The sequence below is a fragment of the Xyrauchen texanus genome, chromosome 36, assembly GCF_025860055.1.
Source record: "Xyrauchen texanus isolate HMW12.3.18 chromosome 36, RBS_HiC_50CHRs, whole genome shotgun sequence".
NCBI classification, from domain to species: domain Eukaryota; kingdom Metazoa; phylum Chordata; class Actinopteri; order Cypriniformes; family Catostomidae; genus Xyrauchen; species Xyrauchen texanus.
In genome coordinates this window covers 28,973,623-29,224,243 of record NC_068311.1, presented here as the reverse complement: position 1 = coordinate 29,224,243, position 250,621 = coordinate 28,973,623, and the positions used below count along the sequence as shown (strand labels likewise).

Below are 250,621 nucleotides of genomic sequence, written 5' to 3'. Positions count from 1 at the left end.
AAAATGAATGAATATTTGGAAGTTATGATCAAGACTGATGTTGGTTAAAAAACTTACTAATTGAAAGTGGAAAATAGTATTAATATATAGGCTAATATGGCAGTTTTTTTGACGTGGGCATTTTTGTCATCTAAGAAATGTTGAGTATATTTTTTTAAATTGTCAATTAAAGTATCCATTATAGTGTCTTATTAGCATTATTCGTTTTGAAATAATTGTGCAAATCGCCGCTGAAGAAAACGCATTCTCATGGTGTAGCTGTTACTTTCCTCAGCGCTAGTCAGAAAAGACCAATCATAGTTGATTATAACTTGATACGGATCTTATTAAAATAATTTGTTATAGAGATTTCTTTCTATAAAGTGGGGAATATTTATATTTGTATGCCACGTAACAACCATTTAAAATAGTATATTTAAATTGCTATCCCTATCATGTACAAATACTATCGACAAACAAAACGTCTAAAAGGATTTGACTGCTGTGCTAGGACGATTTAGCCATCTGAGCCGCCAAGCGTCTCCTACTGGCGGACAACTCGTGTGCTTCAGGAAAAAGTTATTTGCTAGTATCACTTGCCACCCAATGCAGACAAGTCTGTGGGCCGTTCAAACCAAACGTGTTTTTGCGTTCTGTGCTGTTTTTCAGACGGAAGTCTTTGGCCGTTGCGCCGCGTTTGGCTTTTTTTTTTTTTTTGGCGTCTCGCGCAGGACGCTGCGTTTTTAAGACGCCGTGTCAGGTTATATAGAACGTCAACTGTTACAGACGTGTCTCGAGACACCTGGGTTTGTGGCGATGCGTCTTTCTTTTTAAACGCAATAACAATTTCGGTGTGAACGGTCCCTATTACAGTCCTAGAACAGGCTGCTTATACAATGAGGTTTAATATGTGCATGACTGACGTACTGTTTACCACTGGACTGATTGTGAATCTCGAATACTTGTATATGTGGGGACTACAACAAAAAATAAACATTAAAATAATGTCATGCTAGTCTTAGTTTAAGTTAGGAAAAATATTGGGTTACAAATTCCAGCGTCCACGTAACATGTTACACGTACTTATGTGTGTTTAGTTAAGCATTGCAGGATATTGTTGATAATTACAACAGTATAATTTATCTGTCTGTGAATTTTGATTTCCCTTGTTACAGCACTTATAGGCCTACCTTTAAATAATAGTGAACTGTCATTTGAAATGACATAATGATGACGAAGTGACGATTTGAGTTTTCAGAGGATTCCAAAATTTGACAGGTTTCAATTTTTAGTATTTGATTGCTTCTTATCAGAAACAATATATCCATCCAATTACATAAAATGGACAGAAAAAAGTATTAAATTGGTTCTACTATATCTAGCGAACTAATATTGTGGACTGTTGAATGCTAATTGTAGGACGCCATAACCTTTGTGACAGTGAAAGCATCGGGCATTTTAGCATGAAATGTTCCACCTTGTCACATTTCTCCCATCATACAGAATATCATTGAGATTGCACAATACAATTTATTAGCACTTAAAGACATTGTTCAAATGTTTAAAATATTACATAAACTTACCCTCAGAGACCCAGAATTGCAATGTTTGTTTTAAGTAATTAAATATATTATATTGAGTAATTAAGTAATATAATATATTTATTAAAGGGATAGTTAATCCAAAAATGAAAATACTCTCATCAATTACTCACCCTCATGCCTTTCCAGTACACGACTGACTTTTCCTGCAGAACACAAACAACATTTTTTTGAAGAATATCTCAACTCTGTAGGTCTATATAATGCAAGCGAATGGTGACCAGAACTTTGAAGGTACAAAAAGTACACAAAGCCAACATAAAAGTAATCCATACGCCAAAAACAAAATAGGGAAATTAAAGTGAAAGCGGAGATTTATAGTAACTAATTTTTTTTTTTTTTTATGTTTATGTTTCTCACCCACACCTATCATATCGCATCTGTAGATATAGATTTAACCACTGGAGTCATGTGGATTACATTTATGCTGCATTTATGTGCTTTTTGGACCTTCAAAGTTCTGGCCACCATTCACTTGCATTGTAAGGACCTACAGAGCTGAGATATTTTTCTAAACAACTTGATTTGTGTTCAACAAAAGACGACATATCTGGGACAGCATGAGGGTGAGTGAATGAAAGAATTTTCATTCTTGGGTGAACTATTCCTTAAAATATGGGTAAAAATACAGAACTTCCACTTACTGTCTTAAAAATGAGGTGAAATTTTGCAACCCAAATGTCAAGTGTTGCAACATCACCCCTAAAAAAATTGCAATTCTGTGGTTCTCACTCTCGGTGGGGTGTGTGGTGACTTGTGCGTGGATGCCGTGGAGAATAGTGTGAAGCCTCCACGTGCTAGCCAAATTGGGGAGAAAAGGGGAGAAAATCCCCAAAATAATAATAAAAAAACAAATACCAATTCTTGGGCTTTAAAAATAAAAAAGGGTTAAAAATAACCTTTATAAATGGAAAATGGCACCAGTTTCATAGAGTGACTCTGCTACCTTTCCTCTAGATGTACAATTTCCCTGCATGCATAAATCAGTGTTGTAAACCTGCTTTTGTATTTCAAAATAATAATAAAAAATAAAAAAAATATTTTAATATTTAATATAAAAAAACAATGCAAACTGCCAATTAAAACATATTTAAAGTTTTCCTAAAAATGACACATTTTCAGTGGAAGGAAAAAAAGACTGCACATCAGCATGACACATTGAAGCATAAATAGCACTCTAGTGGCAAGCAAATTGTGTCACAGGCTGACACTTGCGAAAATTTCTAATCATTGCTATTTTGAGGAACAGTCAACATAATGCAACACACATCATATCCAGTCTGCATGACTGTGACACAGAGACATGGTGTAAAACTACAAAAGCTCAAGAACTTTGAACACAAAACTCATTGCACATTATTGTATGGGTTCATATTTCAAAAGTAATACTGTTTCCAAACTGTACAAGAAATATTATTGGGGGTGGGGATGTCCTGAATAGTTTGCCTTGACGCAGTTTTCAAAATCTAAAAGAAAAGAGCAAATGTCAAAGTGTATGTGACCAAATACATTTAGGTATTGAAATGTAGTGTACAAACATACAGAAAAATAAAAAACGCTTATCGTTTAAAAAGAGAAAGTGACAATATTAAAAACTGACAGACCACTTAAAAACAAATTCTAGAAATGTCATTAATCCAAATATGCATTTACATGTTTATTTTGGTTTAAAAAGTTAAAACCAAATGTAAGACAAGTTTTAAAGGTGCTTCTATGCCTAAAAAAGGCTCATTTTGGCCAATTCAATTGTGACAATTAGGACTGTTCAAAACCAAACAAGATAAAAGGAGCGGTTACTCAAGTGCAACCTGTGCACCCTTTTCTGTCATCCGCAGCAAGAGCATCTCCGAGTATTTTTCTAGAAGTGCCACTGTCCGGTCGTCCCTCAGCTGATGGCCAGGCTAGTCCTCTGGCACAGGGATGGAGCTCTGGGTGAAGGGGCAAGCCTTAATTAATTCTGTACGCCCCCACAACCGTCTCCTGCAAAATGCTCTTCATCTGCTCCTGCTCGGACAACTCCAGGATTGAGCACAGCTACAGAGAGGAGTGAGTTAATTTCCATTAAATGTGTCTTAAAAAGCAAGTATTTCCTAATATAAATATAGCACACCAACATCATAGTGACTAATCATCACGCTTTTATTAATTCTTTTAGCTGTAATGACCACATATAGCCACTGTGCAGTGTAAAGACTATAACTGGTTAATATATGCAAAGTAGACAAGACCAGTGTCTTCTTATAAGTTGTCTAAAAGAAAGTTTAAAACTCTGAAAGAGGTATGGAGGAAAATCACCTTGCTATAAAAGCTAGTTGCTTTATTGATTGTGTGCCAAGTTAATTTACCATCTCCTTACCTATCTGGATGCTCAACATCTTTGCAGACAAACCTGGATGAAACACACATGAAATAACCATCAAAAATGACTACTATGGAAATATTTTAATTGTAAATGAATGGGGTCATGTAATCTGGTTAACCCGATTGCCAAACTTCTAGGTTACGAATGTAACCTCTGTTCCCTGATGGAGGGAATGAGACGTTGTGACGGAGAAGCGACACTAGGGGTCTCCTCTTGAGCACCGAATATACCTCTGATCTATGAAAAAAGGCCAATGAGAAGTTGGCAGCTAGTATTTGCAATGCATACCCCGCCCCCGGACATACGGGTATAAAGGCGAGGAAATACTAGAGTTCATTCCGGATTTTTCTGAGGAGACGGAAATTGTCCGGCCACTACAGCGGCTCGGCTCAGCGACGTGGCCGGGAAGACACAAAGTCTCGTTTCCTCCATCAGGGAACGGAGGTTACATTCGTAATCTGTCGCTCTCTTCGACTTTGTGTCGGAGAAACGACACTAGGGGTCCAATTTAAATCACGCCATGCGCTGAGCCGTGTACGTGTTCTGCTGACACAGGAGCGGGCAGGTGTTTTACATGCCAAGACAACCGGCTGTATCAGACTGCACGTACCCTTCCCCAATGTCCCAAAAAAGTCGTCGGAGTCCTTCTGGTTACCCTAGATAGCGGAACAAGGCGACGCTTGCCAACCTGGGAACGGGCCAAGCCTGGCTGGGCCTCTTTTCTCTCTATGTTTCTCGCATAGTACAATAGACGGCCGGGGCCCTTACATGCATGGAGGGAAGGGGGTCTTACCCAATTTCCTATTCTTTCAGGGGGAAAAGACCCTGCGGAGACCACACCTACCCGGCGGGGAGGTAAAGTGGTGAATACATCACATGTGTTTTTAGGCGACACGTGGGAGTGGCGCTGTAGTAGATCCAGCCTCAGCGAGGGGGAGTTGCTACAACACGGCGAACGGAGGGCAGCCGGAACTGCCTAAGGAAAATGCGGGTCCGCTTCGTAAGGAGACCGTATCGCGGAGATTACACACAGGGGGAGTCCGAGTAGGAGTCCTCACCCTGTGGAGCACCTATTCCAGTACAGGGTAGATTGAGTACCCGCAGTGGATTGGGTCGGCACGTTCCTCCACTGAACTGCGGACCCATGAGGGCTAGGGAGGTATCGACCAGGGATTCGAGGAGTGGAATTTCCTGGGAAAAAAGACGCACAATTTTACCTCAACCGAGGGAAAGTGCGCTATATGCAAGCGATTCACCCAGCCAGCCAATCAGCGTGTTACCGAGTTCTACTGGCCCGGACCTGAGAAAACAAGGGATGAAACTGACTCAACCCTGAGATTGTAATATCTCGTAAAGGTGTTGGGTGTCACCCAACCCGCTGCTCTACAAATGTCTGCCAGGGAGGTACCCCTGGCCAGTGCCCATGAGGACGCAACACTCCTTGTTGAGTGAGCTCGGACCCGCAAGGGGTGGGCACGGCCTGGGTGATATAGGCCAATGAAATGCCGTCTAGCCGGAGGTTAGTTTCCAAAGGTCTGGATGCGGATGACAGAGCGTGCGCTGCCCCTGAGAAAGAAGGTCCTTCCTCAGGGGAATTTGCCAGGGAGGGGCTGTCGTGAGGAGTACGAGGTCCGAGAACCAGAACCCGGGTGGGCCAATAGGGAACCACTAGTGTTCCTCGTCCTCCCTGACCTTTCTCACTGGGGGGAATGCGTATTTGCGCAGCCCCGTGGGCCAGCTGTGTGCCAGTGCGTCTGCCCCGAGGGGAACCTCTGTTCAGGCATACCAGAGCGGGCAATGGGAGGTCTCTCGGGAGGCAAACAGATCTACCTGGGCCTTGCCGAATCGTTCCCAAATCAGCTGGACCGACTGGGGTGAAGCCTCCACGCTGGGCAAGCGTTGTCATGACAGCGCATCCACTATCATATTGCCGGGGATGTGAGTGGCACACAGCGACCTGAGTCGCTGCTGGCTCCAAAGGAGGAGACGACGGGCGAGTCGTGACATGTGGCGGGAGCGTACGCCGCATTGGCAATTTATGTACGCTACCACAGTGGTGCTGTCTGACCTGACTAGGACATGTTTGTCTCGAATGAACGGGAGAAACGTCCACTGGGCAAAGAAAACAGTCATCGACTCTAGGCAACTGATATGCCAGCCCAGCGGGGCCCCTCTCCAAAGGCCCGCAGCTGCATGCCCTTTGCACACGGCACCCCAACCCAATCTGGAGGCGTCAGTAGTGACTGTCCAGGGTTTCAGTGTATGGTGGCAGGCGGGGGTGATTGTCACATGGTGCGTGCCGCGACGCCATGCTCGTCTCGGGACTCGAGTCTGAAGCCAGTGCTGAAGCGGTCTCATATGCATCAACCCCAGCGGCGTGGCTGCGGCGGAGGATGCTATATGCCCCAGGAGCCTCTGGAAGAGTTTTAGAGGGACCGTTGTTCTCGCCTTGAATTTGGCAAGGCATTTCAGCACCGACTGCGCACGCTCGTTGGTGAGACGTGCGGACATTGAGACAGAGTCTAACTCCATGCTGAGAAAGGAGATGCTCTGAACCGGGTGAGCTTTCTCTTTTCTCTGTTGACCTGAAGCCCCAAGCGGCTGAGGTGCTTGAGCACGTGGTCTCTGTGAGTGCATAGTAACTCTCGGGAGTGGGCCAGCCAGTCGTCGAGGTAATTGAGTATGCAGATGCTGGCTTCTCGGAGCAGGGCAAGCCTCTGCCCGCAGCTGCCTCTGCGACTTTCGTGAAGATGCGAGGGGACCGAGACATGCCGAAGGGGATGACTTTGTACTGGAATGCCTGGCCGTCGAACGCAAACCATAGGACGGCAGAATTGAGACGTGGAAGTACTCGTCCTTCAGGTCTACCGCTGAGAACCAATCTAGATGCCGGACGCATGTTAAGATACACTTTTGCGTGAGCATTTTGAACGGGAGTTTGATCAGAGCCCAGTTGAAAACTTGCAAGTCCAAGATCGGTTGTAAGCCACCGCCTTTCTTGGGTACAATGAAGTAAGGGCTGTAGAAAACCTTCTCCATTTTGGTTGGAGGGACAGGCTCTATCGCGTCTTTGAGTAAAAGAGTAGCGATCTCCGCGTGGGGATTTGGCATGTTCGCAGTGTACTGCGGTAAAGCGGACACCCGCGAAGGGGGGCGGGGGCTAGGAAACTGAATTGCGTAACCGAGTCGGATGGTCCGGGCCAGCCAGCGTGACGGGTTGGGAAGTGAGAGCCACGCATCCAATCTCCGTGCTGGGGGCACCAAGGGGACGAGTATTTCTGACGTACCCGGCGGGGCTTCGCAGAGGGGCGGAGCCGGTAGTACACCGTCGGGAGGTGAGGACGCGTCCCGAGGCTCTGGTGCTGAGAAAAAGCTTGAAGCACTTACCTTGCTCCGCACACCCGGCAGGGGGCAAGTTAGTGACTGAGGAGGAGGTCTTGTAGTGGTGATTTTTGAGATCTGGTGGCAGAGTGCCGTGAGAACAGCATTTGCGGGCCAGATGACCCAGAGACAAAGGAAATAGTTCTTTTTTTGAGAATGTGGTTACCGCTTAAGGGTTAAGGGGAGCGGCAAATGAAATAAATTCAAAAGAAGATTCTCCTCCCGGCACTCCACCTGGGGATGGAGTGGTCTTACCATCTCCGGAGATAACGTCTTGGGCCCTGGGTTGTCCGTCTCAGGAGCGCCTGGGAGCCTTCCTGGACCTCGAGGGCGTCCGTGAGACAGGGGGCGTCTGCTTTCTGCGGAGCACTCAACATGTGGGCTGAGAGTTGGAACAGGTTGAGGCGGAGCAGCTTGTTGTTTCTTCGCAGGGGGACGCCCGCGGCGAGCAGACGGGCATTGCCCATGGTGGCAGGCTTGTAGCGGGGCAGGATGTGAGAGATGGCCGCCGTCTGTTTCTTCACCGCAGAGAACTGCTGGGTAAAGTCCTCGATGGTGCCGCTGAAGAGGCCGAACTAGGAGACTGGGGCGTCGAGAAAGCGAACCTTGTCGGTCTCACGCATCTCGACCAAGTTCAGCCACAGATGTTGTTCCTGGACCACGAGGGTGGCCATCGCCTGCCCGAGTGACTGCGCTGTGTCCTTTGTGGCTCTAAGGGCGAGGTCGGTTGCTGAGCGCAATTCCTGCAGCACGTCGGGATCAGGACTACCCACGTGCAATTCTTTAAGCGCCTTGGCCTGGTGGACTTGCAGGAGGGCCATGGCATGCAGGGCAGAAGTGGCATGTCCAGTGGCGCTGTAGGCCTGCGCTGTCAGCAAGGATGTTGTCCTACAGGCCTTGGAAGGGAGTACAGGGTGAGTCGCACCCACTGCCATCCCCAGATCGCTTCCAGCGCCACTTGCACCATCCTCAATCCCGTGGGAAGGAGGAGCAATGCGGGGGGCGGCTGGAGCCACAAACGCAGCCTTGGTGTGATCGCTACCCAGACACATGAGACAACGCCTGTGGCCGTCTGAAGCGGAGAGCACTCTACCGCATCTAAGAACTACACAGGGGCGGAAGGGCGTCTTTACACCCTGAAGAGAATCTGCTTGTTGTCTTAGGAGTCAAACTCTGCTCAATAGTACTGATTTGATTCCGACAAGGCTGCAAGGCTGATTTAATTCCGGGAGGCTGCAACATATGGCGATTCTACCAACTTGGAGGAATACACAGCATCAGTGACCAGCTACATCAGCAAGTGCATTGATGATGTCACTTTCTCCAAGACCATCACCACACGCTCCAACCAGAAGCCGTGGATGACTGCGGAGGTGCGCACGCTGCTGAGGTCCCGAGACTCCGCCTTCAGAGCAGGCGATAAGGCAGCCCTAAGAACAGCTAGGGCCAAACTGTCACGGGCAATCAGAGAGGCAAAGCGCGCTACGCCCAGAGAATCCACAGTCACTTCCAGGACAGCGGTGACACGCGGCGCATGTGGCAGGGCATCCAGGCCATCACCAACTACAGGACAACATCAGTTGCCTGTGACAAAGATGCCTCCCTTCCAGATGCGCTGAACGACTTCTACGCTCGGTTTGAAGTGCAGAACGGCGTGATGGCGAGGAAGTCCACCCCTCCTCCCAACGACCAGGTGCTCTATCTTACCACGGCAGATGTGAGGAAAACTCTACGTAGAGTCAACCCACGGAAGGCTGCTGGACCAGACAACATTCCTGGCAGAGTGCTCAGAGGATGTGCAGACCAGCTAGCAGATGTTCTTACCGACATCTTCAACATCTCTCTGAGCAGCTGTTGTTCCAACGTGCTTCAAGGCCACCACCATCATTCCCATGCCAAAGAAGTCTTCAGTGTCCTGCCTCAACGACTACCGTCCCGTCGCACTTACACCCATCATCATGAAGTGCTTTGAGAGGCTCGTCATGAGGCAGATTAAGACCCAGCTGCCCCCTCACTAGACCCACTGCAGTTTGCGTATCGTTCAAACCGTTCAACGGACGATGCCATCACCACAACCCTCCATCTGGCCCTCACCCACCTAGACAATAAGGACTCATACGTTCGAATGCTGTTCATAGATTTCAGCTCAGCATTCAACACAATCATTCCCCAGCACCTGATTGGAAAGCTGAACCTGCTGGGCCTGGACACCTCCCTCTGCAACTGGATCCTGGACTTCCTGACTGGGAGACCTCAGTCAGTCCGGATCGAGAACAGCATCTCCACCACCACCACACTGAGCACTGGGGCCCCCAGGGCTGTGTGCTCAGTCCACTGCTGTTCACTCTGCTGACTCACGACTGTGCAGCAATGCACAGCTCGAATCACATCGTCAAGTTCGCCGATGACACGACCGTGGTGGGTCTCATCAGCAAGAACGACGAGTCAGCATACAGAGAGGAGGTGCAGCGGCTGACGAACTGGTGTAGAGCCAACAACCTGTCCCTGAATGTCGACAAAACAAAAGAGATGGTTGTTGACTTTAGGAGAGCACAAGGTGAACACACTCCGCTGAACATCGACGGCTCCTCTGTGGAGATCGTCAAGAGCACCAAATTCCTTGGTGTTCACCTGGCGGAGAACCTCACCTGGTCCCTCAACACCAGCTCTATCACCAAGAAAGCCCAGCAGCGTCTCTACTTTCTTCGAAGGCTGAGGAAAGCACATCTCCCAACCCCCATCCTCACTACATTCTATAGAGGGACTATTGAGAGCATCCTGAGCAGCTGCATCACTGCCTGGTTTGGGACTTGCACCGTTTCGGACCGCAAAGCCCTGCAGAGGATAGTGAGGACAGCTGAGAAGATCATTGGGGTCTCTCTTCCCTCCATCAAAGACATTTACAAAAAACACTGTATCCATAAAGCAACCAGCATTGTGGACGACCCCACACACCCCTCACACAAACTCTTTACCCTCCTCCCGTCTGGCAAGAGGTACCGAAGCATTCGGGCCCTCACGGCCAGACTGTGTAACAGCTTCTTCCCCAAGCCATCAGACTTCTCAATACTCAGAGACTGGTTTGACACACACGTGTCCTGAGTTGCACTTTAATAACTGTCACTTTATAACTGTCTGCTACCTCCATAACTGCTATGTGCATAGAACATTATCTCATAGTATGTTATGTTTACATTTTAGAAACTGTCATCTTTTTGCACTACTGAGTACTGGTCGGCGCTGCACTGTCTATTGTCCTGTTCATTGTCAGTAATTTGTTGTACTGTCCTGTACTTTTTGCACATGTTTGCACGTGCACTTTATATAGGTATATATAGGTAGTTTATATAGGTATTATTTCGTTGTGTAGTCTCATGTGGTCCTATGTTGGTCCTTTGTTGTTTTTATGTAGCACCATGGTCCTGGAGGAACGTTGTCTCGTTTTGCTGTGTACTGTACTAACTGTATATGGTTGAAACGACAATAAAAACCACTTGACTTGACACTCTTTACCCAGTGATCGCATTTCTGTGGGCATCAGCAAGGCCTGATGACGGGGCGACTCGGCATGTTCAATATTTCCAAGATGACTCGAGTGATGCAGGTGATAGGCTGGCATGATCTGGGCCAACAAGGTACAATTGAAGAGCTACCCTGGCACTTTGGTTACCCAGGGCAGGAGAGGAGAGCATTTGGATTGGATGGGGCTGTCCCGAAGAAAGAACTGTAGATTAAGTAGGGGCATGTTCTCTTTACATGATTCTACACTAGGATCCAGAGATGAGATTGGGGCATTTTGATGGGTCTCTTTCACAAGAAGGGTCTCCTCCGGTACACACACATTAAAATTCTCAATAGAGTTGCTTCGTGACAACCTGGCACGTGAGCTGTCGGTAGGACCCATGTAGCTTTGGCAGGAATGTCCAACAGATGAGTCACTTAAGTTGCTGGCTGATTTGGTGGTGAGAGTGCTTGTAGTGCTGACAGCATTATCGGCATTATGGACTTGTTTGTGATTTCTGAAAATAACAAACATAGTATAATAAGCTTCAAAAGGAATTTTATGAGTTAAATAGAGGTTAAAGTGATAGTCCACCTAAAATATTCATTCCAAACACGTTTAACTTCCTTTTTTGGAACTCAAAAGGAGATGACATCTACTTATGTGTTCCATGGAAGAAAGTCAGTTAAATTAGTTTTAAAATGAGAGTGAATAAATGGCAAAGAAAAAGAGTAACCATTCTTTTAAGCCCTATCAGCAGCATTGGTGGTATAAATGATGATTACCACAGAAAATGGAGGTTACAATAACGCACTAACATTGGAAGTAAACTGGGCCAGCATTCCAGAGGCTTTAAAAGCAGAAATATAAAGCTTGTATTATTGTTAAAGCACTTAAAGTAATTACTAGTAAAAATATGTTTATTATTTGAGCTGTAAATTTGTTAAAACTGTCCTTTTTGAGGAGGACGTGATAATGATTTTTGTTCAGCCCCTAATCAGCATTTGTGGCATAATGCTGATTACCACAAAAATTAATTTAGACCTGTTTCTCCTTTTCTTGCAATGGGAGTGAATTCAGGGAAATTTATGGATGGATTAAAAAGGCATAAATGTGAAGCTTACAATATTATAAAAGCATTTCAAAGTTGTTCAAATCAATGTTTTTGCGGCGAACTTCTGTTCTACATTACGTCGTCATGGAAACAAAGTTGTAAAATTGGATATAACTTTACACAGAAAAGGTTAGTAAGCGATTGAATCACTAAAATTATGTTAACACGCATATTGTTTCCATCTTGTGGCTATACTTTTGAAACAGTGAGTATTTTACATTTACAGGATTGGCCCCATTAACTTCCATTGTGTCTCACTGTAACCTCAATTTTTTAATGGTTTAAACAAAAGGGGGGATAATCTGAAATACATTTTTGTGGTAATCAACATTATGCCACAAATACTTTTGATTGAGCTTAAATTGTATTGAACCCAGAATAGTCCTTTAAAATAAAATCTAAATGATGTCTGGTGGAAATCGACATTATGCCACAAATGCTGTTTACAGGGCTTGTACTGAACAATCCTCTAATCCAAGAAAAAAAATGCACATTGATTTAATTTGGCCTCAATTGGAAAGGACAGCCCATAAAGAGAAACTGCTAGGTTTACTGAGTAAAACAGACAGTTAAACAGGTATGAGAACAGAGAATCCAAGTGAAAATATGAAATCACTTTGACTTACTTGGTGGCTGTGGGACCCAGATAGTAAAACCCACCCAACAAACTCTCACAGACCTCCCAAAGCGTTTATCCAGCGTAACACAGTTAAGCTGCGGCAAGATTTCCGACCAGGCAATGAGGAACGTTTCCTGTTAACTGGAGGACGAGATTTCAGCAAGTTAAAAATTAAATGACTAAAACGTTTTCCAGTCTACTACTACCTGAAAATCACTAAATAAAAAATTAAAAAAACAAACAAAAAAAAAAGTGCTGTCATTATGACTACATTATTGTCAAGTTTAGCATTATACAGCTGTAGCAAGTACAAGTTAAATAAAAACAGGACAATATTGTCCATCTTCCAGCTAGAAAAGATGAGGAAAATAGGCTGTGGGCCTTTAAAAAAATTAATAAAAAAATGGTTGGGGGACAAAATAAATAACTGCACGTACCACTCTTCTCGCTCTGCTCCTTAATGCTACCATTTGTGTTGCTGTTATTTGGAAGAAGCTTGGATTTATCCTGAAAAGCAAGAAGATAGGAGAAATAATCTAAATCTTAGTCAACAATAAAATACAAATGTACCTTATTTGATCCCTTAAATGTATCTAGGGCTGTATGTATAGTTTATTCTAAAATATGTAAAAATTATAAGAATTTTGCCATTTGGCTCTTATTCTTAGAATTAAGAATGAGTGTAATGCATGTCACAGCTCCTAAATGATTTAAGATTTAAGCTAGAGAGGTATCCTAGTTAACCTAGTTAAGAGTAGATAACAGAGTTGGACTTATACAATAGTGGAATTTGGTCAAATGGGATTTGTAGTTGAGTGATCAAGTAAAAGCATTCTATCTATTCTATAAAATAAATAAATAAAACATCTTTCATGGTTATTAAAATGCCCAAAAATGTATGTGAATCATTTGGAATTATGTTAATTTATGTATAAATTTGTCTTAAATTGTCTGTCTTAACTCGAAGTTACAATAATGAACAAACACAATCTGTTTTAACTAATAACACAAATTATTGCATTGCTCTTGTAATTTAATCATCATTCAAGCATTCACAGTGTAGGTTGGAAAACGTATGTGAACCTCTAGGCTAACGATGTCAACAAAAGCCAATTAGACTCAAGAGTTGGCAAACCTGGCATCCAATTAATGAAATGAGATTGGAGGTGTGGGTTTGAGCTACTTAAAGCTACTAAAAGCTACTAAAAAGCACTCAATAGTGTAAATAATTTTTGTGTAAAACTACTCTGCTTACTTCCAGCAGAAAATCTGATTTATGATTTCCATTACATGAGAGAAGATGTTAAAATTCATGCTGATTTGAACTCGGCTCTTGCCAAAATTAGCACCAACTAAGACGTAGATTTACAGTAAACTAATAATCCTTATGTGTCTCCATCCATTTGTGCTTCCATATGATGATATAGATATCCTTCTGTCTGGTGGTTATGGATGAAGTGTAATGCTAGCTCCAGGGATCAGCTTATTTAGCCTCCCTGGCACATCAGCACACACAACGGCTGTGATGACAACTGTCTGGTTTGAGCCAAGTATGGTACATCTCTTGGTTCTTCACGTGGGCGCCTTCCATCCTCAGTGTTTCATCGACTAGCCCATGACACCTCAACTGGGGTAGACAGTGATTCTGGCATCCCAGCATCATCCCCCTCTATCCCCCACTCAACTCAGCCCAGCTTGTGCTTTAGATCCCCAGCCAGAATCTTTCCATCTCAACCACAGCCAGTTGCTGCTCCTCTTTGCTGCTTCAGATAAGGTCTTTGTTGTGCGACGCAACTCTTGGCCACAGAATCCGATGTCTCTGAGAAACCGGGTTGTAGAGTGTGCCACAAGTCCTCGACACTTCCTCACTGTTCCGCTTCTGTGGCTAGTTGAGCATACTGTAGATTGCACTGTTAACTCTACCAGGTGGACAAGGTGTGCTGGTCCGGACCACAAGACAGTGATTGGTTTTAACACCATAGGTCTTGCTAGCCAATCTTGTGTTGTTCCACACTCTCCCATCTCATCCATTCTCCCTGCTTGTCTGGGAAATGGCCTTTATACACCTCATGGTCTCCTGCTTTTGCACCTCATTGACTACCAGCTTCCTCCTTTGAGCTGGGGCTGCCTTGTGCCATGTAGGAGGAGCTGAACTGAGACTAAGACCCCTTCTTCCATGCTAAACTTGCCCCAAGATATCACCAATTCGATGGGCAGCCTTTGCATCTTCCACAGCTTTCTTTGCCACCCACTTTGTTCCAGTTTTCAACACAGGTGCTGCCTCCCTTTCGCATTTGCCACGTGACTCTTCTAATGTAATTTCCAGTCTGACTTCTGCACTTAAACTCCTCGGTTAGAGTGGAGACTGGTAGATGCTGTATTCCTTTACCATGAAGTCCTACTCTGGGGCTCCTTGATTTAGTGGGCTTGAATTCCATTCGTGCCCATTCAATGTTATTGGTTAATTTGCACAATAACCGATTATTGCAGGCTACTGTTGTAGTCATGACTGTCATGTCATCCATGTATGCTCGAATTGGTAGTAGTCACATTCCAGAGGCCAAGCGCTCTCCTCCTTCTACCCTATGCCCTAATGATTACTTCCATTGCCATGATAAAAGCCAGTGGAGAAATGGTGCATCCTGACATTATTCCAACCTCTAGTCATTGCCATGTAGTGCTGAATTCTGAAGTTGAAAAACTAAATTGCAAGTCTCCAAAGTAGGCGTTCACTAAATGTGTTATTGTCATCAGTACACTGAAAAAATAAAATGCTGCCCAAAGAAGCTCATGTGCCACTAAACCAAATGCGTTAGCCAAATCCAGCTCCTTCCTCTCCTTTTTAGCTGATTGAATTTGCCAAGTTACAGTGATTTGTTCTAAGCATACTGGAAAACCTGGAATGCCTGCTTTTTGTATTGAAGTGTCAATGAAGCAGTTCTTTAATAGGTAAGTTGACAATCTCTGAGCAATAATGCTGAAGAAAATCTTGCCATCTGATTTTGCCGTTTAAAAGGGAAATAGGATGAAACTGACTGATGCTTGTAGAATCTTTCTTTAGGTATAAAGACTCCACCTGATCAGCTCCATTCTCTTGGTACAACCTGTTTTTCCCAAGATAAAGGTTTGCATTTGATTTTCAAAAAAAAAAGAAAAGAATCCCTTCTAATGTGACTGGCTGGATTTTTTTTTAAATATATATATATGCTCTTTTATTTCGATTTCATAATTAAGATTAGGCATCGGTAAATTGCATTCAGTTGACATGATCAGTGGTAAAACCTCAATTGAACATATCATGGGCAGGTGCAAAAACAAAACAACGGAGAAAAGAATGACTGCATGCTGTATTAAATCTGTAACGATTGTTACTGTTGTAAGAGAAGTATATCACTGTTCAGTCTTAGATTTATTCAAGAAGTTTCTCCAATGATGCTGGCGATGCGCTCATCTGAACCAGAGGTGGTGAACATCCTCCTGTGATCTGTCAGCATTAAATTTTTTTTTTTTTACACTAAAGCTTCATGTCAAACCATTTTTATTGACCTCTTGGTCTAATTCACAAAAGAACCTCTGATGACAGCAAATGACTGTAAGTCCCTCACTTTCTTTTTAGATGTGAGTCTGAAGCCTTCCTTATAAGGATTTTTCATGAGCATGGATTATGATAATTGTGAATGAATGTGTACGCGCACTCTATTTCCAAATGTTTGGAATTCACTTAAATACACAAGTTACTAACAAATCTGGGGAATACGAAGCCTTCGTAAATCAGGCGTAAAATTTTTAGGAATCCCCATTTTACATGAAATTACTCCCAATTCTTTCGAACATTTAAAAAATGTTCCTGAATGAGGCCCATTGCGTGTAATGATTTGTGTCTAATTATTATTATAAAAGACACTGGACATAGGCAGTTCTCTGTAACAGTGCTCTTTAGGGGGCTTTCACACAGGACACATTATTAATTTGACTAATATTTAATAAAATTAAAAAAAATGCAAACATGCAATGGCGACTGGTCTTTGACCATTACAACTCGTCTCGCACCAAGTTTCTAAGAGAGCATCATGTTGAAAAGTTAAATTGCTATTGCATTGTGCTCCGTCTAGCTGATTTTAGAATACCATGCAAAAAACATCCCTACTGCTTTGTAAACAGGGTTTATACTCCATTGGAAATTTTCCGGTCGATACCAAAGCAAATTTTATGATATTCATATTGCATTCTGCAATTTATACACACTAAACATGCTTCTCAAATGAAACACACATTTGCACGGCATGGGGAATCAAAGATCCACTCTTGCAAATGATCTGCTTTGCTCTAACCTACTGTAACTCGAGCATGAACGTCAATCGGGCTTCGCTCGATATTGTGATGCAGAACACAAAACTTATGTGACCCATTTGAATTATATGGAGAAATTTCTATTTTTAAAACAACATAGAGGAAGCCAAACCTTTCAAACAACCCAGAAATTATAAACAGCACTGACATGAAAAAGAGACAATACTGTGCCAAAAGTATGCCAAAATAAAGAAATTCAAATTGCACCTCATCACCCTAACTAAATGTATCATGGTTTTTACGATTCAAAAGGGTCTTGATGCTTAGATAATATAATATATAATACAGTATAATAACTCATATCCAATGTAAACATGAAATGCAATTAAATAATTTGGTTATATATTCACTAATTCTAATTATGTAATAAATGACAGTCACAAGCTCAAAGTATATGTCAGCCACCGAAGACCCCCCAAAGAAAAAACATGGTATATATAATTTAAATAAGTGTCATAAGAAAATACCCCCTGTCTCTGTGGCAGCCCTAGACCCTAAAAGCATGAGTAAGCAAATAAATGGCAATCACGGCCAGGTCTAAAGGGGGAGCATTGCCCCACTAGATTTTCCTTGTGCCCCACCATAAACCACTGACACCCCCTACCGGTCCGATGAAGAGACAACCACTTGCCCACCCTAAAGATTAAAATGCACCCCCAAAGATCACTCTCTGGAGGAAGAAAAACACTGGACTTTTCAGACAGTGAAAAATGGCTTAGACTTCATATTTAATCCAGTTCAAACTGGACTTTGAACCCGGAGTAAACTAGACAAAGATTTCAAGGAATATTGCAAGGCTGTTTTCACACATATAAATGCACCAATTTCCTAAATGGAAAATGACCCAAACCAAATATTCACTTAGTTGTTCTAAGAGGTTTACCCTTCTCCAATGGACAGGGCAGTGCTGTTTGCTGGGTACAAAATATAGCCAGTCTTCTCTGGCAACTGCAGAAAATCTGCTCCTTGAACCCATCTCTGGAGACCTACAGCACACAGACAAAGACTTTCAGATTAGGACAGTATTATGATATATAGGCCTACGTGCATTTACGTAAAACTTACATCACAAATCTCCTCCAGGTCATCATCATCAACATCTTCATCCAGCAGACTTTCCAAACTCTGTGGGTGGAAGCAAGAGTCTTCTTCAACCTCTTCCTTGCCCATTGCTGTGCAGGGGGTGTGAAAGAGGGGCAGCTGCATGCTCTTCATCTCCAGGACAGTACAGATGGCTAGCGGGTCTGACTGCACCGCCCAGCGTCCCTGCGGCTGGTACTGAGCTCTGCCACTTAAGCCCCCACCATCATCATTTGCACCTCCTCCACCCTGTAACATCCAGGATATCTATCCATCATATGTGGAAGGTTTGGCAGGAACACATCTGGTCAACTCTATGACGATATTTACTTAAGCCACGTACCAGTCTGCGGACCCACATAGGCATTTTGCCATTGGTTTGGAGCACCACAGCATCCAGAGAGGCTAAAACATAATTCAATTCATAACAAGTCAAGGTGTATTCTATATATTGATCTTTTGTATACCCAACTTAAAGATGTACTCAGTACTTTTTCGCCATTAAAAATGTTTTACTCCTAAAGAAATTAATAAAAAAATGTAAAACCTATGTATAAAACTATGTGCACTCACATGAGATGAAGACGCCAAGCGCAGACACTACAGACTAATCAGCTCTGAACTCGAGTAATAAAATGTCTGGAGTAGCTCTACAGCACATCAGCAGAAGAATGGGGTATCCGTTTACTTTCAGCTCTACGCAACACACTGCAACGAATGCTTGTAGTGTAGACAGCATCATTGTTTAAAATGGGAAGGATATGCTTTTGCTACATGTGTCCGGTGTAGACAGGCTGTAACTGCAAACGATTGATTTTGAATGATGCAGCATCCACACCTTTAGGTGTCATTGTAAGTCCAAGACAACAAACAAAAAAAAGTCACTGAGTGCACCTTTAAATATATTTTCCATATCGTTTGACCAAAAATGTTTGAAATGGACAATATGGCCCAGTTTACAAATTTCCCATCCAAAGATTGCTATCCTTGTACTCAGCTACGGGAACTGCAATGTTAGGCACTATGTTGTCATCAGCCACCATTCACGTTCATCTTTTTTTTTTATGGCTTAGAAGTTTTTTATGAAGGAAGTTATGAAATCAAAATGGTAAAAAACAAGATGGCTGAAAAAGTGGGTGGGCACTGTTGCACTCTAGTGACTGAGGCTGTCATTCTGCCTAAAATCAACTTTTGTGCTCCAGGGAATAAATAAAGTAATTTGAGTTTGAAACAACATAAGGCTGAGTAATTGATCGATTTAAGACTGCTCTTATTGGTGTAAAAGGTTCACTCATGCAGCCCACAAGTATAAGACCAACCTTCATGTATGCACAGACATGCTAAACACTTATAGACAAGTCATTTCACACATTATTCCCCCTTACAAAAACCAAAATTTGCCACAAGTTTGCCGCTTGTTATTTTCACATGCAAATGAGCTTGTGATTCACCGCAAATGTTTGCCAGAGGTTTGCAGCTATTCATTGTTAGTGGTGAACCTCCAGCAAACTGTTGGAAACAATGGCAAATTTGCCGCAAAGCTCATTTGCATGTGAAAATGATCAGTGGCGAATTTGTGGCAAATTTGACATGAAATCACGATTTTTGTAAGGGCGGGCATGGCGCTATTCACACCGAGTCCCACAAATCATCTGTTGACAATCCAAAGGTTCTTTTTAAAGAGAGCAGTCCAATTTTCAGTGACTGCTGTGGCACAATCGAGCACATTGGTGGCACTAATCAACAGGCAAACACATGTGCTGTGCTCTTTTACATTATTAAACATTATTTTTTTGAATATTTATTCAATGTGCTGATACCTCATTTAATATAATATTTATAATGTATATAATGTCCTGGTGTTTTGTCTTAATGAACATTATTTAATATGTATATTACTGTGCTAGTTATATTTTCCTGGCATTAAAAATAACAGCGAGGTTCATATAAGCTAGTAGTATACAACAAAATGACAATATGACATAAAAAGACTCTTTAAATGTAATAATTTACTACGAGTGTAGACAAACTAATTGCCAAACATCAGTGCTATGTTTATTGCAAGGATAAAATAAAGTATTCCTGTAATGGTGCTCTTTTTCTCACCATGCACAAGAAACTCTGAATTCAATCCAAACATACAATAAATAAAGAAAAGACCATAAGGCTGTGTCTTCCTTTATATTGTAATTTTTTGTTGTGCATCATATTTTATGCTATACCTGTTTTACTTAATGTACATTATCCCAGGTGTATTTATATTATTCTATATTATCCAGGCATAAAAATAAAAAAGAGATGCTGGGTTTGGAAGTATGTTTGGAATATACTTGTAGCAAAATGCATGCATAAAAATTAAGACAGAAGACACAGGACACATGCAACACGGCTCTTTCATCATCTCACTTGCACAAAAATCACAATGTAGAACAGTGTTGCCTATTGTACAAGGTTGAAATAGTTTTTCATTTTATTTTCTTCAGCCTTGGTTTGAATAGACCTTTCGTCGGCAGTTCATCTCGCAAATTTGTCACAAATTTTGTATGAATAGGCCGTAGGGGTGCTTACACACTAGAGCAGCGGTTTTCAAACTGGAGCGGGGGGCAAAAGCATGTCTGGGGAAGCGTGGTGGAGAATGATGATAAAATTAAGTAAACACAATATATAAAAAATAAATAAATACAAGAAAGACGTAATGTAAAGAGAAATTCAAATTAGGGAAAGAGCCGTGTCCGTTTTAAATCATGTGGGAGTATAACAAATAGAATTTTCTGAAAGCACAACTAGACTTGCCTCTGACAATCTATATGCTCAAAGGATGCCTTTGACAGAGTGTGATGCAGAAAAAGTGTAAATTTTCTCAACATTTGACAGCATGAAAAACTTTGTTTTTCTCTCTACATTTTCATTCTGCTGAAGGTTCGCAGCGTTCGGTTGCAGTGTAAGATCTTGTGTGTAGGTGTACTGTGTCTGCCTTTACAATGAACCCACTCACTGAATCCAAGACTGCATCAACGCCTCAAAATTTTCTCAAATTTTCACAGTAGTAGAAAATAAATTATTATGACATATTTATTTAACAAACAGATGTACCTACATTTACATTTATGCATTTGGCAGACGCTTTTATCCAAAGCGACTTACAGAGCCCTTATTACAGGGACAATCCCCCTGGAGCAACCTGGAGTTAAGTGCCTTGCTCAAGGACACAATGGTGGTGGCTGTGGGGTTCGAACCAGTGTCCTTCTGATTACCAGATTACCAGTTATGTGCTTAGACCACTACACCACCACTACACCACGCATATGACTTAATGCATAGTGCTGTGCTCAGCACTAGCACTCTTAAAATAGGGCCCAGACATTAACATTCTAGAAATCGATAAAGAAATTATAATAATCGGCAGAGTAATCAATTATTGGCCCTTTCTACCATCTTAGTCATTGGTATCAGCATAATCCACTATCAATCGACTTCTACTATGAAGAATAATACTATTGTCATAGTTACTAGGGCTGTCAAAAGTTTAACAAGGTAGAAGGTTTTTTGCATTATTTTATTATTTATTTTTTATTTATTTAGTTTAACTCTTAGATACATGAATTATATTTTTGCAATATATATATATATATATATATATATTGCAAAAATATAATTCATGTATCTAAGAGTTAAACTTTTTAATGAGGAAATAAATACTGAGTGCACCTTAAAAGTCAAAATAGCTCCCAACATATATGAAAAATCATTACATTTAGCTTAATAAGGCACAGTGAAATTTATTAACATTTAAATACATTATTTAAATGTACAGAAACTTAAAATTGTACAGAATATGTTTTTAAAAATCACCCTTAAGGCACCGACTTTGTGGAATGACCCTCGGAAAGACGGCTGTTTTATTTGTTACTTTATTATTTTTCACGTGGTGATTTTTAAGTTCTCGTATTTTACTTATGTTGATTTTGTAAGAATTTAAATTATGGTTTGCGTTTTAAATGATGAGATCCATGTGCGAAGGAGAGCGAATCGTTGCGTTACCCGAGGGCACCCTCTGTTGCTCGGCACGGTGTAGCTGCATTCATCCTTCCAATTGCATCCATTCACACTCGGCTCAAACATACAGCACAGTGTGCTATTACAATACGAACAGACTTGAATCCTGCTGTATAGAGATATTTTAGGACTTTAACATGCTTAGCACAGTACTAAAACAACTGAAAAACCACCCAGCTGTAAGTATCTCAGGTCTGTTATTTATGATGCTCGTGTACAGGTTAGTTTCCGATCTCAAATTATTTGTCAGCATTTTTTTTTTCAAGCGCAGCCTATGTCACTTTCGCGCTCTCGAAACATATGTTGTCTTTTGAATATTGTGTCTGATTTTAACGGTAATTATTAAATTGTATCGTCGCAATGCGGAATGCCTAATCATGGATTCCGTGTGTCATTCCACAGCTATTGACATTCTGATATTTTTGTGACAGGGTGAGAATATTTGTTCCTTCAGTCTCTATAGTGAAAATTCACCATAATAACAGTGCTTGAGCACGTACTCTAAAGATCGCTTTATCTTTCCTGTGATTGCACTGTTCTATGAATTATGAACATCAACAGCTATTTCAAGGACATTGAGGACAGAGAGGTGAAATCTGTGTGAGTCTCGAGATTTACCTCGACTTTTTAGTATAAAACATTGGGATATATTATACGGAACGGAATTTGTCTTTTCTTTCATGTAGCTATTTGAAATAATTAGCCTGTAATTGACAATGTTTCTATTTGGTTGTAGGCTAGCTAATATTGTGACTTAAAGTTGCAGCAGATGGTATCTTTCCAAGAAATTAACTTTCCTTTTTTAAATAATTGAGTGAAATCAATACAAAACCTCTCTTCTAATTCCTTCAGAGAGGATGCATGCAGTGTCAGTGTCTCAAAACACAGTGAGCTGCCTACATAGACAGCATTCATGGGTTCATCCTATGAAAAGGGTGTCTATTTTACCTTTTAGATGAGGAATGATTTTAAAATCATTTTTATGTAAGATTTTAAATGGCCTACCACATAAGTAATGAGTTTCAGGGTTAATACGTTTAGTTGGGCCATTTTGGCTAAAGTAATATATTTTAGTACATAGATGTCATTTATAAATAGATTATGTCAAATGAAATATAAATATAGACTAAAAAAAATATTTACATTTTACGGATTTCAATTTCGTAATAAAATCCCTTCAAATTGAAGTGAATAATCTTTTAAATAAATACAATTAAATATAATATATATTTTTAAAATTGCACAATTAAATTTATGTTTTGTTTTTATTTATCAAATTGTAATGCATACATCTTAAAAATAATTACAAAATGCAAGTATTAATATCCATATTTTTTGTTTTCATCAAAATGTTCAAAACAAAATTGGAAACATAGGGAAACATACAATTTTAATTTATAAAACATAAAATAAAGTTACTGGCTTGTGTTGACATAAAATGTCTATTAACGCATGGTGACTGGCATTAAGCTATTCATTGTTGAAGATTTTACACATATGTACTCTACACAGATGAGCCAAAACATTATGACCACTCACAGGTGAAGCGAATAACGTTGATCATCTCCTAACAAGGCTTCATGTCAAGATCTGGGTAGATTAGATGGTAAGCGAACAATCAGTTCTCATAGTCGTGTTGAATGCAGGAGAAATGGGCAGGGGTAAAGACCTGAGCGACTTTGACAAGGGCCCAATTGTAATGGCTAGATGACTGGGTCAGAGTATCTCTGAAACGGCAAGGCTTGTGGGGTGCTCCAAATCAGCAGTGGTGAGTACCTACCTACAGTGTCCAAGGAGGGACAAACCGCAATCCTGTGACAGGGTGTTGGACGACCAAGGCTCAATGAAGCGGACAATGAAGGCTGTCCATTCTGGTTCGAATGGACAGGTCTACTGTGGCACAAGTCACAGAAAATGTTAATGATGTTTACGAGGTGGTTGTATCGCACCCTGCTGCATATGGGGCTGTGTAGCCGCAGAGAGTGCCCATGACCCCTGTCCACAATCAAAAGCACCTACAGTGGGCACGCGAGAGTCGGAACTGGACCTTGGAGCAGTGGAAGAAGGTCGCCTGGTCCGATGAGACCCATTTTCTTTTAAATCACATGGATGCCGTGTACCTAGGGAAGTGATTGCACCAGGATGCACTGTGGGAAGATGACAAGACGGTGGAGGGAGTGTAATGCCCTAGGCAATGTTTCGCTGAGAAACCCTGGGTCTGGCCATTCACATGGACGTCAATTTGACATGTGCTACCTACGTAAACATTGTTGCAGACCAGGTACACCTCTTCATGGCAATGGTATTCCCTGATGGCAGTGGCATCTTTAAGAAGGATATTGCGCCCTGCAACTGCACACATTGTTTGGGAATGGTATGAGGAACATGACAAAGAGTTCAAGGTGTTGCCCTGGCCTCCAAATTCCCTAGATCTCAATCCGATTGAGCATCTATAGGATGTGCAGGGCCAACAAGTCCCATCCACGGTGGCTCCACCTCGCAACTTTTAGGTCTCGAAAGGTTTACTGCTAATTTCTTGGTGCCAGATACCACGGGACACCTTCAGGGGTCTTGTAGAGTCCCTGCCAGCATTGTTTTTGTGGCACTCAAAGGACCAACAGCATATTAGACTGGTGGTAATAAGGTTTTGGCTCAAATGGCACCTGTCTTATAAAGTAGAATGACTTAATGGGCATCATAGGCCTGTTATAGGGTACCCAGCCTTATTGTTAGCCAGTCATGCTGTTTTACTGTTTCAGATTTGAAAGTAACAATTATAATTTTCTCTTACTCTTTGAAGTTGATCCCTCTATTTGTGTTCATTGGTGGAGGTGCAAGCATGTCTCTACTTTACCTATGCCGCCTTGCACTGAAGAACCCTGACTGCTCGTGAGTATATATTTCATTTCAATCAATGCCTCATCATACAGGTCACAGACTTTAAATTCTACGATACTTTTAGTGTACAGTATACCATGTGTGTGATTACATCTGTTTTTACATTGTTTGCTTATCTGCAGTATGTCTATAAGACGTATTTCAGTAAGACATTTTTCAGATGTCTTTGAGATGTTTATGATGTAGAATGTTTCTAAATCTGATCTTTTTAAGATGTTAAACAGATGGCAATTAGATTGTGATACTTTCCAGATGAAACGATCTAAAACAGACATCTCAGAATTGCATGTGTGCTTTTTGAGTATTATTGTACTGATTGTGAAATCTGTCACAGATGGGATCGAAAGAACAACCCAGAGCCTTGGAATAAACTCGGGCCAAATGACCAGTACAAGGTGAAAGCAACATTTACAAATTGCTTTTCAATTTACCAATTTTTGACTGTGTCCAGTTTTTAATCAATTTAGTCAATATAGCCTAATATAAGCCAAATATAGCAATAATATAGTCTAATACAGATAAAGAAAAGATCATATAATTGGTATATAATGGCTGACTAACTGATTAAACTTTTTTTTTTTTTTACCTCACAGCTCTTCACTGTCAACATGGACTACTCTAAACTGAAGAAGGACAGGCCTGACTTTTAAACAGATCAGTGAATGTGTGTTTTATAGATGGAATGGAGTCTTTGGAAACACACATAAACACAAAGATATATGTGATATAAATGTCTATTTCAAAAACAATATTTTTATCACATAGTTATCTTCCTCTTATCCAAATAAACATGACAGACAGCAATAATAGGAGTGTGTCTGTGTGTTTTTGAAGCATTCTCTACTTTGAACATTGGTTATTTTTCTGTTACATAAATAGTTGTACATTTTTAGCATTATTTCATGTAATCTAACACTTGAAAAATTCTAATACATAAAAATGACTTTCCTAACCTAATTTTCCAGGTTGATTTAGTCAGATTAATAACATTTTGATGAATAAAACCAGTTCATTTAGATTTTACCACGTTTTTTTCTTGTTTTAGATTACTGCAGATCTGCACATTTAAAAAAAAAATGTATCCCCTTTTCTCCTAATTTGGAATGATGCAATTCCCAATACGTAATTGGTCCTTGTGGTTACTCACCTCAGTTTGGGTGGCGGAGGAGAAGTCTCAGTTGCCTCTGCTTCTGAGACTGTAAATCCAAACATCTTTTCAAGTGGCTCGTTGTGCATGACACTGCGGAGACTCCCAGCATGTAGAGGCTCATGCTACTCTCCGCAATCCATACACAACTTCCCACGCACCCCATTGAGAGCGAGAACCACTAATCGTGACTATGAGGATGTTACCCCATGTGACTCTACCCTCCCTTGCAACTCTGCCTGTTTGGTTGCTTAGAAGGCCTGGCTGGAGTCACTCAGCACAACCTGGATTCCAACTCTAGACTCCAGGTGTGGTAGTCAGCATCAATACTTGCTGAGCTACCTAGGCCCCCAGATCTGCATATTTTTAAGAAGTTTTGAGGATGTTGAATATAAAATTTTAATGTTATGACATTTCCAGTCCTATTTTGCAATATTGCAGTTATTTTGTGTCAATGATGAATACCCTCTGCTTATAGTTTTCTTAAGGATGCAAGGATGTGTTATGCAAATGGTTTTTTATGATTATTGGTTTTGTAATTATGATTGGCCTTCTAGAATATATTCAAGTTTGTTCCAAAGTGCCCTTTGGACTTTAATATATTCCATGCAAAAGGTAATTATGATAATTATATGATGCATTCATTTGAAGTAAGAAACAATTGAGTAGCCTTGTGACTGGCTGCATAAACAATTAAGGAAAATATTAGCTGCATAAACAGAATATTCAGATTCAAATCACAAATATTGAGATACTCAAGATTCACAAATATTGACTACATTAAAGTGGCTCCAGTATGTATCCTGATCGCTTCACAAATGATCCAGAAATGTAATCCAGCAAACAAATTTAAATTTGCCATTGCATCTTTAGGAAATTCAGAAGTGAAGACCAGGAGACTCGGGTACGTCTTCAGCAGAATTCTTTATTGAGAACGTGCTGTGTGGCACTGCAGTCATCAAGTCCAACTAAGTGAGACTTACATTATAGTTTTATAGACATTTTGGTGGGCAGTCCTTCAAGTGAAGACAAAGTACTCAGTTTATGACCATTAATGTCCTGGTTACTTCCGTAACCTCCTTTCCCTGATGGAGGGAATGAGACATTGTGTCGATGAAGTGACACTATGGGTAACTCTTGGGAGCCCGAGACTCCTCTGATCTTTGATAAAAGGTCAATGGAATTTGGCGAGTGGTATTTGCATGCCACTCCCCGAATATACGGGTATAAAGGAGCTGGTGTGTGAACCGCTCATTCAGGTTTTTTTCTGCGAGAAGGTCCCTGCCATTTCCGCGGGTAGTCCAGCGTTGTGGCAGGAGGGACATAACATCTCGTTCCCTCCATCAGGGAACGGAGGTTACAGAAGTAACCAGGACGTTCCCTAACTGTCACTCACACAACGTTGTGTCGATGAAGTGACACTAGGGGTCCCCTACAAAAATGGCACAACTAGCTGAAATGTGTTACGTGAACTGGCGGTACAAGATGGGCAGACTACTGTGTGCCTTGTAGCCAGCGCACCAGGCCGACACGTAACCTCCCCCAACGCTGTTATGAGCATCGGATGGCCCTTCGGGGAAAAGTCGACTGCCCAAAAAAAGAATAGGGGCATGCTAGCCCAATCAAGTCACTCAGCTCCTCACAATTGCTCGTAACAAAATGCACAAATAAATTAAACACTTATATAAGCTCACAATAAATTTAACAGAATCACAATGTTCATTTTATATCTTTAATTTAATGTCCATATAAATGCCAAGCCAATGTACTCTGTACTTAAAATATGTGAATGTTTTTAACACTAATAACATAATTTTGAGACATATTCCAAGACGTTGATTCACAAATATAAGTGCTAAGATCGGTTAACACACTCACATTAAGGATGGATGGATCGATAGCGTTTGTGTCTGCAATGTTAAACGCATCTCAAACGAGCCCCAGTCAGAGACAGTCCACCTCTCCGCATATCTCGAAACACTCAAGTTAATAAATGCATTTGATGTGAACATTTAAAAGGTTTTCCATTAATTGAAAACCTGACCTGTTCCTCTGTCAGTATCGCATGGAGGCGGTGCAGTCTTTGAGCACTTACAGCCCAGTACTATCAACTCTGACTAAACTGTAGCGCTTGATAGTTTGAAGGCTACACTGGTCATGTGGTTTAGTGAATAATCATGTGAAACCGCGTTCTCAACACGGAAGATGAAAATAGCACAAAAAATCTCTAATTAACCTTTCCTCTTAAAATTTAAATGAATGGATGCTTAGGTTGTCTTCTATCATGCGTAACACATACAAATCTAGTTACATCTTAGAATGTGTCATGTTTTAATGTTTTATGACCCTTTAAATAAGAAGTTGATGCATGCCAGTCTATTACTGTAGTACACGATGGCAAGTTACAACAAAACAAACTATGATTAGTCATTTACCTGTTTTAGATGGCTCCTTCACATGCAAGCAGGCGATTCTCGTAATTTACATAAAGTTAAAAGGTGTGTTCGAATTCATGCTCTGCTGTGCAGACCGATCGATGCCAGACTTGCATGTCGGTGAGAAATTTTGTCCGACATTAAGCCCTGTTCACACCGACAGCGACATACAGTGACAAAGGTTCAGGATGTCATTAATTTTCAATGAGTGCACTGCGACACAATTGACAGAAGACCATTGGGGAAAAGTAGGCATGGTGAGCGACATGACAAAGTTTAACTTTATGCAAATGACAAGCAACATTCGGGAGCAAGTACCAGTGAGATTGACGACAGTAGAGCTCAAGTCATCTATCCGTGCTGGCAAGACAGAAAAGTTATAATGTTGTGAGGGATTTCACTGTTCAGTATCATTTGTCTGAAACCACAGATTACCAGTCCAGCCCTGGGCAAATAAAATTTTGGGCAGATGTGTGAATGGCTTTCGCTGCAGATGGCACATTAGTGAATGGGCACTTGAGAATATTTGAGTAGATTTGATTCCTTTTGTAAAATAATTAAACAACAACAACAAAAATGGCATGACATGTTCTTGGAAAATGTCTCTAAATTAATGTGATGAGGAGGAGGGCGTGGCCGGGCTGTGATGATGCATGGACAGTGCTGAATCAGCTGATCAGTAGGAGAGCAAGATAAAGGGGAGCCGGAAGCGCCAGTTCGAGAGAGAGAGCGCACGGTCACGCTGCATGTGTGTCTGTGTGTCCTCGTGTTTTATGTTGTTTTATGTTCATTTATATCATTAAAAGTTATGTTTTCTGCCGGTTCCCGCCTCCTCCTTGTGCATCCTTTTAACTGGGATGGAGGAGGGATGCGCTGTTGCGGAGTCCTCGCCGCTGCAAGGGGAGCAGCCACGGCCGATCTTAACTGACTGAATGGGAATTAGCTCTCGGCCTCAAAGTAGGTGGAGCTCCAGGTCATATCTCTGAGTGGTCATAATGTTTGGGCTCATCTGTATAGCGCCGGACCATGAGGTGGGGGGCATCAGCTTCCTGCGGGGGGCTCTACGCCGGGGCTGAGGACTTGGCCGAGCCGCCTGGGCTTTTGCCACTGCAGGGGGATGCCCTCGGTGAGCAGACGGGTTACGGAATCTTGAGCCGCACCGGGGAAACATGTGCTCTATCACCTCTGTCTGCTTCTTCACCACCTAGAACTGCTGGCCGAAGTCCTCGATGGTCTCAGCGAATAGGCCACTCTGGGAAATGGGCACATTCAGGAAACTAACCTTTTCGGCATCCCTCATCTCGACCAGATTTAGCCATATGTGGAGCTCCTGGACCACCAAGGTGGACATCTCCTGCCCGAATACCCGCGGTGTGACCTTCGTCGCCCGGAGGGCGAGGTCGGTCACCAAGCGCAGCTCCTGCATCACATCGGGATCAGGACTACCCTCGTGCAGCTCTTTCAGTGCCTTGGCCAGGTGTACTTGCTGGAGGGCCATGGCATTCAGGGCGGAGGAGGCCGTCCAGTAGCACTGTAGGGTTTGGTCGTGAGAGACGACGTAGTCCTACAGGCCTTGGAGGGGAATGCCAGGCGATTCCATCAGGTGTTGCCATTTTACGGGCATAGGTGCACTGCAACCGACTCATCCACTTGAGGAATCTCCAGTCCTCGGTGTCTGACATCACCAACGTGCTCTCTGATGCTGCTATCGAAACCTCATCTTGCTCAAGAGCTCCAAAAGAGATATTAAGCTGGGACTGAGGTGAGCATGGGATTAGCCAGCAGAGCCGCAACCGTTGGAGTCCCCAAATCGCTTCCATAGTCAACTGACCCGGCCTCGTACCCATAGGTAGAAGGCCCGGTGTGGGAGGCAGCTGGAGTGGCTTTCCCCCAGAAGAAAGAAAGCCGTGACCACAACGTTCCCATGGTCATGTTCTCACAATGAGAACATGAACCATCCACGAACGCTGCCTCAATGTGATTACGGCCCAGGCACGTGAGGCAGCGATCGTGGCCATCAGAAGCAGAGAGATAGCGACCATAACCAAGAACTACACACAGATGGAAATCCATCAGTGTACGCTCTTTTAGAGGAAATATACTCTTTTATTTGCAAGAATATATACTCTTTTAGCTGTCGAAGCACCCAGGGACGTACTCTGCATCAATCGTGCAGAGGGAGAGAAAGCCGCTGAAATGCACTGTATATCCAAAAGCCTACACTTCTTAGTGAGGTGAATGGACCGGCAGTGGAATTCAGCTCTCTGCGAATCAACCGCACAGCTCCGAAGAAAAAATCTGACTGAGTGGTTGTGAGCCAGATCCTTTTATGCAAATTCCACTCGCCAATACCCATAGGCCTTTTCTCAAAGATCAGAGGTGTTTGGGGCTCCCTAGAGCGACCCCTAGTGTCACTACATTGACACAACCTCGAGTGAGAGACCGATAGGGACATTTGTTTTTGGTCCTTTTTTGTGCCTCTTTGCAGAAGTTTGCAAATACAGCCTCTGGCCTCTTTTTCCGACCTCTGTTTTTCAGACTCGAGAGTTGATTTGGATCCTCTGCTACATGAATACATATGAAGAAAATGCAGGATGTTTCTAGCATTGTCATTTGGATTTCTAATTCAGAACTGAACATGTATGAGAACATTTCTTGGTCTGCAGTTTCATACTCTATGTCTTGTCTCAAATGTAATGCAACAATACCTGACTCCTGAGCAATGTTCTCTTCATCCCTCCTTAAACCATTCATGCTCTAAAAGCTGCTCTAAAGTTGGTCTCATGGCTGGATCTTTCATCAGGCACTGATGTACAGTATGACATCCTGCACAAGTTTTCACTAGAGAGCTGGTTAGTCCTGACACACTAATGTTATCATGTATAAAAATAACTCTTTAAATATGTATTATATAGTAATGTAAAACAATATAATAATATTTAAACAATATGGAGCAAACCCCGCTGTTTGCCATACACTGTATATTTTTTTAAATAATTTTAGGAAGTTGCATTTGTTGAGAACTCAAGATTGTGCCAAAGCTTAAAAAGTTAAATTGTATTTGTGCACTCTCACCCCTAGATAATTTCTGCTGATATCTGTTGACCATTCCACTCAGCAGAATACAGAGATACATAACTGTTTCTTTGTGTTCCATGTTGAACTTGGACTGGTCGGCTTCTCCTTTTCATGAAAGCAAGAGATTTTCAGAGTTGAGCAAACATTTCCTTTGCAAAAGTCATAATTTTGCAGTGGAGTGTAATTGGGGCAACAATCAGCTGGGGTTCTCTACAATTTTGTAAAAATAAAAAAATGAAGTATTAAAAACTTACCACTTTACTTTTTTGGATGTATTCTCCGCAGCCAAAGTCAATTAATTTTGAGTCTCTGTGTTCATCACAAAGTTCTCTTCTGCGATGTCACAATGGAAAACACCCCTGTCAGCACAGTGTTTAAGTGTGAGCACTGCTTGGTGGAATAAGCCACGTGCCAGGTTTTCATATAGATGACCTCCTTTACGCCTGATGAATGTCGACAACTCTTCACAAGGATGTGGAAGTTCCAGAATTAGGATGTGCTCCACCATGATCACTTAGATCAAAAGACACTTCTCAGTGCATTGAAGCCCACATAAAGTGATATCAGACAATGGAACTCAGTTTTCCAGTCAACAATTCAAAAACTTGAAATGCCTGGGAATATCAGCATTCCAATGGGCTAGCGGAACAAGCGATTCGCAGTGCAAAATAATTGATGGAGAAATCAAAAAGAGATGGAGCTGACATATTTATCAACTTGCTTAATTAGAGAAGCATTCCTTGTGATGTATCCTTGGATCACTAGCAGAAAGGCTCATGTCGAGACAGAGACAAACAAAAACTACGCTCCCAACCACTTCAAAGTATATCTATATCTATTCTGGAAGGGATTATCAATTTGTTCTAATTGCTAAATTCTGAATTTCATGTTATCACTAAAATGTAAAAGTTAAAGGATCAAGATATATCTGTTCATAACTGATATGTTAATATGTGACATCAGTAATGATCATTACCCAGTGATGCAATGGTTATGTTTATTTACATAACAAGGGATACAATTAAAGAAAGGGGATGTAGAACATTGGTTTAATGTTCTTTGTGCCCTACAAGTATCCTTGGTAAGGATGCTAGGGAAATGAGATGTAATGTGATCATGTTCTTGTCTGTGTTGTTCTAAGTTTGCCAGTAAACTGACGAATCCAGCATAAGCTGTCATCATTCAACAGAAACCATAATTACATTTGATAATGGCAAGCGGTCCAGACCCTGAAGCAGCAAATGAGCCCAAAATCATGATGCTCCCCTACCGTTGGGATGATGTTCTCATGTTGGAATATGATGCCCTTTTTATGCCATACGTAGTGCTGCATGTTCTTCCCAAACAATTCAGCCTTAGTTTCATTAGTCCACAAAACATTTTCCAAGTAGCTTTGTGGAGTGTCAATGAAACTAGTCCTGCTCAACCCGCTCAGAGCAGGAATTGAACCAGGGTCTCCAGCATGGGAGGTGGTTGCGCTAACAAGGAGACTAAATGCTACACCCTCTAATATCTGTCACTAGTGCATCTTTTGAGGCTAGGGGAGTGAAATGTACACACTGCACAGCTACCTACCAACTGACTCCCGTTACGCTCACCCCCATAAACCTCACTGTCATCTGGGTCACGGCACCACTGTAACCGTTCCTGCTCGACCCACTCCAAGCGGGATTCGAACTGACATCTCCGGCATGGGAGGCAGGCACGCTAACAAGGAGTCTAAAGACTACAGCCCCTAGCGACTGTCACTAGTGAGACTCTTGAGGCCAGGGCAGTGAGATTTAAACCCTGCACCACTACAAACCAGCGGGTCCCATTACCAGCTTGTAGGTAGCTGGTAACAGGTTTGAGTGCATTCATAATTCAAAGTAGCTTTAACCCACACCTCCAATCTCGTTTCATTAACCGGATGCCAGGCTTGCATAGTCCTGACTCTAAGTAGCTTGTTGGCATCATTAGACAAGAGGTTCACATACTTTTTTCCAACCAACACCTTGAATATGCGAATGATGTGTTAAGTACGTACAAGAACAATACGATAATTTATATATTATTACTTAAAACAGATTGTGTTTATTCATTATTGTAACAGATGAAGATCAAACCAGATTTTAAGGCAAATGTATTCATATAAACAGGTAATTCCAAAGGGTTCACATATTTTTTCTTGCCAATGCACATCTATCCATGGTAATGAGGAGCATGGTTTTACCTTTGATAACCATAATCTTACTAGTACCACTGTTAAACTCTGGATACTATGCAAGAACTGTGGTAAATGTTCATAAGGGCAAGAATAAAGGAGTATTTAGCAAGAACTTCTCATTTTAGTTTTTCATTTGAAATAAACTTTATGAGAAGAAAAAAGTGCAAGATGGGGTGTGTTCAGAAAGCTGTTTTGAAAACCATGTTTATTTTTGCAACTCTGTCATTGCATAAATTATACACTTCATTTTAGGGTTAGTGTTAGGTTAGGTAGTTAGGGTTTGTATTTTCTGTTGTGGTACAGAGTTGCCCTACTTTTCTCTCTTTTTTCATAAAAATCTTAGTTTGTTTTCATTAAAGTAAAAAACATTTTTTTTTTTTTTTTATAAAATATTAAAAATAAATAAAATACAAATATTGTTGTGTACCATACATTGTTAAAGTCTTCTAGTACATGTATAGTGCCTGTATACAAATATTCAAAGTCGCCTGTTGGGATGTTCTCTTTCCTGGTGGCTGTAGGAGAAGCCCCTCGATCTGAAGCCCTTGTTGTGTCAGTGTTCCCTCCATCAGGTGTCATTGTAAAGTCACCCAACATCAGTTGAGCATTACAATAGGCCTTGAGCTGCACTGACTCCAGCGCAGGAGCAAAGTCTGTAGGGCCTACTCGTGATGGAGCGCTGAGTGAGTTTGCAGTCCGTCTGTCTGTTCTGACATCGAGTCGTTGCTCAAGTGAAGTAAAGCGCTCCTGCGAACACTCGCTTTATATAAGGGTCCTAACTATGTCGTCATGATGGTTAGGCTATGCCGCATTAAAAAGCTTCGATTGTTAACGCACGCCTGGCGAGATATTGTGATGTAAGCGACATGTGTACTTTTTGTAATAATGATAGTGAAAGCCTTCTATGAATGGAATCTCCATAAGGTGAGGAACACTGCAGCTCACTCGAATATGCTAAATTAAGATTTACTCCTATAAAACCTTTTAAAACTTTCTGAATTTTTTTTATTTGATATTATGTATATAACGATTAAGCATATTTCTCCCAATTCTCTAAATCAAAATCCATTTACTTTGGAGTTTGTATAATTCTATCATGATGTAGTAATGCTAAATTTAGATAACATTTCGAATTACATTGGTGAAAATGTGCTTAATTGTTTTAAAAAAAATGCATCTTCCTGTCAAACCAAAATGAATTGATTATTAGATTTTTCATAAAATGTTTTATTTCAAAGTCAACATGTAAATTCTATGTTAATGAGTGGGTGGTGCTCAAGAGAGGATACTTTAATACATGGTTCTCACACTAGGGGGCGCAGAGAACTTGAAAGGGAGATGCATTTGTACAGCATGTATGCTAGGGTTGTTTTTGATTGACAGTCCACGAATGTTTGCTGTTATTTAAGGTGCACTCAGTAACTTTTGTCTTTGTGTCATCTTGGACTTATACTGACACCTAGTGGCTTGGATGCAGCATCATTTTAATCAATATTTTTCAGTTTCAGATGTTATTGTGGAAATGTAGTATTCACAGTCAGTCATGATTACTTTAATCAATGAGGGAATGTGTCAAATAACAGTGTGGTTACTGAGATTAAGTGAGTAGTATTCGGCTGGTCATGTGATTCTAACATGGCAGCCCCCATGTGCAGACCCTCTCCATGTAGAATAAAACAGCTTTTTTAAGGTTACTGATATGACTGGAATCATCAATTGAATGTAAGTGCTCATGATTTCATATATATATATATATATATATATATATATATATATATATATATATATATATATATATATATATATATATATATATATATATGTTTATTGCAAAGTTACAATTCATGTCTTTGAGTTCAAATTTGTAATGCGAAAACAATTACGGAGTGCCCTTTTAACTTAAGAATAATAATTGTGCTTGTTATATAGTATCATTTTAATGAATTAAAATATGTACAAAGGAAATGACAAGGACACAACAGAAGGATAGGATATTATATTGAACCTGGGAACATTAAATAAAAAATCCCCACTTATCAAGTAGTTCTATAATAACATATTAAAACATCACTTTTAAACACAGTATGTGGAATCTATGTGAAGGCATATGGTTCTTTATTCTTATTAATGAAAAAGTAATGCATCCTTAATGTGTGTAATAACTGAGGTAATATCTGTACCTCCATTTCAAACCAGTAAACGAATAATTTAGGAGTCATATTCCCCAGCAGTCACAAACTGTCACAGGCTTTTCTGTGCCACACTTACAGTCGGAGTCAGTAACATTCTCATCATTTATTTTTATTTATTTTTTTATTTATTTATTTACTAACACATGTGTGAGTCAAATTGTCCTATTCACGCAAAAGGACACAGAATTTAATGTCTGTCTAAATAGGTAACCAAAGCTAATCTACTTCTCAAACTTGTAATATGTAAGGGACGTTAGGAGATGGATGACCACCGTAAGAACAATGTGCATTTACTTTTAAATAGTAACATTTATATTAATGGGTAACACTTAACAATAAGGTTATATTTGTTAACATTGGGAAATGCATTAGTTATCATAAACTAATAATTTACTTTTTTTTTTTTTACAGCATTTCTTAATATTTGTCAATGTTAATTTAAGAAAATACAATTGTACAGATAATGGTAGCTCCAGCTGCTTCATCCAAAAACTCTCTGGTTCCATCCAATTAAGTTTTTATTTTTAAATTTACTTATGGAAAATAGAATGCCATTGTATGCAGAGTTTTTCTGTGTGAATGTAGCCAATGTAACACTAGAGTAATGAATGTTACTGTAAGCCCTCCTCTGTCATCATGGTTTCTTTCACCCCGGTGAAAGTCTCCGTAAATGCAGTGATGTCATCACGCGATGAGAGGTGCCTCTGATCAGGCCTGTGGTGGAGTCTGCGGCGCAACAGGAAGAGGCGTTTGACAGCGGATCGATACTTGTTGGACATGAGGTTGTAGAGTACGGGGTTAACCGAGGCACTGACGTAAAACAGCACCATTGAGGCCACATTGAAGTCCTGACTGAGGCGGGCAGAGTGGTAGTCATCCACATGTGTGAAGAGGAATCGACCGATGTGGTAGGGCAGCCAACAGATGGCAAATACCAACACAACCACAGCTAGAAGATAGAGAGAAGGTACAGAAGATTGAGATGGTGAGCTCTATCCATTGTCCATGATAAAAAAAAAAGCATTTTCAAGTCAACCTCAGTCTAATACAAATTCTTCCCCTTGCTGATCTTTTAATCATAATACCTCTTCAGGGACAGCTAAACCGAACCAGCTCCTGATCAAAGCATGAGTGTACATGTCTACTGACAGAAAAGAAAATCTGCTCAATACAGAATCAGCTAGAGCATCCAGTGTTCTGCTGCTTTCGGGGTGTATCTGTAAAATGTACCAAGGACAAAAGTATGGAAATAAGCTCCATTTAGTTTATTCCATAGTAGTATATAACAATAAGATTTTAGCTCTGAGGGGTGAATTCACTAAGAATGAATCGCAGTCAGTAAAAGAGCGGCTTGAGCTGGTTTTGCGAAAACACACCTGTACTACACTCAATTTGCATAGCGCAATTCCGATTTTTAATTCCAGTTAACAGCAGAGAATCCAAAATTACACTTAGACGTGACAGTGGTCCCTGGCCCAGATATAAGCAGACTTTTACATTAAACAATGTGGTGAGATCGGAATTATTCATCAGAATGGACCGCTGTCGATAACCGGACAGGAGTGAGCAAGTTGGCCGCAGTTCTGCTACTTGCACTGCAAACAAGCTGTTCATTTAATGATGCAAACATCCAATCACATCATCTCCGTATGTCTGATCGTGGACAAATTACCCAATGGCTTGTTCAAAAACAGAAGACAATAATATACATTTTAAACACAAAATCATGTCAGCTCACATTTTGGTTTCCTTTAAAACATGCAAAGATTATCGGGATTTAGACCTACAGGGTTATCCAATAGTGTTGGGGATTAATCTTGATTTACCCCCCCAGAAACCTCTGGCACAAACCATCAAGGGGACCCCCTTCTGAAGAAGCCAAGACCAGATGCTCTCAACACTTATATTTATATTTATATATTTATGCATTTGGCAGACACTTTTATCCAAAGCGACTTACAGTGCCCTTATTACAGGGACAATCCCCCTGGAGCAACCTGGAGTTAAGTGCCTTGCTCAAGGACACAATGTTGGTGGCTGTGGGGCTCAAACTAGTGTCCTTCTGATTACCAGATTACTAGTTATGTGCTTTAGACCACTACACCACCACCACTCCACTACACTTGCTCTGCTCCAGGGGCTCTGCTCGCCTGTGTAAGCCGGAGCCCCGCATTGCTTAGAAATGTGATAGCATAACTCTCCTTAAAGAACAGCCCACACATGAGAAAGCACCCCCCCCTTCAGAACCACTCACCTAAAATCTTGATGGTCTGTCGGTGAACCCTCTCCCTGGCTGCCGCATTGGGCCCGTGAAGCTCATTACGGCTCTTCCACAACTTACGCCCGATGGACCCATAGAGGAAGAGCAGACAGAACATGGGGCAGAAGAAGTAGGCTGTTGACACCCAGATAGTGGTGTGGAGCAGCCCAGAGTCAATAGCGTAGCGAGTGTGCTTGCACTGTCGCGTGTTCGGATCGGGCATCGTCTCGTTCTCATATTCCACACCCATCAGGAATAAAATTGGTGCGGCGGAGAGCAGGGCGAAGCCCCACAGCGCCAGGATGACATACTTGACCCTCCGCTTGGTGATGGCAGCTTTGGCTTTGAAAGGGAAGCAGATGGCCAGGTAACGCTCCATGCTCAGCACCGTGATGTGGAGGACAGTAGCATTGGTGCAACCTTCGTTGATGTAGTGTGAAAGACGGCACACAAGCTCCCCGAAGACCCAAGGTACATACTTCCAGAGGCGGTAGAGGTCAAAGGGGAGGCTGAGGAAGATGACTAGGTCTGAGATGGCCATGCTGGAGAGATAGAGGTTTGTGGTGGTCTTCATGTCCTTGAAGCGCTGTATGATGAGTATGGTCATTGTGTTGCCGGTCACTCCAACAACGAAGAGCAGGAGGCAGATGATGGTTACTGGAATGAGGGTGGAGTTTGGGAAGAGCGAGTCTCCGCAATGTTGGTCCTCCATAAACTCTTCCATATTGATGGAAGTCTACAGGTGCGTTGTGGTAGGAAAGGTCTGAGAGATTGGAAGGGGGGTACGAAAGACAAAGGCGAACTACTACAAGATGTCTACATGAGTTTTAGCAAGAAAATTTCAATTGAGGTGACTCCGAAGCTGACAATCCATTTATAATAAGAGGCCAAAACCTTCATCAAGGTCCACAAGTATCGAAGAGGCAGTGCATTTGAAGAAAAGATGAGGCTTGTTGAGGTAGAATCTGGTTCACTGAATCCAAGACACTGTGATCTTCACCTCTCCTCTACCTTAGACTGTGTGCATGCAAAACATCACTTAGTCCCATTCTTAAATAAATAATGAGATCACAAGAGGTGGAGACATGACAGAAACAGAGGCAAAAGGCGGGGCAATTGATGTCAGGATTTGAATGAAGACAGAGCTCTTGATTCATGTAATAGTTAATTGGTTGTCTACAAAATTCTTGTTAGAAGTTCGATCTCACATCGTGTGAGTTTAGGACAGGACTAAATGTGTGTATGCTGGGGACAAACCCCTAATTCACAAGTATTGAAATTTAGCTATGTTTCAGAATGGGAATGAATTATGCCTAAAATCGTGTGGCTAGTTGAGGAGAGGTGAGCCAATACTTTTCTAAATGACCAGACGATTTTTGACTGTAAATTAGTAATACAGGTGAATACATCCCATAGATCTTTACTGAAGGTATGGACTCCAACCATATCTAGGGATCCAGAATATCAGAGATTTGGGGGGAGGGCTCTTTTAAGTTTGATCACTAAGTAACCACCTAGCAACCAACCAGAACATCTTAAAGCCCTAACCGGCAAGTTTTGCACTTGCAAGCACCGACTTACAAAAATCTGATTATTTTTGCAGTTGCATTTGGCTTAACCTTGAAACTCTAGTAAATAACTCCATATGATATATCTAATATGACCACAACTGAATATAATTATCTTTCTTTTTGTAATGAACATACAATAAGTAATTAGGATTGTTTTAAGAGTCTCCTAAGAGATTGGCATTATAACATCTCTATTTATACACTGTTGGCAGAGCTTTCCTCTTGTTTGCCATGAGTGCTGACTTAAATCATGAAAATAAATTTAAATGATAATGTCTTCGTAATACACTTAAACGTTTGACACAGGTGCTAAAGAATAATTTAATCTGATACAGAATCCATCTGGTGCAAGCCATTGTAAGCACTCATTGAATCCAATTACCTTAAGAGTTGTTTCCTTTGCCCTTTTGTGTTACATAGAAAGCTTGGAGGTGAAAAATGTTCCCTGCAATGAAAATGCACCACTTTTCCCAAGTATCTTCATTGTTCACCCCCTCCCCCTCCAGTTCTTGTCTAAAACCCTTTTCTAGAAATTTGAACACAAATTAGACATTTGGAAACATTTACACGCAATGATATGGATCATAGGACTTGTGAGCATATGGCAACATGCAGGAAAACACTTTCAAGATAGTTAAGAATTATAAATCTTTTATTGTGCATGGATCCGTCTGTAGATATCATGACTATACAGACACACTTTAGATACATATATATGATTATACATTTCCTATCTGATAACGAATATTTTTAAAGTGATATGTCTGGTTGTATGTATACTATAACAAATTTTTGTTTTGGAATGTACGGTGTATGAGGTAACTGCAAACATTAAAATTACGTAAAAATTGTCATTTTTTTGTGCATATTTTATTGATTTTTTGTCGTTTTTCTTTCTCCCATGCACCAAACACCTACTATGGTGGGGAGACGTTAAAATGGCACACTTTGCAATTACATTTTATCACTATCAAAAATAGGAATTTGAGATTTTTTTCCTTCAATGACAAACAGAAGACATTTGCAGAATATCTATTAGACCAAATCATGTAATTCATTTTTAATCAAAGGTACTTGCAAGGTACCTTGTGACAGCACTCATTTGCCCATAACCAACCACAACACGAAACCCTACGACCAGATTGTCACACTGACAATCAGTCACGAGACTTTAACACAGAGAAAAAGGCAAAAATGTAAATTCACAGGAAGTACATGAAGGATTAACAGATTTCATTACTGCTGTTTGCATTTTCAGTTCTTGCACTTTTCTTAATTTCTCTGCCTGACAGAATTAACTTAAAGGTTTTCTTTTTCATATAAAAAAATAAACGTGTGATTCGAATGAGAAATCAAAAGGTATCTGAAAATGAATATTTAGTCCTATATTCAATACTCTAGCGATTACACCAAAAAGTAATATGACTAAAAATAAAGGCTAACACAATGCGATAATCCATAACACCAATAATTTGGTTTCTAAAACTAAAAATAGAACAAATCGAAGAAATTAAGAAAATACTATTTGACTTCAGAAAATAATGATTTTTGTTTGAATATACCATTTCAAGAACAAATTTTGTGGTACTACAATTTTAAAACAGCAAAACACATGAAGGGCTTGCACAACTGGATAACATATTCCATAAAACGCATCACAAGATCAAGACGCATTCAATAAGTATTTTTTTTTTTCTCTTCTCACTAAGGTGCAAAGTTAACGACTGAAGGAAAGGTGTCCGAGAAGCGTACATTGTTTGTGCTGAATGACAATATTTTGGAGCTAAGCAGCTGCTTGATTGTAAAAACAAGCTACAGTATACGTACATGATAGTAAAAATATCTATTAAGCTGAGTTAGTTTGGTATTCATAGTCTTACTCCCCCATACTAAACCAGAATCTCAATGAACACGTCCTCTTGTCATACTGTACAAAAATATACTAACATTTCTCTAGTTATTTTTGCATCCTTTACACATTCTGAACATCAAAAAAGTTCTGAGGAAAGTGCTAATCCAACATTCGCTAATTCCAGCGGTATCCGTCTCGCCTCGCCTTCCTTATTTCGTAGACTTTATCTCCCAGAGATCGCCACAGACCCCCGGAGTGCCCCCTTCTCCTATAGCGTGGTCACTGGCCCTCAGTCCCATGCCCAAGATAAGCTGGTGAGCGGTCACCGAGCTAGCTTTGGAACACTGATCGAAACACACTAGACAGTATACAACAAAAATTATACGTATAAATAACATAAAGATTACAGCTACACAAATAAATGAAAGTGGTACAGTTAGTATGCGATGAGCGTTAAAGCTTCACTGCTGATCCTTCAATAAATCACCCTCCAACTCCGGCGCAAGGGAACGGTGTTTTGTTTCCGACAGCATGCGTAGAGAGAAAGAAGGGACAGCGAAGAGCGAGAAAGATAGAACGATAGAGAACGTGAAGTAATTTTATAACTTTATCGCAATCTTTCCCTCAATGTGGCTCCTTGCCATTACAAAAAATAAACAAAAACAAACAAATAAAAAAAAAAACAAAGTTCGGTTCGTTTGGACAATATAATGCAGCCTCAGAGCGCTACGGCTCATTCGATGACAAAGTACTGGATGGCGACCGCGATGAGGATGGAGGTCACGGCCAACAGGGCGATGATAAGGAAAGAAAATTGTTCATCCGTCAGGCTGCGTTTTGGCTTCTGGGCTTCGGTGGCTTTGGACCCGGTGGCACTGGAGGCCCCAGGTGTGTCGATACGAGGTGGGAGCAGGATGACGGTGGAGCTGTAGGGGCCGAAGATTTCGGGAGCATCCTGGCACTGGCGGATGGCGCAGACACGGAAACGGTACTCCGTGGACAAGTTTAAGCTGGGGAGCTGGAAGGAGGTGGCCGAGCCCTTGTAGATCTGAGTAGATTTGAGACAAAAAGAGAGAGAATGCAGCGGTCACATATTGCTTTTGTAAAATTGCATTAAACTTAAAAACATCTGTTTAATGAATTAATTTACGTAACTTCTCAATCTCCTTTGCCCATAAAATTAACTCAACATCAAATAATATTTTATGTTATAATGTGTATAACTAGCCATAGAATAGAATATTAACAACAACATAAGAAACATTTATTACAGGGACATTTAGAATTTCTGGGGCATTTCAGTCAGTTTTGGTGGCATTTTTTGCCCTAATTCCTGACCCTTTAATCACCAATGACACTGTTTTAAATAGAGTTCAACAGGACTGGATTGGCGCAGGAGTAAAGGCAAAAGAAAAAAAGGCCAGTTTTGTGGTTTTACAATGGATGAACTCTATATGATAGGACATTACAAATTCATACCATGCATATGTTGGGAAATTCCACAGAAATGTCAAACATCATGGAAAAATAAATGTTCAAACCAAAAGGAACAAAACCTCCTTTTAAATTCCGTATTATAGGGGTATAATGGAAAATTCTGTACCGGACCACTAGAGGGCGCTGCTTGCTCACACAGCATGGACTGAAGCCTGACTGAAACACTTAAGTATTTTAAAATGCAGCCTTTTAAAAAAAAAATTTTTTGCTTTTCCTTTTTATTTTTCTGCCATGAGTCGTAAAGGAATAATTCACCCAATAATGGAAATTCTCTCATCATTTACTCATCCTTATGCCATCCCGGATGTGTATGACTTTCTTTGTTTTAGCAAAACACAAATGAAGATTTTTAGAAAAATATCTCAGCTATTTTGTTCCATAGTGAATGAAAATAGCAAGTGAATGGGTGAGAACATTTTTAAGCTCCAAATATCACTTAAGTCAGCATAAAAGTGATCCATATGACAGTGGTTAAATCCATATCTTCAGAAGCAATTTGATTGGTGTGGGTGAGAAACATCAATATTCAAGTACATTTTTACAAAAAATTCTCCTCCCTGTTCAGTCAATTTCCACTTTAACTTTCACATTCTACTTCCTGCGTTTTTGGTGATTCACATTCTTTATGCATACTATTGGGCAGGGAGAAGAATTTCAAGCAAAAATGTACTTAATTATTAATCTGTTTCTCACCCAAACCTATCATACCACTCCGTAAAATATGGACTGGAGTCATATGGATTACTTTTAAGCTGCCTTTATGTGCTTTTTGGAGCGTCAAAATTTTGGCACCCATTCATTTGCATTGTGAGGACCTACAGAGCCAAGATATTCTTTTAAAAATCGTAATTTGTGTTCTGCAGAAGAAAGAAAGTCATACACATCTGGGATGACATGAGGGTGAGTAAATGATAAGAGAATTCTAATTTTCAGGCGAATGACCACTTTAATTCAATCAATCATGCAGCATTAATGGATATCATACTGACGTCAAAGTCTGCTGGTTTTAAATCGTTTTGGATACTTTCCCTCATAAAGTAGCCTATAGGTAAGTGCCGCTTTCACAACTGTTATGTACGTTTACAAGAAAGAATACAAATGAAATATTAAATGTTCTTAGGAGTGCCAACCCTTCTTCAAATTATGGCTATTATTATTTCTGAATTGTGCATTTGAATTCACTGAATTTTTACAGTGTGTTACTAATTATAAATCAAGCATCATTTTTTTCATATCAGCATTTTCACGCTTATGCTTACGGTAAGAATTTTGGTAAAGAATTGGCCGATAAATATCATCAGCCGATAAGTCGGTCCATCCCTAGTAATTTAATAAAAAAAAAAAAAACATTTATATAAATCACAAAATTTGCCATTGCATTAATTCAGGTAAGAAAAATGGTTACAGATCTATTAAAATAGATTTTAAGAATGCAGAAGTGTAGGATGTGCATTTGGGCCGCATCGACACAAACACAGAAGCCTCCGACATGCAATCTCCCACAGAGTCTCTCAGCAGGAGAGAGACTGATTTACCTTTCCATTACACAGTCATTTCACTCATTTCTAGTCACACCACAGACAGCTGACAGCAGTGTGCTTTGAAGTAAAATCAAACAGTTCTGGACTATCACTATTCACTATTAGGACTTCAACACTACTACTACTCTTTACCTGAACCTCCAACGGGCACCTTAGGGCCCACATTTAAGTTATAAATTAAAAGTTTGTCATCATGTGCTGAACTGTAGGTTGTTCCAGTGTGTATGGTGTAACTTTGTCTTTCGTTGAACAGAAAAGGAGATATTTAGCTGAATGTCCAAGTTGCTCTTTTTCATACAACGGAAATGAATGGTGATTCACAAAGAACCAAAAAAAAAAAAAAAAAGATAAAATACTTTTCTGAAAGAAAAAAATCTGAAGCTGCCGTCGCCGTAGCTCTCAATTGTATTCATGCTTGTGTGCATTCAAACATGGTGCCTCAAGACGTGTTTCACCAGGTTTGAAATCAATGTCAAACATCATCGGTTAAATTTTTTTATTGAATGCAGCGTGAATGAAATTTCAGAGCTACAGCAGAGTGAAAAACTGTTTAAAATACGGTCGGGTCCTCAGATAAAGCTATCGTATGGCTTCAGAAGACTTGAAATATAGAGCAAGAGTCATTATGGTGTTTTTATGTCCTTTTTGAAGCTTGACAGCAACAATTTCTATTTACTTTCACTGTAATGGAGAAGAGCTTTTGGGGATATTCTTCTAAACATCTTTGCATTGTCAATATAGAAAGGGTTTGGAACGAAATGAAGGTGAGAAAATTATGATAACTGTCTTTTTGGGGGGTCAAAATTCATGTGCTCTGAGAGAAGCTCATTCACAGTGGAGAACATGCATCGTTTAATGCTAAAAACAACAATTATCCTTGTGTGTTCCGCATTTGAAAGGAAGTCATACAGGTTTGGAATGACATGGGGGTGAGTAATTATGAAAGAATTTTCATTTAGTAGTGAACTATTCCTCAATTCAAAAAAATAATTTCTACAAACTATTCTCATGTTTTTCTATACTATGTTTTGTCCTTCTTAACATTATGGTGGTCTTGCTAAACAGTCATTATCAACGGCATTATCAAAACATGTGATGACAGCTTAAAGTGCATGCACAACAACAAGACATATATCAGTGGCAAAATTTGATTTGGCTCTCACATTAAGTGTAATAACTGTCACTAAGCCATACACTAATTCCCATTTGATCAGCATTATGCTGTAATAGTATTCATTCATACAGCTGGACCCAACACCTGTCATCTGTCAGTGTCATGACCTCAGAACACTTGTGTTCGCACATAAATGGGGACAAACATTTGAGACACTTTGGCCCCTTATTCAATAGGAACATTTAAAATCGATATATTTAATAAATAATCTAAAAAAAGTGTTTGGTGAGCAGTTTTTCACAGAACACAGAATAAAAAAAATGTTTTCTATGAATGAATTCACACCGCAGTAGACAGACACGAGTGCCAATCTACGATTCCGTAGGCTACTCAAAAGTCTGCAGTGCCACGGAGCACCATTCACATTGTTTTCTAATAAATTGTGTATATGTACCTTTCATGGAGCCTACACAATATATTTTCAGTTACAAATCGGTCTTTTTGTGGTTTGACAGCTTCAATGAATCCTATTCAAGAAATCGCATAATAAACGTTGCAATTTCTAATCGTTCAGATTGCGCAGTTGCACCGGTTTCATACACTAACCTGCAAACACATCAATATCACTTTGCTAATTCTTGAAGTACAAAAACCTTCAGAACTTGTGTGTATAGTGACTAGATTCACAAGGCGATACATGTGCCTTGTCCTACCCGCGACCTGGTGTGGTACTTCTCGTCCGGTGTGCGACCGGCTTTAGTGGTGCTGGCTAATTTGGTATGTAATTCGTCCCACACAATTTGTGCCAAAGAAATTATTGATACCTCAAACAATAAGGCTTGTTGAGGAGAGCTTTGATATTACTTTTCTAAGAGATCAGACTGATGATTTTTACCTAGTCAATGATAAAAATAGACTCATACTCAACATATACTTTGATTTTGGTGTGAATGCTCAGCGTCTGCATAGTCGAACGCAAGCCTGTGAAAGTATACTCCATTTGTTGCATGCGTGCTACGACTGCCAAGATGCCGGACAATTTCTCTTAAGAGTTTAGACCCATAAAGATGTCTTTATATTCTTTCAGACTCCAGTTATACAAATGCAGGTATCTCCTGTATTCCCACCTTATGTGGCCACTAATTTGTGTAAATAGTTCCAGGCGCATGCGCAGTCTGCGCGTTCGAAGATGCGCGGTTAAAATATCGGCCTGTATTCGTTCAGTGCGCAAGCACTCTGCTGATGACGAGATTTGCGTCACGCGTCCTGTGTATGTTCGCGTCTGAACTAAGTATAATTTGAGCTTTAAGGCTCAGATATACTCCATGCGAAATTGAAGAACGAACGGGTATGATGTCATTTAGAACACAATCTGGCCAAAAAGTAGGTGTTTTTGCATCCGTTTCGGTGGTTCGTTACAGCTCGCCTGGGCGAACTTTTAGGAAATCTTCTTTCCGGCTGCCATTCTTGCTGCCATTGGTCCATGTCACCAGTAGGTGAAACCTGGAACTCCACCAACTACTTTAAGTTTTTCAGTCTATATTCAATGTGAACACATCGGCATGCAAGAACATGACATAAGATTTTTTTGTTTGTTTAATTAGTCTACAAAAGGAAATCTACTCAAATACTCTCAAGTGCACATTCACTCATGTCCCATCTGCAGCTTAAGTCATTCACGCATCATATCATCATTCTTTTTTTTTTCTGTATTTTGCCCATTATTACTCTTTTATACAGTACACCCATCTTTGCAGTAGTATCAGTGTCATAATATTGGTGCATATTGCGGCCGCGTATAGTGTGTTAGCGCACTAACGTCATGAATTGGTGGTGGCGTAGTCGGCTAAAGCCCATTACTGGTAATCAGAAGGTTGCAGGTTTGATCCCCACAGCCACCACCATTGCGTCCTTGAGCAAGTCACTTAAATCCAGGTTGCTCCGGGGGAACCCCTGTAATAAGTCCACTGTAAGTCGCTTTGGATAAAAGCGTCTGCAAAATGTATAAATGTAAATGTAATTCATAGGAGGCATAAAGTTATTGATAACACATTTTATTGTATTTGACATGTAGCGTCCTCATATTTCAATGCACTTCTAAACGCCTCCCACAGCAGTGTGACCAGTCTACCTTTGCTCGACTTTTGTATGCAATTTCTGTAAAAAGGAATGTTTATACCATTGGAGCAATTTAAGCAGAAGGGGGCAGTCAGTGCGAGTCACGCTGTACAGGCAACACACCTCAACAAACCAGCAAGAGCAGACAGCACAGTCCACAGACTGGACCGAGCACAACCGAATGCCGGGATCTCGAGATGTGTATACAAAGTTTCATACTACATTTAACTTGACACAGCGTCCTAAAAACACAGCACTTATGACTAGAAATTCTGAAAACTAGTGAGACAGGATGCAAAAAATCGAAGATGCTCCAAAAGTGTCCATCTGACACATAAGTACATAGACCAAAAATGACAAAAAGCGCAGACGGAATAAGGTCAATAACAGGGTTCTGTTCAATGATTTGGACACAAAACAACATTTTGACTTTTATAGCCACTTTTCGTATTGTGTAAATGCTTTAGTTGTCTGCTGCCACAATACATGGATATGTTATTGATTATGTATTTGAATTATCTGAATTATAATACTTATTATATCTAATATTTATAATTATTGTATACCAAATAATAATTTTGGGGGGCATTTCTCAGTAAATATTGATTCTATTAATCAAAAATGTTAATAGATTGACAGTCCTAGTTTTTACATGCAGATGATACAGTGTGATGTACAAACCTGTTTGAAATCAGAATTTCCCTGCATGCATTGCAAACAGTAGATGACTGGATCTCCCTTCATGGGTGGCAGTGTCTCCCAGTTCACCTCACATGACTCATCCACACGCTCCACACGAGGAGCTGAACACACACACACATATACACACAGATGGACACATAATCAGCGAACAAAATGAAAAAACTGAGAAGAAATCAGAGTCAAAAAGCTTTAGTATCAAACTGAGGAACACTAAATGTGTTCTGTAGGATGTTGTGGCTGCTTTCGCTAATGCCTTTTTAATTTATAATAATTGATTTTCCATCTGAGTGCAAGGCTGATAGATCAACTGTAACAAAGGCTGTCATATGCACATAATAAGTGCTGTGAAACTGCTTTGATTTTATTTGCATAAATTGTATCCCCTATAAAGAGTAAGAAAGAGTAAGACTTACAATATAAACAAAACAAATACAATATAATCTTTCTCGACAGCATCTGTAATAATCTGATCTCGCACGTCAGTAAAAACAGCTACAATAGAACTGGTGTACGCTTGCCATTCTTCCAAGTTTTGTCTAAAAATAGAATATTTCCAGTATGTTTCCGGATGATATGGGTTGATGCGGTACCTTTGAGGGGTGCAGGTGGGGAGCGTGGGGTAGTGAAGGTGTAAACAGTGGAGAAGGGCCCCTCGCCCGCCTCGTTAAAGGCCTGGATGCGAAATGTGTACGAGGTAGACTCATTTAGCCTCTGCACTTTGTTAGTGTGACAAGGTCCTTTATACAAGGATATAAACCTTCAGAGAGAGAAAAAGACAGAGATAACATTGTTAACTGAGCTAACCTCTTTATAGAGTACACAATATTACAATCCTATAACAACAAGACTGAAATGGCCATTTATTTTCTTCATAACAGACACAAGATTATTCTCTGTATTTGGGTTTCCATGGTTTTTCATGCAAAATCAAATTGGACACAAATTACTAATGTGTATCTGTCAACTTGCACAATTAAACGTTTTAGACAAATCATTCTAATTAGCAGTTAAAGTTAATACATTAACATACTATAAAGTATCAAGTGATGTCTTTCATGTTAATTGGAGTTTTTTTTCCTCCCTTACTAGCTGGGAACGGCAATAGTAAAACATGGCAAGACATTTAGTTCATTTTAATACTTTATGCTATGTAGTCTCACCTACAATTAAATCTTTAAAGCGCTCAACATTCTGCACCACATATCTGTATATTAAAAGAAGGTTGGGATATGGTGAAATTCCTGCATTGGCTCTTTCTGAGTCTGCTCGACATAACAGGCCATAAGCTGGAAATCAAGTGAGCTCACAGGGTTCCGGCTCGGCGATCCGCTGAAGGAGACAGGTTCCGATCAATTCTGGCCAAATTTACGTGAGGCGAGGAGTAAAGGAAGGCTTTCTTGGAAGAACCACAGCATTTTCTTGTTCCAAGACTTTGCAAATTCGACAAGAGAGAAATGTGATTGATTCAAGGAAATGCAGAAAACTCTTACATCAACAGAAGTTCTCTTTTGCACCAATGTTCTGGGCAAATTGATAATAGATGCTAAGGTTAGATGCTAAGGATGGCTGTAAAGTATTTACAAGTGCCCAGCAAGCAATGTCCTTCATAAAGACAAAGGGCTGAGTAAGTTATTTTGTGGTTCTCACTGAACATCCACTTGATCGTCCGAGGCAGCTAAGCATCTTTTTTGCTTCTTTTTGTGCTGGTTCCACCTAGCGGCTGGAGTTTTTTTTTGTGTAGCAGCACTCCTTCGGGATAGTGTTGTGGATGAATTTGCATGTTCTTTGTACTTATGCCTCCTCTTGGTTGGAGTTTGTTTTGTGGAGTATTTCTTGCAGGACATTGGAGAGATTGGGTCATTAATTGCACTCATGTAGCAGTTGAATGGGCCGGTTTACTGAACATTCGTTTGACTGCCCGAAGAAACTGAATGGCCTTTTGTGTGTGTGTGTGTGCTGGTTCCACTAGCGGCTAGAGTTTGTTTTGTGGAGGAACATGTGTAATTCTGTTTTACAAAATTTGTACAGAAACACCGGACTTGAGCAATTCGATGGCAAAATTGTCACAGGGCTCTCATAGGAGTACATGGACTGCTTGATTTAGAGGGATGGACGGTTGGCGCTGTCGTGCGTGGGGTTTATGCACACTTTTTTTTTTTCTGTTTGTTTGGTTCGGGGGGAAGTTTGGGGTTTGATTGTTGCGCTAATGTGGAATGTGGTCTTTTTCATTTTATTTTTGACACACAATAAATTTTTTCCTAATATGTGAAAATGTGAAATGTTAATATGAGTGGATTGTCTCTCTCCACGTAGTATGTGAATTGGTTGGAGCACCCCATAAAAAGGAAGGTAGGTTATTTCTCTTCTTAAATGTAAGAACTATGATAGTGTTTCTTCAATAAACTCATCTTTCCCCACAGGAAGCTGAAAATTTGGGGAAGATATGGGGTGGACATGTTTTCTTTAGTGCTGGCTCAAGTAAAAGCAGGGGGGTCATTACACTGATAAGTAAACATCTACAGTTCAAATGTCTCAAACAGATTAAAGATAAATTAGGAAGAACCTTTAATAAAATGGTTTGAGTGATGTGGGCAGGTGGGCTTAATTACATTTATCTATGACTTGGAAGGTTAATGTTATTAAAATGAATTGTATTCCAAAATTCAACTATCTACTACAGTCTCTCCCTGCAGATGTCCCCCTCTCTTATTTCAAGCAATTTGATAGCATAGTGAAGTGCAACATTAGGAATGGTAAGCGTCTCAGATTATATTTCAGTAAACTACATAGGCCGATTGACATAGGTGGGCTAGGCCTACCCAAGATTTTGTTTAATTTAATGTTGCCTTGAGCATATGGCTGAACCCAAAATTATGTAATTTTGTTAATACGCTCGGTGACCTATATGAGAGGAGTGTTGAGATCCATTGAAAATGTTCAACATTTAGGATTCCCAGATCTCAGTTTTTTTTTTGGGAGTAGCACACACCTCCCTAAACTCTGGGAATGGTGATTACTGCTTTTGGAAAAGGTCATGAGGCATCAGTGTATTACTCCCTGCTAATTCAGAGTCTGGGGGACGGAGCTTCAACTTCCCTCAAGAGATTAATGGAGAAAGATTTAAAGTTGGTATTGGAGGAGGGAGTGTGGGCTAGGATTCTAAAAAACAAAGTCTACATCTAGAGATGTTCGGGGGGAGGGGTTTAATATATATAATTGATTCCTTATTTTATGTTGTGTTTGTCTTGAAAGCGCAAAAGAAAGTGCGAAAGAAAGGAAAGAAAGAAAGAAGCTGCTAACCTCCCAATTTTATCCTCCATCTGGAGATGATACTGTAGGGAATCGGTGGATTGGGCCTTGCCCTGGCCATCGCCCCACTTGAGCCTGAGGGTCTGGTGACTGGAGGCGGTGCACTCCAGGCGTGGAGGGAGGGGTGGCAGTGGCTTGGTCTTCAGTTTAAAGGTGTGACTAAAGGGACCTGCGCCCAGACTGTTCAGAGCCTGGATCCTTATTCTGCAAACACACATGCACACTTAATTTACAGACAAATGGCTTTAAAGTTGTAACCTATAGTCATGCTTTAAATATTAATGCACATATATGGCCTTAAACCTTTGACCGAATTTACAGAAATATAGGTCAAAATGATGCATAAACTACAAGCAGATGACTGTTACCAGAAAATTAACGATTCCTTTATAGAGGGCAAATCAGCTGCAGCTATAGCTGTACATTGATGCGTGTACCTGTAAGTGGTGTCGGGTTGCAGGTTCTGGACGATATATTTGGTTACGGGTCCAGTGAGGATGGGCTGTCTCTCTCCCAGGTCGATAAGGTATGACATGATCTCCGCTCCGTGATCGCGTGGTGCCTCCCAGCGCAGCCCCAGGCAAGTGGATGGAGAGTAGAGGAGAGGTGAGTCCTCTTCATCCTCCTCCTCTTCCTCCTCCTCCTCCTCCTCATCCTCGACCCTCTCAGTGACCCGGCTCTCCACTCTCATTTCCGACTCACGAAGAGCATGGACGCTGCTGACTGCAGCGGGCACAGAGCAGGGCGTCTGACAGAGCACAGCATCGCTGAACGGCCCCACACCGGCAACATTTAATGCCTGCAGCAATATGTACACACACAGACACACACTTTAGCAGAGAGTGAATATAGTTTGAGCAGGCCTTACATGAACAACAAATTACATTTTTAATCTTTAACATTGAATCTTTCATTAAGTAGATGCTTTCTGATCCAGCAGGGAAACCAATAAGAGCAATGATACAATATCCATAATTTCTACAGCCCATTTCTGCAGGCTGAGCTCCAAAAAGGGGCGGGAGCTCGAAACCACCAGCAAAGATATAGGGAGCCCCCAACCTAACACTTTCCCTAACCCAAACCGTGGTGTGTGTGTGTGTGTGTGTGTAAGTGCCCCCCTTTGGGGTACCCAGCCCCCTTTTGGAGTAACCACAACCTCTTTTGGAGATTCTGCTCCCATTTGGAGATCTCTGGCCAGCAGCTACACCTACATGAATATATGGGTGTTTCTTTCATGTCCCAGGGGTTGATTTTCAACTTCTGTATTATTTTTACTTAGGGGTCTTAATAAAACTGCATTGGAAACTTTTTAACAGGCCATTTAACATCACTTATTTTTGGTTCTTTCCAAATGCATTTTATGTAAAGATATGACAAAATTACGTTAATTTTATTTGTGTGTGTGTGTGTGTGTGTGTGTGTGTGTGTGTGTGTGTGTGTATTTAGGATACATAAAATATTTGAAATGAAATGAGGTTAAGCGTGACAAAAGAGTCAGCAATTGAATTTCAAATTATATAGCATTTCCATTACTGAACTCTATAAAACACAATATAACATTTTAAATGTGGTGGAAATGACTCTGTGGAAGGAATGGTCATGAAATCACAGAAAAAATGACATTAATCTCCTGTGATGGATGTACATACACATTTGTACATTGTTATTAGACAATTTATCCAGCGTACACATCAAGATTAAACATCATTTTATAATTTCATAACTGAAGAATTTGAACTAAATAGGAATTTAACCGTACTCAAGATGTGATTGAAAATAAAGATAAACCTGCACTTTTTTATCACAACCACTAGGTAGCGCCGACAGCGTAAAGTTGGCACTCATCCAGTCATTAGACTGAAAAATACAGGAAGTTACAACATAATCAGAAATCAGGCCTCGACTTCCTGGTTTATTTCACACACTAAACATTCTGTTACTGTAATGCTGTCACCTCAAACAGTGTGTTTTCTCACCTGTACCCGGCAGAAGTAGCTGGTGGCAGGCAGCAGACCCCTCAGCTCATGGGACAGAGCAGCACCGGTGTAACAGATCTGCATAGTGCCCTCTGCTGCCCCCCACTCCAGACGATACTCTGACACCGCTGCACCGTTACAGTGAGGAACCTGTATGAATGTGACAGGAAGCAAAGGTATTAAAACAAACAAACTATAAAACAGATAGTTCTGATTTTAAAATCTGATTGGATGAGCTGTGTTGAAGTCACACCCCTGTGACCTCACAAATTGAATTTTGAATAGTTGAATTCTATATGAATGTGCCAAGTTGCTATCAACTATACAGTTAGGCTAATGAAAATCAGTTCTTAGAAGAACTGTTTATTAATATTATTACTGATAATCATTATATGAATTATATTTTTATAAACATATGTTTATATTTTTACTTCATTTATTTATTAATAATCATCAGACCCCTTAACCACGGTAAAAATACCTGTAACGCACAACTTGTTGTGGCTTATTACTTTAACAACAACAAAAACTTTGCCTAATGCTAAACTACTCACCTATAATATTATTGCACTACATACATCAGATATAAAGAAAATAGCAGTATTATTCCAGCATATTCACAATGCAGATCTCAATTAGGGTATCAACTGGAACACATACATTTACTAACATTTTAAATTTTGAAATCACCCAGGGACAGAAACTGAGGGAGGCTCGGGGCAAAAATGCAAACGAAAGTGACAAAAAAACCGCCCCTGAAATTCAAAATATGTGGGCAAAATAATGTCTGTAGTTCTTAATATTCTAATATACTTAAAGGGATAGTTCACCTAAAAATGTTAATTCTCTCATCATGTCACGTGTATGACTTTCTTCTGCTGAACACAATGTTTTTTTTGTGAAAATAAATTTTAAAAATACAATTCAACTCAGCTCTGTAGGTTCACACAATGCAAGTGTATGGTAGCCAGAACTTTGAAGCTCCAAAAAGCACATAAAGGTAGCATAAAATAATCCATAAAACTCCAGTGGTTTAATCTATGTCTTCAGAAGTGATATGATTTGTGTGGGTGAGAAACTGATTAATATTTAATTCGTTTTTTACTCTGAATCTCCACTTTCACTTCCACGTTTTTCTTTTTGGCAATTCACATTCTTCATGCATATCATCACCTACTGGGCAGGGAGAATTTATAGTAAAAAAGGACTTAAATATCGATAAGTTTCTATCATATCACTTCTGACGACATGGATTAAACCACTGGGGTCTTATTGATTAATTTTATGCTGCCTTATGTGTCTTTAAAGTTCTGGCCACCATTCACTTGCATTGTATGGACCTACAGAGGTGAAATATTCTTCTAAAAATCTTCGTTTGTGTTCTGAAGAAGAAAAAGTCATACACATTTGGGAACATTTTTATTTTTGGATGAACTATACCTTTAATATTCCAGTTATACACAATATAACATAATATGATTTGATTTAATTTTATGGGTAGGAGGAAATATATTCCCAGTCTGATTGTTCAGATTGAGAATTTATGAAAAATATAATAAACTGAAGTTTTTGAATAAAAGAATGACACCGTATAATATCTTAAGAAAAATGCCCTCATAAATGTAAAATAATAAAATAAAATAATAATAATAATAATGCCTCAGAAAATCCAGGGGGCAATTTGTCTGACATAATTGCATACATGTAATAGAAATATAATATTATATATAAAAGCATGATACAAAGCAGAATTTAACTGAACATACATTTTTACTACTACAAAAAACAAAACAAATCAAGATGCAAGGGGACTTCTGGAAATAATTAGTGATGACTTATACAAACAGAGTTGAAAAGGGTTTTGATTTGGTCCCAATGAACTGATTCACAAAAATGAATCAGACTCCTCAAAGCTACTAAAGAGCAAATATACAAGAGTCTGCTTGATACAATAGAATAATTCTCACCTCCCAGCTGATCACAGCACATGTTGGTGATTTACAGTTGACATGAGGGGGGCGACACGCCTCAGGGGCCCCTGGACCTGTTGTGACATCGGAGCGCTCCGAAAATGGCCCGAACTGTTTATAACACACATCGAAATGTAAAACAACTTGGTAGCTAATGTCAACTACATATATGATGCATTTAATAAAGGCACGGTCACATTTACATTGCATGGCGAAATTCTGCATGCAAAGGCGGTGTGGGCGGAAACTGAGCAAGTGTGAAACCAGCAAAAACTTAAATTGCCAAGCAGTCTCTTTTTAATGCTGCACTTTAAACTCTGGAAGAGTTAAGTTAAAAAGAAACATGCCACTAAAATGATATCCTTATCCACTGTGAATATGAGCTATCATGCAGCTGTGCGAGAAGCACCGCCCACACAGAGGTCACTGCCAAACCAACCAACTTCCCATTGGTCAATGTGGCAAGTTCACCAAACTTGAACTCCACGTGAAATCCACTAGGGGAAATTCTTTGCCACAATAAGTCCATTTTGCAAAATTCACACAGATTCCCGTTGAGATGACTTTATTTCACCCACAAAACTTCGCCGTGCAAAGGAAAATGTGACCGTGCAATAAGAAACAAGCAAATAACGTCTGTGAAAATGCCATGTCAGATTTTTACCCCAGCTTTGTTGGCGGCTCGAAGCCGGAAGCCGTAGGTCCTGCCGGGTAGTAAACTACCCAACGTGCAGTCCAGCTCTGAGCCCTGGTACACCTCCCTGCTCTCCTCCGCCTGGGTAGCAAACATTTCCACGCTGTACGAAGTCACCACACTACCTCCGTCCACCAGAGGGGGCGCTAACAGATGCAAAAAGACAAACAGTTCAGATCCATCTTTCGTGCTCTGTAAGGCCAGAAAAATATGCAAGTTTGCATACATAGAAGTGAGTGATTGGACAATGCATTACAAACTCGCGGTTGAGCTGAACATGCTTGACATTCGTTCATGCGTTACCATTACCATAACAAACCTCATTACTCAAAGGAGCAATAGTTCCCTTTAAAACCGGATATGTATATAATTAGACTGACATTTGCTCAGCAATATTTATTTAAACTGTTGCTTCACCATTACAGTAATGGATTTAAAGGGATAGTTCACCCAAAAATGAAAATTCTCTCATTATTTTCTCACCCTCATGCCATCACACATGTGTATGACTTACATTCTTCTGCTGAACACAAACTGAGATTTTTTAGAAGATCTCAGCTCTGTTGTCCATACAATGCAAGTGCTAGTGGCCAGAACTTTATAGATCCAAAAATCACATAAAGGCAGCATAAAAGTAATCCATATGTCTCCAGTGGTCTTCAAAAGCGATATGAAAAGTGTGGGTGAGAAACAGATCAATATTAAATTCATTTTTAACTATAAATCACAACTTTCACTTTCACTTCCTTTGAGAATTTAAGAATAAAAAAGCACTTCAATAACAATCTGTTTTTCACCCACACTTACCATATCTCTTCTGAAGACATCCGTTTAACCACAGCAGTCATGTGGATTACTTTTAAGCTACCTTTATGTGCTTTTTGGAGTTTCAAAGTTTTTGTCAGCATTCAATCGCATTGTGTGGACTAACAGAGCGGAGATATTATTTTAGAAATCTTTAAGTCTTGCAAAAGATAGAAAGTCATACACAACTGGAATGGCATGAGGGTGAGTAAATGATGAGATGAATAGTTGGGTGAACTATTCCTTTCATTCAGTAACCGATCTGCGAGCAATTTAAACAGAAGACTTAGAGTTTGTGAGTCGTTTTGACCAATTAATTAAAGAACCAACTCATAAGAGTGGTCATGCTGTGATGTTTTTGTGTACAGCTAGCAAAGACAATACAACAGAAAGACATGTTGTCAACGTATTTATTTTTTGCACATAAACAGCACTGATGCTGAATAGCGTTGCAGATAAAACAGAATACTGAAAACATCTACATGCACAAGATGCATAAACAGAGGCAAAACTTACCCCAGCGTAACTGCACCTCTCTCGCTTTGGGTTTACCCACCACCCTGGGCGGCAGACAGGGACCAGGAGGAACAGGTGGGGTCTGGACCTGCAGGGCTTCTGTCATCTAAATAGGAAATTTGGCACCCAGTTCACATTCGGTTCTTTTTACAAAACCCCACTTAAACATAGAATGAAAAGGTTGAACTCACTAAGATAAATATTTCATTCCAGAATTTATCAATTCTATTTTGCATGATATTGCATGACATTATATTTTAGAACCATTAGGATTTCCCCCAAAATGTCATTACAGTAATGTGAAAAAATCTAATTCTTGTTACTGTAACACAGTAAAGAAAATTATTTGGTCTAGAGACGAAACAGTGGCAAGAAAAAATATGTGAACCCTTTGGAATTAGCTGTTTTCTACATTAATTGGTCATAAAATGTGATCTCTTCAAATTCACAAGTGTAGACATATAACACACAAACAATTATAATGTCTTTATTGAACACATTCCATTAAACATTCACAGTGCTGGGAAAAACATTTACAGTGCTGGGAAAAAGTAAGTGAACCTTGTATTTAATGACTGGCCTCCTTTGGCAGCAATAACCTGGTAAAAGGTAGCTGCAGATTAGACCTGTACAACGTTCAGATAGAATTACGGACCATTCTTCCTTACAGAGCAGATTCAGTAGTGGATTTACTTCAATGTTTGGGGTCATATTCTTGCAGCATCACCCTACTTCTGAGCTTCAGCTGGTGCACCTTGACATGAAGGATATCTTGAAAAACGTAAAAATAAATTATTCCCACGATGATGGCAAGGATTCCGAAGCAGCAAATCAGCCAAAAATCATGATGCTCCCCCCACCATACTACAATGTTGAGATGACGTTTTCACATTGGTCACACAAGTGCCCTTTTTACACCATACATAGTGCTGCATGTTCTTTCCAAAAAATTAAACCTTAGTTTCATCAGTCCACAATTTTTTTTTCCAGTAGCGTTGTGGAGCCAATGTGGTCTTTGGCACACAGCAATGTTTTTGTTGAAAAGCAGCGGCTTCCTTCATGATGTCCTGCCATGGACACTGTGCCTGTTTAATGCTTTCCATATAGTAGACTCATGAACAGAGATGTAAACCAGTTCCACTGATTCAAAATCTTTAGCTCTCACTCTATGGTTCTTTTTTTTTTTTTACCTCATTGAGCATTCTGTGGTGTGCCTTTTGAGTCATCTTGGCTGGACGGCCACTTCTAGGGAGAGTAACCACAGTACTAAATCGTCTCCATTTATAGACAATTTGTCTAACTGTGGACAGATGAATATCTAAGCACTTCGGGATAACTTTGTAAACCTTTCCATCTTTATGCAAAGCAAATATTCTTGATTGTAGATCTTCTGAGATCTCTTTTTTGCAAAGCATGGTCCATGTCACCACATGCTTCTTGTGAATAGCAATTCACAAGTGCTTTTTATAAGTCAAAGTAGCTCTAACCCACACCTCCAATCTAGTTTCATTAATTGGGTGCCAGGTTTGCCGACTTCTGACACTAATTAGCTTTTGTTGATGTCATTAGCCTAAGGGTTCACATACGTTTTTTTAAACCTAAACTGTGAATGTTTGAATGATGTTTTAAATATACAAGAACAACACAATACTTTTTGTGTTATTAGGTAAAAAAGATTGTGTTTTTTCCTTATTGTAACTTAGATGACGTTTAAACCAAAGTTAAAGACAAATGCATATATAAATGCAGGTAATTCCAAAGGGTTCTCTTTCTCTTCACTGTACATGTATATATCAAATTTAAATCAACAAATAAATTCAGCACAACAAAAAAAGATGCATTATATAGTATCTAGATTAGATGCAATATATCATATTCTTTCTGTGACATTAAGGATATTATAATTAGATGGAAACTGCTTAATCATAATTATAAATGTGTCACAATGCAAACATATTTACAGTATGGTTCTAAAAATAGGCTTTATTTAAAAAAAAAAAAAAAAAGTGTCATGGTGAAATATGACCCAGACATGTTCTTGACCAATTCTGTAAGAACCAACCAAAAATCCTGCTACACTTAAATTGTACAAGCCTGTTCCAGGTTCAGCACGTGGATATGTGCACCTCTTCAATGAGAAATGTGTGTGTGTGTCTAAAGGGGTGACAGCAGATCACATCCATGTGAGCATTCTCTCACATTCACGGTTGCGAAAAGCAATGAGTCATAGCTGCGTGCTGGCAGCTCCCGCATGCAGATACGCATCTGCGAAGCACCAACAATGCCATTACAGCAGGGATCGGGAGACGGAAGCAAGAAATTACCAGCTGCATGCCAAAAGATTTCCATTGATAAAACGTTCACTGAGATTCTGATGGCGAGGAGATGAAGACGGCGGGAAACCAAGCAATCTGTGTGGAAGCGAGACGATTGATGGGAAAGTGGATGAAGTTGACAAAAGGAGAAAAGGGAGCTTGTCAACTATAAAGCTGAAGTGTAGAATTTGTGTGATAAAATACTTTTTTCAAAAGTCAACATGAACTTAAAATTGACCCTGAAGTGAAGGGTTGATTTGTATCGTCATGGTGCTAACCTTAACCCTAACCCAAATTAAATGTTCAGGAACTCAAGAAACGTGGGCAATTGTATTGGATAAAATGAATGAGTGTGACATCTATATTTTTGTAAATTTTCCAAGAAAGTCTTTTAATTGTAAACACAGACCTTATTTTACTCCATGAAAACCAGCATTTAAACCCCCCAGATGAAACCCATACAAGCCAAAAAGCTCAGTAGGAAACGTGTGTGTCATACCGGGCTCTCTCCTCCAGCACTGATGCAGTGGACTCTGGCCTGGTATGAATATCCTGGGATCAGACCATCACACAAACATTCCATAGCCAATCCACTGTACACCTGATTCCAAGAGGAACCTGAAAGCAAAAACATAAATCAGCAATTAGGCATAATAACATTATGATGAAAATGAGCATGTGTAGACCACAAAACCTGGTTGAACGTACCACTTAAATCATCCGTCAGCTCCACCACGTACTTTGTCACGTCTGAACCGCCGTTATCTTTGGGAGGATCTAAAAGGGCAAAAATACATCCTCGGTCATTAACGATATGAAACAGCAGCGTTAGCTCTCGCTTGCATCAGTTCCAAAAGACGACCAACAGCCTGGTCAATGGATAATGTAAATATTCATTGTGAATTTCTAGTAAATATTGTGTACGTTTTGGAATGGAGCAAAAACTGCATGAGGACTAAATTGAAAGAAATATATGTAGGTTGTATTAGCCAAGGACCAATCAGAGAGCAATAATCAATAGTGTGTTAATAACATGCTGAACTGACCCCAGGTCAGGCGGAAGCTGGTCGGGTGAGGTTTGCCCTTCACTGAGAGTCTGCAGGGGCAGGTCGGTCTGTCGGGGGCTGTGGTGAACTCAGACACAGGGCTGGGGTTACTTTTCCCCTCCGCATTATAGGCAATAACCTGCAGTGAAAAGAACAAAATGGCACAAATGAAGCACTGAATATCTGAAGCTGACTAAATGGGAGACTCTCATCAAGTGTGTCAGGAACATGTTAATTAGTTATTTTATCATTTATAATACAAAATGTAATTGGTCCAATAAATAATTTTTTTGGTCTTTAAAAAAATTCATATTTTTAGATAAAATATATAGGCAATAACCAAAGGTTTTAAAACCCAATAACCACTACAAAATGTATTTTTCACTGAAACATACTTTTTCCCTGACAAAGGTACAGGATGAGGAAGTGTTTGATGGTAGTGATGTGATTTCAGACTGACTGTCATCTGTCACAGTAATTGGCTGTAATCGAGGATGCGAGTGCTCTCAGTATACATGGATACATGCAGCCCTTCTGATCGCATTAAAACACGTTTGATTTTTGGAAACGTGATTATTATCAGCCCAAACAGCAGCAAAGAAGAGACTGATCGCATCTGCTTCCTCTCAAAGCCAACGGCAACAGGTGAGTCTCAATCATCACTCACAGAAATCAGAGCATGAAAAAAATGTGTAGAAATGAAAAACACAGACAGACAGAAATAAATAAAAGGAATACAGAAACACAAAAAGACAGAAATACACAATGAATACAGACATAAAACATATGAAAAGAAAGAAAAAAGACAGACAAAAACATCAGAGATGGGAGGACCCATCTCAAAAGATGGGAAGACAGACAAACAGAATCACAAAAAGAAAGGCAGACAGACAGCAAGACAGAAACAAAGACAGACACACAGAAAGACATACATATAGAAACTCAAAAAGAAAGACAGCCCGAAAACAAAAAAGACAGACAGACATAAGAAAGAAAGAAAAGAAAGAAAGAAAGAAAGAAAGAAAATACAGAGAAACAGACAGAAAAACAGAAAGAAACACAAAAAGAAAGAAAGACAAAGACAGACAGGCAGAAATAAAAAAGAAAGACAGAGAGACAGAAAAACAGACAGGAAGACAAAAAGAAAGACAGACCCACAGACACAGAGGAAGAAAAAAAAAAGACAAACAGAAAGAGAAACAGAAACACAAAAAGAAAGACAGAAAGGCAGACCGAAATAAAGAAGACAGACAGATAAAAACAAAGACTGACAGACAGAATGAAAAAAGAAAGATAGACAGAAAGAGACAGACAGAAAGACAAAGACAGACAGACACACAAAGAAAGAAAGAAAGAGACAGACAGACACACAAAGAAAGAAAGAAAGAAAAAGACAGACAGAAAGACATAGACTGAAAAAACTGAAAGAAACAAAAAGACAGACAGACAGACAGATGCAAAGACAGACAGAAATAAAAAAGACAGACAGAGACAGAAAAACAGCCAGGAAGACAGAAACAAAGGCTGACAGACATAAAGAAAGAAAGAAAGAAAGAAAGAAAGAGATAGATAGAATAACAGAAACACAAAAAGAAAGACCGATAGACAGACAATCACACAATCTCAGTGTAACACCATCTAACTGAGATGCACTTAATGAGACACACATACAGTATACAACTGACAATCTCTGTTTGTGTACTCACCCTGAACCTGTATGTAGTGCTCCGGTGGAGGTTTCTGACAGTGTGTGAGAGCTCGTCACCATCATAACTGGCCTGGAACCCATAACCCTGTACCAAACACATCACACATACATATGATCACTGCATGTTGACATGATGAGGCATTACTAAAATGTACTTATGCATGTATATGCATTTACAATTTCTATTTGATTTCTTTAAGTCATACCAAACTGTAATAATAATAATGTAATTTCATAATGAATAATTGCATTTGAGCATGTGGTCCTTTAAGTTTAAGGTTGTTTAAGGCCTTTTAAGTCTTCAAAAAAACTGTACTGTTTTATCTGTGAAAGTGTGAATGTTAGTGCGCACACTCACTGAGCCCTCCTCCTCCATCTCCAGCACATAGCTGATGTCGTCCTCTTTGGGCGAGCCGGCCGGCCTGTGCCACCGCAGACAGAACCACGTGACCCCGGGCTGAACCAGCTCAGGGTTCTGTGGGGCAGCGGGCACACTGCATGATGTCATGATGGGAACGGCTTCACTGAACTCACTACAGAGTGAGAGATAAAATAAGAGGTTGCATTAACCGAACATTTTCCTTCATCTACCGAATTTTAAAAGCATTGTTTTAAGTGTGGGTGTATATAACACAAAAAAGGTTGGAAAACACTGATCTACACCATCATGTTTCCTTTCTCTCAGGACGAACATCTCCTGAGGTATAGAATCAGACATTAAAAGATATTCAAATGGATACACACCTGACCCCCATGTCATTTTTGGCTGCCAGTCGGAAAGAATATCTGGAAGCTGGCAAGAGTTTGGTGAGTCTGTACTGCTTCTGAGGGCCATAGTAGCATCGTTCAAACGCACTGGTACCTTTTCCCTGTTCACACATCAGAGACACTATTCTTTATGCAATATATACAGTATAAGTCTAAAATATTTTGCATTATTTAGCATTATTTTAATGATCATTGAGCACCCCCCCTCCTCGTTACTGTAACGTGTCCAACTTTTGAACTTGTCTGGAATTCTCATAAATTTTTCATTAGTGCAATACAGAAATGACAATCATGTCAAAATAAAATCACATCAGTATCAACTAATAAGGCGGTACAACAAATGCAACCATAATAAAATTATACTTCACAATTTGAATATATCAATTTTAAGTTATTTTTTTTAAATGGTTCTAAAATTAGCTTAATTTTCTTTATGAAAAATGTAATTTCTTTCTTTCTTTTTATTTTGGGGTGATATGTGAGCCAAAAATGATCAAAAAGGCTTTGAGATTTACACAAGAAATATAAACCGAATCCAAAGAGTAATAAAAAAAAATTAAATAAATGAATAAATTACCTCATCCCACTGAAGAATATAGTTTTGGATTTTGGAACCGTTGTCACAAGGTGCCTAAGAAAAAAATATTCAATTTAAAATATATCACAGAGTATTTAACACTGATTTAATAAGTCAGAAAATGTGTGTGCGTGTCTGTACCTTCCACTGCAGGACGAGGCTGCTCTTGGTGCCGCTGGCTTTGCGTGGTGGGCTGGGGGTGTCTGGCTCGCAGCTCAGAGTGGTGAAGCTCACAGGCTCTGAAGGAACGCCTTGTAAACAGTTACACATGACATGGACCCTGAACACACACACACACACACACTTAAATTAGATCTCAATAACCTATACAAGTACCAAATATCAATTTTAAGGAACAGTTTACCAAAAAAAATAATTTTGTGACATTTAATCATTAAGAAACGTTGCAGCAGGTTTGATGTCAATGATGTATAATGTCACTGACGTCATGAGTTATCGTTGCGTTTAAACCTGGCACGCCATATCTAAATTGAATGTGAGCTATAGTGAAGGGGAAGAATTTCAGTGAATAACAACTTCAGAAGACTTGAATACAGTGCACAAGTAGGGATGGGGATTGAACGATTCAGATTCCTCGTAACAATTGCAGTTCCTTAACGATTCATTTAGTACTTTGAAGTAATAAATAATACAATTCTTATCGCATTAAATGCCCCTAGCAGTTCGTTTGTGAATGATGAGATCATTTCATATAAAAATAATTAAAAAAAACAGGTATAATGCTTAATACAATTCTTGGAAATGTGTTTACAGTCTTTTTTTATGCGACACAAAGTTATAAATAACTATATCGTAGTCAGTAATTATTCTGATTGAAGTCTCATGATTCTTAACACAACACATAACACAGTAACAATTCTTGATTTATTTCCAGATAAGACGAAATGAATGATTTGCAGTTCAGTGAGTTTAGTAACTGCTTGATTGATGCATACATTTTTTTTACCTCTCTAAAAAGAACCAGTTCATAAAATTAATTCATTCAGAAATCAGACAACCCCATATGTACTGTATGATTTTGATTCACTAAAATGAACTGTTTTTTTAAAAAGAGTTATTTGTTCAGGAATCGGACTACCCCAGATGTGCTGTATGTTTTTAAATCACTAAAAAGGACCGGATAATAAGAGTAATTTGTTCGGAAATCGGTCTAAACTGGTCGTTCTGCACTGTATGTTTATTATTCACTAAAAAGAACCAGCACAAAAGAGTCATTTGTTTGGGAATCGGCCTACTATGTTGTATGTTTTATTTCACTAAAATACTGTTCATTAGAGTAATTTGTTTAGAAATCGGACAACCCTGGTTGTGCTGTACGTTTTTGATTCACTTAAAAAAATGGCTTATAAGTCATTTGTTCTGGAATGGTTGTGTCATATGTATCGCACTCTAGATTCAATAGAGAAAATCTCATCATTATCTTGCATTTAAAAGCCAAAATGGACACAAACCTGACATGGTAGTCTGTTGCTGGTCTTAAGTCTTGTAAAGTTGCACTTAGTTCCACTCCACTGATTTCAAAAAGCAAAAAGACAGAAACAAATAAATGGTAAAAAAAAAAAAGAAAGTCATAACATCCTGTAAACATTTAAACAAGAAGAGCTGCAAATGTCATTGTGGTAGCAGCCACGGGTGAAACAGAGCTGACCTTAACCTACCATTGATTTCCGCAAACCCACAACAAACCACATAAGAACAACAGTGATTTCCTCAAGTGCACTCACACCTTCTCCACTTCCTGCCCAAACCCCTTCCACAGCCTGATACGGAGCACACTCTCACCTGTAGGTGGTCTTGTACTTCCCGTCCTTGCCGTTGTATGAGACAGAGACCTCGTACGTGAAGCTGGGCTCCAAAGGGATTTCCTCTCCCTCTTTGGGCTCCTCGTCACTTTCTGTCCGTAATGGGGCCAACCAACTCAAACTGGCCCCTCTGGCCTGGATATCTGTCACCTGAGGATAAATTGAGACAAAATAGCACCATTTAGCATAAAGTCCAATAATGTGTTAATGATAAGACTGAAAGTGCAATCATAATGAAAAGCCATTATGTATTCACCTCGACTGGAATAAACAACGAGTTTAAAATCTGATGTGGTACAGATCTTAAAAATTTCAGTTAGACTGTAACTGCAATATAAACCTTTAAATCCAACAACTTTCCCAAACAGTTTCGAATAAACTATATTCGAATAAGTGCAGAACGCTCTCTCTCCCAGTAACACCATCCCAGTCTTTGTTAGGCAAGTACTCTCATCTAGAGATGCCTAGTTATTGGAAGTAGTTGTTAATATATTTATACCCAGAATTCGGGACACCTCTCATATGTGACCTTAACCAGTAAGCGAACACAAACGCTTCTAGCTGTGCTTCACACATCATTGCATTACAGAATGTGTCCGAACACAATTTATAACACTACGCACACACGTTTTTGCATTCTCATCGTTGCCTCAAGAGGCGCTATAGAAGGCATTAGCGTAAATGGTCCTCTTCTACGATAAAAAAAAATTACAAAACAGAAGACGGTTTACTTTATATTGCCTATAGTGCCCCTTGTGGAAACTGTGAGAATGCAACACCTAATTTTGGAATAATACGAATGGACAGTTAAACTGCCAAAAATCTTATAGCTACCGAATACATCTGCCACAGTAACACAAGAATGCACGGTAATGTACAATGCAACTGCAAACTTGCCTTACATTGATAAAACATTCATGCCCGCGTTTGCAACCTTCCGTAGAGAACATTTCTGGTCAAAGCCTCATCGTGTTTATTGAGCATAGTTGGTAACTCGAGTAGGAAGCTTTCTTGATATATTTTTTAGATATGTTAGAAAGGCAAACACATACCGAGTATGCAGAGTAACTGACTTTGTTTACATGGACACCAGAAAGCAGCTTATTTCGAGAAAGTGGCGTTCCCATTTACATGCAATGTATAAGTGGCATACTCTTTGCTCCTGTATACATGTGAGTCAGTCAGTAAGCAACGGAATTTCCCTGTGACGCTTGCGTAAATAACGAACATGGCATTCGAGGAAGACATAGATATTTTATGCTCTGTTGCTTGGCTTTATTTTCAGATATTCCAGAGTTGTTGCTGTGTTTGTTTACTTGACTTCCTATTGCAAAAAAGCTCAATTGCGCTGCAATAGTGGGGTTTCCCCTCTTATGCAAAACTCTGCGAAAGTGAGGACAGTTGACTTGATGTTTATAAATAAGTATTTTTAGTTTTTTGTAAATTGTGTTTTTTTTTTCCCCACTGTACTCCCAGAAAAGTTTAATTATTTCTACTGTGTTTATTATTGTTGGGCTCCATCCAATGATGACCATCCAATGACATTTGCTATTTGGCCTGTTAATGTACATGCACTCTCTAAAAAACTATAAGGTTACCGCTTATGTGTTTATACGACCACATAAGCCGCATTCTCAGGGAGAATCCCCCATGTGTTAAACCCTTTTCTCTTAATCCCTTAAACGATGCAAGGAAATCATTGTGCTCATTTACATGATGTATTGGAATGCTGCTTTCTGCAAAAACCCTGGAATAAACCATTTTCTTAAGTGCATGTAAACGGTCACTGTTTTAGTCAGCTGATTTGGTCGTGCCACAAACTTCTCTGTATTATGGTAATGTTGACACTAAATGCTCAACTTTTGCATGTACAAAAATTTGGTTTGGAATACATAATAGATTATGATGTCAATTAGATAGTTGATTAGTTTAAAGGCAGTCACATTTACCATTGCATGACAAAATACCATGGGAAAAGACGGCGTGGACAGACTTTGAGTGCGTGTGAAACAAGCAAACAAAAAGTGATTATTTTTATTTATACTCTGTGAGTGAAGTTAAAAAGAAACTCGCAGCTAAAATTATATCCTTGTCTATTGTGAATATTCAGTGTAGCTGTATATGAAGCACCGCCCACACGGAGGTCACTGCCAAACCAATTAATTTCCTATTGGACAATGCAGCGAATTCTATCGAAATCGGCGAGGGGAAATTCTTCACCACCAAAGTTTATCGCACGAATTTCACGATCGCGCAGATCCGGTTGACATGACTGTAATTCCACCTCGGAATTTCTATATATATATATATATGTAGCTTTATTACTTTTTTGGTGCTTTAAAGGAGATTCCTTTAGAGATGCTTCGGTTACAAAGCACACTGAAATAAACACATACACTGCTTTCAACAACACATTTGGTAAGACTTTATTTATTTATTTATAGTTGGTCTATGCACACATGCCATTCTACACATGGTCATTGCATCTCACCACTTTTTCAGCATCTCAAACCTTGAGCAGTGCATTTGTTTTACACTATTCTTAAAGCCCCTTAAAGAGTTCACCCAAAAATGAATATCATTTGAATAAACACATCTGATTGGGGTCTAGTGGACATGACCCTAAACTATTTTAATTTGACATGGCTCCATTAAGACAGACTAGTCAACGAGTCATTTTGACAACCCACCGACTAGTCGATCTTGAAAATATGCAAGTTTGCACATGGATTGACAAATTTCATGTTAACATGGAGCACCAGGACACAATGTGAAAAAAGTTAATTCCCAAAGAGACCGTATATGCAGACAAAAATTAAGTTTAAATGAGTGAAAATTAATGTAATGAGATGTGCAATCAATTCAATTTGATTAACCCGACAAATGGAAGTTGTCTGATTTAGCGGAACGCATTGTTTTGTTCAACTGACTTCAGCCGAGGTTAATTGATCCCAGGGGCTAATTGGTTGTATATATAACTACATGCGCATCTTCATGTGGGAACTACACAAGTCTTCTTGTTTCATGTCAAGAGTTGCTTGAGTTTATTTTAATGACATGCAGCCCCGCCCCGCAGAACAAAAGAGAACTCATGTTATGCAAGAAGGAATATTTTTAACTTCATTCCAGTTGAGAAACAAGTGTCTCCTTTAGTTATAGATGCATGACTATGCACCTTTCGGGTTTTCTGCCAAGAATAGCTCAAGTTAGTGCGCATTAGTAGGCCAAAACAGACTTGAAAAGAATTATCTGTTCCTCAAGGGGCACGATTCTTTTCTCAACCCTTGCAAAGTTCTGTTCTTTTCTGTTCAGTTGAAATAATCAGATTTTTGATGCTACTGATCTCCACAAATCTGGCTGATATACCGGACTTATTACCTTGTCATTATATATGAGACAATAAATAATGTGGTTTATTGATCTGCAAAGTCAATATACTTTAGGAATATAAAATTAATTGGCTTTGCTAAATCTATGCTAAAAATAATTTTTGCTCAGAAAGAACCAAAATGAAAAACAATTTGTTTTTAATCTATGATTTTAACAAATTACACACGTCACCTAAAAATGGTCAATAATTGTTATTATAGTGAAATGGGTGAAATTCTATATACAGTTAAAATCAGCAGGAAAACACCACTAAAGCTAGATCCCAGCATACTGCCAGAGACACGAGAGCCATTTAGTTTTTCTATGAATCAAATCAAACTCTGCATTAATGACCCATTAGAGAGAGCCATTACTGTCATCTTGTAGGGACTGAAATCATATGAGGATGTAGAGTTTGAGGCCGTGGAAATGAGTCATTAGAAAAACTGTCGGTGCAGCATGCACCCAAAACAGACCTTTAGAAAGTGCTCTCTCAGTATGTAGAGCATAAAATGTAAAATAATATATAGTCTAACAAACTAGGAAGTGGGCGATAAGCAGAAACTGATTTTTGGTTGATAACAATATAACATCTGAAAATAAGAACAAAAGTTCCTTTATGTAAGTTAGTGTCTAAAGTAATAGTAGACCTTTTATGTATTTTTGTAAATTACAATGCAACAAAACATTTTTCTCCCAGTTTCTCTCCAATTTGGAATGCCCAATTCCCAACGCGCTCTAAGACCTTGTGGTGGCGTAGTTACTCGCCTCAATCCGGGTGGTGGAGGACGAATCTCAGTTGCCTCCGGTTTGAGACCATCAATCCGTGCATCTTATCACATTGCTTGTTGAGCGCATTACCGCGGAGACATGGCACGTGTGGAAGCTTCACGCTATTCTCCACTGCATCCATGCACAACTCACCACGCGCCCCACCGAGAGCGAGAACCACACATTATAGCAAACACGAGATGGTTAACCCAACATAATTCTTCCCACCCTAGCAACCGGGCCAATTTGGTTGCTTAGGAGACCTGGTTGGAGTCACTCAGCATGCCCTGGATTTTAACTTGCAACTCCAGTGTGGTAGTCAGTGTCTTTACTCGGTGAGCTACCCAGGCTTCTCCAATCAAAGTAACAGAAGGAATTAAAAAAACAAACCATTCATCATGCATTCATTTTGGATTTAGCCTTTCATTAAATACTGGAAATCTTTCTGGGAACTGCATGGTAGGTATAATTGCACAATTATTAAAAGGTGTTATTAAATAATTCCCAAGAAACGTTTTAATGTAAAATAACACAAAGGTAACTATTGACAGTTAAAAATAGCTCCATCTGAGTGATGGATAATTATTATTTGTAGTGCAAACTCTGATTAGACTGCACATTCTGTACTACACAGAAGCATTTTGCATAACATGGGTGATATTTACACCAGTATATTGGTATTTCACTTGCCCGCCCTTAATATGGAAATCGCTACCATGGTGCAGGTTACTATGTTGACACTAAATGCAACAAGACATCCCATGAGCAACTGATGTTGTACAGGAATTTCTGACAAAATAAGTGCAGCACTTGTGAGAATGACTAAAGCCTAAAGTATACTTCGCCTGCTGTGTTCCACGACGGTCCATGCACAGTCCCGGGTGACGTAATTTCCGTCATCAGGAGTGTCCACACAGTGCACACAGTGTCCGCATGCAGCTAGATTTTTCAGTTTTCCAGTCATTATTTCCACATGCAAATGACCTTGTGTTACGACGAAATATTTGCAAGAAGTTTGCAGTGCTTCAGCGATAGTGTTGCCTGCAGCAAACCTTTGGCGACAATGAAGAGTTTGCCGCACTGCTCATTTGCATGTGAAAATAATGAGTGGCAAGTTTGCAGCAAGTTTGCCAGAACTCTCGAAATTTGATGCAAATTCGCCACTGATTACTCTCACGTGTAAATGTGCTTTGTGGCAAACTTGCGTCAAATTGTCCATTGTTGCCAACGGTTTGCTACAGGTTCACAACTACCAGTGAACACCTGTAATCGTAAATGTTTTATTTATTTTTTTTAAATTGTGGCGAATCAAATCACAGGGGTGGCTGAGGCTCAGTTGGTAGAGCGGGTCAGCTGCCAATCGCAGGGTTGACGGTTCGATTCCCGGCCCACACAACTCCACATGCCGAAGTGTCCTTGGGCAAGACACTGAACCCCAAATTGCTCCCAATGGCAGGCTAGTGCCTTGCATGGCAGCTCTGCCACCATTGGTGTATGAGTGTGTGTGTGAATGGGTGATTGGGAAACAGTGTAAAGCGCTTTGGTAACCTCTAAGGTTAAAAAAAGCGCTATATAAGTGCAGACCATTTACCGTTTTACCATTTACCATTTGCATGTGAAAATAATGAGTAACAAATTTGTGGAAAGTTTGCGGCTAGTTTGCCATAACTCTAAATTTTTTGTAAGGGAGGGTGTGGCCTAAGGCCAAAAAAAGGTATGACTAAAGTGTTTTTATTTGAAAATGCATTGATTTTGCTACATTTAAGCCTCTTGTTCACAATGGACATGTTTTCCTCCACCGAATACTGAGCGTTTCGAATGAAAATGGATTACATTTACATTTGGCAGACGCTTTATCCAAAGCAACTTACAGTGCAATTATTACAGGGACAATTCCCCCAGAACAACCTGGAGTTAAGTGCCTTGCTCAAGGACACAATGGTGGTGGCCGTGGTGTTCGAACCAACGACCTTCTGATTAACAGCCCTGTGCTTTAGCCACTACGCTAAACTACATGGATTTAAATTTTGCATTTAAGAAAAAACAGGCAAATAAAATCACAAATCCCCTTACCACTGGCTTGCAGATGGAGTTTAATCGTTCCTGAAGAGCCTTGGCCTCTTCATCCAGTTCTTTGCAATAAAAAAAGAGAGAGAGAAAAAAAAAAGTAGTTAAGACAATCCCCTTTTCGATAGATTCAAGAAGATGCATCACGCTGGTTTAAGCTTGTCTCTTTAATCAACATATAAGAGGCATTCAATTTCCATTAATGGATTAATAGAGATGACAGCTAAGTTTAGACTGGCGTACAGTAGCTGTAGCTAAGTTTCTCCAGGCTAGAGTTGGTTAGCACTGATAACTGATAGCACTGAGTCAGTGCGGGGGTAATTACAGCTAATGCTATCTACAGCAGCCTAAAGCTGACAGAGCTAATGAGGACAGAGACAAGCTGCTCGGCCTGTTTACAACGTAGCCAGAGAGTGGGGCCAGTCCCCGGAGCCCTATTACTGCTCCCAATTGGCTGCTAGAATATTTCTACCTCAAATCGAGGTATGATTCCCATTAAGAAGAGACTTAATGGGATGCTGATGTCTGCTAATGCTGATAGCTTTTTCCTAACAGATTATAGTTTAAGCAGCGATCAAAGATTGTACACAAAAGTAATACTGGCCTTTTACAAATTGAGGGAGTAATAAATAGAAAATATTTAATTCCCTGGTCATTTTAAGCAAGTTTATCTCAATTACATGTACTAGGAGATCATGGTTAAAGTTTGATAAATAAAACAGACAGTTTTGGCTTAGAAACCTGATTGGGTGAACCAAATCAGTTTAAAGTGGTTGTTAAATAGCTGATAGAAGCACATTTGCTTAATTATAATGGTTTCAGAAACCTTTTCTACATCCCTGCCTACCTCCAGACTCCACCTCCTTCCCTCTCCCTGGCGGGCTTTTGCCCGGGCTGGTGACAGCAGTGGTGGGCTTTGTCAGCTCCTCCACCCCCTTACCCCCAAGACCGTTCTGGAGATCCCCTCCTGTGGGCGGAGTCCCCCTAGTCTTCTGTGGAGAGGGAGGGGGGCTGTCTTTGGAGAGGGCCAGACCTCCACCTCCTCCTCCTCCTCCACCCACCCCTTGTCTCTCCTTCAGCTTCTTCTGCAGGCGCTCATAGGTTTTGCTAGCCCTTTCATCCCTGTGAGCAAACGCTGCACGTCCATGTGGTTGATGAGTATCTGTGGAAATTGGAGAGATGCACAGAGACACAAAATTTGTAATTAATTACACAAGTAATTATGAGCATACTGCAAGCAAAAAGATAAAGACAGCTTGTAACTTGGTTGCAATTCCATTTGGTGAAGCTAGTGGTGCAGAAATTATACACTTCAACTTGAATTATTATTTATTAAACAACAAAGCTGTAAAGTTGGCTAAAATGTCCCTTTGAAGTGGGACTGCTTTTCTAGGTGGTTGAAAAATGTTTTACACATTTTGACCACTGAATATCCTTGACTGAATGTCCATTTAAGGTATACAGATTGCGCTCACAAAAAGACATTTCTCACCAATAAAACATTTAAGAGCTGTGTATAACTAGATAAAATAACACTTTCTAATGATATGTGCAAGCACTTTAACCATCATGAGCTCATACACAACTATCGCAGCTCTGATCTGCAGGACCGTTTAAATGAGACCGAGTTGCACACCGGTCTATTATTGTGGTAACGTTAACATATTGCCCACCAACATCTACCCGGTTTACTCAATTAATATGTGATGTGTATTACACATAGATAACTAATATTGACATTATATTCATGCTGTGGAATTAGTTTCAAAAGGAAAACGTATTAATGTGGACGTGGCCTTAGCTTATTAAAGTATTAGTCATATAGGAACAATAATTTATAAATGATTAATTAACTGATGATTTACAAATACTCTATATCAAATAGTATTACCCCCCAAAAATGTTAGATTCTCTATAGAAACATGATTGACTTTTCTATAAATTTTTAAGATTCATTTTGCAGTTTTATAAAATTTCTGATATTTCCAGGTTTACCATGTCTGTGAAAACCAGTATGACACAATTCCAGTAGGTGAAGTTTGCTTATTTGAGTCAAAGGGAAAATTCTACGAAGATGCATTTGTGTGCATGTGTGTACTGACCCTGCTCTGAGTAGATGGGGGTGTGTGCTGGGTGGTACTGGGAGATGTACTGCGCATTCATGTCTCCGGTTCCTCCAGCCATGCCTGAGTACAGGTGAGCAGGATGGTGCATGATGTGTGGGTGAGGGATGAAGGCCTGCAGGTGGGCGTGGGGTGGTGGAGGCGGTGGGTGGTGAAGCGGGGAATGGCCCCCCGGATGAAACTCTGTCTGAGGTAAGACCAAAACCCGCCTCACTCCGTTCTCCTCAATGATCTATAGAGAGAGAGAGAGAGAGAGAGAGAGAGAGAGAGAGAGAGAGAGAGAGAGTGAGTGTGTGTGTGTTACATTTCCCACACCTTAGCAAGCCGCCTTATTATAATAAGGGGGGGGGGGATTTCACACAGCTCATTGTTATCTAAGAGGTAAACGGAACACAACAGAATTGAAGAGAAGGCACATTTACAGACGACTGCTTAAATGAAAAAAAAAGTAATTTATAAATAAATGTTTCCCTTGACTCAGTTGATCATTTTGACGAAGCTCACAGTTGTAATGCATTTTGGGATTGCTTCATCCATGTACGTACACCGATCGGCCACAACATTAAAACCACCTGCCTAATATTGTGTTGGTCCCCCGCGTACCACCAAAACAGCTTCCAACCCGCATCTCAGTATAGCATTCTGAGATGAATGCTATACTGCATTATATATATATATTCTTCTCACCACAATTGTACAGAGCGGTTATCTGAGTTAGCATAGACTTTGTCAGTTCGAAGCAGTCTGGCCATTCTCTGTTGACCTCTCTCATCAACAAGGCATTTCCATCCAAGGCATTTCCATTTCCATCTGTATATCTGTTTTGAATGCGTTCCTTGTGTAAACCCGTTCAAGGCAGTATAATTTTGCTGACTATTGTTTGGAACCGAACAGTAACTTCATGTCGGGATTGTGCCTATGACGCCTAGAAATACTGTTAAAGAAGGCCGCTTACTAGCTTTGGAAAGAACTATATAGAGATGTAAATTATATTTAAAATGGTATCTTCTTTCTGGCAATATAAACCAAAATATTTTAACTCATCCTATAAAAACCAGTGCAAAATATTGATGCGAGGACTCACCTGTTGAACGTATCCAGGAGGCACATAGATTTGAGGCACTGAACCATTTGGGGACATCATTGGAACCTGAGCAGGACCTGTATGAGAAATATAATGAGCAATAAAACATAAAATCCAACGTTACAAGCACATTACATGACATTCTCGGAGATCCAATGCTCCCCAAATTACAAGGCCTTAATCTCGGAATGACCAAATCTTTTAAAGTTAACGTGAAATGGCATTTGCGAATCATTATATACCCATAATTTTCCAAATGCATTTAGGAGTGATCCCAAATATTAAACAAAGAAGAAAATGTTGGCCGGGACTTGACTTGAGTTTCACACCTGACTGCGAGTTATTAGTGGATTGTGGAGAGTTTCTAGGAGAATTTCTTTCTGAAACATTCATGCAGGGTACAGAACTTGAAGGACAAATCGTTATTGCCATATACATTATTGTACGATTCAACAATAAATTACTTTTCATAGTTTTACTTCACTTTTGTGAATTTTAAAAGGCTGTATTACCTACAACAACACCCCAATGCAATGCCTAAATAGCGAATAGGATATTGGTTAACATTATTCAACAGTTAGTTCCGGTCCTCAAATCTGATTGGACGTGAGGCATTCCAAGGGTGCTTATAGCTCACACCATCAGCACTGGGACACTTTACTGTTTGTATCACTCCACTCGTGTTTGTGGCATTCCAAAGGTGTAAGAGCAGTACAGATGAGTGAATTTCCATTAATACCTCTGACATTAAAGATGTTCGTCTTGTGTTTGCTATGAGCGAGTTGAGCTGACATAGACAATCTGTGTGTTATCAGTCACTGCGCAAATTTCTTTCAAGTTGTCCGAAATTGTCGCTCACTCCGTGATTACTTGCATAACTACTACACCATAGCTGAGAAATTTAGTTAAACTAACAGCTTCAGCATTGCTGCCGAGAGTCACAACAGATGGAGAAATCAAAAACGCTCAGGTGCCAAATACGAGTTCCGCAAGAAAACAAAACACTTGAACGTGACTGAAATACTCAAAGGTTTATTCAGATAGCACGTTTGGAAGCATTGCTCAATGACTGGAGCGGATTACTATCACACTACTGCTGAGGAACAGAGTTAAAATAACAGCTTCAGCCTTACTGTTCATCACTTCAAGGTAATCACACGCTCAGTATCTCTCCCTCTCACTAGCTATCGGTATGATTTCTAAAGTGTGTTTTTTTTATTAGTAATGGAAGCTTGGGCGCATCTTTGGAACTGGCAATGGCAGATCCTGTGGCACACAAGAGAGTTCTTAGTTTATCTCTACTTATTCATTTACTTGTATTGATAGATATCAGCCCGGCTGTGATTACCCTTGGCCCTTGGCCTTGTGCCTACAGACGGATAACAGCCATGCTGACAGCTGGACATACAGCACTCTTGCTTGTGTGATATTGCTTTATTATTTTCCTTGCCCAAACTGCTCTAATCTATGGGTGCGAACAAGGTGATGTCAGATGAGGTGGAACAAGAAACATAAAATCTTAAGGCACAGATAAGTGCAAAAAAGATCAGAAATGTATTTTAGTGAGGTTAATAATTTCATGTTCACCAAATAAAACAATGCAGAAAATCTGTAGTTTTGGGTTTTATTTACTGCCATGCACAGTACTTGCACGATTTTCAGTTTTTGGGCCATATGTTGATATGCATATCTAGTATGCAAATGCAAACAACTGCTGACATTTATTTAGCTGGGTAAAGGAGCACACTGTGAGCTCAATGTGTGTGCATAGCAACTGATAAAACCGCATCAGTGGAAGTTCTGGAAGTGGTGTGTTTGTGCATGGAAAAACTGCAACTCAGCAAAGCCTTTTACAGATCCGCTCTTCATGCATTCCCCCGATATGACACTTTGACTTTCAGAAAAGACTGGAAGAGCTTGTTCTAGCTGCATGATGTAAAGGACAGCAAACAAACACACACGTAAATGCAAAAGAACACATGTAAACACAGACCTTCATCCTGCTGTGCAGATGTAGTGCTTTTGCTCATGCTGAGAGGGCAGAGCAAGAAGGAAAATAACAGTCCTCCACTATGAATACACAAGTGGATTTGTGTATTTATCTTTGCTCATCTTGTCTATCTGTAGTGCAAAGGTTCATGCAAAGTAGTCAGTCACAGGTAAAAGGTAAAAGTCCAACTCAGCACTACAACTACAGACAGGCAAAATGTTCAGTGCCCTCTGGTTATTGCGAGGACCCTGACATATTGTGCCGTCAATCATGGGTGTGACCTCAGATGGCACGTCTATTCATTGTATAATTCACTGTTTATCTGATAATGCATGCAAAAATGGCAAGATCTGGCTGGAATCTGCGGTTCCAAATTAGGGTTGGGAGATAGAATATTTTACCATATGTTGGGGGAGTATTTACTGGGGATTGACAAAATCACTATTTGTTTATTCTATATGTGCAATAGAGTTCATCAAAATGATCCGAGTAAGACAGTACCTGACAAACTGTCGGGTTTTGGGCCATGCTCTGGTCAGTTTTTCCAAGTCTAGAGCGAGTTAATGGCTGTTTGTTTTGTGTACATCATTGCCGTTTATCTATGTAAATCCATGCTGGACAGACGTCTTTGACCATTGTGTCGAATTTCCTTTTTTATTAGTGTCTCGCGCAGGAACGCCATATTTTGTAGACACAGTGTAGAGTTAAAAATAACTTCAAAGTTTATTTCATTTTCATGTTGTAACTGTGGACTAGTGATAGCAATATCTTACCTTCTCCTTGAACAGTTCTCTTGGCCATTTTTTTAAAGTGATCGAAACTACTGAAAACTTCCATTACCTTCAGTGGTGTAAGTTTCATGTGAACAACACTGGGAAGGACATGTCAACCCATCGCTAATCTCCAACATACCTGTTTGCCAGTGTTTTCAGAAAACTGCCGCCTTTTCACAGTGGAGAGAGAGTTTGTGCGCTCATGGTGGCCAAATTTGTCAAAATACACTGCCTGGCCAAAGAAATGTTGCCATTTGGTTTTAAATAAGCAGATAATTAAGAGCCTATGATTGGATGATTATTTCAGTGATTAATATGTTTCAGCTGGCAGCAATTCTTTTAACCCTATCTGATGCAGTGTGTAGCTTCTCGTTTCTTAAACAACCATCCTGGAAGACGTATCTCGTGGTCATGGAAAAGATGTTACTGTGTTTCAGAAGTGGCAAAATATTGGCCTGCATCAAGCAAAGAAAACAACCAAGAAGATTGCTGAAATCACTGGAATTGGGTTAAGAACTGTCCAACGCATTATTAAAACCTGGAAGGATAGCGGTGAACCGTCAGCTTTACAGAAGAAATGTGATCGGAAAAAATCTTGAATGATTGTGATTGGAGATCACTAAAACACTTTAAGTTACAACATAAAAACTCATGGCTATGTTTAATCCATTAAGATGATTTTCGATGGTTTCACATATAGTCCGTTTTAATATGAACCAAACCCAGTTCAGTTAAACTGAACCAGAAGGGGAACCAGCTGCAAATGACCTCAGTGCTTTTGGTGTTCACAATGGAAGTGTTAAAAGAGGACCCAGTTTCGTTTGTGGTCCTTTTAGCGTTTATGTGATCTCAGAACCCTTGTTGTTCACACCACAGCTCCTTAAGGATTCAGACCCCATGGCTGAAAGATTATGAATATTGGCTAGCAAAAACTTGTAAATCTATAATTGTGATTATTATGATAAATTGTCATACTTCTTAAGGTGGATGTATGCTTAATACAAAAACATATTCAAAATTAATTTATTAATATTTAATTTGGAATGATTTAATAAAATAGGGCTATATTATTTCTTTAAGGCTTTAAAAATTAGGGTACAATGGGGCAAAAGTCACCCCTTAAAGAAATGTAGCTTTTTTCTGATCACAAAATATATCAAAAGTAAAAAAAAAAATAACCATGTTGTTTTGATTAAAAAATTTTTTTAGTTTATTTATTTTGTATCCCCTTTTCTCCCAATTTGAATGCCCAATTCCCACTCCTCATGGTGGCGTGGTTACTCAATTCGTGTGCCGGAGGACAAGTCTCATTGCCTCTGCTTCGGAGACAGCCAATCCACACATCTTATCCCGTGGCTCATTGTGCATGACACAGCGGAGACTCCGCATGTGGAAGCTCATGCTACTCTCCACGATCCACGCACAAATTACTAAGTGCCTCACTGAGAGCGAGAACTACTAATCATGACCACAATGAGGTTACCTCATGCGACTCTACCCTCCCCATTTGGTCGCTTAGGAGACCAGGCTGAAGTCACTCAGCACACCCAGGATTCAAACTCGTGACTCCAGGGGAGGTAGTCAGTGTCAGATAACCAGGTCCCCAATTAAAATTCAGTTTAAAAAAAAAAAAGGTGGTGAGGGAGCCTTTAACCCCACACCTGCTGTAAAAGGATCCCTCACTTGGCGTAAAAGGCATGGTCATGGTAATCATGGTATTTCTATATTCGCTTCCCTTAGTTGGACAGTACAATGTGACTGGAATATGAAGTACATTAACCAATCAAATAAATCGTAGACAGTATGTAATGCAACCTCAAGGTACTTATGTCAAAGAAATGCAAATCAGAACAGTACCTCTTCATTTTCACATCGCACAAATCAATAGAACCACAAAATAACCCACAAACGAACCGTACTCAGAGGTTCTTACGGTTCACTTTTCGGTTTTTTCAAGGGGGTCTGAGATTATTTAGGTTGTTCACATATACATGTTATTCCATTCTGAGAGCTCGTGCAGTGCTTAAACGAAAGGCGTGAAAACGCCCTTAAAAGCGTCTCTCATTTAAACTTCAAAAGCCAAATTTACATGTTTCTTTTGGATGGACAGACTCTAACACACATTTTCCACAAAATTTCTTTGATATTGTCTTAACCTTCCACAGAAACTGCAGATCTATTATTTGAACAAGCTAACTCGGAGAAAAAGGAAAATATAAAGGGTAGGTCCATCATACAATTGAGTTTTAGCACCTGGAAGTAGTTTAATGGAGGGAACACGCTGACCTGCTCCATTCAATCTGACCACAAGCAGACATTATTAACCAGAGAAGCTGTGAAAACACCTGCCCTAACATTTCCATTAGCTGAAACCCCCCCACCCCACGTCACACCTGAGCATCAGGGAACTGATCCACAAAACATTTGATTGTTTTAAACACCATATCTCCAACGTACCATGAGAATATCTGAAGAAAACACACAAGTGCCATTTTAGTTCTTCTTGTTTCCACTGTATATCATGTGTCACTTTAGTGTTAGCAGCTGTTTTTATTCCATGAACAGACTAACTCACATAATCAGCAAGTGCTTGCTTGAAGTAGTTACAGGGTGCGTAAGCCGTCACTGCTCTACAATCAGCGTGTCAAAGAGGGGTATGTGCGTATAGATTAGTGTGTACATGGTTGGTGACAGATTCAAAACAGAAACTTCTGATCTCGTTTGGAATAACACTTTATGGGTGGACTTAGATTTTAACTTAATGCAGGTCTATTAAATCAGTGTTGAGTGGGTTATTAAGTGGCCATTTCATAGAAAACTGGCACTTTTAAAATAATGGACAGCCTTGATATGTAAACTATTGTACTACATTTACTATTAAGAATATTCTGCGTTCAGTAACTAGCCCACCCAGTTGTGGTGAGACAATAAGGATTTATTTATTAAGGTCCCTGATCACTGCTGTTTGGTCTGAACAATTTGAAAAATAAATGTCATAGCAGGTTGTTGGTTTTGCACAGTGACCGTTATGCCGGTACGAGGCAGTAAAAACGATACCGGACCAACAGGCAGATATATTTGCTAACATTTGGGCATTTTGATATAACCAGCATTTCGGCTGATGACTGTGCCGGATTGGCCAATTGAGTATTCTGCATAGTGTTATATACCAACAACCTTGTCAATGGATAAAGCAATTTTTTTTTAAATGACAATCAGCATCAAACAGACATTTACATTAGATGTATTTCAGACACTGTATGTATATACCATATATTCATATTTACCGCACATCTCAAAATACTACTGATCAAAAATATGCACATATATTAGGAAAGAACAAAAAGTAGGGGTGTGAATCTTTATTGGTCTCACGATTCAATTCGATTACGAATATCGATGTCAATGATTCGATATAACGATGCATCATGATTTATCATGATCCTCAATTTTCAATATTACTGCATATGGCTACATTTCCGTCAGTAAATACAAGCAGTCAGATATATTAACTCCCTTTTTATTTTATCTGCTCCATGAAAGTACACTTCCTGAATGTAGCACACATCAAACAAAAGTCTGAACACAGCAGACAGCAAGAGCATTTAGAACAAAAAAATACTAGTAAATACTAAAAGCGCATGAAACTGTCAAGCACTGTACTAAATAATCTTTAGTTGGGCTGCAAAGTTGATATCGTTTGATCTGTTTTTGGCTGAGCTGGGTCCGCCTTGGCACTGGAAGGCGATAGGATCTCTGGGTGAAAACGGCTAATGTGGTTTCTTAAGTTAGAGTTGTTTTATTCATGTGTGACAGGCTTTACACACAGCATGTGTCTTGTTCAGTTCGTGCTTAACCAGTTTGTTCGGAATATGCCCAGACGTTGGCTTTTAAAATAGTGGGTGCATTTTTTATTACTCGCTTTTGTGTTTCGCTTCCCTCCGCCATTTTACGCTACCGCAGCAAGTGCATACGTAACGAATGACGTCAGAGAAACGCCAGTAGGCTATAATCAATTATGGTCCATTACCGCATCGATGCAGAATCGTCCACGTCCGCATATCGATGCATCGTAGAAACTATTAATTTCAGCACCCTTAATAAAAAGCGGGGAAAAAGTAACTATATACAAGTAGGGAGTGATCTTTTCTTTACATCATAATCATTGACAAGTGAAAATAAAATCAGGCCTATGGGGTGTTACATAGTTAACCCATTCCTCCCAGTGTGAAACAAATTGTTCCAGTTTATGATTGACAAATGCTCTTACCTTCTCCATTTTGTAAATATCCATTGCAATTTCCATCCATGTATTTAGAGTTGGGCTCTCCTGTGACAACCATTTCCTGGTAAGAGTCTTTTTGCTAGCCACCAGCAGTATATTCATTAAATATTTATCTCATTTCACCCATTCTTGAGGTATATATCCAAGATATATGGTCTTACTTTCTAGGGGTATTACACAGTTAAATATGTCTAGAAGGGCACGGTGTATCCCTTTCCAATAGTCTTTGATAACAGGGCAATCCCAGAGGATATGGTAGTGGTTTGCATTTTAGTTTCCACAGTGTCTCCAGCAACCAGGAAGTTTACTATCGTAATGGGATTTCTGAGAGGGTTTAATAAAATGCCTTATCAGATTTTCCAACCAAACTTCCTCCATTTCTGTTAACTGGTGCACTTCCATTGATGCTTCCATTTTGCTATCCATTCTACCACAAATATAATCATCCCTCCTTTTTCCCATTTTATTTTAATGCAAGAGGTTGAATGTTTTTTTTAAGATTTAAGAGACTTTATATATGCATGAAATTATTCTACTTCCAATTTCTGAGTTATATGGTTTTCTAAACAGTTCTATCATATGTTTTTGCCTCTGTCACATTTTTACCTTTATATTAAACTAATGTTGCATCTGCAGGTATTGATAAAAGTCTTGTTTGTTCTAGTGAGTGTTTCTATTTAAGCGTTTCAAAACAGTGTGCCTTCTTTTATTATATTGGATAGAACTGTTATTCCTTTAGCTGTCCAATCATTAAATCTAGTATCCAATTTATTCAGTGTAAAATTTGAGTCATATGATCACCATTTAAGAAGTACAATATCTCCCTCTAGTTAATATTCTTTTAGTGTAGTTTTCCATACTTCAAGAGTATATTTCACCCATGGGTTATCAATAGTATTTTTATGATTTTGAAGGTTGTTATCTACCAATATTGCCTGTATGGGGATGGAGATTATTATCTCTTCAATGTTTTTCCATTGAGCCTCACATGAAGGGCTGCACCAGCATATAGCTCTCATCTCTGCTGCAAAATAATAATGTCTAAGAGAAGGTAGGCCCCAACCCCCATTTGCTTTGGCTAATTGTAAGGTTTTGAGATGGACCCTAGGTCTTTTACCCTGCCACATATATCTTGAAAACATATTGTCCCATTAATTTAATTGATTTTGGTTAATCTCTATTGGTAGGGTCTGAAATAGATATAACAGTCTGGGCAATATATACATTTTAATAGATTCAATTCTTAAACTGAGACTAGAGAAAGAAATGAATAGGCCAGTTTATGATACGTCACTTTAATATCAATTCCGCTGATATCCTCACTTTGTCTAATATATTGAGCTAGTGGCTCCAGATATAAGAGTAGCGGTGACCATGCACAATCATGTCTCGAGCATCTTTCTAGAGTAACACTATTTGATAAATATCCATTGATTTTATTGGCAGTGGGATTGTCACATAGTGCCTGTATAGTTTTAAAAACTGTGACATGTAAACCAAATCCGTGTAAAACTGTGTAAAAATCCAGTTAAACCAAAACAAATGCCTTTTCAGCATCCACACTTCGATTTTTTGTTTTAGTATGTGATCCATTATGTGTAGTGTCCTTCATATATTATCTAGTGTTTGTTGTCATTGTATAAAACCTGTATGAACATTATGTATCAGCATGGGTAGGAACTCTTCTAATCGTTTGGCCATGATAGAGGTAAATAATTTCTAATCTATATTGAAAACAGATATTGGTCTAAATGACCAACATTCCATTTTGTCCTTGCTTTCTTTCAGTATAGCTGAGATTATAGCCCTTCCTGCTGGGTGGCATTTGCACTTTTTTTTAAACCCAATTCAGTGTGAGGAGTATGACAGAAGTTAGCTCATTTTTAAATTCCTTATACCACTCTGCTGTATAACATCTGATCCAGGTGACTCGCTTAAGTTAAGCCTACTAATTGCCGTTTTTAGTTCTCCTTCAGTTATGTCAGCAGTCACCCTACTATTTTGTTCTTTGTTTAAAGTGGATAGCTCTAGGGAATTCAGGTAGGTGTCAATTTGGGTTATGCTTCCCCCTGAAACTTTAGGGTATAGAGTTTTATAAAACACTTTGAAAGCTTCCCGAATTTCACTTAGCTTATTTTTTATCACTTTTGTTCTTGGGTCCCTAATTCTATTAATTGTTTTTCTGCTGTTTTCTTTTTCCATTTCCACGCCAGTATTTTCGTAGATTTGGATCCACTTTCATAATGCCTCCGTTTAAGGAACAGTACAGTTTTCTTGGTTTCTTGTGTAGCTAAACTATTCATCTTATTTTTTAAATGTAGGGCTGGGTATTGATACAGATTACCCAATTAGATTAGATTCAGATTTATAAACTCGATTTGATTAAGATTTCAATTTGATTCTTAATATGGGTGTATTTCAGTTAAAATGTCCAATCTGCTTATATGTGAAGAAAAAAAATCTTTCTCAGTTAATGCTGTTTAACATACAGGGGAGCTTCTAACTAGGCACATTATGAAAATATTAGTTTAAAAAATATATTTTATATTGATTTTTTCTATGGTCTCTATGGTTCTTTTTTCTATATGAACACTATGGTTCTCATAAAGTAGAGATGCACCGATTGCAATTTTCTTGGCCGATTTCGATTTCCGATTTTTTTGCAAGTGTGACCTGCCGATACTTTCCAAGAACTATTATTGACCACATATACAAACAAAATCTACCTTTCTTCAATGCTAAATTTTATTTTCATAATAAAATAAATTATTAAACATTACAATTTCCCCCAAACTGCACTAAGTTACAGGATCTTCTCTCACTTAAAGAACTCTCAAAATAAAGTGCTCTGTCACTGGAAAGAGGTAGAAATAACAATTAACTGCAAATAAGTTGCTTTATATAACAAATGTCATTTTCCACTATTTTTAAAAATGGACCTTTTTCTCTTTATTACTTGTCTAACAAAACAATTCCAAAGATCTGAAAAACTGAAGTGTCCAATACGCTCAACTTACGTTAGATGTCCAAATATCAGTTGTAAAACTGAGCACTGCTTCGGGAACGGCTTGTAACTTCATACCTGTCAACACTACCGTTTTTCCCGGGAGCCTCCCGTTTTGTTATTTCTCCCAAAAAAACTCCCGTAATTTGTATGGCCCAAACCACGTTATATGAATAATCAAATCAATTTATTATTCCAAGGTGGTCCAGTTGCCAGATCTTGAATGAAATGCATCCGACTCACACAATCGACACCTCATACACATTACAAATCACGTATGACCTCAATCTGGCAACCTACAACCCATTTGCACTGTTGATATCCGCGCAGGCAGTAGACGCGGGATGTTAAATCAAGCATCACTGGTAGATGGGAGGAGAAGACTCAGCTGGTGCTCTGGTGAAAAAAACTAAATATACATGTAAATTTAACAACAGCTGAATGGAAGAATTGAATTTCATATCCCGAAGCCATATCGACAATGCCTTTTGCAATGCGTGTAACACTGATTTTAATATCGGACACGGTGGGAAAAATTACGTTACTCAGCACATTAAATCAACAACGGCACAATTTGTATGTATTTAGCCTGCCTCTGCCATCCAGCACCCCCCTTCCCCTCTCCCGGATTTGTGTACCCAAATGTTGACAGATAAGAGGCTGCGTGTGTTACATGACACAAGATTAAACAACTCGGTCAACGTGACGTCGGAAAGTACCTCATACTCTGTATCGAGGAAATTTATCATATTTCTGAAGCCTCTGTCCTCAACTATGGAGAACGGCTGGTCATCCAGGGCCATGAATTCCATAACTTTCCTCATAATTGCTTTGGTATTTTCGCTGCTCATTCCAAGGGATGATAGGAGAGGCTGCTGACTTGTGGCTGGCACGGAGCTCTGGCTAGCTTTAGCTGCTTTCACTTTTTAGCTTCTTTTTTAAAATGGGCATTTTCAGCTGGGTGACAGTGTTATAAATGTCTAATTAGGTTTGTTGATCCGAAAGTTATTGTTGTGGTTCCCCCACGGTTTGTTTACGTGTGGCTGTGACGTTATTGCCTGTGGCGCTGGCAACAAAACGGACCGGCTTGGAATCGGTAAGACGTGAGGCTGACCGGCCGGTCACCGATCTGGGCCGAGCATGCGGAAAATCGGCTAATACCGGTCCCTGGCCGGTCGATCGGTGCATCTCTATCATAAAGTGCCAGATGGGGTCTTCTGCTGTTGTAGCCCATCCACCACAACAACGTGTTGTGCATTCTGATATACTTACTATTCTGCTCACTACAATTGTACAGAGTGGTTTTCTGAGTTACTGAAGCCTCTGTCAGCTCGAACCAGTCTGTCTATTCTCTTTTGACCTCTCTCATCAAAAAGGCGTTTACGTCCGCAGGACTGCAACTCACTTTGGCACCATTCAGAGTAACTTCTAGAGACTGTTGTGCATGAAAATCCCAGGAGATCAGCAGTTACAGAAATACTCAAACCGGCCCGTCTAGCACCAACAATCATGCCACAGTTCAAATCACTGGGATACATTTTTTTCCCCCATTCTGATGGTTGATGTGAAAATTATTTGAAGCTCCTGATGCATATATGCCTGATTTTATGCATTGCACTGCAGTCACACGATTGCCTGATTAGATAATTGCATGAATAAGTATGTGTGCAGGTGTTGCTAATAAAGTGCCAAGTGAGTATATATATTGTGTATGCAGTGAAAGTATCTCAGTGCTGAGATAATCGGCAATATACTACTCAATCACGGAGAGTGAAATCACAGACCGTTTTAGTCGCATAGCGCAAAATTTGGATGCATTTGTGAGTGATATCCTCGCAGTTGCCACAGAGTGAAAGATCTTGGGATTTAAGAATGAGATCATTCAAATGAAAATCTTCACCTAGCCCTATTAAATTGTGTTATATACATCAGCATTATATCAGCCATTGCCCAACCTGCTTCCTAGATGTGAGTATCAGCCATTAAAAATGGTCACATATTGGTCATCAGACATTAAAAAAGGAGCACCACTAATGTTAATATTTAAAAAAACAACAGCACTACTCACAAACAACATTACTCAATAACACATCCTATAAAAATCATTACACCATCTTATAATATGGCATGTAGTATTACAAAGAGCATAGAGGACTATTAGCTCGTCACTTTGAAGTGGAGTGCATTGCTGGCTTTGAAGTCTGCCTTAGGAGAGACTGAAGGGGGCTAATTGATGACTAATGACTCAGACTGCTGGCCCCGCATCAGGTCACCTCTGAGCCAAATCACCCCGAGCGTGGGAGGAACTTCATCCAACTCTACATCCGAGATTGCCCCGTGTAAGACGATCGATTTGTGATTTATGACATGGTTTGGTGGGGGCGTGGAAAAATGCAAATGTCGCATCCGTCTGTAGCTGACGATGAAGAGAGTTGTATCTGCGCTGGGTTCGGTGTCTGCATGTTTGTGCAACAGGATTTTACTATAAAAACAGTACAGACAACAGAGAGCCATTTGTGCAAGTATGTCTGCAATTCAAGGTGTATTGCACAAAAACATGTCTGGGTTGTGTTTCATGCCAAAATCGAAAGAAAACATCTAATAATATTTAACACCAAGAAAGTGAAACCAATTTTAGTACCATTAAGATTTTTTAATTGTGACATCACCTTCCAGACATTTACCTCCAATTTATCATTATCGTAATGCATCTTGATGTTTTACATTTGAGTTTTTACTTTTGATTAATTCCCATTACTCTCAATGGTGATTCTCTTTATATTCTCATCCTGTCATTTTTGTCATAATTTGTAACAATTGAGGTAAAAAAAAAAAAACTGTAATACTAGGATTCATTTTTTAAAATAAGCATAAAGGTAGTACAACAAATATAAAAAAATTATATTTATCTGACGAAGATCACATGACCGAAACGTATCAATTAAATTGTTTATTTGCAAGCAGCAGCAGTGTGTGGAATTTTGTTTATTTACTTCAGATATTTTTCCTACACACCTGCTGATAATTTATCAGGTGTGCGTTATTTTATTTCTCCTTTTTTATTACAAAAAATATTACCACAATATATTAACATATTTTGGGACAAATAAATAATCAATTTGACCAAGTTTAAAAAAATTTTTTTTAATGATGTTCACGTTTCTACAAGAGTTTGACCGATAGTGGATTTTGCCGATACCGATAACTAAAGTGGTAGCAAAGTCTGATAATGTATCATTGGCCGATAGTTTAAAAAAATTTTTTTTAACCAAACTGTTCTAACTACAAAATCCTCCAGCGCCGGCCATAGATGAATAATACAAATATAAAAATAACAAAAAACTATCGGTAACTATCGCCATAGATTTTTTTCCGATAACCGATAGTTCCAAAAAGCAATGATCGGCACAGATTAATCTATAAAAACGATATATCTGTCTACCTTTAGTTTCTACCAATAACCAACTTAAAAGTGCTGTAAGTGATTTTAGCCTTTCTTCTTCCACGAGACTGAGCCGTTGAATTAGCCACGCCCCCTATTTCCAAAACCTCGCACTCCAAAATACCAAATGACCTTTGAGGCCGACATCATGAAGAAACAGTTGTTAAAAAAACAACAGCAGCAAAATAGCGCCCTCAACTGACAACTGTTATAAAAAGCATGGCATAAAAATGGCAGTAAGCCTCAATAATTAGCTGAAACTACAATACGAACGCACAAAATGTTTGACAGGTCGAAAGTGTCAGAGACCGCCGCATGTGGGCATGTTTTTTTTTTGCGTTTTACAGAGTCTAGAGCTGTCACAGGTGAGATATCTCACAACACTTATTTCAGTAATATCTTTCAGGGAGAAGGAAAAATGTTTGCATACCTTTCCATGAAAAAAAAAAAAAGGCTTACAGCACCTTTAGTGTATTGATGGCTAAACTCAACTTCTTACCAAGCAATTCATACGTGTGTTGCATGAAAAAGTGTGTTTCATCAACCGTGTGTCTGTGTATCTAGCTTTTCTTGTGTAATTCCGAATCAGAGACATCTTAGTTACCCGCCATGCACATTATATTCGCTACCTGCAATTAAAACATCTTCTGTCAGTGTGCATACTTTGCTGCCTGTGTAATTTGATATGTTGGTAAAGAACATCTGGCTTTCATGTGTTATTTAGGTTCATTTAGTATGGGACACAAACTCTTCATTAGGCAACTATACTTTAAGCTATTATATTGATATTTAAAGTTCCATTCTTAATGTTTCCCCCTTTTACCTGGGAATAAAATTTCACACCAGTGTTGTCCCATGTACCGTGTAAAACCAGTAACACTGTGACAACCCTAAAGTTCAATGAGTCTTTAGATGAGAGACAGGACGTGCATGAGAAAAGTGTGCGCATTTGAGAGCCAAAAAGGTACAAAGAGAAAGAATGAAGGGAGGTGTCAGGTAATGAGGAGCGTGTGACTAGGACACAGGGAAAGGCATGGAAAATGGATCAGGGGAATAGGGTTATAACAGGAAGAGAGATAATGAATAAATGAATAAATGATGAATGGGGGAGGGGAGAGGGATGGGCCAGGAAGGGAAAAAAAAAAAGACACCCACACTTTTACATCAGTCTGACGCACAAGCACATTTACATAGTTCAGACACAAAAGGCCACATCCACCCCCCAACCCATGAAAAGCATGGGAGGTCTGTCATTCTGCTGACGTGGACCCCCAGTGCCAGCCTTCCAGAGGAAACAACAACAAATACAAAGAGAAAGAGACAAACACAGACATGCACCAAGCCAAGAATAACTCCAAACATGCGGTTCTGTTCTGAGAATAAACAGAAGTTAATCTTCTCCAAGTCTTTGTTCAGAAAAGCAGCAAAAAAATAAATACAACTGCCATTTATGACTCAAATCCGTTTAGGGCCTATATGCACTTCTGGGTTATTAACACTTAGTCACTTCATGCATTTTCACTGATCGGTTAGCTAAAATAAGCAACAGAGACAGAACTTTATTTATTTCAAACTAAACTAATGACATCACACCTGCAGCTTCGACATGTTTTACCACCGGCAATTCTCATAGGTTAAAATACTCTGCATGCGTGCACACACACATAGGGCAGAGTCAGTGAGTCCATTTATATGCACTTTAAAAGTTCGATTTCAGTCAGATTAACTTTTTAGACCATACATGATTTACTTTACAAATAAAATGTTTTATAACTTTTGACCCAGAAGTCTGTCTGTCTGTGATGAAAAGCAATGGGCACTGGCCGTGGTAGATTATTGCTTGTGTGTTCATTCCTTGCACTGCAGAAACGATCGGCTGGCAGAGGTGTCAGCTGACTTTGACATTATCATTAAAGTCTATAACCTTTAGCAAAAAACTTTGACATTATGCACTCACAATTTTATAATGTTTTGAGAAAATTATTACATTTGACTCATTATATACCGTTATGCATTGCTACAAAAAAGCAAAAAATCTGGGTTCCAGTGAGGCACTTACAATGGAAGTGAATGGGGGCCAATAAGTAAACATTAAAATAATCAATGTTTTAAAAACCTCAAGACGTAAACACTGTGTTAGCCTGATTTTAGTGTGATATCACTTACTAACCTTTTCTGTTTAAAGCTGTATCCAATTTTACAGCTTCGTCGTCGTGACGACAATGTCATAAACCCTGTATTTCCAGTAAACAATGATTTAAAAAAATTTACAACTAAAATAATACACAACTTTAACAGAAATATGTAAGTGCTTTTAAACAATTATAAGCATCACATTTTATTCTTTAAACTAGAGCTGTTGACTTAAAGCATTAATTCAGTGAGATTAATGATATAAAAAAAAGAATGCGTTAAAATTATTTACGCAATTAAATCGCAATGACTACGGACCGTAATAAGTACGATTCCTGAGAAATGCAAGCTTGTAATGCCACCTGTTCAACCCAGAGGGCAGTAACCGAAACTTCAGCTGTGTGGTAATGCACAGTTTATACGGTGAACAAAACAACCATCCAGCAGCAGCACAACACAAACATGCGTTACGTTCTTGCGTTCAAAACACTTGACAGAGCTCAAATTCAAACTAAGAGATCTCAAGATGTGTTCCAAGTATTAAACTATATTTAACTTGACACAGTGACCTAAAGCATTTATGTTTATGATGCAACGCACCCGAGACGTTACACAAGCATGTCTGATGCAGGTGTACATTGACAGGTTCTTAAACAAGCCCTCATAATAAATCTCAAACTGATTGATAAATTCACTTGTGAAATGGATTGCTGTGAACTGTATTCCAATGATTGGCTTATGTTCAATAATATGGTAGTAAACAATACATTGTATTCTAAAACCTCTTTTTGTATTCTCTTATTAATGATTAACTCTTCTGCAACAAGAATGTAATGCATTTCATTATCTGAATATTTTATATATATATATTTTTTTATATTTAAAGATAACTAAGTATAATTATTTCATCATTATATATTGAATTATTGTTATATGAGGGCATATGCGATTAATTGCAAATAATCGGACACTATGTAATGAATTCAATTAAAAAATGTAAACGATTGACAGCCCTAATATATATATATATATATATATATATATATATATATATATATATATATATATATATATATATATATATACACACACCCAATTTGGAATGACCAATTCCCACTACTTAGTAGGTCCTCGTGGTGGCACGGTTACTCACCTCAATCCGGGTGGCGGAGGACAAGTCCCATTTGCCTACACTTCTGAGCCTTTCAATCCGACTCCCAGCATGTGGAGACTCATGCTACTCTCAGCAATACATGCACAACTTACCATGCGCCCCACTGAGAGCAAAAACCCCTATTCGCAACCACGATGAGGTTACCCCATGTGACTCTACCCTCCCTAACAACCTGGCCAATTTAGTTGCTTAGGAGACCTGGCTGGTGTCACTCAGCACGCCCTGGATTCAAACTCGTGACTCAGCATCAATACTTGGTGAACTACCCAGGCCCCTCGAATTTCTCATTTTAATTTGACAGCCTTAGAGTCTCGTATGTCTCAACCACCTCCTGACGCTTGAGTGATTGGATTGCTATCAGTCTCGCATTTTGAAAAGACCAAATGTATTCGAGAAGTGACAACCAGTCAATGTTGTGTGAAGCACCTCATAAATTCTGCTCACATGTTATGTACATAAGCAGAGGTAAAATATCCAGTTTTCCATTTTCTCTTTAAACAATAACAGCTACTCTCTCTCTCTCTCTCTCTCTCTCTCTCTCTCTCTCTCTCTCTCAATTTCAAATTTGCTTTATTAGCATGACTGTGTAACACAATGTTGCCAAAGCATCAACATATTATATATAACTAATAAAACAAACAAACAAAACATATATGTATAAATCATGTCACATGTAGCATTGTAAATAGATGGATAAATAAATATACACACACTGCATAAATAAATACATTGGGTCACTCTTGAGAATTAGCTGTCTCTGGCGTTGTGAATAGCTAGCACATATTTAGCCGCTAGTTTTTTCAGTGTCACTCAGTTCATAGAATGATGGGATCAAGGCTTCAAATTTGGGCAGAAACGTTTCTCTTATATTGTTATATTTAGAGCAAAAGAGCAGAAAGTGTTCCTCATCCTCTATGTGCTGTAGATCACAGTGTCTACAGATCCTCTGCTCTCTCTCTGTCCATGTTTGTCTACATCTTCCTCTCTCTATCTCTAGGTCATGGTCACTTAATCTGTATTTGGAGAGGATTTGTCTTTCTTTAAAATGTTTAATAAATATATAACTGGCCAATTTAGTGGTTCAATTGAGGGTCGAGTAACATTGGAGTTTATTCTGGAGGTCAAAATGTGCTTTTAATTATTTATCATGAGTGTCTTTTAGATTTGTGTGGATTTCTTTAATAATAATTTTGGGGCTGTAGCTGTGGTCAATAGGGAGTATAGTCTGATGGACGAGTTGAAGAGCGAGTGTGTTCAGAGGATGAGGTTCTGCTGAGGATTCATTGGCGAGGAGGGCTTTATATTGCACTGACTCTGGATCAGACTGATGGAGGTGATGCCAGAACTGAACACATCTCTTCTGGATCTCGATGTACAGCGGGTACAGGCCTAGCTCGGCCCTGCAGGCGGCAGTGGACATGTTTCTGTGGACCCCTAAAATATTTTTGGCAATTTCCAATTGTAATTTTTCTACTGGTGTTTTATCCCAATTTTTTAAATTTAGTACTGGTCCCCAAATTTCACATCCATATAAAATAATTGGTTTTATTATTGAATTACATAATTTGATCCAGGTTTTAATGGGTAATTTTAAGTGTCCGCATCGTGACTTTATAGCATAGAAAGCCCTCCGTGCCTTTTCACTCAGAGTTCTGACAGCCAGACCGAAGCGTCCCGAGGCGCTGATGTCGATACCCAGATAACTATAGCTCGTGCTGTGCTGCAGGACCTGGCCTTTATACAGGAACTGGTGTTTGTGTGCCTGAGATCGGGCCTTCTTCTGGAACACCATGACTCTGGTTTTGTCCAGGTTGACTGTCAGGGCCCAGTCTTGACAGTACTGTTCCAGCAGGGACAGGCTCTGCTGAAGGCCCTCAGGTGTGCGGGACAGCAGGACCAGATCATCCGCGTACAGCAGACATCTGACCTCTGACCCCTGACCCCTGGCCTGTGTGTGGTGTAGAGTGAGACCGGGTACAGTCGAGCTCTCCAGCCTGATGCCAGATCATTGATGTAGATGTTGAATAGAGTCGGGCTCAGACTGCAGCCCTGCCTCACTCCACGGCCCTGCTGGAAGAACGCGCTTCTGTGGTTACTGATTTTCACAGCACTTTTACTGTTGCTGTACAGAGATTTTATAATATCAAATGTTTTTCCGCCAATGCCAATTTGTAGGATTTTGTATAGTAGACCATCATGCCAAATTGAGTCGAATGCTTTTTTAAAGTCTACAAAACATGCAGATATTTTTCTTTGTTTGTCCTTGATGTTTTTGTTGATGAGAGTGTGAAGGGAATAGATGTGGTTGGATGTGCGGTGTTTTAGTAAAAAGCCAATTTGTGCTTTATTTTAAATGTTGTTTATGATGCTGCAGAACAGTTTTCCTAAAGCACTGCCCACACTGATGCCGCGATAACTATTGGGGTCGAATCGATCACCTTTCTTGAATATGGGTGTGATGAGTCCCTCAGACCAGCTCTCAGGGACGCTTCCGGACCACAACACCAAATTAAATAATTTGGCTAGAGTTTGAATCATGCTGGGACTGCTGAGTTTAAGCATTTCGTTACTAATGTGATCTTGTCCACATGCTTTCTTTAATTTAAGATTTTTTATATGTTGTAATATTTCAGATATTGTTATATATTTATCTAATGGATTTTGATAATTTTTAATTGTTTTCTCCAAGTCTTCTAATGTTTTCTTTATTTTACTCTGAGGTTGGTTAAGGTCAGCTGGTGCAATTTTTCGATACAAATTTTCAAAGTAAGATTTCCAAATTGTGCCATTCTGGAGTGACATCTCTAATTTGGGTTTTTCTAGTTTTTATAAAGGTTCCAGAAAGTATTTTGATCTACTGAATCATCAATTTCATCGATTTTGGCTTTAAAATATTTTTCTCTTTTGTACCTCAAAATTCTTTTGTAATTTTGCAGACAGTCTGAATAAGAGAGCAGTAATGTCTGGCTGGATGGATCTTTGTGCTTTTTGTTAGAGCGTCTCCTCAGTTCTTTTCTGAGACCGGCACATTCATCATCGAACCAGACATCCTTTCTCATTCTCTGTTGATGCGTTTTATGTTTGCTTTATGGTTTAATGTTAGATAGAGTTATCAATGTTTTGAATATGTAATTTACGTTTTTTGTTGCTAAATTTATTCCATTAATATCTAAAGTGAAATCAATGGACATAAATTCATCCAGCATTTTTGATATAGTAGGACTGTTCATATTTTCTTTGAATTGATCCGAGTTGGATTGATTCCATTTAAGTTTAGGTTTCAGAGGAAACAGTTTTTCAGATTCAAGTGGAGAGGTTTTAGTTATTTCATACGGGGTTTCAAATAAAGCACAGTTTGGCAGTGATCGGAGATCGGGAGCTGAGGTCTGACTGTGAAGGCATTAATAAAGCTTGGGTCAATATCTGTTATTGAATAATCTACCACACTGGTTCCTAATCTGGAGCAGTAAGTGAATCTACCTAATGTATCTCCACGAAGTTCTGCCATTGATGATGTAGATTCCTAAACCTTTACAGAGTTTTAACATTTGTTTTCCATTAATGTTCACTGAATTATCGTAGCTGTTTCTCGGTGTGATATTCAATGAGGAATGAAACGTGGTGTCATTGAGGATGTGGTCATTATCTACAATATTTACATAATCAATTTCTCGCCCTGTTTTGGCGTTTAAGTCTCCGCAGATGAGGATATCTCCTCTGGACTGAAAGTGTAAGATATCAGCCTGTAATGTTGGAAAGCTTTGCTCTTCATAATAGGGAGAGTCGTGGGGTGGGATATAGATGGCACAAAGGTAAAGATTGGACTGTGATATGATGGATTTCACTTCAAGCCAAATAGATGATTTTCCACTTTTAGCAATTTTAATCGAATGTTTTAAATCTTCTTTGTGCCATATAAGTATTCCACCTGAGTCTCGGCCACATTTTATTTTAGAATTTTTTGATGAAGGAACCATAATTTCCTTGTATCCTATTGGACCGTGTAAAGTCTCATTATTACGACACCACGTCTCATGAAAGATACAGATGTCCATATCTGTTACACTGCTGAGTAAGTCTTGGTCTGCAGTCTTATTACCAAAAGTAGAAGAGTGCAGACCTTGTATATTCCAACTACTGATTTTAAAAGATTTCATGGGTTCTTCTATAATGTGTGTGTGTGTGTGTGTGTGTGTGTGTGTGTGTGTGTGTGTGTGTGTGCGTGATGTGTGTGTGTGTGATGCAGGTTATGTCCTCAGTCTGGAGCAGATGATGTTCAGCAGATGTCTTATCTGGTTGAGTTCAGCCGCTGCAGGGTTCTGTGGTTGTTGAGCGGCCGCTGCGTAGCTCTTGTGTTGTGATGGAGGGCCGGTGGGCGGTCTGGGCTCTGCTGGAGTACGAGGGCTTCTCGGTGGCTGAGAGCTTCTCTTGTTATCGAAGTTTCTGTTGTTTCTTGCAGTGTTTCCAAGGGCTGTGCTTTTCAGCACTCTGGCGAAGACTTTCACTCCTTGCTTATTGAGATGTATGTGGTCATACATATGATGAGGCTGTATGTCTTTGTGATGGGCTAGATGAACATTAGGGATGAGTGCGCAGCTTCTGGAGAGTTCCACATTATTCCCGTGGATCATGTGGAAGGGCACGTCGGCGCGTGGCAGCAGCGTGGACAGAGTTATTCTGGCCTCTGGGAAACGCTGTGTGGCTCTGATCGCCACCTCTTTCATCACAGGAGCCACACGGCCCTTCATGGCCCTTAAGTCATTTGTCCCTGTGTGGATTATTACGTGCTTGTAGTTTTCATGTTTACTCTCAGTCAGGATCTGAAAAGCACTTCTTGTGTTTGGACACCAGATTTTCTTGGCTCTCATGTTTGGTAAAAGAAGTTTCTCACTGACATATTTCCCATTGGAGTCAGTCAGGATAAGAGCGTGTGTTTCTCCTGGGTCCTGTGCAGCGGAGCTGTGGATCTGGGATGCTGGATCAGTCGAGCAGTGAGGCTCTTCCACTGGTATCTGTTCAGGGTGAGGATTCTCCATGAGCATCTCTGGACGAGTCAAGGGTTTAGCAGAAGACTCTGGTGCTGAAACAGAATTGAGTCTTTCTTTTAGGTCAGTGATGAGTTCATCTTTGGTGTGGAGAACTGACTTCAAGGCAGAGAACTCCTCCTGCATTTCTTTTCTAACATCTGCTAGTTGTCTTCCTAAAGTGGATTTTACTTCCCTCAGTTCATCTTTAGTTTGTTGAAGTTCTGTTGACATTTCTTCTCTGTGTCTCTGCAGATATTCAACTTCTTGTTTTAAGTTCTTTATGTCAATTGTAATTTGTTCCATGTTGATGTCGTTCAGGTGGGACAGTATTAACTTTTATCTCCACTACTTCTACTTCCAGAAGTGAAAAATTGTCTTTCATTCTTGACACTGGAGATGGGATCGCAGTTGCTGAAGTCGCTGACATCTTTTGGCCTGATTTTCCAGGGGAGGCATCAATGTTCATATTTTTGTCAGCTTCATCAGACAGTGCCAGTGTTTTTATTAGTTCAAAATCCTTGATGAAGACCTTGAGAGCAGACACTGATCCCTGGATCATGACAGTGCCATTTTGATATAAGTTCAGGGTCAAAAATCTTGTTTCATCATTTTTTTCAGCATCTTCAAATGCTAAGATCTGTCTGCCTTTACAGATGCCTCTTTTCTTGATAAAGGTGAGATGTTGACAGAAGGCAGTGTGCCATAAAGGGCTGTGTTCGGTGTAAAAGAGCAGGTTGTTCATGGCACTGTGGTCCTGTATTTCAACAGTGTGGCAGGGCTCTCCTTCATCTGCTTGTGCCTGAGCATCAGCCTGGAGTGCTCAGAGCTCTTCTGAGGGTAGAGGAAGGGGCGGGGCCAAGATGATGCACTGGCCATTGTTGATTTGGAATGTAAACAATCAACTGAAATAACTGCCACTGTTTTGAATTGTTTTATTTTTCATCTCTCAGTGAATATATAAAATAGGCAAAAATGAGTAAATAAGCCAAAAATGTGAAAAAAATATGACTTTCACTGATCTCTTTACAATTCTAGATGTGTCCAAAATGTCCAAAAATGTTTTTCTGTGCTGTTCTTCCAAACAGAAATCAGGCAAAAGTCCAAAGAGAGATAAATAGTACTGTCAATTTAAAATAGCTTTACCTCTCCTTCCCTGCAAGTTTTCTTATAGTTGTTGTTGTTGTTTGTTGCTTGATGTTATTCTTTCCAGCATGAATATCCTCTTCAGTAGAGAGTTATCCTGTGATCAACTTCTCTTGAACTTTTCCTCAGATTCAGGTGTGACAGTTTAAAAATAAAAACTGTCCAGATTCAACAAAATCTTTGTTTAGATGTTCTCTAGATGTTGTTGTATGTTGAATTCTCCATTTTCTTTAGCTTGTTGGCAAATAAATCTTTTATCATCATCTCTCTCTCTCTCTCTGCATCTTGCTGATGCTTAAGTCATTACTATGGCAACCAATTTACTGAGAAATGAAAACCAAATCAGATTTGTGTGTAGTGTGAACAAAGCCTGTCCCTCTAAGACACAGGTACAACTGGAATTGACAAGTTTAAAGAATAACCATCACTAAACAGGCCTGAAACTAATTAGATCCTCAGGATGCAAGTAATACCGACAAATGCCTTTATTTATCAAAGCCAGGAACATCCTAATCCTTAATTTTAGCTAATCTAATCTAAACACTTGGAAAGCAGTCATACGGTCTGTGTCTAATTACAACAGCGCCTAAATAATCATATCAAAGACCCCAAACTCCTCATCTGGGCTTATTGCTAATTATAAAAAGTTGACCCATTTCTAACTGGCATGACTGCTTATCTACTGTCTGTTACCAATTGTCTTTCTTCCCTAGTGCTCCCAAACAGCATCCAAAAGAGGTGATGCACAGGTAAGGAGAATGGATTACTAAGGTTATGCTTAGATAGTGCTATGTGATGACTCCCCCAACCCCCTGTTAGGATGAGCTGGAAATGCTTGCATTATTAGAATAATTTATAATGGTAAATGTAAATTACATCCTGCCAAAAAAAAGTTTCAACCACATTGAAGAGGTAAAGCGCTCTGTTAAAGCGCTCGACGTGGTACATGGGACAAATAAAACTAACATTTTTATTTTCTTTGAAGCATTTCATTTGAAGTGCTCCCACGCCTCCAACAACGTGCACTGCAAACATTTTTCCTTTTTTTCCATTGCACACTTTTGAAGCTCGCTCCGCAGCCTCTGCCATTTTTTATAGGCAGGGAAGACATAACATACTGTTATAACTCTTTTAATAGTACATTAAAAAGTTTGTGTCTGATTTGTTTGCACACAATTCTAGATAAAAAATGTAAATGTGAACACTTCTTTTCACAACAGACAAAACAAAAAAGTATCCATCAACATAAAAATTACATACTTGCATCTTACAGGACTTGAAGGATCTGCTGCTAATGACTTAAAGATACCAAAGGACACCTTAAGGAGCCCATGCCTCGGTGGGTCGGCTCTGTTTTGGCGGCACGTGGAGGACCAACAGCATATTAGGTAGGTGGTCATAATGTTTTGGGTCATCTGTGTATACCCATATATACAGCAGTTAGTTCCAGTCCTCGAATCTGATTGTATGAGAGATGTTGCATGAGTACTGATGGTCTCACACCATCAGCACTCGGACGCTTCACTGTGTGTATCACTCAGTTTGTTTTTGTGCTGTTCTAAACTAAAGTGTAAGTGCAGTGCAGACATGTTAAGAGCCATCTGTCTCTTTATATTTAATTTTGTGACATTACATATTTTCGCTAGCAGGTGGAGACAAACGACAATTTTTGTGTGTAATATGAGCCAGTTGGTGATGTGGAGTTAGAATCACTGTGTTTATATTCAACAACACTCCATGATCGCTCGTATTACTACTACACTACTAAAGCTAGGAAATGGCTTTAATCTAACAACTTCAGCATTAAGGCTAATCACAGCTGAGAGACACAATAGACTGATTAATAAGAAACTCAAGGCGCTTACCTCTTACCTGACTTTCCACATTGGAGAGGACAAAATGGCAGAGGGGATTGCGGTTTCTATGGTGAACCACTTTTGCGCACCAGCTACCGCGAAATAGGGAGGAATACCCCCACTTCGACGGCCATTTTTCCACTGAGAAAATAGGTTGCATTTCACCAAAACTACATTATCTTCAGAACAGCATCATCATCAGGTGATGGCACAAACTCTGTATCCCCTCCTCTCTCTCTCTCTCTCTCTTGCGTGAGCACGCACGCACGCGCACACACACACGCTTCTCCAATAACACGTTAGAAACAGCCCAAGCTGTGATACTAGTAGTTCTGAAGTGATGTTTTTGAGAGGATTGTACACATCATTTGGTTTAAACCAGCAACGGCAGATTCTGATCTGTCGTGTAAGAAAGAAGTCCTGTGCGCAAATGTGTTTTTTGTGACCGTCCTCAGTTTTTCCAAATTTTTAAAAATGTACTTTTTCATTGAACTGTTATAAGTAATATTACACTCACAATCATGCAATATGGCGCTAAATCAGTACTGATGTGATTACCTACAACACTCGGCCTGCAGCCTGCCACATGCTCTTCTGTCTTGAGTGATACCCAGCCCTCTCATTTGACTTGTAATCAATTCATTAGTTGCACCTGCCTTCCTCGGTACCCTCCTTGTTTTCTACCCTATTTAAGCACCCCTTGTGTTCTGTTCTGTGCCAGATTGTTTTGTAAAGCTTGTCAGTGTGTAAGTTCTGTCTATCATAGTCTTGTCTCCAGTCGCTTCCTGAACTTCGGTCAGTCATGTCTTCATCTTTTAGTTTGATGTTTCATCCTGTATTGTTGTTCCTCTCTCTTGTGAGAATTTTTGTTTGTATTTTGTTTATTTTTAATAAAGCCTGTTGAAATTGCCTCTGCATTTGGGTCCTCCCTCAACATGACAAAAAATGCAAAATGAATGCTGAATATTTCATTTGCATCCGCCACAGCAGTGCAACGACAAGCGTCACAGTCACGCCCCGATGGCATATGTGATGCCCATTGGCATGCACAGAGGGAGGAAAGACCTCAACGATGTTTATGGAGTGTAATCATCTCCGTTTGTCCAACCTCCCATTGTCCCCTCACGTGATGCTTCAAAGAATAATGCAATAAAAAGAAAGGTTGGGTGGGGGAGAAGTCAAGCAAACTCGGATAAATATAATTATTTATTGGACAACATTCAATTGGGTATGATAAGTCCCTCGTCTAATTCAGACAGCCCACGCAGACTTATCGGTGGATAGAGTCTGCGTATGCCGCTCCATGCGTTATGCAAAGACAACATCACAAGCAGAGGTGAAACTGCGTGTGGGATATAACATAAGAGTATTGATTAAGCTTGTTGAACCCTGCACACAGCTAATTGTTGAAGGATTATCATTACATAAACAAAAGGGACTTGCATGTTTCACCAAAACAATCTCTCTCTCTCTCTCTCTCTCTCTCTCTCTCTCTCTCTCTCTATAGCCTTCTGCAAAGCGGGATGAGTCATCAACTCATTCATTCTAAAAGCAATGGACTGCAGATGCAGTGAATGAAGCATTCGAGGGAGAAACAGAGTCTGAAAGAGAATTTATAAACTAATATATTGTATAAAATTGTTGTTAAAAATATTCTTACACAAGTTGCCGCATTTAATTAAATGCAATAATTCATGTAAAAATGTGCCTATATAATGAATGATTCACACAGAAAACCAAAACTTGAGGTTGTAAATATTAGGGCAAACAGTACTATTCAGTTTATACTATACTATAAGGATATAGTATCAACAGTACTAACAGTACTACTACAGTATTTGATATTTTCTATCATAAATCATAGTTTGATAGATTTGGAGATTTATTTGTGAATTTTTGAAACAACAGACATAGCTTTTCTTATTTAATGATGGTTATCATATTGGTTAATGACCATAACAATAAAAAATAAATGTAAAAAAAGAAATTGCGATTAACACAGAAATGGTTTCTACTCATATTTCATCAATGAGGACCATAGAGAGCATCAATAAGGATGCACAAAATAGGAACCAAGTCCCTTTTAATTTTCCAGAGAGAAAACATAATTTAATTATTTTTATAGAACATAAGCCTGTGCTTTGATCTTAACGGAAACTGCTTCATTACACATTTCTTCGCCTAATTGCACATTGTGGATGTAGCCTTCCGTGACATACTGAAAACCTTTTTAAAAACTATGTATAATTCTAAATATACATGCACAATTAATCCAGATAAAAAGTTAAAATATTAAAAAGTACATTTCTCAGTTAAAGTCTTCACTGAATTATTGTTAGATATGATGCATTAATGCAGATTTGATGCTACTGGGTTTTGACAAAGCAGCAGATCTGTAACTAAAATTATTTAGGGCTTACTTTGTGATAATGTTCAGTTTCATATGGCTTAGCACAGCTAAAAAGCCAAGAGTAATGACAATGTTCTTCCCCCTCTGATTTACCCCAGTAATAAAGCTGATTCAGATCTTTATTACCTCAGAAGAACCTGAAAAAGGTTTAAAACCTTAATTAGTTTAGAGACAGTGTGTGCATTTATACAGGAGAGAGAGAGATTTCTGCTATTAATTGGCCAGATGAATATTTGAAAAATCTTAAAGAATCCATTTAATGAAAATATATATTTTATACAGGCTACTGTATACTATGCTTGTTCTGATTTATACACTGATAATTCATCCCTATAATAATAAAATATTATTATTGTTTGAGGCAAGTGCCTTATTTTGGCTTTGCTTTTCCGGACCAAGTGGCTTGTTTCTCTTGTGAGATCAGATTTTTTTTTTATGCCAGGTATAAAACCTAAACTTCAGTTATCAACCTTTTCTATTGTACATTAATAGTTTTTTTTAAATGTAATTGTGAATACTTTTTTTTTTTTTTTTTTTAACAACAGACATAAACAGACTAACATATTCTTTGATGTCAACCTATAGGCAACTAATCATTTTCATTTAGTCTCAAATAAGTGATTTGGCCTTTGTTCTTTGGTGTTAGTCTATAAGCAAAATATCATTTTCTTGAGTCTTGTTTGCATTCAAGTTGAAATCAAAGAAGTGTTTATCATTCCTTTGATCCTACATTTTTGTTTACCTTCAGGTTGTTTACCTTCAGGTTGACATCAAATGATTGATAAACTTAAATATTCTTTGGTGTCAACCTATAGGCAAAAATATTTTTTTGTTTAGTCTTAGATTAGCCCTTATTTATACCAAGAGAGAAAGAAAAGGCAGTGGAATTAAGATGTAAACTATTTTCAGAACTAGTGACGTTACTAATGACTTCTCTGGATGGTTAAATGGACCTGGTCGTAGTACAGAGAGCTGACCGCTGGCTGCAGTCACAACCCGAGCTGTTCTGGTGAGTAATTCCTTATAAATACACCCACACAAATGTCTACTCGCAGGGAAAAGTTCCCACCCACACAAACACACATAAGAGACAAACATTCACATTATAATGCCTCCAAAACACATCACACACTCAGTGGAAGTCTGTGCCAATGCACACATCAAACAGAAGATGAAAACATAAACAAAACTTCCGTACCTCACAATCTGTTGCCCACTTCCTAAACCCTAAAAAAAGTTGCTGAGGCCGTAGTTTAGTGATGGTACCAGATTTGAACAAACCCCTAACTCTTAAACTTTTAGTTTAATACCTTAAAAACATGGTAATAACATGATATGTGTCGGTAGGTTTGTTGTTGTTGTTTCTTTTAGAGATAGGTTCACAGTTATTGGTCACTCAATAGTCTAAGGAGAAAATGGTAAAATAAATGGTGGATAGGAGTTTCTAAATCTTGGCCAGATAGGCTGCGTTGCGTTCAGTTTCTTATGGACTCCATAACTCTTGCAGGTTCTGTGAGGGTTTCCCTCTAGGGAAAACATCACAAGCAAATCAAATTATGAACATAAAATATACCGTACTTTACCAAATCAGATAAAAGGCCTGTGACGCACTAGAATAAGGTGAGTCAACAGTGAAGTGTGTGATGTCACCCGGAATATGGGATCAGTCTGTGACTCTCGGCTGTCCACATGACGTCTGAATGTCAGCCTGGAAACACGCCGGGTGCCAGATGTGACCTATCATTTTAAACGTTTGTCACGACAAGTTCAAGCACTCGTGAGGAGAGATGATGAGGACGATGAAATAATGAAAGAGTGGAGGGAACAAAGCGTTGAAAATAATGAGTACAAAAAGGAAGAACATTTTCTTCTATTAAGAAAATCACAATGGCAGGGTCTTGTGTGAGTGCTTTGCTATGTGGTTGCCAAGATGCTCAGTGTGTTTGCCAGGGCATTGCTAGATGGTGGCTAGGGTGTTCTGGGTGGTTGCTAGGTGATTTAAGGGATTTTTCATCAAAACTATGGAATAACAAATGGAACTATGGGAATTATGTTGTAACAAAAACAAATAAAAACTGTGTTATATTTTAGCATCTTCAATGTAGTCACCCTTTGCCTAGAATTTGCAGACATGTAACTTCTTGAGGTATCACCCTGAGATGCTTTTTAAACTGTATTGAAGGAGTTACCATCTATGTTGGGCACTTATTGGCTGCTTTTCTTTATTATTTGGTCCAATTTCAAAAACTTTTTTTTTATTAAATTTTTGTATTATAATGAAATAAATTAATTTGGTGGCACAATTATATTTTTGTCTAAAAAACTAATTTCAAACATTTAAGAATACGCCTTCAGATCAAAAGATTTTAAAGATCATGAGAAACTTTTCAGTCAAGTTTTCAAATATATATAATGCATCTGGAAAGTATTCATAGCACTTCCATATTCCAAAATGGATTAAATTCATTATTTTCCTCATACCCCATAATGACAACGTGAAAGAAGTTTGTTTGAAATCTTTGCAAATTTATTAAAAATAAAAAACGCAAAAAAATAAATAAATCACATGTACATAAGTATTCACAGCCTTTGCCATGGCACTCAAAATTTAGCTCAGGTGCATCCTGTTTCCACTGATCATCCTTGAGATGTTTCTACAACTTGATTGGAGTCCACCTGTGGTAAATTCAGTTGATTGGACATGATTTGGAAAGGCACACACCTGTCTATAGAAGGTCCCACAGTTAACAGTGCATGTCAGAGCACAAACCAAGCCATGAAGTCCAAGGAACTGTCTGTAGACCTCCGAGACAGGATTGTATCGAGGCACAAATCTGGGGAAGGGTACAGAAAGATTTCTGCAGCATTGAAGGTCCCAATGAGCACAGTGGCCTCTATCATCCATAAATGGAAGTTTGGAACCACCAGGACTCTTCCTAGAGCTGGCCGCCCGGCCAAAAGGAGCGATCGGGGGAGAAAGGCCTTAGTCAGGGAGGTGGCCAAGAACCCGATAGTCACTCTGACAGAGCTCCAGCATTTCTCTGTGGAGAGAGGAGAACCTTCTAGAAGAACAACCATCTCTGCAGCACTTCACAAATCAGGTCTGCATGGTAGAGTGGCCAGACGGAAGCCACTCCTCAGTAAAAGGCACATGACATCCCACCTGGAGTTCGCCAAAAGGCACCTGAAGGACTCTCAGACCATGAGAAACAAAATTCTCTGGTCTGATGAAACAAAGATTTAACTATTTGGCCTGAATGGCAAGCATCATGTCTGGAGGAAACCAGGCACCGCTCATGACCTGGCTAATACCATCCCTACAGTGAAGCATGGTGGTGGTAGCATCATGCTATGGGGATGTTTTTTAGCGGCAGGAACTGGGAGACTAGTCAGGATCGAGGGAAAGATGAATGCAGCAATGTACAGAGACATCCTTGAGGAAAACCTGCGAAGGTTCATCTTCCAACAGGACAACGACCCCAAGCACACAGCCAAGATAACAAGATCCTTGAGTTGCCCAGCCAGAGCCCAGACTTGAACCCGATTGAACATCTCAGGAGAGATCTGAAAATGGCCATGCACCGACGCTCCCATCCAACCTGATGGAGCTTTAGAGGTCCTGCAAAGAAGAATGGGAGAAACTGCCCAAAAATAGGTGTGCCAAGCTTGTAGCATCATACACAAGAAGACTTGAGGCTGTAATTGGTGCCAAAGGCTGTGAATACTTATAAAAAAACAAAACAAAAATCACATGTACATTTTTAATAAATTTGCAAAGATTTCAAAACTTTGTCGTTGTCATTATGGGATATTGTTTGTAGAATTTTGAGGAAAATAATGAAGTTAATCCATTTTGGAATAATGCTGTAACAACAAAATGTGGAAAAAGTCAATGTCTGTGCCAGTCATAGTAAGGAAAGACTAAGAAATCTTTGATGATTTTATAAATTGATTTTTAAAAACTAAATCACCCGATTAATCGGTTATTGGCCTTTTACACCACCTTAATTATCGTATCGGCAAATTAATATTGTGGAGGATGAGAGTTTAAAGATTTAGCAACTACGTGGGGATTTGTTACTTTAAGAAATGTTTAATGTTACTTGAATAGGTGATATTTTAGTGCAGTGTCATTATATTGTTGAAGGCTTTGTTTGGAAAATGTTAATAAAGCATTATACTGCTACATATTGTTTTGTTAACTTTTCTAAGATGGAAATAAATTATTTAGAGAAGAATTATATATATATATATATATATATATATATATATATGTCAAATTTCAGCACTTTTAAAGTCAGCAACTAATCGCGATTAACTACAAAAAATATGTGATTAATGGTGATTAAAATATAATTAGACCGATAGCACTAATATACACAAGCAAAATTCTTAATCTGGTGAATATATATAGACATATAGGCTAAAAAAAAAAAAAAGCTTAATTTGTTAAATACTTTTATATGGAGCATTGTAACGGGGCCAAGTCTCAAATTTTTTAAAAATAAAATGCCACATTGTATTTAGGGCTTGTTTTTGTTAAAATTTCTATGTTGTGCACCAAATGTAAATTTTTCTGGTTATTATTGGAATTCTGTTTGCACAATAAACTGCTTTTGGGATTTTATTCATTCTGGACGCTTGTAGGGGCAATGTCTGTGCCAGTCATAGTAAGGAAAGACTAAGAAATCTTTGATCATTCTATAAATGGATTTTTAAAAACTATCACCTGATTACTTGGTTATTGGCCTTTTCCATCACCTTAGTTATCGTATCAGCAAAATCTACTATCGGTCGACCTCTACTTAGAACTCTCTTATGAATGATTATATAAAATCCCTATGGAAGAATTTAATGGGAAAAATACTTCCAAAACCACGACTTCTGAAAAAAAGGATGGCACTGTTGCACTCTTTAGTATTAGCATTAATTGCCTTAGCATGCACCATAACAAGGAATGAGGTCATTAATATAACAAACATTACAAGACTACTGTCTGTAGTCCAGCTAGGCAGACAGCAAAGGAACGTCTGAACACAAACTTCTGGCCAAAATCCTTTATGAGTAATCAAGAGAGCTACAGTCACAGGAAAAATACTTGAGTTTTGGTCTGTTAAAGCTATCGCATTAGTTCAGAAGACTTGGAATATTGTGCGCAAGTCATCTGGACCACTTTTATGATGCTTTAATTATGTTTTCTTTTTTTCATTTTGGAGTTTGACAGCTCATGTACCCTTTCACATATATTACAAGATTTTGAGTTTTACATAAAAAGTCATCCAGGTTTAAATAAAACAAGGGTGAGTTAATAATGACAATTTTCATTTTTGGGTGAACTATTCTTTTAAACAGACAGTTCAGCAGCGCCATAGTGCACATGTGGTATTTACATACTTCCACTTGCTGAAAACACATTAATGAATTTACAATTAATCTGGTTCATCCTGCAGATTTTAGCATTACCTTCGGCTCACACCAAGGTTAGGGGTTAAACACACACACACACACACACATACATAAACACGCTCTTTCCTCGGCTAAGCAATGGTGAGTCATCACTCCACTCACGTCATTGACAGACAACAACTCCCAAAGACAGACCAGCGTACGCTACTCTTCAGATCCTTGCTCTCGGTGAAGCTTGTGCCAAAATTTAGCCAACTCTTGTCCCCCTTTGTGAAGGGAAAGGGATATTTGTCCCACAAAGACCTCAGCACATGTCAACAGGAAGATTGTGTTGAGATGAACACTTAAATACTCCATTACGTCTTCTTGGGTTTATCAAATTACACTTTGCTTAACAATGTTAATTCTAATAAAACAAAAAGCCACATGAATTTTGATTGGATTATACCCCTAGAGCAATAGAAAAAATTCCATTCATTTTCTCCATTGGGGAATATTTAAAGATAATTTACATACCTTTAAAGACAGACCTAATATGAGCTCAGAGGTTGTTAATCAGTGGTATGTGTTTCAGTTTAAGCCCTCGATCCACGTTACTTAATCTTTTTAATGCAGTTTGACCCTTTCACACATATGACCAATTTGGTGTGATTACACTAGGCTGGGCTCAGAGGCATACGATCAGAATGGTGTCTCTTTTTCAACATCACAATATCTTTATTTTACATCAATGTTTTGATGCAGCGATGCGGCCATGTTTTCTGATGTCAAACAAAGAATACATAAACCAGTTAGTGCACTCGAGCCTTCTCCCATTCCATCCGTCACTTTTTCTCACCACTTTCGGTGCAAAAAAAGTGAAAGGGCTAGATTTTTGAACCAACTATGCTTCATGAACTCAGAATCCCATGCTGCACAGCAATGAATATAATATGGCAGTGCGCATAGCCAGCTATCGCGTTCAAAATCACATCTTATCTATCATAATAAATCATTACAAACATCTAAAAATCACATATGTTTGATAATATATAATCAGTTTCCAGTGCATCTGCTGTGATGTAATCTGTCCTCCAGTGCATCTGCTGCAAAGTGTAAGGTAAGATTTCTTTTTAAATTACAGCGGGCATTAAAGAATTCATGCTTCGGGATCTGTCCATACAAGAAAAACTCATGTGGGAAAGGGTTAGAGGAATTTCTTGTGAAGAATTACACTACCCATTATCCTAATGAGACACGATCCACCAATCAGACAATCACGGCAAACAAAGTGCACCAAACGAGCTCTGCAGTGACCGCTCACTTCCATGATGCACTGTCGAATGATGCAATCAAGACAGTCTCCTTCCATTCTCATAGTATTTATTTATTTATTTGCATATACCAGAGTATTTTGAAATACAATTAAAATAAATTGTTTCTATACTTCGAATCAACAACTTATGGCGCATTCACATACAACGTGAAGAAAATTTGACCTCTGAATAATAAATTTGTGTTTAAACTTGCAATTGTGCGAGTAACGCGAACCCGCGAGTTTTCCCCCTTCTCTTCCGGAAAAGGACAGGAGGAGGGGCTTCTACGACTTGGTTCATAGTAAAGTACAAACAATAGCTGGAATCAAGGAGACACGCATATTTTCAAAACTTAACAAGTAGTCCAACTTCCTCACTCACTTTCCTCCAAGTGATGTCTATTTTTGTCCAGTTCCAGGTGCCCACACACCGCTACAACAATCGTTTCAGAAATTTTTCCAGATTTCTTCTGCTACTACATCAGCACGTCAGTGACATCTCGACAATCTCAATGCTGATAGGCTTTCATGACAACGTGTCATGCGAATGTCTCACTCGAGTTGAAAAATGTAAACTTGCAAGAATACGCGAATGAAGCGATTTTGCGCGTTCGAGTCATTCACATCTTTGCACTGACTTTGTATGTAATCGCGCTGCCCGAAACGCTCGCTTCGCGATGTATGTGAAAGCACCATTAGGCTGTTTCATTTGCCAAGCAAGGTTGCAACTTGGTATATTCATATAGAAAATAGATGTGTGGTCACATGTGCGTATATCGCTATTTTACAACAGCTACAATTGTGGCTCATTCAATCAGATTTTAGAGTTAGAGCAATCCATTTTATACCTACCCTAACTAGGCATGACAAGCTATTAAAGCTATTCAATGTAAAATCGAGTTTTTGCCATTTTGGGTCGAGTAGTTTCTATTTTCATTGCATTGCACTTGGTAGACCCACCCACAATGTAATCTCATTGGTCCAAAATCATGTTCTACATAGCGGAATATTAAACAAAGTATGTTCTGAATGTCTGTGTCGTGCAAAATTTACTTTCAGCATGGAAAGACAAAAAAACTGTATCATGCCAGGTTAGAACACGGTTTCATTTTTTTATGAGTTTGTCTAATCATATAGTGGCGTGGTACCTCTACGGTCATCTTCATACAGGTGACACATTGTGCGTTCTCCGGACTTAAAATTGTGTACGTTTTATTTCGATTCTGGATAAGGCTAAAAGATTACTTGCTGTAACTAAAAAAGAAACAAAACACACCCTTAAGTTTTCCAAACAAAACTTAAGGGTGCTACCACTTTCGTTTGGTGGGTTTTGAGTCAAACGCTAATGCCCGATGATAACATCAATCTCATTTCAATACATCCGGCCACTTTCATGAGTTCAAATCCCTGCCAAGCTAATCAGGCCCACTAGGAGCGGAACAATCAAGCTTACCGCATACAATGAACTGGATGCGATTGTTTTTCTAATCAATAGTTTCCCAAGGCACATTAATCTTTCAATTACAGTCACACTCCACTTCTTCCTATTTCAGCAACTGCCAATCAGGGAGGTTGGTAGTTTGCAGCGTGTTTGCACCGTCCCACACAATGGCAGCAAACAAAAGAGCTCCTCGCAGTCAGAGAGAGGGTGTAAGACATCTCATTGCAACCCCGCCGAGACCCGGAAAACACTAGCTGACTGTTGTGACTGAGCTTCTGACACATATGGCAATTAGACCCAACACTGGATGGCTCTCTTAGTGAATGAGGAAGTGTTGATTCAACTGGGGGATCTTCTTAGAGTCATCATGTAGTTGCGTGGGAAGTGATAGCAGTGGAGGGATTGGACTGCATGTTGATGCAATGAAGCATTTATTGAGAACATACAGTAATCCAACGAACGATGCAACAAGTAATACTCCTTTCTTCATTGAGATGATGCTAAGTGACAATATCACAGTCAGTCAGTTGTTTCTCCTTTCTGATCGGGGTGCATTGCTGTGAAGGTTCATAAAATGGATCTTGGTTACCCTACCAATGGTCTTTGTCCCTTACGCCAGCTCAAATCTCCAACAACTTTTTTTTTTATTTGCTCCTTTAGGGTTTTAAACTAGAAGCTAATAAATCCTTTTATAAGGGCACACAAGGTTTTTACATTACTGAGGCAGAAAATTTAAGCTGTATTTTTTTATAAACTAGATTAAAGAAGGAAAATTACAGCATAATTTAAATTTAAAAGAGAGCATTTTGGGACAAAGAGTTTATATATTTTTTTTTTATTTACAATGTTTTAAAAGAAAAAAGGTGTCTTCAAGTATTTAGGAACACGGCATCTCACATCTCAATAAATTAGGAGGATTTATAGGTATTAATCAGCACTTTAACAGCAGTTAATTACCAGGTAAGTCTCAGAGGGGTAATTACAATCCTTTGAACTTGCGATTTGGGGAAAGTAAGACCACTTGTTCCTAGTTGAATGTAATTGCAAGTTAAATCACACAGAAATCCTTAAACACAAGAGGAAGTCAAGGAGGTCTTACCTGTGATACACTGAAACTGACCATCATCTCGCTGGATCGTGAAGGCCTCTCCTGGGTTTACTTGCACCAAGATTACCTGATGAGAACAAGAAATGCCATTAGTGGAACAGACTGTTTGAACAACTTCAAAACTCAGTACCCAAGCTAAACATTCTCTCTTATTCTGAAAATTTTGTAAACTAAAATAGAAGGGGTATATAAAAAAATAAATAAATAAATAAAGCAGAAAGAAACGGCTAAAACCAGCCTAAGTGTGTTAAAAGATGGTCTAAGTTGGTCCAGTCAAGCAGGTGTTCAGCTGGCTTAGTTGGTCAGTCAGCTGGTCTCCCAGCCTCACTAGCTAAAAAGTGACCAGCTAAGACCATCAAACCAGCTCCATATTTTTTTTAAGAAGGGTAGTGAACGGCATTTGAATTGGCCAACCTGTGAGGGCTCCATAAATAACATCTAAACTAAACTTCCTGGTGTCCTCATCTTGACCTAATCTAACAACAGCCGAATGGTCCACGTGGCTCAGTTTTATTCCAGAATAATACATCAACCATTAAAGTGGCTACCGTGCGCAGCCCTGCACAAACAAGCTGCTATTACCCTCATTTTACCATGGCTATACATAACTGGCAAGTAAATAGCTGAAAACATACAGTACAAATCCACTTCTGAGGGCAGTAGAAAATAGAAAACATTTCTTGTTTACAAGCTATGACGCATGAGCTCTGTTTCCCAGAAAAGGAGGGGAAAACTGGGAATACGTTTCTAATTTTTTTGTTACAAAGTTGTTCACACCAACCATTGGGTGGCGGCAATACACAGCTAATTCCAGGCCTTTCAAAAATAAAGCCTGATGTTTTGGTTTCTAGTGAGATCTTGTGAAAACAATAGAGACGTCAAAATGGATCTGTTATTGCCTTTGAGGTGCTCTAAGCTCCTCCAGTTTTCAGATCAATGACTGTGGCTCAGTGGAGATGTGTGTGAACGTGACATGTTTGAATTTCGTTTAAAGTTTCTACAATATCTCACACTCATAGACATCATAATTTATGCCAAAAGTCAACTGCAAGCAAAGAAAGACAAAAACAAAAAAAAGTGGGATGCCAAACTGAAAACTGTAATTTAAACTTGCACCTACATTCCAGATAGTTCCTGATGAGCTTAATTATTAGTGTAATTAATACCCAGATAGCACAAGTACATCTGTGATAGTGCTGCATGATTTGGACAAAAAGTTATATTGCGATTATTTTGACAAATATTGCGCTTGCGATTTGAACAGTGATTATGATGGTAATGTTTTCCACAAAAAACGTACCACAAAACTGCAAAAAGGCTACTGGGGTTTTCACAATTGAGCCCTCTTAAAAAGAACCAAACTGAGACCTTTTTTTCGGTTCAACCTCAAACAAATAAATATGTAAACAGTGAAACAAAGTCTTCTTCATATCCAAATGTTCCCATCCACCGTGTACCTGTTTTTGTCCATTTTGTGATAGGGTCTCAGCTCACCAATCATCATCATCATTCGTTTTTGAAACAATCAACTTGAATATTGGGGATGCTCCCATCAGGATTTTAACATCCGATACCGATCTCCAATTTTCTTTTCATCTCATCAATCGATGCTGATCATTTAACTTTTATCAGCAGCTCTGTCAAAACTGGTTATATGTAAGCTTTCTGCTCAATGTCACTGTTAACTACATTTCCCTGTTAGTAACACCATAGTTGTTGCCTAGTTTTTGCTGTCAAAAATAATGTTGGTTGATTAAATAATTCAGTATACACAAAATATCATTTTTAAATATAAATGTTACTCTTTATTATAAGCCTTAAAAACTAGTAAGCGCGGGGAGTGTAATAAGGGCGACATGCTCTCTCGTGAGGTAAACAAAAGACGGGAGAACGAAGAGATGTTTCTGGACTCTACAGGTGTTACTGTTAATGCCGTTTGCTCAGTAATCATTTAATAAAGATGTTTGAATTACACCCCATCTTGTATTCCGCATTATTATGAGACCTGTTTCTTGCGGAGACTGAGATGCTGCTACCGCAGATAATAATAAAAAACGCTTCACGCAGGACGCGCCAGTTTAGTGTAAATAAAGCGTTTAGCGCACGTAAGCAAACGGAACGGAACTCAAAGCACTTCTGTTACTCTAAGCATGAGAGGGAGTTGTGGAGCACAGAACCGCTCTGAAAACACTGTAACAATGTTCTAACTTAATATAGACTGGACAAAGCAGCGCAAATAAACTTTGAAGGGAGCAGACCATTTCATTAAATCGCAGCCCTTTGCAATTTAAAAACAGCACAAGGTCATATCGCGGTTTAGATTTTATTTCGATTAATTGTGCAGCCATAATCTGTGAGATGTCCATTTTAGATATTTTCATCTGAAGGCTTCAAAATCTAATTAGCATCTGCTTACCATCTTAAAAAGATCATGGTTACAAACATTCTAAATCATAAACGTCTCCTAAAGATCTGCTCAATCTTTTATTGACATCCAAGACACATATTGACATACGTCCAACAGAGGTTTTGCAGATGGGCTAACAAAAAACTGTGTCATGCCTGGTTAGAACACTGTTTTAATTTAGCTTTAAAGTTTAAGTTAGCTTTTGTTCCCATCTAAAACATCTAGTGGTATGGTACCTCTACTGTCATCTTCATACAGGTGACAAATTTCAGGTTGTGTGCTCACCTGACTTAAAATTGCGTAATTTAATTTAGATTCTTGATAAGGCTAAAAGTGCTTGCCGTAAAATACTTCTTCCAGATGTAAACACACATATTAAATAGGTGTCTGGGTGATATACATGTCCTATCAGGGTAGTGATAGTAGTCGATAATATTTAGGAACAAGAATATAATTGAGACTTTAAGAAACCATCTAGCAACCACCCACAACACTCTAGCATCATGGTGGCGACATTTGCAGTAGCAGTCACCACTCACATCATCTTCATAAAAATGTAGAACTTTAGTTATTGAATAACGCATTATTTGTGGTCATGCTATCAACACTACGTAAACTTCTCATTTGTGCTTTAAATATCTTTGGTAAGAAGGTGTCTGCCAAGTAATTAAATGTGAAAGTAAACAAAACCAACAAGGTGCAGGAAACTATTTGGCAAGAAATGTATATTAATCATTTATCATTTAATTATAAAAAATAAAACAAACAATTCCAGCCTACTACTTCACAACAAAGAAGGGCAAGTCAGGAGTTCACTGTTCGATAAACCTGGTGCAAATCGCTGACATTAGGTCACTCAAGGATGAGTGATGGTGAAGTGGAGAGGACAACATCACTGGCTGTGACGTCCAAACCAACGTCACCGGTATGGTCTCAAATCAGATGGAGAGGTAGGCTCTGCTCATCAGAGTACCACTTATTCAATGAGTCAGTCTTCCATTGAGCTTTTGTTAAAGCACCATTGATGACACATCTATCTCAGAGATGAGCAGGAGCACTGAACAATTTCAGCAGAGAAGGGGTCCTGATCTGAAAGACTCTTGCAGGAAGTCATTTGACTTGTAAAATATACACACCCTTGCTCGGCTCTAGATGGTCCTTCACTCCCGAGCGCTCCGTGATTGTGTGTTCCTCGTGAGAGGATACGGAATGGGGTGAGTCACATCAAAGATGCAGATGAACCATGATTAATGTCATATTGAGCGTATCAAGAAGAGCAATTTGCTATCAGTCAACAGGTAGAATAAACACAGAGAAAGTTCAAAGTCCACAAAATGTCGTAGTTCCATTCTAAAAGAGTCAAAATGACATAACAGACAAATGCTAAACCAAAAAGAAATGCCCATGCCAGAAATAAATTTTTTTGCTATTCAGTGAAACAGACCAGAATGTGCTGAAGAGAGTTTAGTTTCAGGTGCCAATTGTAAGCAGAACTGTAAATATTTTTCTCAAAAGGGTTCAACTCTCAAAGCCTAGAAGAAAAACAGCAAATAATGTGCCATGCCAACAGTAACAGGAACACTCTGCTCTCGCCTCTGCCGAGGGTAAAGAACTGACAGTCCTTCCAGAGATAAAAACCAACTGAACGCAAGGACCTCGACCCTAACCAAAAATCAACTGTGATCAGCTTTCTAATGTCTCATTTTTAAAATCCAACAGCAGCAGTCTCAATCAAGACCCTTAAGTAAAAACTGCAATATGAGAAAACACAAACCTAAACTAGCACTGCGTTCTTTTTACCAGCATGCGTCTTGCAGGAAATAAACTTGGCTGCAAGCACATTTCATTTACCTCAGACTTGTGGTTGAAGTCGCAGTTATAGCGTCTAAATTCCCACAGCTTGGGGCTCCAACTAAAGGTCTCCCCTAGCACAGCCATCCTCTGTACCGTCTCACACTCTGTGTCCATTCATGAGTGCCACTGAGACACACCAGCTATCCCTGTTGCTAGCGCGCGCACAAACACACACACACACTCACGCGTGTTCTCAAGCAGTGGCGAAGAGCGATGCGTGAGCAAAAGAGCACGCAGCAATGGGGGTGGTCGAGGGAGGACTTATTGAATTAGGTTTAAGCAGCTACATGCTGTTGCGTTCATGTTTGTGTGCATTTCCTTGTGTGTGTGTGAGAGAGCACAATTACTCGTTCTGCTCACTCCTTTGTTCTGCAGCACAGCTGGTTATCTCCCCCCCCCCCTCCCCTCTGTCTCTATGTTACAGCTCTCCATCTCTCCTGCACTGCATTATTGACACATTCTCCAAGTTCCGTTCCCTGGCAGCATGCGGTTGAGATGTCATGCACATGTCTGTGTTAGAAAAGACTGAATCTTGACTTACTGTAGCACGCATCTCCCTCTCATCCAGCAATGGATACTTCAACAGGCTGGCAGATTGTTTTTAAGAAATCTGGTATCTGGTACACTCCCTGCACTCTGGGTGTCCGAGCCACCCTTCCTCCTGCTTTCACCCAGTGCTCATGAGATTGCCAGGGCTGCACGGTGTGTTCGGCACATGGGTGCCCGTGTGAACTCTTCACCCCCCTAAGCAGAGCCCCAGCAAGAGGAAGGGGTAGAGGTCTCGCCAAAGTGCGCAAATTGGAAGCGGCTCACAAGATAACAGGAGCGTAGCCCATGTTTGCACGCTCTCTCTTTCTTTTTTTATCTCTCCTCCTGTTCTCTAAGCAGTAGATGGATGACTCGCTCTCTCTCCTCTCCCTTTCTGGCTTCAACTCTGCCTCATCACCACCGCCAGTCTCCAAGGCAACCCCTTCAACAAATAAGCCCTGGTGGTGTCTGCAGCGTGCCACCAATGAGGAGGATAGCTAATCGTCCATATGGCGCTCACAGGGGGAGGAGGAAAACGAAAGGAGTGAGGTAGGAAGGCCATGGACGAGTGGACGCAATTGCTCTGTCCTCTGGTTTGTAATTCTCACTTCTCCCTCTGTGCCATTCTGGTATAGACTTGTGACTGTCTGATCTTTGGCGACCATATGCACGTGAGAGCAAGTGAATGTGTATGTCATCCAGACTTTTTAAAACACCCCTTCTGGCGATGCCAAGTACTGGAGCGGCATAGATCAAGCAATTAAAAACAAGGGTAAGGGTCCTGAAGTTATCGTCGATGACATTGTTGTGCATTTTGCTTTGGTAGCAAAGTTAGTAAAGGGGCCACTGAGTGATACATGCTCATTCACCAACTGACACAATTCACCAACTCAATTCCTTTCCCTCCTCTGGCTCTCAATCTTTCTATTCTTCATTCACACAACGATGCTGCTTTTACTAATACCAAGATTGATGTTCAAGGAGATGAGGTTGACGAAGCGCAACAGCTTCTCTTATGTTGAGGAGCACCTCAGCCCTCACCTCTATTAGAGCAGTGTGTTTTGGTCCTCTGGTTGAAGGAGGCAGAATGGTAGGGAAGTATGAACAGTAGGTATACAAACCTACCTGTTTCCTTTTGAAAATGATAAATCAAGCCGAAGACTATTTTGTATAGTTGACCACACAGGAAATCTGTCTCTTATTATGGGAATTGCCCTGAGCCAAGTCTTGCACACAGTCCTAATCCCAAAGCTTGTATGGCTCTTTATTTAGCAGTTCTCAAATTCCTTAATGGAGTGATAACAGTCAAATTCAGACCATTAGACAAGGAGATTTGCTTTCCTCAAAGCCAATAAGGAAAAGTACCTTGTAAGGATATGCCAAACTACTTCAAGATCACATCACTTAAAATCAACTAGTCGACTAGTGGCTCAAGATGTACGTTCACCACACACCACCATATAGGCACCAAATGCAGTATTTCAATGAGATAACCAACAGATATTCAACAAAAAGCTAAAACACACGTTTTATTGCACAAAACTTTCAAAATCCACAGAACATACTGCATTATACATAAAACTGCAACACTACTGATGGCAGTCAATTAAAAAAAAAAAAAGTTATAATATTGTAATTACATACGTAATTATGTATGTGTGTGTGTGTGTATATATATATATACACACACACACACACACACACACACACACACACACACACACTATAGGCTCAGCAATAGAGGGTTTTGCCGATATCGATAATTAAGGCAGATAGCTGATTAATCGGCCGGTAGTTTAAAAAAATTATATGTAAAAGACGTCTGTTCGGTCAGGAAAGGAGGAAGCTGGGACTCAGCTGAGCAGTCAATAAAGTTTTAATGATACAAATGAACTTCAAAATAGCAAAAGACACACACAGACATAACTCTGTGTCTCTCCCCCTCTCCCAGGCATCTCTGGCTCCCCTTTATCTCTCTCTCCAGCCGATTAGGTGACTTGGCAACGGCAGAGTATCCTCACGGCACGGCCAAGCCCTCCTCCTCGTCACATTAGAACATGAATGAACGAAAACCTTCCACTCAACGTAAAATAGTGCTGAACTTTAGTATGCATCACTTTCATTGGCAATACTTTATACATTTCTCCCACATTTGTACCTTCTTCAAAGCCTTTGCCATCTGAAATTATTGAAAATGTTAATTAAAATATTACAGGTCAAATGTGTTTGTTGTTCAGCATAAAATACTGCCTTACAAAGTAAATAAGCGACTGTGTGCTTCACTACTGACAAGTTTTATTTGAATGTCATATTAAATATATAAATGATCTATAAATGGTATAGAAATAAAATCAACTCATGTCTTGTTTTATTAAACTTTAGAATGGCATTGTACGTATATATTATACAGTATGTGCCCTCACATGAACACATTATATTATATAATCATGTGCCCTCTAATGAGTATCAAATTTATATTTCAGAAGTACATATTTCACCATGCTCTTACATCTTTTGGGGTGGATTTTTGTACGTAACTACGTCATAAAATTAGGACGATTGAACAGAAGTTAATTTTGTTAGAACAGAGAAAAGTTTGGGAAACTTTAGTTAAAAAATTTAACTATAAAACGTAAAATGATAAAACTGTTCCTGTGTGCATGCATTCAAGCAATTTAATTTGTTAGCGCTTGTTGTTCTAAAGCAAATGAACAGCTGAGCAAAAGCTCAGACAGCATATACATATGAGGTTGACTTTAATGATTCATTTACTACTGAAAATGAACTTAGAAATTTACTTAGAAACAAAACCTCTTCTGAGCACTGTTTATAACCTGACTGGAACATACTGGATGCCCGATTAGTGAAGCGATTCGTTGAAAACAAATTATCTTGGTTATCTTAAATGACTGATTTATTATACAATGACAATAATAATAATAATAATAATAATGTGTATTGTATACATACCTTGGCTTTTCTCTGACGACATTTTAAACTTGCTTTTGAACCGTCCGTCTCTATAAATAGCCTAGATACATTGCAAAACAAACTCAATGAGGATTCACTGATTGTATTTTCTATTTTGATTGTATAACTTCTAGAGGGTGCAGTTATATTGTTGAACAAAGGAGTTCAGACCATAGAATGCTCCAACGACTGAGAAATGACACCAAAACGTACTTTTGGTTTAATTTTGCCATCGCTGGCACTAGAGGGCTCTACAGTTACATTATTAAAGCAAAAAAAATATATATAAACAAATCTAAATTCCAGGCCCATTCTTAGTATAGTGGACGTTTAGGTGTTTTTCTATGTATTTTGTCAATGCACACATTCAGGCAAACTGGAGGCCAATTTCTTTAATATGATTGGACTATAAATTGAGGCAGTAAAATGTCAGAGATAAGAGATTTAGCATCCAGGTGGTTGAGTGACAATGATTTGCACGAGCAAGATTAGAAATGGGAACATTGTTGCTGTTATGCATCACAGGCTGAACTTGCCGGGTTTAGGCACAAGGATATTGGGAGGGGGAAAGCGAGAATGATTAGCAAACACAGCTACAGTGGTTAGCATTGGCTTTTTTACCCTGGAGATTGTCAAGTGCTGCCATTGAGTTCATGGCTGTTAGCAACTGATGTCTCTGCTCCTCTGATGAGTCAGGGCTCAGGTTCCTCACTATTTGTTCCTCTTTAATTGTTTATCATGTGGCAACGTGGCACAGCAGCAGAGCTGACAGGAAACAAAATTGTGACGTCGAAGGAGGAGCCTGCGGATATCGGTGCCATCCGGAACGAACAAGAACCAGGGTGACAGGGGCTTAGGGTAAATGATTTGTCAATTGCAGAATCACACTTCAACAGGCTGTGCATAAAATGCAGTGCATACCAGGTAAGATCGGGTGGCAAACAGGCTTGTCTAACTTGTCTATCGGTTTAATTGATTGTGGTAGCATAACCGATACAAAGAAAATCATAACAAACCATATGACAAGACCAAGCTCTTTTGCCAGTGGTTTAAAAAAAAAAAAAAAAAAAAAAAAATTATATATATATATGGTTCAATGAGTGCAAGTAGGGTTGTCACAATACAGTCATTTCAGTAGTCGATTTCAATAATGTTGAAATGTCACAATACTCAATACCATAGCTCTGTAGAACAGTCTCATGGTCACATCTTGTACTCTCCTGCTATGGAGCAACACACTGCTCAAGCTACCGGTGTGAAGACTCAAACATGTTAACATGGGTGTCGGAAAAAAATATGCACAGCTTTTGCTTGCAGTATGAAACCAGCCTAATAAAGAATGAATATAAATAAAGAATGAATATAAATAAAGAGCAGCGAGAGCAGTGTTAATGATGCTGACTGATTAATATTCGATAAAATAGTTGCAAGATTATAAGGCCGCATTTACACTGCAAGGTCAGATTTTTTTTGTCACCTGTTCTTTCACTATTTTACCTTCACTTAAGACAAACCAAGTACATTAAATAAATATTTAGGGTTCAATAAAATTTAAGCCCAATTGACAACATTCGTGGCATACTGTTGATTACCACACACACACACACAAAAAAAAAAAAACGTTTCTACCTTAGTCAAAAGCAAAAATGAAGAAAAATTCAATACCGTGAAGTAGAACCTTTGAGGACCCTCTTTTAAGCACATTTTTTTTTAAGAAGTAATGGTAAATTTGGACAGAGGGAAAATGATTCTCTAGAAAATATCTACAAAGTATATGGAATTTTAAAAAAAAGAATAATTATACACATTTACGTCATAGCATTAAGTTAACTTTTACTTTTAAATAACCTTAACAAGATTCACCTCAAATTTCGATTATTTTCTTTACCATTGCTTTTCCTACCAGTGATCATGAAATGAGCTCTGCCACCCATCTCCATGTAAAATCATCAATTTAAAACCTCAAAAATATAAAGGGGTAGTTGACCCAAAAGGAAACACAAACAAAGATTTTTAGAAGAATATCTCAGCTCTATTGGTCCATGCAATGCAAGTCAACACAGTCCAAAACCTTAAAGCTCCAAAAAGCACAAAGGCCACATAAAGTAGTCCATAAGTGAATTAATCCATGTCTTCTGAAGTGATCTAATCTGTTTTGGGTGAGAACAGACCAAATTTTACTCCTAACTCACTGTACATCTTGCAATTGTAGTCCAGAAAAACAATCATGATTTCAAGCTCGATTAAACTTACTAGAAGAGTTTGCCGAGTGCTAGATGGCACTGGGAAATATAATCAAGCTTGAAATCATGATTGCCAAAGAAACTGCTGAAGTCAAGATTTACAGTAAAATAATGACTTAAATATTGACCCATTTCTCACCCACACCTATCATATTACTTCTGAAGACAAGGATTAAACCAACGGAGTCACACGGATTACTTTTATCTTGAATTTGTGCTTTTTGAATTTGAGCTTCAAAGTTCTGGCCACCATTCACTTGCATTGTGTGGACCTAGAGAGCTGAGAAAAAAATGTGTTTGTGTTCTGCAAGAGGAGGAAAGTCAAACACATCTGAGATGGCATGAGGGCGAGTAAATGATGAGAGAAGTTTCATATTTGGGTGAATTATCCCTTTAATTGTTTACTCCCCAAATATTAGTTTAGTAATGATTTATAATTATTTAAGGAAATACATGTGGATACAATGTGGATCAAGCTTAAATGTCCTGTCACTTTACCCATGTTCACCCTATATTATAAAGTTTGCAACATTTACAATCCACATTAAACAGCAGCATTTGTCAGGCGTAAACATGTTTAAAAGCAACCAGAAAGTCAGACTGCACATATCCGAATGGAGTCGGCTAATACCGAAACTGAAAAACCGGAATAGTTACATATTTTTTTATTTTAGTATTTTCTTGTAACTGAAGTACCAGTACTTAAAGTATTTCCAAGACTGATTTCTTTCACTCTACATAATCTCTTTGTATCAAAAGTGTAACTGTAGCTACATCACACTGACTGAATTCTCACAAACGCATCTATAAAGGACAAACACAGGCCTCCAGCGCCTACGGCAACTGTTGCAAAGTGACAGACTTCTTTGGGCTCTGGCAGAATAGCCTCACAGTGTCACTGTTGGAACATTGATTTACATAGAAGTGCCTCATGAAATCAATATGAAGGTGGTTGGAGATGATGGTTCTCTCGACAGTGCTTTTGCTAAGGGTGGGTGGTAGTGTTGCTCTAACAAGGCCTTTAGCAATTAGTGGCCATTTTCTCCTCCTCCTTTGACACGTTCTCCACGAGGCAAACGTGCCACACAGTGGTTTCTTCTAAATCATGTCAGCTTGAAAAAGGGTGTCAGTGAGGAACGTGATGCTAATATGCGAAGCCATTGTTCAGTGTATTTGCAGAGTAATTACAGGTGGTTATCTAACAGAAGAGCTATTTGAAGTGACCCCTTTACAATAAATATGGAAACCTCTCAAAAAATAACCACTTTTGTATAGTAAAATAAAAATACAAAAAATGACGACATAAAGCAGATCTCTTGACAGTTAATTCGAGGCAAACCTTTTCTTCAAGGCAGACTCCAAAGATAGCCTTGATGGAATAATTTACGTAGACTTGCATTTACCGTTTGTCATTTACTCATGTCATGTATATGACTTCTCTTCAGCAGTTAACATTTGAAGAAAACAAATCGAATATCTCAGTTCAGTAGGTCCTTATAATGGATGTGGATGGTAACACGATTTTTGATGCTCCGAATAAAAATCTATATTTAAGTACTTTTTAACTATAAATAATCACTTGCATTAAGCAGTGGTATGCGTGTTCACGAGAGGGCTGAGGTCACACGGTCTCTCGTGTGACGTATTGGCGTAGGCATGGTCAGCTAGAAGTGAGGCATGCGCGACGCACCCGGAAGAGCAGTGCTGTTTACAACTGAGTATGAGGAAAGCTATACAGACAGAATATTTTAAACAAATTGAAGCAAATTTAAAACAAAGATGTCAGAAGATTTTGATTTAAGAGGAGATACGAGTTATTGAACAACCATATTTATTGGAACCCAAGTACTCTGATTAGAAGAACAGGGAGATGGAGGAGGCTGGACCAACAAGCCTCAGAGAGAGACAGAGAGCTCAGGAGATGTGGTGGTGCAAATGTAGGCAATGCCAGGCAATGCCAAAAGAGGTAGATAGTGTCTCCTGCAACGAATGGAACATTGACATGCCATCGCGGGAAAGATTGTGTGACCTCAGCCCTCTCGTGAACGCGCATACTGCTGCTTACCGGATGCGATTTATAATTAAAAAGTACTTAAATATTGATCTTTTTCGCAACAAAAGCAATCGTATTACTTTATAAGACATTCATTTAACCACTGAAGTCATATGGAAGACGTTAATACTGATTGTCTGTGCTTTTTGGAGCATCAAATTTATTTTATCACCCACATCCATTATAAGGACCTACTGAGTGGAGATATTTCTCTACTTTTCTTCAAAAGTGTTAATCATATACATCTGGGATGGCATGAGGGTGAGTAAATGAGAGAATTTAAATTTTTGGGTGAACTCTCCATTTAAGTGGTGAACAAAAGTCAGGGGGACTGGGTAGCACAGTGGTAAAGACGCTGGCTACCACACCTGGGGTTTGCTAGTTCAAATCTGAGTGAATCCAGCCGGGTCTCCTAAGCAACCAAATTGGCCTGGTTGCTAGGGAGGGTAGAGTCACTGAAGATAACCTCCTTGTGATCGCTATAATGTGGTTCACTCTCAGTGGGGCGCGTGGTGAGTTGATGCCGTGAAGCCTCTATATCTCACACTATATCTCCATGGTAACGTGCTCAACAAACCAAATGATGAGCGGGTTAATGGTCTCACCGTACGTTCACACCAGAGGCGGCGAGAGCGTCAAATCGACCGGAAGTCATTCATTTTCAATGACAGCCAGCGTCTCTCCGCGGCGAGAAGCGGCGCGGCGAGTCTTGGGCGGCGTGGGCGTCAGATGGAAGTTCAAGTGCAGTCAACATTATGGTAATGAGCTGTGACGCGGTTCGGCGGCAACCTATTGGAATATAGAAGTGCTCCGCTCTAGCGAAGTCTAGAGAACACAACCGTGTAAACTTTGGTTCCCACCAAGCATTACGTTCGAAGATAAAATGGAGGAGAAACGAATTATTGCCGTGACGGGTTTCCTGTAATATATGACCAAGACCACAGTTATTACTACAAATGTATTTTATTTTTTATAACAAACAACTATAATTTTAATTACTTACTGCCATCGATCGATTAATTATTTTCACATTTTAAAGAGTACATGAGGATATACGCTACTTGTGATAGGTCGGCAAAAAGTAAATGGTCGACATGTCTGGATGTTTAAATTGCGGCCCCTTTAAATATAGTTCACAAAACAAAGCATTCTGAACAAACGTTGCTGCCTATTTCAACTACGTCAGAGCGTCCATGAGCGTCCTTGAGCGTCGAAGGCAGGGCAGCCAGAGCGAATTTTGATGCTCTCGCCGCTTCTGGTGTGAACGTACAGTCAGACACGGAGGCAGCTAAGATTCGTCCTCCACCACCAAGATTGGGGCTAGTCACTACGCCACCACGAGAACTTCGAGCACATTAGAAGTGCTCTGCGGCAACTGCTGCAGCCTATAGACGAACTTGGGCGAACTTGCGTCCAATGAGAGGCGTCCGCGCGCTTACTGCATCAAAGCCCGCCAAAATGGGTGTGGCTAGAGTGCATATAAGCGTAGTTCGTAGGCTGGAACCCTGGTTTTCATTGAATGAAGCGAAAGTCGCTCGTGGCGCGAGCACGGCTGGCTACGCAATACTCGTTCCCTCATCTAGAGAGAACCGAGGTTACGTTAGGTAACCGATTCGTTCTCTTACGAGAGGTTCTCTCGTATTGCGTAAGCTAGCTTACGCTACGGGAACCCATTGTCAACGCCGCGCGTGCCAAGCATCCACTGCATGAGCCCCGGGGGTGGGGGGGACCCGGGGGAGCCCTTGTGAGTGGGGAAATAATATTTGGCCGGCAAGAGTGCGGGCCAGTGTGTGTGTAATACATAAGCACATAGTGGGAAGGGAACGACAGAGCGGCGGTGCCGGTCTGTGTGGAATGAGTCCCATCAGTGCAGCTCACCAGGGGAGCTGTAGCGTATTAAACCGCTAGTAGTTTTGCCTGCAGGGAGGGCACTTCCAGATTGTAAAATCTGACAAAGGTGGAAGGGGAAGCCCAGCCCGCTGCCACACATATGTCGTGAATGGAAATCCCGCTGGACCATGCCCACGATGAGGCCATGCCTCTAGTGGAGTGAGCCCTAATGCCCAACGGGCATGGCAGGTCTTTTGACGCGTATGCGGCAGCAATAGCGTCCACTATCCATCTAGACAGTGTCTGTTTCTAGGCGGCGAGACCTTTGGTGCGCCCTCCGAACGAAACGAAAAGCTGCTCAGAGCGTCTGAAAGAGGCGGAGCGCGCAGTATACAATCTCAGTGCTCTGACTGGGCAAAGGAGATTGGCGTCGTGTTCGCTATCGGATGCTGGCAGCGCTGATAGGGAAATGACCTGTGCTCTGAAAGAAGTACCGATCACCTTGGAAACATAGCCGTGTCTAGGCTTTAAAATGACCTTGGAGTCACTTGGTCCAAACTCAAGACACGCAGCGCTTTCAGACAGCGCGTGAAGGTCTCCCACACGTTTGACTGATGACAGGGCAGTCAGAAAAACGGTTTTGAGTGAAAGGTATTTCAAATCCACAGATTGAAGCGGTTCGAAAGGGGGGGCTTTCATAGTTTCGAGAACTATAGAAAGATCCCAGATAGGAACCGATGGGGGGCGCGGGGGGTTCATCCTTCTAGCTCCCTTGAGGAAGCGGATGACCAGCTCGTTTTTTCCAAGTGACTGGCCGTGCAGGGGTTCAGCGAACGCCGCGACGGCCACCACATACACTTTGAGCGTGGATGGGGATCTGCCCTTATCCAGCAGCTCTTGTAAAAACACGAGCAGCGACGACACCCCACATGTCCATGGGTCCAGGTCTCTGTCGGTGCACCATTCTGAAAACACAGACCATTTTGACACATAGAGTCTTCTCGTGGAAGGGGCTCTAGCGTGTATGATGGTGTTTATTACCCCTTCTGGCAGAGCGACGGGTAGTCGTTGATCACCCACGCGTGCAGCGCCCAGCGCTCTGGGTGGGGATGCCAGATCGTGCCGCGAGCTTGAGAGAGGAGATCTGCTCTCACTGGGATGGGCCACGGCGCTGTCAGTGACAGCTGCGTAAGCTCCAGGAACCATGTCTGATTCTCCCAACGCGGGACTATGAGGAGCACCGAGTGACGCGTTTCCCTGATCCTCTGCATTACCTGTGGCAATAGCGAGACGGGAGGGAAGGCGTAAAGCGGGCGGTTGGGCCAGTCCTGGGCCAGCGCGTCCTCGCTTCGAGAAAAATATTGGGCAGTGAGAGTTCTCTTCTGACGCAAAGAGGTCTATCTCTGCTCTGCCGAATATGCGCCATAACTTCTGGACTGTTTGAGCGTGCAGGGACCATTCCCCTGGAGAAATATTGTCTCTGGACAGTCTGTCTGGGCCGTCGTTCAGGTGGCCTGGCACGTGCATCGCCCTCAGCGAGCGCAGGTGGCACTGGGACCAACTCAGTATGCGTTTCGTCAGATGGAAGAGGTTCCTGGATCTGACACCGCCCTGACGGTTTAGGTAGGATACCACAGATCTGTTCTCCGAACGGATCAGGACGTGGTGACCCTGAATGACCGGAGAAAGCGCATGCGCGTACTCGACCGCTATCATTTCCAGACAATTTATGTGAAGGAGCTTTTCCTGAACTGACCATAGGCCAAAAACCGGAGAGCCCTCGCAGACCGCGCCCCAACCCGTGTTGGACGCTTCTGTCGAGATGACTTTTTGGCGAGATACAGCTCCTATCATCACTCCCCGCTGATACCATTCGGCCACTGTTCAGATGGCTGAGGAGTACTGTTCTGTGAGACAGAAGCTCCGTATGTGACTGTGCCATAATCAGCCAGTCGTCCAAATAGTTCAGAATTCGCAAGCCCTGACTCCGCGAGGGGTGCGGCGCCGCATCCATGCGCTTCGTGAAAGTACGGGGTGCTAAAGACAGGCCGAACGGAAGGACGGTGTATTGATAAACCTGGCCGTCGGCTGAATCTCAAGAATGGCCTGTGACGGGGATTTATCTGAATCTGAAAGTAGGCATCTTTCAGATCGAGAGAGATAAACCAGTCCCCTGGCGCGTATGCGCGAGGAGTTTCCTGATTGTAAGCATTTTGAGCGGTCTTTTTGCAAGCACCTTGTTCAAACCCCTGAGATCTAATATTGGTCTGAGGCCGCCGTCTTTCTTGGGAACAAGAAAATAACGGCTGTAAAACCCCGACTCGCTCAGCGAAGGCGGCACTTTCTCTATGGCCCTTTTGCACAGAAGGTTTGCTATTTCTGAACGAAGCATGCAGGCTGCTTCCGTGTTCACAATAGTTTCAAGCCGCGCTCTGAAGCGGGGAGGGCATTGATCGAACTGTAGCAAATAGCCCTGTTTTATTGTGCTTAACACCCATTTGGATATCCCTGGGATAGCTTCCCACGCTTTGAAGCGCAACGCTAGCGGGTGAATGGCCAAATCGCCCTGATTGCCGCACAGTGCGCTGAACAGAATGTGTGAGCGCGCTTACTGTGCTTATGCATGACTGCTCGCAGACAGCAGGGACAGGCTGTTCTGTGAGTGACTTCCCGATTGAGGTGAATGGGGAAAGAGTCACATCTGTTAAGTGATGCGCGAGCATAGTCACGGGCAAGGGACTTACATACAGAGAAGTGTTTGCTGGCCGTGTGACAGAGCGGCCAGAGAAGGGGCGCGCGCACGGGTTCGTGGGTGCGTTTATTGACTCTAACACTCGAGCGGGCTGTGTCCGCTTTATGTGAGTGGGCTCTGATAGGAACACGGGAAGTGTAATGCTTGTGTGTAGGGGTGAACACTGGATTGTGGGCACATTTTCTACACATAAGGCATGTTTGCTCTTTACAAGATTTCTTTGGGTCGCCGTGAAAACTGCGTTTGAGTGCAGGCAAGCAGGCAGTATCACCGGCTTGTTGGCTGCTGAATCCACCACTGTAGTAGCCTGAGAGAGGGGGACTGACAGGGGGCGAAGCTTTGACAGTGGTCGGCCGCGGCGGGACTGAGCCGTCGTTTTTTTCAACAAGGCTAGGAGGACTTCGGTTGCTCAGGTTTCAGCGCAACCTTAGACCGAGGCCCGCGGGGGGGCGGCAGTCTGCGGCGGCTGTCTGAGCGCGATCGAGGGCGGTCGCCCTGTCGACGCTGAGAAGTCTGACTTTGTTGAGCTGGGCGCTGTGAAGAGGCTCGTGCAGGAGGCTGGTCACGTGGGCGGCCTGCAGAGGAGCTAGCACGACGCGGCAGGAAGAGGTTCATGGCTTGGGTGGCTTTCTGGACTTCTGAAAAGCGGTCAACAATGCCACTCACCGCGGAGCCGAAGAGACCGGTCGGAGAGAGCGGTGCATTGAGGAACGTGGAGCGCTCTGCTTCTCCCATGTCGGCTAGCGTTAGCCACCGGTGTCTCTCGGTCACAGTCAGCGAGGCCATGCACTTCCTTGGAGCTTGGGCTGCAGCTTTGGTGGCGCGAAGGGCGAGGTCCGTCGCGCTTCTTAGATCCTGGCCGAGAAAGGCGCGTTCCACGACTTTGCAAGCTCAGTGTGGAGTTCCGGCAGGAAGGGAGCGGCCCGGGGCCGCGGGTGCTGCGCGGCGACGGCTCTGAAGAAAGCAGCCGTCGAGTCTGTTGAGAGCCTGCTCAGGGGGGCGGTGACCACTCGAGCCCGAGGCGGTCGACGGCCTGTGTGAGGAGGCGTGTTAGTTCCCCTTCGACTCCGGCGCGGGTCCTGCTGGATTCCTGGGCCGAGGAGGAGGCGTGGGAGCCTGACCACTCCTCGCTGTCGGAAGCCATGATGGAACAGCCCTTATCCTCCGCCTCGTCCTCCGAGATGGCAGCAGTGTGGCCACTGGGCGGCAACTGCGCGTCCCAGGGGGGCGGGGAGGATGAGAGCGATGCTCGAGGGAGAGGCTCCGGCGAGGCAGTCGCTTCCATCACCGGTTCTGGCAGCCTTTGGGAGCGGTGCTTCGAGTCGAGCCCGCATGCAGAGCTCGTGAGCTCTGCATGCCCCAGTCCCAGGCAGAGAGCGCAGATGATGTGGCGGTCTCCATGAAGCGCAAGTGGTGCGAGGCATCTTAAAAAAGATGCTTGTTACTCTTTTGTGAAGTTCGTTAAGAACTAGCTTGCTCTAAAAAAGGATACGTCGCCGGATGGCGTAGCTCGCAGGATGGCTGAAGGTGGCGGAGACGGCCGGCTTCTTCGAGCGCTGTCCAAGCTTGCTAGATGCCCCTCGAACGGCGACGCGGCTTCCAGTTCAGAGATGCGAAGAGCTTCGCTGAAGAGATGAAAATCAGGGTACCAGCCTACGAACTACGCTTATATGCACTCTAGCCACGCCCATTTTGGCGGGCTTTGATGCAGTAAGCGCGCGGACGCCTCTCATTGGACGCGAGTTCGCCCAAGTTCGATCTATAGGCTGCAGCAGTTGCCGCGAGAGCAACCAATGAGCTCGCTAGCTAGCCCGCTCAAGGTCTGCAGTTGCTGCACTGCGTTGACAAATGATACAAAATTAAGGATAATTTTTTGGCTTCAATATCTCAGAGAAGATGAATCTTTCCCGTAGCGTAAGCTAGCTTACGCAATACGAGAGAACCTCTCGTAAGAGAACCATGGTTAATATTCTTAAAAATGGATAAAAGAATTGCAAGGGAACCCCAAATAACTGAGGGAACACAGAACTATTGTGAGGTAACGCAAAATTATTTTAAAAAATGAATTACCTACCAGTCATCTATCAGGCTCTGAATGTATGACATGAGGGTGAGTAAATGATGACAGAATTGTAATTTTTTGGGTGAACTATTCCTTTAACCCAGTGGTTCTCAACCTTTTTTGAACAAACGCCCCCTGACCTCTTCATGATCCTCTTAACGCAAAAAACAAAAAACACTTCAGAAATACTATTACAGCCAAACAATTGCAACACTGATACCTGAAGCCTGAGTTTTTGGTAAAAAAAAAAAAAAAACTGAAACAGAAGTTTCTTATTGTATTTAAACTACATGTAAAAGCCTCAAGTTGAGTAATATTGTGTTTGGAAAAAAATGCAAAAACACATGGATTGTTTGAAAGGTATTGCAAATGTATTTAGAAATTCAAACAAATTCAGGCTCACACACAAATTTTTTAAAAATAAACCAATCACGTGAACAATAACGTAATTAACCTAAATGGCCAATGAAAAAGCAGCGGTCGTTCGCGCACTCAATTAGGCAATACTAGGCTTCAAATTTGAATACCCTACAAACAGTCATTTGATTTCAAATGACGAACAAAGACGACAACAGCTCGGCCACCTGTACTGAACCGAAGAAAACAGCCACTTTTTTTTTATTAATTATGGTCATTAATGTGAGCCCTGAGCACTAATTATGCACCTAATTATGTATTCCGCGTTATGTACAGAAAAAGCCGGTGAAAGCGCGCCTCTATTTTGCGCTGAAAATTCTCCGCCTCTTAAAAGCATGTGTAACTTAGGAAGCGGCTCTCCTGGCATATCCTCCTGGTGAAGTGGCAGCAGTAATCTGACCAAGACGAAGACATAGGCTAAGGAGAAGAGCTGAAAAGATTTTTGCGCAGGCCGCCTGTTGAGTACCTCTGAGTAACGCCCTCCATTTGTGCCTGAGCGCCCCCCCCCCCGCTGCCTCGTTCACACCGCCCCCCAACACTGTCCAAACGCCCCCTAGGGGGCGGTACCGCCCCCGTTGAGAAACGCTGCTTTAACCTGTGAGGGACTATAAAGAAAGCATGCCCCCAATCCAACACCTGCAAACATCAAAGCTAGACTGCTAACTGCGATCTGTATTTTTTTTGTAAATGTGGTGTAAAAGAAGCTGAACTAAAGGTGAAGAGGACCAACAATGCCGAGAGCCATTATGTGCCAGCAACCTCACCCCATTGATCAAACACCTTTTACATGATGGTGCTGACAAGAGTGAGAATTCTGCTCCAGAACAGTGAAACGGTTACTTGAGATGACTTTGTCAGCCCTACCGAGAATTGTCCATTTTCATCATTAGGTGATAAGTGAGACACACACAAGAGAAAGAAAGAGACAGAAACTCATTGCTATGGAAACTTTGCTTAGTTCCCCATTGAGCATAGGGAGGAGTAATGTGTGTGTGTGTGTGTGTGTGTGTGTGTGTGTGTGTGTGTGTGTGTGTGTGTACACATGTGTTTATGGGAGTGGGGATAAAAGGAAAGATTAATGTTGGTTCAGCCATTTTATGGTTTTATAGGGCACGGCTGGTTGAACAGACGCAAGTCTGGCACTGCGTGGTATCACGGCTGTAACACATGAATCCACCCCCGTTCTGGCCTTAGTCCAAAGCTGTGCATCCATTGTCCACCTCCTCATGTCACGTTGATGTTAAGTGGGTTGGGGTTCCTATCACCCAAATGACTCACTCAAAAGAACAACCTCATTATCCAAAACATGGTGGAGGTCAAAACTGCCTTCACGGCTGGGTATGGCCAACTGCCTCATGATACAATACACATCAACATACATTTGTCATTAGCGATAGACCAATATATATTGGCAATCTATCTATTGGCCTGCCGGCAGGCCTTCCCCACCTTCCACGACCTGGGAGGGAGACAAGGGAGGGAAAAGCAAAACAACAAAAAGGAGGAGAGTGAAAGGCCAATGCGGAGCGATAGAGAAAAAAAAAAACGTACTCGCCGGTTCCCAGACACGCCGCCGCTTGGTCTTTGATCACTCCTCCACCCTCTGGTGGACAACAGCCGCTCCTCTGTGTGGACCGGAGCCAGTCCTCCAAACCCTGGTGGACGGAACACCCCTTCGCGTTTCGGTGGCTGGTAGGAAACCCCGCCCCTGGCAGCGGCTCTACCGCTCCAGGCTGCCGGCAGTGAGTACCTCCTCCACTGATGTCGGCCATTCCTCCATGTCCAGGCAGCCGGTAGCAACTCCTCCATCCCCTGGCAGATGGCCACGGCTGCTCCTTTGGAGTATGGTAGTGGCGAGGACTCTATAACAGCGCATCCCTCCCCCTTCCCGGGTTTTGGCACTAATATAACAGGGTTCAATGGAAAGGAGGCGGCAGGAACCGGACGAAGCATCAAAGTAATGTTTTAATAAACTCTAACACAAGTACACTCAAACGAACGCATACAGGGCAGCTACCAGTAGCTCTCTCTCTCCCGAACTGCCGCATCTCATTGCACTTATCCATCTCCTCGGCTGATTAGCCTGATTGGGGGCCAGGCGTGCGTAGTCACAGCCCGGCCCTGCCCTCCTCCTCACCACTATAAGGACTTGGCAGAGATCTATCTTATAAAAATCTTAATTTGTGTTCTGATGAAGAAAGACAGTCATACACATCTGGGATAGAATCAGGCTAAGTGAATGAGAGAATTTTCATTTTTGGGTTAATTATTCCTTTAACCCTCTGGGGTCGACGGACGCGCCGGCGCGTCCTGCTGGATATTTTCATCAATAGAGCAGAAACAATTTAAAATACTCCGTCAATTTTGGGTATACAGATAAGTGTTAGACATTATTAGAGACTATAAAGGGTCTACTTTTATTTGTGTACACTCACAATAACAACGGAATCTTGTGCTTTTGTAAAATAAAGAACATAAAAAGGGTGAGCTGTAAGTAGTCTCTGTGTTCAGGAGCATATTTCAGAAACACATCACAAAAATTAACTGAAACTCTGCGAATACTTATCACACACACATGAAACATATGTCTAAAGAAAGCTTAAAATGTCTACTTTTAAATAAAATACTTAATTTTAAACAAATATTCTCCTGCAATGCAATCTGTTTGAAACAAAGCGATGTAAAGTTTTTACCGGTCCATCTCATTATCTGTAATGTGATCCCACCCATCAGCAGAGTGCGCCATTCATACGCTAATGTGCTGAGACGATCAATGCAAATGGTACACGCCCCCGACTGCGTTCAGAGGTTTGATGTAAACACAACACAACTTTTCTGCATGTTTGTAACGATACACATTCAAGGAATCTCCTGGATATTAAGGAAGAGTTAACATTTTCCTCAGAAGAAGAGTGGGACTCCGATGAACATTTGTATTTTGAAAAGAGACTTGATCCAGCCGAGGATACAATTTCGGACGAGTAAGTCATTTAGTTTACATTAGTCATTAGCTGACATGCTATTTTATATAAACATGTACATATTTTACTAGTGGGACTGTTTCCAGACTTGCCAGACAGGATTCAGTGTATTGACATTTGAAATATGTCTCCTAATAGGCAAGTTTTAGTTACATTTAAATGCTGTTCCAGCTAAAGCAGGTATTTCAATTGTATGCTATATGATACAAATATGATATGTAATATGATATAAAAATAATATGAATGTTTAGATTATATTTTATCTATTTATTATATAAAATTCAGCTTTGATCACAAATTGCCTTTTACAATATATTTAAATAGAAAACTGTTCTTTTAAATTTTAAAAAGAGTTCAGAATATCAATGTTGTTTCTGTATTTTGGATCAAATAAATCTAGTCTTGGTGAGCAGAAGAGACTTCTTTTAAATGGTAGTGTAAGTCTAAAATTAAGTAAAGTCTTTATGTAAAGAAAATGTATAGTCAGATTTCTTCTTTTAACTTAAAACTTGATTTTGATCATTAAGTCTCCTCACATTCATTCTATATCCCTCATTGATAGGCCCAGGGGAGGGGTCTTTGTCTCTCAGGTGTAAATGACCTCCATATTCATGATAGTTCAAGCCTCCTCACATATTACCTATCAACACTAAAAGTGTCTTACAAAAGTTAAATTACTATATTGTTTTGTATGAATGAGTGATCAGGATGTTTTTCGCATCATTTTGTAGCAAAACCTCTAGGTTACAAGATCCAGTTCTCAAAAGTCTTGTGGACAAATGTTTAGTATGTGTTATATGTTAAATGTTAGTTTTTTCAAAAACCATGCATAAATGTTATTTTCTCAAAAATACAAACCTGTACACACATGTTGCTCACATATTATTATAACCCAGTTTGTGCTGAATACAGTGTTATCAGACTTTAGCCATTAATGTGTTTTTAAGCAACTGAAAAAAAGCACAAATGTCAAGGCATGTCAAAACTTCTCCAGGGCCCAAAATACCCTCAGACCCCAGAGGGTAAAAATTAGGGATCAGAACATTCTTAAAAATATCCTTTTGCGTTCCACGTAAGAAAGCCATATGTGTTTCGAACAATATGAGTGAGTAAATAATGACAGAATTTTTCTTTTTTTTTTATTAACAATTCCTTTAATTTAACTGTAGGAAATGAGAACCTATAAATAATAAAACAATAACAACATTGTAAAAGAATCAAAAAGTATTGATGCAGTATTGTGAAAAAAATAATTACGATATATTGTGTCAGCACATCCATAAATGTGCCAAGAGTAAACATTATAAGTGAATGAAATTTCTAAATACTGTTATGTTTTGCATCACGATACTGTGTTGATATTCTGACAGCAAGAATCAATTATTTTTTCCAAATCGCAATTTTTGACCACAACTCAGAAGGCAAAATGTACTAACCTACAATTTCAACGAACACTCAATTTCTATTGGCAACAATCCCAACAAGTCCAGTGCAAATAAATGAAAAAATATATCAAAAGTTCTGAACTGCAATTCACTAAACAAAGAACATTGTTATTATGACCAAGATATCAATATAATATCATATCGCCAGATTCTGCTGATTCCCACCCCTAGCAAACATTTTGTCAGCTTTATGCGAGTGATATGACTGGCTTTTGCTTTGACTAGCATGTTTAGTTTTCCTTCCTGGAAAGAAAAATGTTAACAAGTAAAGGTGTGCAAGATAAAAGAGAAAGTGAATAAAAAAAATATCACTGCTGTCTGGTCGATAAGAGGCCATTTATACAAGGTGCTTTTCAGCACTGCTAACATCGCTCTTGTTCTTATCCACCACAGACTTCCTGCAGAGCGGTCATTTCTACCCTGCCTAGAGTCTTTGCTCTTAAGGTAAGCCTGAGTGCTGCTTCAAAAAGCTTTGAGCACATAAAAACCAAAGTGTTTGAAGACTACATAAAAACCTAAAATGAACAGAGACAGAGTGAGGAAAAGGCAAATAAATGAAAGCATAAAAGGGCAGACGTCAGTGCTTACAGCCAGAGCTCTGCCAGGACAAGGGGGAGTGGGGTTCCACCAGATCTTTACAATGAAGAGAACAGCTGGGCATCTGGGCCATTAGGTAAGTATTGATAAACAAGGGCCCGATTCATCTTGTCCTGGTTCTACTGCAGATAATCAGGCAGGAAGACTAGCAGGGAGTTGAGGGGAGAGGAGAGACGGAGGTGGCGTATTCGGTGAGTGGTGAGGGAGGAAGGGGAAATTAATAAAAGCTGTGAATCATTGCACACGTATTCTACCTTGCTTTCAAGAAAGAGCAGCAGCGGTGTTGCCAGCAGGACGCCACATTGATATTTAGCTTCCCTTGTAGAGTTGCGGTTGAGTGATGTCAAATGCACAAGTGTTGTGCAACACATAGCAAAAATAAGTAGGGCTATCCAATGTATTGAATTTTCATGATGTAGTTGTGAGTTTGCCGGCAATATAAAATAAAGCATCAATAGCCGCGTTTCCACTATTGGGCCAAATGAGGGCGTGCTTGTGCAATGGCCATTGGCCTGCCGACTACCTTTGGGCCAAACCAGGCCAACTGATTAAGGCGGGGTCAATGTCAATGTTGGTGTTTCGCCAAAATTGCCAGGTACACATTCGGGAAAATGTTAAACATTGTAGGTACAGTTCAAATCCATTTTAACACACAATGGTCAAAACGCTGCCCAAAGAAAGAACTTTCGATATCATGAACAGTGTGCTGGGACATCGTCCCACTGTTAGTGACCACTCGGGACACCATGGCAGTTACAGTCGGTTAGTTGTCAACGTAGCTAATGTTTACAAACGATATAAATGTGATATTCTAGATAACATGATACCGCAGCTTGAGCTTCCTTCTTGCATGTGAAATGGTGTGCGGTGTGTGACGTTGGCACCAGGGCGATGTGTTAAGGAGAGGTTTTAGGGCAACGCTGCAGGGCTATTAACCGATGGTGGGAACGCAATCAATTTTGGTCTCAAGGCTCGAGGTATGAGGATATTGGCCCCAGCTGGTCAGTTAATAACCCTGGCTCACACTGGCCAGATAGTGGGAAAGTGGCTATTGTGATTATCACAATGATTTGAATTGATTTGAATGATTTCAAAGTTTTGCAAAATTTGTCATATTTTGGTCTGTTCTCACTCAGCAGACATTGTTTAAACCCCTGGAGTCTTAGATTAACTTTACGCTGCCTTTATGTCCTTTTTAAAGCTTGAGAATTTGGTCACATTTCAATTGCATTGTTTAGACAAACAGACAACATATTTCCATTCAAATATCTCAGTTCATGTTCCATGACAGAAAGTCATACAAGTTTAAGACGACAAATTACGAGTAAATAATAAGGTGGCATTTACACAACGTTTTCAACTAAAAACTTTATGCGTTTTGGCTGTTCGTTTACACGACAACAGCGTTTTGGGGCCTGAAAACCCAAACGCTTTCAAAGTGCAAGTTTTTGAAAACGACATCGTTATCGTCTCTGTGTAAACATACAAAAAAGTGAATTTGTTAAAACGATGACGTCATGCACACGCATATTACGTGTTCAGTCTATAGGCATGAACTTCGAGAACTTCGTCCTTACCTCCAGGACGAACAGACGAACATGAGATCACCAATTGGAGTCCTTAAAAAGGTGGCATGCTTTATAGTCCAGGGTGACTTGTATTAATAAAGCAAATGCTTTCGCCATCTTCATTGTTTGTATTCACCACTCCGTGGAAAAATGCTTAAGTGCACAGGCGCATAGTGTCTACTGGCCTGGCATAGTCGTTTTTGCGGATCCGTGTGAACGGGGATCGTTTAGACAACATTGTCTTCTGTACACAAAACTTCTCAAAAACACAAAAAGGAAAAACTTTTCCATTTTTATTACATCGTTGTCATGTAAATCTATCCTAAGAGAATTATCATTTTTGGGTGAACTATCAATTTAACCGCTTTTAAGGCCACAGTGTGAACATTTCCCCTATGAACTGCCACGATATGTGTAAGAAATAATTTTGTAAAAATGTCACCACAGTCAAGTAATTTTCATGAGATCATGCTGAAAACAGCAACAGGGTAACTGAGGAACAGTTCTCTGCTTGTGTTTTGGAAGAGAAGGCTATAGAATGTTGCATGCAGTTGCCATACCCAAAAGTAGTATTTTAATGTAAAATCTTACTAAACATCATGATCATGCAGCCTCATGGGCATTTTGTCATCAGTGTTGTCACCACAATGTGTCACTCTGTTTGGGCCAGGGGGCCTCATAACCCCTTTAGTTCTAGTGAAAATCCCTGGCGTCAGCTTTGCATTCTCACACGAGCCGTGACTGTTTACTCAGCCTCTCTCGCATGAGCACATCTTCCACACACGGACCAGCTAACACCAGGGGTCACTTAGTCACACTTACTTTACCTTGAGCGCTCTGTCACAGACATCAAACGCACACCTGGGGTGACGCCACGGTTTTGATTACACGTAGGAGTAAAAGGCCACATTTGAAGAGAAATGCCAAGGGCATAAACAAACACAGAGGTGCAGACGCATGTTTGCGTGATAATTAACACTTAGCTAGCCCCGGCTTTTCACACCAGTACCAATTCATTTGTATTCTTACTCTGCCACGGAGGTGTGACATGCAACCAGTCACGCTATCTCTTGCATATCTGGATCCCCACAGACGTCACCAACCTTTTTCCTAATGGAAGAAAGCTTCTGCATTCTAATTTTATTTTCCATTGCATTCAGACACCTAGAACAGCCAGATAAGACAAGAAAGAATGCGGATACATTGCTCAGGTTCAGTGCCCTACGGAAGCCATTTCTATGAATCAGTTTGCTTGGCAGCGTATTTCCGCAACCTGTAGTTTTATGAATGAGGTGAGCAGGAGGTGATAAAAACCAATGGGGATGACATGGATCATTGGAAGTGAAGAGTGGAGTAGGGGACGGCGTGTATGCATTTTCTGCCTCTTTAAGTGCTCAGTGGACCATAGGGATAATTGGGTCGGGCTTGTCAGGTGACTGCCTCAGGGAGTTGAAAAGTCTTCGGCACGCCATTAACAACATGACCTCACTGAGCCATTCTGTTCGCATATATAGTTCTGATCATAAATATACATAACCCTTGAAGAACTTGCAAGATGTTTACATTTTTTTGGAAAAATAAGAGGAATCAACTTATTGTAAAATGTTACCATATCCTGTGATGCATTCTTGAACATCAATGACTGTTTGTAGCCTATTGTGATTGTTGTGCATTATTAAGCGATAAAAACAATGCAAGTTCTTGCGTGAACACGCATGCCATTGTGAAGTAGCTTCTCTCATGCACAGCATACGTCACGATTTTCACTGAAAAATGACTTAAATTCCAGGTTGTTTCTCACCAAAACCTACAATAACCCTTCAGAGGACTCAGAATATGACATAAGAGTTGCATGGACTACTTTCATTATAATTTTGGGTCCTTTTTAAAGGGACTGTTCATCCAAAATATTTAATTCTCTCATCATTTACTCATCATGCCATCCCTCATGTGTATGACTTAGTTCTGCTGAACACAAAAGAAGATTTTAGAATAATGCCTCAGCTGAAGGTACACACAATGCAAGTGAAAAGTGACCAGAACTTTGAAGCTCCAAAATTAATTTTAAAAGCAGCAATCCATAGGACTCCAATGGTTAAATTCATGTCTTCAGAAGGCGATTTGAAAGGTGAGGGTGGCTTCTTCACAGCAACACGAAATAAAAAACAAAAAGACAATTTTATGATCTCACTCGTTCTTTTAAAAATGCTAAACTTCATACAGATTCTGCAAGGGGTATGTAAACTTATAAGCACAACTGTACTCATGGACTCCAGTGTCCTTAAATGACTTTCAAAAATGTTCAGACTGGTGGATTTATATCTGAAGCAGTTTTCCACCACAGTTAACACTTATATATGAGTGCACTATAATTTGCAAAGCCACAAGTGTACAATAGAGTGCAATGATTCACTGCACTGTATGGTAATTTCAAATAGGGCTGGACTAGCCTTTCCTCAAAAAACACACACAAACATATTTAATACATTCCAACAAGGTGCAAATGCATCATCTTGGGAATGGGAGTCATGGTCGCTTAAGCGAATCAGCTTGATGTCCGTGAGAGTGACAGCAGTGCCGCCCGGCCTTGTCACGGAAACTCATTCTCGCCCTGAATGCCCTTGGGGAGTAGCAGTGGACGGACAGCTCTTCTCCATGGCCTTTAGTCCTGCTATCACACTTCTCCGTACCGGGTCAGGGACCGTGACGTAACACCCATCCTGGGTTGATACTGACCTTTAACCTAGTACGTTAGGGCTGGGCGATATGGCAAAAAATATTATCACGATATTCTTTTTCATATCATTCGATATCGATATTTATCACGCTATTCAATCACATTTGCACATTGCACATTTTTTTGAATTTCCAAAAAAGAAGAGAAAACTAAATACTAAACAGTCTAAATAGTCTTTACAAAACCGTGTTGGGGGCCCAGACACAGCCAATGCAGTGGTGTCTGAGGGATTTTACAATATTTGATAAGTGCAGTTGGATATGAATGTTATAAGATGACCTGTTCATTTTGAATCATAATGACAGTATATATATATATATATATATATATATTATACATTCAAATTATTTTCATATTTCTTTACATACCGATATCCAAGTATGGGGGCATAGAAGCCCTTGTGACTAAGGAATGATACTGTATGGGGGTTCAGGGGTATCTCCAGAGAGAAACCTTTGAAAATATAAAAGTCTGAATGGACCATTTTTCTATTTTCATTTAAGTGAGAAAGACTAGGCTACAAACTAGTAATTGTTTTGTCTTTCATCCTTGTCAGAGATGATGAAATCCAAATATTTTCACAAAATTAGAACAGAACATTTGTTTATTATTAAAGGCTTGGAACATGCTGATTAATAAACTAAATTTAGAAAGAAAAAAAGTTATGGTCTAAAGGTGCTCTGGAAACACGCAGCTCATGTTTACTCACATGTGGGGAAAAGAGGAAGCGGTTGTGGACCGGGACAGGGCATCAGTGAAGCGTGTTTCAGTGCTAGAGAAAAATATTCAAGAATACAGCGCAGAAAGATCAGATATGATGTAACCGGCATTGTTGTTTTGTCGCTCTGCTCACTAGAGACGAGGAGAGGGTGTAACTGTCGTCATGATGTCTTGCAGTCAAGATGGAATCAACCTGGGGTCCGGATCCGGAACGCGGTGACCTGCGTAGTGGGGGCAATAGCAACTTCATACAGTCTGAGGCTGCGTTTCCACTGACGTGGAAGAAATCCGCACAAAGCCACTCCCAACGCTAGGGAACTGCTTGCCCCGCGCTGCTGTCAATTTTACAATCCACCTCGCGAGCTTGGCGCTCGGCTTCCATAGGAAGGAATTGAAAGCGCTTGCTCACATTCGCTCACCATGCGCCAGTGGAAACATACGATAAGAAAGCCAAACTGCTAGCATTTTTAGCAACACGCATGTCTAGATGTAGAACACAGTCTAAATATCGAAAAATACGATATCATGGAGTTTTTTATTGCGATAAATATTGATATCGTTTATCGCCCAGCCTTAATGTACGTATGCCTATATCTTTATTTGGGGACCAATTTAGGTAAATATTGATAGATGTGATTAATTGTGCTTGATTCAAATAATTAATCAGCACCAAATGTAATTAATTTGTTTAAAAAATAATCTATTGACAGCCCCAATTCATATAAATTTATATGATTGATTTATAATTCCTTCCTTGTATTCCATTAGTGGAAAAAATAAAAAAAGCTTAAGTATGTAAAGCTTTTTAGGTGTTACAAAAGTTTGTTTTGACAAAAGTTTGTTTTGAGCGACCCGCTTAGACCCACCCCAACAATGTTATTCAACCAATGCCGTGAGTTGGGTGCGGGACTATCTGACCATTTGAAAAATAGGAGATGAGGGGTGTATTAGGAAAGCTGTTTTGAAAACATTATGTAATTTCTGCGACAACGGATTTGCAAAAATAAACAAGTACCATCAGCTTTAACTATTAAACTAGATTTTTACTCAAGTTAAACATTTTGAATCTACCTAGCAACAATTTGTCCAAATTATTTATCTTCTGAAAATTTTAAATAATTTCTTTGACCCATTTCAGAGATACAAAAAAAAGAACAACATAAAAATTAAAATACATCATTAAAAGATATTTCACCTAGCCCTGGCTCTCCCCTTACTCTATACAAGCACACCTGGCACAGCTTGGTCCCCAAAGTTCAGTAGAATCAAATGAGGAAGACTGTCACAAGAAATTATTTCAGCAGAGCTTCAGCAGTCCGTAGGATAGAAAATTGCTTTTCCGTGGAAAATAGCTCAAGGATTTTGCAAAGACAGAAGTGAGTGAGAAGGTTTGGAAGTGATTTATCCTACCTGTTGTGGTCCGTCTCCATTGATGATGTTGGGTGGGTGTGGAGGGGGGGGCGGAGAGGTGAGCATTGGGATGTCTGGGCTGAGTAACTGGCCGGACTCCAGTGGGGAGGTGTGGTCAGCCATGACTCCCTCATTCACACTAAAGGAGAGGCACTGTTCACTCCTGCAACCACAAAACATTACATCAATTATTCAGTTCTGTCAATAACAGCCACTCGCTGAGGAAGGCACTAAAATGACCAAATGCATTTACTGCACATGATTTCAAATATTACCGTTCTGAAATGGCAATTCTCAAAACCTGTGTGAATACAGCTGTCAATTTCAAATATGGCTAATTTTACATAGATGTTGACAAAGTATCATGTTTTATTGCAATCTATACCACTACAGAACACATTGTGGAGGGGACTCTTTATATTGTTTTAAAAACACATACCACTTATTTTATATTCATTTTCAGTGTTGGGTAAGTTCCTCAAAACAGTAATTCACTACAAATTACTTTTCTAAAATTGTAATCAGATTACTTTACTATTAACTTCATAAAATTAATCATAATACTAATTATTTTACTTTCAAAACTATTTTCACAGAAGAATTTAAAAACAAATTCTATATTTCCTTGTTCGTACATCAGAGATGTACACATGAATATAATTCATGTTTTAAATGTTTTCTACATTACTAATATTTCACAAATGTGTAACCCAAGTAATGTACTTAAGTAATTAACTTAACTGAAAGTCAGTAAATGTAATCTGATACACTAAAGTCATTTGAAGAAATTACACTACAGTAACTAATTACTCTGTAATCAGATTACACCCAACATTTTTCATAATAAATTGAAATAAATTTGAAAATGTCACTATTCATTGTAATTTTCTTATTAGTGGTACAAATTATGGTGAGTCACATGTCATAACATCTTGTTTTCCAAACATGGGGATCTTATTAACATGTGAGATTCACTGCTTCATTTGCTCACCGGTTCATTTATAACCTTACCCCCACAGTTGTATGGGCATCCTTCAGGCATGAGTTTTATTTTCAACATTCAAATTTTTAGGTGGGAAGAACAATAAAAAGGGCAAGTTTCTACTTACTAATTCATGCCCTCACACTTGGCTTTAATAGCCAGGCAGTTCAGAAAACTGTATTTATGTTCTCAGGGTCAGTTGTGGTTTAAAGCGTACAGTGGGACGTCAAACGCAATAGCTCTTGAATGAGATAATCTTTGCCTGTCCTTCTTCGTTTTAGAATTGAGCACAAGAGAAAACGTTGCCTAATTTAGGCTTTATTCATTGTATTCAGGGGCTGTGTGACCTGTCTGGGTGTCACGCAGCAGTGGAATGAAAATTTTCTATTTTTCCCCTGCCACATCTGCGCACACACTCCTAAATGAATTCAAATGAACTAATCATGGCCACTCAAAAGCTCTTTTCCAAAACCTATTGAGATGCCTGGCTGCCTATTGCCTACAGGCTTTTTAAGGCAGCATCCAAACCATCATGAAACCTTATAAAAGTGAACAAATAGGAAAGCTCTACATAGACACTAACTCCACATAATTAGCACTTCACATGGTAGCCGCGACTACATTTAAAAAAAAAAATTAAGTTTCATGTTAGCATGTTGCTTAGCTAACAGTGTGATCCTCCAATAACTCTACTCACAATTGATTACAATAGAGTCTGATATTACCATGTTGCTATGCTAACTGTCTCAAACTAATAACTTGACTCAATTTATTTCAATAGAGTTTGATGTTAGCATGTTGCTAAGCTAACAGCGTGATTCTTCAATAATGCATACCAGGCAACGTTTGCAGTCCTCTCTGTGTTCCTGAAGTAATTTTTCCCCATTCATTTTTACATAGGCTTTTCATGAAACCCTTTATAATATTTCTAAGCCATGAACCGAACCAAACCAAACAACTCCGAGGTGAATCACAACATTACAAAATTTGATTTGAAGCAAAAAGTATTAGAACATCGGACAAAAAGACAAAGGTACAAGAATGTGTACATACTGTCTTTCACAAATGTGTGAACTACAATCCCATGAAGCATTGTAAATGCCAAATTTACAAACGTAATCGAATAAAAAACATAAAAGAAAATATTACAAAACAAATTAGGTTGTTATTGTACGTATAGAAAGGACATATTTTAAGTTTACTGCAAAACATTCTGATATATAAAATATATATGTAGTTTGATGGTGTAGGGAGACCAAATCGATTGCGTCATTTACAGCGAATCCTGGACATGTTTGGCAATCTTTGTTGGCTGTGGTTCTCTGATTAGTGTAACTTTCTATACTGGACCATGGGTAGTATTAGATGTTCACCATGAAACACAATTTTTAAACAATGAAGTTGAAATAACACATACTGATCACTTCAAAGTAGGTATATACTATCAATAAACAACCTCGGAGTTCACAGTAGATTTGTCTTTAAAGGTTTATGTTATCATTGAAAATGTTCCTTCACTGTATTTGTACATATTGGTATATTTTGCAATAAACGTAAATTATATTGTTTCTATACTTATAATCTACAACCTAAAATCAATAGTTTTATATATTCCCATTCCCAATTACACAACTACATTTGACTCTTTTCAGTATTGAATTAATTTGTATATAGTTTTAATTTACATTTCTCTCGCCACGTCTACCATCTTGGATTATATTCACAGAGATCATCACAATGCATTCTGGGATTGTCTTTTCCACAAAGAATTCATGCAATGCTGCCTAAAAAAAAAATGAAATCACTCTCTAGTACCACATACTGAGGAAAATGATGAAAACAGAAAAAGATTTTAATACTTTCAATCAAAATCGTATTAGTGTGGACTTGAGATGCTTTAAAATAATGCCTCCGGCAGCTCACTAGGCCCTATGTTTTAGAACAGAGCAAGAGTATGGAATACAGCCTTGTGCAGAGCTTGCTCTCTCTCTTTTTCTCTGATACATCAGACTCACAATGAGTCATAGTTGGATAGGAACTAAGCAATAGGGCTGCAACTAACGATTATTTTAATAATTGATTAATCTAATGATTATTAGAACGATTATTCGTCTATTCGGCAATTTTTGTAACAAATAATCATTAGCTCTTAACCGATTATTCAGCTTGTGCCCGACTTAAAAGGTAGTATTAAATGTGCTTACTAACAATAGAGGACAATATCATCTTTTAAAAATACCTCTAAATGACTTAATGAATTAAAAGGAAAAAAAAAACTTTATAAATTTTCACTTTAGCAAAGACATTCACTTAAATCCTATAATTTACAATGGTCTAATCATCTTCTTAAAACAAGATACATTTACTTGAGAAGCAACATAGAAGATATTTAGACTTGCTTTAAGAGAATGTATCTTAAATATACAGTAAGAGTATTTTGTATATAAGTTTATTTTTCACTTGGTTATACTTCTGCGAGTGCAGTAGACAAAATATACTTACTATATATTCAAGATCTATTCTCCAAAAGCAAGTCTAAATATCTTATATGCTGTTTCTCAGGTGAATTCAACTTTTTTTAAAGGATTTTAGATATTTAAAACTATTTTTTTTTTTAATATTATGTTCAACATTCACAGAAAAAAAATATTCTGCAGTATAGCAGCTAAAGAAAATGTACATGGTTTTAAAAAGGAGTTTGAGAAATGTATATGGGAAAACAAGCAAAAACAAAAGCAAATCAAAAACATATTTTGTTGCAGTGTATAATGGGGCAAAGATTACCCTCTTGCCATGTTCACTTCAATCCATCTTTAACTCACAAAAAAACAAATTCTCTCTTATTAAGAAATGCACAGAGACATATGTAATGATTCAATAAGTCGCGAGCCATCATGTTACAATCTAGCTGCAGAAGCACGCGTAAGGGACGAGCATCCCCGTGACAGAGTGTGCCTCAGCCGGGTGCAGTTTCTATCTCTCCCCCTCAGATAGGGACATTAGCACAACTCATAGAAGAGGCACTGACCGCACAGAGAAATAGTTAGTTCTGAGTTAGTAGTTTTTTTTACATGATCTGCTTCCATATTATTTGAACTTTCATAAAGCTCTAATGCATGAAATATAACATCATTTAAAATGTAATGCCAGGGTGTTTCCTTTAAAGACGCTCGACGTGCAAGTTTTGCTTCAGAGGAGTGGCAGCTGGACAAATTACACCACCAGCACCTGTTGATCTGGTGTTAAGCTGAAGTGTTTTTCTGCACCAAAGTTACCAAACAGAATTATACAAATAATAAAAATGTAAAACACATTTGAAAAAAACTCCTCACAATTCGATTGGTTGTACAAACATACTGTATAGTCCTGCCAAAAACCATTGGTCAAGCCAATGAATGTTGCTGCGTTGGTCTGGATGGGTCACTCAAACAGAGGAATGCTTCACTTTCACTTTAAATCAACCAAAAATGGCTTAATTATCTTTCTGAACTCATGAAAATTACGTGACTGTGGAGAAGTTTTTGCTAAATTATGCAATTTTTGGAGCATCTTTTGCAGTGCTATGACACGTTCAACTTGCCCTTGTTGTAGTGCCTCTAGTGTTCATTTCAACAAGATACGTACAATGAGCCATGTACAAATTTTGCAATCGTTCGGTGGTACTTGATACTTAGAATCTCTTTAGATTACAAAATTATTAAAAAACTTAAAAGCACAGTTTTATTTTTGTTCTACTGGTTTTATATGTTCTGTTGCTTGCAAATTGTTTCTTTGATCTGCATTTTATTAATGACTGTTTACAAAATCAAATTACTTGGAAAAATAATATTCAACAACAAAAAAAAAAACCTGTGCTCAATAGCAAATTAGTCTTTGATGTGGTATCGAAATTTTTGAGAATCTTACAATTTCTCTGGTATCGTAATCAACTGCTAAAATGTTCGGACTAAAACAACCCTAGAACAGATGTATTTGAAGCTCCACTTAATGTCAAGTAAGGTATTCTGGTGGAGGGCGGAGAGCAGGGCCGGGTCGTGATTTTACACACCAGGTCCCTTATCAGGCTAATTAAGCCTCCGAGAGGGATAAGGGCCGACTGCGGATGGTGGTGCGGGAAAGAGAGAGAACGTTTACCGGCAGCTGACCGTATGTGTGTTTCTGTCTTTAGGTTTATTTCTTCATTAAACTAATATTTATATTGTCAAGCCGGTTCTCGCCGCCTCCTATCCATTGAACTCCTTTACATTGAGTAACAAGGAAGCAGAGGCATAACGTACCGTGTTTGATACCACAATCCTTTATATGAGGGAGGCCACAGTGGGGGGCAGAAAGACGGCATAAAGGTAGTAGTAGTCATTCTCTCTCTCTAAACGCAACAGTTGAGTACACTTCCTGTGGTTTAATTCCACAAACTAGCCATACAAGAGGATGAAGGCTATGGTGGAGCATGGCCTTTGTGTGAAAATCTGCTCTCTGAGGGCCAAAAGGTCAGAGACTGGAGGTGATGGCATCTTATTAGGACATGTAACCGGAAGAATGAAGGGTGTTGAATGACGGGCCCCTCTCATTCACAGCCTTCCTGAGCAGGCCGCAATTTTTTTAAGTGGTTATGTAGTACACACCTCTGGCTATGAGCACATGGGTTAGAGCTCTCACTGTGACTTGGTAGTTCCCAGTACAGTCACACAGTAATGAGGTTATAAATGACAAAGCAATGGCATATCTGGACCGGAAGTTGTGTGCATGTGTGGTGGGGGTGGGGGGGGGGGGTTCTACAACTTCATAGAATAGTTTAGTGGTATCAACATGTTTAACATCAAGGCGTCTAAAAGTCAAAGATACTGTTCCAAGCCCCAACGCCAACAGGAAGGATTGTCAATAGATTCATATAATTAATCATTATTCATTTTGTGATTCCAGGCATTTCAGGAAGTGTCAGTAAATAGGTTGTTGGTCTTGATTTTTAATATAATAAATTTTAAATCATTTGAAAATGTGAAATTTGCCAAGGCCACTTCATTTTCATTCAGTAACTTTTATGTTCAAAGAACAATTTCAGTGTGTAGTTTTTGTGTTTACCCAAACACAGTCATCCATTGACAGGTCTTTTACACCTTCAGGGGAAAATTGATGGAACTTTTTAAGCAAGGGGGAATTAACATTTTTGTTTTTTATTTGCTTATGAATATCAAAACTCCGGAAGTCACCATCACAATAACAGGGTGTTGTCTCTTTTGATCGTCCCTCCTCATTCAATGCAAGTCTTTGAGGCGATTTTCACGAAAAATCTCATCGCTAAAGGTGCAGTAATGCATACTTTCGCATTGCAAAATTCCATATGGCAAAAATGGTGAGGGCGGATGTTGAGCACGTGCGAAACCAGCAAAACTGTAATTGTCAAGCAGCCTCTTTAATTCTGCACTTAATACTCTGTGAGACTTGCGTTAAAAAGAAACTCACAGCTAAAATGATTTCCTTGTCCATTGAGACTATTCATTGTAGCGGAGTTCGAAACACCGCCCACACAGAGCTCACTGCCAAACCAAGCAACTTCAATTGGTCAACGTGGAAAAATTCACCTGTCAAAGTTCACCAAACTTTAACTCCACATGAAATCTGCAAGGGTAAATTCTTTACCACCGGAAGTCCATTGCGCGAAATTCACATTAGCATGGATTTCCCATTGAGTTGACCATATTTCATCCATGGAATATCGCCATGCAAAGGTGTGTGGTGACTTAAGGCTGCATCCTCATTAATCCGGATACATTTGAAAACTGCATTTCCGTTTTTGAAACGCTCTACATCCACACGTTTTCAAGTGTTTTCCTAGATTCTCATCCACACTGAAATGTATAAAAATGCTTAAGTCCCCTAACTGTTTAAGCCAAAAATTGCAGTTCCATGTACATCTGAAATGCAATTGTCCTCCAATTCAGAGAAAACTTCCCATCACATTTGAAGGACTGCAATGTTGTACATAGCAACATTTATCGTTAACAATGCTATCAAAGTGAATATCAGGCACAACAACGCTGCTACAATATGTGCCACCATCTTGATTGTTTTGGGTTGAATGGATCACATGACTGTCACATGACAACAAATATGTTATAGGTAATAGTTTTCAAATATCTCCGTTTTCCCGATCCACACTACAACGCAAAGACAACATTTTCAAATGTATCCACTTGGTAGAGCATTATCGAAAAGCTCAGTTTTCCTTGTCAAAAACACTGTCAATAAATGTCCACACCCACACTTCAGCTCTCTGTCTCTGACATAATCACTGTGATGATGTTTACAAGCACGATCTTTTACATCAATTACACTAAATTATTTGAAATCTCATAACGTCAGGTAAACGCCTTAAGCATAGTTTTTTTTTATTGGGGAAAGGTCATACATTATTTAAGCAAAATCTAATCAACTCACCTAGATTTTGCATTAAATGTAAACACATTTATCCGAGTTCTGTCTGCTTATTCAAACTGTCAAGAGTGGAGTGAAACTTTGTTCGTGCAGGGATCCTCAATTTACATAGCTTGTGGGCCACTTTCTAGAAATTGCTGGGTGACCAGGGACCAGTGAAAAAAAGAACTAGAAAAACTAGTATATTTCAATAACATGGTCAATTTATGACATCACCTTCATAAAAACACGTTCTTTCTTTTTCCAGAACAATGGAGTCAGTGTTGAATTGTATATATGCAAGTCTTATTTGCACACAAATTAATTTGTGGCTGTAGTTAATCATTCCTTTATACTACAGGCATAATTGTGGTCTCTTTTGAAAGTGGACACTTGGAGATGTGTTATCCAAAAGTCAACAATTTCAAAATGCTTTAATTTATGTTCAATTGATCAGCAATCTATTTCCATAACACTTTTTTTTATATATATAATATAATCTATCACACTGATCTTGATGCACAGAAACACAAATGGAGCTAAAGCCACAAGTCTGATAACGTTCTGTGTCAAATCTGAGGACGATAACTTTAAAACTCTTAGTACTATGAAACATTTTCAGAGACCATGTCATGTCACTCTGGTCACATATCAATAGCCATTAGCATTAGCACCATAAATGCAGAATGAACATAATTTATAAAAAAATATTTCCTGTTGTGTTCTGGAGAAGTGTGATACGGTTTGGGATTTGGAATGAAATGAGGGTGAATGAATTATGATTACAATTTTGGGGGAAATTTTTCTATGAAGGTTAAATACATCTTTTTTTATTGACAATAACACACTCTCTGAAACCTTGAAAGACTCTAGCTCTAGCTGCAGGTATGACGCGATACAAAAAGAAACTGAAAATTAAAGAGCATGAGAGAGAGCATCAAGCATGACAACATCTGCCTTTCAGTTAAAAGAAAAACAACCAGGAGACCGGTTTAGAAAGTCCCTTATGTAGATGCCAGAAGAAAATGCAAATACAATACCAAAAAAAAAAGATATTATTTGTAAAATAACTGTAAAAATAGAATAGAATATCCTAATTTACGCTCAAAAAAGGCAGTGGCAACAATGGCAGTCGTTTTTATGAAAAACCTTACCATGTAGGCAAGTTTTTTTATTTAACTTAGAAGCAGCCGGAACCATGCTATAATGTTTTAGAGGCTGTATAAAATAAATGTCTGAATTGCAAGGAATGAGAAAATGATTTTAGATTTAGTAAATTCGCCCTTTTAAAGATTTAAGATATGCATTTATAAAAATGCATATTTGATCACTGTTAAAACTTGACATTTGTGAAAGCCTGAAATTAGTAACAAACCTTTCTGATATGGCAATAAAAACAAAAATCATGTAACTTATGGTAGTATGTAGGGATGGGCATTTCGAGTAATTTTGTAGTCGAGTACTCCAACACATAAAAAACAGAATAATCAATTACTTAATTTAGAATTTGTTCAATCTTCAACTTTTGAACCCATTTTTCTGATGAAAAAAAATAGTACTATGCATAAACAACAAAATCTAGATTAAAACATTAACAACTACAAAAACTAGTGCTGTCAGTCAATCAAAAAAAAAAATATTTCGAATTAACTGCATAATTGCTTTGTAGTTAAATTGCGATTAAATCGCAGATTTTAAAAGTGCTGAAATTTGACACTAAATATACTTCTTTTCTTGTCAAAATTAATTTATTTCCATCTTAGGAAAGAAAGTAGCTCATTTGCATTTAAAGAGACATACACGAGATCAGCACGTTTTTGATTCCACCCAAAAAGAAGCATTTATAACATGGTATAATAAATGGTCTGTGGGGTATTTTGAGCTGAAACTTCACAGACACACTCTGGGGACACATGAGACTTATATTACATCTTGTAAAAAGGGGTATAATAGGTGTCCTTTAAACGTTTACCAAAACTAATTAAAAGAACTAGTCCCCAAATATGTTGCATATTCATTTCAAAGGGCATTATATCTCTTAAACTCTCATCCTACACAATATTAGTTTTTTCGATTAATTTGAATTTTTCGATAAGATTTTTTTATTGTTTAAATCGAGATTTTGCTAAAAATATTGCAAACGCTAAAGTTAGATACACTGTAAATCCACCAAAGGCTGAATTAGGATGAGAAAAATAATTAATAGCGCTCACTGATGATACCCTGATATTGACATTAACCGTTACAAAACTTTCTAGAGAGATACAAAAGTTATGACACATAGGAAGGAGCCCCAAGTGCAAAAAAAGACACACTCCCACAAAGTTCTAATGAAATCTGGCAATTTGTCAAGCTATCAGATGTTTTGCAAACTTGAGAACTTTCGGTTTGAGTCAGCATTTTGGTTTCTGTGGTTAGAACATAAGTTTTGAGATTGTCCAAACAGGGGAGTTTCAGTTGCATTCTGGATTTGCGCAGATGGTGAGCTGCAGCTGACAAACTTTTGGCCCCACTTCGAAACACCAGACTGTGTCCTAACCAGAGACCCTGCATCCAAAACCATGTACTGTAAAAATATGTACAGCATTTGATGAAGGACGCACTTCTCAGCCAGCAAAAAATTATGTTCATCGTCCCATGATCAGGGATGTTTAATGTCAATTTGATGTTAGCAATGAAAGCTTTGGCTGTTTCTAAGACGCAGCCAACGCACACACACACACACACACGTTACCATTTTCCCCATTTGTTTCCATAGACTCCCGTTGTGTTTATATTGAGGCATAGGCGTAGATTCCAGGGAGATTCCCCCCATAATCAAAACAAGCAAGTACATGAAGAGTTAATTAGATTCCATAAAAATTCCAAAATGTTCCAAATAAATGAGAGACATCTGGCACTGACACCAAATGAACCAACAATGCTGTTGTAAGCAAGAAGCTATTATATTTCAGGACAAACAGCAGACTCATTCAAGGGAAAGCAGATACAGGGTGTCTGAGACACAGAACAGACAAGGAAATTTAGCACAGCATGAAGGTCTTAACCCTCATGTTGTCTTCAGGTCATTTTGACCCAAAGAGGATTTTCTTTTGACTGAAAATGATAGTTAATGTTATCCTATTGGACTAAATCGTTCTGACTTTATTCACACATGGCTCATTTGTTTTTAATTATTTTTTCACATGTGGTCTTCCCGGTCAAAAATGACCACCCTATTCAAAATTGCTTATAAATCTCTCATTATGCTATATTGTTAACAAATCTTGGAGTTGATCTTGTTGTCAACTTGTTTTCTTTGAATTAGCACAGGTTTTATAATTCTATTTGGAACTTACTGATTGTAGGCCTCACTGACCCGAGCTTATGCACCCAATTTTTGAGTGAAAAAATAAACTTTTGGAAAATGTTGGCTATATAAAAAAAAAAAAAAAAAAGAAACATTCTGTACTATTTACAACACTAGTGTGCTTCAATGTTTAACTAGGTAGTTTGTTTTAAAATGTTTTTTTTTTGTTGTTGTACAAAATGGCACAGTCACACTTGTGGTGTTCCTGGTTAAAAATGGCCAGGGAGATCAAAAATAAGACAAAATTGAGCATGTTCATCCATTAGAAGAGCACACGTGCATGTGTGCTTGCAAACATAAAGGCCACGGACCAATGCATGCTCACACATACACCCTTGAGTAGAACATGTTTTCTTTTTAGGATTTTTATCCTACCTTGAACTTTATCCAACATCCATTTATCCATCCAACATTCTCAGAGACAGACAGACAGACAGACACACCTGAACTTTCTTTGCCCAACAGTGACCCCTCTCCAATAGAATCAACACACCTTTCAGACAAAATATTCTGACAATGTGTTTTGGAATTTTCATGCTCTCACAAAGAAAGCTTCAGCTGAGTCAGTGCAAGCCAGGGCTATCAATTGGCCAGCCAGAGCCAATAGCAGGTGCCAACGTCACAGACCTCGCCCATTTCACAAGCAAAAGGTATCATTTTATATAGTTACCGAGTTATATCAAACGTAAACATTAGCTATCAAGATAAATTAGCGATAACAGCTCATCGACTGCATACCGGTCAACACTCCCATATTTCACACCCATCTCCCGCCCCCCTCCAATTTTGTTATTTCTCCCAGGAAACTCACGTAATTTCTATGGCTCAAACCTCGTTATATGAATAATCACATCAATATACTACTCAAAGAATGTCCAGTTGCCAGATCTTATATGAAACGCATCCTACTCACACAATCGACAAATCATACAAATTTCAACCCATTTGTGACATCAACCTGGCAACCTACAACCCGGTTGTGCTGTTGACATCTGCGCAGGTAGTAGATGCGAGAAGTTGAATCAAGCATCACTGGTAAATGGGAATAGAAGACTTATGTGGTGCTCCGGCGAAAAATATTTGTTGTATTTCATTTCATATCTCGTAGAAATATCGACAATGCCCTCGCCTTTTGCAAAGTGTTTCACACTGATTTTAATATCGGACAAATCCTTGATCATGACACTAGACCACTTGCCCTGATTCATTTCAAAATAAAAGTCTTGTTTTATTGTGATTTTCCCCATTCATTTTCAATGACCAGTCATTTTTGACCAGGAACACCACAGGTGTGACTTTATGAATTTTTTTTTTTTTTTTTACAAAATAAAAGTGCTTTAAAACAAACTTCCCTGTTAAACATTAAAGCACTTTTTCATATTTCATTTAATATTGCCAAAATTATCCACAAATAATGCTTTTTTTCCACTTAAAATGACATGTATATGCTCAGGTCAATGAGTCCTTCGGTCAGTAAGTTCTAAAAAGAAATACAAAACCTTTGCTAATTCAAAGAAAATAAGTTGACAAAAATATCTAATCAAATTTTTGGTGATAATATAGCATAATGAGAGATTTACAAGCTATTTTTAATTGGCCAGTCATTTCTGACTGGGAAGACCAAATTAGGTAAAACAATTTTTAAAGACATCACCAGGATTAAACAAGAAATAATGTTTGCATAGTTATTTGATGTAGCTATTAATAATTAACCAATAGGCCTACTAGATACCACCATTGAAAGCTCCATAATTTAACAGCCTTAAATAACAGTAGTCGAAGTCATTTAGCTATATATTGTGCACTAGTAAACGTCAAAAGCCAATTTTATTTTTTGTTATATATATTAAAGTTGGTGGTTGGTGCATTATTGCCTGTGAGGGAATTACTGAACGTCTCTGTCATCTGGTGGTAAACTGGAATATAACAGGGAATGTTGCTGCACTGAGTGCAATTTTAACATAAAAAAAGGCTATACTTTACAGCAGAAAGTCAGCAACATTTTACAGAAACATTTCAGGTGGGGGGTGGGGGGCTATTGTGTAAATAGAAAGTGTTTAGTACTAAAAAGCTTGTATTACCATACATTAAAGGCTTAAAGACTTTTAGGGCTTAAACCTGATACGTTGTTGGTTAATTGTAACTGAAACACATTCCAAACACAATTAAAAAGAAAGTTTCTCCTTCCCAATTAAATATCAAATAGGCTAATATTACCACATAAGACCAAAACAGTCATAAGACTAAAAATAATCAATTTTAAAGACCATGACAGCCAGTGCTAACAAATCAAAGCACAATTTATTTTCAAAGGTGCCATTAAGAATAAAGTAAAACTATGTTATAAAAGGCTTAAAACCTAGTGAGCTGCTAATTTAGACAGCAATTTGGGGAATCACAGGTGTGTTCCCATCATTCAAAAAGAAAAGTTCGGGCATCACAGGATTTTGGTCACTGGTGTCTTTGAATGTTCAAATCAAAAATGTTTGGCCATCACTTGCATGTTTCTAACATTTTTGGACATCATAGTCGTGTTCTAATTTAACATTTCTGCCCTTAATAAACGCATTTGAACGTTCAAATTGAACATTCAATTGAAACATTTTCTACATTCAAATCGAACTTTGTTGTCACAGGTATGTTCCGAACATTTTAGGCATCACAAATTTTAATGATCGAATCGAGCATTTGTGTCCGTCACAGGTGCATTCCCAACATTTTTGAGCACCCCAGTCATAAATATATTTAAACGTTCTAATTGAACATTATTTAAGCATTAATTGTGTATTTTTTCAAATTTGCATCAGACATTTTTGAAGTCGCAGCCACTTTCAGAACATTTTTGGACATCACAGTAGCGTTCGAATTTGTGAACAATTCTTCCCTTAATAAACGCATTTGAACATTCGAATTGAACATTCAATTGATAGCATTTTTACATTCAAATGAAACTTTTTTGTTATCACAGGTGTGTTTCGAACATTTTTTGGGCATCGAACTTGCCTTCGAAAGTTCGCAACATAACTTTCAGCCCTTAGCACATTTTAACGTTCGAATTTAACAAACTTGGTAATCAATGACGCATTGTAACAATCAAACCATACATTTGTGTCTGTATCAGGCGTGTTACGAACATTTTACTGCATCACAGTCATAATAAATATATTAGAAAGTTCAAATTGTACATAATTAAAGCATTAATGGTGTATTTTTTTTTACATTCACAACGAACAGTTGCAGCCACTTTCTGCAAATTTCTGTACATCACAGTAGCATTCAAATTGAAAATTTCTGCCCTTAATAAACGCATTTGTACATTCAAATTGAACGTTCAAATCAACGCATTTTTACATTCTAATAATTTATTTTGCTGTCACAGGCACATTCTGAAAATGTTTGGGCATCAAATTTGCTTTCGAATGTTCGCAACAAAACTTTTAGCCCTTAACGCATTCAGACGTTCTAATTGAACATATTTCGGAATCACTGACGCATTTTAACAATCAAATCGAACATTTTTGTCTGTATCAAACGCGTAACAAAAATCTTTGAACATCACAGTCGTAATAAATATATTCAAAAGTTTGAATTTGAACATAATTTATGCAATAATGGTGCATTTTTACTTCCGCATTGAAAATTTCTGAAAATTTTTGGGAATCGCAGTTTTGTTCGAACTGAACATTTCTGCCATTAATAAATGCATTTGAACATTCAATTCAACACATTTTTACACTGGAATAAAAATGTTTTGTTGTCACAGGTGCGTTCTGAACAATTTTGGGCATCAATCTTGCTTTTGAATATTCGCAATAAAACTTTTGGCCCTTAACGCATTCGAATTGAACATATTTGGGAATCGTTGACGCATTTTAACGAATCGAAAATTTTTGTCTGTAACAGACGCTTTTATGAACACCAGTCGAAATAAATATATTCAAAAGTTTGAATTTGAACATAATTTAAGCATTAATGGTGCATTTTTACTTCCACACTGAACTTTTTTGCAGCCGCTTTCCGAACATATTTGGGCATCCCAGTCGCGATCGAACATTTCTGCTCATACTAAAAGCATTCGAACGAATTGAACATATTAGTCCGTCATTTGCGCATTTTGTTAACGTTCTTCGAATCGCGTTTAAATCTAAGAGTCGCAATGCTGCACGCGCCTATTATGTCGAAGTATGCTATCTAGTAAGAAAGCTCACTAGATTTTGAAACACAGCCAGTGTGTGTAGTGACTGTAGCAGTATTTAATCTGCAGCTCTGTGATCAGATGACGTTGACGTGTGCACTTCAGGCCCTACTCTATTCCTTCACTTTTAAACCATATACTGGTTATACCGTTGAGAAGTTGTTAAAATGATGTGTCATTTGCCCTATGATATGTAGACTAGTAAATAAAGCCACATACGCTTGTACTGAACGCAAGCAAAGATGTAGCCTACATTTAGTAAATCCAAATATCATGTAAACATAATGAAACTCACCAACACCTCGTTTCGCTTGTCTTTATTTCGTATTCACTCGATCAGTCCTCTTCTTCGGGTTGATATGCAGTGTGTATGAAGGGGTTAAAAGCACAAGGCCAGTGTGTGTGTGATCTGGATCTCTATAAGCTACGTGGCTGTTTCACACTATAATATTACACAAGCTTACAGCCTCAACCCTCATTCACTCGCTTTTTCCCAAGTCTGAAAATGTCCAGGGGTGGAGACAGATCGCGATCTTCTCTAGCAAACAACTTTTCTCCACAAGTGTTGTTAGTTTTCGCGGCCACCTCCATCCATATGCGAGCTCAAGCTCTTGGTCTGGATAATCGCCATCATTTTCCGCTCAAGAATGTACACACACGTCACTGCGCATGCGCATCACGGGCTCTTTAACCCCGGTTACCGAAAGTAACTTTCATTTCTCCTCTCTTATGCGTGCCTGTAGTTATGCTATATTTGTTTTTCAGACGTGAAATAGTGCAGTCAAAGCAAAAACTGACCAACAGGTCTTTAAAATACAAATAACTTAATATTACTTTTCTCTAACGTTAACTGCAGTGTCTTCTAGTGTTTGTAGAAATTAATAATTTGGTCAACTCATGAGGAAATATTTTAATTGTTGAGAAAAATACGAGAAATATGGCAGTGTTCAGGGTTCAGTGACCTCTCTTTCAACCGATAGAGGCGCCACTTGTTTGCGTAAGGTGTAACTCACCTGTCTGTCTGTTGTGTAACGTATACGAAGCATTTAAAAAAAAGCTTTACAGGCTATTTGTGTTTTTCAAAGACACTTTTGAATTACTTTTTGGATATCCTGTAATATTAACCGCAAGTTACTCTCATGTGTGTTGAAATTAGTATTTCTGAAATGCACAAGGAAATTAATTTGGACAAATACGAATATCCGTCAACAACCGAAACGTGGCAGGGTTCAGAGTAGCACCGTTGAACCGACAGAGAGCGCCATAGGTTCGTGAAAACTGTCAGTGACCTGGCTTAATGATAAAGAAACGCTTCCAAAATAGAACTGTTTTACACAGAGGGTTATTAACAAAAATTCTCTCAATTTACACACCCTCATGCAGTCCCAGATGTGTATGACTTTCTGCCGCTGAACACAAACAAAGATTTTACATTATAGGCCTATTTCAGCTCTGTAGGTCCATACAATTCAAGTGAATGTTGGCCAGAACTTTTAAGGCCAAAAAAGCAAATAAAGGCAACATAAAAGTAATCCATATGTCTCCAGTGGTTAAATCCATATATTTAGAATTGATATGACAGGTGTGGTTAAGAAACAGATAAACATTTAATTCATTTTTTACTATAAACCTTCACCTTCACTTTTACTTTTTACATTCTTCTTCTGTTTTTGGCGATTTGCATTCTTTGTGCATATCGCCACCTACTGGGAAGGGAGGAGGACTTAAAATATGTATTTGTATCTCACTCACACATATCAAATTACTTCTGAAGACATGGATTTAACCACACGAGTTGTGTGGATTACGTTTATGTTGCCTTTATTTATTTATTTATTTATTTTTTGGCCTTCAAAATTCTGGCCACCATTCACTTACCTTGTATGGAGGAAATACGGAGAGGAAATATTCTTCTAAAAATCTTTGTTTGTGTTCAGCAGAAGAAAGTCATACACATCTGGGATGGCATGATGAAAGAAATTAATTTATAATGGTGTTATATTATATGGAGTGGTGGTGGCTTAGTGGACTAAAGCACATAACTGGTAATCAGAAGGTCGCTGGTTCGATCCCCACAGCCACCACCATTGTGTCCTTGAGCAAGACACTTAATCCAAGTTGCTCCAGGGGGATTGTCCCTGTAATAAGTGCACTGTAAGTCACTTTGGATAAAAGCGTCTGCCAAATGCATAAAAGTAAATGTAAATAAGGCTAAAATTAACTGAAAACTGAAACTATATTTTAGACCATTATAATATATAACTATATTTTTGGGGGGGCCACTGTATAGTGCCATAAGTAGCCTAAATTTAGAAAGAAATTTGATTCTGTTAAACTGTCAAATGTTACATTGACATATTTTTTTTCTTTTTTAATAAACACAATAAAATCAACACATATACAAATGATGAAAAAAAAATAGTTATAAGATTTAATTCAAAAACATAAATTTCTTATTTACATTTTAGCATGCCTTTGACCATGTTTGAAGATAGGACAGGGAATTTATTGGCTATGTTTAGTCGGAAATACAAAACAAAGAGCATTATTTTCTGGCCAAAGGGCAGGATGAAGCTAATTAAATGAGAGTGGTAATGATTCTAGGTGCACCTAAGTCCAGGGGGCTCACAACAAGTTCTAAACTGTAGGGCCCAAAATTCCTTGCTACGGCTCTGCCGGAGAGCCCAAGTTCCATCTCATCAGAAAATAAAATGTTTTTTCAAAAGGTTTCAGCTTTTGTCACATGGTTTCTAGTAAACTCCAGCCATGACTTATTGTTGTTGGCCCTTCTCCCTAACACTGTTTGGGTTGCAGACTAAAGACTCATCTATTTAGCCAGGCATACACCTAATTTATCCTTCAACTCACAATTAGGCTGCTTCAGTTAGGTCTGCCGGAACCAGAAACCAGAAACATTGGTCATGATCTATAACTCTGCAATAAATTTAATGGCATCTATGCTAATATTATTCTATTTGTATCCTGTCTCAACCTTGGGATTCCTATACTGAGGTCATCCAGATCTAGCTCCATTCCTGCTTCGTGTTGGACTCCACTGCTACGTGTCTCTGAGTGATGATGACTAAATATAGCCGGTGCCAGCCAAACATCACTTCAGTCTATTACTATGGACTTCAGATGATGAACTGATGCAAACTCCAACCATAAGACATGGGATACATCATATGCCATTGCCTGAACCTTGGACTTAGGATAGACCTCAACGGCTCTGCCGGAGAGCCCAAGTTCCATCTCATCAGAAAATAAAATGTTTTTTCAAAAGGTTTCAGCTTTTGTCACATGGTTTCTAGTAAACTCCAGCCATGACTTATTGTTGTTGGCCCTTTTACAACAGTGGCCATTCTTCCAAAGAGTTCCAAAATTGTGAAATACAGAAGCAATTGATGTTTGAACAGTATCTCCCATTTGTGCCAAAGATCTCTGTAGTTCTGTCAATATTGTTTTTGTCATGTTGCAATTTTTTCCTCCATTCTTAAAAAGTTCAATTCCTCAGAAGTAATCTCCTTGGTCTTCGTGACAGAATAATAGATCTGATCTCCTTTTTTAGTTTTGAGTTTCCAAAGTCATGATATTTTCTGGTGGAATAAAGCAATTCAACAAAAGTGGATTCACGAAGAACATGAACGTGTACCTTATTAACAATTTTAGTGTTTTCTCACAAGATAGCTAAATACCTTGTCTAAATTAGGTTGTTAAAATGCATGAATACGCAACACTAAATCAATTTTCATATATTGTGCCCTATTTTGAGAGCATTTAATCTGAGCAAAGCAACAGCGGCGTCTCTAGGATTTGAAAATATCAAGGGTTAGTATCCAGCCATAAACTATGAATACATAAAAATAAAAACTATGTACATTGAATATTGTTTTCCACATGAGGGGTGTTTTTGGCATTCTAGCCTTTCATGATTGGCCTATGAAGTAAAATAGCATTTCTTTGTTTTGTAGAGGGGTCTCCCATGCCCATGCTCCCCTGTGAGAATTGTTTTAAAAGAACAGCAACAAAACATGTGATTTTAATGAGATTGAGAGCAGCATTTCTGCATTTTCTTGTGCAGCTTGAATGTAAATATGGGATACAATGCATGTTTAGACTTACAGTAGACTTACTGCATTTACATTACCTCACTAACTGAAGTTTCTCACAATAGCCTTTCAAAAAAAAAATTAAGTAGCTTGCTGTGACAGTACCATGCTACAGTGATGGTAATAACATGGTGTTTTGATTTAAACTATGGTATTTAAATGATACTCTAAGATATGCACTATTTTAGTACTCTAGTTATTTTCCATCTAAGCACCTGTTACATTTTATATTGACAGAGATTGTTTTTGTTTTTTTTACTTTAAGGTGCTTTATGAAATCAAACTAAATTTTAATAACACCTTGTTTCTATGAGATTAATTAAGAGATTACAATAATTGTCAGACTGTACCCATGAGTAGAACACTTCACTGAATTGTGACTGTGCTAGTGAAAATTATTTTTCCTACTCCATAACAGATATTGCTTTCCTTTAATTAGGCTTTTAAGTCATCTTTAGGAATATTTTAAGTCTAACAAGGCCAGTTTATTCATTATACATATAAAAACATACATTACACTGGAGGACAACTTTGTCCGTAATTTTTCCATACATCTTGGAGGTCCAGACTTTGAAGCCTTTTACATTCCTTTATATTTACAGTGCAATGCCATAAGCATTGGAAAGACCATGGATGACTGCTTTTACTGTAGTTAGGTAACTCTCTTTAGTCTTTACCTCGTCGGTGTAGTTTAGACATATGAAAGGTTTGATTTCCTACATAATGTTTTAAACAAGACCATTCTTTCTGAGCTTTAGGTGTTGGTGACTTTAACATTCACATAGATAATGAAAATGACAAAATTGGGATTAGCATTAATCAATATTCTCGACTCTCTTGGAATAAGACAAAATGTAACAGGACGAACTCATCACCATTATCATACGCTAGATTTAATTCTGTCATTTAGAGTTGATGTTGATACTATAGAAATTCGTCCGCAGAGTGATAGCATATAAGATCATTACCTCATCTCCTGTATGCTGCGATGAGCTATTGTTATTCAATCTACTGTACACCATGCTATTTCAGTTAGAACTATTCTTTCGACCACTGAAGACAGCATCACTAATAATCTTCCAGATCTATCTCATACACTCAATAAGCCCCAAAGTCTAGAAGAACTTGATGAAATAACAGAAAATATAAATACAGTCTTCTCTAGCACTCTTGATAGTGTCACACCCTTCAATTAAAAAATGGTAGTGTCTCCCAACTATGTTAATTTCTACAGAGAAATAGTATATATTAATAAGTTCAGTCAAGAATGATGCCCCATTACAGTACAGAAACTGCACTTATCAGAGTTACAAATGACTTGCTCTTATCATCTGATCACGGCTGCATTTCACTTCTAGTATTTTTAGATCTTAGAGCCTACTAGATAGATCACAACATTCTCTTGAATAGGCTAAATAATTATGTTGGCATTTGTGGATTGATGATTTAGGTCCTATTTAGCTCAATGTCTATGTAAGAGAGGAATTGCCAAACCAAACAAAAGTTAAGTATGGAGTGCCACAGGGATCAGTTTTAGGGCTCTGCTTTTCTCCTTGTATATGCTTCCCCTGGGAGATATTATCAGGAATCGTGGAATAAATTTCCACTGTTATGCTGACAATACACAACTTTTTCTCTAAATTAGCAGAGAGTATCAATAAAATCAAAGATTGGATGGCCAGAAATTTCCTTCTATTCAATTCCAACAAAACAGAGGTACTAATTATTGGACCAAAAACCTCTAAATACAAGCCGCTAAAATATAATTTGTCTCTCGATGGATGTACAATATCTTCAACAGTGAAGAACTAAGGGTTTATATTTGATACCAATTGTCCTTTAAATAACAAGTGACCAATGTTTGTAGAACAGCATTCTTCCACCTAAGACATATTACTAAATTACGGCACATGCTCTCTGTTGCTGATGCCGAAAAACTAATTCATGCGTTCATGACCTTAAGACTAGATTATTTTAATGCATTACTGGGAGGATGTCAAGAAAGATCAATAAATAATCTTCAATTGGTTAAATATGCAGCAGCCAGAGTGCTGACTAGAACCAAGAAATGTGATAATTTTAGCTCCATTTTATCATCATAACATTGGTTACCAGTTAAATTTCATCTTCATTTTTAAATTCTGTTAACTATGTACAAAGCTTTAAATGGTCTAGCTCTGCTGTAATTAAGAGACCTTCTACCACACTATATTCCATCACGTTCATTACGATCGCAAAATTCTGGCCTGTTAATAGTTCCTAGAATATCAAAATCCACAGAAGGAGGTAGATGCTTTTCATATTTGGCTCCTAAACTACGGAATAGTCTCCCTAACACTGTTTGGGATGCAGACTAAAGACTCATCTATTTAGCCAGGCATACACCTAATTTATCCTTCAACTCACAATTAGGCTGCTTCAGTTAGGTCTGCCGGAACCAGAAACCAGAAACATTGGTCATGATCTATAACTCTGCAATAAATTTAATGGCATCTATGCTAATATTATTCTATTTGTATCCTGTCTCAACCTGGGGATTCCTATACTGAGGTCATCCGGATCTAGCTCCATTCCTGCTTCGTGTTGGACTCCACTGCTACGTGTCTCTGAGTGATGATGACTAAATATAGCCGGTGCCAGCCAAACATCACTTCAGTCTATTACTATGGACTTCAGATGATGAACTGATGCAAACTCCATCATATGCCATTGCCTGAACCTTGGACTTAGGATAGACCTCACCGAAATTACTGGCCAGTTGAACTACAGTTCACCTCACTGATCTCTGCCTGCACTACCTTGGTCTAATGATGGACTACACTCTTATAATGGAATTCATAGACTATCAATGAATTGCCAACAAAAGCATTCATCAGCCAACTAACAAAGGACAATACATTTATGTGAACTTCTGCAGTCAATTCAGGATGAACTTCAAAGACATTAGTCATTAATCTTACAATTCTTACAAAATCTTTGTTTAAAAATGTTTAAGCTATGACTTGCACAATACATAATTAAGAAATATTGCCATTATATTCATGAAGTTTGCCATAGGGGAACTGGCCCCAACAGTGAGCCTGCTTTCTCCCAAGGTTATTTTTCTATTATATAGTTTTGTGTTCCTTGCCAAACTTTTATTATTATTATTATTTATTTTTAAACATAATTCACAAGCGTATTTTATCAAACTACACAATTATGACTTTAAGACATTATAGATATTACAGTTTCAATTTCTGTTAATGCATGACTTTCTGTAAAGCTGTTTTGAAAAGATGTGCGTTGTGAAAGGCGCTATATAAAAAAAAAACACTTGACTTGACTTGCCTACTTGAATGGGGAAACACCAAAATCTCATAAAAAGTTGGTTAATATTACAATCAAAGAAAATATTTCAAGTCAGTAATAAAATCTGACAACACTGGAATTATAAATGATGCTTCATTACCTCAGATAATGCTACAAAAAAAAAAAAAAAAAAAAAAACATTTCCATGGCTTACATAGCTAAGGCTCATGCATGTTCTCAAGTTGATTGACTTGTGATGTTTGTATCTTAAAGGTAATTGGCTCTTTTACCAGTAAGGAAGACTTCCTTTCTACATCCATTGACCATTGGGTGTTCCAATTTCTCCCATTCATTTAAATATAAGTGGCCCATCTCTGCTATATAGTCTCTGGTAGAATTAAAATGGTTGTAATAGTGTTGTGGTAAGCACCAAGATATCAAGGGAAGCCCAGATGAAGCAAGCGCTCCAGAGATACAGCAGTGCACATCAAGTCTGGCTGGCTCTTTCACCAACGCCTCGATGAGATAATTTTTGCAGCGCACAACACTTGCGCAAAAACCAGGTGGGAATCACGCATGTTTCAGATGAGGAAGCATATTTAGTGCATATAAAGTACCAAACGGCAGATGAATATAGTTAAATTTGCAGGAAAACTGCTGTAATAACCAACACTTTCTTAACTCCTGCTTCAGTGCCACTCAAATATCTGCAATTTCGATCCAAAATTATTCGGGGCTCGAGCCCTGAATGTTTTGACCAAGCGACGTGCCTGCACAGCGCTATGCCATAAGTCATACACGCAAAGGCAATGGCCAGTAAGGTTTTTTCCGTGCAAGTATGCGATAAGTATAGGTGCAAGTGGGTATGGTGAAATTGTGTGCACAAGGCACTAATGGGCTGGGTCAATTGCAATGTACTTTATTACCACTTGCTGGTGGAATCTCCAAACTGCAAATGCAGGAACTAGATTAGTGCCTCTGAAACATCTTAGCGCAATTACCTATTTCTGAGAAAAATTGAATTTTTTTCTTTTCGCCACTCCTTTTCCATTCAATACACCCAAAGTTTGCATGCATACACCCACAGATAGCGCAAATACCCCCACCCATGGCCACTTGTGCTGGCATGAAAATTGCACTTAGAATTAGCGCTCTCACGAAAATTTGATAAGACATTGCATATGGTTGTAGCGCACAGTGCTGCGTTTTGCACAATCATGAAAATAGAGCCCATCAATTTTTACTTAGTTTTGAAGACATATAATGTTAATAATTTTATTTTAACATTACAAAAATTACTTGTTACAGTTCTTCTACAGAAATTGTAAAGTAAAATGTAAATAAAAAATTAGTATGCTTTAATCTGACACTGATTAACAAGAAACAATCATTCATATTTATAATTCTGTAATAGATTCTGTAATAGAATAGGCATTAAAAAGTCCCTGTATTTTAAAACCACCTCTTAAACATTTACATAAGTAGCAAAATTGCAATTTCTTACAAGTTCATTTGTGCAATGTGCTAACATTACGCTTTGATTGTAAAACTATTTTCTAAAGTAGTGGGTACGTTAGAAAAACCAACCCTTTTGAACAGTACACATGTACTTACTGTCAGGTATGTCCTTACAAAAACTGCAATAACATTACTTTTTAAACAGGGTTTTAAACAACTTTGCAATGCTGCAGTGTATTAAGTGCCAAGTTAAGAAGCCATGATTAAATCTTCTAGCATTTTTAATGTACCAGTTGCCATTTCAAGATTAAGCACAGAGGAAATTTGTATTGCTCAAAGCAAAATACCCAATTTGCACTTCATTTCATCTCTATGGTGTAGGATAACCAATTGATTGAGATCTGATTTGTGAAAATGTTTTATTCTTTAATTTTTTAATCTTCGATACGAGAGGTTAACAAGTTTCATACCCCAATAGTAAATGAATGAATTGCATGGGATAGTCAACCACAGATATCATCTTTCTCTTCAGGTATTTGGGACATTTATTTCTGTTCCCCCTCAAGTCTCGACAGGTCCCAAGCACACCAAACCTGTCTTAATCACCTCCCTATATGAACGCTGTCTGTATCTTCTCTCACACATTCTGCTCTATTATACAACTCTGGCGTCTCGGCGTATTTTGACGCCAAAAGTTCATGAAGTTTTCCCCTGCAAAAAAGAAGAGCAATGGATCCAGGCAACTGTTTCCTGAAGCTAGACAGTGTGTAATGACTGCTGCCTCTCTCAAACGTTTAATGTAATGACAGGACCCACCATAGCCATTCTTTGTTACATCCATCTCAGCCTCCAAAAAGAGAGTCCGGACTACATGATATGGCATGAAGCATGCAAGAAAAATTAGAAGTACGATGATCACAAGAGAGCAAGACTTCTTGTGATTTAATTGAGATCTTTGATTTGGCCTGGCCTTCTTTAGCTTTAGCAAGTAGAAGGCTGCATAAATGTAACATACTGAGATAACCGCGAAGGGCAACACAAAAGCAAAAAACATGACACTCCGATTCAATACGATAATGGTCTTAAGCATGGTCGAGTCCAATTCCAGGCATCTTGTCTGTCCAAACTTGTCCTGATTAGTTCCTGCTCTAAGAAGTGGGATGGAGGCCACAGACACAATCAACCAGATGATGAAGCATATTATCCATGCCCTCTGAGAACTTTGCCAGTGTTGATATCTGAACGGTTTAACGATGGCCACAAAGCGAACCACACTCAGAACCATTAGGAAGTAAACGCTGCCATACATGTTAATGTATAGGACATAGGACATGATCCGGCAGGTGATGTCTCCAAAGATCCAGTGGGAATCCATGAGATAGTAGGTGGCTCGGAGTGGCAGAGAGCACACCAGCATCAAATCTGATACTAAGAGATTGAGCATGAGGATGTTGACTGGAGAAAACTGCATCTTTCTTTTCCATAAGCTAACAAAAAAGAACAGAGATATGAGGTTGCCAATAAGCCCGAAGGTGAGGATGAACAGATAGGCAGCTGGATAGATGCTACGCTTGAAGTCACTAATGGAGCAGTTGTTTGAGTTGTTCCACACATTTGTCTGGTTCATGGTTGGGTTGGTGAATTCTGTCAACACAAAGAGCACACAAAAAAATTAACCATCAGATTAATGGTGTCCAATATGTTCTACGGATCTTTAAAAACTGTTATTAACCATTAAGTATGTGATGTAACATGCCAAACATCTCATATATATTTATTTATACTAATGATGTCAATCGATTAAAAAGTTGATTAATCACATAATTTTTCATGGTTAATCACGACTAATAGCAGATTTTGAAAGTGCTGAAATTGGACTTTATAGACTTTATATATCTTTTCCTGTCAAAATGCATTTATTTCCTTCTTAAGAAAGAAAAAAAAACTAAATGTAACAATAATGATGTATTAACATTTTACAAACACAGCCTTCTACAGTTTAAAGATAGAAATGTACTAAAATAGCATCAATATTTTAGTGTAACCATTAAATGGTTGCTAAGTCTAAGTGGGAGGTTGACTAGTTCAAAGAACTAGTCCCCACGTAGGTTGCATATTCATTGCAATGCCCATTTAATCTCTTAATCTCTCATCCTCCACAATATTAATCAGCTGCCAGACTGTGGCTATCAGATTTGCTACAGCAGCCACATTTACCATTTACATCAGGATGTAAACGCCATTGCCAAGCGCCGCTGTGAACTCCACATGAAAATTGTTTTCAAACAATATCTCCTCCTGCATTTTCGTGATAGTTACAACCTGCTTCTGTGGTAATTAAATTGTGCATTACAGAAGCAGCAAAGAACTTGATTTCTATCACAAGTCTCATCTGGGTTTGTTTGTCCAACAAAAATAGCGTTAAGAGGTCCTTTCTCCATCACTTGATCATTGACATGGCTGTTGAGTGTTTATGGTGTGTGCGACTGTGTAATGACTCCAGGTAGACACATTGCAAACTCTGCCCTATTCCAACCAGTGTTTATGCTGGTTGATGCTTATATTAACAGCAAATGCATTAATCGTGATTTAGAAAAATGAACGCATTAAACCTTTTTAATTATATCGCATGTGTTAACAAGTTACTTTTTGGCAGCTCTAATTTACACTGATAAGCCAAAACATTATGACCACTCACAGGTGAAGTTAATAACATTGATCATATCCTAACAAGGGCAAATGTCAATGTCTGGGTAGATTAGATGGTAAGCGAACAATCACTTACCATCTCATAGTCAACATGCTGAATGCAGTGAAATGGGCAGGACTAAAGACCTGAGTGACCAAATTGTTATGGCCAGACAACTGGGTCAGAGCATCTCTGAAACGGCAAGGCTTGTGGGGTGCTCCCATTCAGCAGTGGTGAGTACCTACCAACAGTGGTCTGAGGAGGGACAAACTACATTTCCTGTTGACTGCATTACTAAAACTCGCTTTTGTTTTCACCCTGAAGACTTTTCACCAAACCTTCGACATTGTTTTAATTAATTCACAAAGTGATCAGTCTGAATATGTTCAATCTTAAAAATTTACTGTATTGCCCAAAGTATACTTTTTTAAAGTGTACGCTAAAGTATGCCTACAGTCGAACACTCTAGCGTTTCAAAGTGCACTATATTAGAGGGCTAATTTTTTATGTTGGCTGGACAAAGCTGTCTGAAAGTCTATACTAGTTTTAAAATTTAGAAATTTGCTAGATATATAGACATTAAACAGCCAGGCAGCTAGATAGATATTCAGACAGGCTGTCACATAGATAGTCAAATAAACGTCAGATGGATGGATGGATGGATAAAGGACAAACAGAGAGAGAGAGAGAGAGAGAGAGGTAGTTGTATGGTACGTTCACATCATGTCTGAATTACAGTAATTGTGAGATGGCAACTCGTAGATTCTACTTGGAGCTATTCACATCCTCATACCTTGTAAGTTATGTGTTTCGAAAGCATCACTTATAATGCCAAAATAGCTTTGTTGTTGATAACAGCAAAATGTTTATCACTACATTAATTAATTAATTAACCTCAATATAGTCTTACAAAATGTTTAAGAACAAAAAATAGATTTAAATGCTCCAGACATCAATTGCATAATAAAATAGCATATCAAACAGAAATATGGGTTCACTACATTTAACTTTCGAGGCCGCTACCATACAGGTACTTTTATATGTCGTGACGACTGTCAAGTCGAATTTAGAGTTAACAATGTATAATTACAAGTTCTATTAAGACATTAATGCATTTTACAAGTCAAAGCAGTCACACACACCAGACGAGTAGTGCCATGTTGCGACTCGCGACATGTATGACCCGTGACGCAGGTATCAAACACAGGACACGTCGATGTGGTTCAGGTGGTAGACAGTACACACAGAAGTTACCAAGATTTTTCTGGTGACGTTGATGAGTTTGCAAGTTAGTGTATGGAAAGGTTGTATCTGCGCAAACTGAAAGATCAGAAAAAGTTATTTTAACTCTTTCCCCGCCAGCGTTTTTAAAAAAAAGTTGCCAGCCACCGCCAGGGTTTTTGACGATTTTCGCTAAACTTTAATGGCCCGCAGAATATTTTCTTCCATGAATATATGAAGATGCTATATATCACAATAAAGATCTGAGCCTCTGCTTTTAGGCAAAAAATTTTTTATTTTATCTTCATTTGTTCTTTTTTTATCGCGACTTGAACAGAGGTCGGTTTTGTCAAAAAACAACATTTCAGACAAAAAGCTGAGAAAAAGGCATGTTTATGTCTGATATTTTGAGCTTCTCAATACTCCATTTCTTCATGTTTGAGACGATCGCAGTCTGTTTCTTTGATCAAAGAGTTGCGTACTCTTTCAAAACATGCAGAGGGGTCTTCCTTACCGTATAACACCTAAAACACGGAAACCCGGAAAATTCCGTGTTTGGCGGGGAAGCGTTTTTTCATAAAACACAGAAAATTCCGTGTTTGGCGGGGAAACAGTTTATTATGTAGTTTCTCTAAAGGTATGCAGCATTGAATGGGCTTCATACAAGCTGTCAAACCTCAAAAGACATATTTGTAACTGAAAACCACGTTTTCCTTGTTGTCCGCTCCGTGTTTCACTTGTCTTTGTCTAAAAACTACAATTCCCACAATTCCCGGCCTCCCTCACTGCCTGCACTCATCATTGTTCTCATCTGTGTCTCGTTCAGTCTTCGTTGTGTCTGTGTATTTAAACACTGGTTCTTTTTTTAGTGACTGTCGATCGTTGAATGTGATGTTTCATGTTTTCCAATGTTTTATGCCTGCTCTTGTTCCCATGTTTGTTCGTTCGAGGATAGCCTTGCCCTTCGTGGATGTTTCGTGTTCGTGTGTTAATTTCATTTTCCCATCGTGGACTTTTCCTTTGTTCCTGTGTTTGTTTATTATTGCTTGTTAATAAAAAGACCACATTTTGATCTGAACCTCCCGTCTACCTTCTCCTGCCTTCCCACACATTTGTTACAGATGTTGCTTGAAAGCTCTAGTCTAGAAGGAGTTAATTTTAGAAATGTTGGTCTTGTTCAGGGATAAAAACTAAAAAAAACTAAACTAACTTTGTAGAGTAGGGGTCTTCAGCCATTTTCAGGCCAAGGACCCCTTGGTGGGTATAGCAAACCCAGTTAAATATTGTATAAAATTGAGTGTTGCGTTTTATGCGTATAAAAACATGGATGGTTCTATCAGGCTGGTTCTGTCCAAATATACGCGACTTTTAACATGTAGACAATGCGTAGACAACACGTCAACAACACGTTGTTTGTTAACGTGTTGTCTACACGTTGTCTACGTGTTAAAATTCGCGTAGGCTATATTTGGACTGCCTGGCGTTCCATACTGCTGGACCTGAAGAGTGTCGATCATTGTGCGGCTCGTGATGAGCAGTGGTCGTGTGAAGGGTTTGTCCTAGCTGCGCGCTTTTGCTGGCTAGCGCTGTTTAGTCAGTCACACTATAATATATGGCATACAGCTGCGGAAGGCTTCAGCATGTCGTTCATACTTTTCATACTCCTGTCTCTAGCGTGTGTGTGAGTGATTATTCTAAATGCCACTAATGGTTCAAACAATAATTTGCGGACCCCCTGCGGTACCACCACGGACCCCTTGGGGGAAGACCCTTGTTGTAGAGTAACAGTATGCTGGCATGGCCAAACCAACATAATAAAACAGTACACTATTCGCTTTCATTTCTGCATCTTTTTGTTTGATTTGTTAAAAATCATACCCATCATGCAATCATTTGTTGGAAGAATGTTCATTCATTTTATCAAACTATAGAAGGTTAAATTGTGATAGATGGTCAAACACGAAACAAAAATACAGATCTGATACCTATCCATCAGATCCTCGGGGTAAAATATACTGCCCAAGGCGAAAACAATGATGTTCGAGTAAGAAAGTCACATCGCCACAACCAAAAGCACTCTGTCTAAATTTAATCTGATATGCAAAAAAGAATGGGCAAACAGTCTATGCTTTAGTCACTTGTGTGATGTGCAGATTTATGCAAACATCGCATGACATAGGATAGATTAAATTTTTTAAGGTTAGTTAGTTGTTAAAACAGTGTGTTTAAACTTTCTTTAGGTCTTGATTGCTGCCTTAAAGACACAACATTTCTGAAAAGAAGTCCAAATTTACATTTGCCTTGTCTCTGTCAACAAATGAAGCACCATAAAATGCTAAAATATAACTCTTCTGTACAAGACATAAAAATGTGGAAACATCTTTTAACTTTGTTATCATTATATTAAATAATAGTTACTTCATGGACCTGAAAGTGTCTTACAATCAGTGGTCCATCTAATTGTTTTATAAAACAGTTTTTAATTATTTAAAATTAAATAATACAAATTATTTAACTATTTAAAAGTCTACCTTGAAACTATTGTATTTTCTTCAAAAAGTAATCAAGTACTTACCTGTCAAAAGTTAACCAAATAATTCAAAATCCCAATATTATAAGTCCAGCATAAGAGGAGATGAGAAAAGTGTGAAAAGTGAAATGAAGCTGTATAAAGGCATGGCTCTGTACATTGCTGCAGCTCTGGATTTCTGACTTACTTTCTCCCGGTCTCATGGCCAAAAGGCACACCCACTTATCTTTGGTCTTTTAGAAGACGTATCACAATCTTTATTTATAACTTACTGTGCATTTACATAACATACACTATGTATATCTAGTTATAAACTATATGAATGTAAGTAATATATAGTGATATTGCTTACATACAACAGTTCAATGAACAATTAAATGTAAAAATTTTGGAAAAACTGAGTAAGGTCATAAAATGCAGTTGTGCATGGAACTAATTTATTACGCTACAGATCAGAATCTGCCATTGCTGGTTCAAAACAAATGATGCGTCCAAACCTCCGTTAGTAATTCAAAAAGTTCACTTCAGAAATAGTATCACAGCTTGTGCTGTTTCTAACAAGTTATTGGATAAACAAGGATGGATTGATGGGTGTGTGCGTGTTTATGTGTCTTTGTGTGTGTGTTAGAGAGAGAGAGAGAGAGAGACGGAGCGTGTGTGATCACCTGTTGCCACTCCCAAGCAGAGATGCTGTCAGCGTTCTGAAGATCAGCTTTCTCAGTGGAAAAATAGCATCCAAGCGGGGGTATTTCTCCCTATTTCGCGGTAGCTGCGCAAGAGCCGATCACTATAGAAACAGCAATGTCCTCCGCCATTTTTAAACTGTGTGTATCCAATGTGGAAATTTGGTAAGCGCCTCGAGTTCTGTAATTAAACAGTCATTTATATCTCTCAGCTGCAATGAGCCTTAATCCTGAAATTGTTCATTTAAAGCCGTTTAAAACAATGTCCTAGCTTAAGTAATGTAGTGGTAATATGAGCGATCACAGAGCGCTGTTCTATGTAAACAATGACTAATGGATTCACTTTAAGTCACCAACTGGCTCATATTACACACAAAAATGATCTTTTGCCTTCACCTGCTGGCTACCATATGTAATTTCAAAAATAAAGACAGTAACTGCTAACAGATATGCACTGCTCTTACGCCTTAGCTTGGCACAAACACAGACCATCAGTGCTCATGGAACGACTTTCGTTCAATCAGATTTGAGGACCGGAACTAACTGATGTATATTTGAAGATATTAATCACTTTAATGTTATTATGTAAACATCCAATCCAATACATAAACCATCCATGTATGCATGGTATGCGTGGCTTTCTGAGCCAAGATAAACTCAGATTTGTCTGTATACATGCATGTGTCAAGCAATTTCCTTGATTTCCTTGCACAATATTCTCAAAAATATGTATGATGTGTGTCTCTCCAGAATTGTTACTAAATGCTGAAAAAGAACACAGTAAGGAGGTTTTATGGGATGTGTGAGGGGAGGAATGAGGTGAACTCAAACCACTGCAGATTAAACAAACTTGTGTTCTCAACTAAAGCAAACAACTGGGAAGATGAGGTGGCAGACCACAACAAAACCACCAAGGGAAACCAGGGAGGCGCAGAGGGTGAGTGTGGCTGCAGCAAGTCCTGAGAAGTGGAGTGGATGGGGCTGAGGGGTGCGTCACTGAAGAGCAGGCCGGGAGAATGTTCCGGGAAGCCACCAGGAGAACCCGTCGACTGACTGGAGCGTAGAGCAACCAGTGGAGAAGAGCACGGTGCAGACGGGAACTGATGAAACCAGAGCAGACAGATTACGATTTACCAGAGTAAATCGTAATCCACAGGAACAGCAACCAGGGGAGAGCAGAGAGGGGCCTGAAGGGAAATGGTGAGACTGATGACCGGGTAGAGTAGGGATGTCTGGTTTGGCAAGAGACAAATAGACAAGGCAGACGAATGCACAACAAACAAACTGACCAACTGACAGATGAGGCACAACAGCTTGGCTGAAAGCACAAGACAATCTGGCAGAAGACAACACACACAAGGGTGGTAAATAGGGATGGAGTGTAATTAACAAAACAAGACAAAGGTGATGCAAATCAGATAATGGGCTAGCAGGGCTACAACCCTTGCCGGTAAACCCCACACCGGCTGCCAGCAGAATGCAAATGAAAAAAAAAAAGAAACACAAAGGGAAAATGGGAACACACAGACGCAGAACAGACTCACCAAACAGATTAGCCAGAGAACCTGTCAGGGTTGCATTAAAACTGAAGTCACTTAAAATATTGGATGGGTTATGAATGTAAACAATAGTTAGCTTCATAGCTGTTAGCCGAATAACAACAAACTGACTGATGAGATTTTATGTACATAAAGACTGAATTAAACTTTTTAAAAGTGACTAGTTTTATAATGACAACATTTAGGACACTGGTTGACATGTTAGGTTATATTTTATTGGATTACTGATGTATGTTCTTTGCTGAAAGGGTTAGCAGCTGTGATGCTAATTTGAAGTGTGAATATTAAAACAATGTTTGTATTATTATTTTAAGACACAAATATTTTATTTCTAGTCTAATTTACAGCAATGACACTTAATAAGTACTGTGGTTGCGCCATGGTGGTACCGGCGAGGTGTCAGATACCATGATACTGAATGATTACCATATTCATAAATCATGGCATCTCTAAGGTACTTCAAAGAGTGCCATACTATTGCAATGGTACAGAAAAACATGGCGTTTCCATAATGATAGTTTAATGGCACCATGACTACTAACCAAGGGAATCCAGTGTCACATTGCTACTGTATTGTAGCTCTTTGTTTGATTTGAGAAGGACCCACAGTTTTCTGCTTTTATGTTCAAATGTGGCTATACATTTACATATGTTGCAGATATCATAACACGTCTTGCGCAGGTTTTGCGACACAACTTGTATATATATATATATATATATATATATATATATATATATATATATATATATATATATATATATATATATAAATGCTTTAATGTGAGTATGCATTCTCTGTGATTATTTTATTTCACAGATTAGTATGCTTGACGTGGGAAAGTGGCCGGTTTTCGCCCTCCTGCCCCCTGAGGAACTGCGGCTCATCCGTCAAGCCTGTGTGTTCGGCAGTGCTGGCAATGAGGCAATCTACGTTACGATCAACGATGAGGTATGGACAGATGCTGGACCATCTTTAGAGGGAATTAATTAACTATACATTCAATGGAATCATGTGGGATCATTCAGATTCTGAGTTCTGGCAAACATTTGGGTGGATAACATTCAGTTTCTCTGTCTCAAATACACACACACACACACACACACACAGAGGCAAAGACAGAGTGATCTTGGGTCGCTGCTTCTAAGCTGATAAAATGAAGCTATATATAGGCCTGTAATACTAACTCAAGTCTTGTTTGTTTCCTGAGAGTAGCTCTGCTGCATGTCCTGAGCCTGGACACTTCTTTTTTAGGTTATGTTTTCCTCTGATGCTTTTCTAGGTTTATTAACACATAAAACCTGAAGGTACATATGTTTATTTTTCCGATAGATACTTTATTACCAATGCGATTCTCAAGAAAGTTTCAATCTTGTGTTGTGACAACACATTAGCAGGAAACGAGTACAAAGGTGACAACGTAAAGTTTCATTAGGAATGGAGTACAAACATGATTGAAGTCCTGCAATAACAGCGGAGTTGTTAAGTTTTGTAAAGTGGGTCATTGATGTGATGCTCATGTTTTTGTTCGGGATCTAATAAAAGAATAGTTCACCCAAAAATGAAAATTCTCATAATTTACTCACACTTATGCCATCCCAGATGTTTGTGATTTTATTTATTCTGCTGTACACAAACAAAGATTTTGAGAATAATATCTCAGCTCTGTAGGTCCATACAAAATGAATGGTGACCAGCACTTTGAAGTTCCAAAAAGCACAAAAAGGCATAATAATAAAGTAATCCATAAAACTCCAGTGGTTAAATCCATTTCTTCAGAAGCAATATGATGGGTGAGAAACAGATCAAGATTTAAGTCCTTTTTTACCATAAATTATCCTTCCTGCCCAGTACATTTACATTTATGCATTTGGCAGATGCTTTTATCCAAAGCAACTTACAGCGCACTTATTACAGGGACAATCCCCCTGGAGCAACCTGGAGTTAAGTGCCTTGCTCTAGGACACAATGGTGTTGGCTGTGGGGGATCGAACCAGCGACCTTCTGATTAATAGTTATTTGCTTTAGCCCACTACGCCACCACCAGTCCAGTAGGTGGCGATATGCACAAAGAATGCGAATCACCGAAACCCAAAGAAGAAAAATGTGAAAGTGAGGCTGAGTTCGGAATGGCATACTACCCATACTACTCTTACTACTACTGCCATATATGTCTATGGACATAAGAAGCTGAGAATACTATTATATTATTATTTCTTAAAAAATAAGCAGTGAAACAAATTTGTTTTCAAATATTGATATTTTAAAAACTTTTGGCCATGTCATTTGTCCATATCAAGTCATGTGGTTTAACCAACATGACAAAAAAGGTTTGAAGGAAAAAATTAAGAAAAATTACAAATGCACAAGTAATCAAGTAAACATTCTGCACCATCTAGTCGAATTTTAAAAATGCTACTTGAATATCAAAAATGTATTTCCATTTTTGCATTTGCCTGCTGTGAGCAGCGCTGAATTGCACACTGTTCCCTCTAATTCTCTCACCACATCCTGCAGTTACCATTGAGTCCACTGGGGGTTCTTTGAATCTCGTTCAGAAAAATGAACACATTTTTATTCAAGTCATTTTATTTATTTGTCAGAATTGGAAACAGAGTTTTTCGGATCTGAGTCTTTCGTTAATTGGTAACATTACCGCCACTAGGCTCCGAAAAGAAGACAAACGACTTGCTTACAATTAACAATGAGCCTTTACGTGCACACCAATATGCTGATTACTCTCTAAAATCAGCTTATTTAAGAAATCTTACAAGGAAAGAAACCTGCGTTTACACAACATTTGACATAATCGCATTATTCTCGACTTTTGACATATTGGATGAGCCGGTAAACACTGGGTAAGGTGTTTACATGGCACTCGAAATCGGTGTAATGGGCAAAAATCTAACTGTATCGAACTGGTTATTCATAAGCCATTTATGGCCTTTACGCTGATTTATTGCAATTTATTGCGTTTACATGACAACACACATCATCGGCTTATTGAGCAAAATCAGTGTAAGAACGTGCATTTAAACGCACACACTTACTGATCTTTCATTCATTTTTCTCTTTACAGCTTACAGTTCAGTATTATGCAGTTGTTTGTATTGTGATAAATACATGTAGTGTGACAATAAATTTAATTTTTATATCATAAGAATTGTCATGATTAAATATTTTCATGTTTTTAATGCAGCAAGTGTTTACAAGATTTTTTCTGCCAAGTCTAAAAAGTAGAATGGAATCAGTAAATTCAAAGGGAAATTCTTAAAGGCATACTTGATTTGGGTCTATAGTTCATAAGACAGATATCATACAACAAGGGGATGCATCATCAAAATAAATGATGGTTTATTGAAAATCAATTCAGTAGTCAAGTCAATAATATGGGATTTCCTCATAGCTTTATGTAGTTGCAAAGTTTAGGACTGTGCTTGAATTTAAATGCAATTTACAGCTGCCCCGTGTCAAATGAATGAAACGAGCATGAATTTTGTGCATTCGTGGCCACGACAAAATGAACGTATCAGTCTCTGAGAACAGATCGTGATGCATCGGTGAATCAATATTTTTATCGACACCTAGTGGCAATACTTGTAATATTTTGGTTCTTATTGAATTATATATAACCTATTGGTATTCAGTTCTTGTTGGAATCATGCAAACCAATGGATGAGTGAGTGCAAATGTTTTATTAATATTTTTTTTTTTTATTCCATTTTTATTAATGCATATTGTTCATTGCCTTTTTTCCCCCCTATAATGAAAAGCATAGTATATTGAAGTTAGCTTTTTTGTAAACCATTCTTGGTAACTTTATGAACAATTTCACATTTGTGTCATACTGGTTATTTTTAACTTGCATTTTAATTTTCGAGTAATAGGTTACTAGTTTGTTTTGTGGGTTAGATTTATTGACTGTAACGACTCTGGCAACTTTTGGCAACTTTTCATCAAGTCATCAATTTCAAATAATTTTTCAAGTACTGTGCAAAAGTTTTAGGCACTTAAGAAGTTTCACAAAAACATATGTCTCATTGATGGTTATTTATATCTTCAGTTTTGGAGTGTCAATATGAAAAATACATTTTAGAATCCCAAATATTAATTTGTAAATAGAATAGGTTAGAATAGAAGAACAGGGTGCTCTGCAAGAGATGGCATTGCCCCTACTGACCCCACTGAACATTGAGTCAGTCTGGGATTACATAAAGAGACAGAAGCAATTAAGACAGCCTTAATAGATAGAAGAACTGTGGCAAATCTCCAAGAAGCTTGGAACATCCTGTCTGCCAACATAAAAGAAAAACTATGTCCAGGTGTACCTAGGAGAATTGGTGCTGATAATTGGTGCTGTTTTAAAGGCAAAGGTGGCCACACTGAATATTGATTTAGCATTTTTATGTTTACTGGACTTTGTATGATATTAATTGATAAATGAAAACAATTTATAGCATTGATTTTGAAGACAACCTCACTGTGCAACATTTTTCACAAGTGCCTAAAACTTTTGCACAGTACTGTATATTCTACTAACTTCACACATGTTTAAACAATTTTAAAAAAGATTTGCCATTTTTATCACCTCTGACAACCTTAGTCCATTGACCCAGAAGGAGCAGTCAGAGTTGAGGGTTTGTGTGTGTATTTTCTTTTCATTGTTTCGTCTTGACAAAGCCAGACAAAATACTGTCTGCATTCAGTGTATATCATGATTTTGCACATTTACATCCAGCCATTTGTGTGGCCTCAGGTGTTTGCACTGGGAACAAACAGCAGTGGCTGCTTGGGATTCGGGGACACACAGAGCACCATAGAGCCCAGGCGGATCGACATCCTGTGCGGCAAGAAAATCTTCTCTTTGAGAATGGCACAGGACCTCACGTTGTCATCGCCACTGCAGGTAGGAGAAGCACCTACTTCATCTACTGTAATTTTTTTTTTTACATATACATTGGGGATGTCAAATGTACTTCAACTCCGTTTGGTTTACAAAATTGTGAGTCCTACTCTGGTGAAGGCTTACCTCATGAATATTGATTATGCAGAGGTTGGTCCGTAACCGTCATGGAGTGTCCAGTCCTATAACTTAAATAATATACATGAGCCATGGCATCATCATATTAGGATTGGTAAATTTGCTTCCAGGTGCTCTCTGACTGATCTTGAAAGTGTCAAGAGCCAGATGTAGAGGTATATTGCGTTGAAGAATACATCCAAATATGTTCATTTAATTTGTTATTATTTATGCTATTCTTTTGAATGAAGCAGTATATATAATGGCATTTCTTTGGTGTACAGTATTATAGACATTTTTAACGGTACTACTGATTTTAATCATGCAAACCCTATTCAGCATTACAGATGTACCTTGTGCTTGTCTGTGCAATAATTATTTACAGTTGAAGTCAGATGCTTACATACACCTAAGCTAAATACATTTCAACTCAGTTTTTCCCAATTCCTGACATTTTAATCGTGTAAAACCTTCCCCATCTTAGGTCAGTTAGGCTCACTACTTTATTTTAAGAATTTAAATTTGTCAGAATAATAGTAGAGAGAATTATTTTTTTCAGCTTTTATTTCTTTCCCAGTGAACCCTATGTCTTTTCCCAATTCTACCAAATACTAACAAAGTGTATGTAAACTTCTGACCCACTGGGAATGTGATATAGTCAATTAAAAGTGAAACAATCTGTCTGTAAAAAAATTGTTGGAAAGATTACTAATTTCATGCACAAAGTAGATGTCCTAAACAACTTGCCAAAACTATAGTTTGCTAAAAATGAGTTTTAATGACTTCAACCTAAGTGTATATAAACTTCTGACTTCAACTGTAGTTGTTCAGTCTACATTTGTCAAAATTAATAGTCCATATAACAACTCTAGTCAGTATTGGTTTGCCTCTAAAATTGCTAAATGGACCGCAAAATGTTTAGTCTTGTCTTTCCAATCTTGTGTTTGTTTTCAGACCTGAGATCAGAGAGATCAGAATCACAGAGTATGTCATGGGAAAGGTATTCTATGGAGTTCATTTTGTGCCATAATTAAACAAACAAATGCAGCATTTTGCAAACAAACTCAATTTGCTTTGCAAAGGAAAACTTCGACTTCGACTAAAACAAACAGAAAGCAATGTGCAAATACAAAGGTCAATTTGAGTGAAAATGAGCAGAGGAGTAACACATATGTATAGTGTTTTACAAATATAAATAAACGAGCCAAGATCATATTTTACAAATAAATACAAACCATCCTACAAATTGCTTGTAACCTTTGAACAAATACCAAACCTATTGCATACAAATGCATACCTGTCTGTTACGACTGTGCAGATGGCTTTTTATGAGATCCCTCGGCTCGATTTTCTCACAAATGTATCCAGGCAGATTTTCTCACAAATGCATCCAGGCAGATTTTCTCACAAATGCATCCAGGCAGATTTTCTCACAAATGTATCCAGGCAGATTTTCTCACAAATGCATCCAGGCAGATTTTCTCACAAATGCATCCAGGCAGATTTTCTCACAAATGCATCCAGGCAGATTTTCTCACAAATGCAGTAGATCCTCTTCCAAAACAGTGGATGACGCTAAGCTATGCGATTAATTTAGAGTTAGTCTCCGGAGAAGGACTGGTTTGGAAACGCGTGCTTGATGTTGCCTACTACAGCTGTGGAAAATGAGCGGTGAACAGGTGAGTTTCTGTCTTCTTACTGCATCTATAATTAACCTTTTGAGGTTTTCTTTACAAAATGTTTATTACATATCTAGACAGAAATCCACATTAGCACTTAGTAGCACTCCACTCTCTCTAGGATAGTGCATTCTAGCTATGAAAGCCCTGCCGGCATGTTGCTTTTTAAAAAAAAAAAATTCTACATCGGACTCGTGCGAAATGACTAAATTGGTGATTATGTCTACACTGAACGACTCTATTTCTTTCTTTCTCCATAAATTAATGAGAACATTAAATTTAATTTGAGATTCTCAAGAAAGGAGGGTTTAATTTTTCTGTCCAAAATAATTTGGGCACTACATACAACACCGGCAAGTTAAGAAACAATTGTATATTTTTTGTTTCGTTCATTAGGCCTAAATATTTTATTGCATTAACATTTAAGCTGACTGAATTCCAACTAAATAAATACTGAGGGGCTGAGACCCTTTCAAAAAGTAGACAAAAAAGGTTGTCAGTGGACGGCTACAGAGTGAAAGATATTTTTATCATGTGTTATGCTTTTTCCTTATTACATTTCACGTTTTTAATGGGACTTAAGTACTGTACCACTATCACCCTTTCTAGAACATTATAGTCTTGCATTCCAGATTACATTTTGTATAAACCATTATTAATGTTTAGCATATTGCAGTTCAAATTGTAATAACTATCTGTCTGTGACTGTCCATCGATCTCCCAGGTGGTTCGCATAATGATGGACCGGCTTCAATCTCGACTTCAGCACATTCTCGGTCGGCAACCTCTGGACCTAGACTATTTTCAGTTCATATGCACACAGGAGATGGTGTTGTTTAGTGCATTTTCTGATCAGGTTTATCTTCCTGAGAGTATTGTGGATGGTCTCGCAGAACTGTACAGATTAGTAACTGAGGAAAAATCTAATGAAGTGTTAATTCAAGTCACTCATGGGGCAGCTGGACGTCCACGCTTTGATGTGTCGCAAGATTACCTGCTGCATCTACTCCATCAAGGTCTCCCTGTGTCATGCATTGCCAGTCTTCTCGGAGTGTCTAGGCGGACAGTGTACAGACGAATGGCAGATTTAAACATCACAGTTAGAGGTCTATACAGCACTTTATCAGACTCAGAACTTGATAACCTTGTTGGTGAAATCAAAGAAAGCATGCCACATGCAGGTTATCGGCTTGTTAAGGGGAGTTTGCAAGCCAGAGGACATAGGGTTCAGTGGGAGAGAGTTAAGGCCTCAATGCATCGTGTTGACACCATGGGTATCCTTTCCCGTTTGAACATGCTAGGGTGTGTTGTGCGGCGCAAATACTCCGTTCCTGGACCAAAATCACTTGTACACATTGATACCAACCACAAACTGATCTGGTGAGTGAGTGTCTATCTGTCTCTATATCTTTATGTCTGTATCAATCAACTTTTCAATGTAGGTGATTTTGTTGTCTCAAAGAAATGCTTAATTTTAAAATGAGTTGTCTATTGAATACTTAGGTACAATATAGTCATCTTTGGTGGCATTGATGGATTTTCCAGAAAGGTAATAATATCTTATAAAACACAAGTCAACAAGGTCAGCTTGACCAAACTTTTTAACTAATTTATATCCTGCTTTTTTCCGATAGATCATGTACCTAGGTGTCGCAAATAACAATCTGTCATCTACAGCCTTGGCCTTCTTCCAGCAGTCCATTGAACATTATGGATTTCCACTGAGGTATTTTAATAACTAAAACAATAGTATTTCCAGCAACATCTATATAGGAAATGCATATATATATATATATATATATATATATATATATATATATATACAGTGGGTACGGAAAGTATTCAGACCCCCTTACATTTTTCACTCTTTTTTTATATTGCAGCCATTTGCTAAAATCATTTAAGTTCATTTTTTTTCCTCATTATTGTACACACAGCACCCCATATTGACAGAAAAATACAGAATTGTTGACATTTTTGCACATTTATTAAAAAAGAAAAACTGAAATATCACATGGTCCTAAGAAAAAAAAATGAACTTAAATGGTTTTAGCAAATGGCTGCAATATAACAAAGAGTGAAAAATTTAAGGGGGTCTGAATACTTTCCATACCCACTGTATATATATATCTCAAGTGGAAAATTGAAAGTTCGAATGCAGAGGAACACGTGTGTACTGTGTGAGTGCGTTTAGTTTTCCGGTTAACCCTGCTAATTCTAGCATTAAACAGTATTGAGCTGAAATTTCACATTCTCCAGTTTTCAGTTTTAATTTCTTGTCTAAATAAAACCTCCATGCATGATGTTAAAGGGTTAGTTCACCCACAAATGATCATTTATTCATCATTTACTCACCCTCATATCTTTCCAAACTGTATGACTAACTTTCTTCTGTGGAATATAAACAATGTGTTACCAAAACAGTTTCGATTCCCATTTATGGACCAGAAAGTCACTGGGAATTTAAACTGTTTTCTTACTGACATTCTTCAAGATTCTTCTTTTGTATTCCACAGAAGAAAGACAGTCATGCAGGTTTTAGTAAATGATGAAAGAATATCATTTTTGGGTTAACTATCCTGACTATTTTTATATGAAGCTACATAAAAAATAAGGCTTTGACAGGAAATTGATGTAAATGCTGCATGTATTCACTTATATTTATTTTTAGCATGATTACTGTTGATCAGTTCTTCTTTAGAGTAAGAGGTGACCATGGTGTAGAGAATGTCGACATAGCACGCCTGATGTTCACCGTACGGGGCACAGGAAGGTCCAGCTTTATTGCTGGAAAGAGTGTCCACAATCAGAGGCAGGTAGTTTTTCTCTTCTCTTCAAATGTATTGTTATGGTATTTTTTTTTTTTTGTTGCTTTATATGTTTGTAGGACTTTGGTTGTCTACAGGATGCATTTGGTTTAAAGATCTGTTGCTTTTAAATGGCAGATGTATGAAGTTTCCTTACATTAAATTACAGTGTTAAAAACATAATTCTAATGAGACTAGTAAATGTATAATTGTACATTAATCACTTAAAAAAAACCGAGGGGAACATGACACCCAATCAGCTCTGGGAGATGGGAAACATTCAGCATGCGGTGGCAGAGCCAGAGTTTGAAAACACTGAGGTAATAAAATGTCATCAAACAAATTGCAGCAACATTAGGAAGTGTAAGCTTTCTTTTGTAGAAGATAGAAATTTGACCTTGCTGACCCAGCTAATGTTATTCAAATATTTAGTTAAGCCATGTTATATAACTTGCTGATATAAAGAAATTGAATATTACAATTTATAAATAAAATACTGATTAATCTGTTTTAGTAACCGTACCTTCAACACCTTGACTGGGAAGATTGTGGCCTGCCTTATGATTCACAACATGGAGTCATTGTTCCCATGGCTGACCGCCTATTGAGCCCAGAAGAGCTAGCAGGACTTCAGGCAGCCATTGATCCCATGGGACCCTCAACGTCATATGGCACAGATATCTATCTGGCAACCACTCACTACATACAGCACATACTGGGCAAACAGTAAAGAACAGTTTTATTGTTATTCTTTTCAACTTTTTGTCCATGTTGAACTTTCAGTAAACAAAATGAAAAGACTGACTGTATGTAAAAATACAAAAGCTACAGTTACATTATATGAACAGGTTGTATAGCACATATCACTGCATAGACAGTGAAGAACAGTTAGGTTATTCTTTTCAACCTCTGTATTGCTTTTATTTTTTCAAATAAATCAAGTAAAAAAAAAAATTGAAATTATATAAACAATTCCACCTCACTATCCATGAACAAGGATTAGATATCTATATCCATTAATTCTGATTCATAAAACAAGAAATAGGCCTAATACTGTTAAAGAACAGTAATTACACCAGCACAAATCCTGTATCCACAGTACTGATGCAGGCAAGTAATTCTTTCTTGAATGCTGGGTAATCAAGATACTGTGATGGAAGCCGTAGGGTCTCAAAGCATGTGGATGCCTTAGGTAGGTTACAGTTGGTTACTTCCAGTTTGAGGGAAGTAGTGGGAACCTCCCAACCGACCCAGAACTTAACGAGGGCCTTCAGCTCATGACTGGAGGCTATGAATATATTAGAGTGGCAATTAAAAAAAAAAGAAAAATACGGATATCCAACTGTTTCTATTTATTTCCATTAATAGCACATTGGCTGATGTATTTTTATCCTGCACATGCATCTAAATATGTAACATATATATATATGTATGTGTTATAAACTTTTGTTAGATATGATTAATCGATTTGACAGTGCACATATACATATATATATATATATATGTGCACTGTCAGATCGATTAATCATATCTAACAAAAGTTTATAACACATTTATATGCATGTGTGTGTATATATATATATTTACACACTACTGTGCAAACGTCTTGTGCACGTCAGTCTCTATATATACACATATACATACATACAAACACACACTCTGAATTAAAATGAATACGCTACCACTTTCAATGAATTGACGAAGGTAGCCAGCAATCCGGCTCTTATCCTCCAAAGAGCATTCGTCATCATTGTCTTCATCGTTTTCCACCATGGAAGGTCAGCTGATACTTTTTATGACACACTACAGTTAAAAATGACTGTCAATTATAATCAAATACACATTTCAAGAATCACACACGATAATCAAGTCATTTGGAGATGACTAATTCCATTTCATTCAGATTTACACTTCTCTGAGATTATTACCAAAATTACGTACCACTGGGGTCAACACATCATTTTTCTCTCGTGGGAAAATGACTGAAAGCACATCCGGACGCTGACAAAGTAGTGGCCACAGCATGGTCTCCTTAAGTCCTTTTCGAAGTTGCTTGATTTGCCTCATAGTTCGTCCGATAACCTAGTAAGAAAAAACAAAACATTAATTAACATTACAGAACGGGTTAAGAGTAAAAAATGTTCCACCTGTGTTAAAATGCATACTACCGCATGATGTAGAAACCTCTCATAAAGCCATCGTCGATTAGCATTGTTCACTGGAGGAAGGTCCCACGAAAAGCACAAATCATTAATGCTCTCCTTCTCGTCAGGTGTTAGTTCAGATTGTCCTTCAAGCTGAAAGTCACAAATGTTTTAATAAAATGGTTTAATTTATATTTAGTATTAAATAAGCAAATGCTCTCAATTATTAACATTTGCTACATAACAACAGTAACACAATAAATATCCAAATGCAGAATATATACCAGCATAATTTTCTGACGCAAATCAAAATCTGGACAGTCTGAAATCTGTATAACAGCTGTTTCAGCACTGCCGTCAGAAATGACATGGACAACAGCAGGGCTAAGTCCTGACAAGGGTGGCCCTCCATGAAGAAAGCAGTGACCGATCATTCTACCAGCCATCAGAAACAGGTCACTATCCACTAGATGTGCAGATGAAGATGGTACGAGATGATATGACTCTCCATCAAAAATCCTTGTAATATGAGCATTTCCTGAAAAACAAGAAAGCAAGATATTTTGTGGTCAGACACTGAAGGAGACAAAAGTTAGGCACTGCTAACTAGACGAAATAGATGAAGTAAGGGCATACCAAAGTTAAGGTGAAAACCACATTTCAGTTTCTGTGTAGTCATTGAAAATAAAAAACGGTTTACACCTTCTCCAACAGCAGGATCCCCTAGGAAATTAAAAAAAAGTGTGAATGTTGTTATTTACTTCAGCTATTGTTTGCACAAAATACATCAAAAATTTAGGAAACCACCTTCAAGCCTGGTTTTCAGAGGACATGCCCATTTCGCATGACATGCTTTGTAAAAAGCAACGAGAGAGCCTTCTTGTAACCCACACTCGCACACACAAGATGAGACAGTCACAATGTATATCAAAACTGCTTTTATTTTTATAAGAGCAGGCGAAGGTACAATAAGGAAAATCCAGAGGGAGAATGGTCGAGGAAAGCGTAGGGTCGAGAGCCGGGTAATCAGGATGAAACAGAAGGGCAAATCTACAAATAGAGTGGTCAAGGGAAGCGAGGGGTCAAGCCGGGTAATCAAATATATAGCAGGGTAATCTAGCAAGGAGAAAGGACAAGGATAAACTAGGGGATCACTAGTCGCTGGCAAAGTGCAGGGGTAAACTATACGATAACCAACAAATGAGAAATGAGTGTGTAGTGGTAGATATAGTGGAAAACAGCAGTGGTGCAGGTGAAACGAATGACAGGTGATTGGGACTGTGGCAGGTGTAACTAATGTGTGGGGATTGGAAGTGCGTGAGTGCAGGTGGTCATAATGTTCAGGCTGATTGAGGCGAGTGCGGAAGTGTCTAATACTCTGGCGATAGGGAGCGGGCATGAGTGCCCGAGGGGGGAGAATGCGAGCGAGCATGAATGCTCGGGGAAACTGAGCTAGTGTGGGAACACGAGGGAATGGGTTGAGCCGAAGAGGTGGGATTCGTTACACTTCTTGGTCGGAAATGCTGCTTGTAAGGTCAAGATGCATATACAGAGGTTTCTCAGATGCATGAACTTGGATTACAGATTGCCTGTACAAATCAGCTGCCTTAATGGGGCCTGGTACAGTTTTCCAATCTACAAAAAAAGAAAAACAATTAGTGGTTTTAAAAAGTTAGGGAAGGGTTGTAATAAAAAAAAAAAAAAATCACAAGACCATTTGACCTGTATGCTTTCCAGCATAAGATTTCAAGGATTGCCTGTATGAAAACATTATGAAGATCAGAAAATTGTATGTAATATGCTACAAACCCTTTGCTTCATCAGTAAAATCAGACAGTGATGCTGACGAAGTAGATGGTAGATTTTGGTTGGATGTAGTCTGGGAAGCTATGCCTGATGGGCCAGCCTCTTCCGCGGTGTCAACATCCACTGTCTCAATGTCTGACAAATCCCAAACAGGACACTGGCTGAAAGACAAAAGTAATTCAAATTTGTACAACAAAAATACATTGGTGGAAGCATGTTTTTGGCAAAGATACTAATTTTGCCATCTAAATAACATGAAAGTGAAAGAGTGATGTGACGTCTAGCCAAGTATGGTGTCCCATATCTGGAATTTGTGCTCTGCATTTCACCCATTCATGTGTGCACACACACAGCAGTGAGTATTGAACACGCACACACACACACACCCAGAGCAGTAAGCAGTGGCGCCCAGGGAGTGATTGGGGGGTTAGGTGCCTTGCTTAAGTTTGGGTTTACCAGTTGTGGCCGGGTAATGAGAGTGGAAGAGAGCGCTGTTCATTCACTCCCCACCCCCACCTACATTTCCTGCTGCTCCTGAGTCTCGAACCTGCGCCCCTCAGGTTACAAGTCTGACTCTCTAACCATTAGGTCACAACTGCCAGTAACACAATAAATTTATAAATAAATAAATATCCAAATGCAGAATGTATACCAGCATAAATATAGCCACTTTGGAAATAACACTAATCAATATTGGTTGAATGTTAGCAAACTCTTTGTGCTCCAGTACAAACCTTTCTCCACAAGCACTGGCATGAATCTCGATATAATCAGGAGGGTACATGACTTGGCATACTGGGCACCTTTTACTTGTGGCGGATTGGTCTTCTTTATTGGTGGGATCACTTTTAATAGATGTTTCAGGCGAAGCTAAAATAAAAACAAACAAACTGGTCAAGGGTCAACTCAACAGAAGCGCACAACCAAACCATAAAAAAAACAGTTAAAGTAAGAATAACTACTTTAAACTTGGTGTTAAGGCCATTGCACACTGAGTCCGAAATTTTCGTATGCGTTTTTTCGTATTCGTGATTCGGTGTCAAAACACCATTCAAACACCATTCAAACTGCTTGCTACGGATGCGAAAAACGCAGAAAATCGAACCCAATCCGTTTTTTTTTATGACGGACGAAAGTTTCGGAGGCAGTGTGCAAGCGTGATTGACATAACGTGAGGTCGTATTTATTTTTTAACGTGCGAAAATTTCGGATGTGAATTTCGGACTCAGTGTGCAATGGCCTTTAATCAATGCAATTATAATGAAGAACTAAATGTGATCGTTAAGACTTACAGACAATCTGAGTACTTGCATCCAAGCAATCACTTGATTCTTCTTCTGCCTCCTAAACAGAGAATATAAAAAATAAATCAAAGCGTATATTTTCTATAATAATAATAACAACAAAAACAATGCAAGTTCAAAACAGTTTAATGAACATTTCAAACTTACTTGGTCACTGTCTGGCTTACTACACGACTCTACATGCAAAGCCAGAGCTTGTAATGGCAAAGTTTCACCACATGTCTTGCACTGTGATTTTGGCATTTTGCTGAACTCTGGGGCATCAAAAGGAAGTGGTGAAATATCGATTTCATCCTGAAGTGGAACAATGAAAAGCATATGCCTTCCATTATTAGATGAGCTCTTTAGTAGCTTTGCTGTGTATCCCTCTGATTCTGGTGGGATCACTGTCAATTTCCTCTGGCCACTTCCAACTTCAATAAATGAATAACATTTGGAATAATGTGCATTGTCTATGTTTTTTAGTGCATGCACTAAGCTAGCAGCAGTAGTACTGGCTAACAAAAATTATACAAACAATGGAGATATATTAAGAGACACGAAAGAGTTAAACATCAAAGACATGAAAGAGTTAAAGGGGATAAAAGATTATAACTACTGACCTGACGCCTTGTATAAAAGCCATCCACCCATTAAGTTCTCCAATTTAGGATACTCAACTGCCAGAGATGCTGTACTCTACAGAAACAAAATTTAATTAATGCACATATCAAATAGTTCCTGCTTACAAATACTGCATTTAAAAACGCTCACCTCTGCATGGTTGCTGTTATCAGGTAAAGAAATATGGCGTTTACCTAACCCTGCCATTAACAATTTAAGTTCGTGAGATCCTTGTGGGGTCCTATCTGTTGGTGCTGGGAGTAAGTAAAACTGCAGACTAGTATGCTTTGTGGGGGCTACAACAGCTTTTGTCACTGGAGTAGGAAATCTGCATTTGCCGCTGGTTCTTTCTTTTCTAAACATACTAGGAAAGGACCTGTTGAAAGTTTTCAAAGAAAGAGATGCAATATATTCAGGATTTTAAAAAAATTGTATTTGTATGCAAACACAATAATATAATTTAAGAAATGATATGTAACCTAGTCATCTCTTGATGAATGCTGGGCCTCAATCCCGGATTTTGCTGCCTCAATCCCGGATTTTGACTGCCAGGCGGATTCAGAGTCAGACCTCGGGATTGGCTCTGACCCTGAACCTGTTCCTGACCAGCTGTTGCCATTATGAGTGACAGCAAGTTTCTTGCTGCACTTTCAATGAGTGCATACTCTGGCTGTTAATAAAAAAGAAAAGAAATTAAATAATAATAATGTGATTATTTCAGGCATGTACTGTAACAACACAATACTGATCTTGCAGTACAATGCACTGACAATACTTTGAACAAATCCAAAATAGAGTTAAAATGGTATTTTGTTATTATTATTTTAACACATATGGCAAGACATCAATACTGCTTATTAAAGTGCTATATTTCAGGTAAACTTAGGCTGTACTTGGTCGGTCCTCCTCCCATTCACATGGAAAGGGAGATAAGCATTCTGCTTAGCTAAAATACAGAAATTAGCTTGCACTCGGTTCCTGTCTACATATTTTAAATTATGTATATATTTATATATATGTGTGTGTGTGTCTCTTACTTCATATTGCTGCTATCCACAATATTGTTACATTTTTGTATTGACACGAAATACTAATACCCCTGCATTATTTAAAATGTTCTCTGCAACAACAATTTCATCATCATAATAATATAAAAGTATATCATTTTTATATCCCCGTAAGTGGATATAAGGGATGGATAGATCCATTTTTATGGAGAAAAACCTCCTTATCTTAAAAGTTTTCAGCCATGTTTGTCACTGATTTTGCACTGATCGGTTACAGTACATTTACATTTACATTTATTCATTTGGCAGACGCTTTTATCCAAAGCGACTTACAAAAGAGGAAGAACATCAGCGAATCATCTTAGGGAGACAGTGGTACAAAAAGTGCCATATTACAAAGTTTTACTATCATCATAATAGTATACAAAACAGATTTAAGTGCAACAAGAAATGTAAATATATATTTTTTTTTTTTTTTTTTTTTTATTATTATTGACCGGTTAAGTGCTTTTGGAAAAGATGTGTTTTTAGCCGTTTTTGAAGATAGAGAGTGAGTTAGCTTCCCGGATTGAGTTGGAAAGGTCATTCCACCACCGTGGTATGATGAAACTGAAAGTCCGGGAAAGTGTTTTGGTGCCTCTTTGTTTTGAGTGCGACAAGGCGGCGTTCCTTAGCCGACCGCGAGGCTTCTGGTGGGAGCGTAGCTCTGCATAAATGTTTTTAGGTATGCTGGAGCAGACCCAGTGACTGTTTTATATGCCAGCATCAGGGCCTTGAATTTAATACGTGCATGAACCGGCAGCCAGTGGAGAGAGACAAAGAGTGGTGTAACATGTGCTCTCTTAGGTTCATTAAAGACCAGGCGTGCTGCTGCATTCTGGATCATTTGGAGAGGTCTAATAGCACATGCAGGAAGGCCTGCAATGAGAGCATTACAGTAGTCCAGTCTAGTTATGACAAGGGACTGAGCGAGCAGTTGTGTGGCATGTACAGAGAGGAAGGGTCTTATCTTCCTGATATTGTAGAGTGTAAATCTACAAGATCTTGCAGTTTTGAAATGTGGTCTGTGAAATTTAGCTCATCATCAATGGTTACCCCTAGATTTCTGACCGTTTTGGAAGGCGAAACTGTAGTTGGACCCAGCTGCACGGTGATGTTGTGTTCAACAGCAGGGTTGGCTGGAAAGACAAGGAGTTCTGTCTTGGCAGGGTTGAGTTGAAGGTGGTGTTCCTTCATCCAGGCGAGATGTCTGCCAGACAGGCAGCGATTCGAGCGGTCACTGTGGTGTGGTTGGGCTGGAAAGACAAGTAGAGTTGCGTGTCATCAGCGTAGCAGTGGTAAGAGAAACCATGTGACTGGATGATGGGTCCCAGTGATGTTGTGTATATGGAGAAGAGAAGTGGCCCAAGCACTGATCCCTGAGGTACCCCAGTAAGTAACTGGTGTGGCTTGGATACTTCCCCTCTCCATGCTACCTCAAAGGACCTTTCTGAGAGATAAGAGTTGAACCAGTCAAGCACAGTTCCAGTGATACCCAGTTTAGAGAGGGTGGAGAGTAGGATCTGATGGTTGACTGTGTCAAAGGCAGCAGAAAGGTCCAGCAAAATCAGAAGCGGATGATCTCGATTCAGCTCTCGCCAGTCTCAGCGACTTCGATGACAGACAGCAGGGCAGTCTCAGTGGAGTGTCCACTTTTGAAGCCCGACTGATTGTCATCCAGCAGCTTGTTCTGTGAGAGATAGGCGGAGATCTGATTGAAAACTGCCCTTTCAAGTGTTTTTGCCATGAATGGGATGAGAGAGACTGGTCTGTAGTGTTCTATCTGTGTGGGGTTAAGTGCAGGTTTTTTTCAGCAGTGGGGTTACTCGAGCCTGCTTAAATGTAGTGGGAAAAGTGCCTGCAAGAAGAGATGTGTTAATTATGTGTGTAAGTGCCGGTAGGATGGGCGGAGAGATGGCCTGGAGAAGGTGTGATGGAATGGGGTCAAGGGAACAGGTTGTGGGGTGGTTGGAGAGGAGGAGTTTAGAGACCTCAGTGTCAGTTAAAGGAGAGAACATAGTGAAAGAAGGGTTGCATACAGGAGCCAGGTGCTTGACAGGGTGTGGTGCTGTGAATGTATTGCTGATGGCTGTAACCTTATCAGTAAAAAATGTGGCGAATATATCTGCTGTCAGTGATGTGTCAGGTGGTGGAGGGGGAGGGCAGAGAAGTGTGTTAAATGTTCTAAACAAGCTACGAGTGTCTGTGGTGCTGTTGATTTTGGTAATATCTTTAAATTACTATTTTTTTTATATTCAAGTCGGGATGGCATTGTGAAAACCGCAAAAGGTTAATTATAGAGACAGAAACTCACCTGTTCACTGCTCATTTTCCACAGCTGTAGTAGGCAAAGTCAAGCACGCGTTTCCAAACCAGTCCTTCTCACGGGAGACTAACACTAAATTAATCGCATAGCTTAGCGTCATCCACTGTTTTGTCTTTGGAAGAAAATCTGCCTGGATGCATTTGTGAGAAAATCTGCCTGGATACATTTGTGAGAAAATCGAGCCGAGGGATCTCATAAAAAGCCATCTGCACAGTCGTAACAGACAGGTATGCATTTGTATGCAATAGGTTTGGTATTTGTTCAAAGGTTACAAGCAATTTGTAGGATGGTTTGTATTTATTTGTAAAATATGATCTTGGCTCGTTTATTTATATTTGTAAAACACTATACATATGTGTTACTCCTCTGCTCATTTTCACTCAAATTGACCTTTGTATTTGCACATTGCTTTCTGTTTGTTTGCGAGTCGAGTTTTCCTTTGCAAAGCAGATTGAGTTTGTTTGCAAAATGCTGCATTTGTTTGTTTAATTATGGCACAAAATTAACTCCATAGTATTCTCCATAAAACAGCAGTGCGATTAAAGGGATAGTTCACCCAAAAATGTAAATTCTCTCATCATTTACTCACCCTCGTGCCATTCCAGATGTGTATGACTTTCTTTCTTCTACTGAACACAAATACATTTTTAGAAGAATATCTCATCTCTGTAGGTCCATGCAATGCAAGTAAATGGTGGCCAGGACTTTGAAGCTCCAAAATGTACATAAAGGCCACACAAAAGTAATCCACACGACTCACAATCAATCTCCACTTTCACATTCTTCTTCTTTTGTTTTTGGCGATTCACATTCTTTGTGCATATCGCCACCAACTGGGTATTTAAAATAACTTAAATATTGATCTGTTTCTCACCCACACCTTTCATATTATCACTTCTGAAGACATGGATTTAACCACTGGAGTCATATAGATTACATTTATGCTGCCTTTATGTGTTTTTTTCGGAGCTTCAAAGTTTTGGTCACCATTAACTTTGCCATTGTTTAGACCTACAGAGTTGAAATATTCTTCTAAAAACCTTAATTTGTGTTCAGCAGAAGAAAATAAATCTTACACATCTGGGATTCCATGAGGGTGATTAAATGATAAGAGAATTGTCATTTTTGGGCAAACTATCCCTTTAATATGGCTGTTTCAGATCTGGCCTCTGTGAATAACATCTGATGTGATTTCACTGGAATTTTACTGTTTTAATACAAACACTGCTAATGATCAGACCTTAAAAGGTGTCATTTTGTAAAGAAGAAACAGTCTGAAACAACAGGCTGAAATGTAACCCCTTTTTCACTGTACATCTTGCCATTGCAGTCTTTAAGCACAATCATGATTTCAAGCTCAATTACACTTCCGATTACACAGTGTGATCGAGCTTGAAATAAAGAATTATCGCCAAGGATAATGCTGATGACATAATTTATAGTGGACAAGGAATTATATTTTTGTCTGTTCTCTCCCAAAAGCTTCAGAAGACATGAATTAAACCACTGGAGTCTTATGGATTACTTTAATGTGCTGTTTGGAGCTTCAAAACATTCACTTGCATTGTGTGGACCTACAGAGCTGAGATATTCTTCTAACAATTGTGTTTGTGTTTTGCATAAGAAAAGAAGTCACATCTGGGATGGCATTAAGATGAGAAAATTATGAGAGAATTTTCATTTTTGGATGTACTATTCCTATAAGTTTCACTTTGATAGGACTAAGCATTGTGGAGATACAGCAACACTTCCTGTTTTACACCGACATTGTTAACTTCGTTACAGCGTGACGTTGTAATGCTTGTGCAAATCAAAAAGCCATTGACAATTTTTATGCGATTCAGTCTGAAGTTCATCTGAGACAAATTTGGTGACAATTGGACAAGATTTGAAGGAGAACAAGCTAAAAGAGTGATAAACGTCACAATCCAAGATGGTGGCTACTGTAATAGGAGGAGTTTTAATGTAAGGGGTTCATTATAATCAACATAAGTAGAGTAATGAGAAGAATTATAAAAAAAAAAAATTGTCTAGACCAAAGGTTTAAAAGGAAAGGCTTACGAGCAAAAGAAAAGTGAATTTCTATTTATACACATACTGAAATTAATTGTGCCAAATTTCAGTATTTTAGTACATACAGTTCTATGGGCTGCCGTAGACTCTAATGAAGGAATGGAAATAAAAATAAGAAAAGTAATGAAAACAACATTTAAATGAATTAAATGTGTAAGTATTAACCCCCCTGTTTTAACCTTGAAAGCTGGCGACTTTCAGACCCCAAATTGCATTATTACATGTGTCTCTACACCTGTCTGAACCTATTTCTCATGATTCCAGAATAAACACTAATACATCTGGTGCATTTCCAAAGAAACTGTTTTCCTTGTAGACCAGGAAACAATCCTAGCTTAGACAACATCTTTACCAGACAAAATTACCAGTCAGGACATGGATAAAAAATAATAATAATAATATGCCTCAAAATTCAATGAGGTGTTTGAGTTAGAATATGAGAGATTGCAGAACAGATTTTAATCTTCACACAGTTGGCTGAACTTCAAAACTGATTGTTCCTGTAAGAAGAGCTACGGGAGAAAAAGCCTAAGGCATTTCTGAGGGAGTGGCAGTCCTCTATCAGACATGAGGAAAACTAGGCATCAGATAATAACACATACTCTTCATGAATCCAGCTTTTATAGAAGGTTGACAACAAAAACATTTGGGAAATGCTTTTGGGTTGTTTCCATTTGGCAGACACTCAAAACCACACAAAGAAAGAAAAAGAAATATTAATGAAGTTATTATAAACCTTTAGCTATTTTCTCAAATTGTAATTTCACATTATAGAATTGTAAAATTCTCAGTATAAGCAAGTAATAATAATAATAATAAAAATAACCTGCCTGTAAAATTCTGGGGCCACATTTATAAAGACGTTCATAAAATGTTAATTTTGAACGTACAACAATTTCCAGCCTATTCAACACCTCATCATCCATTATCATCCATTATGATAATCATCCATTATTCATTTTCATTATCGATAATAAATACATTTATTTATCACATTTACTGTAAATCCACACCATTCTTCAACCAATGTCCATATTCTTGCTAAACCTTAATTCCAAAAAGAGATTTATATGCTTGCTGACATATAATGAAATATGCATAGTCTACATGGAAACCGTGTTCTGCGTAAACTACATGTGCATTCTTTTCCTGCTATTCTCCTCTGCTTGCTCTTGGCATTGATTATGCTGAATTTTAATCTAATCATTTGTTTTTGATTATGTCCTCAACAACAGCACACAAAAGGCTTAAGAATGATTTGGAAAAAAAAATGTATGCCAGTTTAAAATAAGAGATTGTTGCAGTGATATTTAACCATCTATATATTGATATTATTTGCTTTTTAACTATATCTCTCTCCAAAAACGTGTATTTCATACCAGATACAGTCCTGTGCAAAAGTTTTAGGACCTTAAGATGATTTACAAAAAATGTATGTCTTAAGATGGTTATTTAAATCTTAAATTTTAGTGTGTCAATAGGAAATATACATTTTAGACTGCCAAACATTCCAAATAGAATAGAATAGAAGAACAGGGAGCCCTGCAACAGATGTCATGGCCCCCACAGAGCCCCCCACTGAATATCGAGTCAGTATGAAGAGACAAAAGCAATTGAGACTGGTGCTGTTTTTAAAGGAAAAGGTGGCCACACAACATTGATTTAGCTTTATGTTTACTGGACTATGTATGATGTTAATTGATCATTGAAAACTAGTTATGGCATTAATTTTGAAGACATCCTCACTATGCCACATTTTTCACATGAGCCTAAAACTTTGCACAGTGCTGTATATACACTCACCGGCCACTTTATTAGGTACACCTGTACATCTACATATTCATGCGATTATCAAATCAGCCAATCGTGTGGCAGCAGTGTAATGTATAAAATCATTCAGATATGGGTCAGGAGCGTCAGTTAATGTTCACATCAATTTTCATGCACAACAGTCTCTAGAGTGTAAAGAGAATGTCACAACAGTGCTATGCAGAAAAGCATTTCTGAACATACAACACGTCAAACATTGAGGCGGATGGGCTACAGTTGTACCACTACTGTCACCTTAGAACAGGAAACTGAGGCTGCAGTGGGCACAGGCTCACCAAAACTGGACAGCAGACAATTGGAAAAATATCACCTGGTCTGACAAATCTGGATTTCTGCTGAGGTACACAAATGCTATTCTGCTCACTACAATTGTACAGAGTGGTTATCTGAGTTACTGTAGCTTTTCTGTCAGCTCGAACCAGTCTGGCCATTCTCCGTTGACCTCTCTCATCAACAAGGCAATTTTGTCCACAGAACTGCCACTCGCTAGTTGTTTTTTGTTTTTCTCACCATTCTCTTAACACTTTAGAGACTGTTGAAAATCCCAGGAGATCAGCAGTTACAGAAGTACTCAAACCAGCCTGTCTAGCACCAACAATCATGCCACAGTTGAAATCACTGAATTCACATGGTTTCCCCATTCTGATGGTTGATGTGAACAGTAATTGAAGCTCCTGACCAATATCTGCATGATTTTATACACTGCTGCCACACTAATGGCTGATTAGATAATTGCATAATGTGGCCGGTGAGTGTATATATATATATATATTTTTTTTTTTTTACTCAAACATTTTAATATGGAAAAAGCTTTGCAAATACTTCTGTGAAAATTCTGGGGGGATGACTAATTGAAAAATTATTGAATCAGATCAGAAATGTTTTAATGAAAAATGTATTTATGGAAATGAATCGAACTTACCAACTCCAGCGCAGTTTTTACTAATAATTGCAAAATCACAGAACTAGTGTAATGGCACGGGCTAAAGACAAATCAAGTGCACTAAAATCAGTGCAACATTTACAATTTAACTTTAAAAAGATTATAATATATAGTGAATAATCAACATATCATGTATGCGTTTATGAAAAAATACAAAATAGCTGTAAAACCTGAATATGGGTGTCTTGGATTCATGTTTTTACATGCTAGTATTTTTTAGCCAGAGTTTAACGTTGTTAATGTTCAGGGGTTCAGATTCAATTCATTTGAGTCATCTATGTCTTATTTATATTTCATTTGCTCTCTTCTTTTGTGCCAAGATGTATGCCTGGGGCTACAACAACTCCGGACAGGTGGGCTCAGGCTCCACCGCTAACCAGCCCACCCCACGCAGGGTGAGCAGCTGCCTTCAGAACAAGGTAGTGGTGAACATCGCATGCGGACAGCTCTGCTCCATGGCTGTCCTGGACAATGGAGAGGTGACCGCTCTCACTTCAGAATTACACATTTGTTTTGGTTTGTGTATTGATTCTATAGCAGAATTAATAACATAAAAAAGTTTAATAACATATGAGTGTAATGCTGAAAGTTGCTGCCATTTAGGGGTTGTCAAGCAGTCGTGTTTTAATATGTGGCAGTTGTTGATTGTAATTGTCTCAACTGTCAACTGAGTTTTTTTTATGTCTTAACCACAAGCGTCATAACAAACTGCCATGTGAACAGTGAAAACACAGTTACAGCCAGGTTAGATGTAGACATTCAGATATTTCAGTCTCTATATTTTTGCTACTTTAATGGGTGTGGCAAGAAAAAGTATGTGAACCTTTTATTACCTACATTTATGTATAAATTTGTCTTAAAATCTGGTCTGATCTAAGTTACAAAAATGAACACAATCCGTTTAAACTAATAATACAACAATAATTGTATTGTTATTAATCACTGAATACATCATTCAATCATAGTATTGTTTGGAAAAAGTATGAGAACCCCTAGGCTAATGCCGTCAACAAAAGCTAATTAGAGTCAGTAGTTGGCAGAGCTGGAATCCAATTAATAAAACAAGATTGGAGGTGTGGGTTAGAGCTACTTTGACTTATAAAAAGCACAAAACATTTTTAAATTGCTTCTCACAAGAAGCATCTTCTGACGTGGACCATGCCTCGCAAAAAAGAGATCTCAGAAGACTTACGATCAAGAATTGGTACTTTTCACAAAGCTGGATGCAAGTCATCTCGAAGAGCTTAGATATTCATCTGTCCACAGTTAGACAAACTGTATATAAATTGAGACAATTTAGTACTGTGGCTACTCTCCCTAACATCTCTGTTCTGTCTACTGTATGGAAAACATTAAACAGGCATGGTGTCCATGGCAGGACACCACGAAGGAAGCTGGTGCTTTCCAACAAAAACAAAAATGCTGAAAACAAAAACTGAAATTTGCCAAAGACCACCTTGACACTCCACAATGCTTCTGGGGAAAGGTTTTGTGGACTGATGAAACAAAGGTTGAATTGTTTGTAAAGAACCTGCAGCTCTACGTATGGTGTAAAAAGGACACTGCATACCAACATGAAAACATCATCCCATCAGTGAAGTACGGTGGGGGGAGCATCATGATTTGGGGCTACTTTGCTGCTTCGGGGCCTGGAATGCTTGTCATCATCGAGGGAAAAATGTATTCCCAAGTTTATGAAGATATCCTAGAGGATAATGTCAGGGTGGCTGTGCACCAGCTGAAGCTCAGTAGAGATTGAGTGATGAAGGAGGTCAATGACCCTTAACATCGAAGTAAATGCAATACAGAATAGCTTCAAAAAAAGAAAACATTTCTTGGAGTGGCCCAGCCTGAGTGCAGACCTTAAACTAGAGATGCTGTAGAATGACCTCAGGAGAGCCATTCACACCAGACATCCTAAGAATATGGCTGAGCTGGAGCAGTTCTGTAAGGAAGAATAGTCCAAAATTCCTCCTGAACGTTGTGCAGGTCTAATCCACAGCTACCAGAAAAAGCTTGGTTGAGGTGATTGCTGCCAAAGGAAGATCGACCAGTTATTAAATCCAAGGTATCACTTACTTTTTCCACAACATGATTATTTTTATGGGATGTGTTCAATAAAGACATGAAAGATTATAGTTGTTTGTGTGTTGTTCGCTTAACCACATTGTGTTTGTCTATACTTGTGAATTTGATGAAGTTTTAATCACGTTTTATGACCAATTAATGCAGAAAACCAGCTAAATCAAAATAGTTCACATACTTTGTCTTACCACTGTATGTAGTTTCTGTTTTCTTTATGACACACAATAAAGTGATTGTAATTTTGAATACACATTTCTACAGTGTGGTGTCAGTCGTATGAGTGCTGCTTTTTCATAGTCACTGTTGACTGTTTAACTTCCTCATGTTTTCATTGTATAATTATAGTAATAGCAGATGTTGTATTCAGAACGGCACCTTAAAGAATGCTCCTGTGTTCACAGACCTATGGCTGGGGTTATAATTGCAATGGGTAGCTCGGTTTGGGCAACAATGGCAACCAGCAAACCCCCTGCCGTATCGCCACCTTACAGGGAATCAGCATCGTACAGGTGAGAAACAAAGCCAATGAATGTAGAATATAATCCTCCATAGATTGCAAAACGATCACCTCATAAAGAAATTGAGTTAAAGGATTTACTTTAAAGAGATAAGGTGCTGTGAATTTTCAAAATGATTTATCAGCAGATGTGTGTTATACCAAAGTTTCTATGTTCGTAATGCCTCCGTGCAGTCTGTAGGATGCAATTTTTATGGATACAAGTACAGCTCTTAACTATGAATAGTGAAGGACCGAAATTATGAACAAATAAGATATGTCAAATCAGCAATAAAATCGGACAACAATCGTTTCATAAATTGTGGATCTTTTGATCAGACCACGCTAAAAACACAATATTTTCCGGCCGGCCCAGAAAAAGCAAATGCACTTTCTCTATGAAAATTGACAAGTGATGTCATTTTAAAAAAAATTGTATATATATATATATATATATATATATATATATATATATATATATATATATATATATATATATATATATACACACACACTGGCGGCCAAAAGTTTGGAATAATGTACAGATTAGGGTTGGACGGTATGAGATTTTCACGGTATGATAACCGTCTATTACACTTTCACGGTGTACGGTATTACACAATTACTATTATCAGTGAAAACAGAAGGGTTATTTTATTTATCTATTTATTTTTGAGTGAACACTTTAATATAATTGAAACTTGAAACCATTTATTTTATTGAAGTATGTGTAAAAAAAAGTCTCCCATTTGAAAATTAAATAAATAGAAAAAATACGAAAGCTAACAGAATTATAATAAACAGAATTATAAACATGATAAAAAATAGCATGTAACTATAACATATTATATAACTAAATTATGTTAGCATAGCATGTTAAATTAACTACTAAATGAAAAATAACATCAGCTGTGTGAGCTTTTAAAGTAATGTCCTATGATTATTAACAGTTAACATATACTGTAGGTGCACGACAGCACAGCCAGACTGCTCCTGTCTGTACCTTTAACTCAGTGTTTCTCAACTGGTTTTGCTTCAGGACAGATTTTACATTGGAAATCAAGTGTCGACCTGCCATAGATCAAACATAACCTGTATTTAATGTGCATTTCCTTTTATGTTGTATAGTTTTGTTCATGGTTTTCCAGTACAAGGAAATGCATCAAGTGGCATTATTTTTGTTGTTGATGTCAAAATCTACAGGACGTTTTCGTTCCCCCTTTTAAAAAATTGAAGAGCATATTTACGTATGAGCCCATTATTATCCCGTTTGTTACCTAATATTAAATATTTATACACATATTACACAGAAGGAAAGGCTCCTCATTACCATGGTTAGGTCAGTGTGATAGTCTTTAATTTATTGTTATTATTATTATTTAAGACTAGCACACTGACCTAACCATGGTAGCATAATAGTAATAATAATAATAATAAATTAATGTGTTTATGAAAAATAAATACAAGCTGAAACACATCTTGAAACTTTAACTATAACTGCCACTGTTGATATAAAATGAGGTCTAATAGATTCTACCTTTAGATTATTTCATATGAAACTATAACATTTTGTCGAAATATAACAGTTTCTTTTACTCATGTAAAATCCTGAAACAAATTTGTAAAGGTGTGTAATTTAAAAAAAAAAAATTTGGCGCACAGCACAGTGTTATACTATTTTCCTCCTCAGTGCTGTTTGGCATGTCAGGGCTGCTACTGTTTGAGAGGTTCAAATGGACACTTTAAAACTAGAAAAGTCTCACTAGAATTGAAATTGGTCACAGTTTTGATGTCTGCGCTCCGCAATATCGAGGGAAGCCCAGTTGTTGAAGGCGCGCGCCAGAGAGAAGAGCAGATCATTATCGCGAGCTTGTTACACTCGCGAAAGTGCAGATGAAATGTCTTTAGCTGTTAGCGAGATTATCATTAAATCTGCCTTGGCAGATCACAAGTCGATCACTTGGGCGGCCGCCGAAATATCTTCAATGGGAGAAGTTACCATGGCATTGTTATTTCCATGCTGTCCGCGACCCAGTCCGAATAGACCAGTTGAGAAACACTGCTTTAATTCACACACACACTCATGTCAGACCCCCTCGCCTCGTTTCTCTCTGACATCTGCTGCATGTGTGTGTGTGGCGCAAGTTGACGAGTCTGACAGACAGTTGAGAAGGAAAGGAGATGCGCACGCGCATGTGAGAATCTCCATCTGGTTGCATTTATTTCTCAATACCGTAGATAAGCAAATGTGCATGGTATGATAACCGTCAATTTTCAAACCATGGTATACCGTTAAACCGGTATACCGCTGCAACCCTAGTACAGATTTTGCTCTTATGGCAAGAAATTGGTCATTTTATTCACCAAAGTAGCATTCAACTGATCACAATGTATAGTCAGGACATTAATAATGTGAAGAATTACTATTATTAAAAAAACATTTTCAGAACTTCTTAAACTAACTCAAAGGGTTGACAGCTGACAGCTTTGCAGATCCTTGGCATTCTAGCTGTCAGTTTATCCAGGTACTCAGGTGGTACTTTCACCCCATGCTTCCTGTAGCACTTGCCATAGATGTGGTCTTGTCGGGCACTTCTCAAGCACCTTACAGTCTAGCTGATCCCTCAAAAGCCATAGAACTGCCCCCAGAGCATGTGAGCAGAGCAGAGTGAGAGCAGAGCGTTGAGTGGAGTGGTGATAATTCCACCTGAGCGGAGAGTGCCTTTTTGAATATTCTGCTCCACTGGCTCAGGCCGCTCAGAGCCACTCGCTCAACCCAGAATGCGCTTGGTGATATGCTGGTTTGGGAAACTGCAAAATAAGGTATAGGCCTGACGTTATGGAGCTCTAACATTGTTTTGAATTTGCAAACCTTATAGCCTAAAAAAATTCAAAGTATAAATCAAAGTTAAGAACGAAGAAATCGAAAGGGCGCATGCACAAGACATGATATTCAAGTGAAGTTCAGATTCACTTTATAATGCTTTAAAACATATAAACATATATGTACATATACAATTGTAGGGAATATTAATAAAGCAACAACACTGAATAAGAGAATAACATTCACTGCTATTTTCTGGATAACTTAATAAACCCTTTAAAACTGAACACAAAATTAGGCTGAGAAATTGCTCAATTTAGCATTAATTCAAAAACCTATTAATGTATCAAATCTTCTGTATACTCATTCAGTGGAGAAAACTGAAAAACAATTATGAATTTCACTTTTACCTGCAATATTTTTCCTGGTATCAGTCCATGTTTTCATTATTGGCATAAACGACTCGAACAAACTTTAAAGTTGAAAAGATTGTGGTTTTCTGGGTCGGTTGTATCACTCGGTCCAGTTTAAACTGAAAAGCGCAAATTTGTGCGTATGCAAGTTTCCGTTCCAATGCACGTATGTTTTATCACTTGTAGAGGCATATTTGATGACCTGTTTAAAGTAAATAAAGGTAATTTAGAGGCATTTACTTTTTAAGGCATTATTTGAAGATGTTCAATGACATATGTGCTAACAGAGAAATCTTTGACTGATTACACATGATAACGAAGGTCTGGTAGACCCAATTATCTTACAGCAGCTGTAAACCAGTCTAAAATAAACAGCAAGATTGTATATACAAAAACAACAATACAATCACATCATTTAAGATGTGTACATTACTATATAATAATATGTGATAATTATATGTGAAAATTCCAGGAGATCAGCAGTTACAGAAATACTCAACACCAACAATCATGCCACGGTCTAAATCACTGAGATCACATTTTTTCCCCATTCTGACTGTTGATATGAACATTAACTGAAGCTCCTGACCCATACCTGAATGATTTTATACATTACAATGCTGCCACATGATTTGCTGATTAGAAAATCGCATGAATAAGTAGATGTGCAGGTGTATCTAATAAAGTGGCTGGTAAGCGTATATATATATATATATATATATATATATATATATATTAGGGCTTTTGATTTAATGCAGTAATTCAGTGCGATTAATTATATGAAGATGAATAACGCATAAAAAAATTCAAAACACAGCTTGGCGGAGCGCAATTCCAAATCTCAAGACATGATTTTCTAAGTATTAAACTACGTTTAACTTGACACAGCGACCTAACAAATTGTATGTTTATGATGAGACGCAACCAAAGTGAGATTCTCCAAAAGCATCCGTCTGATGGAGGTGTACAAGACCACATAATAAATGTCGGACTGATTGAAAAATGTAATTGCAAAAAGGGTTGCTGTGAACTGTAGTCCAGTGATTGACATATGTTCAATTATATGCACATAAATTATACATTGGATTCTAGAGCCACTTTTTATATTGTCTAATCAATGCTTAACTCATCTGCTGCAATAATGCCTTTTAATTCTCTGAATTCTATTTTGTTTTTTACTGATCAGCCACAATATTAAAACCACTAACAGGTTAAGTGAATAACATTTATTATCTCTTTACAGTAGCACCTGTCAAGGGATGGTATATATTAGGCAGCAAGTGAACTGTCAGTTCTTGAGTTTGATGTGATGGAAGCAGGAAAAATGGGCAAGCGTAAGGATCTGAGCGACTTTGACAAGGAGCAAATTGTGATGGCTAGACGACTCAGTAAATGCGGCAGGTCTTGTGGGCAGTTCCCAGTATGCATTGGTTTGTTTTTACCAAAAGTGTTCCAAGGAAGGATAAAACGGTGAATCAGCGCCAGGGTCATGGGCGCCCAAGGCTCATTGATGCTCATGAGGAGCGAAGGCTAGCCCGTCTGGTCCGATCACACAGAAGTGCCACTGTAGCACAAATTGCTGAAAAACGTAATGATGGCCATGATAGAAAGGTGTCAATGCATCGCAGCTTGCTGCGTAGCCATAGACCAGTCAGTGTGACCCCTGTCCACCGCCGAAAGGGCATACAATGGGCACGTGAGCATCAGAACTGGACCATGGAGCAATGGAAGAAGGTGGCCTGGTCTGATGAATCAGGTTTTGCTTTTAGATAATGTGGACGACCGGGTGCATGTGAGTTGTTTACCTAGGGAAGAGTTGGCAGCAGAATGCACTATGGGAAGATGGTAGACTGGCGGAGGCATTGTGATGCTCTGGCAATGTTCTGCTGGTAAACCTTGGGTCCTGGCATTCATTTGGATGTTATGTTACTTTGACATGTACCACCTACAGTTAAAGTCAGGAGTTTACATACACTTAGGATGAAGTCATTAAAACATTTAGCAAACTGTAGTTTTTGCAAGCTGTTTATGACATTTACTTTGTGCATAACACAAGTAATATTTCCAACAATTGTTTACGGATAGATTGTTTATTTTTTAATTGATTATATCACAATTCCAGTGGGTCAGAAGTTTACATACTGTGCTTTTAAAAAGCTTGTAAAATTCCAGGAAATTATGCCATTACTGTAGGCAATTAGCCAATTAGATTCTGATAAGCTGATTGGAGTCAATTTGAGGTGTACCTGTGCATGTATTTTAAGGCCTACCTTCAAACTCAGTGCCTCTTTGCTTCACATCATGGGAAAATCAAAAGAAATCAGCCAAGACCTCAGAAAAACAAATGTGGACCTCCACAAGTCTGGTTCATCATTGGGAGCAATTGTTCAAACTCCTGAAGGTACCAAGTTTATCTGTACAAACAATAGTACACAAGTATAAATGTCATGGACCACGCAGCCATCGTACCGCTCAGGAAGGAGAAGCTGTCTCTTAGAGATGAACGTAGTTTGGTTTGAAAAGTGCAAATCAATCCCAGAACAACAGCAAAGGACCTTGTGAAGATGCTGGAGGAAACAGGTAGCTGTTTCAAGTATATATATATATTCATAGTAAAATGAGTCCTGTATCAACATAACCTAAAAGGCTGCTCAGCAAGGAAGAAGCTACTGCTCAAGGAGAAGATCTTCTTTATCCCCATCTCCTCTTGTCTGTTGAAACAAACATTGAACGGGGGGACATCATGTTGTGGGGGTGCTTTGCTGAAGGAGAGACTGGTGCACTTCACAAAATAGATGGCATCATGATGAAGGAAAATTATGTGAATATATTGAAGCAACATCTCAAGACATCAGCCAGAAAGTTAAAGCTTGGTCGCAATTGGGTCTTCCAAATGGACAATAACCACAAGCATACCTCTAAAGTTGTGGCAAAATGGCTTAAGGACAACAAAGTCAAGGTTTTGGAGTGGCAATGACAAAGCCCTGACCTCAGTCCGATAGAAAATTTGGGGGCAGAACTGAAAACACGTGTGAGCAAGGAGGCCTACAAACCCAAAACATCTGACCCAAGTTAAACAATTTAAAGGCAATGCTACCAAATTCTAACAAAGTGTATGTAAACTTCTGACCCACTGGGAATGTGATGAAATAAATAAAAGGTGAAATAAATCATTCTCTCCACTATTATTCTGACATTTCACATTCTTAAAATAAAGTAGTGATCGTGATAGTGCTAGGAATTGGCAGTTTAAATGTATTTGGCTAAAGTGCATGTAAACTTCTGATTTCAGTTGTACCTAAAGATTGTTGCAGAACACATACACCCCTTCATGGCAATGGTATTCCCTGATGGCAGTGGGCTCTTCAGCAGAATAATGCGCCCTGCCACACAGCAAAAATTGTTCAGGGATGGTTTGAGGAACATGACAAAGAGTTCAAGGTGTTGACTTGGCCTCCAAAGTCCCCAGATTGCAATCCAATTGAGCAATTATGGGATGTGCTGGACCAACAAGTCCATAAATGGATCAATGGAGGCCCTACCTCGTAACTTACATGATTTAAAGGATCTACTGCTAACGTCTTGATGCCAGATACCACAGGATGCCTTCAGAGGTCTTGTGGAGTCCATGCCTCGATGGATCAGAGTTGTTTTGGCAGCACGAGGGGGACCTACACCATGTTAGGCAGGTGGATTTAATGTTGTGGCTGATCGGTTGTATATATTATTTTTAATTATATAAAAATGGTGGTGGCGTAGTGGCTAATGCACAGGTCTGTTAATCAGTAAGGTTAATCAGCAAGGTCGCTGGTTCGAACCCCACAGCCACCACCATTGTGTCCTTGAGCAAGGCAGTTAACTCCAGGTTGCTCCTGGGGATTGTCCCTGTAATAATTGCACTGTAAGTTGCTTTGGATAAAAGCGTCTGCCAAATGCATGTAAATGTAAATATAACTATTTATAATTATTTCATCATTATATATTGAATTATTGTTATTTGTGGGACTTCTCATCAAATATTTATACATGAGATTTAATTGTTATTAATTACTCGGCAGGAAACCGATGGAGTGCGTACTCCAGGTAGGGAAGGAGGTATTGCCCCAAGTGAAGGAGTTCAAGTACCTCGGGGTCTTGTTCACGAGTGAGGGGACATGGAGCGGGAGGTTGGCCGGAGAATCGGGGCAGCGGGGGCGGTATTGCACTCGCTCTATCGCACCGTTGTCACGAAAAGAGAAGCTCTCGATCTACCGGTCAATTTTTGTTCCTACCCTCACCTATGGTCATGAAGGCTGGGTCATGACCGAAAGAACTAGGTCGCGAGTACAAGTGGCCGAAATGGGCTTCCTCAGGAGGGTGGCGGGCTTCTCCCTTAGAGATAGGGTGAGGAGCTCAGTCATCCGTGAGGAGCTCGGAGTAGAGCCGCTGCTCCTTTGAGTCGAAAGGAGTCAGTTGAGGTGGTTTGGGCATCTGGTAAGGATGCCCCCTGGCCGCCTCCCTAGGGAGGTGTTTCAGGCACGTCCAGCTGGGAGGAGGCCTCGGGGAAGACCCAGGATTAGGTGGAGAGATTACATCTCCAAACTGGCCTGGGAACGCCTCGGGGTCCCCCAGTCAGAGCTGGTTAATGTGGCTCGGGATAGGAAAGTTTGGGGCACCCTGCTGGAGCGGCTGCCCCCGCGACCCGACTTCGGATAAGCGGTTGAAGATGGATGGATGGATGGATAATTACTCGGCACACCATATATAAAATTTGATTAAAAAAATTTAGCAATTGACAGCCCTTGTTTTTTTATGTAATAAAGTTAAATATTTAAAGATAGATAAATATTAAGAAGTTAACAGTATTACACCCAAATTAACCTGATTAATTAAACTGTCTTGTCTCTGCATGTGGCTACGCACACACATTGGCTCTAACAGATGAGGGCTTTGTTTATTCTTGGGGTGCGAACTCTTACGGGCAGCTGGGCACGGGCAACAAGAGCAACCAAGCTGTGCCCACCCTAATCAACATGGAGAAAGAGAGGTAAGAGCTTCAATTGACATTGCTGCCTTCCACCTGACTGCGTGAGGAGAAGAGAGATCATTAATCCGGTGGAAATAATTTGCCTGTCATCTTATCTCAATGCTTTTGAATACATCTGGGTGACGGTACAGACATACTTCTTGCTTAGTTCCTGCTGTGATTTTCATGATCCATAAAACAAAGTCAATTCAATTTGGTGAGAAAGTAGGTCAAGTAAATTACACTATGTCATGTGCAGTTTATGTAGCTAGTAGGGCTCAAGGCAGGTTATTTTAGCTGTCATCACTCCTAATATGTGTCCCTCAGTGTTGGCACACAGTATTGTGGGAGACAGGTTAATGTATGCTCTTCACTTTTGGGATTAGTAGGACTTTGGATTTAAAGAAGTCTGTTTGACGTTCTTTGAACTCATGTTAAAACACTAAATATCTAGTCTGTTGCAGTTTAAGTTACTTAATTGCTTTGGATAAAAGCATTGTCTAAATAAAGAATGATTGATGTGATTGAAAGTAGTCTTTTTATGAAAGGGATCATTTGCATCGTCTGTTTCAGTGTTTACCAAATAGTAATGTCTTTTATCTTTTTAGGATAAAAGAAGATAAGAAAAGATTGTTTCATCTGATCAATTATTCAAATATTTGGTCTTTTTTGTTGAGCTAACTACTGCGTGTTTCTCTACTGCAGATTGGTAGAAGTCGCTGCATGTCACACCAGCCACACATCAGCTGCGAAAACACAGAGCGGCCAGGTGCTGATGTGGGGTCAGTGTCGGGGTCAGGCTGTGGCATACCCTCACCTCACACACTTCACCAGCACAGACGATGTCTTTGCCTGTTCCGCCACACCTGCGGTCACCTGGCATCTGCTGTTTGTGGGTGAGAGCATTGCTTCAGAATAGGGCAGCAACTAACGATTATTTTGATAATCAATTAATCGAACGATTATAAGAACGATTATTTGACTATTCAGCGATTTTTGCAACAAATAATCATTAGCTCTTAACCAATTATTCTGCTTGTGCCCTGACTTAAAAGGTTGGATTAAACGTGCTTACTAACAATAAAGAGGAGAAAAAAAAAAACATATTTTAAAAATACCTCTAAATGACTTACTGAATTAAAGGGAAAAAATTCAGTAAAAAAATTCACTGCAATAAAATCCTATTGTTATCAAGTGTTTTTGTCTTGTTTTCCATTTAAAATAGTCTAAAATTTACTTGAAGCAACATATAAGATATTTATACTTGCTTTAAGAGAATGTATCTTCAATATATAGTAAGTGTATTTTGTATATAAGTGTATTTTTTCTGCGAGTGCAGTAAAGACAAAATAAATTTGTATTCAAGATCTATTCTCTAAAAGCAAGTCGAAATATCTTATATGCTGCTTCTCAGGTGAATGCATCTTTTTTTTGCAAAATATTTGTATTTTTAATATTATATTCAACATTCTCAGATAACAATTTTTCTTCAGCAGTATAGCTGCTAAAGTAAATGTACATTGTTTTAAATGAGTTTTAGATATTTTTATTGGAAAACAAGCCATAAAAATCATAAACATATTTTGTTGCTGTGTATAATGGGGCAAAGACTATCCACTCTCACCTTTTTGTTCACTTCACTCCATCTTTAACTCACAAAAAAACAAACCCTCTCTTATTAATAAAGCTGCTTATTACCAATTTTCTTCACGATAATAAATGCACACTGACATATTATGATTCAAGTGTGAGCTATCACGTTATAATCCAGCTGCAGAAAGTGTGCGCTCGAGGGACGAGCGTCCCCGTGACAGTGTGTGCATCAGCCGGATGCAGTTTCAGTCTCTTCCCCATAGATCGGGACATTCGCGCATCTCATAGAAAAGGCACTGACCACACAGAGAAATGACAGTTTCGGAGTTTGTTGTTAATTACATGAACTGCTTCTGTATTATTTTTACTGTAATAAAGCTATAATGTAGTAAATATAACTGCATTTAAGATGTAACACCTGGGTGTTTCCTTTAAAGAGCTTCGGCTCCACTTATTCCACAACTATTATCCCCTCATACTTTGCGATCTACGTAAACTGAAGCTGTTTGGAAAGTTTAGAGTGCATCTGGACTGTGAGCTGTGTAATTCTTCCACTCCTCAGTCTTGCGCGAACTGCGGCGCTGCTCTCGCACATCATCATTAGAGTTTGATGTGATCTCATGTTACGTTAAATGAGATCAAACGACTATTCAACAACGCACATTATGTTGACAATTTTTTATTGTCGATAACGTCGACTAATCTTTTCAGCCCTACTTCAGAATCATCGTAAAACCATTGGAGGTTTCTTATTGGACCACAAACTGTAAAGATTTGTTCTTGTTATTGATGTATTTACAGCACAGTACTGTTGACTACCCACTTTTTCAGTGACTTTGCCAAAGTACACTTCCAGGCCAAAACCAAAAATCATCGTTTAGATTTAAATAAGCAGATACAAAAGAGCCTATGATTGGATCATTATTTCAGTGATTAATATGTTTCAGCTGGCAGCAATTCTTTTAACCCTATCTGATGCAATGTGTAGCTTCTCATTTTTTAAACAGCCATGTCAGAAGATGTATGCCATGGTCATGGAAAAGATGTTACTGTGTTTCAGAAGTGGCAAATTATTGGCCTGCATCAAGCAAAGAAATCAACCAAGAAGATTGCTGAAATCACTGGAATTGGGTTGAGAACTGTCCAGCGTATTATTAAAACCTGGAAGGATAGTGGTGAACCATCAGCTTTGCAGAAGAAATGTGATCGGAAGAAATCTTGAATGATCATGATCGGAAATCACTAAAATGCTTGGTAAAGTCACCTCATAAACAAATCGACAATAGAACTCATGGCTATGTTTAATAGTGTAAGTAAGAGCATTTCCACACGCACAATGCGACGAGAACTTACAGGATTGGGACTAAACAGCTGTGTGGCCACAATAAATCCACTTGATAGTCAGGCTTATTGGAAAAAAATAATTAAATTTGCCTGGGAGCGTAAAGATTGGACTGTGGAGCAATGGAAAAAGGTCATGTGGTCTGATGAGGCCAGTTTTACCCTATTCCAAAGTGGTGGGTGTGTCAGGGTAAGAAGGGAAGTGCATGAAGCGATGCACCCGTCAGTGTCCACTGTACAAGCCTCTGGAGGCAATGTTATGATCTGGGGTTGATTCAATTGATCAGGTCTAGGCTCAGCAATGTTATGCGGCAATTAAATGAAGTCAGCTGAATACCTGAATGACCAGGTTATCCCATCAATAATTTTTTTTCCCCTGACGGCACAGACATATTCCAGGGCGACAATGCTAAGATTCATCGTGATCAAATTGTGAATGAGTCATTCAGGGAGCATGAGGAATCATTTTAACAAATGAACTGGCCACCACAAAGTCCTGACCTTAACCCCATTGAAAGTCTTTGGGATTTACTGGAGAAGACTTTATGGAGTGGTTTGAATCTCCGTCATCAATACAAGTTCTCTGCCAAAAATGTATGCAACTCTGGATGAAAATAAATGTTATGACGTTGCATAAGGTTGTCAAAACAATGCCATTATGAATGTGCATCGTAATCGACGCTAAAGGCGGTGCAATGAAATATTAGAGAAGGCAGTGTATTTTCTCCATAGGCATTTCAAAATATTATTTAATAATGATTTCTCGTCCATTTCTCTACCAAACCTGCCAACTCCAAGACGAATCAAAAAAGTATTAAAAAAAATCATACAAAACAAAGGTGCAATATTTGATCATCCATAAATGAAAATTCTGTCATTTCAACAGACCTTTATTCTTCCATAAAATACTAAAGGAGATCTTAGGCAGAATGTCTGAGCTTCTGTTACCCATACAAGGAAAGTAGATGGGGATTTATACTTAAAGCTGCAAAAAAAAAAAAAAAAAAAGAAACACTAGAAAGGCATCATTAATTTGGTCTGTAGGACTCAAATGCTATATTTTCAGTCTTCTGAAGCTTGTAGATTTAGATTTAGATTTTGAAGACATCATTCACTCTCTCATTATCTAGCTAGCCTGCAAAAATGTACCACTGTAGAGGTTACTATAAATTATTTAAAAAAGATTTCAGAGTTAGAAATCTTCTGTTAGATTTCTCTGATTGGCGGATCTATCTTCAGGATTGTGGGTAGTGTACAAACACGCAATTTAAAAATTAAGTTAAAATCAGACTTACTTGTTGCATGTACAAAAGCATATACTTAAAGGGATAGTTGACCCAAAAATGAAAATTCTATCATCATTTACTCACCCTCATTCCATCCCAGATGTGTATGATTTACTTTCTTTTTAGAACGATTTGTAGAAAAATATTTTTGCTCTGTAGGTCCATAAAATGCAAGTAAATGTTGGCCAGAATTATAAAGAAAATGCCAAAAAGCATATAAAGGCGACAAAAAAGTAATGTTTAGATATTCTTCTAAAAATATTTGTTTGTGTTCAGCTGAAGAAAAAGTCATACACATCTGGGATGACATGAGGGTGAGTAAATGATGAGAGTATTTAAATTTTTGGGTGAACTATTGCCTTTAAGGTTTACATGATATAATTATATATACATTTTATTATGGGAATTTTTGTTTCAAAACTGGATTGTTGAGGTTTATTATGTCTAAACAGCAGCGCAAATCTGTTCTGATTCTGAATCTGATTCAACTCAAAATCAAATCAAATCACTTTATTGTCACACTACCATGTACACAAGTGCAACAGTAGGTAAAAGTCTTGTGTGCAGTTCCGAGCAACATAGCAGTCATGACAGTGATGAGACATATACCAATTACAATAAACAACATATTTACACAACACAATTTACATATCAAATGTACACATACTTACACAACACAATAATAATATACAATGTACAGTGATTCTACTTTCTCTTAGCTGTAATAATCTACTTTCTCTTAGCTGTTTTCTACATTTAGAAACTCTTGTAGCGAATCAGCTCTATATTCTTCCACCATTAGGTAGCGAATCAGCTCTATGAAATATTAATAATCAATCATAACTTGTTATAATCGATTATGAATATTTGGATCAGTTAATCGGGTTAACTTGATGTAGCTACATTAACATTACAACCAAATACTCGGTTCATCCGTGAACACTCAATTTTGGTTATTAATTAATTAATTAATAGAAATGTACATTTCGGGGCAAGGAAATGTCTTTCTTACTAAGTATTAAGAGTAAGTAGTCAAAATCTATGATTAGTGACTTTAGATATGAGCTTGAGACACAGACAACTTTACATGTGACATGAACAAGACTTTATTAACTAGACTAAACATTTAAACTACTCTAACATACATATACATACATTCATACAGTTTACCAAGGGAAAGAGGGCTGAAGCAGAATACAGGAAGGCAAGAAGTTATAGCATTGTTTGAAGTTCAGCAGATCAACAGCCTGAGCAAACCATCATATTAGTTCTGACACGCCCTTTTTAGAAAGGGGTGAGGATACTTAATGTATCAAATAATGAGACTAAGTTTGATACTTGCATGTCCCATTTGAATTAAACTGTCCTGATGCAATTTGTTGAGGCTCCAGTTGATCTTTGATGATGTTGTCTTGATATCTTTGGTGAATGGTAAGACAAGGCCGTACGTAGCCTGGCACACGCTTGGGAGTCCTTGGGGCCTTCTAGTTTGGCATCATTCAGCGAGAGAGTGAGAGAGCACAAGGCTCAGAGAACCAGAAAGGCAGGAAGCCAGAGGAGCATAACAGAGCGAAGAGATAAGAGAGAAGAGAGGAAGTGGGCGCAGCAATTTTATACCCTCGGGAAACAGGTCCCACCTCTCATTGGCTCGACCAATAAGAAGGGTTTGAGTTCTAGGCGGGAATTTGGTTTATTGCTCTTTGTTGTAAAATTGCCCATTGCATGTGCAAGAAAGAAAATAGGAAACATACTGGTAATACTAATATGTTGTTGTTATCGACATATCATGTACACAGTCATTTCAATCTTCAAAATACCAAGTTATAGAGACCAAATATGCCACACATATGATTTTGGTTAACCATAGTATGCAAAGTCTGAAACATTAACCCATTAGTTTGCAAGAAAACATAGATCAAGCACATTTAAGGGAAAATGTGAGATGGCACATTAGATACATGTCAATATTTATCACATGGATATATAGAATATATATATAGGATTAACAGGGTTCATTTCTCTTTCTCAGTAAGAGAATGAAGGGAGAGTCAACACTTCTCTGAACATTCCTTTGGAGGTAAGTAAAAGTCTCCCTTACTCTGGGCATGAGAGAGTTCCTTTGTCAAAGCTCATTTGCATGTTTATGACAGTAAGAGATTTTGGGCTGAATGACTCAAAAGATAGTAAAACATCGCGTAATATCATTCTACAGAGATCTTATATTCGAATTCAGCTCGGACAAATCGTAAGGTTTAATTTGATACCAAGAAAGGTATATTTAGTACACTTAATAAGGGAATATACACTGAGGCTATTAAATATGAGGCCTCAGAGTTTAAAACACACAACGAAACAGTTCTAACTGAGTTTGATATACCTCAGAAATACACAACATACAGGGATTACACGTATTTCATTAGCAATATGCAGTTCTGTGTTTAACTGAAAAACACACACACACACATTTTTACATTCAAAGCTTCCCCTTCCTGTCCACACGATAAGCACGTGGTGAGCATGCGGATGTCACATGCGGTTCTCTGTCAATAGTTCATTGTCTCTTTGTCAATACATTTATTGTGCTTGTGGAGGCTGGTTGGTGCTATTTCAGTAATTAGGGGGGTTTTTAACAGTAAGTTCTTGTTTGTTCGGGAATCTGTTAAGGCCACTGATCCTCCGCCATACCTTACACTCTTATGAAATGTTTTCTTACTTATATGTGCACTCTAGATGGAGATGACTATCTGACTGTTGCCCAGTCACTAAAGCGAGAGTTCAACAGCCCAGAAATCTCTAACCTCAAGTTCCTGGTTGATGGGAAGTGTATCCACGTACATAAAGCCCTTCTTAAAATCCGGTAACTTAACCAAGCCAAACATTTAAAAATTTAAAAACTTCTAAAATGATCTCATCTGGGTTTGTGTTGGCATCGGGTTCTCTTACGAGAGGTTCTCTCGTATTGCGTAAGCTAGTTTACGCTACGGGAAAGATTAATCTTTTCTGAGATATTGAAGCCAAAAAATTATCCTTAATTTTGTATCCATTGTCAACACAGTGCAGCAGCTGCATACCTTGGCGGGCTAGCTAAGCGAGCTCATTGGTTGCTCTGCGGCAACTGCTGCAGCCTATAGGCGAACTTGAGTGAACTTGCGTCCAATGACGAAGCCCGCGCCGTCACTGTATCAAAGCCCGCCAGAATGGGCATGGCTAGAGTGCATATAAGCGTAAGTTAGTAGGCTGGAACCCTGATTTTCATCTATTCAGCGAAGCTCTTCGCATCTCTGAACTGCAGAAGCGGCGTCGCCGTTCGAGGGGCATCTAGCAAGCTTGGACAGCTCTCGAAGAAGCCGGCCGTCTTCGCCACCTTCAGCCATCCTGCGAGCTACGCCATCCGGCGGCGTATCCTTTTAGAGCAAGCTAGTTCCTCAGCGAACTTCACAAAAGAGCAACGGCGTCTTTTTAAAGATGCCTCGCACCACCTGCGCCTCATGCAGCGCCCCTCTCAGCGCCGGAGACCGCCACCTCATCTGCGCTCTCTGCCTGGGACTGGAACATGCAGAGCTCGCCCTCGCTGGCGGCGGATGCGACCTCTGCGAGGAGCTTCGATGTCGACCCTGCGGGCTCGACTCGAAGCACTCAAAACCAAAGCCGCCCGCGCGCCTTCGTTTCGCCGCGCAGAAAGAAGCGCCGCTCCCAAAGGCTGCGGAACCGGTGTTGAAGCGACTACCTCGCCGGAGCCTCTCCCTCGAGCCTCGCTTTCACCCTCCCGCCCCCGGGGCGCGCAGTTGCCGCCGGCGGCCGCACTGTTGCCATCTCGGATGGCGAGGCAGAGGATAAGGGCTGCTGTTCCATCATGGCCGGACAGCGAGGTGGTCAGGCTCCCAAGCCTCCTCCTCGGCCCAGGAATCCAGCAGGACCAGCGCGGGTCGAGGAAGAACTAGCGCGCCTCCTCACACAGGCCGTCGACCGCCTCGGGCTCAGTGGTCACCGCCCTCTGAGCAGGCTCCCAACAGACTCGGCGGCTGCTTTCTTCAGAGCCGTCGCCACGCGGCGCCGCGGCCGGGCGCTCCTTCCTGCGGAACTCCACGCCGAGCTCTCTAAATCGTGGAGCAGCGCCTCTCTCGGCCAGGAACCGATCCCATGTCTCCACCTCTCTCGCCCGGTGGGCCGGCGCCACCGAGAGGGCTACTCTTCCATCCCCGGTCGAGGATTCGGTAGCAGCACACCTTTGCCCGCCCTCCGCGAGATGGCGGTCTAAGCCAGTGCTCCCGTCTAAGGCCTGCAGAACTACTTCCGCCTGTGTTGGCGGCGCCTATGCCGCCGCCCGGCCAAGCCGCATCTGCTCTGCATTCCATGGCCGTTTTACAGATCCTCAAGCGGACCTTCTTCGAGAGTGGGATGAGAAAGGCAGGCACCCAGAGGCTGTTTCAGATCTAAGGAGCGTGGCGGATCTCGCCCTTAGCGCCACCAAAGCTGCAGCTCAAGCCCTAGGGAAGTGCATGGCGCGCTGACTGTGACCGAGAGACACCTATGGCTATCGCTAGCCGACATGGAAGAAGCTGAGCGCTCCACGTTCCTCAGCGCGCCGCTCTCCGTCCGGTCTCTTCGGTTCCGCGGTGAGTGGCATTGTTGACCGTTTCTCGGAAGTCAGAAAGCCACCCAAGCCATGAATCTCTTCCTGCCTCGTCGGCTAAGCTCCTCTGCAGGCCGCCCACGTGACCAGCCTCCTGCACGAGCCTCTTCACGGCGCCCAGCTCAGCAAAGCCAGACTTCTCAGCGTCGACAGGGCGGCCGCCCTAGAAGCAGCTCAGACAGCCGCCGCAGACCGCCGCCCCCGCGGGCCTCGGCCTAAGATTGCGCTGAAACCTGAGCAACCGAAGTCCTCCTAGCTTTGTTGAGGAAGCGGCGGCTCAGTCCGCTGGCGGACCACCGTCAAAGCTTAGCCCCTGTCAGTCCCCTTCTCTCAGGCTACTGCAGTGGTGGATTCAGCAGCCAACAAGCCGGTGATACTGCCCGCTTGCCTGCACTCAAATGCCGTTTTCACGGCGACCCAAGAAATCTTGTAAAAGCAAACATGCCTTATGTGTAGAAAATGTGCCCACAATCCAGTGTTCACCCCTACACACAAGCATTACACTTCCGTGTCCCTATCAGAGCCCACTCACATAAAGCGGGCACAGCCAGCTCGAGTGTTAGAGTCAATCAAGCGCCCACGAATCCGTCGCGGCGCCCTTCTCTGCCAGCTCTGTCACACGGCCAGCAAACACCTCTCTGTATGTAAGTCCCATGCCCGTGACTATGCTCGCGCATCACTTCACAGATGTGACTCTTTCCCCATTCACCTCAATCGGAAGTCACTCACAGAACAGCCTGTCCCTGCTGTCTGCGAGCAGTCATGCATAAGCACAGTAAGCGCGCTCACACATTCTGTTCAGCTCGCTGTGTGCGGCAATCAGGGCGACTTGGCCATTCACCCTCTAGCGTTACGCTTCAAAGCGTGGAAAGCTATCCCAGGGATATCCAAATGGGTGTTAAGCACAATAAAACAGGGCTATTTGCTACAGTTCGATCGCCGCCCTCCCGCTTCAGAGCGTGGCTCGAAACTACTGTGAACACGGAAGCAGCCTGCATGCTTCGTTCAGAAATAACAAACCTTCTGTGCAAAAGGGCCATAGAGAGTGCCACCTTCTCTGAGCGAGTCGGGGTTTTACAGCCGTTATTTTCTTGTCCCCAAGAAAGGCGGTGACCTCAGACCAATATTAGATCTCAGGGTTCTGAACAAGGTGCTCGCAAAAGACCGTTCAAAATGCTTACAATCAGGAAACTCCTCGCGCATATGCGCCAGGGGACTGGTTTATTTCTCTCGATCTGAAAGATGCCTACTTTCAGATTCAGATAAATCCCGTCACAGGCCATTCTTGAGATTAGCCTTGGCGGCCAGGTTTATCAATACACCGTCCTTCCGTTCGGCCTGTCTTTAGCACCCGTACTTTCACGAAGTGCATGGATCGCGGCTTCGCACCCCTCGTGAGTCAGGGCTTGCGAATTCTGAACTATTTGGACGATTGGCTGATTTTGGCACAGTCACATCGCAGACTTCTGTCTCACAGGACAGTTCTCCTCAGTCATCTGAACAGTTTGGGTCTTGCAGTCAATTGGACCAAGAGCTCACTACAGCCCAGTCAGGCAATTTCCTTCCTTGGAATAGAACTAGACTCCATGGCGATGACGGCTCGCTTATCTACGCAGCGCGCGTGCCGCATCCTTTCAGATGAACAGCCTCATGCCTCTGAAAAAATACATTTATTGTGCTTGTGGAGGCTGGTTGGCGCTATTTCAGTAATTAGGGGGGTTTTTAACAGTAAGTTCTTGTTTGTTCGGGAATCTGTTAAGGCCACTGATCCTCCGCCATACCTTACACTCTTATGAAATGTTTTCTTACTTATATGTGCACTCTAGATGGAGATGACTATCTGACTGTTGCCCAGTCACTAAAGCGAGAGTTCAACAGCCCAGAAATCTCTGACCTCAAGTTCCTGGTTGATGGGAAGTGTATCCACGTACATAAAGCCCTTCTTAAAATCCGGTAACTTAACCAAGCCAAACATTTAAAAATTTTAAAACTTCTAAAATGATCTCATCTGGGTTTGTGTTGGCATCGGGTTCTCTTACGAGAGGTTCTCTCGTATTGCGTAAGCTAGCTCATCTGCGCTCTCTGCCTGGGACTGGAACATGCAGAGCTCGCCCTCGCTGACGGCGGATGCGACCTCTGCGAGGAGCTTCCGATGTCGACCCTGCGGGCTCGACTCGAAGCACTCAAAACCAAAGCCGCCGCGCCGCCTTTCGTTTCGCCGCACAGAAAGAAGCGCCGCTCCCAAAGGCTGCCGGAACCGGTGTTAGAAGCGACTACCTCGCCGGAGCCTCTCCCTCGAGCCTCGCTTTCACCCTCCCCGCCCCCCCGGGACGCGCAGTTGCCGCCGAGCGGCCGCACTGTTGCCATCTCGGATGACGAGGCAGAGGATAAGGGCTGCTGTTCCATCATGGCTTCGGACAGCGAGGAGTGGTCAGGCTCCCAAGCCTCCTCCCCGGCCCAGGAATCCAGCAGGACCCGCGCCGGAGTCGAGGAAGAACTAACGCGCCTCCTCACACAGGCCGTCGACCGCCTCGGGCTCGAGTGGTCACCGCCCTCTGAGCAGGCTCCCAACAGACTCGACGGCTGCTTTCTTCAGAGCCGTCGCCACGCGGCGCCAGCGGCCGGGCCGCTCCCTTCCTGCCGGAACTCCACGCCGAGCTCTCTAAATCGTGGAACGCCTCTCTCGGCCAGGAACCGATCCCATGTCTCCACCTCTCTCGCTCGGTGGACGGCGCCACCGAGAGGGGCTACTCTTCCATCCCCGGTCGAGGATTCGGTAGCAGCACACCTTTGCCCGCCCTCCGCGAGATGGCGGTCTAAGCCAGTGCTCCCGTCTAAGGCCTGCAGAACTACTTCCGCCTGTGTTGGCCGCGCCTATGCCGCCGCCGGCCAAGCCGCATCTGCTCTGCATTCCATGGCCGTTTTACAGATCCTCCAAGCGGACCTTCTTCGAGAGTGGGATGAGAAAGGCAGGCACCCAGAGGCTGTTTTAGATCTAAGGAGCGCGACGGATCTCGCCCTTCGCGCCACCAAAATGCAGCTCAAGCCCTAGGGAAGTGCATGGCCGCGCTGACTGTGACCGAGAGATACCTATGGCTATCGCTAGCCGACATGGAAGAAGCTGAACGCTCCACGTTCCTCAACGCGCCGCTCTCCGTCCGGTCTCTTCGGTTCCGCAGTGAGTGGCATTGTTGACCGTTTCTCGGAAGTCCAGAAAGCCACCCAAGCCATGAATCTCTTCCTGCCTCGTCGCGCTAGCTCCTCTGCAGGCCTCCCACGTGACCAGCCTCCTGCACAAGCCTCTTCACAGCGCCCAGCTCAGCAAAGCCAGACTTCTCAGCGTCGACAGGGCGGCCGCCCTAGAACGCGCTCAGACAGCCACCGCAGACCGCCGCCCCCCCGCGGGCCTCGGCCTAAGATTGCGCTGAAACCTGAGCAACCGAAGTCCTCCTAGCTTTGTTGAGGAAACGACGGCTCAGTCCCGGACCACCGTCAAAGCTTCGCCCCTGTCAGTCCCCTTCTCTCAGGCTACTGCAGTGGTGGATTCAGCAGCCAACAAGCCGGTGATACTGCCCGCTTGCCTGCACTCAAATGCCGTTTTCACGGCGACCCAAAGAAATCTTGTAAGAAGCAAACATGCCTTATGTGTAGAAAATGTGCCCACAATCCAGTGTTCACCCCTACACACAAGCATTACACTTCCCGTGTCCCTATCAGAGCCCACTCACATAAAGCGGGCACAGCCAGCTCGAGTGTTAGAGTCAATCAACGCGCCCACGAATCCGTCGCGGCGCCCTTCTCTGCCCGCTCTGTCACACGGCCAGCAAACACCTCTCTGTATGTAAGTCCCATGCCCGTGACTATGCTCGCGCATCACTTCACAGATGTGACTCTTTCCCCATTCACCTCAATCGGAAGTCACTCACAGAACAGCCTGTCCCTGCTGTCTGCGAGCAGTCATGCATAAGCACAGTAAGCGCTCACACATTCTGTTCAGCTCGCTGTGTGCGGCAATCAGGGCGACTTGGCCATTCACCCTCTAGCGTTACGCTTCAAAGCGTGGAAAGCTATCCCAGGGATATCCAAATGGGTGTTAAGCACAATAAAACAGGGCTATTTGCTACAGTTCAATCGCCGCCCTCCCCGCTTCAGAGCGCGGCTCGAAACTACTGTGAACACGGAAGCAGCCTGCATGCTTCGTTCAGAAATAGCAAACCTTCTGTGCAAAAGGTGTCATAGAGAGAGTACCACCTTCTCTGAGCGAGTCGGGGTTTTACAGCCGTTAATTTCTTGTCCCCAAGAAAGATGGCGGCTTCAGACCAATATTAGATCTCAGGGTTCTGAACAAGGTGCTCGCAAAAAGACCGTTCAAAATGCTTACAATCAGGAAACTCCTCGCGCATGTGCGCCAGGGGGACTGGTTTATTTCTCTCGATCTGAAAGATGCCTACTTTCAGATTCAGATAAATCCCGTCACAGGCCATTCTTGAGATTCGCCTCGACGGCCAGGTTTATCAATACACCGTCCTTCCGTTCGGCCTGTCTTTAGCACCCCGTACTTTCACGAAGTGCATGGATGCTGCGCTCGCACCCCTGCGGAGTCAGGGCTTGCGAATTCTGAACTATTTGGACGATTGGCTGATTTTGGCACAGTCACATACGGAGCTTCTGTCTCACAGGACAGTTCTCCTCAGTCATCTGAACAGTTTGGGTCTTGCAGTCAATTGGACCAAGAGCTCACTACAGCCCAGTCAGGCAATTTCCTTCCTTGGAATAGAACTAGACTCCATGGCGATGACGGCTCGCTTATCTACGCAGCGCGCGTGCCGCATCCTTTCAGATGAACAGCCTCACGCCTCTGAAAAAATTTCAGAGAATGCTAGGTTACATGGCCTCAGCCACAGCAGTACTTCAGCTGGGTTTACTGTGCATGCGCCCGCTTCAGCATTGGCTAAACACCCACACGTCTCACCGGGCTTGGGCCACGGGCCGCCAGCCGATCAGAGTGACTCAGACCTGTATCTCAGCTCTGCAGCCCTGGGCAGTGGCCGAATGGTATCAGCGGGGAGTGACGATGGGAGCTGTATCTCGCCGAAAAGTCATCTCGACAGACGCGTCCAACACGGGTTGGGGCGCGGTCTGCGAGGGCTCTCCGGTTTTTGGCCTATGGTCAGTTCAGGAAAAGCTCCTTCACATAAATTGTCTGGAAATGATAGCGGTCGAGTACGCGTTCGTGCGCTTCCTCCCGGTCATTCAGGGTCACCACGTCCTGGTCCGTTCGGACAACAGATCTGTGGTATCCTATCTAAACCGTCAGGGCGGTGTCAGATCCAGGAACCTCTTTCATCTGCCAGCATCCGATAGCGAACGCGACGCCAATCTCCTTTGCCCAGTCAGAGCACTGAGATTGTATACTGCAATATTTGTATATTTCAGACGCTCTGAGCAGCTTTTCGTTTCGTTCGGAGGGCGCACCAAAGGTTTCGCCGCCTCGAAACAGACACTGTCTAGATGGATAGTGGACGCTATTGCTGCTGCGTACGCGTCAAAAGACCTACCATGCCCGTTAGACATTAGGGCTCACTCCACTAGAGGCATGGCTTCCTCGTGGGCATGGTCCAGCGGGATTTCCATTCACAACATATGTGTGGCAGCGGGCTGGGCTTCCCCCTCCACCTTTGTCAGATTTTACAATCTGGAAGTGCCCGCCCTGCAGGCAAAACTACTAGTGGTTTAATACGCTACAGCTCCCCTGGTGAGCTGCACTGACGGGACACATTCCACACAGACCGGCACCACCGCTCTGTCTTTCCCTTCCCACTATGTGCTTATGTATTACACACACACTGGCCCGCACTCTTGCCGGCCAAATATTATTCCCCACTCACAAGGGCTCCCCGGGTCCCCCCACCCCGGGGCTCATGCAGTGGATGCTTGGCGCGCACGGCGTTGACAATGGGTTCCCGTGAGCGTAAGCTAGCTTACGCAATACGAGAGAACCTCTCGTGAAGAGAACGAATCGGTTACCTAACGTAACCTCGGTTCTCTCTAGATGAGGGAACGAGTATTGCGTAGCCGGCCGTGCTTCAGCGCCACGAGCGATTTTCGCTTCATTCAATGAAAACCAGGGTTCCAGCCTACTGAACTTACGCTTATATGCACTCTAGCCACGCCCATTCTGGCGGGCTTTGATACAGTGACGGCGCGGCGTCTGTCATTGGACGCAAGTTCACTCAAGTTCATCTATAGGCTGCAGCAGTTGCCGCAGAGCAACCAATGAGCTCGCTAGCTAGCCCGCTCAAGGTATGCAGCTGCTGCACTGCGTTGACAATGGATCCAAATTAAGGATAATTTTTTGGCTTCAATATCTCAGAAAAGATGAATCTTTCCCGTAGCGTAAGCTAGCTTACGCAATACTCGTTCCCTCATCTAGAGAGAACCGAGGTTACGTTAGGTATCCGATTCCTTTTTCTGTTAATCTGAGAAAGCTTGGTAATATTGTTTTTCACTATAAACAAAAATAGTTTGTGGATAGTCGACAGAAGCTTTGTGTTTTACCCTCCGGTGTCATTCCCATCATCAGATGCACTGAACCCAGAAACTCAGCTTGGTTCACATAAACATGTGCAGACACTTTACTGGCTGCATTTAGTAAGTATGATTTATACAGGTTTTTCGGATCTGCACAGTCATGTTCATATTGTGAAGCATGTTTACTGTATTTATCAGTCTCCGAATTCAAAGACAAGGTTCAATTAAGTTTAAAGTTCATGATTATTTTTCATTCCAGATGCTCATTGGACCAAACTGACTTTGTTTGAGGTTACTTGTGCAAGTACAGACAGGACACTGAGGTTTCAGATGTAAACAGAATACACATGCTGCAAATTAGACATAATGATAAAGTGCAGACTTAGGCAGCGTGCACAGGATATACAGTGGAGTTCATATTGAAAATCTGGAATTGTAAATCTAATTTGAACGTGGAAATATAGTTTTAGAATTTTGAAAAATGTAAAACAAAAACTAAAAATATACACATAAAATTAAAAATATTTAAGGTTCTGCACTAAAGAATGTTATGATGTAAAATAAATAAGAATATTTAACATTCTTCACTAATTAACTATTTATGTTAATAAATAGGACCATGTTAAGTCTTTGGACAAAAGGTCATATTTCCTTGCTTTCATTGAAGCATCCAAGATGCTCTTTAAAGGGGTCATGACATGGTTTTTTTTATTGTATTATTATGTTCCCTTAGGTGCAATTATAGTATTAATATATTTTTTTTTAAGAAAAACTTTTAAAATCTAGTGATTTATGACCTTTTCCCACCCTGTTTCTCATCCTCTGATTCAAACAGTCTGTTTTGGGGGCGTTTTCCATTTAAGACTTCAGTGTTAACGCCCACTGTTATGATTGGCTAACATCAGTGCCTATGTATCAATTATTGACGCCCCAGCCAGAACAATATGCAAGTAAACTAAGTAAAAACACTGTGATTATTCATAATGAATGAAATTGCGCTTTAAAAAGTAGTTTAAAGTTTAAAATAGAGTACTTACAGTTTGCGTCGTCGTTGTTCCCAGAATAGTCGGCACGGACTTATCTTTGAGCAACAGTTTTCTGGCAAAGCCAGCATCATATTGAGATTTGTTCTCAAAACAGTCATCCTTAAAATGTACAGAACAAACGCTTAAGTTAACACTGCCGTGACTGGAACGTCCGCAAAAAATAAACTGCATCCATTTTTCCCTGACGTCTGGATCTTTCGGCAGCTTATTCAGAGGTTTTGTTTGACCACAGCCAGGAACAGCACATCTGTGTGGCATCGTAATTTTCCTGTGCACAAGTAGTCTCTGTCAGAGCTCGCTGTCCATCGACTGAACACTTGTGAGGCGCACGGCGATACGAAATGAGCGTAGTTGTCTTGCGCTTAAAGCGTAGTTATCTTGTGCTGGAGGCGGTCATATGCAAACGCTGTTACGTCACTTCTAACCGACACGTCACTTCTAACCATGAATCCAGAACGAGCTGTATTTTGAGCTTGATTAAATAAATGATTCGTTTAGAATGGGGAGGACGTCTTAAAATATTAAACTTGCAGGACGTTTTAATGATACAAAGACCTCTTATATACCAAAAGATCAAGGCAAATTTGGTTTCTCATGTCATGACCCCTTTAAATATTATTCCCCCACTCACAAGGGCTCCCCCGGGTCCCCCCACCCCCGGGGCTCATACAGTGGATGCTTGGCGCGCACGGCGTTGACAATGGGTTCCCGTAGCGTAAGCTAGCTTACGCAATACGAGAGAACCTCTCGTAAGACAACGAATCGGTTACCTAACGTAACCTCGGTTCTCTCTAGATGAGGGAACGAGTATTGCGTAGCCGGCAGTGCTCGCGCCACGAGCGATTTTCGCTTCATTCAATGAAAACCAGGGTTCCAGCCTACGAACTTACGCTTATATGCACTCTAGCCACGCCCATTCTGGCGGGCTTTGATACAGTGACGGCGCGGGCGCCTGTCATTGGACGCAAGTTCACTCAAGTTCGTCTATAGGCTGCAGCAGTTGCCGCAGAGCAACCAATGAGCTCGCTAGCTAGCCCGCTCAAGGTATGCAGCTGCTGCACTGCGTTGACAATGGATACAAAATTAAGGATAATTTTTTGGCTTCAATATCTCAGAAAAGATTAATCTTTCCCGTAGCGTAAGCTAGCTTACGCAATACTCGTTCCCTCATCTAGAGAGAACCGAGGTTACATTAGGTAACCAATTCGTTTTTCTGTTTATCTGAGAAAGCTTGGTAATATTGTTTTTCACTATAAACAAAAATAGTTTGTGGATAGTCGACAGAAGCTTTGTGTTTTACCCTCCGGTGTCATTCCCATCATCAGATGCACTGAACCCAGAAACTCAGCTTGGTTCACATAAACATGTGCAGACACTTTACTGGCTGCATTTAGATACGTTGCGTAAGTATGATTTATACAGGTTTTTCGGATCTGCACAGTCATGTTCATATTGTGAAGCATGTTTACTGTATTTATCAGTCTCCGAATTCAAAGACAAGGTTCAATTAAGTTTAAAGTTCATGATTATTTTTCATTCCAGATGCTCATTGGACCAAACTGACTTTGTTTGAGGTTACTTGTGCAAGTACAGACAGGACACTGAGGTTTCAGATGTAAACAGAATACACATGCTGCAAATTAGACATAATGATAAAGTGCAGACTTAGGCAGCGTGCACAGGATATACAGTGGAGTTCATATTGAAAATCTGGAATTGTAAATCTAATTTGAACGTGGAAATATAGTTTTAGAATTTTGAAAAATGTAAAACAAAAACTAAAAATATACACATAAAATTAAAAATATTTAAGGTTCTTGTGGAATAATTAATGCTTCTCAACAACTTCTCTGGTGATGTAATGTGGAATAATGAAGGCCTCTTTTATGTATCTCTTGTTGGGGGTAGCTACAGCTGCTCCCTGCTCTAAAGATGTTCTAAGGAATGTGTTTTTGTCTCACGTTTCGCACATAGCTCAAACATGTACCATCTTTGAAAAGTTTTAAAACATCACTTAAAACTCATTATTTTACGGAAGCATTTGGGTAAAGGTAATATTGGTGGTTGTCAATGAGATGTATCTTATGGTCTTAATCTGTCTTGATATTTATTTATAATTTGTTTTTAGGTTTGTAATCCTGTGTGAAATATTTTGTATTGTGTGATCATGCCTTTTTATGTGTTTTTTATATTTTTTTTATTTTTTTATTTATTTATTTTTTTTTTAATTTTGCTATGTAAAGCGCTCTGAGAATTAACTTTTAAAAGCGCTATACAAAATAAAGTTATTATTATTATTATTATTATTATGTATGTCACCCCCATATAAGGTAAAGAACTATTTCATTGGTGAGGGTCCAGTGGAATGTGGTTTTCTGGAAAATAAAACAGAGTGTTGGGACAATAAACGTTGAAAAATAAACGTTGAAGAAGGATTTGATAGCATTGGTTCTCTGTGTCAGTTCTTTCTTCCCTCAGCTGAGCCGTATCGAGACGGGGATTGCAGATCAACAAATAAATTAAATACATTGGATGACAAAATTATCTAACAGTTCTGCACTAAAGAATGTTATGATGTAAAATAAATAAGAATATTTAACATTCTTCACTAATTAACTATTTATGTTAATAAATAGGACCATGTTAAGTCTTTGGACAAAAGGTCATATTTCCTTGCTTTCATTGAAGCATCCAAGATGCTCTTTAAAACATTCTCAGATCGTGCCAAAATAACATGGATAATCTAAAATTAGAAAAATGCAAGATAGAAAGCTCAGCGGTCTGATGCGAAACAGTTTCTGGGTCTGGTACAAGTAATCTCTCTCTTTTGAGATGGTATGAAAGATGCCACCTGTGTTACTTTATTTACACAGTGTTTGTGGTACATGTAGGGGTGGCAAAGTAAGCAAAATAAACATTTATATAGTGATATAAAAAAAAAAAAAATGTTATCACAACATACACATTTTTATAGATAAGTGACAAAGTACTGAAAATAATGACTTGAGTCATGTAAATTATTATGAAACATTTTAAAAAGAAAAGATTTTCCTGCATATTTTCACTGTATTGCGTTCACAGGCTGGTTTCTCTTGTGTTTGTGTTGTTAGGTGCGAGCATTTCCGAGCATTGCTGAATGAGACAGATGATGAGACCATAGAGATTCATCAGTTTTCTTATCTGGTGTACCGCGCTTTCCTGGAGTATCTGTATACTGATACCATCAACCTCCCACCGGAGGACGCTATAGGTGAACTTTCCAGCTTATAATGGCTGCTAGATAAAGACTCTATTGTTGTTTTGGTGGAGCTGCTATACCACAAGCTAAAAATTTAACTTTTGATTTTCATGGTTATATTTCGATGTGTACTTAAAAATAAAAAGCATGCTAGTTACAGTTGCAAAGCAACATAACACTATGATATCATATAATGAAGATTATGTCAAATTAAAATTAGAATACTCTTTTGAATTAAGATAAAAATGTACATTAGAATGCTTAAACTGTGCATTCGAATTTTGGACGTGTGCCGAGCTCTGACGATGACTTCAAACCGATTCCTGTTCCTGTGGCAAAAAAGACTAGATGCAGCAAAACAAATACAGTTTAAAGGGATAGTTCACCCACAAATCACAGCTCTGTAGGTCCATACAATAAACTACACAAGTGGATGGTGATCAACACTTTAAAGCTCCAAAAAGCACAGACAGTAGTATTTAAAGTAATCCCTACAACTCCAGTGGTTAAATTAATGTCTTCTAAAGTGAAATGATCGCTGAGGGTGAGAAAAAGCTCAATATTTAAGTCCTTTTCACTATAATGTTTACTTCCGGTTGCTCGACGATGTGCATCCATGAGAGGACTCGATTTCCTCCACCTCTTGCATGATGTAAGGTGCGTTGGCATGTTCAAGCGACATGACATAAACAGAAGTGCTCGAGTTGTTTACAAGAGAGTGCTGTTCACAAGCTTAATTATTTTTGAGCATGCCAGCATGCTTCCATCACACGAGAGGCTGCGTGAACCGACTCCCCTCATGCACATGCTTTGGAGAGCAACCGGGAGTTTTTGGAGCCAAAAATATTAAAAAAATAAATAAAATGTATTTGCAGATGGAGACATCTTTGTTAGTTTCTATAAAACCCACATGACTTATTGTTATTTGTATTCCCTGTTGTAAAGGTCTGTTGGATTTGGCCACATACTACCGTGAGAGTCGACTGAAAAGACTGTGTCAAAAGTCTATCAAAAGAGGCATCACAGAGGAAAATGCAATAACACTGCTCTCAGCTGCCGTGAAGTATGAAGCACGGGTGAGTGCACAAACTCAAACACTCATCACTGAAACAACACACAGTTAAACATAGGCTCTTTTTCAAATCCTAGTGAGATGTCTACTGTCTACATAGGCAGCTATGTTCTAGGATGATGCTACTTTCCACGATTCACATTGGGGTGTCAGTATACTACTCAATTCCATCATTAACCATTTGAACTTTGAGTGGTGCGTTAAAATGTTTGACTGTAGTGCAACGCGGCACCGGGGTAACCACTGAAGCTGATGCTTCATTTCACAGAGCTCAATTAATTCGTAACGCTTCAAGTCATGTGGAAACCCCTTCAGTTGGCAATGTCATACACTGGTGAGCATAATCCATCCATCCATCCATCTTCAACCGCTTATCCGAAGTCGGGTCGTGGGGGCAGCAGCTCCAGCAGGGGGCCTCAAACATTCCTATCCCGAGCCACATTAACCAGCTCTGACTGGGGGACCCCAAGGCATTGCTAGGCCAGTGTGGAGATGTAATCTCTCCACCTAGTGCTGGGTCTTCCCCGAGGCCTCCTCCCAGCTGGACGTGCCTGAAAGATCTCCCTAGGGAGGTGCACCGGGGGCAGCCTTACCAGATGCCCAAACCACCTCAACTGGCTCCTTTCGACGCAAAGGAGCAGGGACTCTACTCCGAGCTCCTCATGGATGACTGAGCTCCTCACCCTATCTCTAAGGGACAAGCCCGCCACCCTTCTGAGGAAACCCATTTCGGCCACTTGTACTCGTGACCTAGTTCTTTTGTTCATAACCCAGCCTTCATGACAGTAGGTGAGGGTAGTAACGAAAATTGACCGGTAGATCGAGAGCTTTGCCTTCCAGCTCAACTCTCTTTTCGTGACAACGGTACAATACTCTGCTCCTATTCTCCGGCCAACCTCCAGCTCCAAGACCCCGAGGTACTTGAACTTCTTCACTTGGGGCAATACCTCCTTCCCTACCTGGAGTACGCACTCCATCGTTTTCCTGCTGAGAACCATGGCCTCAGATTTAGAGATGCTAATCCTCATCCCAGCTACTTCACACTCGACTGCCAAGCAATACAGTGACAGCTGAAGGTCATGGACCGATGATGACATGAAGACCACATCATCTGCAAAAAGCAGCGATGAGATCTCCAGCCCACTGATCCACACCCCTTCCCCACCCCGACTACACCTCGATATCCTGTCCATGAATATCACAAACATGATTAGGGACGAAGCGCAGCCCTGGCAGAGACCAACCCCCACATGGAACAAACTCGACTTTGTGCCGAGGACCCGGACACAGCTCTCGCTTTGGAAGTACAGGGATTGGATCGCCCTAATAAGGGACAGCCCCCCACCCCGTACTATGGCAGCACCTCCCACAGTATCTCCCAGGGGACCCGGTCATACACCTTCTCCTGATCCACAAAACGCATGTAGACTGGATAGGCAGGATCCTCCAGGATCCTTGTGAGAGTAAAGATCTGGTCCGTCGTTCCACGGCCAGGACGGAACCTGCATTGTTCCTCTTCAATCCAAGGTTCGACAATCGACCGAACCCTCCTCTCCAGCACCTTGGAGTAAGCTTTACCAGGGAGGCTGAGAAATGTGATACCCCTGTAGTTTGCACACACTCTCTGGTCCCCCTTTTTGAGGAGGGGAACCACCACCCCGTTCTGTCACTCCTTGGGCACTGTCCCGGACTTCCACGCAATGTTGAAGAGGCGTGTCATCCTTGATACCCCCTCCACATCCAGAGCTTTCAGCATTTCTGGTCGGATCTCATCAATCCCCAGGTCTTTGCCACTGCGGAGTTGTTTGACTACCTCAGTGACCTGCCCCAGGGAAATTGAATCTGATCCCCCATCAGCCTCTGGCTCTGCCTCTAGCATGTTGGGATTTAGGAGTTCTTCAAAGTGTTCCTTCCACCGCCCAATAACCTCCTCCGTTGAGGTCAACAGCGTCCCATCTTTGCTGTATACAGCTCGGATGGTTTCCCGTTTCCCTCTCCAAAGTTGGCAGACGGTTTCCAAGAAGCACTTTGGTGCGGACCGAAAGTCTTTCTCAATGGCTTCTCTGAACTTTTCCCACACCCACTGCTTTGCCTCCCTCACGGCAGAGGTCGCAGCCATTCGGGCCTGTCGGTACCTTGCAACTGCCTCCGGAGACCTCCGGGACAACATATCTCGGAAGGCCACTCGGATGGCTTCCCTGACCACCAGTGTCCACCACGGTGTTCTCAGGTTACCGCCCCTTGAAGCACCTAAGACCTTGAGGCTGCAGCTCTCCACCTCGGCTTCAGCAATGGAAGCTTTGTACATTTCCCACTCCGGTTCAATGTCCCCAACCTCCGCAGGGATGCCTGAAAAGCTCCGCCGAAGGGGTGAGTTGAAGATCTTGCGGACAGGGACCTACTCCAAACGTTCCCAGTTCAAGCGCACTACTCGCTTGGGCTTCCCAGGTCTGTGCAGAGTCTTTCGCCACCAGATAGTGATCGGTTGACAGCTGCGCCCCTCTCTTCAACCGAGTGTCCAAAACATATGGCCTCAGATCTGATGACACGATTACAAAATCTATCATCGACCTTCGGCCTAGTGTGCTCTGGTCCCACGTACACTTATGAGCATCCTTATGTTCGAACATGGTGTTTGTTATAGATAATCCATGGTAATGGAAATATGGTGAGCATAATTAACAGCCATAAATATTTCTTAAATTATGAAAACATATTTTGCATTATTATATGTGTTTATTTTAAACAGTTTTTGTCTTTATGACAATGATTATTTAGCTGTTGTCCCTTATGCTCAATAGGGGCTGCTCTAAACTCTCTGGTGGTTACGGCCCTATATGTAGTTACACTGTTAACTTAACCCTGCCCCAAACCTTACCCTAAACCAGTATTTTGCAGAACAATAGGTAGTTACTGGATTTAAGTGCCTTGCTCAAGGACACAATGGTGGTGGCTGTGGGGTTTGAACCAGCGTCCTTCTGATTACCAGATTACTAGTTATGTGTTTTGACCACTACACCACCACCACTCCATTTGTATTTGTATTTAAAAAACAAATTCTCAAAACAACTTTGGTTTAGTGTCAATGGAAGGGTAAATTAAGAGACTGGCGGAAGCATCTGGCGGATGACATGGTGTTTTCTTAAATTCGCTAAAACTATTTTCTACGAAGGTATGTAAACACCACCAATGCTCAGCATCAAAATTCTGCTGTGCCATGAAGTGCAACTATTTACTAAAAAAAACTATAACTATAAAACTATAAAGATTTCCATTAAATTTGAAACAAAAATCATTATCAAACGACAAAGGTTATTTACTCTAGCATTCGCTGGATGATATATTGTGTCTGTGTATCTTTCATATAGCCTACACAATATATTTTCAGTTACAAGTATGTTGTTTTGTGGTTTGATAGCATTAATAAAAGACCAATTCAAGGCTACATACAGAGAAATTGGATAATAAACATCACCATTTCTAATCGTTCAGTTTGCGCAGTTACACCAGTTTCATACACTAACCTGCAAACTCATCGATGTCACTGTTTATTCTTGAAGTACAAAAGCCTTTGTAACTTTGGACTGCCATCTGCTGTGCCGCCCGCATCTGCTTGTCCTGTGTGTGTGGGTGTGTGATACCTGTGACAGGCTTCAGTTAATGTTATATCACCCCCTTGTGGTCTCCTAACAATATAATGACAGACTGTTAAATAGAAGCTCAACTGAGTGAATTGGAAAGCAGAAAAATTTGGCTTCTAATTTAAAATCTCAGCTAATTTTAATATATCGATACCTCAAAAATATATTGCTAAAATAACTTGCCGATCAATAGCCAATATATCGAAATTTTATGACATCCTTAGTAATTACACAATAAGTAATTTTTTTTTGTTCATTCAGATTTTGCTAAGCTAACAATGCGATATTCTAAAAAGCGGAAAAAATATATACAGTATATAGCACACAAAAATTTTGGCCGAAATAGTTCATTTGTAATTAGATGGAACTACTTTTATTGATTCTTTTCAGTAATGAATGAAATATAATCAGAGTTCATTTGACTCCACTCATTACGGATGAAATAAATGCTGTATAAATAGACGGCTCACTAGATTTTGGGACAGAGCCATAAACGCTCACATAAATGCATTTATTTATCATTCTATAGGTCATTAGTGTTGGTTCTCTTTCTCATTGAATCAGTCCACCCACTCTTCATGTGCAGGATCTGGAAGAGTTCTGTTTCAAGTTTTGCGTCAACCACCTGACGGCCATCACACAAACACAGGCCTTCGCTGACATGGACCATGAACTGCTAAAGAACTTCATCAGCAAAGCCAGCCGTTACAGGGCCTTCAAAAATTAACAGAGTAAGACAGCATTGAGGTCCAAGCTTGAGAGTTATTCTACAATGGCTCTGCTATATCCAAGCATGTTCCCTCAAATACCTCAGTTTTGTAGAGAGATAAGCCAAATTCCTGTGGTTGAAGCATGAAGATTACAGGACGCCACTGCACCGGGTGTCTCCTGGAGCTTGGTATCTTTAAATTACACCCACTATGTGAAGCCCACCATAAATGGAAGAATTCAAGATAAGTGCTGGAAATCACTCCAGATTCAAAGGGACCTGAAGATTCTTATGAAAGAGCCAAAGGGCAGACAGCAGGTTGTCCTTGCATCCTCATCTGTTAAGGTTATATTCTTGTGAGGTTTCATTGGATATCATTGATTACTTTCTATTTTGTTCAGGCATTAGAAGGACCTTTAATACAACATATTATAGCTATATTATTATATTATTTTGAATATGGCAGAAAGGTATCTTTACCATTAATACAACATATTATAGCAATATTGTATGATTTTTTAAAGTGTACCTAGTGACTCTGGCTTTAGGGCCAAATCCATGTAATTTACTTTTTTACTGACAATAATGCTACATTTGACATGTTCATACTCTTTGTGTAACAGTATTATTTTGAATATGGCAGAAAGGTATCTTTTCTTCTGTGTAGTAATATTTGTACAAGCACTAACACGAGTGTCTGGCTGGTGGACTGGCATGTGCCCATATTCTGTTATTCATTAACTTCAGACAGATAAAGGGTGAATTTCACAAAGCCTGTCAAGAATACATTCATGTCATATTTCAACCCAAAATCCAAAAATGATACTTTACATAAAGCATTAAATGATTCTTTGCATTGTGTTATTACACTCATGCCATTTAACCACCCCTCCCAATTCTCGTTGCCGTATTGCAAAAAAATCTCACTCGTCGTAATACCTAAAAAATAAAATACAATTCTCATTGCTGTAATGAGAAAAAAATACTTTATTACTTATTACATAAAGTATTTATGCTTTATTAGGAACACTATGGTCCTAATAAAGTGCCCAACGTGGTCTTCTGCTGTCGGAACCCATCCGCCTCAAGGTTTGACATGTTGTGCATTCTGACATGCTATTCTGCTCAATTGTACAGAAGGAGTTACTGTAGCCTTTCTGTCAGCTCGAACCAGTCTTGCAATTCTCCGTTGACCTCTCTCATCAACAAGGTGATTCCATCTGCAGAACTGCCGCTTACTGGATGTTTTTAGTTTTTAGCACCATTCTCTTTTCAGTCTAGAGACTGTTGTGTGAGAAAATCCCAGGAGATCAACAGTTACAGAAATGCTCAAACCAGCCCATCTGACAGCAACAATCAGGCCACGCTCCAAATCACTTTTTCCTCATTCTGATGGTTGATGTGAACATTAACTGAAGCTGCTGAACCTTATCTGTATGATTTTATATATATATATATTACACGGCTGCCACACGATTGGCTGATTAGATAATCGCATGAATAAGTAGATGTACAGATGTTCCTAATAAAGTGCTTTGTGAGTGTATACTATATACATTTTATAATCCACATTTGGCTGCACAATCAAAAAAAAAAATTATGTTTCAGTGTTGCTGTAGTTTCTGCATTTTGCTTAATTGTCAAGGAAATGTAATATTTAATGTAGTATGTCTCATGGGATAATTTGGGTTAAAATATGACATATTTGTGTGAAATTCACCATAAAATCTTTCTTCAGGGAATTATATATTTTTTTTAATCATTCAAGGCTGCATTAACCTACTAACCTAATCTTGAAATGGCATATTAAGGCATCATGCTTTCACTCAAGGGTTTACAGTAAGTTATAAAAACACAACACGCAATCAGAGAGAAGATTTACTTTTTTACTGAATAGATACTTATGTTTAAAAGGTTTGTCTTTGTGTTTTTGATGATCAGTTATACGGTCTGTTCACATTTGTTTACACAGTTTAGGGGTCTCTGTTCTGTTACAGATATTTCTATATATATATATATATATATTTATTTTTTTATTAATTTTTTTGATCCCCATAAATGAGGTCAGGACTGCTAACCTTGACTGATTCTAAAAGAGGGTCTGCTAAACATTACCCTAGACGTCTCAGTTCTAAGATTGCTTTGTTTTCATTATGAACAAAAATCATAAAGCACTTTGAGAGGTGAATGTCCTATACACATGTCTTGAAAAATGTTATACTTATAATTCATTTATACAAATATCGCCTTTGTTCTGTGTGGTTTCTCTTGCACCAATTTTCTCTTGATTGATTTCAATATGTATATTGTAATTTTGTAATGCAAAATGTTGTTCAGTTCAATTCGTTATGTATCTTATAATTATATATCAATCATACATTTCACAGATTGTTTATAACAACAGGGTTGGTGTTGCATACACATGACACATACATCAAATACATATTCACATATAAATGTACACACTTTGCAAATAAATAAACATAGACATATATTTCCAAAAAGTAGAAGGACTTATCCTCAAATCAGTTAATTAGCCAACAAATCCATAAAATTTTGTTTAAACATTTTTAAAATGAGTTTTATACAGCCGTAAGAACACTGAAATAGTGACAATATTTTAAAATAATAAACATTATTTTCTTAATATTTTTTATAATAATAACATAATGATCTATTAATTATTAACTATGTAAATGAATTATAAAAGATAAATTAATAAATAATAATATCGGATAAATATGAAATGATTTAACAGTAAATGAAAATTAACAATTATATGTTACGTTCAATTTAATTAATAATTATAATTTAACCACATAAAATCACATGATTTATAGTCTATATTTAATCGGAGTGGCCTGCATATTTTGGAAAACTATTCAAATATTTATGATCCAATGACGTAAAATATTTATTTATATACCAAATATTATCAACGTGTTACTGTTATTGAAGTGTAACCACTGTCGTCACCACAGAATGATCCAGTAATCTTCAGGTGTAATGTGTATATAACATCACTAGATGGCAGTATTTTATATACAAAAACAGGAACGGGCAATACAGACAATACCTGTTTCACAGTACTGAGAGAATGGAATTAGTAGAAACGGAGCTGTCTAGTTACTGCTTGCAAGAGCTTCCTAAGAAAACACATGCCTCAACATCTCCACGACTGCCTACAATCTTGAGACCGCACAGTACAACATGAATTTTTGAAGTGCAGTGAAAACTACAAACTTCCAAAACAACAAGAGCCCCGGGCTCTCTTGAGGTTTGGTTTATTCCCTTACAAAAAAAAATCTAGAGTTCTAGCAAAATAGCCACAAATCTGTAGAAAATTTGCCACTCGTTATTTTCACATGAAAATGAGCTTGTGAATTGCTGCAAATGTTTGCCAGAAGTTTGCAAGTCTTCACAGGTAGTGTTGAACCTGCAGCAACCCTTTGTCAATAACGGACAATTTGCCACAAGTTCATAGCAAGTTTTCGTACAAAAATGTATTTATTTGACGCAAAAAATTATGAGTTTCAGACTTCGCCTCTTATTTTAAATCATATTGTGTGTGTGTGTGTGTGTGTGTCTAAGTGTGTACTCAAATACTCAAAACAGACCCAACTATGATAAATGATAACAAGATTGGGTGAGAAACTCTTTCTCATACCCCCTATAACTAACTAAAGAGTGTGTATCTTGTGGTGCATGTTGCCTGTTTTAGTGTTAAAAGAAAACGTGTTGTGTGGACGTTTCCTGAATACGCTCCTCACCTGCAGTTATTCAAACATTCAGATAGTACTGATCCCCAACTTACGCCATTGTTTGAGTGACGTTGTTGGGGCGGGCCTAAGAGGGTTACTCAAAACGAACACAGGAATTTTTATAGTGCCACAGGGACACAGTGATTACAGTGTTCAAGAAAATTAACATATGAATGGCTTACTTATAGTTGTCTCTGTATATAAACTGGATTAGAAGAAAGTATTTTAACTAGGGCTGTCGATTTAACACGTTAATTCCGTGCGATTCATTTTATAAAAAATAACGCGTTAAAAACATTAACGCAATTTATCTCAATGCCCCCGGACCGTAAAAAGGAAGATTCCTGAGAAATGCAAGCTTGTAGTACCACCTGTTTACTTTCAGAGGGCAGTAAGTGAAACTTCAGCTGTGTGGGCAACACACAGTTTATACAGTGAACAAAACCATCCAGCAGCAGCACAACACAAACATGCGTTACGTTCTTGCGTTCAAAACACTTGATGGAGGGCAAATACGAACTAAGAGATGTTTTTATATTATATATTGTTTAGCTTTCTCAGCAAATATTTGTAAATGCGATTAAATGCGATTAATCAGAACACCATGTAATTAATTCGATAAAAGAATTTAATTGACTAACAGCCCTAATTTTAAAACTAAAAAGTTACAGAATTTAGCTTTAAAACAACCCTAACAAAAGTGTAGCTCCGATCCTGGCATCCTCCATCAGTGTTGCTGATTTTGTAGTTGCTATTGAATCATGCGTGTAAACAACGTCAGAAGAAAAATTGCTGACACTAGATGACGTCAATACAGGCTTTACTTTTATGTGTTCGAATGCAAGAGGAAAAAGTCTCCTCAAGTGTGCCTAAGGGGAAAGTACCGGGACTGTACAGGGGAAAGGTGCTCTTTTGACTTGGACCTTCAAGCAACCTCCTACAAACAACATAGCAATGAGCTGAAAACCACTTTGATAGTAGCAAGTTTTGCATGGGCAAGCACCACTCTTCAGATTTTCTTCAGAAAATGGCAAAATCTGTTGAATCTGTGGGTTTTGGGAAACCTTGACATTATGATCTCTTGCTTTTGCTATCTGTCATGTTTTTAACTTTCAGCTATTAAAATGTTTTCTCATTCGTTATTCACTTTCATTTTCTGATATTTCAGGCCTTGTAAACCAAATAAACTAGATGTTAGCTTGCATTAGCTGACTTTGGTAAATAAAATAATTGAAGGTTATAATTATCATATACATTTTTTGGCCCTATGACTTGGTGCACACTTGGTAGTGGTGACTAAAAATACAGATAAGCTATGACTCAACCACTAGGCAATGATAATAGAATTAGACCGTAGATACTAGCTAAAATGCAGACTATTATGGTTGAGCCAATGTTGCTGTTTGAGAGCACCGCAGAATGTAACATTATTTTTAACGTTGAACAAATTACACTTCTCAAAACGTAATCTCTCCAAGTATCATTCGCCTACTTTCATTACCTGGTTTCATTTGGCTTTATAGTTTCCTTCCGTACAAGAATGGGAAATATCAGATCATTTGTTTCATTGTGAAATACACTGCCAGTCATATTTTGCAAATAACCCTGGTCTTAGACACATAAATGTAAAATAAAGTTCTGCTTCATGACTGATGCACCAAGAGCCAGAAATACATAAAAACATTTCAAGTATCACCTTAACAGAATTTGTACAGTATCAAGAGACATTAAGCTCTCTGAATGAATAACAAATTGTTTATATGACAGCATTTATAAATGTAATTTTATAAAGTGTATTTTTTTTTACACAATCACGAGCACTATGATGCAACTCTTGATGACGCAGTATCTTTTAGTTTGCACAAATACGTTGCCACACGTTCTCTCGATATGACAGCTAAAAACTTTTCAGAGATAACCATCACTTCTGCATTTATAAAAAATATTGATATAAAAATAAAAGAACAGTCATATCAAATGAAATCTCTCTTTCTCGAGAATGTGACTGTACAGTTATTTCTGTTGCCCTAATCCCACAGTTCAAAACATTTTCAAAAGAATCACAAAGTGAAATATGATTTCTGTAAGTCATCAAATACAAACGTCTCATTTATGCTCCAATAAATGCTGCTATAAGCCCCAAATAGCCAAAATTGTCATTTCATATCTGCTTTAACCTTAAATGTTTACTTGTCTGTGAGCCTGCTTGGCTGAATAATCCAATTTTATATCTTATTTTATATCTTAGATGTCCAGAACAAAATAATCCATCCAAAATGCAAAACAAATAATCTGAGCAGTATGTTTTCGACTATTGATGATAAAATCAGATCAGATCTCAGCTTTCTAATGACACCTAGATTGAGCGTCTAGTCCACTCAGGGGTACAGATATATATAAAAAAAAAACAACGAGGGTGGTGCTTAAACTGAAAATTAGTCTGAATGTCTATGGACGAGCACATCTGTTAGGGCTAAAAGGCATTAGAGTACAGCTTTCAGATCTGTATATTGTGATGGAATAGGATAGAGAAAAAAACATTCTAGTGCTTGCTACCATCTAGTCGAATAAAATGAGACTTTTCAAAGTGAGAAGAGTGAATAGAATTGCATGTTTACAAAGTTAGGACAAAAAAGGGGGGGTTAAAAAATCTGTTTATCATAAGATTATTAACACATACAATATTATTTATAAATAATTGGAGTCTTTTTTTATTATTTGGGGGGTTCTCTGAAAAATTAGATACATTTTTTGCAATTATTCCACAGTATGTGTGAATGATGAGCTTTTAAATTTGAGTGTGAAAAATTGCAGACGGCAGCCCACAAATCCAACAGAGTTTAAGGGTTAAAGGAGTAGTACACATAAAAATCATTAGCTTACCCTCACGTTGTTCTGGAAGACTTTGTCTCTTCTGTGGAACAGCACCAAAAAAGTAATAAAAGCACTACAAAACAATCATAAAAGTAGCCCATATGACTTGTGCACTATATTCCAAATCTTCTGAAGCCACACAATAGCTTTGTGTGACAAACAGATACAAATTTAAAGGAATCATATCCCCCAAAAATGATAATTCATTCATCATTAACTCAGCCTCATGCCGTGTTAAACTAGTATGACTTTTTATCTTCTGCAGAACACAAATGAAGATTGTTTTGAAGGATGTATGATATGTTTTTGTCCATACGATGGGCCCCATTGACTTACATTGTATGGACAAAAACACATCATACATCCTTTAAAATATCTTCATTGAACATAAAGAAACGTAAATATCTTTGTTTCTCACACAAGGCTATTGCTTGGCTTCAGAGGTCTAGTCACTTCTATAAAAGGGCATAATAACCACATTTTTTATTTATTGGTGCACTGTTTCTTTAAAGGCTTAATAGATGCATAATCTAAGCAGTTGTGTAAATATAATGCCCTTATGTTTGATTTGCAACAATGTTAAACAGTATTTGTCAATGTTTGGCATACTCCCAATGTTTTATATTTGCAGAAAGCAAACGGTCAGTATGTGTCATGCAGACATACTTTGTACTCGATAAATGGAATTAGCCATCTACAGTATACCCACTTGTAATTAGAACCACTGAGCAATCAGTCAGCTATTATAGAGCGATGATATTGATTTCCCTCTCCATTATGTACAAGCATACTGGCTGTTAGAATAAATAGTTAATGCATTTCAGCAAAGGCAGCTATCAACAAACCAGGTTATTAACATTGATCTGTGTACTGATAAAATAGTGTGACCAGAGGAAGCAGGAAAAGCATACACATTTTATTTACCCACAAATTGTTGCAATTTATGAAACATAATGGCCTAATGCAGCACTCATTGCAGCTGTATAAGAGACTGTGGCTCAGAGTTTCCGCTCAGAAAATGTAATGACGGTAAAGTGGCTGCAGCGGATGGTCTAAGATACAGTTTACTGGACAAATGTGGAAAAAACAGTAATCTTTCTTCTGTTTATTTTGTGCTGTAGCTTCATGTACTATGTCATACAATAAGGATGCAATCACATCAAATTAACTATAAACATTTATTAATTATAGTTACTTTTCCACACCATTCAAAATGCGAAAAAAAAAAAGAAGAAACAAAAGTAATTCATGGAATAATACTGCGTTCCATTGAAGTCAGATGTGGGATATTCCTTCTTGATATCTCCGATCTCGGACCATAAAGGCATTCCATTGCCAGATTCTCAGACATCTAAGGACATTCCCTTTAGCTTAGCCGGGGTTCGACTTTGTGCTACAGGTGTACGATTATTTAAAGAAAAAAAACATTTTGAACACCTGTCTATGCAATTGTTTGTAAAACAAGCATTAATATCATGTAATGTAGAATCTTCTACTCATTGATCAATATTATTTAATAAAAGTGTATATGTAGTGTTTATTACTTGCTTTGTATATCTCCCTGGGTGCTGACATGTTTGTGTGATGTCACGCACCTAAATCTAGGCGCAATCTAAGTAAAAAATTTTCGCATGAGTTTGACCAGTGCAGTTTTCCTTGTAGAAAGCTGGAAAACCTGACTTTTTTAGTTAAAAGGAATGCAGCATTAGTGCAGTATACAAAACATATACTGCATTTTTCATTATGTATACTAAGTTCAGCCATGTTACTATATGTGGTGAAAGCTTATAGGTTCTTTGAAATTCATGTGACATATTAAGCCAATCAATCGGCTTGCATTGTGTAAGCTGATTGGTCCTTTGACATGTAAGCGGCTAGCTAATCAACTTGTGTGTCTGTTTTTGTCTAACATTTAAATAGCTCAGTTTTGCAAATAAGCCAGTTTTACTACAGTGTGCTGCAAATTTTTCTCAAAAACCCACCTCCACCCCAGCTCCACTCTTCTAGATTTGCTATATGAGGATTATATGTATGTTTATTGTGCATCAGCATGTCCAACATGCTTGATGCAGCATGTCTTGAATTCTGAATTACATCATGAGATGGCCATTTATGTTCTTACATGATGAGAAACATAAATACGTTCTGAGCAAAATCAGTGTTTTAAAAATCAATCACATTTACATGCTCAATAATATGGAATGTATCTGCTTTAAAATTTGCAGCGATTATGATTAAGCATTTATTAGCAACTCTTTCTTTTCTCTACACTCTTTCAATTGTTAAGAAAAAAAGATGCAAACACACGTCAAGATCTTTGAAGTTTCTTTAAAATAAGTTTGAATCGTAAATCAGAGTCCTTCGGACAATGACGAAAATATTTAATTTAACGTAACCGCTGGTATTGTGCTATCTTTTTTTTTTAAATAAATGGCACTTGCTTTGTTATTTTATTATCTAATGCAATGACATTAAATATTTTGAAAAACTGAAATTACGTTTATTTTGAAATATCTTACACATCCAGCGCATTTTGTATGTGCGCATTATCTCCATACCTGACAACCAAAGACAACATATTAAGTATGAGATTAATCTCTGAATAATCACATTTTTATATTTGTTTATATTTATATATGTAGATATTCTGGCCAACTTTGTTTTCATAAAAAAACATTTTTATAAACATTTACACATAGCTATGTGAGTAATTGACAAATTTATAAGCATTGTCATCAGTGTCCTGCTGTGTGACACTTTCTTCATCTTGTCACTATCCTGTCACTCTGTCAGTCTGGCTTTTTGTGTGACAGGGTTGTGACATCATTGTTCTGTGTCTATCTGGTGTTTTATCTTCTGTCTTTGTGAGCGCATGGCTTCAGTTTTGCCTCCCTGCCGTACGCTCATTGGTCGGTCTTGTGTTTCATGTCCGGAGCATGGTGTCTGGATCCTGACTTCCTTGTCTGGTTCGGTTTCGGTCTGTGTCGGGATCTGGACACTCATGCTCCATGTTCTGTCTTTTATTGGTGTGAGTGCATTGCGCTTATGTCTTCTTGGCGGCATGCACTCAATGTCAATCGTTTATGTCTGCCTCTAGTGACCACAAACGTGCTTTGCGTTGCGCTGCATGCCCAGGTCGCGATCTGTCTTCATGTTGAGCGAAGGTTTGGCCACTTTGGACTGAGATGTCGGGTTTATTTGTGGCCGAACTCTCGCACAGGTGTCCTGTCTCATCTTGTCACCTGTTGTGTGCATCGCATGGTGTTTGCCTCGCGATGTACACTCAGGCTTTTTTCTGGTGTGAGAATGCATGGCATTGCTTTGTTGGTGTTGCCATGCATTCTCTCATCTTATCTTTTGTTAGGCATGAGCACATGTTGCCTATTGTCTTGGCTATATGCGCTCGTGCCATTTGTGTGTCTGTGTCTTGTGAGAGACGTTGCTTTTTTGTTTTTGTATTGCCATATGTCTCTCAGTCTTGCATGGTACCCGGCACCTTGTTTGCCTATTATTAGTTCATTAGTCACATCCGTCTGTCTGTAAACCTGTTTGATATCTTTCCTAATTTTAAGCTTCGCATGTGTGCTGTCCAGTGCCAGTTCATCTTATTTTACTTCTCATGTCGGTCCTGTTTCCAGTGCCTGATCTGTTCTGTCAGTTACGGTCGGTCCTGTTTTTGTTAGTCTGCCCCAGTCCCGTCTCAGAGGGTTGCCTGCGTTGGACTGTGCTTTTTCCCCTTCGTGGTAGTTTGTGTTTTTTCTCATTGTTTTTTGTATAAAATAAATCTTCTTTCTTTTCTCTCTGCGTTTGGGTCTTGCCGCTGCTACTGCTTCAACTCATATACATATAAAAAATATTATTATTAAACTTGTTGTTTCCACAACCTCATATTAACTAAGACAATAGTTTATTTGCACTTATGGACAGCATTTGATAGGTGATTAAGATCTTTAAAATATTTGAAGAAAGGCTGACTTGTGAAAGCACCTAAAATACACAATTTCCCTTGTACTTACATGTACATAACATCTGTTTGTTGGGGAAAAGGTTTTCGGACATGTTATTTGTCTGAGGTATAAAGTGCTTATTTTAGTGCTTTCTCTAAAAATTTTTGCACTGTGGTGCCTGTTGTCATGACTAGCAGCCAATAGAATTCAGTTGTTAAGAAACAAAAAGATGCAAACACATGTCAAGATCTTTGAAGTTTCTTCAAATTAAGTTTGAATCGCAAATTAAGTTTGTCCTTCGGACAATGACGAAAATATTTAATTTAATGCAACCGCTGGTATTGTGCTATCTTTTTTTTTTTTTTTTTTTAAATAAATAAATGGCACTTGCTTTCATATTTTATTATCTAATGCAATGACATTCCTACATTTTTAAGAGAAACCTATTTTTCCAAAGACCTTTTAGGGCCTCTGTTCAGTACACCAAAATCCCTACTTTGCATTGGGCAGTACATAACAGTAGCCACAGGGGTGCTGGGTGTTTTCCTGGTGGGCCGCTGGGTAATTTGGTCCAGTCCGTTGCTGTGCAAGTACCGGCCTGTCCTACTGAAGATATAGGCATCCACCCTGGACTCCAACATACCCGCATGGACCCTATTACATAGTGAATATTCATAAAACTCTGTAAGGAAAAGCCAATATAATGGCTTTTATTTTGAAAAACTGAAATAACATTTATTTTGAAATATCTTACACAAAAAGGAGCCAATAGAGAAAACAGAACAATAGTCATAAAACTTCTTACATGTTTCACAGTGTTGTCACAGACTTCAAAATTAATCTTATTTATGCTTTCATGTCAGTTCTGAAGGTTTGAGAATTTTCACCACTCTTTAGTAACCTAACACATACTTTAGATCATGTTTTTGTAACATGAAATATGTGTAAGGGATAATGTAAAGTCAGACGGTCATTGTCACAAAACAAAACCTCGAAAGAGGGATTAGTATAATTCTGAAGGGGTTTATTTTGAGATAATGCCCAGGAGACAGTATGTTATTCTACTTATAACATGGCTTCTTATGGGGCTTTTCCACTGCATGGTACAACTCTACTACTTGACTTGTCTCTGCTCCCTTTTTGGGGGTTTTCCACTGTGGATAGTACCCGGTACCTGGTACTTTTTTTAGTACCACCTCGGTCAAGGTTCCAAGCAAGCCGATACTAAATGTGACATCAAAACCCTGCAGATCACTGATTGTTCAGAGATAATCTTCACTATCAGCGTCACTGGATTTTCGACATGGGACATCAACCCGCTAGTTTTAAAGTTAGCAACAGCGATAGCAGTATAATTTGTTCACGTGACTTTTTAATTGTAAAAAGAAATGGCTGTGCGCAAAACCATACCATGGTCAATAAACGAGGTGCTGACATTCCCCTCATTAGCGACCTAACACAGAGCATGGACAAAACACTCAAAAACTGACAAAGGAAATAGGAAAAACAAGGGCTTAAATACACAAGGGACACCTGGTGAAACAATCAGGGAGAATCAATCAAGGAATAAAACTACAAGGACTACAAAACTAACACAGGAAACAGGAAACTAAACAAGAATTCCAACATAAAAGCACAAAAACAAAAGACAACTTAAGCCCCCTTAAGGAGTACAAGGGGCAAACAGGCAGTTCAAGGGGGGCACAAGGGGAGCAGAGGAACGAGGCAAGGTCAGGGAGCAGATCAGGTGGGCGGCCAGGAGACCATAGAAACCTGAGCTGATCAGGCGGATGGCCAGGATAATAAGGAGACCGGAGCGGATCAGGTGGGCAGCCAGGAGACCAGAGCCAATCAAGCAGGTGGCCAGGAGACTAAGGACACCAGAGCTGATCAGGCAGATGGCCAGGAGACCAAGGGGACCAGAACAGATCAGGCGGGCGGCTAGGAGACCAAGGGGACCAGAACAAATCCGGGGAATAGCCAGGAGATCAAGGTGACCAAAGCAGATCAGGGGGACGGCCAGGAGACCAAGGGGATCAGAGCAGATCCAGAGGAGGTCCAGGAGACCAAGGGGACCAGTGCAGATCTGGCAGACAGCTAGGAGACCAGAGCAGATCTGGGGGATGGCCAGGAGACCAAGGGTATGACCTCAAGGTGAGGACCAGGTCAGGAGGTCTGGGAGGCAGCTGCAGGGCTGAGGCAGGGTCAGGAGGCCTGGGAGGCAGCCGCAGGATAGGCACTGGGTCAGGAGGCCTGGGAGGCGGCCACAGGATAGGGACTGGGTTAGGAGGCCTGGGAGGCGGCCACAGGACAGGGACTGGGTCAGATGGCCTGGGAGGCGGCCACAGGACAAGGACTGGGTCAGGAGGCCTGGGTAAGGCGGACGGAACTGCAGGAGGAGGAGTCTCAGGGGGAGCGGGCAGAGCAGCTGGCAGAATAGTCTCTGGGGGAGCGAGCGGAGCCACGGGAGGAATAGTCTCTGGGGGAGCGGGCGGAGCTGTGGGAGGAAGTGTCTCTGGGGGAGCGGGCGGAGCATCCTGTGCCACTCGAAACAACTGATCCTTAATAACTGAAAAATGTTGTCTCGTAAATGCTCCAGAATTAAATCCCCTTCGGGAATCCTCTAAGCTGACGAAGATCGCCCCGGCACTGCCTCCGCCGCCAAGGCATTGCACTATTCACATCTAATCATTTTCTCACAGGACCAATTCACACATATTCCCATTAATAGACTTTAAATTCTGGCCAATTAGTTCCCAAAATTAGTGGATGGGTGAGGCAGGAACTAACCGCAGCCTCCACTCTATGCTTTTGGCCCTGAAATTTAATAATGAGTGCCATTACATGGTAATTGTAAATATCCCCATGCATACACCTCACCTTCACCGTTTTACTTGTGCCCATAGCCTCATATTGAACCAAACAAGATGCAGCTCTTGATTTCAGCCAGTACTTCTTGTGCACAACTGTGCACGTGATGTGATTTAGTTATCAGCAAACTTTTGGTGTCTTCATCATGTTTAGGCTGTGCTAATTAATTACTGAGTTCTCCTGTCATAAATAAACAAACCATACTGTTTAGAGGGATGAGCTAATCACTGAACACTTACTCACATTTTTATCATGTGACGTAAACCAGGCTTAAGTCATCTTAATTATCTTATATAAGAACAGTTCCTCACAAAATTGCATAATATATGGTAGGTTAAGTGCAATGTGTCACAGGAGTGTAGTGTTTATTCCAAAATGCCTTTGGGGATCTAAACAATAATCAGAATATTTGCCAGTATTTGTGAGGTACAGAAATTTACTTAAGTCATGTTTAAAGGAAGTTTTGCATGAGGTAGCTGGTTACACTTCCTCTGTCTTTCTCTAGTCTGCTTTCAGTGTAGCTACTTATATTTCAGAAAAGGCCACAGTTTACAGTTTCTATATAGCTATCTATTCCTGTAGGAAACAAAGGTTTCAAATCTCCTTAATATCACAAATGTTTTTCCCAGACAACAATGAGATTACAAAGAGGGCAAATAGAGATCTCAACAATTTCCCAAACTATGCTCAGATTTTTCAAAACACCAAAGTCTGCAATCAAAATCAAACATTTCAATATGAACTCAAAACATTTCACATCAAATTCTTCCAAGACCATGAGCTATGAAAGTGTAACCTCCAAGCAATTAATGTTCCTCAAGCTTACAATCAAAGTAAACATTACAAATTTTTAATCAGTCAAAAGAGATGATAAAAACACCAACTTGCACCTTACACACAGCACAACAAACATTTCTGGCTGTCTGCTCTTTCTCTCAAAGAGGGGGAGGGAGCAATCCAGGAGATAGGAGGGGCTATGGTAAGTGAATTCACAAGTCATGATAACACTTCAGTTGTAAAACCCTCCACAGCACGGTTGCCTCCCTCCCGCCTCTTCAATGCATCGAGCACAGAATGCTGAGGCTATTGCTGACAAAGAGACCAAGAGAGAGCAGTGAGGAAGGGGGTGGGCCAGAAAAGAGTCCCTCAATCATAGCAGCAGGACTGACTCACTCATTTACACTGTCACACATTCAGAGAGCAGGACTGAGATAGTGTGTCTAGCTCTCAACGTGAACCCAACGTGCTGCATGTGATCTACAGGTGCAATTTCTGGACCATCTGTGGAACTGAGAATAAAGACAGGACTTACTGAAAGGATACTTCAAGACAATCCAGTAAACAACAAATTTTGGGAAATACTTTGATTAGAATGTCAGACAAAGAAGACTGCTTTTCATCAATGGGATGAATGGCTAGAGGATTCTACAGGGTTCTGTTTCCCTTTAGCTGCTTGTGGATGTGTCCATAAGGTATTCCTCAAGTCAAACCGGAGGGAAGGACTTATTGCCTTGAAATTCTGGAGTGAGTGAGTAGAACTTCTAACCTTGGGGCAAGAATCCTGTGGGAAGACTGGGAAAAGGGCTAGAGGAAGGGGGAGGGGAGAGGTGCTTGGGATCTTGCTCCATTCTCTGTGGAGAAATGCCTTCAACATAAGTGACCCCCCCACACACACACACAGAATCTAGCACGCTTTGTTAACAGAGATGCCACAGAGAAGTGTTTGATTGCCTGCATTTTTTAACTGTCAACAGAATAAATGCATTTTGGAGATATATGTAACATTTAAGCCAAGGGCGTTTTGTGGTTTAAATCTAACCTGTCTGTTGCACATGCTTTATTTGAACCTGTTGAATCTTAGATTGAGGGAAATCCTCTTATCCTGTTGCCTTTGCCTGACTGCCACACCATAGCGTGCCTTTGTTTCTCAGCTAGATGTACAACACTACATCTTTGATGGACAGCTCAGCCCAGAACTGGGGCGGCAGCCTCAACAACAGTGACAATAATACGCTTTGTCCAAAGAATGACAACTTCAAGTATTCACTCTACAGCATCATTTTCAGCATTGTCTTCATAGTGGGACTCATCACCAATGTTGCAGCCATGTACATTTTCACTTGTTCGTTGAAATTGCGGAATGAGACCACAACGTATATGATGAACCTGGTGGTATCAGACTTGCTGTTTGTGCTCACACTCCCATTAAGAGTTTTTTACTTCATTCAGCAAAACTGGCTGTTTGGTAGCGTCCTCTGCCAGCTCTCTGTCTCACTGTTTTACACCAACATGTACGGGAGCATACTGTTCCTCACGTGCATCAGCGTGGACCGCTTCCTCGCCATCGTATACCCCTTCCGTTCGAGGGGGCTTCGGACCAAACGGAATGCCAAGATCGTGTGTGCTGCTGTTTGGGTTTTGGTGCTCTCCGGAAGTCTTCCAACTGGCTTCATGCTTAACAGCACTAAAATTAAGAACAATACCACATCTTGCTTTGAGAACTTCTCTTCGAAACAGTGGAAGAGCCATCTCTCCAAGGTGGTGATCTTTATAGAGACTGTGGG

The 250,621-nt window shown here is 39.6% G+C and overlaps 5 protein-coding genes, 1 long non-coding RNA gene and 1 pseudogene across 10 annotated transcripts in view; 3 read left to right on the top strand and 4 right to left on the bottom strand.

Annotated features, from left to right (window-relative positions):
- The first annotated feature begins 22,055 nt into the window (after positions 1–22,055).
- On the top strand, positions 22,056–25,741 carry ndufa4b (NDUFA4 mitochondrial complex associated b). The gene is made up of 4 exons (XM_052107655.1): positions 22,056–22,223; positions 24,845–24,933; positions 25,277–25,337; positions 25,536–25,741. Exons 1-4 carry the CDS (start codon positions 22,182–22,184, stop codon positions 25,590–25,592), a joined length of 249 nt encoding a protein of 82 aa, XP_051963615.1. The 5' UTR covers positions 22,056–22,181; the 3' UTR covers positions 25,593–25,741.
- Positions 25,742–36,611: 10,870 nt separating this feature from the next.
- mlnr (motilin receptor) lies at positions 36,612–38,984 on the bottom strand. Its single transcript, XM_052106921.1, has 2 exons — positions 38,255–38,984; positions 36,612–36,949 (listed from the first exon to the last, which is right to left on the bottom strand). Exons 1-2 carry the CDS (start codon positions 38,982–38,984, stop codon positions 36,612–36,614), a joined length of 1,068 nt encoding a protein of 355 aa, XP_051962881.1.
- A 1,481-nt stretch (positions 38,985–40,465) lies between these two features.
- On the bottom strand, positions 40,466–158,217 carry LOC127629658 (fibronectin type-III domain-containing protein 3a-like). 4 transcript variants are annotated; one of them, XM_052106809.1, is made up of 26 exons: positions 157,868–158,217; positions 142,636–142,798; positions 112,053–112,128; positions 75,576–75,652; positions 74,471–74,723; positions 73,216–73,530; positions 72,375–72,433; positions 66,142–66,311; positions 65,811–65,870; positions 64,480–64,618; positions 64,339–64,392; positions 63,738–63,862; positions 63,352–63,526; positions 62,992–63,078; positions 61,286–61,424; positions 60,948–61,016; positions 60,739–60,857; positions 57,925–58,030; positions 56,575–56,750; positions 55,908–56,021; positions 53,941–54,090; positions 52,402–52,763; positions 51,956–52,168; positions 49,246–49,412; positions 48,635–48,756; positions 40,466–42,731 (listed from the first exon to the last, which is right to left on the bottom strand). In XM_052106809.1, the coding sequence occupies exons 2-26, from the start codon at positions 142,756–142,758 to the stop codon at positions 42,417–42,419; spliced, it is 3,765 nt and encodes a 1,254-aa protein (XP_051962769.1). In that variant the 5' UTR covers positions 142,759–142,798; positions 157,868–158,217; the 3' UTR covers positions 40,466–42,416. The 4 variants fall into 4 exon arrangements, with proteins under 4 accessions (XP_051962769.1, XP_051962773.1, XP_051962771.1 ...); XM_052106813.1 differs by lacking the exons at positions 142,636–142,798; positions 157,868–158,217 and adding an exon at positions 116,864–117,184; XM_052106811.1 differs by lacking the exons at positions 142,636–142,798; positions 157,868–158,217 and adding an exon at positions 116,320–116,507.
- Positions 158,218–166,290: 8,073 nt separating this feature from the next.
- On the bottom strand, positions 166,291–173,051 carry LOC127630113 (cysteinyl leukotriene receptor 2-like). Its single transcript, XM_052107545.1, is given in 3 exon segments — positions 166,291–167,171; positions 167,173–168,074; positions 172,916–173,051. Coding segments are annotated over 2 exon segments (930 nt in total). The 5' UTR covers positions 168,058–168,074; positions 172,916–173,051; the 3' UTR covers positions 166,291–167,126.
- A 2,884-nt stretch (positions 173,052–175,935) lies between these two features.
- LOC127629702 (RCC1 and BTB domain-containing protein 2-like) lies at positions 175,936–234,818 on the top strand (annotated as a pseudogene).
- LOC127630018 (uncharacterized) lies at positions 188,274–189,339 on the bottom strand. Its single transcript, XR_007968822.1, has 3 exons — positions 189,301–189,339; positions 188,570–188,727; positions 188,274–188,395 (listed from the first exon to the last, which is right to left on the bottom strand). It is a non-coding gene; the product is annotated as an uncharacterized LOC127630018 (long non-coding RNA).
- A 14,285-nt stretch (positions 234,819–249,103) lies between the features above and the next one.
- Positions 249,104–250,621, top strand: part of LOC127630072 (lysophosphatidic acid receptor 6-like) — a 2,756-nt gene continuing 1,238 nt past the window's right edge. The window contains exons 1-2 of one of the 2 annotated variants that reach the window (XM_052107481.1): positions 249,104–249,581; positions 249,919–250,621. The exon at positions 249,919–250,621 is cut by the window's right edge and continues 1,238 nt beyond it. In XM_052107481.1, the coding sequence (XP_051963441.1) occupies positions 249,993–250,621 (629 nt within the window). In that variant the 5' untranslated portion in view covers positions 249,104–249,581; positions 249,919–249,992. Of the gene's footprint in view, positions 249,586–249,918 lie in introns of both variants that reach the window. The other variant, XM_052107482.1, reaches the window with a different exon arrangement.

Bases quoted from the DNA above. Each gene is read 5' to 3' on its own strand.
- ndufa4b (XM_052107655.1), top strand. From the start codon at position 22,182: ATGCTTAGCACAGTACTAAAACAACTGAAAAACCACCCAGCT. The intron at 24,934-25,276 runs GTGAGTATATAT...AATCTGTCACAG, and splicing joins CTGAAGAACCCTGACTGCTC to ATGGGATCGAAAGAACAACC. The intron at 25,338-25,535 runs GTGAAAGCAACA...TTTACCTCACAG, and splicing joins GGCCAAATGACCAGTACAAG to CTCTTCACTGTCAACATGGA.
- mlnr (XM_052106921.1), bottom strand. From the start codon at position 38,984: ATGGAAGAGTTTATGGAGGACCAACATTGCGGAGACTCGCTCTTCCCA. The intron at 36,950-38,254 runs GTGAGTGGTTCT...TCTATCTTCTAG, and splicing joins ACAGACCATCAAGATTTTAG to CTGTGGTTGTGTTGGTATTT.
- LOC127629658 (XM_052106809.1), bottom strand. From the start codon at position 142,758: ATGGCTGACCACACCTCCCCACTGGAGTCCGGCCAGTTACTCAGCCCA. The intron at 63,079-63,351 runs GTGAGTGTGCGC...TGTTTGGTACAG, and splicing joins AGATGGAGGAGGAGGGCTCA to GGTTATGGGTTCCAGGCCAG. The intron at 60,858-60,947 runs GTACGTTCAACC...TTTTGCTTTCAG, and splicing joins GCTGACGGATGATTTAAGTG to GTTCCTCTTGGAATCAGGTG.